The sequence below is a fragment of the Garra rufa genome, chromosome 17 (genome assembly GCF_049309525.1).
Source record: "Garra rufa chromosome 17, GarRuf1.0, whole genome shotgun sequence".
Classification (NCBI taxonomy): Eukaryota; Metazoa; Chordata; class Actinopteri; order Cypriniformes; family Cyprinidae; genus Garra; species Garra rufa.
The window spans coordinates 25571977-25860334 of record NC_133377.1 but is presented as its reverse complement, the minus strand read 5'-3'; the positions used below and the strand labels follow the sequence as shown (position 1 = coordinate 25860334).

The window sequence follows — 288358 nt, the reverse complement described above, 5'->3', positions numbered from 1 at the left end:
TTTATTTTAGAGAATTGTGGGGAAGTGAGAAGAAATATAGTCCTATTTAAAATCTATTTTATTTACATTAATTATACTTTCTGAATGCACTGTTTATGCATGGCATGCTTATGTGTGACTGATCTTAAAACAATAGACATAATACTTGGCAAAGAATTTTTCAGAAATAAGTTTAAACAATTATTTAAACATTAAATTATGTGTGGTGGTGTTTGGTTTTTTTTAAATAATGCGAGGTTTTGAAATAATGAAAGGTCCTTGTTTTTCAGATTTTAGATGCATATTTAAAATGACTGTACAAATGCATTTGTTTGTTGATAATTATGGGTATATTATTTTACATTTTTATACAGTGATTCCAAAAAGCATTTATGCCACACTCTGTGGATTTCATTACATTAGATAACAAATCAAACCATTTTTTTTATTAATAAATATAGCTAATACAGTCAAACCAAAAATTAATCAGACACCAGATATAATTGTTGATATTTTTTTACTAGTAGTTGCAAGACACTGTAGTTCTTTTAGTAAGTAAGGATAGCAGAATAAAGTAAACTGTGACATAATATAACAAAAAATTCTTCATATTACTAACAATTACAAACTTCAATTACTAACAATTTGGGACCAAAAGTTATTCAGACACTTTGACCTGACCATGTTTTGCCTAAGTGTTTTTTCTTTCATTGCTAATGCAACCTTTTAACACCTTTTTGCTTGGTAATTGGTCAACAAAGTATTGATTGTTGTGTAAATATTGTCATACTAACAGTTGTCTGCATTTTTGGTTGATTGTAATCCATTACATACCTTTCTATCTGACTTTATCCAGAATAATTTGTTCTAAAACAGTTTAACTCTTAGTTCTTGTCATAATTTATTACCATTTATTGTGAATAATCTGTGATAATGTGAGAAATGTTAAAGGTGTCTGAATAAATTTTGGTTTTATTGAATATAGCTTTTCACATGAAACAAATACAGTCTACTGTTTTATAATTAAGACAAAAGATTAAATATAATAAACTAGACCTATGGTTAGTGTTAGAACACTTTACGAATTGATTTCGTGCATCCACTAAAAGCTGGTTAAATTGCATAATTGACTGAAACATTTTACATCAGTTTGAGAAAAGGTCATAATTTTGGCAGATGCATTTAAATTCATGCATTTTTAAACTGCTGTAAGTGCTCAAATAATTTGTAAAGCTGTTACAAAAGTTAAAAGAAGAAGAAGAGTTTATCAGAAGGTAAAGAATTCCTTCTTTCCAGAATTATTTTCTCTAATATAAATCCCATTGCTAAATTTCAGTGGGTGAAAAGAGTAATAAACCAGATAATGTGACCTTTTCACAAATGATAAAATATTCATCTCCAGCCTGTGTCTCCAAATGTCTCCAAAACACCAGGCTGAGGCATGTTGAATCAGGCACATAGGAGTTTTACAGTATGTTATTAAAGCCGAAAGGCTTTTGTAAGTGCCTTCGGAAAGTATTCAACCCCGTGAAGCTTTTATAAGTAGAACTTCTATGTGCTTGAATGAGCCCCATGTCACAGGGCTCTGCTCTGGGTGGTGATTAAGGAACTGATGGGGTCTGGTTTCTGTCTGTGTGTTTGTCTGTCTGTCTGAACAGCTCTGTACTGCAGCACCCCAGACTCTCCGCTCCATGGATCCATAAGCAGCCAGACCGGAGGGCACTTAAACAGCCTGGTACGCTGGGCCTGTGATCGTGGATACCGGCTTATTGGAAAAAGCACCGCTGTTTGCAAGAAAACCCCCTTAGGCTACTATGCCTGGGACGCCCCGGTTCCTGCTTGCCAAGGTAGGACCAGCAAATGAGATGTTTACTAGTCTATTTTGGTTTGAGGGGGCTGCTAACCCAAGTATGTTGTAGGTTCAATACTTTATGATCACTAGCCATTTAACCGGCTTGACTAGCGCCAACTATTTATGATTTGCAAAAACAATGACTGTTTTCAAACCTTTTTTCCCTTCATACAGTATTTAGCTGGCATATGGGAAAAAACAATGTTAAGTTTTTGTAATTTCGCAGTAAGTTTAAGCTTTACAATGTCATGGCAATAAAGTTTTAAAACTGACTATAACACTATTGACTACTATTGAAACTGTGAGTGTTTTAACATTTACAGAATGGCCTCATTCACTTTCATTGTAAACTCCTGACTGTGACCTAGATTTTTCTCTTTTTTAATTGGCAATTAACCAGTGTTACCAGAAGGTTACATGAAAATGTAAGAGGTTACAGATTACAAATTACTCTGTTTAAAATATAAGAAGTAGTGTAACTATTTCAGTTACTTTATTAAAGTAATGTAACTGATTGCATTACTGATTGATTACTTTCTGATTACTTTATGAAATTTCTAACAAAAGTTTTTTAACTGTTGATCATTTTTAAACATTTAAACCAGGTTACCTTACAGTAGGACTCAACAATGATTACTGTCAGACTTTCAAAATCCTTCATCACTTGAATTAGGATCATAATAATTTAATTTTAAAGGACAGCCACCACCAAATCAGACGTTAGCACCTTTTTTTTACTGTGAGATCATTCTGAGGTTAAATATTGATTTTAAAATGTAGTTAAGAAATACTTTAATAGTTACAATACTGTTTTTGAAATCAAATCTTTGCACAGCTATGACAGGAAACACTGGTATCTAACAATTCCTTAGAAAAAACTGTTAATCTTAATAAACAGTTATCAAATATCAGGGTTCATACAAGTTGCTTAAAGTGCTTGGAGTACTTGAATTTGACTCTAAGGCCTGGAAAATCCTTGAAAATAGCAATATTCCTGAAGAGGTACTTGAAAAGTCCTTGAATTATTAAAAATGTATTTATGAATTTTAAACAACATAAACATAATACCTTTTTCACTTATTTCAGTTATTGTCAGAAAACAATCGAGCTAAGCAGTAGTACTGTACAGTAGTAGTACTGACAGTGTTGTGTAAACATGGCTGAAGATGCGAAAAGAGGAACAGATGAACCATTGAGTCATTTATGCTGGGACCACTTCGATTGATTAAAACTTGTGACTTCGATCATTCGTTTAATGCGATTCACTAGCAAAAACCAGATCAAATTAAAAGAGCCTTTCATTTTCAAATTTCGACATTGCTTTTAATGATTTTTAAAAGCACATAGTGATGTCAGTTAAACCATTGCGTCAGGAAATTATTTACTATTTCGGATCACTATTTTTAAATCGAATCAAATTCACTTAAAGGAACACTCCACTTTTTTTGGAAATAGGCTCATTCTCCAACTCCCCCCGAGTTAATAAGTTGAGTTTTACCGTTTTGAAATCCATTCAGCCGTTCTCCTGTTCTGGCGATATCACTTTTAGCATAGCTTAGCATAGATCATTGAATCCTATTAGACCAATAGCATCACGTTCAAAAATGACCAATGAGTTTCCATATTTGTTGTATTTAAAACTTGACTCTTCTGTAGTTATATCGTGTAATAAGACCGGTGGAAATGCAAAGCTTCAATTTTCTAGGCTGATAAGATTAGGAACTACACTCCCATTCCGGCGTAATAGTCAAGGAAGTTTGCTGCCGTAAAAAGGCTGAAGCAGGAGCAGTAATACCACGCAGCACACGTGCAAATGCTAAACTAGCTGGGAACTCATTTCTGATAATACTCCGCCTGCTTCGGCCATATTACGGCAGCAAACTTCCTTGACTATTACGTCGGAATGGAAGTGTAGTTCCTAATCTTATCAGCCTAGAAACTCGCAGCTTTGCATTTCCACCGGTCTTAGTACACAATATAACTACAGAAGAGTCAAGTTTTAAATACAACAAATATGGAAACTCGTTGGTCATTTTGGTCTAATAGGATTCAATGATCTATGCTAAGCTATGCTAAAAGTGATATCGCCAGAACAGGAGAATGGCTGAATGGATTTCAAAACGGTAAAACTCAACTTATTAACTCGGGGGGAGTTGGAAAATGAGCCTATTTCCAAAAAAAATGGAGTGTTCCTTTAAGAGCATTTGATTTCGATTGGAGCTACGGAGTGGGTTCGTGAATCATTTGATTAAGATTGGGACTTCAGTGCGATTCACTAATCACTTGTTTAAGATCAGGATTTCTGAGTGATTTTGTGAATCTTTTTTTCAGATTTTTGAAAACATCAAACTATTAATGATGTACAGTTATAAAAACTAAAAAACAAAAAGAAAGGAAAAAAGTATACACAAATACAATTGGTTTTACTATAGTAAAGTGTAGTATACTTTGTAATACTTTGCATGTGCTTAAGTTTGCCATTTTTATATTAGCTTATTTTTATTTATCTATTTCTCTCTTTTTTTAGAATTTGAAATCTAAGACATTGTTCGAAAAGTGAGACCTCTGATTAGTCTTTTAAAATCAAGAAAGTATTACTTGAAAAGTCCTTGAAAGTCCTGAAATTTAATTTCACAGTATCTGTACGAACCCTAAAAAAAAGCATGTGTCCTATTCTGCGCCTAAACTCCTGAAACATTGCTGTCTCATATTTTAGAGCAGTCAATGCAATTTAGGAAAAGAAATCAATCAAATCTGTATGTGGGTGAAAATATTCTGATGTAACCCCTTTTGTAATCATTAACATTTTCATAAGTTACTGTACATTTTTTTCTCAGTAGTTGTAACTGATTACAGTTACGTTATTTTGTAATTAAATTATGTAACTATGTTACATGCAACTAGTTACTCCCCAAAACTGCAATCAGCATTATGCCACCAAAAGCTGTCAATTTAATTATTAAACTTGCTTTGAACATGTATTCTTTTCGCACCTGTATTTTGTTGACTAAAACACCCAACAGAGCTTTTTTGAAGTCAGCAGGTAGTAATTCAGTGCTTGCAGATATGATCAGTAATTTTCCTGACGCATCTCTAACAAGCTTTTACGGTCAGTGATGGAGACGCAGTAATTACTGTCGCCGCTCTTCTCACTGATACTGTTTATTCATGATCTGTTTCATTTGTCACATTAATGACTAATCTTCAGAGCTCTCTTTATCCATCTGTGTCGTTTATCCTGCTCCACCTATCCTCTAAGATGCAGCTTCACAGTAGAGTAGATGAGCCTGACTAAATAGTTTCTGAGGCGGCGCATTCATGCGGGGCCCTTCCTTCTGCACTAATGTGACAGAATGGGCCCCTATTCCCTCTAAGGGCCATAGGCTGTGGTGCCACTAACATCAAGTGACACTTAAATGACTTCCAAAAGCGTTATGGGCACTTTTTTTGTTTTTTGTTAACCTAAAGCAAAGAAACAAGAGTTCATCTTGCGTCACTGTCAAAGGCCACTCTTGGTGAGGAACGTCTTTATGCTTGATGTGTGTTCTTTAATTACTTAAAGGTTCTTGTTTGGCCTCTAATGGCTGAGCACTGACAGTCAGATGGTTAGGGCTGTAGCTATGTTTCTCAAATGTACCCGCGGTTTTGCTGCGCAGTAAATCTAGAGGGCTTGTGCACAGCAATGATTCATACTTAGTGTCATCTGAAAGTACTGTTCGCTGATAAATAATATGTTCCAGTGCTGCTTGCATAAGGGGGAAGGAGAGCAAGAATCTAGATGGAATGTTCCATTGGCTGGATGACAAGCATACTTATAGTGTAATAGTTCTACTCTTTGAGTGCTATTTTATTGTTCATGAAAAAGATCTGCCATTACATACAGGCGAACCTTGACTTTCATCTGAAGTCGTAGAGTCATTTTTCTTTTGCACTTCTCTGCTTGACTTTTCAATTAATACTTTTAATACAATATTGATCTCTCTTAGAAAGTTTTCAGTATAAACCTGAATGACTTTACACTATAGTTAAGAAACTGAATAGGCTCCATAAAGAGATAGTTTATCCAAAAATGCAAATTCTGTCATTAAATACTTACCCTCATGTCGTTCCAAACCTGTAAGACCTTCGTTCATTTTCAAAACACAATTAAGATATTTTTTGATTAAATTCAAGAGCTTTCATCAGTGGTAATAATATATATAGTCAAACCGAAATTATTCAGACACCAGATATGATTTTTGATATATATGTGCATATATATATATATATATATATATATGTATATATATATATATGTGTGTGTGTGTGTGTGTGTGTGTGTGTGTGAGGATAGCAAAATAAAGTAAACTGTGACATATTATACCCAACAATTCTTCATACAGTGGACTACCAGTAAAATGAATAACAATTTGGGACCAAAAATTTGATTTGACACTTTGACCTGACCATGTTTTGCAACATACCTTTCTATCAAAGTTATCTGACATTATCAAGATTTGTTCTGACAGTTTAACTTTTAAGTTCTTGTCATATTTTATTACCATTTTCTAAACTATAGCAAATAAACTGTGATAATGTGAGAATTTTTGAAGGTGGCTGAATAAATTTTGATTTGACTGTAGTTCATTTGTGATTATCAAGATGAATTTGTTGTGACACCGTTTAACTAAAAGTTCTTGTCATATTATATTACCATTTTCTAAATAATAGCGAATAAACTGTGATACTGTGAGAAATGTTGAAGGTATCTAAATATAATTTTGGTTTGACTGTAGTTCATTTGTGATTATCAAGATGAATTTGTTCTGACACAGTTTAACTTGGAGTTCTTGTCATATTTTATTGCTATTTTCTAAATAATAGCGAATAACACTGTGATAATATGAGAAATGTTGAAGGTGTCTGAATAAATTTTGGTTTGACTGTACTTCATAATGTTACGAAGCTACGAGAATACATTTTGTGCCCAAAGAAAACAAAAATATAGACTTTATTCAACAATTCCGTGTAAGTGAAGCTCTTGGATTTCATCAAAAAATATCTTCATTTGTATTCCGAAGATGAACGAAGGTCTTCCGGGTTTGGAACAACATGAGTAATTTTCAGAATTTTACTATCTCTTTAATTTCGATTCTAAATGTAAAACCATGCAGTAACATTATAAAATATTCAGTGCTTTTTGCTTTGTGGACAGGTTTAGTTTGGGAGTTGTTGTTTGCCATTGGTCGTCTTCTTATTCTTATTATAATTATTAAGCATGAACATGCTGATATTAAAATTCAGGCCAACACCAATAAGCCATTAATTATTTTCTTGTTATGGATGATATTAAATTTTGTATACATAAAATAAATAAATAAAACACTATTGAATCTAGGCCTCACAATATTATAATGTACAGCATGGAAAATTTATATTCATTTGAGATTTGCTACAAAATTACATTTCACAGTGTTATTAAATTTAGTGTTTATAAAGATACATTTAAATAATCTCTTCGCTCTCAGATGGTAACCAATATGGTACAAATATATTATATATATGCATACACATGTGTGGGGTTTTGGGTAACCACATCGCTTTGGCTGATATATCTATTATGACTTTTTTACTCATAAACATAGTATTGACCTTTAATAATTCTGCTACTAGTTCATAAGCACCTGAAAAGCAGGTCCAATTACATCTTGTAAAACCAGCCAATCGAATAACCAATTTTCAATGCTCTGATGGTGAAATGGGGTAATAAGCAATGATGAGAGGTTTTTTTTAATTATCTTGTCATAATTATATTTTCAACTTATTACTTAACACTCCATATGTCTATCTCATTTTCACACCCATAAGCTGTCTCCTGTGGGGTGCCCAAGGCTCCTGTGAACGGAGGAGTGCTTGCCATGGACTACTCGGTGGGTACACGTGTGACCTACTTCTGCAACGATGGCTACCGGCTGTCCTCCAAAGAGTTGACCAGTGCTGTGTGCCAGCCTGACGGCACCTGGAGCAACCACAACAAAGTCCCTCGCTGCTCAGGTACAGGCCTGCTTAAAGAGATGCAGAAGCCCTTTGGCATGAATTTTACAGCAGATAAAGAGATCAAGAGACAGTATAAAGGGAAGAAAATGGACCTGTACACAGAAATAATCAGCTTTTAATTAAGCATGTTTACTTTAGGTTGTGCATTAATTGTTCCAGGCAGGAAAATCCAAGAGAGAAGAACATTTTATGATACTGGTGTTGTCAGATTTTATTGCTGATTTGGAATGTGTTATTAAAACATAATTTAGACTAACAGTTTTGGAAATTTCAGGCTTTTTCCCATTCAAGTAGGCAGGAGCTGTGCTTGTGTAGAAAATAGATGCCTGGGGCATAACAAGATGGCCGCTGAGTGAACCAGCTTGCCTTAAAGGGACTTTTAGAGTTCTCTTTGCTTCAGCTTTAATAGTCATTTATTTATGAGCCAATTATATTTGCCAAAATGATGCCTCTGTTTAAAAACATGTGAGATGCCTACTTGGGCTGCATTTTAAGGCATCAATTTCAACACAAAGCCTGTTTTTAAAGGCAGGGATCAGAACTGTTGCCTTCTAAGACACCTATATTAAGGAAAATTCTAAAGCAGCAATGCATTTATCCTTTGTAGTAAACAATAATACATTACTACAGCAAAAAAGTATGATATAATATTAAAATTAGAATTATACTTTAAATTTCCCAATGATTTACTTACCCTCAAGCCATTTTACGTGTATATGACTTTCTTCTTTCAGACGAATACAGTCAAAGTTATATAAAAATTCTGGCTCTCCTAAGTTTTATAATGGCAGTTAATGGCTTTTAAAATTTTGAAGTCCAATAAAGTCACTGGTTTAGTTATCATGCTGCCTTAGAAGGCAGCTACCTATGAAAATGGCATGGCAGCTCAATACATTTTGAAACAGAACTATTTAGAGAGCCATTGGATTCTAAATATTGTCTTTGGTGTATTTGCTGCACAGTTGTGGTTTGCCCAAGTATCGGATCTTTCTCTCTGGAACACGGAAGATGGCGGATCGTTAATGGTTCGCATTATGAGTACAGGACCAAAATCATCTTTACCTGCGATCCTGGCTATTACCGCTTAGGCCCCGCCCACATTCAGTGCATGGCCAATGGTGTGTGGAGCTGGAAGAATGAAAGGCCCCACTGCCAAAGTAAGTGTGTAATTCAACTCTTATCCAACATCTGTTTGGCTCTGTTAGTCAAATGTTTAAACCTTGCAGATTGTCCTTGTTTGTCTTACCCTCTCTTCTCTCTGCAGTCATCTCATGTGGGGATCTGGCCACGCCTCCCAGTGGCAAGAAGATTGGAACTCAGACCTCCTTTGGGGCCACAGCCATATTTACATGTGACAATGGGTATATGCTGGTGGGATCTACTGTGAGAGAGTGTCTATCTTCTGGTCTGTGGAGTGGAACAGAGACGCGCTGCTTGGGTAATGTGGTGTACATTCACTGCTGCTGTTCACATCTGCTGTTTTAGGCATGTTTGCCTGGCAGCAGTCCAACTTGATTTTTAAACCTTGTTAAGGGTGAGATAGAATCATCATCATCCTAGTTTCTAGTAGCAGCCATTTAGAATAGGGGTGTGCGATATATATCATCTGCAATAGTATGAAAAAATAGTTGTTTAAACGATATGTGATGTTATTATGAAGTATATAAAAAAAAAAACACACACACAGAGAGTGCAGGTGTACACTACATGATGTACAGTTGAAGTCAAAAGTTTACATACACCTTGCAGAATCTGCAAAATGTTAATTATTTTACCAAAATAAGATACAAAATGCATGTTGCACCTGAATAAGATATTTCACATAAAAGATGTTTACATATAGTCTGCAAGAGAAAATAATAGTTGAATTTATCAAAATGAACCCGACCCCGTGATTCTTAATACTGTGGTGTTACCTGAATGATCCAAGTTTTTTAGCGATAGTTGTTCATAAGTCCCATGTTTGTCCTAAACAGTTAAACTGGCTGCTGTTCTTTACAAAAATCTTTCGGGTCCCACAAATTTGTTTTTTTTTTTTTAGCATTTTTGTGTATTTGAATACTTTCCAACAATGACTGTATGATTTTGAGATCCATCTTTTCACACTAAGGACAACTAAGGGACTCATATGCAACTATTACAGAAGGTTTGAACGCTCACTGATGCTTCGGATGGAAACACGATGCATTAAGAGCAATTTGAAAATCAGGGTAAATTTAACTTATTGTGTCTTCTAGGAAACATGTAAGTATCTCCTGTAGCTTCTGAAGGGCAGTACTATGATATATAAAATTTGATATATAAACAAAATAAGGAAAAATTTACATTATCTTCATTCCTTTCAAAAGTTTTCACCCCTGCCTCTTAATGCATCATGTTTCCTAACCTTCTCAACAAAATATTGTCTGATCATCGTTATTGACAGAATATCTAAATATCATTTTTTTTGTCGTTATCGCACACCCCTAATTATAAGTTTTATGTTTATTTTTACTTTACCACATTTTGTAATTAATGCCTTCACTATGAAATAATATAAATGGAAGTGTGTGTGTGGATAAATTTTTCTTTTATGAATAGAAGGTTTAAAAGATCAGCAATCATTGTTGAATAACAGTATTAATTTCTTTTGTAAAAAACCTTACTGACCCCAGACGTTTGAACGGCAGTGCAAAATACACACACATAGTATCTAAGTGCTTGAAGTGTGTTTGACCTCAATCATGTTCCTTTCTCCTGCTTCACTGAAGGTCTCACTTTTTTGAATTTACATGCACTCCACTAAACACTTAATTACATGAAGCAGTTCGTCTCTCTAAAAGCATTGGATGTTAATATTTTAAAGTGTAATGTAGCTGCTGCTCAGACCTCTCACTTTAATCACTCTCTCTTCTCTTTCCTCTCCTTTCAGCCGGCCACTGTGGCTTACCCGAGCAGATCGTCAACGGTCAGGTGATCGGGGAGAACTTCGGCTACAGAGACACTGTAGTGTACCAGTGCGTCTCCGGCTTCCGCCTCATCGGCTCCTCTGTGCGCATCTGCCAACAAGACCACAACTGGTCAGGACAGCTGCCCATCTGCGTCCGTGAGTTTGGGATTCATGCTTTTCTCTCTCAGACAAGCTGTGGAAAATTACTGAATCCATGAACAGATTAATTCAGACAGAGGGGCTAAAGCACCACACGCTGGGGGAAAAAATAGACAATCATATATATTTTCGCTGGAGCTGTCAATTTAACACAGCAAGCTCGTTTCTCAGCAAATATTATTATATGCAATTACTTTCTGATTAATCAATAAGCTTAAGATGTAATTCAGTTAAACCTTTGAATCGATCGACGGCCCTAATTTTAGCACATCCTACTGTTGCAGCTTTTAACTGCTACTATATCTAGGACACAGAGAGTAACTCTGTTGCAAACAAGCATAAGGGGACATGACATCATGACACAGACACTCCTCAGAGCTCTGTTTCTCCTTCTTAAATGGCACTGGCATTTAAAGTATCCACCTTAAGAGCCCTCTGAATTTAGGAAGCTATTTATATTAGAAAAATGTGCCGTCACTGTCATCTCCCACTGCACAGTGACACACTGGGTCCACGCTCACAGCCTACATTTATCAGACACGCACTGCAGCAAGTCTGCCTCACTTCAATGGGGGCGTTTATTTGTTTGAAGAACATTTAGACGAAATGAGCTGATAAAAAGGAGCTGCAGGGAAAGGGGTGAAGTAACTCTCACCAAACGCTGCAGTGTTTGAGGCTGCAGGATTTATCCACATCATCTGCCAGTTTATTAAAGAAATAGTTCACCCAAAAAGGCAAATTCTGTCATTTGCAGTTTTTGGATGAACTATCCCTTTAAGGGACATGGTGATGCTGAGTTCTCAGGTCTGATCCTACGTTTTTATATTCTGAAAGCTGTGTAATACAGTATCATTATCTACTCATACAAAATCAAAATGGTAGTTTTTTGAGCAGTGGGTTGTGACCTAAAATGGATTGTAGGCCTGGATCGCTTGAGATAAAATCCTCTGCAAAACTGTTTGAGAACCACTTTAGTAATATTTGACTGTGATTTGGTTTGATTCGACTTTCATTCATGTGGCATCTCCAGGATGATCTTTTAGAGAATAGCAGTCAATTACAATGAAAACAGGGTTATTGAGACGTCTCTTTTGATAATGGTGATTGTTGCTTCTCCAATACATTACTTTAACATAGCGTCTGAAACAATCACAGAGCTGTTTTGCATCTACAATTCATCTCTTACTTTCTCAAGTGGAATAAAGCAAAAGGGAAGAAAAACTGTTTTAATGCCAGACAAGTTGCACCAGGCTTTGTGAGTCCTTAATGGATCTAACTAATAGCAGCTGACATACTTGATGTATTATTTGTTTACTCGATTTAAAGACCACCATAAAATGAATAAATATTTGAGTTTTTTGCAGTACTTTTAGTTTTGGGGTCTATTTGCTTGTGTACTCATTAACATTTGCTATCAGTTTTCACAAAACATTTTTAGCATATATATATACTATATTGCTAAAAGTATTGGGACACCCTCTTCTAATGAACAGGTTTGGCTACTTTAGTCATTTCCATGAGTACAGATCTTAATGTTTAAGCATATAACAATATTCTAGGGAACTGTGTGCTACTCATTTTATAGCAACAGTTTGGACAGGACCCTTTTCTATTCTAACATGAGAATGCATCTGTGTATAAGGCAAGGTTAAAAAAGAAATGATTAATTTAGTCAGTGTCAAAGAACTTGACTGGTCTGCAGTAAGCAAAGTCCTAATCCCAGTTGAACACCTCTGGTGTGACTTTAAATGCAGACCTTGAGCCATAAACTTATCACTAAACACCTCATAAGGGTCAATTTTGTGGTCCAGGTTCACATATATATGTATATATAGTACTTTTTTTTCTAAGAAAAACTGAGCTAAAATATTAATGACTGGTCCTGCACTCAAGCATATCCGCCATTTTGTCCAATCAGATGCTTTCTAGAATTAAAAGGTCCCCTTTAACTAAGGCCGCCTACCTTTGATGAGCAATTTACAAGTAGTATGTTGTTCCAGACTGTGATGTAAATTAAAGGCTGTTTAAAAGCCCTTACTACTTATTTTAGTAGAAATATGTCAACACAGGAAAGCAAACCATGGTCATCAAGCGATTTCAGGGGTTCTTTAAGCATAAAAGGTTTTGTCACATCTATGCTATCTACATTTCACAAGCTTTGCACTACAAGCTAAAATCACAGCTTGTGGGATACAAAAAAAAGAGGGAAATGTGTGGGTACATTTCCAGCTATTTTAGTATACAGTGATTTGGTTGGAAATTTGGGCTACGAAGAGGCTTTAAATGAAAGGGAAATTGCCTCCGTGCAAAGAGAAACAAATTACAACTGTGATTATGCAAATGAACTGTGGCTTTTTATGAGTGCAGAAAAGACGCATAGTGAGGAACAAAATATACTGTAGCCTGGAAGAGCTATTACAAAAGCAAATATACCTCTAAATGTGTCATATCAGCCAAAAATTTCACTTTAATTAAATAAGAGCCCTTCTGGAGCTCAGTATATGAATTAGACTCCCGAGTTAATCAGCACACATTGTGGAGACCTATGGTGAGACACGTGAGGATTGGCCTGTCATTTTCGGCTTACAAGCGTATTCACAATACACAGTGGATGATAACAACTTGCACTGTTAACATCAGCTCCATGTCTGATACTGATTGACAGTTTAGGTCTAATACTTTCCCCACAGAAATGAAGTAAACTCAACCTGGCATGTAATTAAAAGGCAGTATGTTGTTGTTGTTAGATTGATTTACATTGCTGTCTGTATGTACTCTGATAAACAATAGGATTTGAATGTCTAAACTGAACATCAGACTGACAGCTCTCACCCAAAGGCACTGAGTGTGAATCTTCTGTTTACAGCATGTACCGCTTCATTCAGCCAGCAAATGGCTGCAATTGAGCACAAATGGTACTGTGTTGCAGATTGCTATTAGAACAGCAGGATTCATTGGACTAATGTTCCCTTCACACATAGACTGTTACAGAGCTATTAAATGAGACGCCTTTAGAAATTATTCTTCAGAAATCAGATTCCCTCAAATTCCAGATTTTCAAATAGTTGTCTCTCAGCCAAATATTGTCCTATCCTAACAAACCATACATTGATGGAAAGTTATTTATTGCTATTATCATTAAAGGATCAGTTAATTTCCTTACTCACCCCCATATCATCCAAGATGTCCAAGCCTTTCTTTCTTCAGTCAAAAAGAAATTAAGGTTTTTGAAAAAAAAAAAACATTCCAGGATTTTTCTCCATATAGTGGATTTCAATGGTTGGCCAACAGGTTGAAGGTCCAAATTGCAGTTTCAATGCCGCTTCAAAGGGCTCTATATGATCCCAGTTGAGGAATAAGTGTCTTATCTAGCAAAACAATGGAAAAGTTGCACACAGTTAGTTCTTCGTCTGTGTACTTTATTTAAATAAAGTAAGGTAGGGCGAAAAACTCCATCTCATTTTCTCCTTCAACTTCAAAATCGTCCAACATCATTGTTTTACCTATTTTTGTAAATTTTTTGGATGTTCGCTTTGTAAACACTAGGTCGGTACTTCAGCCTACATCACACGTGACCTTTCCAACATGATTACATAATGCGTGAAGTCCTGGATGCAGAGCTAGTCCAAGATGAGCATTTGTGGTTAAAATATATATAAAAAAAAAATTCTATAAAAATCTTTATCTTTTATGAAGATTGTTTCACTAGATAACATCCTTGTTCCTCGGCTGGAATCGTGTAGAGCTCTTTGAAATTTCAATTTGGACCTTCAACCCATTGGTTCCCATTGAAGTCCACTATATGGAGAAAAATCCTGGAATGTTTTCCTCAAAAACCTTAATTTCTTTTCGACTGAAGAAAGATATGAACTTCTTGGATGACATGGGGGTGAGTAAATTATCAGGAAATTTTCGTTCTGAAAGTAAACTACTCCTTTAATGCTAAAGACAGTTGTGCTGCTCAATACTTGATACAGGATTCTTTATTACTAAATATAAAGTTAAAAGAACAATTTTTATTTAAAATAGATATTTTTGTAACTATGTAAGTCTTCACTATCACCTTTGATCAATTTAATGTATCCTTGCTTAATGTATTAATTTCTTTAAAAACAAAAAGTCTTGCTGACTTCAAACTTTTTTTATACTCGTTAGATTTTCTCTAGAAACTTTTTGTCTTTAAATTTGTATAGCTTTAAATTATACAGCTAACCTTTAGGTCCATAAATTCAAAAAAATGTTGCTGTAAAAATGACATTAGATGAAAAATATTCTCTCACACTCAATATCACACTGATTCGCCCTTGGATCAAACAGGCCATCTTTATTATTGAGCCCTACTTTTAAAGAATTGATGTTTTAATATGTTAATATAGAAGAGTCCAGATACATGTGATTTTGTCAGTGAATAGAACCTGCCTTCGTTTCTATTCATTGATATTTAGACTGCAGTGCTGGTTTTGAATTGCCTTTTTGTCAAGGAGAACCCGAATCTGATTTATTGCTTTTGAGCTGGCAACTTCCCAAATAAATGATTAGAAATTACAGAGGGAAAATGAACTAATTTCCCGCAGTGACCAATCCATATAAAGGCCACATCTATTTTCTCCCGTAATTTAATCACGCTCTAAAAATGTTTCCGTCATTTAATACGTACCTGTTGTGAGAACTCATCCCACAGTGCTTCACACAATTTGTGTTTTTTAACATGGTGCTTATATGCTATATTAAAATGTCTCACTCTTGTCATCTCTAGCCATCAGCTGCGGGCACCCGGGGAGCCCCATCTATGGGCGAACCGTTGGCAATGGCTTCAACCTGAATGATGTGGTGAGCTTCTCCTGCAACATGGGATACGTGATGGAGGGCCCTTCTCGGGCCCAGTGTCAGGCCAACCGACAGTGGAGCCAGCCACCACCAACGTGTAAAGGTGGGGAAAAAAGTTAAGTCTTTTATTCACACGGAGCTTTGCCTGATTCACCGCCTGACAAAATTAAAGCACCGCAGTGCACTCTGTGGGTAAGGAAGGGGGTAGCGGCTGTTGCGATGTTGCTAAGTGGCTGCCAGTTGCGGGGTTTGGTGGCTGAAAGTACACCTACATAAATGTCATTGATGATGTAAGGAAACTGTTATACAGTTGTTATGCTAATATGTTGTGCCAACATATGTGACCCTGAACCATAAAACCATTCTTAAGTAGCACGGGTATATTTGTAGCAATAGCCAAAAATACATTGTATGGGTCAAAATTATCGATTTTTCTTTTATTCCAAAAAATCATTAGGATATTAAGTAAACATGTTCCATGCAGATATTTTGTAAATATGTCAAAACTTTTGATTAGTAATATGCAATGTTAAGAACTTAATTTGGACAACTTTAAAGGCGATTTTCTCAATATTTTGATTTTCTTGCACCCTCAGATTCCCGATTTTTAAATGGTTTGGGTTGAATTCCCAAATATTGTCCAATCATAACAAACCATTTATCAAAGATTTCAGTTGATGTATAAATCTCAAATTTCAAAAAATGTCTGTTTTTGTGGTCCAGGGTCACATATTTAGTTTGATGTAGACTGCATGTTCTGTGATAATTCATTCTGCATGTGTGCAATCACTTGTTATGGCATGTAATTATATGATACAAGATACTAACAGTTTGCATAATATTATATATTTTTTTAAAAACTACATTATAAAAATAAATGTATTCATTTATTTATAGTATTTTAACATTATAAATGAAATATTTAAAATTAAATCAAATATATTTCAATTATATATTAAAAAAAAAGTTTTTTCAGACCTTTTTATCATGTCTTAAAGGAACACTCCACTTTTTTTGAAAATAGGCTCATTCTCCAACTCCCCCCGAGTTAATAAGTTGATTTTTACCGTTTTGAAATCCATTCAGCCGTTCTCCTGTTCTGGCGATATCACTTTTAGCATAGCTTAGCATAGATCATTGAATCCTATTAGACCAATAGCATCATGTTCAAAAATGACCAACGAGTTTCCATATTTGTTTTATTTAAAACTTGACTCTTTTGTAGTTATATCGTGTACTAAGACCGGTGGAAATGCAAAGCTGCGAGTTTCTAGGCTGATAAGATTAGGAACTACACTCCCATTCCGGCGTAATAGTCAAGGAAGTTTGCTGCCGTAATATGGCCGAAGCAGCTTTGCATTTCCACCGGTCTTAGTACACGATATAACTACAGAAAAGTCAAGTTTTAAATACAACAAAAATGGAAACTCGTTGGTCATTTTTGAATGCGATGCTATTGGTCTAATAGGATTCAATGATCTATGCTAAGCTATGCTAAAAGTGATATCGCCAGAACAGGAAAATGGCTGAATGGATTTCAAAACGGTAAAAATCAACTTATTAACTCGGGGGGAGTTGGAGAATGAGCCTATTTCCAAAAAAAGTGGAGTGCTCCTTTAACAGTATTTTTGAATGTGGATGTCTGTGACACATACTAAAAATGGCAAATTCTCATTCTGCATGCATTGCATGCGTGGAGCATCTGACCTACTTGTTTCCACCGAAGTCACTTGCTTAGTGCTTCTGCCAAATAACACATGTCTCTGTTTCTGTCCTCTTCCTTTCTTCTCTTTATTCAGTTGTCAATTGCTCTGATCCTGGGATTCCAGCCAACTCTATCAGGCAGAGTAAGATCGAGCATGGAAACTTCACCTTCGGCACGGTGGTATTCTACGACTGCAACCCCGGCTATTACCTGTTTGGCTCACCTGTCCTCACCTGCCAGCCCACGGGTCAGTGGGACAAGCCGCTGCCTGAGTGTATCGGTACGTTGCTGGCATCTTTCAATGAAAATTTGGCAGTGGCATTGTGGTGCTAACTATTCATTCCTGTAATTGAGGGGAATTAGTTGCACGACCCTCTTCCTGCTGCTTAAGATCAGTGGTTGTAATTGAGGGACAGGTGGAACACAGATTTTCATGGCAGATTAATTAGCAATGTCAGGTTTTTATTTTTTTTTAAATCTGATCCCTGCTTTATTACGTAAAAGTTGAAACACAGCACCTCCTCAGCCCGTGTATAGCTCAGTAAGACACGTTCCGCAGCAGCTGCGAAGTCGACGGGGCCTGAGCTTACATTTTGCCCTGACAAGACTCCCTGCTGTCAGAGATGCCCTTTCGCCCAGTCGCCACTTCTGCTTTTGTGTGTCTGCATAATCTTCCCTGTAGTTTTACATGCTTGATCCTAACACCAGTTGCTAGGCTCTTTGAATACCAAAGTGACCCTACAATAAAACATGGGATACGTTCTACAAAAAAATGCTGACGTTTGCTTGAAGTCTAGGTCTATATGAAAGGTGTTTATTGTTTCACAACTGGATATGAGGTTGGCACACTTTACCCAACGCTTTATTTATATTTATATTTATGTGTGCTCACACCTGTGAACACGTTTTCTGCTGACATACAAACACATAAATATGCAATTGATAGTAGATGAGATTTTTTTTTCCTTTATTGTTTAGATTATTATATTGTATGTTGTTTTACATCTAAACATTAAGACTGTATCCATTCAAATTGCATTACATACGCTTTATATTATTTCTTTCAATCGATTAATCACAATTAATCGCATCCAAAAAAAAGTTTGTTTACATCACACGTGTGCTGTGTTTAAATGTACATACGTGTGTGTGTGTGTGTGTGTGTGTGTGTGTGTGTGTGTGTGTGTGTGTGTGTATATATATACACATAGTACACATATACATATATTATTTAAATACAAACTTTTAATTTGGATGCGATTAATCGATTTGACAGTACTCATTTTTTAAATTCATTTTTAATTTTTAAATCTTGATGTTTCTGTGCACATTGAAAGGTCATAACTTGTAATAACATTTAAATTAAATGAATATAAATTATATTATATTGTTAAATTATTTTTTATTATGTTAAATTATTACAAAAAATAAATATAAATTATATTCATTATTTTTATCGAGAGTATTACATTCATAGATTGTTTATATAAAGAATATATCCATTCAAATGACATTTTACATATTTTTTTTAGGGTTTCAAATCGATTAATCGCAATTAATCACATCCAAAATAAAAGTTTGTATTTACATAATACGTGTGTGTACTGTATTTATATGTACACACATGTATGCGTGTATTTACATATACATATAAATATGCATTTTACACATATATATGTTATATAAACACAAACATTCATTTTGCATGTGATTAATCGATTTGACAGTACTCACTTTTTTAATGTTATTGTGATTGTGTGCACATTAGTGTCATAACTTTTAATACCATTTTAATTAAATTTATATAAATTATATTTAATTAAGTTATTTTATTATTATGTTAAATTGTTTAAAAAATATATATAAATTATATGCATTATTTTTATCCAGAGTATTGCATTCATTGCTATTAATTTGAAACAAAGACTATTCATTCAAATGACATTTTTACATATTTAAGATTAATCGCATCCAAAATAAAAGTTTGTGTTTGCATAATATGTGTGTGTACTGTATTTATATGTACATCCATGTGTGTACATACATAAACATATAAATATACACAGTACACATATAGATATGCATATATGATAAAAAAAAACTTTTATTTTGGATGCAATTAATTACGATTCATCAACTTGACAGCATTATTTTTTGTTAGCTTGATGATGTTTCTGTGCACATTGAAGGATCATAACTTTTAATACCATTTTAATTAAATTAAGATAAATTATATTACCTTTTTAAATTAATATATTAAATAAATTATATTTTTAAAACAAATATAAATTATATTCTTATTTTTATACAGAGTATTTCATTCATTAATATTAATTTTAAGTAAATTAATATCAATGAATGTAATATGTTCTCATTTTCATTAGTGTGTGCAAGCAGTGAGGAATGAGCAAACTTTCAGAAAGTGCTGATTATAGTGCAGCAGGAAGCTGAATTAGTACCATAATCATTGAGATTAACTGGAGCGATTATATAATTAAAAGTAAAGAGCAGCTTAGTTTCAAGTCCTTTATGTTTTATACATAATCATATTCAACTTGTGAATGTACTGAAGGAGTGTTTGCCAATCTAGTAACCGTTTTCACTTTTCTTCGTCCACATGTGTATTGCATAGTGGTGGACTGCGGACATCCTGGATCTCCTCCTAATGGAGTGCTGAGCGGGGACAAATTCACCTTTGGCGCCACGGTGCGCTACAGCTGCACGGGTGGCCGGCAACTGAAGGGCGAGTCCTCACGAACCTGCCAGCTCAACGGCCATTGGAGCGCACCCATGCCCTTTTGCTCAGGTAGGACGGACGCACACATCCATCAACGCTATCTGCGCAATTAAAGACGCTAAGAGCTGTTACATGCTGCCTTAGAAGAGATTTGGGAAATTGTTAGCTTCATTAAGTGTACCGTTTTTGTCATTGTCATTGTATTTGCAGAGATGATTAGTTTGGTTCCATCATACCCCCCTGCATAAACATCTCTGTTGTGAACACATATGAGGGCTCTGTTATTCCTAACTGGGTCCATTACCTATAGCAATGACATTATCAAGCAACTCTGCCTAGCATGTGCTCATAAACTTAACTGCTTCCACAAAGCAATCTTGTTTTTCCTTTTCTTGGTTGGTTGCAAAAGTAATATGAGACTATGTAAGTTATTTGCAGTCAATTTGTTTGGGTAGGCGATATTCCAAGATGGTATTTCGCAAAACAGTTTTGGATCAGTCTGTTGCTTGTGTGCGCAACACTTCCTGCTTTGGCTTCTTTTGTAAATATTTTCTCTGGCAGAATAAGCAAAATAGTTGTCAATGTTGTGTTTGGAATGAAATTTACTTGATATTTTACGACAGTTATTTCTAGTCGTCTTTTAGTCCTCAGCCAATTTGATTGGCTGAGCTGTGTTCCAAGAGACTTGATATACAATCCAAATCTGGGTGTTGTTACTGTTTGTATCACTCTGCTTTTGTCTGTGTTCCAGACAGAATGTTCGTCTGTGTATTAGTGGTGGGAATTTTTCTGTGAGGCATTCTGTACATTATACAGTACAATTTGTATTTTCACCAACAAAAAAAATGGATTTAAGGCCATAATTTTCATCTTATGCTGCAGTGTGTAAGTGGGAGATATTAGGTTTATATTTCCAAACTTTTGCCATTAATTGTAATAATCAACAAAGGCTCATTAGAAATATGTGCCTCTATATACATTTTTGCAAAACTGAAAAAACATACCTCTGTATACAAATCACTGCAGTTTCCAGTTGAAATAAACTCATTCCTTTTCACATAAAGTATGATTTACAGATACAGAGTTTTAATTAATAAAGCCTAACTTTCACACAATTACTTGCAGAATATTATGTCATGACTTCAAAACCGTTTGAAAACTGATACTTTATAACGTTGTCGTCACACATACAGCTTCATATGCATGAGTTTTCTAATTCAGTAGGTTCGCTCACGCGATACAGCGTTGCAGCTCCGATAAGAACCCAGTAAAACTACAGTTTGACAAAACAGCTCAAATCCCAATAGCACGGCTGCATCAACAAATGCGTTTTTATATTACTTTTGCATTTGTTAACACTATCGGGTAGTTTATGGTTGGGTTTGGTGTTTGGGGATTGTTCCAACATGATAGAGCATTAATCTTTAGCGACACTCCTTGGATATTTGAAGTCTGAACATCCGCAATATGTACTTCAAGCAGTCTAATAAAAACACAGCAATATGTGCCTGAACCAACGTAATAAAAATGTGCCACAGTTACATATTGAACGTGTGTTTTAGCACCACTGTGTGAACATTTCACTTTAAAACTGCCGCGAAATGTCCAGTAAGGTACGTAATTAATGTGTTCCAGAAATGTATATAGAGGCACGTATTTTCATGAGCCTGGGTTGGTAATAATCCAGCCAGAACCAAAACCGTTTTGTATGCATAAGGAATTTGACAACAGCCAGTGCTCCACACAGAGATCTGCTCTCACCATCATCCAGTCCATCTGGAATGGCAAGAAGAAACAAAACAAACTGAGAGAGACTAAATCCAGAAGACCTGTGGCAACGTCTACAAAAAAAATATGCAAATCTACAATACTGTGAAAAAGTTTTAAGCTCTTGTGTAAAAATGTTGTAAAGTGGGGATGCTTTCAAAAATATTGAAAACATTTTTCTTAGGTGCACTTAGCTCATAGTTTTTCAGGTAGCTTTGCAGAAAGGTTTCTTCAAGTGTTTTGCAGACATTGCCACAGTTCTTTAGGATTTAGTCTCTCTCAGTTTTTTCTGTGTCTTAATGTAATCCCAGATGGACTGGATGATGGTGAGATGAGATCTCTGTGTGGAGCACTGACTGTTATCAGACTTGTTGTGCATACAAAAATCTCACTAGATTATTACAATTGCTGGTAAAATGAATGTTAGGAAATGTAAACTGATATTTCCTACTGACACAATGAAAAAGATAGCAGTAGAGCAATAGATAGAAATAACTGGCTTAAAACCATTTTTTAAAACTTTTGCCTATAGTGTATATTAATACGCTAGTAAGCCATTTGAGTCTTCATTTGAAACAAAAATGTAACTGTCAATACAGTGTCTAAAATAACTATAAAAATAACTATATTAGCACCCACATCACATTTTATCACATTTTATTTTAAATGCATGCTGCAGTTAATGACTTCTGCATTAAGTGATTCCAAATATATCGTTCCTAGCTGTCATCATTATAGCTGTGATGTGGACTTACCTATTCTCATAGAATTAGAATGACTATTAAAACTTTAGTTATAGTTATCGTTCTTGGTGTCAGTAGACCTTCTGTCATCAATTACTCACCCTCATGTCGTTCCAAACCCCTAAGTCACACAAATTAAGATATTTTTGGTGAAATCTGCAAGCTTACTGACCCTGCATAGACAGCAACAGTACTACCACTTTCAAAGCCCAGAAAGGTAGTTAGGACTCTACAAAATCGTCCATGTGACATCAGTGGTTCAACCGTAATGTTACTAAGCTACATGAATACTGTTGGTGCACAAAGAAAACGTCTCAGGTTACGTATGTAACCCTGGTTCCCTGAGGGAACGAGACACTGCGTCCTGAGACACTTTGGGGAACGCCATTGGCGGGCCGCACTCTGAGTCATGTCCAACGTCCAATGAGAAACGGGAGTGACGTCACAGGCGCGGTGACGTCATCGACCAGGAAGTATATAAGCACGTGCGTTTGAAGCTGGCGTCGGCTTATAGGAATGAAGCGAGCGCAGCAGGGATGCGGGAATTATGGTCCGAGACGCAGTGTCTCGTTCCCTCAGGGAACCAGGGTTACATACGTAACCTGAGACGTTCCCTTCCGGGAACTCTACACTGCGTCCTGAGACACTTTGGGGAACGAGGTATCAACGCCCCCATAATTTCCAAGGCCCTGCGCAGTTTTTGTCTGCTAGACCAAGAGTGGAAAAGTTGTGTCTTGGTACACTTCAGCCTGGGAAACTTGCCAGGACATGAGTGATAATACATCTCTGTCTGTGGAGCCCGCCAGACAAGAGGGAGAGAATGTACCTCGGCCCTCGGGCACACGAGGTTAGCATAATCCAGTGTCTGGAATACTTACCTGATGAGACACTATGGAAAACTCCGCCTGGTGATCTTGCCAGGACGCGAGTGATAATGCATCTCTGTCTGTGATCAACCACCAGACAAGAGGGATAAATGAGCCTCGGCCCTCAGGCACACGAGGAGAAATGGTAGTCCTTTGTCTGCGCTACGGCCAGAACAAGAGGGACACAAGAAGTGCCTGGTGAACGTGCCAGGACACTGGAATACATCTCTGTCTGTGATCCACCACCAGACAAGAGGGATAAATGAGCCTCGGCCCTCAGGCACACGAGGCTAGGGTTCTCAACCGCTGCCTGTCACAAGACCAGTGCAGGGGGAGAAAAGGCTCCTCGGCCCTTGGGCACACGAGGAGAGGTGGTAGTCCTTTGTCTGCGCTACGGCCAGAACAAGAGGGACACAAGAAGTGCCTGGTGAACGTGCCAGGACACTGGAATACGTCTCTGTCTGTGATCCACCACCAGACGAGAGGGATAAATGAGCCTCGGCCCTCAGGCACACGAGGCTAGGGTTCTCAACCGCTGCCTGTCACAAGACCAGTGCAGGGGGAGAAAAGGCTCCTCGGCCCTCGGGCACACGAGGAGAAGTGGTAGACCTTTGTCTGCGCTACGGCCAGAACAAGAGGGACACAAGAAGTGCCTGGTGGACCGCCAGGACACTAGAAAACATCTCTGTCTGTGACCAACCACCAGACAAGAGGAACACAGGCCTCGGCCCTCGGGCACGCGAGGCCGGATATCACACCTCTCGCCTGGAGGACTGCCAGGTCGAGAGGGTAGAAATCCTTTTCCTCCGTAGAGGAAAGCGCCTAAGCACCTCTAGGCCTAGCAATGCTAGGGCTGAAGGACGACTGAGCCAGGAGTGACTCTGAGGTCTAGTTCGTAGAACCTGACGAACGTTAGAGGTGAGGACCAACCCGCCGCACTGCAGATGTCCTGGATCGGGACACCTGCCATCAGAGCTTTAGAGGCTGCAATGCCTCTAGTTGAGTGAGCCTTGACTCCCAACGGGGATGGGAGACCAGAGGACTCGTAGGCAGTAGAGATGGCATCAATGATCCACTTACTGATAGTAGGTTTGGAAGCCGGGCACCCCCTCTTAGGGGGGCCGTAACAGACCAAAAGTTGCTCTGATTTACGCCACAGGGCAGCTCTGTGGACATAAGTGTCTAGTGCTCTTACTGGACACATTAAGTTATACTTCCTCTGGTCGTGCTCCACGAATGGAGGAGGGTAAAACGCTTGAAGCGTTATTGGCTGTGGTGTCGCTGATGGGACCTTAGGTACGTACCCAGCTCGTGGGTAAAGGAATGCTTTGGCCAACCCTGGGGCAAAGTCAATGTAAGAAGGGGCCACTGAAAGGGCCTGCAGGTCCCCGACTCTCTTGAGAGACGTTAGCGCTAGCAGCAATGCTGTCTTTAGGGTAAGCATCCGATCGGAGGCCTCCTCTAGAGGCTCGAAGGGAGGTTTACACAGCGCCTCCAACACCACAGCTAAGTCCCATGTAGGGACTTTCGGTCTTGCACGAGGCCTCAGCCTGAGTGCACCGCGGAGGAAACGTGAGACCAGGGGGTTCTTGCCCACTGAAAGGCCGCCATGAAGGGCGTGGTAAGCCGATATAGCCGCCACGTACACCTTCAAGGTGGAGTGAGCTAACCCAGCGGACAAACGAGTTTGCAGGAACTCCAGCACTGTACCAACCGGGCAGTGGACTGGGTCTAAGCGGCGTTCATGACACCATGACGCAAACAGGTTCCACTTTAGGCCATAAAGTTTCCTCGTAGAGGGAGCTCTGGATTGAAGGATGGTCTCAACAACCTCGGTTGAGAGACCAGCTTCTATGAGTTGTGCCCCCTCAGGGGCCACACCCATAACTTCCACTTCTCTGGGTGGGGGTGGCATATTGCGCCCCCAGCCTGAGAAAGAAGGTCGCTCCTGACAGGAATCTCCCATGGAGAGCCGTCGAGGAGGGCGATTATATCCGAGAACCATACTCGGGCCGGCCAGTACGGGGCTACTAGCAGCAGCCGTACTCCGTACCGGCGCACTCTTTCCAGAACTCCCGGGAGCAGAGCGATCGGGGGAAAAGCGTACAGACGAAGCCTCGGCCACGTCTGTACCATGGCATCCAGTCCGAGAGGAGCTGGAGGAACTAGAGAGTACCAAAGGGGACATTGCGATGTCTCCTGAGTCGCAAAGAGGTCCACCTGGGCTTGACCAAAGACTCTCCATATCTGCTTCACCACCTGAGGGTGAAGCATCCATTCCCCGGGCCTCAGCCCCTGCCTCGACAGGACGTCTGCTCCCACATTGAGACGTCCAGGAATGTGAACTGCTCTCAATGAGAGAAGCTTCCCTTGTGACCACAGGATGATCTGGCACGCCAGCTTGTATAAGGGGCGTGAACGCAGACCTCCCTGGTGGTTTATGTAGTAGACCACCGCAGTGTTGTCTGTGCGGACCAGCACGTGACGGTTTCTTAGGTCTGGAAGGAAATGCTTCAGAGCCAGGAACACTGCCAGCATTTCTAGGCAATTTATGTGCCAAGAGTGATGCCGGTCGTTCCATAGGCCTTGGGCGGAGCGGCCACTCATGACCGCTCCCCACCCGGTGAGGGATGCATCTGTCGCTAGCGTGACGCGGCGGCAAGGAGCTCCCAGCGCTGGTCCTTGTAATAGGAACCAGGGCTTTTTCCACATGACTAAGGCACGTAGGCAGTGCCGCGTGACCTTGATCTTGCGGAATGGGTTCCCCCTCGGGGAAAACCCTTTGGTTTTGAGCCACCACTGCAGTGGTCTCATGTGCAGCAGTCCAAGAGGTATCACGTTGGATGCAGCTGCCATAAGACCTAACAGTACTTGGAACTGTTTGACAGTGAGTAGCAGGCCTAGCTTGACCGCATTTGCTGCAGTAAGGATCGACTCGATCCGAGCAGGTGACAATCGTGCCTGCATCGTGGTCGAATCCCAGATTACACCTAGATAAGTGGTTCTCTGTAATGGAGACAGCACACTTTTCTTGGCGTTGAGTCTCAACCCCAGCTTTTTCATGTGAGCAAGAACAACATCTCGATGTTGAGCCGCTAACTGTTCTGAACTGGCTAGGATGAGCCAGTCGTCTATGTAGTTGAGTATGCGGATGCCCTGGAGTCGCAGAGGAGCCAGAGCAGCATCCACACACTTCGTGAAAGTTCGGGGAGAGAGCGCTAGGCCGAACGGAAGAACTCTGTACTGGTAAGCTTTGCCCCTGAAAGCGAACCTGAGAAACTTCCGGTGTTGAGGAAGGATGGAGACGTGAAAGTATGCGTCTTTCAGATCTATCGTGACAAACCAGTCCTCGGACCTGATTTGAGACACGACCTGTCTGACAGTCAACATTTTGAACTTCAGTTTTCTTACTGAGAGGTTTAGCTGTCTGAGATCTAAAATGGGCCGCAGGCCCCCATCCTTCTTGGGAACAATGAAGTACCGGCTGTAGAACCCGGATTCTCTGTGTTGAGGAGGGACCACCTCGATGGCCTCCTTCCTCAGGAGAGTATTCACTTCCTGTTCCAATACCAGAGCCTGCTCGGGGCCTACCAGAGTAGGAAATACCCCGCTGAAAGGCGGCGGCTTGGCGCCGAATTGAATGCAATAACCTTTCTCTACAGTACGCAGGACCCACATAGAAATATTTGGCAGTAGTTTCCACGCTGCCAGAAATTCTACTAAGGGAACCAGCCTCTCGAGACTGGTCTCTGGATTTATTAGAGGAGCTAACTTGGTGACCTGTAGCAGCGAACTGGCAGGATGCACCTGAAGTGAGCGCTCTAGAGACCCCCGTGGGGGTGGCGAACTCTCTGGTTCCGCTACGTTTCCGGGCGGAAGGACCAGAGAATGATGTTCGCGGGAGACTGCCGCGCCCTGTAACACCGGCAGGGTTAGCTGACGAATCTCCTGAGGGCCCCGAAGAGAGGTGGTCACCGTACTCCTCAGAGGCGGTGAAGCACCTAAGTCTTCGAGAGGGGCTGCCCTCATTGGCCCTGGGCCACGACCATCAGGGCCGTTTAGCCGAGGCCCTCTTAGACTGTAGGACGACCCTCAGGTCCGGCCTAGTCTTAGAGGACCCCGGCTTGGAGTGTTGCTGAGCCCGCCCTCTAGGCTTAGCCGGAGGGGTGCGGGTAGCAACACTCCTTTTCTGTGCATCCCGGTGCGAGGAGCTAGCTTGCGGCTGGGGCTGCTCCCGTCCAGCAGCCCCAGAGGAGTAAGTGCGGCGAGGAAGAAACCGCTGGAACGCCGCTGCCTGCCTGCGGGCCTCCTGGTGTCTGCTGACAACAGTGTCCACAGAGTCACCAAAGAGGCCAAAGGGCTGCAGGGGGGCGTCCAGGAGCGTGACCCTGTCCTTCTCCTTCATGTCGGACAGGGTCAACCAGAGATGCCTCTCCGCGGCCACCAAGGCTGCCATAGACCGCCCAATGGCACGGGCGGTCTCCTTGGTGGCGCGGAGCGCCAGGTCTGCGGTCCTGCGCATCTCTGTGACGCTCACTTCCTCACCGTCACTAAACTCCTTCAGCAGGTCGGCCTGGTATGCCTGGAGCACAGACATGGTGTGTAGGCAACCACCAGCCTGACCTGCTGCCGCATATGCCTTACCCATCAGACCAGACGTGATCTTTAGTGGCCTGGTGGGTAAGGACGGAGCCTTCAGGGACGATGCCAGGCCGGGAGACAGATAGCTCGCTAGTGTCTGCTCGACCTGGGGCATCGCCCTGTAACCGTATTCCTCCATCCCCCCCACATTACCGTAGTAATCAGAGGCGGGGGAGAAGAGACGCGAGGAATACGGTTTTTCCCACGATCTCCTGATCTCTTTGTGGAGATCGGGGAAAAAAAGGAAGGCTCCGTTTGGGAGGTGCTGGCTTTGCCCGCAGGAAGCGCTCATCGAGCCTGCTTCCCTGCGGTTCATGATCTTGCGCTGGTGGCCAACTGATGTTAAGCTTGGCCACCGCGCTAGTCAGCACCTCCACTAGCTCCTCGTATTGGGGTGAATGGGGGGGCGGTAGTGGGGTGTCAACGCTCTCAACATCAACCTCCTCGGAGGAAGACAGAAGGAGCGCTGACTCCTCCTCTTGGAGGGAAGGAACCGCAGTGCGGGCTTCCTCATCCAAGAGGAGGTCATACGATCCGCTGGGTGAGGAGAGAGATGGGGGATCACCCGTCTCAACTCCCTCCAGCAGATCTACCTGCGAACCCCATGAGTGCAGCTGCCGCTCCGCCTCAGCGGAAGCGGGGCCAGACCCACGGGGAACGCTAGTGAAAGCCCCCTCCTCAAAGAGGGCTTTCCGGGAACGGAGCAACCGCAGCGGCATTCGCTCGCACTGCGGGCAGCCAACCCCCTCAAGGGCTGACCTAGCATGCTCCGCTCCCAAGCAGACTACACATAGATCGTGTGTATCCCCACCAACAATGAAACGTTGGCAGGGAGGGACACACTTTCTATGTGGCTGCTGAACCGCCTTAGAACGTGCGTTCTTAAAAGAACGTTTTCCCCCTGGCATTTTGCTCAAATAAAAGTAGTGCAAACTGGCACTAAAAAACAGCAAAATGCAGAACAGACAGACAATAACACAGAGCGCTCTCGCTGAATGACAAAAGCTGACGCCAGCTTCAAACGCACGTGCTTATATACTTCCTGGTCGATGACGTCACCGCGCCTGTGACGTCACTCCCGTTTCTCATTGGACGTTGGACATGACTCAGAGTGCGGCCCGCCAATGGCGTTCCCCAAAGTGTCTCAGGACGCAGTGTAGAGTTCCCGGAAGGGAACTAAGTATCGATTTTGTCAGTCTTTGATGTGCGTTCACAAGAGTACCATGACACATGCATGTAATATCGAAGCAAGTCAATTTTGGTCTAAGATGTTAAACCTACTGACTGTTTTTGCTGAAACCTGGCCACATCTGTCAAAATCAGTGGTTCAAAATGAAAGAGGGGTCACAGACTAAAGTCTCTGACATTTCTTTCCGATTGCAACAAATTTATTCTTGAGGATAAACCCCCTGAGATGCACCATCTCATTTTCAAGGGGTCCTATTCCAATTCCCCATCATGTGTAGCTTGCTAAACAGGAATACCACACAAACAGACTTGTAATAGACTGAATTAGCATGCAATTTGTTTAGTATCTTTCCTCCCTGAATGCATGGGTGTATTTATTCCTTCAGGGCTTGCTATTGTGAGTGTATGTTTCTACACAGCTTGAGTTAGAAATAGATTTACATTCTGTAAACAGTCTGTTCTGCCTCTGCTTTTTATTTAATTAGTCATTTTATTAGTCATTTAAGTGCAGGAGAACCGCAGAAAATAGTGTGGTTGCACAATCACAGTTAACAATTGCTGGGATATAGGTTTGGATGACTTCCAAGCAGCAAAATGTCTTCAAATAAAGCTCGTCAGTTCTTCCGTGTGAGAGAAAACTCATTGGACGCCCAGCAAGGCCATGAGAATCCGCCCCAGTGGCAGAACCATTAACTCAGCAGAGGTTTGAGTCATTGGGGCTGTTAACACTCACCCGCTGTGAGACACGGCCAGGACTCCCTATGATTGTCCGATGACTATGTAAATGAAGTTTACGGCTGAAAAATCGTCCAGTAGGGCGCTGCCTTAAGCCTGCGTCCGACATCTGTGAGGTGTATAATTAATCTGTGGGTTTGCTGTGCTGTTTTTTTTATACATTTTCCATGCTTTTTATTGAGATTACATGCAGATGGCTTTGGGCATGGACAAATACACAGACACAGCTGCAGGAGGCCATGTTTGTTTATGTTGTGGAGTCTTTACAACACGAACAGGGGACTCTTGAGCTGCGGAGGCCAGACTGAACATGCACATTTCATAACAAACACAACACAATACCCCACCGTCTCACTTCCATTGTACATTCTGTAAATGGAAAGGAATAGCTTGTACTAACTGGGAAAAATCCAGAGGGGAACCTCAAAGGGCTCCACATGTGGGTTCGTACACCCACACGTACAGAACGAGTTTTGTTGAGCACCAAATATGGCTTAGAGAGATTTTACATAAGCCATACGCCATCCGCGCACAAAACGCTCTGCAAGGCCACTGCAAATAGTTCTGAACTCGGTGCGCTAGCGGCAGCTGAGCCTTTGTCACATAGAGTTATTGCGAATCAAGGACCCCTGTGTCCAATGCCTCACCTAACTCTTAGTCTCCAATACTGTCACATTGTCCTTGAGGACTTTAAAGGGAATTAAATATAAACACGCAGGAAAGGCACTGAGTGAGAGAACGGCTCAGTCACTGGCATTTTGAATGGTTTTATGGCATATACTCTGGTTCAGTGAGCTCAACAAGTCTCTTCCGCTGCCTGGAATAGTCTGCGTATGGTTGTGCCCTTTAAAAAAAAAGATTTAGTGCACTGAACAACAGACTTGGTAGTGGAGGACTCGATTCTCCCTCTTAAAAAATTAATTTGTATGCTCTTGGTATTGTGCTGCTTTTTTGTATATGCCTGTAGACTGAACTTTGATTGGATTGGTTGATTGTAGTGTCCTTGTGTTTTTAATCCAGCCATCAGAATCATTGTTCATGATCAACACTTGATGTGCAATTTTTTTTTTCAAGCTATAAATTGGTCCATTGAATTTATGATTGTCTAAGAAGGGGTCCAAATGACCACATTTGGTTGTGTGTGTGTGTGTGTGTGTGTGTGTGTGTGTGTGTGTGTGTGTGTGTGTGTGTGTGTGTGTGTGTGTGTGTGTGTGTGTGTGTGTGTAAGATGACTATGAGTTGGTCTTAAATACTGTCTGTAATTGTTCAGACTGAGCATTTATTAGGCTAAGCAGCTCTACTTTTGTAATCATCAATGTCACGCCTCATTCCCATGATACTTCTGTTGTTATGGTTAGTGAGATGTGCTTACTGTAATGACTTAAGTTGTTCAACAATAGATATTGCTGGTCGTTGGGTCTCCATACATTGACATAAGGCAACCTCTGCTTAACATTATTGTATAGCTTAATTTGTACTGTTACTTAAAGAGATAGTTACCTTTTTATTTATTCACCCTTAAGCCATCCCAAGTACTTTCTTCTTTCAGACGAATACAATTGGAGTTATATTAAAAAATGTCCTGGCTCATACAAGTTTTATTATGGCAATGAATGGGGTTTAAGTCCAATAAAGTGCATCCAATCCATCATTAAAATTGCTCCAAACGGGTTAATAAAGGCCTTCTAAAGTGAACTAATGCATTTTTGTAAGAACAGTATCCATATTTAAAACTTTACAAACCGGAATCTCTACCCAGATAGCACATGTACGTCTGCAAGATGTCTGGTAAAGTCCTCTTGATCTTGGTCTGATGGACATCGTCCAACAGACGTATTGCAGATGTGCAAACACTTTAAAAAATACATCTTGCAGATGTAAATGTCAAATAGACATCTCCATAATATACGTGTGCTATCGGTAGCTTCTTCGCGTTCATAAGAGAGTGTCGTTCCAGCATTTGACGTAGGATGTGGGTGAACATGGTGACGAACGCGGAAGCGCAGTGAAGAGAGCCAAGCGAAACACCGATCACGAATTAAAAGTACATAAGTAAAAGTCCTTTGCTTTAAACAAAACTTGGTTCTCGTGAGACTAGCATATTCTTACCTGAGCTTATGCTTTGTCTATGTCCTACGTAAAGGAAGCACATCTTACAATATAACACCATGCCCTACTACGCAATGCCGGGACACACAATAAAAGTTTTTGCCCTTACTGGCCGCAATGGCGGCACATGAAATTTCTATTTTAGAAACGGTTTCTATTTCTGCAAATTTGCGGCTGGAACAACAACACAAACCATGACAGTTATAATCTCAGGTACTGATTATGTTCTTTATTCAATGTTAAAAGTGTCTAATGTGAGTTTGAATATCATTTTGCGTGACATTTATAGCCATACTGAAAGCAAAAACAGATGCAAAACTTGAAGTGGCGATGAGGTCTTAAAAAGTATGGAAAGTCTTAAAAAGGTCTTCAATTTAACTCCATGATTTCTGTATATATCCTGGAGTAACAGCTTACTACCAGTTGCAAAAAACACTGTTACAGTCTGTCACAGGCAATTCTAGTTGCATTTTTCATCAATTTCTTAAATTATTCTTTGACCTTTTTTTGGCCCGCCATCTAGTGGCGAAATTGTTTTTTTAGCCCAATGCCAAACTAACTTGCCGACCCCTGACGTAGGATGTAGCCATAACTTAAGCTCCAGTTAGAATGTGCTAGTATGCTAGAATATGCTAGCCAAAGATTATGGTTTTAAATCAGAAGGTCCCCCGGAGCCATGTGGAGTGCTTTTTATGATGGGTATATGGACTTTTATTGGACTTTCTAAATCTCAGGCATTCTAAAGTTTGGAGGAGCCAGGACATTTTATAATATAACTCCAATTGTATTCATCTGAAAGAAGCAAGTCATATACATCTAAGGTGAGTAAATCATGGGGTAATTTTCAATTTTGGGTGAATTATCACTTTAATACTGTTAAATTGATGTTTGCGTTTAACTTTACTTTTTGATCTGTGCTAAGGATTGCCTATTGACGTGTTTCTTTTTAGCATACAACAAGAAGTAACCATGATGTAATTTAGTAGACCACTAAGTGAATTAAAGAACAAATTTGAAAAACCAATGTTCACAGTAATGTCCAACATGCCTCATCTAGTCCCAACACAAATGGATTAAGTAAACTTCCATCTGACAAATTTAAATTGATTGCACGCAATGAAATTAAGCTGTGACAAAATGTTCAAGAATTGTGTTGCATTAGCTCATTTTAATTAACCAAATTGCACAAGCAGGAAAAATCCATTTTTGAGTGCATGTTGCTCCTGATCACCAACTCTCGTTGAAAACAAATCATTTCTGCTTGCTTTGTCATTACAAATCACCATCAGTGTGAATGTACCGAGATAAATGACATGTTGCTGGAAACTTTCAGGCAGTCTTTGCATAAATGTGACTCCCAGATGCACTTTGCATCATTTTTAAAGACCCACTGTTTATCCATTAAACCTGCATTAAGTGTCTGTGACCCATAAAGCATGAATACAGACATTGTCTCTTTCCAATTCCACTGTATATGCTCCAATCCTCTACAGAAATCCATGACCCAGAAAGGAGGAGGCAGGGAGAGAACAACAGCTAGACAGAAAGAGAAATCTCTCTTCCTCTTAGTCCTAGGAGGCTTTATTCTCCTTCCTGGTACTGTTCATCTGCCTCCAGGGTTTTCTGGGTTTCATGGCACAAAATCATAGCAGCACAACTTCATCCTTTTTCCTGTGTGCTGTGCTGAAGGCGTTTGTACACACAAACATGCGCTCGCGCAGGGGACTGCAGACTGTTAGTAGGACTGAGTTGATATTTTTGTGTGCATCTGTTGCACGAACAGCTCTTGAGATCAGTAGCGATGTCCCGTGCTGTTTTACAACCTTTTGTTTTAATAATACTCCAAACCGTAGCTATTACAAGCCTTTGACCTTGTTGCCGGCCTCTTCTAATTGCCTGCTTCCAGAGCGCGGTCTCCGAGGTAAAGCCTCCTGAAGTTATGACATGATCCGACCCTCTTAAAATCAACAAACAACCATTTACTGTTTGCCCCCGAAACAGCCTGATACCCAATTAGCACAAATACTGGGCTGTATCAGTGAGGGCTTTAGTGTCCACCTGGTGGGAAGATCTTCTGTTCTTTCCCTGCTCACACCTGAACTTCCTGTGGTCCAATTAGAACGGCTGTAAGTATGTGAGGGCTGCAGCTAAAGGAGCAGCCTCTAGCAGTGAGCCTCTCTCAAGACTTAACTTCCCAGCTCTGCTTGAGCTTTCTGGCACTGCTTGACTGCAGATAGAGCGAACTGACTGCACACTGATTGAGACAGAGCAGCTGCTAGCTCAGACCTCAGGGATTCTGCTTTTCTTAAAGGTGAAGTGTGTCACTCCTATGTCCCTGAAGGAACTCAAACGGAATTGCAAAAAAACTAAAATAGCTTCCAATCAGTTTTTCTACTTCTCCTTCTACTTGTGGCTTGGACAAGCAGATAGTCCTGGCCTATAGATGAAAATGAATACAGTCAATATTATTTATAAGTAACAAATGGGCTGTCTCGTGGGTGCTGATGTTGAGATCACATGAACAGCCAAATACTACTCTTTTATATTGATAACCTCCCTATAATTCGAAAACACTTTTGTTCATATAATACATTAATAATTGCTAACTGCAAATTGACCATTTGTATGTATTTTTGATGGAATTGCAAACTGCAAACTACTGCTTTTGCTTCTTCAATACTGCTGTGTGTCCAAGATTGCCACAGCTAGTGCCACAAGTGAAGAGTGCACCTTACCTAAGATTTAAAAAGGGATAGTTCACCCAAAAATAAACTGCCTTTTATGCCAAAAATCATTAGGATATTAAATAAAGGTCATGTTCCATGAAGATATTTTGTAAATTTCCTACCATAAATGTATAAAATTTAATTTTTGATTAGTAATATGCATTGCTAAGTACTTTATTTGGACAACTTTAAAGGCGATTTTCTTAATATTTAGAATTTTTTGCACCCTCAGATTCCAGATTTTTAAATGTTGTCCTAACAAACCATACATCAATGCAAAGCTTTTTTTTATTTTGCCCTTTTTTAGATAATCTATAAATCTTAATTTTAAAAAAATGACCCATATGACAGGTTTTCAGGGAAAATTAGCGTTAGAGCACAATTCCATGATAGCGCCGATGGGAGCGAAATTCTACCTGTGATTTACCAACAATGCGCACATTAAAGAACACAGACAGGTCATTTCCATAATGACCAGCACAATCTACCAAGAGCAGCACAAATTAGCACCTGCTTTAAATCATGCTTTTTTGGGCGTTAAATAATGGTGCAAATACCAGTAATTTGATGAGCGAAAACAGTAGTAAGACGTGTTGCGTGATTCATTTTAATACTCCCATAAATTTTGCATCTCAAAGGGAAGCACCTACAAATGCATATTCAATAAGGTCAGGCGCAAAAATATCTCTGTCCTTGCTTTTTCTGCGCTAATTTTTCACTGCGCATCTTAAGTAAATTCTGACAGTACTATTTTAACGCCAAAAGGCGGTTTGCACTGGCGCAAGCTGTTAGTAAAACTGTTCCTCTGTTTTCATTTACTCACCCTCATGCTTTCTGAACCTGCATGACTTTCATTTTTTATTCAGAACACAAAAGAAGACATTGTGAAGGCCATTTTAGCTATTTTTGTCTATACAGTGAAGGTCAAAAATGTTGGACCGCATTGACTTTCAATGTATAGACAAAAAAATATGTTTCTTAGAATATTTTCTTTTATGTTCCACAGAAGAAAACCAATCATCCAGTTTTGAAACGACATGGTAGTGACTAAATAATGAGTGTCACTGTTGAGTGATCTATCTCTTTAAATGCTAGACTAGGCTCCCTTAGTTCGACTCTTTTGTACCTGACCCATATCTGTTTTCCAAAAGCACATTTGACCTGAAGTGAAAAATCAACCCTGACTGCTAACAGCCACTAAAGATGCCACTGATGAATAATCCATCTTTAGTGCCCCACTTCTGCTCCACTCCAAGTTTTGTGTAGATGCAGAAAGATGACATTTTATATTGCGTCAGTTTTCATCTGACGTAATCCTGTCAGCAGTGTTGCCTCAAAGTGTGAACTGCATGTTTGTGGTGACTCTTTTGATCAGAAGTGGCTGTACATCAATTTCTAACACGCAAATGGACATATACCCTCTCCTCCCACGTCTACGGTGGTCTCAGGGCTGCCATTGCAGATAAGTGGAAGAGTTCCAGCGGGACGGCTAATACAGCAGTCCCCTCCGTCTGCCCTTGAAGTGTTATGCTTGGTCAGCACTCTCTCCCTGACAGAACACGCTCTTGGGAGTCCAAACACCCACACCTCCCGACTCTCGCTCTTCTCGTCCTCTGCCACCAGCAAGAAAGACAAAGATGGAACATGACATAAAAACACACACCTTGTTTCGCAGTGACATACAAACTACTTGCTGTGCCCCGGAAAGAGTTTACCAATACGAGGTGCCCTGCTGTATTACGCCCCAAGAAATGTACATGTAGCTGTCACAATGCATCTCTGCACGTGGTGGAAGTCTAAGAAACGTTCACTACTTCATCTGAGCGTGACCAGTGGGGTGCCTGTTCCTTCATCACACCACAGCCTGAGAAACAGACCCCTCTGTGTGCTTGTTCTCTGAGAGGAAATCCATCCTCCTCACTTAGCTTCAAGTTCATGTCAACATGCATCTTGTCCGTTCGGCACGCGAGTCCCCGCTGTGTGATGTATGGCACATGTATGCGATTTACAACAAAGTCTGTGGGATAAAAACCTGCCAGTCATGCAAGGGTCAAAAACTGACCCTTCAGCAGAAGAGCCTGTTCAGGCAGCCCACTGACATATTAATAAGTAAGAAGAACAGCCTGCAGTCCTTTAATAACAGCCATTTTAATCTGTCCCTTGGGCCGGCCGCCACTAGCCCTGCCTACTGGAATCTCCAGCCACACTGATATATTAGATCAGGAGTTTTTTTTTTTTTTTTTTTTTTTTCCGTACAGCTGCCTGTTCTTTAAAGGTCCCATATTGTCAACATCGAAATTTCCAGGCTTTTTTCATGATAACTGAGGTCTAGGGGCTATGTAACTACCATATGAGTTTCAAAACAGTCAATCCACAGTAAACTGCACACAGCCTGCTTAAAGTAGCTGATCATTTTCACGAGCCGCTGTGACTTCCGTAACGATGTGACGTCCGATCTACTCAGTCACCGCCTTCAGTCACCACCCCAGCACCAATCACGTCCCACCCTCCTTTTGTCAAACCCAGACAATATCGTGTCCATAACATTGCTAAGCAACAACAACACGGAAACTAATCTAGAAAACCCTGTTCAGTCGATAGATGTCGAAACTACATCATTGCACAGGCTTCAGAACAACGTGAATATAAGAGACCACTGGCACGTCAACTTCAGCCTCTTTCACACAGCGATTCCGGTAAATACACGGATAATGTTTCCCATGATTTGTTCCGGAGTTGTTTAATTTGGTTCATTCACAGTTGTTTTCCAGAATCTGTGCGTGCTTTACACACAACCCATAAAGACATGTGACATTTGGATTTGAGATGTAATGCGACGCGTACGTTTCACTAAACTGAAACTAACCTGAACAAATTGTGCTTCAGCGCTGAACGTGAGGAGCTGGCTCTGCCTGATCGCCGCTTCATTCCACTTTGCACTTATTTTTTTGTCGTGAAGAGTCGCAGGGTAACGTGCATCATCACTACAACACTGCCTTTATGGTTCTGGCTTTTGTTCACACAACGCTTGTTCCCGTAATTTTCCAGAATCAGCGCGCATTGTGAAAGAGGCTTTACTAAAGCAATAGTTATGTAGCTTACTGCATTCGGTGTTTGAAAAAGAAAAAACATTAATGATCATTCTGAAATATCTTGTTGAGTATCAGCAGGCTAGGCTCTCTCTATGGCTCTGGGTTCGGCTACAACGATACATGACCGTAGTTACCTGTGATTGGCCTGGCTTTGCGTCACTCAGAAAACAACAGGCCAATCAGAAGAGAGGCTCATGAATATTAATTAGATGGGCCAAAATCGACCTGTTTTTGACAGAGCTCCTAAAAAAGGAGCTGTGAAAATATATTAAGATGGATTTTGGCACTTATACCGCAAATATATATTCTTAAGGACATCAACAACTAAAATAAACCTCCAGAAATGTGTACAATAAGGGACCTTTAATAAATCATTACTTGTTTATGGAGCTGGCTGGTTTCGTTGACATAGGCTGGTTTTGGATGTTGGCTGGCCTGATATGAGAAGGCAGTTTTTACCTTTAGGGTGCTGGGTATAGGATTGCAGTTGCACCAAATGTTCATAAGGTCTTTGAGACATGAAGTTCACATATAGTGAATGCTAGTTAGTTTGTAGCAAAGTCTGTACATAATTTAGTAGCGCAGTTTTGTCCTGAGGCAAAAGTTCACCCAGGTTGTAAGCTTTCTGTAAAGTATTGTGTAGTCACATATGTGTACATTTATTGATCCAATAAGAAGCCTTACAATATAATCAGTAATGCTCTATCTATTTTAATACATTTTAAAGTGTAATTTATTTCTGTGATGGCAAAGCTAAATTTTCAGAGGTCAATTATTCTAATATGCCGATTTAGTGCTCAAGAAACATTTATTATTATTATCAAAGTTGAAAACAGTTGTGCTGCTCAATATTTTTGTGAAACAATAAAAAGCTTAAAAGAAAAGCCATTGTAATTGTTAGAATGGCCAAGGATCTGCAATCTCCGCTTTAAACTGATCGGGCAGACCAAACCGTAAGCCGTAGAGGCTTGAAACTTGGAGGAATGGTAGTACTCACACCGCTGACAACATCACCAAGGCTCACCCCAATCAGGGACGCTACAGTGAGCAAAAGAACAAAATCACTCCTAAATTCTAAACCAGAGATTATCTTACTATAGGGAGTTGACAGGGTCTGTATTACTTACTATTGGAGAAAGTGTAATGGCTAACTTGGATCACATGTCTTGACATCATTGAATTTCAGTCAGAGTTGTGCGACACTCAATCGCTGTTTACAGATACCATAGGAATGAATAAGAAGTGCCATAAGTTGAATCCCATCTGTCGCAAAAAGTCAGTGACTTCTCTTATAAAACAGCATTTTTTCGTGCTAAAATTCAAAAATAGTTCAATTCAAACGTATTGTTAAGTGTAAAACATATTGAAGATTAGCAGATAGGCTTCGATTCATTAAATGATAAGCCATTTTCTCTAAAAAGCTGTTTATTCAGCATAGTAAAGGCTCTCCCCTATTGACATCCATTCAATTTTCGGGTATTTTGGATTTTTTTAAAAGCCTACTTTTGTGAACCAGTCCTAGGTTTTTTGTTCGATCAGAACCAAACCAGTGCAAAAAGATTCTCTGGAGAGTGAAAATCAATAATTACAAAAAAAAGTTGAACTTTCTACTCACCGTCGCAAAGCGATGCCAAAGCAACACCAAAGCAATGCCTAGGCGTTTGAAAGGTGCAGGGCCACTTTTAGTAAAATTCCTATAACTCCTGAACGGAATGAGATATCTTCACCAAACTCAGAACACCTATTTAAGAGCTCAATCTGAGGTCACAGAAAAAAAGCACAGAGCTTGGCCACTTGGTAGTGCTATAAGAGGGGATAAAAACTCAATAAAAAAAAAAAAAAAACGTGGTCACCAAGGGCGATGAAGTTTGAGCACCTATTAGACCAGGTTAACGGGGATTCCGAACTAAATGAAACTTAGTGGGCCTGTTTGACCCAAAGATCTATCAGACCACTGGGTCGCGATACCATTTTTTTCAAAGGCGTAAACAATTGTACATTGCACGTTTTTTAGCGCGTACATGCAATATTCATATCATGCGATAGTACTCCTCATTTGCCTCTAGAACCACTGCTGTCAATCAAATAGTTTGTTAAATGATTGAGAAAATGGAAAAAAAAAACTACTTTTGCCAACTAGGCCTAGGGGAAGCTATAATGGTGCGTTCACACCGCACACTTTGTCTGCGTCAGGCAACGCACCTAACGCATCTAGTTTGACGCATGTACGTTGAAGCTGGCAACGCTTGCTTTTTGGTGCGTTCACACCGCACACGTCAGGCAACGCTCCCAACGCATCTAGTTTTTTGCACACTTCCCCTGAATAAACCATGGCAAACTATTGGGACTGGACATTTTGGAATCCTCTCATGACCATGTTTTGCTAGCTAACTAAATGGGAAATAATTACGTTGAGAAGATTTGACATCCCGATCTCTTCAGCGATCTTCATCCAAGCAAGTTCTTTTACATTCCTGTCTTTATACAACAACAAGGACGGATCATACAATTCTCTGCGATTGCAGACGGCTAGAATAAGCTTGTAGCCGTCTGCAATTGCAGAGAATTGTATGTTGTTGTTTTTTCTGCTCCCGCTTCATTCAAAATACGTGTGGTGACGTCGCTACAGTGAGACGCTCTGATTGGTTGACGCACTGCGTCAAGTGCGTCAAGTCCGTCAAAAGTTCAGCTAGCTGAACTTCTGCGTTGCTTGCGTTTGCTGCGTTGACGCTTGAAACGCAGGTAACGCTTGAAAAGTTGACGGATCCAACGGACACAACGCAACGCAGAGCCTCTGACGGACCTCTGACGGACTCAACCATTGACTTTACATGTAATCTTGCCGCAACTGACGCATGACATTTGGGGCGGTGTGAACGCAGCATAACAGGGTCATTTAGAAAAGGGGCCTGTCCATATTTACTAAATAATCGATATTGAATCAAATCGGAAATTGAATCAACTTCTGCTTGTGAATCAGAATCGTATCGTGAAATTTGTGTCAAAACCCAGCCCTACTAAAAATGAATGCAAATTTTACGTGTTTTAATATAATTTTTTTTTATTGGTATGTATGAGGTTTTCAACTAGGGGTGCACCGATCCGATATTAGGATCGGATATCGGCCCCGATATTGAAAAAATAGCTGGATCGGGTATCGGAAAAATGAACAGATCCACGGGCCGATCCAGTTTTTTTCCTCTTTTTTTTCTTCCTCCGTCGCAGCCAGTGACTGTAAATATAGGTCACAGCGTCGCAGCAGATCCTACGTCATTCATTAGCAGCACGTGTGTCGCATGCTGGAACAGTTGGAACATGAGCAACATGGAGCGAGCCAAAGAGTCGGCTGTGTGGAGATACTTCACGCTTGCCACGCCAACCTGTTCAACGGCTGTTTGCAATGTCTGCAAAGGAAATGTTTCGAGGGGTGGTGGTAAAAAACTACTACATTTTATTTATTTAAATTTATTTTAAGAAGTTTGATTACATTCTATTTTTTTATTTGAATGCACAATTGTTCTTTAAATAACAAATAAATAAGTAGTCAATACATTACATCTGTTTTGTCTTAGTTAGGAAAGTAATGTTTAGTTAGGCAAGTTTGGTGCCTTTAGTTTCTTCTACATGGTGAAAGGAAGGTATAAGGTGGAAGGTATGCAGTTTATTATTAATTCAACAATGGTATTGGATCGGTATCAGGTATCGACAGATATACAAAGCCCAGGCATCGGTATCGGTATCGGGACTGAAAAAGTCGAATCGGTGCATCCCTAGTTTCAACTATGCATAATTACAACGCTTAAATATTCAGTAGTGTGTAAATTGCAACTTGCAAGCCTATAGCTCTAGTGCAAATCAGTACTGAGTTATAACTTGTGCACAGCTGGTACAGCCAGCCCCCTGATCTATTTTAGCTCTCTTGTCCAGGGTTTCAGCAATAAGTCATGGTTTCTAACACTGTGTCCTAACAAGGTTTCCAGCGGCAGGCGATTTGTCTGTGCACACTGAACGTGAAACTTCTATGCGACATGACACAATCACAACCGATCACTTTCTGCATTTTTTGGTCTGTCGAGATTATTCATAAGCCCTGTGTGAGCACAAATGCACGTGTGCAGGTGTGTGTCTCCGTGTGATTGTGTGCGTTTGTGTGCTGATGATGAATGGAGCTCAGGTTCAGGTGAGGTGCAAGGCTGCAGGGCCCTGAGCTCAGATATATGGAAGCAGCAGGAATCAATCAGGAATATCAATTTCCAGAGAGCTGTAGCAAAGCCTTGAGTGCATGGAAAAAAAGATGTCCTCCTCCAAGATTACATCCTGAGAGGGGCTGGAAAACAGGCACAGGACTAGTCATCCTTTTTTATTCATTTGACAGTAGAATAGGCTAAAATGATACATCTCTTTACACTTGATGCAAATTCTTGGTTTCTTTTTTTTTCTGCCTCATTTTGCTATTTCTACATTAAGTATCAAGTTTTTCTATAGGGAGACTTTCACAAATATGCTCGTCAGCCTCAGGTATTTTAATTATAAATTTTCATTTACACAATAAGAAATGAGCATGATAGAAATAAAAAATACGTCATTTTTAATTTTAGTTAATTTTTTCCCATAATTTTATCAAATAAGATAGAGTGAAACAAGCCAACTAATGCACAAAATTCATCAACTCCATTACTTAAACATGCTAATATTTATGCTTTTGTTTTCAAGAAGGATAATGTCATTCATAAACTGTTAAATGACAAACAGCACAGGAAAAATGGCAACAAATCAAAACTAAATATTCCCAAAAGGCCATTTTGAAACACTTTGATTAGAGAAAGGATAAGAATGCTAAAATGGCATGCCAAAAATGGTAACATCTAGGTAAAGCAAAGCAGTAAAACTATTTAAAATTCACCCCATTTGTTCACTTAATGGTGATATTGTGATAAAAGAAGAGTTACCAATCTAGTGCCCATTTATAAAAGGATGAGTTTAATATTTCATCCAATATTTTAAGCCATATACATTGGGGACCTGAAAATTTATGATACAGTTGAAATTACCCTAACCTCTTTTCAATCTCTATTGTCTTTTTTTATTCTTCTCTTCGTCTCTCAAGGTGATTCATCGGGGACATGCGGTGACCCAGGCACACCATCCCACAGCAGCAGAGATGAGAGTGACTTTCGGATACGCAGTAAAGTGCACTTCAGCTGCTCGGTGGGATACGAGCTTTTTGGCTCCGCAGAAAGGATGTGCTTCCCCAACGGCACATGGTCCGGTACTCAGCCCTCCTGCAAACGTAAGCGCCTGCAGCAGATGACATGATACAGCATCTCTAAAACTGCCCAACTCCCACTCTCACTTCACATTGCACAAATTTTCTTTTACTTGGCTAGGTGAATTGAGAAGTAGCACATCTCAGCCCTGAGCTACTAAGTCAGTGGTTTGTTTTAACAAGTCATTGGCTGACCTAAGGCTTTGTTCACAATGCACATAAAAATATGATTTTGTTGTCAAAGCCAGTTTTTAGAACTGACTGTCTTTTTGCATGAAATGACATCTGTTTGTTCAGCTCAAGGGATCAAGATTTGGCGCATTAGCATGCCCATGTTAACCCCTGCAGGTAGAAACCGTAACGACACCATCTGGTTCCAAAAATCTTTTTGCTTTTTGCCCATATTTTGATCCATGCTTTTTGCATTTAATCTTTATGCATTTCATTGGCCTTTTAAAAGTAGCCACCGTATTCCAATGAAATTGGTTTACAAGCAATCTGCAAAATGTTAATTATTTTACTAAAATAGAAGGGATCATACAAAATGCATGTTATTTTTTATTTAGTTCTGACCTGAATAAGATATTTCACATAAAAGACGTTTACATAATAATAGTTGAATTTATAAAAATTACCCTGTTCAAAAGTTTACATACACTTGATTATTTATACTGTGTTGTCACTTGAATGATCCACAGCTGTGATTTTTTGGTTTAGTGATAGTTGTTCATGAGTCCTTTGTTTGTCCTGAACGGTTAAACTGCCTGCTGTTCTTCAGAAAAGTACTTCAGGTCCCACAAATTCTTTGGTTTTTCGACATTTTTGTGTATTTGAACCCTTTCCAACAATGACTGTATGATTTTGAGATCCATCTTTTCACACTGAGGACAACTGAGGGACTCATATGCAACTATTACAGAAGGTTCAAATGTTCAGTGATGCTTCAGAAAGAAACACTATGCATTAAGAGCAGTGGGGGGGGGGTGAAAACTTTTGAATGGAATGAAGATGTTTACATTTTTCTTATTTTGCCTAAATATCATATTTTTTCATTTAGTACTGCCCTCAGAAGCTACCAAAGATACTTACATGTTTCCCTGAAGGCAAAATAAGTCAAATTTAACCTGTTCTTCATAATTAAGAACAGGGTAAAGTTGTCACCACCCGGCTCCTAATGCATTGTGTTTCCTTCATGTGAGTGTTTGAACCTTCTATAATAGTTGCAAACATATTTTTTATGATCAATCCTATTTTGGTAAACTAATTAACATTTTGCAGATTCTGTTTTGACCTCAACTGTATGTTAAATAAAATTATTACACTGCTACACGGAATACTCAATTCTGATTGGTCAGTCACCACATTCCAAGGTATGTTATTCCACACAATTTTTTCTCATCTCATTATTGTTGGTCTAACAGTGAAACTTATTTTAAATCTTTTAACAAGCGTTGCCTTGTTATTTCTTTAGTAGTGCTACTAAGTGCTGAGCAGAAGACCTTCCTGTTCATTTTAATAATGATATTGCATCCAACCCCCTGGAAGCAAGTGTTGTCTTTATTATAGCATTAAAAAGTCCCAAAAGTAATTTATCAGTGACAAACAATAAAATCAACTACCCACTAAATAATATATCACCGTCCACATTGTTACCTGATGTTTTATTTGGGCTTGCTTTCCTTTTACAGTTGTACAGTTGTCAGAGTCCCACACCACGTAATAAACCCACATTTTCCCCGAGGCTGTAAAGTCTACAGCACAAATGAAAGATGACTAGCCACTTCCCGACTCAAGCAGGCAGTGTTTTCTCTGGAAACATGATGCACCATCTTGTTTTCTTGCTCCGAGACCTGACTAATGGTGTTTCTCCCAGGGTTCCCACCTCCCACAGAACATATAGATGACATGACCCAAGCCATTGTGCGCGGATCATTTTTGAGAGACGGCAATTGGCACAGGGAAACAGGAACAGTGACTAATTGAGGGGGAAGGCATCTGGCTATAATCCGTCCCCCATGCTGCAAAATGACAAGCCCTGTGGGAATCACAATGGTCAGCATGTCATCGCAAGACAAAGAGAGTGCTCGAGTTTCCCGTCATGGAGGTGTACCGCAAGCACTGTCTTTTTAACAGCTGCACAGAGAGATGATTCTATCCTGAAAGGAAGCCCGAGTTCTTCCACTGCAGTCAACCAAAAAAGCACTTCGACTCGGCATATTAATAGGTTTTCAGCCAGTTAATTCACTCAACCAGCATCTCGGCGGAAATAAAGAGCTCTCTTTTTTGTCCTTTCATTTCCTCTGTCTCGCTGCCATTCTCCGGGTATGATCTACAGGCCTGTCATACCATATCTTCAAACTTCATCCCCACTCATTTAAGCCTTACAGACGCTAATACCTCATTCTGTTATAGTCACTGTCCCATATCATAGTCATTACATGGTCAAAGACGTCTCTCTAATGATCTCTGTTTCTTTAGACCATCACTTCTTCACATCTTCCCATCAGATGTCCATAGTCTTAAAATAAATCAAATGCGGTTTGGGGGAAGCTACTCAAAAAAAGGAATATACTGTACAGTTTTACAGATAATGGAGTACTTCATTCAAGTACTTCATAGCAGAGTATTTGTATTACTAATTAAGCAGCACATAGTCTCATGTAGCCAGACCTTTGACTGAACAGCATATGGTCTTGTCCACACTGCCACTTATTCTTGCCAAGAACCACCTACTTAGACAGTTTTGTGAGTAGTATGCATCGGATGGTCAGTGAACAGACTGTGTGTGCCATCTGAGACTAAGGAACATGACAAAGATACAAGGCTGGGCAAGAAACTAAGAGTGTATATAAATGATCATTTTAAGTCACCAAAGCCGTTAATGTAGAACCATGATTTGTGAAAGTGACAATGCATATCATTTATGGTACACTATTTATTTGGGGTCGGTAAGATTTGCTCACCAAGGCTGCGTTTGTTTGATCAATACAGTAAAAGCAGCTAAATTATTAAATATTATTATAATTTAAAATGGCTGTGTTCAATATTATATATTTTACAGTCTCGCATGTCACATGATCTTTCACAAATCATTCTAAAATGCTCAAGTAACATTTTTTATTATGTTGGAAAAAGTTATGCTAATATGTGATTCAAAACACATTTTTGTATCGTTGTTTTGTATTGTTGTAGATTTATTTATGGTTTGTTAGGAAAGGACAATATTTGGCCGAGATACAATTATTTGAATATCTGGAATCTGAGGGTGCAACAAAATCTAAATATTGAGAGAATCGCCTTTAAATTTGTCCAAATAAAGTAATTAGCAATGCATATTACTAATCAAAAATTACGTTTGATATATTTATGGTAGAAACTTTACTAAATATCTTTATCCAACATGATCTTTACTTAATATCCTAATGATTTTTGGCATAAAAGTAAAATCTAATATGTACCAATACAATGTACAGTCGTGGCCAAAAGTTTTGAGAATTACATAAATATTGTAAATTGGAAAAGTTGCTGCTTAAGTTTTTATAATAGCAATTTGCATATACTCCAGAATGCTATGAAGAGTGATCAGATGAATTGCATAGTCCTTCTTTGCCATGAAAATTTACTTAATCCCTAAAAATACTTTCCACTGCATTTCATTGCTGTCATTAAAGGACCTGCTGAGATCATTTCAGTAATCGTCTTGTTAACTCAGGTGAGAATGTTGATGAGCACAAGGCTGGAGATCATTATGTCAGGCTGACTGGGTTAGAATGGCAGACTTGACATGTTAAAAGGAGGGTGATGCTTGAAATCATTGTTCTTCCATTGTTAACCATGGTGACCTGCAAAGAAATGCGTGCAGCCATCATTGTGTTGCATAAAAATGGCTTCACAGGCAAGGATATTGTGGCTACTAAGATTGCACCTAAATCAACAATTTATAGGATCATCAAGAACTTCAAGGAAAGAGGTTGTTAAGAAGGCTTCAGGGCGTCCAAGAAAGTCCAGCAAGCGCCAGGATCGTCTCCTAAAGAGGATTCAGCTGCGGGATCGGAGTGCCACCAGTGCAGAGCTTGCTCAGGAATGGCAGCAGGCAGGTGTGAGCGCATCTGCACGCACAGTGAGGCCAAGACTTTTGCAAGATGGCCTGGTGTCAAGAAGGGCAGCAAAGAAGCCACTTCTCTCCAAAAAAAACATCAGGGACAGATTGATCTTCTGCAAAAAGTATGGCGAATGGGCTGCTGAGGACTGGGGCAAAGTCATATTCTCAGATGAAGCCTCTTTCCGATTGTTTGGGGCATCTGGAAAAAGGCTTGTCCGGAGAAGAAAAGATTAGCGCTACCATCAGTCCTGTGTCATGCCAACAGTAAAGCATCCTGAGACCATTCATGTGTGGGGTTGCTTCTCATCCAAGGGAGTGGGCTCACTCACAATTTTGCCCAAAAACACAGCCATGAATAAAGAATGGTACCAAAACACCCTCCAACAGCAACTTCTTCCAACAATCCAACAACAGTTTGGTGAAGAACAATGCATTTTCCAGCACGATGGAGCACCGTGCCATAAGGCAAAAGTGATAAGTAAGTGGCTTGGGGACCAAAACGTTGAAATTTTGGGTCCTTGGCCTGGAAACTCCCCAGATCTTAATCCCATTGAGAACTTGTGGTCAATCCTCAAGAGGCGGGTGGACAAACAAAAACCCACTAATTCTGACAAACTCCAAGAAGTGATTATGAAAGAATGGGTTGCTATCATTCAGGATTTGGCCCAGAAGTTGATTGAGAGCATGCCCAGTCGAATTGCAGAGGTCCTGAAAAGAAGGGCCAACACTGCAAATACTGACTCTTTGCATAAATGTCATGTAGATGTCGATAAAAGCCTTTGAAACGTATGAAGTGCTTGTAATTATATTTCAGTACATCACAGAAACAACTGAAACAAAGATCTAAAAGCAGTTGAGCAGCAAACTTTGTGAAAACTAATATTTGTGTCATTCTCAACTTTTGGCCACGACTGTATTTTTGGGCTATTTCTACAAATATACCCAAGGCTACCTAAGACTGGTTTTGAACAGCATTTATTTGAAATAGAAATCTTTAAAACACTATACAAGATTTTTAGTGTTAGTTTAGGTTAGTTTATTGCACCCTTGCTGAATAAAAATCTCAGACTAGAGTACATTTACATAAATCCCCTGGTTCTGTCAGATAATGTCTGAAATTTTGATAATGTCTATGATTTCAGTTTGGAATCTTTAGAGATCATTTTCTTAAAAACATTTTAAACTTAAAAACGTTTTATGACAGCCATCCTTCTAAATGAATATATCTCATAAAAACATCATAATATCATCAGAAATCAGAGACGTTCTTTTTTCCTCCAGCACATGAAATTGTTTGTGTTTCTGGGTCAAAGTGACTCAAAATGATGGAGCATGTCACAATATAGCGCACAAGGGAAAACATGGAAATGAGGTACTTCAGTGAACAACTGAAACAAGTTGAGACCAGAGACAACAATAACCCTTGAGATACAAAACAAAAGCAGACAAAAGAAACATTGACACCACTAGATATTCTATGTGGTTGCTAATGAAATGACTAAATAATGTGACATGTTATTTCATTCAAGAATGTTTCAGATTCTGTCATTAATTACTCACCAAACTCCTAAGACCTTCATTCACTGACCGTTTTAATAATGTTTTTACTACCTTTCTAGGCCTTGATTGTCTCAGTTGCGTTGCTGTCTATGTAGGGTCAGAAAGCTCTCTGATTTAATCAAAAATCATTTGTGTTCCAAAGAGGAACGAAGGTCTTTTGGATTTAAAACGACATTGTACAGTTTCATTTTTGGATGAACTATCCCAGTGTCAGCTGGCAATAACTTTTCACACATTTTTGTTTTTTTTAATACCGCAGCGGTGCAGTGTGGTAACCCTGGGACTCCCAGTAACGGACGGGTGTATCGACTGGATGGCACCACCTTCTCACATTCGGTCATCTATTCCTGTATGGATGGCTACCTGCTGAGCGGCTCCACCACACGTCAATGCCAAGCTAACGGCACTTGGTCTGGCACTGCTCCCAACTGCACCTGTAAGTGTGAAACAAGTGAGATACAGCAGGGTATTTGCTGAACTTTAAATAGAAACAAAGGGTTTGTTTGTTTTTGAATAAACCAAAATGGCCTCAGTAGTGCTTCGTTACAGGTTGTAATGAGGTGATATGGCAGATGTGCTTGTGTAAAGCTGTACTAAAAAGTTGACGGATAGAGAGAAGTCCTCTTGCTGAGAGTTCAGGGGACCAACTTTATGAAGGTTTAATTCAGGCATCACCGTGAGAGTAACTGGTGTTCCTTTGAATACAGAAGGTTAGAAAGTTTTCAGTGCATTTTGAGGAAGAATTGGGTCAGAATTAGTGGGATTGCGGGATCGGATTTTTCAGAGGTAGCTCTGTTCTTTTGTCAAAGGGAGGAAAGTGTAAAGGTCAGAATGGCTTCTCTTCTGCCTCTAGATACATAAATCAATTATTTCACAGTCCTGCCGTGGACATAATGATAACTGTATATTTTGCAGTTTATAACTGTATGAACTACCAAATTCTGCTGTTTTTAACCATAAAATGTACTGACAACCACCATAATAAAACAGATGGTGCAATAGAAAAACACATAATGAAACAGTGTTCTTCATAAATAGGCTGTAAATAATGATTTATGGTTTTACTTGTTATGGTTTATCCTGTTTTACTGTAGCATTTTACTATTTTTCTGTAAAATTACTTATTTTAGATTCTGGTTTATGAATCTATAATGATGGGTGGCCGATATGATCCAAATCTTATTTCTCTATATGAGTAATTTTGTTTTACAGTAACGATATATGTCACATTATAGTTGTTTTTGCTTTAAATGTGTCTTTATGATGTCAAACATTTTTGATACTGTAGAAATTCATAATTCTTGTCACCAGTGTCGATATCACAAAAAACTATATTAGCCTAAATAATAAAATCTCAAACTCACGGAAGACAAGTTAACAGTGATTAAATACGAATAAGAATCTATTTACAGTCAATAGGACAAAAACTACAGTAGAACAAATAAATAAAAAAGCTACATACGTTGTATAAAGTAATCAAATGTATGAAAACACTGTGTAAATTAAAAACATTTCTTCTTATTTCTGTGTAAATTAAATATAAATATATTTCTTCTTATTAAAGTTACAAAAGTGATTTAGTCAAGAGCAGTGAGAGATTTACTCTTTTGTTTTTTGATTAAAGGGTTAGTTCACCCAAAAATAAAAATTAACCCACAATTTACTTACCTTTCAGGAATCCTATGTGTATATGACTTCCTTCTTTCAGATGAATCGGAGTTATATAAAAAAATTATCCTGGCACTTCCAAGATTTAGAATGGCATAGGTGAGTGTTTCTCTTCATCAGTCCAAAACAAGTCCAATAAAGCATATCCATCCATAATAAAAAGTGCCTCATAAGGCTCCTGGGGGTAACTAAAGGCCTCCTTTAGCCAATAGATGCGTTTCTATATTTAAAACTTTAATATTCAGTTTAATCTAGCTTGCGCCAAATTGTCGTACCCGGAGGTTGGAGGTCAGCATTGCGCATGCGCTGGTGAGTCTCATGAAAACCAAGGTTTGTTTACAGGAGCAAAGAAAGCAAAGTTGCCTTACTTTAGCACAGGAAAACCAGTCTCCTCTTGGTTTATATTGAAATTCTCTGACATTGTTCTTTACAAATCCTCGTTTTGAACTAATAATTTGTGACCGTTTTGATCTCTCCACGGCGTGTTCACATTCGTCTTACAAAAACACATCGATTCACTACAGGACGGCTTTATTCACCCCCCCGGAACCGGGCAAGGCACTTTTTATTATGGATGGGTGCACTTTATTGGACTTGTTTTAGACTGTTAAAGAGAAAAACCCTAAAGCTTGGAAGTGCCATGATCATTTTTAATATAACTCCAATTGGATTTGTCTGAAAGAAGAAAGTCATATACACCTAAGAGGGTGAGTAAATCGTAGGCTAATTGTAATTTTTTGGGTAAACTAAAACTTTAATATAAATGACAGAAAGCAGAAATATTAGACTGCTGTCACTTTAAGAGCTGCCCGGATCTAATATACCGTTACATGTGTTTTCTTTCTCAGTTGTTTGCTTTCACTTTAGACCTAAATTACTGCGTTTACTAGAATACTTGCAGAGACAAGCATTTTGACACCTGTAAGTGTGTTCAAGGGCTATACACCAGTAGAAATAACTGTGTTCATATAGCTGCTGATTATGTTTCAAACCGCAATGGTTTAAAACAATAAGATTTTGTGACCATGTAATACAGCAGCTTCACATGTCCTTCACATGTAACCACGATAGAGTCCACGATAGTCCAAAATCTTTACCGGTTGACAAATTTCTACCAGTTCTAATCATGTCTACTGGTATAACACCCACCCCCTAGTCTCGCGTAGCCAGACCTTCAGACTTACGGCTGAAGGTCTGGAATCCATGGCAGCTTTCATTGGCCAAGGCCCACCCATAAGGCTGTTTGACCGACATGTCAAACAACCAATCACAGTTCGTTTCGTTCAGCGTCACGTTTCGGTGCGTGGAAATGCCCCCACAACAACAGACTGGCATGCAACAAGTTAGTCATTGAAATAACCAGCATTGAAAGTTAACGAAAAAGAGGGAGAACAAGCAGTAAGTCAGTAATTTGTTCGCGAACATCGCAAATGTGTATAACAGCAATGGCGTCTGCATAAGCACCTTTAAGCAAAACGCTGAGTAAATCAGTCTGCGCTTTGTTTCCCGGTGGACCGAAAATAAACGCGACACTCGCGTCTCCCGGAAATCCGATCAAATTCAACTAATCAGATGACGACTTCGACATTCCTGAAGTGTTTCCAGTTAAGTGTACCATATGCATCAGACGTTTAGCCAGCGTTCTGTGGGCATGACGTCTGAGGATGAGACTAACCACCCCTGCTTCATAGGTACATAATATTCCAGAGAAAAATGTTTGTCTTAGTAATATTTTATTTAAAAGCATCAGTGTCTCTTAGGTTAAATTGTCTTTTTGATGAGGTTAACCAGTAATCAAATAGCTATTGTTCCAGCATTGTTTTTTGCTCATGGTTAGCATGCAGATCACGCTTTGTATCATTTGAATCTATTTCAGCTCAATTTGTGAGTGATGGAATGCTCACATATCTAGTTGATTAAAAACTCTCGCAGTAGTAGTTGTTTGAGTAATGATTAAGAGTCACACAACACAATAAAACAGCTTAGCCTGCATAATGTGTCTAGGTAAGTTAGCATTATCCTCCATAATCGCATCCTTTAATGCTCTCAAACGTTCACCCTTAAACGTGGGCGTATTCCCTGCATACTGTTGACTGGAATTATATGGGTGGTGCACCAAACCAGCTCTGATTGATGCAGCGCTACATGTGTTTATTGAGTGGGGCAAAAAGCGGTGATACATGGCTGTGTCCAAGGGAGGAGTCACATTAGCATTTAGCGTTAGCTATTTCTCACCATCAGCTGACATGTTTATGTGCAAGGCTGCTGATGGATTTTACAAAACATCATTTTCCGTCCTTTTCCAAAAGACACAAAACGTATGGCAACTCAAGGGTGACAAATAAGTAATGGTCCACCATAAATCAATAGAGGAAATTAAGATGTTGCGTCAGGGAAATAATTAAATAAATGCACTGATCGAACAAGGTTTTGTCAGCCACAGCCAAGTGCAAAACTACAAATTTGTTTCATCTCAATTCCAGTGGCGCCGCATTCTTTCTCACATCATTCCAATCCGACCTCCTCTTATTTATCCATTGGAAGAAAGGATAATTGTAAAAGATCTGTGGAATTGATTCGGAGTTGCACCTCGGGGACGCCGGTGGGACAGGAGCCTTGCTTGCGTGCTACTATTGATTTCTTTACATAATAACAAGATCTATCATTTCAAATAAAAAGACAGGGGTCCTAAAGATTGCTGTAGTGTAAATGAGTTGTTAAAGATGATTTGTGAACGTGGCTTCCAGAGGTTTGTTTCGATAGCTTCAATCACATTGCCACAAAAAGCCATGATTGCCATCTGATGAGTTGTATTAGATATTGAATAAAGATCTACATTGCTATTGTGTAGCAGATTGTCAATTACCTAGACTTTTAGCTCAAATAGAGACTATTAGCGCATTGTACTCAACACAGTAGGCCAGTTTGGCCTAAAAACATCATAACTGGGATCTTTATTTTTCAGTGATCAACTGCGGAGATCCTGGAGTGCCAGCAAATGGGCTGAGGTATGGTGAGGACTTTACCATTGGACAGAACATCACTTTCGTATGCCAGCCTGGCTACACATTGGAAACAGAGAGTTTCTCCACCCTCACATGTACCGGAAACGGTACCTGGAATGCCCCTGTGCCTTTCTGTAAAGGTAAACTTGAGTTAAACATCATTTAACATGAATATAAAGAGTTACTGTATAATAAATTGTGGTAATATTTGACAAGAAGGTTCAATTTGTTTTCATTAGTTAAAGTGATAAGTATCATGTGATTCTCAACTTTTTTGACTTGAAGACCCATACTTTTCCAACACAATATCTTAAGATGTTTTCTCGTTTTTTTTTTTTGTTTGTTTTTTTGCTATTATTATGACAGTTTAATAAACCAGGAGTGTTGGTGTATTATACATTTTGTGATTCTAGAAAATGCAAGATTCTGATTTTATATGTTCTTCAAAATAAAAAATTATTTCAATTGACATATTGACTTGTTCATCTTCACAACACAAATTAAGATATTTTTAATGAAATCAGAGAGCTGTCTGACCCAGCACAGACAGCAACCCAACTACCATTTTCAAGGCCCAGAAAGATTTCATTAAAATAGTCCATGCGACATCAGTGGTGCAACACAAAAGAGAAAAAATTGTTGAATAAACTTGCTATTTTTGTTTTCTCTGCACACAAAAAGTATTCTCATAGAGAATACTTCATGAAATACTAATTTTTCATCGAATTAAGGTTGAACCACTGATGCCAAATGGACTGTTTTAACAACATCCTTACTACCTTTCTGGTCAGAAAGCTCTTGGATTTCTTCAAAAATATCTTAATTTGTGTTCTGAAGGTAAACAATGGTCTTACAGGTTTAAAACAGGTTTACACAAGGGTGAGTTTGGATGAACTATCCCTTTAATGCATAAACTAATATGACAAATTGAACCTTATTTTGTGTTTCCTAATTTCCCATTACTCCCACAGGCTTCATCGTACCAAGATTAACACATTACTCACATTTTCTCTGCCTAGTAAAGCCAAAGAGCTTATTGTTCAAAAAGCAAGGCCTAAGATTATTTGCTCACTCATATATCTGCACATCTGGCCCCAACTGCCCCGAGCGTTAGATGCACAGATGCTTCCCCCAAAGTGAGTTGAGGTCTTCCAGCTTTGTGTCTTCGCCATTGTGATGGATGTCTTGTTTGAAATGTAGAGCTAAAAAAGGGGAGGAATATTTATCCCCTGTTGTAGGTCATCTTTTCTTGTGCGATTACGCTACAATGAGCGGTAAACATTCATGTTTTATCAACCAATCATGCTGTTTGACAAATGACAGTCGTACGACGGGGACACAAACACATTTGTAGACTGAGTGTTCACCCCTTAAGGGCTGTGTTGTCCCCATTATTATAATCAGCTTTGACCTATGAGCCCTTGCATTTCTCGTAATTAATTTCACAAATGACTCCTGTCATCTTCCTACTGCCAGGAGATGAACTGGTACCGAATATATGAAGTGATATGAAATTGAATTCCAGGTTTGGACGATGCATTTGCGGTCCTCACCAGTGCCCTGCCCTCGAATGCCATTTTGCTAAGCTTGTTTAGATAGACACAGATGTCTCATTTATTTCTGAAGGCAGCGGCCTCCTCCCGTCTCTTAAAGGACATGTTGCGCATACATATCTGACGAGCCTTGAACTACATATCCTCGGTCTGAACTGATATTCTGTCTCTCAGAGCCATTAATATGCATGCTTAAGTGAGTTCACTCAAAAAAGAACCACTCCCACCTCTGTCAAGCGCTTCAGGTGTGGGGAGGATCCTGACATTGAGTGTGTGCGTGTCCCTTCTGTCTCTTTCCTGCAGTTGTAGATGGTATATATGAAATATTCATTAGCTTAGGAGCTCCAATCTGGTCCAGGCCTCTTTAAAGGATGCCAACACTGATTCTGATTAATAATACAACAGTGGGCTTTGTTAGAAGTTTATTGGTTCTATCAACATGAGTGGAGTGAAGACAACACGATCAGCTCGTGAAGAAGCAGTCAAAGCATAGTTTTTGCAGGAAATAATCACCATCTGGCAAGAAATTTACCATGTTATGAAGAGTGTGTGTGTTGGCGAGCTTCGTATTGGGGTGTTGCACCATAAGTGGGGGCATGTGTCATGATGAGTGCCCGTTTGTGCAAGGCATTGGCTTCCTGTCTGGTAGAGTGTGATTGATTTTAAGGGCTCATGTGGTATCTGAGGACTGATAACCGGGGAAGAGGACTTACCTCTCAGAGTTGTGCGGGCAGTTATTGGAAAAGATGGGGCCTCTAAGACAGATACATGTATAGCATTCAGTGACTTCAGTGGTCTTAGCAAAAGTAATTAATCTCACTACTTATCTGAACCTGCTAGTGCTGTTGTAGTTACTGCTACACTTCCTGCTACATTTATTTTTGTTATATACTCATACTTCCAAACCTGTAAGACCATTGTACATCTTCAGAACACAAATTAAAGTAGAAGTTCAGTTCCAGAACAAAAATTAGCAGATAATTTACTTACCCCCTTGTCATCCAAGATGATTACGTCTTTCTTTCTTCAGTCGTAAAGAAATTATGATTTTTGAGGAAAACATTTCAGGATTTCTCTTCATATAGTGGACTTCGATGGTGCTCCAGAATTTGAACTTCCAGTTTAAAGAGTTTAAATGCAGCTTCAAAAGGCTCTAAGCGATCCGATCCCAGACAAAGAAGAATGGTCTTATCTAGCAAAATGGTTGGTTATTTTCTAAAAAAAAAAAAAAAAAAGACAATTTATATACTTTTTAACCTTAAATGCTTGTTTTGTCTAGCTCTGTGTGTACTCTGTGAATTATGTTCAAGACAGTTAGAGTAGGTTGAAAAACTCCCATCTCATTTTCTTCTCGAACTTCAAAATCATCCTACATAACTGTTTTATCTTTTTTGTAAAGGGCGTTTGATCTTCTTTGCATGTTCACTTTGTAAACACTGGGTTAGTACTTATGCAGCGATGTAGAGTGATTTTGAAGTTGGAGGAGTTTTTCGACATACCCTAACTGTCATGAACCTGAATACACAGAGTTCAGGCAGAGCTAGACAAGATGAGCATTTGAGGTTAAAAAGTATATAAATTGTCCATTTTTTAGAAAATAACTGATCTTTTCGCTAGATAAGATCCTTCTTCCTTGGCTGGGATCATTTAGAGCCCTTTGAAGCTGTATTTAAGCTGCATTTTGGAAGTTCAAACTCAGGGGTGCCATAGAAGTCCACCATATGGAGAGAAATCCTGAAATGTTCTCCTCAAAAAACATTTCTTTACAAATTAAGAAAGAAAGACATTAACAAGGGGGTAAGTTAATTATCTGTACATTTTTGTTCTGGAAGTCAGCTTCTCCTTTAAAATATTTTTGATGAAATCCGAGAGCTTTCTGGCCCTGCATAGACAGAACTAACATGTTCAAGGCCCAGAAAGGTAGTGAGGACATTGATGCAAGTTCATGTGGCATCTGAGGTTCCACCGTAATGTTATAAAGCTATGAGAATACTTCTTGTGCACAAAGAAACAAAAAATAATGGCTTTATTCAACAACTTATTTCTGGCCATTGAACATGGTAGTTGCCTTGCTGTCTATGAAGGGTTAGAAAGCTCTCGTATTTCTTCAAAAATATCTTAATTTGTGTTCGGAAGATGAATGAAGGTCTTAGGGGTTTGGAATGACATGGAGTGAGTAATTACTGACAGAATATTCATTTTTGGGTGAACTATCCCTATAATAATTCTTTTAACAGCGTCTGACATCTATGAAATAATAGCAATTAGACTTTTTCATAAGGAAGATTTTACAAATGTTGTATTCAAGCAAATATTTTAAAAATGTATTGGAAATTACGTTAACCACAAACCACATTTCATCCCAAACTAACAACCTCCTATGAAGATTTATGTTTATTTAATGTTTATTTCTAGAAGTAAATCACATCCAATAGTTTTTTAAACTGTATGTATTTCTCATTTGTTGGTAACAATTTTGCATAAATTACAAATTGCATATAAAATGAATAGAAAATCAAGCAGCTCATTTTATATGTATTTTTTATTTATTTGTGAATCTAACAATCAGCATTTTTAAAGGTTAAGCACCACCTTGTTTAAAAGGATAAAAAGCTCTGGAAATGTCCCATTTGTTTTACTTTAAGGGTGTTAAGACATTTTACTGAAAATAAGGACAAATGTGCTTATATTAATGCTGGTTACATTCTAATTCTATTAGACATGTCCTTCTTAAGTTTAAGCTTAACTCTCCTCTGTTTAACTTTTTTCTATAGCCGTTACCTGCACAGCTCCTCCACCAATATCAAACGGACTCCTTGAGGGACATGACTTTGAGTGGGGCACCAGCGTGAGTTACAGCTGCTCCCCAGGATATGAGCTCTCATTCCCTGCCATTCTCACCTGTGTGGGCAATGGTACATGGAGTGGTGAGGTGCCCCAGTGCCTGCGTGAGTACTGTATTACTCTATTAATATTACAACCCTGTGCATGCCAACATTTCGCAAAAAAGCAGCAGAAAGTTCACACTTTGCTTTATGTCTGCAACTTATCTACTTGCTGTTGGCGAGCTGGTCATGTTCAGACATTGATTGATTGATTGGATCATCACTGAATGCGAACATATAGGTCAAATGAGATCTGCTGGATTAGACTTTAATATTTGTTTAGGACACCAGACAAGGCGGGCTTAGCATGGTGGGATATCAGTCTGTTTCAGCACAATGCTGTGTGATGTCTAGGATGAAGAATGTCCAGACATGGTATGAGAATTTAAAGTTTAAAAAGCCTAGTTATCACAAAGGTACCCTTGTTTTTGCTCTTGCATGGAACAAAAGTAGGTGATGTAAAAAAAAATCTTTTGCTTGAAAAAGAAAGCGTACCTCTGACTTTGTCAGGGTACTGATTTTTTTCCTTCTCTTTCTTTTTCACTTTCATTTTATATCTTGACAGCGTATCTATAATTCATCAAGAAAAGTCAAGTTTGTAGTGCTAGATCTCAGGCACAGTAGTCTGACCAGCATATTTATGATGGATCAGTCAGCTGGTGACGTCAACCATGTGATTGATTTCCCTCCAGAGACCTATTGTTTGCCTGACAGCGGCAGGGCAATGGATAACGTTTACCACAGGGCTTGGGACTTCCCTCAGTATTATGTGGCCGATGTGGCTATGTTCAGAATAGCATAATAGCATACTATTCAAACAATTCCTGCAGTGTATAATATGAACACTACCATTTAAAAGTTTGAAGTTAGTATACTTCTTTTTTTTTTTTTTAGAAGTGAATACTTTTATTGAGCAAGAATGCATGAAATGAATCAAAAGTGACATTAAAGACATACAGTGTTACAAACGATAAGGTAAATGCTGTTCAGTTGAAAAAAAACACTAATGTTTTTAACATTGATATTAAGAAATGTTTCTTCAGCACCAAATCAGCTTATTAGAATGATTCTGAAGGAGCATGTGATACTGAAATATTGATGCTGAAATTTAGCTTTGCCATCACAAATTACATTTTAAAATATATTAAAATAGACAAAGTTACTTTAAATTGTGACAATATTTCACAGTATTACTGTTTTCACTATATTTTTCATCATGTGTCCTTGGTGAGCATAAGAGCCTCAAAGTACCAGATGACCTGCTAAGTGTGCCAAAATGTGCAGTATACATACATCAGAGCGCACAGTGTGATTCTATATCCCACAATGCAATCTGCTTGTTTTGACCTTCCATTTCAGGTGTGATAAATTAAACAATGGTAGATTTTTCATTGAATCATTACATTTCAAACAGTTTTGTAATGCCAATTTCAATATTTTCATCACTTTTTCTGAGAAATGGTAAATATTAAAGGGATAGTTCACCCAAAAATAAAGATTCTGTCATTTATTACTCATGTCATTCCAAACCAGTACAAGCTTCATTCATCTTCAGAACACAAATAAAGATATTTTTGATGAAATCTGAGAGCTTTCTGATCCTCCATAGACAGCAATGTAAATGAAATGTTTCCAGACTCAGAAACTTAGTAAGGACATTGTTAAAATACGCCATTTGACATCAGTGGTTCAACCATAATTTTGCAAAGCTACAAGAAGGCTTTTTGTGTGCAAAGAAAACAAAAATAACGACTTTACGGTTGAACCAATTTTAACAATGTCTATACTACCTTACTGGGCATTGAACGTGTTAGGGGTAAGAAAAGCTCTTGGATTTCATCAAAAATATATTTAGTTTTTGTTCTGAAGATGAACGAAGGTCTTACGGGTTTGGAACAACATGAGGGTGAGTAATTAAAGACAGAATTTAAATTTTGGGGTGAACTATCCCTTTAAGCAAAACATCATGAAGCATGCATCTTGTTTCATAACAACAAAGCTTTCAGCATCATTCATGACTGTTTGTGAATAATTTAGCAAAAAATGCTTCTAATCTCTGTGATTCTAGCTAAGTTCTGTGGAGATCCTGGAATCCCTGGTTTTGGCTCGAGGGAAGGCCGCAGTTTCATCTACCAGTCCGAGGTGTCATTTAGCTGCATGGCTCCCTACATCCCAGTAGGCAGTACTACACGCATTTGCCAGGCTGATGGCACCTGGAGTGGATCCCAGCCTCGCTGTATAGGTAAATCAATTATCTTGACACAGTTTGCATGTTTAAACCATATGTTAAATTCCCAGTGAAACAGACTGCCATAATAATTATTATAAGTATGTATATCAAAACCTAATAACACTAAAACCAGATAATCAGCCAGCTGAAGCTCACCACTGCTTCCAACTCAACTAAGCGAGAAGCAATTACGGTCACTTAAGTCATTCGTCTCTTTAGGGTTTCATGGTTCAGTTCAGCAGAAGCTTGGTGGCCAGAATTTCAAGTTTTGCTTCAAATAAGGCTTTCCAGTAGCTGAGTCTTATGATTACCGCCCACAACGAAAGCCCCTTTTGCCGCCCAGTGCACAAACAAGCTCAAAATTATTTAGCAACAACAACTCCAAAGAAATCAATGCCCTCCCACAGACCTGGCCACCCAGGCCAGTGCTGCTCCAATCGGGCCTGATGTTGTATTGACACAATTATGGTGGGAAAATGCAAAGCCACTTTCTTTAGTGACCTCAGAACATGGGAAGTGGGAACAGTTGGCACATGAGGAGAGAGTATGAAGTGTGGAACGGAGGCCAGGGAAAACGAAATTGCATGAGAAACTTGACAAACTCACTTCTTGACGGCTGGCAGTGGCAGCTGTTGTGAAGTTATTGTCCTCTGCTTCTCGGCTCGATTCCCATGACCTTCTCAAACACAGGTGCACTGAGGCTTGTACCTGAATGAAGTTCTATAAATCACCAATCAAATAATTCATTGGTTACATTTTACAATTCAGGTTCAATTCATCATCACTAGTTAATGCATTAGGTATCGTCAACTCACAGTGAACAGTACTTTCACAGCATTTATTCATCTTGGTTAATGTAAATTTCTGAATTGTACATATACATTTTAGCCTTTCAAGTTGTATAAATTACATTAATGTATTCTGAAAAGGCATGAATTAACAAGGCACAACGGTATATTCAAATTAACATGAACCTCATGCATTAGTTAAAGCATCAGGTATAATGAACTTATAATGTTAACTATTTTAACCTTTTTGTGAAGTATTATAGATGGGACTTTATAGAACTCCCTGCATCTTTTGTAGTACAATTTTATTTAAATGCTGTTATTTACCACTTTTTTTATAACGTTTTTTATTTTGCTGTATTTCTTGTAAAAATAGTATTAATAACATACAGATTTAGATCTGTACTCTTATATATATTATATATTGCCTTTCGATTAACTGTTTCTGACTTTTAGTGTAGATAACTATTGTTGTCTGTAGTTAAACTTTCCATTTGAGTTGGAACTTAAGCTTAAAGTTTTGAGTCTTTGTTCCTCCCAGGGTTTATTTCGCATTCTCCCTTTACAGACTTTTCCCTTGTTACTTTCACCCCCTGGTTCCCTTACTGGAGGGTATTAAGGCACTGATCTCTTTAAAGCTGCTTTAGGGTGCTTTTGAATTACGAGAGACACCACAGAGACTGATGTGACCTGAATCGAAGTTATTATTCACAAAGAATTGTTTCCCTTTTAAAATAAAGAGCTCTGTGAATTAGTTCTAAAAGTATTTCTATTTATGGATACGTGCATATCTTCTTTCACTTTTTCTTCTATGTGTATGAACTGGCCTATGGCTGTATTATCTTCATTCATTTCTCCATGTCTCATTAACAAAGACTCTTCTCAGTGTCCCCCTAAGTACAGTGTTTATCTGATTAAACCCCTCAGTTTATATATCCATGAGGGAGTCCTTCTCTGACCGTCAATAAATACATCGATAATTGTTTTTAATTGAGCAAGTAATTGAATAAATGGTCCCAACTCTGTGAGGCCATTATTGAGGAGCCGTGAACAGCCAGCAGGAGAGTTGGATGAGCTCTGATTGGCATTTTTAAGCATTTAGTGTATTGTGCCAACAGAAGATGTCAAAGCAGGCCCCAAAGCAGGTGTAATCATTTAGCTCTTTCAATGGAGTATTATTATGGCCTCATATTACACCCTCAAAGACACCATGAAAACGAAATATAGCGTGGTGAGGGGTGGAAATGAAGTGCTCTAAAAGGCCACTACATATTTGTATAGCACTTTTCATGTTACAAATCTTTGTTTCTACATTACATTTAGTAGTAGCTTATCAGTGACGACTATGTCATGTAATGTCCATATGACAGATATGTACAGAAAAAAGTCACACTTTATTTTAAGGTCCAATTCTCGGTATTGTGTATGGTCAGGAAGAATATGTGCTTTAAAAATACTAATAAACAGCCAATATGTTATTAATAGGCATACTAATAAGCAACTAGTTAATAGTAAGAAGTGGTCCTTATACTAAAGTGTTACCAAAAAAATCATTGGTATTGGTATCATCTAAGGTCCTCTGAGGGGTTGGTATCATCTCTTCTCAGGTGTTAGGTCACCTCAGATCTTCGTAAGAGCTGGATCCAGAATGAAACTTGTGTAATTCCTAGTTACCTCGGGACTCCCTTCAGAGAAGCAAAAAGAGAAAAAATAGCATAGCTGCTGTTCAAACCAAGCAAAAAATTATAATGTGTATTTGATCAGATATAACTGGAGTACAAGGTTATGAGACACATTATGTGAATGCTTTGCTAATCTAGATTTAAACAGAGAGAGTGTGTCTAAACCCTGAACCTTAGCAGGAAGGCTATTCCAGAGTTTGGGCCAACTGTGAAAGAGCTCTACCTCCTTTAGTGGTCTTTGCTATCCTAAGTACTATAAAAAGTCCAGATGTTTGATTGTTTTACCTTAGGAAACATTATGAATTGTACCTTGATAGAAGACTAGTTATGTACACAAAAGCTAAACCATTTAGAAGTCAGTACACTTGCTTAAAAACAACCCAACTTGGGTTATTTGGCAACCCAGTGCTGGGTTAATATTGGACAGAACACATGCTGGGTTTTTACCCAACATGCTGGATTGTTTTATTTAAGTCAACTATTGTTTAAAAATGATTATATTGCTGGCTTAAAATGGGCTGGAAATGAAAAATCACACAGAATTAAAGAGGCAACAGCAATAATCAAGATGAACATTTATTATCAAGCAAAAACACCCATGGACAAAAATATAAGACGAATTGAATTGATTTGGGTGAATACAGCATAGTTTACAATATTACATTTAAAAAAATTGTTTAACAATAATTTTAGAAATAGAAAATAGAAAATTGAAAATTAGCATTTTAATGTAAGTGTATCATTCTTTGCAATCATTTTTCAGCAAAATAGCACTAGTTCTCGTACCGGTATGTCGCCAAAATCTGAGCCGGTGATGGGCTGCTGTTCGCCGGAGGGGGAACTATGAACCTCAGACTGCCGCCTCGCATTTCACTCATAGCTGAAAGATGCCAAGGCTGACTCCACAACCTGCCCATAAACAAACAGTACTGAGATTAGTTAACAACATCAAAAAATTAAATTCAGTATTATAACAAACAAAATCGGTTTGTTATATGCAAGGCAAAAGGCGTTTCCATCATGCAACTGTTGGTTTCGTCTGAGACAGGCCCAACCTAGAGGTTGGGTAGAAAAAATAACCCAGCACTAAAAATGACCCAGCAGCTTAGTTACAGAAACATTACCCAGCACATGGGTAAAAAAAATATTAAAAATAACCCAATAAAATGACCCAACAAACTGAACCCATCATTTGGGTAAAAAAAACTGGATTTTTAAGAGTGCAGAAAAACTACCAAACACCTAGGTAAAAATATAAAAACAACACCATGACAGGCTGAACCCAGCATTTGGGTTAAAAAAAAAATAACCCAGCATTTTTTAGAATGGAGTAATATATTGTAACTCGTACAAAATTTACTAGGTAACCACTGTAGAGATTGGGATTGAAATTGGGGTTCTATGATCATATTTTCTTGACCTGGTAAGAACTAGCTTGTTTATTGAAGATGCAGAACAACCACCTAGCAGTGCATTATAATCTAGTCTAGAGGTCATGAATGTGTGAACTTGCTTTTCTGCATCAGAAACAGGTAGCATGTTCCATAGCTTGGTGATGATTCAAAGATGGAAGAATGCTGTTGTTGTAACATGTGAAATATGATTTTCAAAGACAAGGTACTGTCTAATATAACACCCAAGTCTTTGACTGTAGAAGGAGTAACAGTACACCTGTCTAATAAGTCCAATAAGTAATATATTTTTATTTTATTTTTATCCAAATTTAATAAGAGAAAATTATTGGTCATCCAATCTTTACCATTTTTAACACACTTTGTTAGCTTAGATAATTTAGACGTTTCATCTGGTCTTGTTAAAATATATAGTTGAGTATCGTCAGCATAATAATGGAAACTAATTCCATATTTTCTAATAATATTACCAAGGGGCAACATGTATATTGAAAATAGCAGAGGGGCTAAGACAGATCCTTGCAGCACTCCGTTCTTTACTGCCATTAACTGAAATGATTCCCCATTTAAAGATCAAATCCAACTAACCTTAATGTGCATTTAAGTAAAAAATAGTGTTTCCAGTTGCAGATTCATCTATCAGTTAGTAGAAGCTGAGAAATAAGGCAGATGGTGACATGAACAGGTTGTGTGACATTACCTCATCCTCAAATATGTTGAACAAAACTATGCAGAGTACAAGAAAATATGACCCAAGCAACAATAAACAGGTCACTTGCAATATTAGCGACCAAGAGCATGAAACAATCAGAGACATTTAGAGACCCAAATTATTCATTTTACTATGCAGTCAATGTCATACTGTAAGCAACGTATGCTACTATATGTGACCCTGGACCACAAAACCAGTCTTAAGTCGCTGGGATATATTTGTAGCAAGAGCCAAAAATACATTGTATGGGTCAAAAATATTGATTTTTTTTTTATGTCAAAAATCATTAGGAAATTAAGTAAAGATCATGTTCCATGAAGATTTTTTGTAAAATTCCTACTGTAAACCTATCAAAATGTAATTTTTGATTAGTAATATGCATTACTAAGAACTTAATTTGGACAACTTTAAAGGTGTTTTTCTCAGCATTTTGATTTTTTTGCACCCTTAGATTTCAGATTTTCAAATAGATGTATCTCAGCCAAATATTGTCCTATCCTAACAAACCATACATCAATAGAAAGCTTATTTATTGAGCTTTCATATGATGTATATATCTCAGTTTTGTAAAATTTAACCTTATGACTGGTTTTGTGGTCCAGGGTCACATATTATATTATTATACGTGACCCTGGACCACTAAACCAGTCTTAAGTAGCATGGGTATATTTGTAGCAATAGCCAAAAATACATTGTATGGGTCAAAATTATTGATTTAAAGATCATGTTCCATGAAGATATTTTGTAAATTTCCTAACATTAATATATCTAAACTTAATTTTTGATTAGTAATATGCATTGCTAAGGCAAGGTTTTTTCAGTATTTCGATTTTTTTTTTGCACCCTCAGATTCCAGATTTTCATCTTGCCCAAATATTGTCCTATCCTAACAAACCATACATCAATAATGTATAAATCTCAATTTCAAAAAATGGGCCCTTATAACTGGTTTTGTTGTCCAGGGTCTGGTTTCATCTGTCTATTAATGTTTCTGATTCTAAACGTGGTGTCTGATTTTTATTACTTGTGAAAAAAAGAACATATGGATGTGAGAAGATGCGAGTCAGTGAATCAGGTGTACTAGTTTCTACTTGATACTTTTTGGCCTCCTACTGGGCTCTTCCTTAAAAATCAAAGCAACATTAGCTCTGTCTGCAACACCTTTTCTCAATATGGCAATGCAGTCATATATTTTCTGTGTGCTGACTCAGTATTAGAAGCTCGACGCTCAAAAAAACGGCATGGAAAAGGGTTGGTTGTGTAAGCCTTGCAGGTTGTCCTGTCATTTGCACGCCTGCATTGAATCAAGGGTCTCTGCGTCAGCTCTAAAATGTGCTCTACATCCCAATTACAGAGCAGCACAGCTGTGTCGTAGCAGATGCACTGCTGCAGCAACACTGCCCCCTGCTGCGTCTCCATCAGCCTACCATAAAAAGACAACTGTTACGACACTGCTGCAGCACTTACATAAACACACAGGCCCCATAAACATCCTAGCGCTGCTTTGAGAGATGTGTTTGGGCTCATGAAGGGTGATGTAGCTCGTATTTATGAGAGCTGAAATGCTGTTATGCTGTTACGGTGGTGAAAAAGAAACTGCCTCAGTCGTGACAAAGAAGAAGAATGTGACTGGATGTTCATTTGTTTTGTCTTTCTTCTTTCTTTCTTTTCTCAGAGCCAACTCGTACTACCTGCGAGAACCCTGGGACACCCCGTTATGGCTCTCTCAACAGGACCTTCGGCTTTAAGGTAGCAGGATGACTACATTTATAATAGAAAACATGTGGAGTTCATGTCAGATTGAGTGCTGCTCTCATTAAACCCAATGAGGGACAAGCCACAATTCTAAGAAATAAGCACTAATATGAACCACTACCCTGAAATGTATTATTTAATATAAAAAGCAATATAAATTTTTCCAAAAACCTTTCACCTCATATATTATATATATTTTACTTTTACGCTCATATGCACTATTATATTATTTTATTTTATATTATATTATAAAAAAAATAGTATTAGACTTTTTTGGTTCTCTTTTTGACTCCAAGGCCCACCACAACAACTTTTCCAGATATTTTAGATATACTGGAAATGTATACAAATATAATTACACTACCAGTCAAAACTTTTTAAAAAGATTTTTTATGTTTTTTTAAAGAAGTCTCTTCTGCTCACATTTATTTGATCCAAAGTACAGCAAAAACAGTACAATTTGGAAATAGTTTTACTATTTAGATATATTTCTGTTTGAATATATTTTAAAATGTTATTTATTCCTTATTTTTAGCATCATTACTCCAGTCACATGATCCTTCAGAAATCATTCCAATATTCTGATTTGCCTAAAATAAAAAACATTTTATTGAAATTGTATTTAAAAAATGTTTTACTCAAAAAATACTATGTTTTACTTAATACAAATATTTTATTTAAACATTTTATTGTTATTATTACTATGTTGAAAACAGCTGAGTAGATTTTTTTCTGGTTTCTTTGATGAATAGAAAGATCTGAAAAACAGCATTTATATAAAATAGAAATATTTGTAACATTATATCATCACTTTATCATCACTTTTGATCAATTTAAAGCATCCTTGCTCAATTAAAATTTTCTCCCCAAAAAATTATACTGACTCCAAGCTTGAATGGTATAGAGTATAATATTACAAAAGCTTTTTATTTCAGATAAATGCTGATCTTTGGGTATTTTTATTCATCAAAGAATCCTGAAAAATTATGTGCTCAACTGTTTTAATTATTGATGATAATAATAGTAATAATAATTGTTTCTTAAACAGCAAATCAGCATATTAGAATGATTTCTGTAGGATCATGTGACACTGAAGACTGGAGTAATGATGCTGAAAATTTAGGTTTGATCACCAGAATAAATTGCATTTTTAAAATATATTTAAATAGAAAGCAGTTATTTTAAATGGTAAAAATAATTTTAAATGTTACTGTTTTTGCTGTATTTTGAATTTTTGAATAAATACAGGCTTGGTGAGCAGAAGGCACTTCTTTAAAAAAAGATTAAAAAAAACTTTTGATTTGTGTATTTTGCCAAACAAAAAAAAAAAAAAAAAAAAAAAAACTGAAAAATGTATATTCATGATAAGTATAAAAATGCCCAAAAAGTTAATTTATATGACTTTACCAGTTCTAGAACTCACAGTTTTATAATTCAGTTATTAAAATACTAAAAGTTTTTGAGGAGTGAATTAAAATAAGAAATGTCTTGATTTGAAGTTGTTTTTGTTTAATTCTTGTTTTGTCTTTATTTTAAAGAATTTCAAGTCTTCTTGACCCTGACCACCTTGTTGAGAACCACTGCTCTTTAAAGAAAATATTAGTCAAAAAATGAAACATTTTGTTAACAGATATTATCCCTTATGTTATTCAACTTGAAACTACAACTTCAGATGACATGGAATATAGAGCATGAGTTGTATGGACCACTTTCACAATGCTTTTTTTTATAGTCACAAACCATTTTTTTCACAATCATCTTTGCCAAAGACCTCTTTTTTGGTTTCACTGAAGATAGAAATGAACACAGTGGTTGGAATAACAATTTCATTTTAGGCTAGCTATTCCTTTAGTCTTAAAATAATGATTAAAAATGATTAAATATCTTCCCTTCATTCTTCCACGAAAGCGATCTTTTCAAAGAATGATTCATGGCTTTTCTCAAACACACTTCAGACAGACTACTTGGTGTAGGCCCTCCATTCCCTCACTTCCACTACAAAATATTATTAAGACCTCTCAAGACTTTGCCACTTGAGGAGCTGTGAAATGTATGCATGGATGTAATAACACCACAGAACCACTCGAAAAGAGCAAAAAAAAGTCTACTTCTCAGTAGTGCAAATGAATCTGATTATGTTTTGTCAGGGGAGCAGGACAGAGGGGTGAGCTGAGGGAGACATGAAGGGAAAAACACAAACTCTGAGACTGCTGAGGAACAGCGTTTATCGCCAAGATGTGCTGGCATTAAGAATTCAAGTCGTTACAGTATCAGAGGTCAAGCCCTGCAGAGGCTTCATGAACGGCTAAATATCATCCTTTCTATATTCGTAAATCATTTGTCTGGCCTCGAGAAAAAGGAGCCAGTCAAGCTCTTTTGCTTTCCGGGACTTAATGATGTTGGAGTCGGTGAGAGGAGATATCGCGCACCCAAGATAAGCGCCAGTGTCTATGGCTCGTCAACCGTGTTCACAGAGCAGGGACATGTTAATCAATTAATGTGCTAAGCCCACATGCCACTCTGTGACATGTTAATATTTTACTTCCATCGTATGTGTACTAAAGCACAGCCCACCAGGATATATGCAACACTTTTTTTTTTGTCTCATGTCCTTGCTGGTTATAACATACGTTAACCACATTCAAATGAGGAGCGCTACCATATATTATAAAAATAAGTGCCACTTTACATCACTAGTGGTCTGGAAAGGAGGTCACAACTGCCTCCCAACTGCATGTACTGGTGATTACATTAGCTGTAGGTAAAGTAGGTAAGTACCCTATATGAGGATATCCGCCTGACATTAGCACACATCCATTTGAGCGAGTCTGGAAACCTGATGGTGCATGAGGATGCAGAACCTGAAAGATGTGAAATTTCAAGCAACACCTTTGTAGTCACAGTCTTTTGTAGCATCTGTCCTCAGGAGTGAAACTGACATTCAAATCTGCAAGTATTAGGTGTTTAATATTGTGTTTAATCTGCCTCCACAAGAGAGTTATGGCAATACTGTGTCTGTGTTTTTTGTGTAGGTTGGAAGTATGGTGTCATTCCAGTGTCAGCCTGGTCACCTGCTGCAGGGCTCCACCACACGCCTCTGCCAGGTCGACCTAACCTGGAGCGGGACCCAGCCGGAGTGTATCCGTAAGTGTCTTCCCTAACACAGCCATGGGAATCTGTTAAAATGCCAATTTATTTTTTTGGGAGAAGTTTCTCATTTATAAAGGTCATTGCAAAAATGTATTTGTATAATTAAGCTACAGAGAAATGGGAGCAGAGAAAGTGTTGTACTCGAGAACATCTCGTTCGAGTCCAAGTCAAAAATGATACGAGAAGAGAGATGAGTTCAGACAAAGTCCAGACGAAGTCCACATGCTGCTGAGTTCATGACAAGAACATGAACATGAAAAATTAACAACTACCAAGAACATGAACATGAAAATATTATATACTAATTTCATGCTATTTTTTTCAATACTAATTTTAGATTTGTGGGTGATGTTTCTCATTTAAAAAAGGTCAATGCAGAATGTGTTTGTATAATTAAGCTACAGAGAAATGGGTCCACAAGTGCTGTAGTCAAGAACATCCTGTTCAAGTCCAAGTCCAAACTGAGACCAGAAGAGAGTCAAGTTTAAGCCCAGACAAAGTCTTGGACTTGGCCTTGAGTCAGAGTCCAAGACCATAATTTCATGCTCTTGGTCTCGGCTAAGTCTGAATATAAGACCATCATTTAGCACTTTTGGTCTTGGCCATCCAGACCATAATTTCATGCTCTTGGTCTTGGCCTTCAAGTCTAAGTCCAAGACTATTGTTTTTGGTCTTGGTCTTGGCCATCCAATCAGAGTCTGAGGCAATTATTTCATGCTCTTTGTCTTGGACCTAATAAGTCACTTCCATCATTTCAGGTCTTGGTCTGGCCTTGGACTCTGTCTTGACTCAGACTCAACCTTATTCTGGTCCAATTTAGATTTGTGGGTGATGTTTCTCATTTATAAAGGTCAATGCAGAATGTATTTGTATAAATAAGCTACATCGAAATGGGTCCACAAGTGCTGCAGTCGGGAACATCCTGTTCAAGCCCAAGTCTAAACAGAGACCAGAAGAAGTCAAGTCTAAGTTCATGACTAGACCAAGAACATGAAAATATGGTTATGGGATTTGACCTTGAGTCAGAGTCTAAGACCATATTTTCATGCTTTGGGTCTTTTCCTTCATGTCTGAGTCCAGGACCATTGTTTCTTGTTTTTGGTGTTAGTCTTGGCCATTAAGTCCTAGTCCAAGGCCATCATTTTTTGCCCTTGGCCGTCAAGTCTGAGGCCATTGTTTCATACTCTTTGTCTTGGACCATATTAGTCTGAGTAAAAGACCATCATTTCAGGTCATGGTCTGCTCTGGTTTTGGACTCAAATCCACATGCTGCTGAGGTCATGACAAGACCAAGAACATAAAAATATGGTCTTGGACTTGGCCTTGAGTCAGAGTCCAAGACCATAATTTCATGCTCTTGGCCAAGACTATTGTTTCTCGTTTTTGGTCTTGGTCTTGGTCTTGGCCTTCCAATCAGAGTCTGAGGCAATTATTTCATGCTCTTTGTCTTGGACCTAATAAGTCACTTCCATCATTTCAGGTCTTGGTCTGGCCTTGGACTCTGTCCAATTTAGATTTGTGGGTGATGTTTCTCATTTATAAAAGTCGATGCAGAATGTATTTGTATAATTAAACCACAATTGCTATAGTCGAGAGCATCCTGTTTAAGCCCAAGTCTAAACAGAGACCAGAAGAGAGTCGAGTTCAAGTCCAGACAAAGTACACATGCTGCAGAGTTCATGACAAGACCAAGAACATAAAAATATGATCTTGGACTTGGCCTTGAGTCAGAGTCCAAGACCATAATTTCATGCTCTTGGTCTCGGCTAAGTCTGAATATAAGACCATTATTTAGCACTTTTGGTCTTGGCCGTCCAGTTTGAGTCCATTATTTCATGCTCTTTGTCTTGGACATTTCAGGTCTTGTCTTGGACTCAGACTCAACATATTCTGGTCTCAAACTACAAAACTGTCCAATTAAACTTGAATTAGCCTCAGCCTCAGACTTCATGCCCATGGACTATTGGCTAAATGCCTGATGCATACGGCACACAAAATTGGAAACACTTCAGGAGTTTAGAAGTCATCATCTGATTGGTTAAATTTACTGAATTTGCTGAATTTCCAGGAGACTTGTGTGTAGTGTGTGCTCTGTGATGCTCCACCTGGAAACAAAGATGCTGTGACTCCAAACCCCTGATGAAAGAATAAATCCGTCATGTTTACAGTTGTGACAATGAGTGCTTGTCAAAATCAACTAAATGGCAGATTTTCAAAAGTATGTGGAATATGTAAGTTTGTGGCATCTTTAAAATACATGCAACAGTTTATACACCGCTCTGTTATTGTAGGGACATTTCAATTCAATTATTATCATTCAAAGCGACCAAGGTTCCCAGACCATCTGCCGTCTGGCTATGTTAGACAAAATTTGAATGAACTATTAATTGCTAATTGTTCTATAAACAACAGGTTAACATCAGTTAATTTGAATTTGAGTCACCATGTGACCAGTTATTTTGTGTTTTTGCTCTGCTAATGACAGTTGTTCCAGCAAGTTCATATTCATGATTGTTTACTTCACAACATCCATCATGTTCTACTAAGTCTAACAAAGTCATTCCGCTGAAGAGAGCAGGAAATTTTTATTTCTGTGCTCGTATTAACATCAAAAGAAAATATGGTGGAAAATACTCTAGAAACCTATTTACGAACACAATCTTTTGCAATGTAGGATTTTATGATGCAACATAAAGCACTAGAGCAAACTACTTGCCTATTGTTTTTGAAAAAGATGTCTGGGCTTGATAGAAGTTATACTTTCTGTATAGTCTGACTGAATATAGATGTTTATAGCTACAGTTTGTTAGATTGATTACCATTTGGCTCTCCCTATGCATATAAATTAGATTTCACAACCATCAAATGATGCCATAATTCTCAGTGGCACACTCCTGATATCCATTTTATACTTTATGATTGTTATTAAAGGAAATACTCCACACAGTAACCCAGAAATCACTTGATTTTCTGTGTAAAGCTGCAGTTTGGTTACACAACGGCAACACTGTCAGTGTGAAAACACCATGTAAGTTACACAGTGGCTATTACTCATTATTTGAACTAGCAGTGTGAAACAGACCTGTGGGTGACTCTGAGACTGGTGTAATGTCTGACCAATATATTGCTTCTTCTCTGAGGCTCATTTGAAACAAAGATGTACATACTCAAGCATACGAAAAGACAATCACTTAGAAAATGTCTCATATTATCTGAAAGATTAATGTTTCTTACACAATGGCCACTTGAGTTGAATTGCTTCTGAATTATGTGGGTGATATATGTGAGTTGTGATACCCTGACTACACTCTCCTGGTTCACTTCATCAATTGACAAATCTTAGTGATAAAGATCCGTCTGTGCTCTTAGAGAGTTAAAGCAGACTAACTCCTTGAATAATCCATTTTAATTACTTTGCTAAAAATAAAATGCTTAGTTTGTTTAGTTACTATACCAACTGGTTGCTCTTTTTTTATCTCAGTGCACACCCCTGACATCACCTCAGGGTATTTAAATCACAAATGGATGAAGATGATTCTAGTGGGTTTTCGCGGCAGGCTTCGAGGCTTGTGATTGGATTATGTCCATTTTCCAACAGAAGCTCCAAAATCAACAGCATTAAAGCTGGCTGAAGTACGAGAAAACAGCTGGCCTCCAATTTCACAAGACAGATTGCCATTCAGTTGAAGCATTTCGAAAGCTAATTACATTTCGCATCATGCCACTGCCCCAAAGTTCTGTCATTGTTTTGCAAAAATTAGGAAATTAAAGAATGAGATGGCTAGGAAGACACAGCGCTTCCCCCCACTTAATTGTAAATCTGTGATAAAACAGCTTTTGTGTGCTTGCACCTAATCACGCCATTTTTTCCCCCAAGAATAATCGAGATCATTCCGTAATTACGCACTATAATTTTGTTTACACAGAGCAGTTGGCTACTCACAGAGTCAGGCTGAGTGCTAAATCATCTTTCTCATTCCCCTCTTTTATTTTACACAGAATTGGATAATGGCTGGCTGTCCTTTCCATTAGCGTTCCACTAGATTTGTCTCCAAAGAAATAATGTGGGGTTTTTTTTCTTGTGCCTTGCTCTGTCCTGAGAATTTATTTATTTACTTTAAGTGGGCTGTATCATAACATTTATAGCAATGGAAGGTTTTGGAATGCAAAAAGCTATAGACTGGTAGTGTGAGAAGGGGTGGGTGATATGACCAACATTTTATATCACAACATGAGGAATTTTAAACTGCTTGCTGTTCTTTAGAAAAATCAACAATGACTGTTTGATTTTGAGATCCATCTTTTCACACTGAGGACAACTGAGGGACTCATATGTCACTATTACAGAAGGTTCAAACACTCACTAATGCTCTAGAAGGAAACACGGTTCATTAAGAGCCAGGGAGTGAAAATCTTTTGAGTTTGAAGATCAGGGTAAATTTAACTTATTTAACTTCTTCTAAGAAACATGTAACTATCTTGTGTATCCTCTGAAAGGCAGTACTAAATGGAAAAATATATAATATTTAGGAAAAATAAGAAAAATGTACACATCTCCATTCTGTTCAAAAGTTTTCACCCCTCGGCTCTTAATGCATTGTATTTCCTTCTGGAGCATCTGTGAGCGTTTGAACCTTCTGTAATAGTTGCATATGAGTCCCTCAGTGTGAAAAGATGGACACACAAAAAAGCTGAAAAACCAAAGAATTTGTGGGACCTGAAGGATTTTTCAACAGACAGTTTAAGAATTTGAGAATTTATTTATTTACTTAAAGTGGACTGTTATCATATAATTTATAGCAATTGAAAGTTTTGGCAAGCAAAAAGATATAGACTAGTTGTATGGACAATCAATATGTGAATAATTTTGAATAATTTTAATTGTTAATTAATTAACATTATATATCAGGATATAGTTATTTAAGCTTTAAATAAGATGTTTATGATATCAAAATTTAACACCATAGAAATTTAATCATTCTTGTCAGTGTCAATATCACAAAAAACTGCATATTCTTCACTGTGTAAATTAAATATATATTTCATCTTATTAAAGTTACAAAAGTGATTCAATCAAGGCCAGTGAGAGAGTTTCTCTTTTGTTGATTGAATAACATTAATGACAGACGGCAGGAATATTAGACTGCTGTCACTTTAAGAGCTACTCAGATCCAATATACTGTTACACATGTTTTCTTTCTCAGCTGTTTGCTTTTACTTAAGACCTAAATTGCTGTGTTTATGAGGATACTTTTGCAAAGATGGGCATTTTGACACACAGCGATGTGTATTTAACCATTCAAGGCCTATATAGCAGAAAAAATTACTGTGCACTCTGTGCACCGTCTTCATGCGAGCACACTTCTCTGACAGCATGTACATATGCGTACAAAGATGTTTGAAGCACATTTTGATTCACATCTTCTCAATAAATGAGCCAAACTTATTGCAATAAACCCCGCGCCCCCATATTATGTAGCAATTTAACTGGAAACCGTAATAGTTTCTTTGCCTGGTTCCATTCTTTTCTTTTGTGAATGTGCTGTTGATGTAGTGATCATGGCTAGAAAGCCTTATCAAAGTCTTGGATAAAAGAACTAGGTCCAGTGCACCGAGCCAAAACCTCAATCCCGGCTACTTTTGATCAAAGTCATAGTGATGGTGGAGCTGTTGGAATGACTGAGTGAGCATTGGCTTGCGTTTGATCTGCCGGTGTGACAGGTAAAGGTGCGCTCCCTTTAAGTGCCGTCTGCCAGCATGCATCAACGTCTGCCACACTCAAGGTTCTCCGCCAGCTTTTGTAGGCACAGGAACGTGGCGGTGTCAGCTACTGAGGGAAAGAGCACAGATCCTCTCTAAAGAAACACGCCATGTTGTCTTAAAAGTTCAAACTTCATTTTGATTTGGCCCGCTGAAGTTTGAAGTCTGATTATATTGGGGACCAAGACTGTTTGGATAGCACTTTCATTTCTTTTGTTTCTTCTTTTCAATTACTCTTTGTTTCCTTTGTAGCCCACAGTTGTAAACAGCCAGAGAGTCCTGCTCATGTGGATGTTGTGGGTATGGATCTACCCTCCTATGGTTACACGCTCATCTACACCTGCCAGACCGGCTTCTTTTTGTCTGGGGGCTCTGAGCACCGGGTCTGCAAGTCTGATGGAACGTGGACTGGAAAGATGCCTGTGTGTCGAGGTATCAAACACTTTGCATTGTCTGCCAGCACTTTTAACATTTCTATAGCGTCCATACAGAATATTCCCCTCAGATTTTACTCATTTTACTAGTTTGAATGCAACTTCTAAATAATAATTATTTTATTTTGTCTTTGTTTGTGTGTGTGATTTATGACATTTTAATTTCATACAGTATGATCAATGAGACATAATTTACTATAAAAAAAAGTAATTGTATCTCGTTTTCATACAGCAAAAATGCAGGTTAATGACTGGTTGTTTAATTGTTTTTTGTTTTGTTTTTTAGTTTGGGGTCAGTAAGATTTTTGAAAAAAAGAAATTAATACTTTTATTCAGCAAGGATGCATTAAATGGATTAAAAATGACCCAAAAGACATTTAAAACGCTACAAAAGATTTTAAAAAATGTTTAAAAACATTTATAATTAGTTATTTTAAAAAGAATCCTTAAAAATATATTCAACGTGCCTTTTTAAAATGTATAATATTAAAAATTGTTTCTTAACAAAATCAGCAAATTAGAAGGATTTTCGTAGGATCATGTGACACTAAAGACTGGAGTAATGACTGCTTAATATTACATTTTTATATATATATATATATATATATATATATATATATATATATACTGTCATTTAAAGGTTTAGGATCAGTAAGATTTTTAATGTTTTTAAATAATTGTCTTATGCTCATCAAGGTTGCATTTACTTCATCACAAATACACAAAAAAACAGTAATATTGTGAAATATTATTACAGTTTAAAATAATGGCTTTCTATTTTAATATATTTTAAAATAGTATTTATTCCTGTGATGCAAAGCTGAGTTTTCATCTGCATCATTACTCCAGTCTTCAGTGTCACATGATCCTTCAGAAATCATTCTAATATTATGATTTGTTACTTTTATTGTCAGTGTTTGAAACAGTTATGCTGCTTGATATTTTTATGGAACCTGTGTTTCTGTTTTCAGGATTATTTTGATGAATAAAAAGTTACAAAGAATCTTTTCTAATAATATAATGGCCTTAGCCATCACTTTTTTTCAATTTAACACATCCTTGGTGAATAAAAAGTCTTAATTACTTTCAAAAAAGCAAGAATAAACATTTACTGACCACAAACTTTTAAATGGTAGTTTATATTGTTACAAAAGTATATTGTTCTATTTTAAATAAATGCTGTTCTTTTTAGCTTTTTATTTATTAAAGAATCTTGAAAAAACATATGACAGGTTCCGACAAAATATTAAGCAGCACGACTGTTTCCAACATTGATAATAAATCAGCATATTAGAATGATTTCTGAAGAATCATGGGACGATGCTGAAAATTTAGCTTTGCATCACAGGAATAAATTACATTTTACAGTGAAATAATATTTCACAATATTACTGATTTTTCTGGATTTTTGATCAAATAAATGCAGCCTTGATGAGCATAAAAAACTTTTTAAATGTATTATTATATTTTATTGTATTATTTATTAAGTTAGTTTTAAATTTTTTATCAAATAAATGCAGCCTCAGTAAGCGTAAGCGTATCTTTATAAACAAGTACTAATTTTTTAAGATTTTTTTTTTCTAAGTCACTACTAAAGGCCCCCTCAAAAAATTATATCATATCCCTGATTTCATAGCATTTTTCCTATTTTTACATTTTAAAATGAAGTGTAATTGATTTCAGTGTATTCTCTATTTTCACACATTTTGCTAAACCAGACAACATTTCGCCTTTCTGATAACTGTGACTTTGCACTTCCTGCCCAAGTGAGCATGTGCTGAGGTGGGGTGCCGGAGCACTAGCGTGTGGCCAGCATGCTGCAGTGCTGTGATTTTATCTTCCTCGTCTTCATCCTGCAGCTCCGAGCGCTGCCACAGCAGCCAGCACACGCCGCCACGCATGCACACAGCTGTACACTTCAGGCTTTCCAGTAATTACTGCACATAAACAGATGTGATTGTCTATAAAAAAAATTCCCGAGCGGTCGACACGGAGCTTCTCCAAACTGTGCTGGGGCTGTGTTTCTCCCTTATTTTTCTGCGCCTGTCCTAAACAGCCTCCTTTTAAATGTTCAGTTATGCTGCTTGATATGTTGACCATGTCAGCCCCCTGCTGTCTGCAGTCACCTGATTTTTCTTTGTGAGAGGGAAGAAAGGAGGCACACTATTGCCTGGGGATGTTACTGTACTCATGAAATGATAAAAGTGATGCCAATTTGATCTGTCAATCTTTTTTAAACTAAATGCCTTTATTCAATTTTTGCTCTTTCTTTCCCAGCGGGCTCCAAACTCTCCGAAAAGCCTATTAAACCAGTCCCAGGGACGCCGAGTCCGAAGCTAAATGGTGGGTGCGCTGTTATTACGAAATGGGGTTTCATTTGAAAGACCACTTATGAGTGTTAAGTGCACCTCATTTAAGATGCATAATTTTGGCTGAACATCTCCTCTATTTGGCCACAGAGTGCAATGGTACCTTAAACAGTTACTATCCGTGATGTATTCCAGACCACAGCCCCAGGAGGAGGGGACTAATGAGGAGAAAACGGGTTCCAGTTAGTTTGACAGTAAAGTAGTCTGCCAGCCGCAAAAAACTCGACTGGAATCACAAGATAATCCTACTGAACTTTGCCAGACTTTCTTAGAGCATATTGCGTATCTTACGTTTATATACTTGGAGAGCAGGATTAAGTAGGAGACAAGCTGGTGTCCTGCAAAGCTTTAGTCGTGCAATGATGAGGCTCCTCCGGGCAGGAGCACCTACAGTAAATATGAGTCACTTTCTAGAGTCCGTGACTGAAAGGACAAACCGGATATCTAACGTGTTTCCAGAAATTGATGGATCCCAGGATCAGTAAGACACGGAGAAGCCTTCGAGCTACTGGGTTCTGAAACGGCAGATTACAGGAAAATTGACTGCCTTTGTAAAGACTCCGAGCGTGTTAGTGGAAAACTCCGGCCAACACATTATTTCTTATCTGGCTCCATTATAAATATCTTAACTGAATAACTTGTTGAATTATGGCTAAGTTTGACTTAATAATTTGCCTTGCTAAAGCAGTAAGATATGAGAAGATGTGTTACTGTACATAAATTTTCTAATATGTAATTATGTATATATTATCATGTTATATATTATATGTGACCCTGGACCATAAAACCAGTCTTAAGTCGCTGGGGTATATTTGTAGCAATAGCCAAAAATACATTGTATGGGTCAAAATTATTGATTTTTCTTTTATGTCAAAAATCATTAGGAAATTAAGTAAAGATCATGTTACATTAAGATTTTTTGTAAAATTCCTACTGTAAACTTATCAAAATGTAATTTTTGATTAGTAATATGCATTGTTAAGAACTTAATTTGGACAACTTTAAAGGTGATTTTCTCAGTATTTTGATTTTTTTGCACCCTTATATTCCAGATTTTAAATAGATGTTTCTCGGCCAAATATTGTCCTATCCTAACAAACTATACATCAATAGAAAGCTTATTTATATTTTGTAAAATTTAACCTTATGACTGGTTTTGTGGTCCAGGGTCACATATGAATATATATTTAAAAATATGTATATTTCTGTGTATTTAGAATACATTGTAATATCCATTTTATAACATTATCTAGATAAACAGTTGAAGTCAAAAGTTTACATACAGAATCTGCTAAGTGTTAATTATTTTACCAAAATAAGAGGGATCATACAAAATGCATGTTATTTTTTTATTTAGTACTGACCTGAATAAGATATTTCACAAAAAGACATTTACATTTAGTCCATAAGAAAAAATAATAGTTGAATTTCTAAAAATGACCCAGTTCAAAAGTTTACATATGCTTTATTCTTAATACTGTGTTGTTACCTGAATGATCCACAGCTGTTTTAGTTTTTTTTTTTTTTTTGGGTTAGTGATAGTTGTTCACGAGTCCCCTTGTTTGTCCCACAAATTTTTCTGCATTTTTGTGTATTTGAACCCCCAACAATGACTATGATTTTGAGATCCGTCTTTTCAAACTGGGGACAACTGAGAGACTCATAAACAACTATTACAGAAGGTTCAACCGCTGTCTGATGCTCCAGAAGGAAAGGAGCCAAAGGGGGGTGAAAACTTTTGAACAGAATGAAGATGTGTACATTTTTGTTATTTTGCCTAAATATCATATTTTTTCATTTAGTACTGCCCTTCAGAAGCTACAGAAGACACCCCAATGTTTCCCAGAAGACAAAATAAGTTCAATTTCATCCTGATCTTCAGATTCAAAAAGTTTTCACCCTTAATGCAATGTTTTCTTCTGAAGCACCAGTGAGCGTTTGAAAAGATGGATCTCAAGTCATTGTTGGAAAGGGTTCAAATACTCAAAAATGCTGAAAACCAAAGAATTTGTGGGACCTGAAGAATTTTTCTAAAGAACAACGATCACTAAACACTAAAAAAAAAAACACAGCTGTGGATCATTCAGGTAACAACACAGTATTAAGAATCAAGCGTATTTTTATAAATTCTATTATTTCTCTAAATATAAAAACTATTATTTTCTCTGGACTATTTGTAAACGTCTTTTATGTAAAGTATCTTATTCAGTCCGGTACTAAATAAAAATAACATGCATTTTGTATGAACCCTCTTATTTTGGTAATATAATTAACATTTTACAGATTCTACAAGGTGTATGTAAACTTTTGACTTCAACTGTATGCAGATGCATTGTATATTTCATAATATGATATGTCCAGGGATTGATATGACTACTATTGAATAATATTATTTTAGTATTATTATGAATAATATTAAATGTGTAATTAATTTGTTTATTTGTTCACAGTTCCTGATGATGTGTTTGCCCCTAACTACATCTGGAAGGGCTCATACAACTACAAGGGAAGAAAGCAACCAATGACTTTGAGTATCACAAGCTTTAATACAACCACGGGTAGAGTTAATGTCACATTAACAAGCAGCAACATGGAACTACTGCTTTCAGGTTGGTTTATTGTTAAACTCTGCAGATTTACTGAGCTCACAGAACACATTATAATACAGACATACAAACAGAGAAAGCAAACATGAGGACTTCCCGCTATCACAGAATCTGATTCAGTCCATCAGAGTAAAATTAAACTAGACCGTTAACGAGTTAGATCATTAGACTGACTGTACCACCTTCCTCTTCCACTCATGAGACTCACTGTGTCTTGATAAAGCTGACATATGCTTTACATTATCTAATTAATCTTAGACACTGCTATTGGCCAGCCATCAGGAATAATCACTGGTGAATAAAGGTGAATAAACCACCAGTCACTCATGTGAAAAATGGACTTGTCGAAACGGTAATATGATCATAACGATGAGAGCAACAGCGAACCATCAACTGAGGGCAATCAAATGTATCTGTTTGCCCAAAAAGCTGGAGTGCCATTGACCATGTCTGTGTGTTCTCAATTAGGCTCTCGTTAATAGTTTAGAAAGTGGGCTGTTAGGTCACGAGGAGTGCTTGTAGACAAAAAGCAGTGTGTTAGGTAATGCAGGGCTTGTCAATACTTTTATTTTGTGCTTAGACTAGAGAGTGCGTGTGCGCTCGTGTGTGTGCTTAGAAGGAGACAGAGAGAGTGACGAGAAGAGAAGAGAGCAATAAGAGGATGAGACACATGTACGTGGAGCATGTAGACAGCTGTCTGCTCTCTGTTCTCTGTCGTAGGTGTCTATAAGAGCCAGGAAGCGCGTCTGATGCTGCTGGTGTATCATGTGAAAGCGTCCTCACCCACCACACTCAGCAAAATCAAAGAAGAGCAGTGGACCCTGGATGGATTTGTATGTGCACATGTGTCTTATTTTAGTTCTATTATCTTTTTAGGTTATTTTGTACAGAAGAATACAATGTTCCATACTAGTACACGCATCCTGGACTTAAATTGTAGTCCAGTAAAAATACAAGTATATCACATTTCTACCAGAAATCTAAAGCTAAAATTAAAACATAAAATATTTTCATTACTTGAAATAACATCAGCTAAAGTAAAATATAAAAAATAGTAACACTTTAGAATAGGGAACACATATTAACTATAGTTTTTCCTCAGTAAACTCCTAATTTGCTGCTCATTAATAGCTAGTAAGGTAGTTGTTAAGGTTCTTTAAGTTTATATAAAAGGGTTGGATTGAGATCTAAAATATGGTCTAAAAAGTCAGTCATCTGATTGTACTGTGCATAATAAATGCACATTTATGAGTTACACAGACAGTTGTTTTATTTTTTATAGTTATACTGTGCACAATGTGCAGTGTGAGCACCAAACCAAATCTCCAGGTGCTCTCATCAGAACCAGACTAAAAAACATGTGCATCTCTGCTAAAATAAATGATCTAAAATAACATTTTATTTCTGCTAGTTGCCAAGGCAACATTTCTCATTTTCATTTAGTTTAACTTCTACTAAAATACCTAAAACTATAACTGAATTAAAAAAATAATATAAACTTATACATAAAAAACATTAAAAAAAAAAAAACATATAAAAATAACAATGACAAAAGCACACAAAATTATTCAAATGTAACCAATTACTAAAATTTTAATTAAAATAGAAAATATAAAAATTTAAATTGATAAAAAAAAAAAAAACTATAATAGTACAGTTAAGGTCAAAAGTTTGCATCCCCCTTTCAGAAAATGCTACATATAAATTATTTTATGAAAATAAGAGGGATCATACAAAATGCATGTTGTTTATTTAAGTACAGACCTGAATAAGCTATTTCACATAAAAGTTGTTTACATATAGTCTGCAAGAGAAAATAATTGTTGAATTTATAAAAATTACCCAGTTCAAAAGTTTACATACAGTTGATTCTTAATACTGTGTTGTTACCTGAATGATCCACAGCTGTTTTCTTGTTTAGTGATAGTTGTTCATGAGTCCCTTGTTTGTCCTGAACAGTTAAACTGCCTGCTGTTCTTCAGAAAAATCCTCCAGGTCTTACAAATTCTTTATTTTTCCAGCATTTTTGTGTATTTGAACCCTTTCCAACAATTACTGTATGATTTTGAGACTATTATGCAACTATTACAGAAGGTTCAATTGAAATTTAACTTTTTTGTCTTCTAGGAAACATGTAACTATCTTCTGTAACCCCTGAAGGGCAGTACTAAATGAAAAAAATATATATATTTAGTCAAAATAAGAAAAATGTACACATCTTTCTGTTCAAAAGTTTTCACTTAATGCATTGTTTTTTCTAAAATATATAGTAGTAAAGCAAAATGTCAAATCCAATGCTTAAGAATACAGTAACGTAGAAGTTTCTGATCAATTAAATACTCTAAATCATTTAAATACTAAATTAGAGAAGTATAGTTACAGAATTTAAAAAAATATATTAAATTACATTCCACCTTTGCTAATGTGAATGCAAAGTGCTATTAAGATATTTCAGCATGCTGACAATTTCATTGTTAATTTATCTTCAGTTTTAATTTGCCAATCTGTGTGAGCAGTAGTGATTCTAAGTGAAAAATATATTTCTCTTGGTTTGATTGTTTGCCGTCAGGTGTCTGCTGAACCAGATGGGTCCACTTATGTCTTTCAAGGCTTTATACAGGGTAAAGACTACGGCCAGTTTGGCCTGCAAAGGCTAGGTATGGGAGCCCATCTTCATATTTTTTGCATGCTACATTGTAAAATATTTGATCTGTCCCTGTTTCATCAATGCATTTTTTGGGGGGGAAAAAAGTTAAAGGGTTAGTTCACCCAAAAATGAAAATTCTGTCATTAATTATTCACGCTCATGTTGTTTCAAACTCGTCTTCGGAACACAAATTAAGATACTTTTGATGAAATCCAAGAGCTTTCTGACTCTCCATAGACAGCAAGAGTCCTACCATGTTCAAGGATTGGAAAGGTAGTAAGGACATTAATAAAATAGTCTATGTGACATGAGTGTTTCAATCTTAATTTTATGAAGCCACAAGAAAAACTTTATTCAACAATTATTCTTCTCTGCATCACCCTAGTGCCATTTTGGAGAGTATCACTACACATGTGCGCATTTTTTTTAACCACTAATGTCACATGGACTATTTTGTCAATGTTTTGGTACCTTTTTGGACATTGAATGTGGAAGGGACCCTTGCTGTCTATGGAGGGTCAAAGAGCTCTTATTTTGGGTGAACTATCCCTTTAAACAGAAACAAAGGCCTAAAATGAAAATGTGTTTCTCTATCTCTTGCAGGTTTGAATATGTCGGAAAGTAATAATTCGTCCAATCCACCACATGGTACAAACAGTAGCTCTGTGGCCATAGCAATCCTTGTGCCTTTTTTCGCCCTGATATTTGCAGGCTTCGGATTTTATCTCTACAAGCAGCGGTGAGTCTCGCCGTCTATCCTCGTTTGTCAAAGTTTGTTTGTGGAGTTGTTATTCCAGACAGATCGGAACGAATTTAGAAATTAGTCTCTGACAAAATCATCATCATTTGTTGCAGGATGGAAAGAAATAGATGGTGACAGATAGCGTCTTTAGAGACAGAATTAGCTCGTTTGCAGGTTATTGAATGCGATCATAATTAGATGCTAGCTTTCTTCCCTGCGTGATTCCACGTACCCGCTGCCGCCCGACGTCTCAAAGCTGCTGCAGATTTCATTCTAATGACGTTCTCATGTCGTGTCTCGTGTGTTTTGTTTGGCTCTGACAGGACTACTCCAAAAACCCAGTACACAGGCTGTTCGGTTCACGAGAACAACAACGGGCAGGCCGCCTTCGAGAACCCCATGTACAACACCAACACAAAGTCCGTGGAAGGCAAAGCTGTCCGATTTGACCCCAATCTGAACACAGTCTGCACAATGGTATAATTAGGTCCGCCTGACGCGAGAACATCTGTGGATTTTTTTTTTTTTTTTTTTTTTTTAGGGTTTTTGCTTTGTGTTTCTTTTTTAAACGGAGGTGGAAACAATCGCATTACAGTCATGGACGGATTTGTCTGAGACTCGCAGAGGATGTCTAGCACAAACGCTGTTGCCCTTCCTCTGATATATAAAGCACACTCTTCAGGAACCGTTTGACCATGTGCGTCCGCGGAGGACATGTATGAATATGAAACACATTGTCATGGAGGGATGATTTTTTTTTGTTGTTGTTGTTGTTTTTTGAAGACTCACTCTGAAAAGCTTCTTCATGACGGAAAGCATGAAGAGATTTTTCTGCTACCTTATTCACACTCTGTGAGTGCTTCTTCACAGTTGACTGGGTATTTTTTTAGGGGAAAGGGATCTGTAAATCTACTTGCATATATATGAGGAGCATTCACCACCTATATTTTTGTGCTATATATTACCACATGGGAGACCAAGAGAGAACGATTCTAACCAGAGTTTATGAGGAAATTCACATCAACCAATAGGGTTTTTGTACGGTACACAGAGTTTTATTTACAGCCCATTCACAGTCATTCCTTCAGCTGTGTCACCAATCGTCTCTGTGATTGGACATTGAGGCATTCTGTGATGTGTGGGTAAAACGAGAGAAAACGTGTGGAAAAGTGGTGTGTCGTTACCTCCTGAGGATTTTTTTTGAATAATTGTTATAGATCTTTGATATTCCGTGTGCGTGTCTTGTCGATAAGCACCCATCTTCAGTATGGGCCGTAGGACAAATGTCAGCATTTTGACCTGAAGCCTGCAGATTAGTTTTTCTTTTCTATTTATTTTTAAGTAGTGTTTCAGTGCGGAAGTGTCATTGAGCTCCATTTGTATTTGGTAAACAAATTTGATATGATAATTTGGTCATTATAACAACTTGCCATTCTTATTATTACTCTTATTATATAAAAATTTGTATAAAATGAAATGCACTTGACATTTATACAGTATACTTTTATATAAACCTCAGATTACATACAGTAACAGACAAATGCATGTTTCTTAAGGTATATTGATATATGGTGGCAACAATATGATCATATCTATCGTGTACATACGGCCCGTGAAACACCTTTCCAGTTATGTCTGACCTTGTTGATTGATTTGACCTTAAAAAATATCTAAGGTGGGTTTGGTTTACCTAAGCAGAAGAAATTGTAGACATATCACATTGACAACATGAGAGATAAAACACTTTTAGTCAGGGTTCAGACACTGCTGGTCATGTGCTTCCAGGCCTGCAAGCTGTGAGATTCATTCCAGTGCCTTCTAAAATACTCACCACCACATTTTCCTAAACAGGTCATATGTAAGGGTATTGAAAATGATGATGTGTCAGTAGAATGAATGTGATGTTACAGTCCAGGTATGCTGTCGTGCATCGGCAGGAGTGAACGCTGCAGTCTTCAGGAGGCTATGCTGACATCACTGTCCTGGAGTTCCAAAATCAAACCAACAAACCAACCTGTGATATTTTTTGCATTCATTTTTGCACTCAGCCATAGGGATCTGCAGTCTTGCACGTCATTATTTTAATTTAGTATTTATCTCTAGGATTTTTTTTTTTAAATACATGGCAGATTTTTACACAGTGCCTACCAAAAACCATGTGACCCAGGTCTGCTGCTTCCTCACTTGATCTTCTACTCATTCTTCACCTCTGCCATATAGTTTATGTCCTTTAATTTCTCCCCGCCCGAAGAAATGTGTGGTTCAGAAATTCAGTTTTATCCAACGCCACTGCCCGTCCGAGACATTTTAAGTTCCTCCGCCAGTCTGAACTTATTTGCCAACAACAGCTTTTGCTATAACTGACTGCAATAAAAGAAAAACACACATTTATGATAAAAAAGGACACTTTTCGATCAAACAGATGAATATTTGCAGTACAGCTGGGTACTCCTCCCATGTTAATGCATTCAAAAGAGATATAAAAAAGAGGGTAAAAAAGAATAAAAAAAGTTTTGTAAAGAAATATATTTTTATGAAGAAATTATTTGTAAAATGTATGAAACTTATGTAAATTTTCAATGCAATGTAAGATTAAAAAGGCTAATTCCTTTTGTAATGAGTGTTCTGTCTTTTCGTAGTTTTGATGATCGTCTCCAACATTTACTCAAGGTTTTTCTTGTGGAATTGGATCAATAGTGAAATGTGGGCTGCAAAGATAAGCCAAAATCAACAGACCAAAGATATCATCGTGTTTTAAAACGTGTTTTCTTAATATTATTCAAATAATCCATCAGATCCATCTCATACGCTCAGTGTGAGCATTGTTCTGCACACAACGTGACTGATTAGAATTTCACAATTAAACATTCCTGTTTACCCCCTGCTTAAATGTCACACTTGTTGGCTTCAGTCACATTTGAGTTGCTATGCAACCGCTTGATTGACACCTTCTATCACAATTTGATGCATTGAGTGCAGGAGTTAGAAGCTGCTGAAATCCCTGTAGGGTGGAGCAATCTCATTTCCCCTTTGACACTGTCTTAATTGCGGTAGCAGTCTGTAAATTAATAAACTCCGCCCATGACAGCTGGGATTGACACATCCATCAAGTGACAATGATGCTGAGTTCATGTATGACTTTGTGGTGAAATGTGCCTCATACTTTGGTTGATCACAAGGAAGAAGATTCCAGCAAACTTCTGAAAAACCTGTATGCGCGGCCATATTGGAGATACTCGGATGTAAACAACAGCACGGTTAATGTACTACTGAATACATTGTTCTGTTAATTTATGTTGTCTAAACCACAAAAAATTGTGGAAGCTGCTAAATCATATAGAGAACGATTTTGTAAGCAGAAAAGGGCGCAATATTTTGACAAACTAAAATTAATAGATGGTAAATGATATGATGATATGATAAAGATATATACAAGGAGTATTCATTAAAATGTTAGCCTTATACAGTCAAGCCTAAAATTATTCATACCCCTGGCAAATTAAAGTTTATTAAAATTAAAATTAAAGACTTAAAGTTACTTTTATTCAAATAGCAAGTTTTTTTTGTTTTTTTTTTCATTAGAAATGACACAGGCGACTCCCAGAAGATAATAAGACAATGTACAAGAGACATCATTGTGGAAAAAATTATTACTCATCTTTTATTTACATTTGAACAAAAAGTGGCATGTCCAAAATTATTCATACCCTTCTCAATAATAGAAAAGCCTTTATTGGCTATTACAGCAATCAAACGCTTCCTATAATTGCTGACCAGCTTTTTGCATGTCTCCACTGGTATTTTTGCCCATTCATCTTTAGCGATGAGCTCCAACTCTTTCAGGTTGGAGGGTATCCTTGCCGTCACCCTGATCTTTAGCTCCCTCCACAGATTCTTGATTGAATTTAAGTCAGGACTCTGACTGGGCCACTGCAAAACGTTAATGTTTTTGTCTGCTAACCATTTTTTCACCACTTTTGCTGTGTGTTTTGGGTCGTGCTGAAATGTCCACTGGTGCCCAAGGCCAAGTTTCTCTGCAGACTGCCTGATGTTGTTGTTGAGAATTTTGATGTATTGCTCCTTTTTCATGGTGCCGTTTACTGTGATTAGGTTCCTTGGTCCACCGACGGAAAAACACCCCCAAAACATTAGGTTCCCACCACCATGTTTGACAGTGTGGATGGTGTTCTTAGAGTTGAAGGCTTCTCCTTTTTTCGCCAAATGAAGGCTACATCATTGTGGCCAAACAATTCAATTTTTGTTTCATCTGACCGTAAAACAGAAGACCAGAAGTCTTCTTCTTTGTCCAGATGAGCATTTGCAAAGGCCAAGTGGGCTTTTGTGTGCCTTATCTGAAGATATGGTGTCCTCCTTGGTCTGTGTCCGTGGAACCCAGCGGTGTGCAGTGTCTGTTGGACTGTCTGCCTTGAGATGTTGTCACCTGCAGAGCCCAGATTCATCAGGATGGCCTTGGTCAGTTTTGGCTTCTGACCACGTCCTATGAGATTTTTCACAGTGCGGAACATCTTGTATTTTTTAAATAATACTTTGCACTGTAGCCACTGGAACTTCAAAACATTTAGATATGTACTTACAGCCCTTTCCTGACTTGTGAGCAGCCACAATGCTCAGCCGCAGGTCCTCAGTGAGCTCCTTTGTCTTAACCATGACTGTCCACAAACCAACAGCAGAGAGCTTCTGTTTTTCACCTGTTGAGTTGATTAAAACAGCTGTTCCCAATGAATCATGGTAATTAGGATGCTTTAGAACAGCTTGGACTATTTGGAATGGTGTAGAACTTTGGATTTTCCCATTGACTGTGACAGTTTGCAAAGGGTATGAATAATTTTGGACATGCCACTTTTTGTTCAAATGTAAATAATAGCTGAGAATATAATATTTTTTCCACAATGATGCCTCTTGTACATCATCTTATTATCTTTTCCCTATAGCGGCTAATGAACCGGCTTCCTTCTACGTTGAAGAAAAAGGTGGATATGAAGAAATAAATCTTAAATATTGATTTGTCTTAGTCTGTGTTGAGCTGCACAGACTTAAGTTATTTTTTATGTGAAAATACAAAAGAAGGTTACTATTTTTTCTTTTCCCTTTTGTCTGCAAATTCACTTTGTTGGTGCTACAGTATAATTGTATGGAGAAAAATAATACATGAATTAAGGTAAGACTGTAGAGTATAGGTTTTTCCCTGCTGTCTGAAAGGAAGATGAAAGAGAATAGATGAAACAAACTCATGAAGTGCTCTGTTCTTGAAGGTATGCATTCCTGACACAAGACAGACCTTGAGATACTGAAACTTATACAGCAATAAATGTAAGGCCAATTCCAGTATGGCAAGATTTCACAAGGTGAAAAACTGCTGAAATGCAACTAAGGGAGCAAGACAATTAATTGTTAAATGTTGTTCCTTATGCTCAAACAGCATTAAAAGGGCTTATTTATCAGGCTAGTTCAGCCAATGCACATGTGTCATAAGCACGAGTCTCAGGTTTCCACTTTCACTTTCGACTTTCTTACGGCAGCTGCAGTGATGAAATGACTGTTTATAAAGTTTGTTTGTTTTTCATTGCGGTTTATAAAGTTTTAAATATGGATATTTTTGCTAATCAAATGTATTGCTTCACTTCCGAAGGCCTTTATCCACCCCCGGAGCCGTGTGGAGTACTTTTTATGATGGAAATGCACTTTATTTTGCTTCAGAATTCACTGCCATTATAAAGCTTGGAGGAGCCAGGGCATTTTTAATATAACTCTGATTGTATTCATCTGAAAGAAGAAAGTCATATATACCTAGGATGGCTTGAGGGTGAGTAAATCACGAGATAGTTTTCATTTTTGGGTGAACTAAGGGAGCAGTTAAATAATTGTAATGATACCACACAATAGAGGATCGATTTCGACAAGCTGCATATCGAGCCACCCGAATCAGCCTTAAAATCTTCTATTGTACAGCCAGCTTAAAGGGATAGTTCACCCAAAAATGTAAATTTGATGTTTATCTGCTTACTCCCAGGGCATCCAAGATTTAGGCAACTTTGTTTCTTCAGTAGAACACAAACGTGTCAAGCACCAGCTGTGTGAACGCTCTCAGGACAGTAGAACGTTGCGGTGGATCAGAGGTAAATAGTGATGTAAATACTGTTCAGTTTTTTGCACAGACCGGTTGTTTTGTGTCTTAAGACCTCAATGTATCATCACGAGCCGCAGGGTTTAATTTGGATTCATCATATGACAGTCATTATATGACTAACAGACTGCAACGGCTTGAGTTAAAAATCTTCAATTGTGTTCTACTGAAAAAACAAAGTCACCTACATCTTGGATGCCCTGGGGGTAAGCAGATAAACATCAAATTTTCATTTTTGGGTGAACTAACTCTTTAAGTCAGTTTATTCTGTTCAGTAATGTTAATCAGTTATGAAATGAGTTAGTGTTGTTATAAAGCTTGAGTCAGTTAAATGTTGATTCAAATTAGGTCAAAAACAGTCAATTTTAATACTTTCATCAATTATGAAACAAAGTTGAATCAGCTATAAAGCAGTTCTACAATCCATTGTAACACACTTAATGATAAAAAACAAGGTTTTGATATATTTATGGTAGGAAATGTATTTATGGTAGGAACATGATCTTCGCTTAATCCTAATGTTTTGTGGCATAAAAGAAAAATCGATAATTTTGACCCATACTATGTGTTTTTGGCTATTGCTACAAATATAATACCCGAAAGACTGGTTTTGTGGTCCAGGGTCACATATGTATTAGTTAAGACAAAAAAAAATGTTTTTATTGTACATTTTCTGAAATGTTGACTCAAATTAATGAATATGAAAATGGATAAATTAATTGAAATATATAAACAAAATATATAGGAGTGAGCGCTGTCAGCCAGTGGCTGACAACTGATATATCCTATTGATTCATCATTATCACCCCCACCAGGTTTTTACTGCTCCTCCACCTCCAAAATCCCAATTTAACCCTCCAGTATAAACTTGCAATATTTTAATCTGCAACCTAACAGAAAGCCACTTTAGAATACGAAAATGCAATAGTATAATCCTGTAGTCTAATGCTTATACTTCTGTCACAGTAGAGCTGAGGTTCATGTCCACCCTTTCATCTCACCACGGACACGTTTTATATAACAACAGCTTCAAGCGTTTATTCTCTTTGAGACGAACCAGCAATTTTTCTCTTTCTACATCATTTCACGCCAATAGTAAGATCAAGGTTACTGGTAAAAGTTCTCCTTTTCCACGGTAAACTGGGAGATGACACAGCAGCGTTTTGTAGTGCTCCTAGCATACCACTTTAAAGCCGGACACTGAAGGGGATAACAGAATCACAGGCAGTGAGAGAGAGCTTAGAGTACAAAGAGCAGGAGTGAGTGTGATAACCAAGACAGACTCCAGCACTTATTTACTTTCAGCCCTGAATCATATGTTTCATTCACTCTTTCTAGCACATACTGGAGAGAATATTTTGCCTTGACTTGTTCGAGAGAAGCAGCAAATAGCAGATTCCTGAATAAATTGTTCTTTTGAATCAGATCTTTTAAAAGAATTACTTGATCTCTCGCGGAAAACCAGTCTGGTCTGCGTTTCGCAAAAGCATTAGGAGCCTAAGCCGATCGTAGAGACCATTTGAGGCAATGGTTTCTATGTTCTACTTATAAACATAGACTCACAGAGATGGATTAATTTTTCTAAAAATCTTTCTTTGTGTTCATTTGAGAAAAAAAAAAGTCATATACAGTTGAAATCAAAAGTTTACATACACCTTACAGAATCTGCAAAATGTTTATTATTTTACCAAAATAAGAGGGATCATGGAAAATGTTTTTTTTTTTTTTTTTTAGTACTGACCTGAAGAAGATATTTCACCTAAAAGACGTTCACAAGAGAAAATAATAGTAGAATTTATAAAATGACCCTGTTCAAAAGTTTACATACGCCTGATTCTTAATACTGTGTTGTTACCTGAATTTTCCACAGCTGTTTTTGTTTTTGTTAGTTTAGTGATTGTTGTTCATGAGTCCCTTGTTTGTCCCTTGTCTGTGTTCTTCAGAGAAGTCCTTCAGGTCCCACCGATTCTTTAGTTTTTTAGCATTTTCATGTATTTGAACCCTTTCCAACAATGACTGAATGATTTTGAGATCCATCTTTTCACACTGAGGACAACTGAGGGACTCATATGAAACTATTACAGAAGATTTAAATGCTCACTGATGCATTAAGAGCATGCATCAAAGTAAGGATGTATACATTTTTCTTATTTTGCCTAAATTTCTTGATTTATTTTTAATTAAGTACTGCCCTTCAGAAGCTACAGAAGATATTACATATATATTATATTTCCCAGAAGAGAAAATAAGTCAGAGTCCCTCAGTTGTCCTCAGTGTGAAAAGATGGATCTCAAAATCATTCAGTCATTGTTGGAAAGGGTTCAAATACACAAAAAATGCTGAAAAAACAAAGAATTTGTAGGACCTGAAGGATTTTTCTTAAGAACAGTAAGCAGCTTAACCAAACTTTTGACTTGAACTGTACATCTAAGATCAGTAAATGAGTGAAGAGTTGTAGTAAAAGGTTTGGAGTATCCATTCAATGAAGCTTGAGCTCCAGTCCCCAACACGTCTTTATATTTATTCCTTTCATGTTTCAAAGAAGACTGAAAGTCGGGTTGGGAACAGTATGAAGTTGAGTCATTTTAATTTTGGGGGGTGAACTGTCCCTTTAACACCTTGCCCTTGCTCTGCTGTGTGGAGGAAAGCACTCAGTCATGAGTTTCCATCTTTGGCATGCCTTACGATCTCCATTCCTGCACGTCTACAGCAGATCCCATACTGTTGTTCTCATTTCCCACTGGCTGCAGATTCAGATTGCAAATGCACTCATGGTTACTCAAGAGAGCGAGTGCAGATGTCTTCGCTGTGTTTCTGTCTTTCGTCTGCATCTGCCCGCATCCGTGCACTAATGAGATTCTTGGAGGCCTGATTAAGCACACTGCGCTCAAACCTCAGCTGTGACAACGACAGGCCCATCCAGCCCCGGTAGAGGACATGACCTGCAAAAGGGCAGCTAAAAGACAGTTTAACCAAATGTCTGATCAAGAAGGATGGCCAGAGACTTGGTGAAAGAGAGAGAGAGAAGTTTGTCTTCCGTTGTTGCTCAAGGTCACTTTCCTTTCCGCTTGCTGAAGAACAAGTGTCTCCTGCCTTGAGACTTGATGGATGTTTCATTCTAGGCTGACACTGTGGGCACCATATGAGAATAAATGCATGACAAAGCCCTCCACAGTAAAGCTCACAAGAGAGTTATGATCATTTCCAATTAAAAGTAAGCAATTCGGTTGTCATTGAGGAGTAATGGAAATTCATATTCTCAGACTAGGAAACCCCTCACCCTAAAGGTAATATGCTGGAAATGACTGTCCCTATTCATTCCCCCAAAGCACCAGTGATTTATGCAAAATACTTTAAGAGGTAGCGCTATTGTCATTGAAAGCAAAGGGCAATGTAAGGGCATCATGCATGGCTCATATGCACCAAACAGCAGAACACATTTACTTTAGGTTCACTCTACATGAAAGTGTTGGCTCTGTTGAATATGTGTGTTTGATATATGTGACCCTGGACCACAAACTTAGTGATAAGGGTCAATTTTTTAAAATTGAGATATATACAACATCTGAAAGCTGAATAAATTAAGCTTTCTTTTGATGTATGCTTTGTTAGGATAGGATATTATTTGGCTGAGATACAACTATTTAAAAATCTGGAATCTGAGGGTGCAAAAAAAAAATCTAAATATTGAAAAAATCACCTTTAACGTTGTCCAAAAGTTCTTAGCCATGCCTATTAGTAATCAAAAAAATACGTTTTTATATATTTATGGTAGGAAATTTACTAAATATCTTCATGGAACATGATCTTTACCTAATATCCTAATGGTTTTTGGCATAAAAGAAATATTGATAATTTTGACCCATACAATGCGTTTTTGACTATTGCTACAAATATACCTGTGCTACTTAAGGTTTTGTGGTCCAGGATCACATATAATAAACACAAACATTACATATTTGTATAAGATATATAATATATATATTAAATGATTTCCTTGTTAATTTGTATAGATGAATGCAGAAAAAAAACATGCATTTCCATACCTCTACATCTAAAAGAATCTAAAATATTAGGTTAAGTTTAGGTTTTCAACACTATTATCAAAATTTTACTCCAAAATTAAGTTAGACCACCACAGCATCTTGCAAAACAACTCACTTCCAAATAGTTACATGAACATATAATCTGACTTACTTTTCAAAACAACTGCTACAAACATTTTTGTCCTCCTATAAACTTTTATCCGAATTTTAAACTACACTTGCAGTAGGTTTGTTCTCAAATAAATACTAGAAAGTAGTAAATTGCCAAGCAGTTTCATTTCTTGGCACAGTTAAAGTTTATTTGAGGTTAATTAACATAACGGGCTGCAATTTGTTTCAAAGGGAGTAAATAAACCTTTATTTCTTGCCGTTCTGTACCTCTACACAATAACAGAAATGTAATCAAATCTATCTGAGTCCGACACAGTTTGGCATTGATGGTTAGAACACTATATCCTGTTTTTTTAATGTTTAATCTTATTTGACACAAGTATCCCACTTTGGTGAAAAAACACCTAGTAAAATATTGTGGTTCTTTACATTTCTTACAGTAATAAATGGAATGTTGTTGTTTTAATATACAGTCAAGCCCAAATTTTTTATTTTTTATTTTTGTCCGGAAATGACACAGGCTTCTCCCAAAAGATAAGACGATGTACAAGAGGCATCATTGTGGAAAAAAATATTACTCATCTTTTATTTACATTTGAACAAAAAGTGGCATGCCCAAAATTACTCATACCATCTCAATAATCAATAGAAAAGCCTTTATTGGCTATTACAGCAATCAAACGTCTCCACTGGTATTTTTGCCCATTCATCTTTAGCGATGAGCTCCAACTCTTTCAGGTTAGAGGGTCTCCTTGCCATCACCCTGATCTTTAGCTCCCTCCACAGATTCTCAATTGGATTTAAGTCAGGACTCTGGCTGGGCCACTGCAAAACGTTAATGTTTTTGTTAACCATTTCTTCTCCACTTTTGCTGCGTGTTTTGGGTCGTTGTCGTGCTGAAATGTCCACTGGTGCCCAAGGCCAAGTTTCTCTGCAGACTGTCTGATGTTGTTGTTAAGAATTTTGATGTATTGCTCCTTTTTCATGGTGCTGTTTACTGTGATTAGGTTCCCTGGTCCACCGGCTGAAAAACACCCCCAAAACATTAGGTTCCCACCACTATGTTTGACAGTGGGGATGGTGTTCTTAGGGTTAAAGGCTTCTCCTTTTTTACACCAAATGAAGGCTACATCATTGTGGCCAAACAATTCAATTTTTGTTTCACCTGAGCATAAAACAGAAGACCAGAAGTCTTCTTCTTTTGTCCAAATGAGCATTTGCAAAGGCCAAGCAGGCTTTTGTGTGCCTTATCTGGAGAAGTGTTGTCCTCCTTGGTCTGTGTCCGTGGAACCCAGAGGTGTGCAGTGTCCGTTGGACTGTCTGCCTTGAGATGTTGCCACCAGCAGAGCCCAGATTCATCAGGATGGCCTTGGTGGTGATCCTCGGATTCTTTTTTACCTCTCTCACTATCCTCCTGGCCAGCACAGGTGTCACTTTTGGCTTCCGACCACGTCCTCTGAGATTTTTCACAGTGCGGAACGTCTTGTATTTTTTTTTTTTTTTAAATACTTTGCACTGTAGCCACTGGAACTTTAAAACATTTAGATATGGTCTTTTAGCACTTTCCTGACTTGTGAGCAGCCACAATGCACAGCCGCAGGTCCTCAGTGAGCTCCTTTGTCTTAGCCATGACTGTCCACAAACCAACAGCAGAGAGCTTCTGTTTTTCACCTGTTGAGTTGATTAAAACAGCTGTTCCCAATGAATCAGGGTAATTGGGATGCTTTAGAACAGCTTGGACTATTTGGAATGGTGTAGAACTTTGGATTTTCCCATTGACTGTGACAGTTTGCAAAGGGTATGAATAATTTTGGACATGCCACTTTTTGTTTAAATATTTTTTACCACAATGATGCCTCTTGTACATCTTTTGGGAGTAGCCTGTGTCAAAAAAAACTTGCTGGTTGAATAAAAGTAGCTAAGTCAGAATTTGCCAGGGGTATGAATAATTTCAGGCTTGACTGTATATACAGTGAAACTAAAAAATATTCAGACACCAGATGTAACTTTTGATATTTTAAGTTTATTTGTGTAAGTGAGGATAGCAAAAATAAACTGTGACATGTTATACCCAAAAATTCTTCATACGCTGGACTACCAGTAAAATGTATAAAAAATTTAGGAACAAAAAAATGTGACCAGATTTTGTTACCTTTCTATCAAATCTGACATTGTCACAATTAATTTTATTCTGACACAGACAAACTCCATGTTCTTGTCATATTTTATTACCATTTTCTAAACTATAGCGAATAAACGGTGATAATGTGAAAAATGTTAAAGGTGTCTGAATAAATTTTGGTTTGACTGTACTGTATTCAATAGAATAGACTTCCTTTAATGTCTTGAGGAAAGCATGACAAGTCTTGATGTTAAGTTTGTTAACCACCATTTTGGTTAAAAAAATTAGTAAATGTAGGCCTATAGACCATTTCAAAATATGCGACAGATATCAAGATGAATTAGCTTATGTTTGTTCATAGTGCTTCATCCGTCCTGGAGTCTGAGGCAGCGTCAAACTGTAATCTGTTACTAAGCATGGAGTGTGAGCACCATCTGGTGGTTATAAAATAGGATTTGCTGGACATTAAACTCGACTAACTTGTAAGAAAAAAAATTGATAGGTTATACATTAAAAACGCGTATTCTGAAGACTCCGACTTCCATGGCTTTCCATGGCAGGGTAATTTGTCTTCTTGTATAGCGTGTTTGTATTTTCAGTGTTAGAGTAAATTAAAGTCCAAGAGACCGCAAATTGTAAAGATTGATCCTTTGACAAATCCACTGTAAATGAGGGTTATTTATCAACCTAAATCGCTTCGGTAGTTACTTTGTATTTATACATAACGTTACAAGCGTTCGCTCTGAACCTAGAAGTCAGAGTTTCAAGAATACTGATAAAACAACCCAAGTAATTTTGAGAACATTAAAGTAATTCTGGGTGAAATAGAGGGGGGTCACATATTATGATGGCCTTTAAAAAGGCTTTATCAGATTCCGTGACCCTGCTGTATGTCTGCTGCTGTTCACATCAGACCAAAATGATTTCTACAGTAAGAAAAAGAGGACATTAGACATGACCAGAGTGAATTTGGAAAAACATTACAGTCATTCTGGGTGAAATAGAGGGGGGTCACATATTATGATGGCCTTTAAAAAGGCTTTATCAGATTCCGTGACCCTGCCGTATGTCTGCTACTGTTCACATCAGACCAAAATGATTTCTACTGTATGAATTTCAGGACATTAGACATGACCAGAGTGAATTTTGGTGCAATATTAATTATTACTGTTATAATTACTGTTAATTTACACACACACACACACACACACACACACACACACACATATATATATATAGAGAGAGAGAGAGAGAGAGAGAGAGAGAGAGAGAGAGAGAGAGAGAGAGAGAGAGCGAACAGCGAACTCACTCCAAAGTCCAGGGCCCGTATTCATAAAGAATCTTAGTGCAAAGAGTTGCTCCTAGTGACAAAATTCTAAGAGAATTCTTAGAAAAGTGGGCGTTTTCCCTTAAAATTAAAGAAAAGATCCTAGTAAAGAAAAAAGTAATTCAGAAAGAATCTTAACCCTTAAAAGAGGTCTTAAGGTCCAAATTGTTAGGAGTAGGGAAGAGAACTTTTAAGAGGCTTAAATTTCTTTAGCAGTGGATAACACTGACAAAACATGATGAGGGCAATGCAATATTTGCACACAATGCATGACAGTGATTTCACTGATGCTACACATGAGATTGTACAGAGATAATGTTTGTGACTTATTTTATTAGAGACATGCTAACATCTCTGACATAGTGCAGAAATGCCATAGTGCAGAAATGGAAGAAATCACTACATTTATTACATGAACTTATTTGGCAACTGGAAACAATGCAACTATGCAGCCGTAATAATTTGGGTATGTTCACAACCTTCTATAAGTAAAGAGATCACACAAACAATTACAGCACTTTCACAACCTTAATGTGCTGCTGTTCATTACCTATCAAATACATTAAATACAACATTAACAGCGTGGTAAACAAAATATATATAAACATATAAAATATATAAACTTATATAATATGTGTGTAGCGGTAAAACAGGAAAAATGATGCCTATAATTTCAAAGTGAAGGCTTAAACTAGACCCTACACTTAAAAGTACTCTTTTATTTCCTTCTTGGACAACCAACCAATCAGTCTTTAAAATGTTGTGTCATCGCTAGCAACGGGGTCAACCCCCCCTCCACACTAAGATGAAAGTTTTTGTCTTTTCTTTGCTCAGAGTTGCTCTTAGATTGATCCTGAATCACTCTTAAGCTAAAACTCCTACGTAGGAGTTTTTAAGGTAAAATAAAAGCTTTCTGAGAGGATTCTTAGAATCTTTATGAATACGGGCCCAGATCTGAATCAAATGATTATTCGCGACACGTGATTCTGAGGGTCTCTCTTTTAGGCGCGCTCACGATTACGTGCACGGGTGCCATGCGAGTTCATGTACGAATATTTTGTACACATTGACCTATGTTCATTGATTTAAACATCGTCGGAGATTAAACATCGTTAAGATGTTGTTAAAAACCTTATTAGATCATTCGGCAAACAATCACACTGCGTTTAAAATCTGACAAGTTTTATGTGATGTGAATAATCAGCCTTTCTAAGCTTGTGAAGTGCTGTACAGATTCCCCCTTTAACGTTACCCTGGCCTGTTTGCGTAATTGCTGCACACTGACAATACAGCGCCCTCTATGGTCACAAAATACGATGGTCACAGAATTTGGTGTAACAGTTGTTTATACAGCCATATGGATTTGTAATAATCAATATTCCATTTGGTTTCATTCTTTCAACGTTGGTAGCGTATTTCTGTCATGCATATATGAGCATCAGTTTCCCTCATTAACATCCAGCTCGTTTTAAATGAAGCCCACGGCGGGAGGGGGCGTCGCCATTTTGTTTGTTTTAGTGAAACTGTACAGTGGGAGGAGGGTGAGAAAGGTACCCTAGATACGGTTGCTAAATACGGAAAGCTACGATAGGACCGTTCCGCGTAAGTACTTTCGGCGAAAGCATAAATAAAAATGCATTTAAGTGCATGTATTGAAATCATAACCATTCGATTTCGTCATGCAACTTGCTAGAAAATTCCATTCTTCCTCCCTACACCAGCGACATATGACAGACGCTGTGTAACATCGCGTCTTTTATGTTTTCACTACAAAATTCTTAATTATCGTTTAAATGACTTATGTGAAGAAAATGTTTGGCATCTTTACGCGTGCAAAGCACGAGCAAAAGCCGCACATGGCGCGCGCCGCAGTACAAATTCTAGGCAGATGTTGATCTCGCGACAGCAGACCGTTAGCTTGTTAGCTCTGCAGCAGCCTTCCAAAATGTATTACATTATTAACAGTTATTACATTTATCATAAATAAGACTAGTACATATTAAAATAACACCATTACGAGTTGAATAATAAAAGTGCAGAGGTGCGCTGATACTGTACGCTCACAGTGCATTAGTCAAGTGTGCGCATCACACAGGCCCCGCCATCACTTACAGTCACACACCCATCTATATGTACTAAGGGGATCTCTAGGAAAACGTTACATCTAGATAATTATTTTAATAAAAATATATTACACGTTTATTACATCAAACGAATTTCAAGTAAATTCTTAAAATGTAATGGGGAACTATAATTTCACTAAAAGGATCTCCTAAAAATTATGACTGTCTTTATTCTAATCTGGTATTTCTAAACATTGCTAATAAACACCCAACAAGGCAGGAAGACACTTAAATAACAACTAGCAAAGTTCGCAAATGAAGTCGAATTTTTTGACTGAAACTGTTTCATCAACACATACGAAACCGATTTAATAAATGGCAATGCTTAAATGCGTAGTAATGTAAATGCAGACTATACTTGTAGAATCTTTACTTTATTTAAAGGTACTGCTGCAAACTAAATATGGATGCATGAAATTACAGTCAACACCTTTAGAAACTTAACTGAATGTTGGTTGTACGCTACCAGTCAAAAGTTTTTGAATAGTAAGATTTAAGTCTCTTCTGCTCACTAAGCCTGCATTTATTTAATTCAAAATACAGCAAAATCAGTAATATTGTAAAATATTTTTACTATTTAAAATAACTGCTTTCTATTTGATTATTTTTTTTGATGTAATTTATTCTTGTGATCAAAGCTAAATTTCCAGCATCATTACTCCAGGCTCCAGTGTCACATCCTTCAGAAATAATTTTAATATGCTGATTTGCTGTTCAAAAAACATTTATTATTATTATCAATATTTAAAAACAGTTGAGTAAATTTTTTTCCGGATTCTTTGATGAATAGAAAGATCCAAAGATCAGTGTTTATCTTTGGATAAATGCTTTTGTAACATTATACACTTCACCATCCAAAAGTTTGGAGTCCGCTTTTTTTTTTTTTTTTTTTTTTTTGACAAAGAAATTACAGATATTAAAACTTTTATTTATCTCTGATCTTCCATCAAAGAAACCTGAAAATATAGCTGTTTTCAACATAATAATGAAAGTTTTTTAATCAAATGAGAATATGTGAATTATTTCTGTAGGATCATGTGACTAGAGTAATGATGCTAAAATTTAAGCTTTGAAATCACAGGAATAAATTTTAAAAATAATAATATTTTAAAATATGTTAAAATAAAAAGCAGTTATATTAAATAGAAAATTCAAAATTTTGGATCAAATAAATGCAGGCTTGGTGAGCAGAAGAGAGACTTTTGACTGGTAGTGAATGACAGAAATAAGTTATTGAATCTTTTTTTTTTTTAGAATTCTTGAAACAAACCATTTAAAGAGTTTTTTTAAGAAAGTTTTTAAAGAAGTTTCCTGAGCTGTCCTTTTATTATAAACACAGTTCTCCCACAAACTCAAACCAACGGCAATATTTTGCTACCACCACAGACCCACAGTACTGAAATGTTTCAAGGGCATTAAACTATGTATGGCTTGGTTAAAGTTTTCTCTGGTATAGAGGAATGCTGTTCTGGTATAGAGGAATGTTGTTTAACATAAAAAAAATACACACATCAACTTTAAGAGCAATAATTGTGTCTAACACCAGTGCCATTTTGCTCTGCAGGGTCAGCGTCCCCCACCACCTCAGTGTGAGAAGGTGCAGGGACGATGTTCTACGCCCACTTTGTCCTCAGTAAACGTGGGCCGCTGGCCAAAATCTGGTTGGCGGCCCACTGGGATAAGAAGCTGACCAAAGCACACGTGTTTGAGTGCAATCTGGAGAGCAGTGTAGAGAGCATCATCTCTCCAAAGGTTAATGGATTCTCTTGAAATCATGCTGTTCAGGTTTATTTTTGTCCATGTTTCTTGTGGATTCCATTTTTTTTTATTGTTTTTAAATGCCACGACAGAGCTTTAAATGCCTTACAGACCAGTTTAGAGTAATAGTGTTGTTCGGTTTGTAGTCCTACAACCCTACAATAGTATGACTAGTTGTTTACATCCACAAATTATTGTCAGTCTGAATAAGTCCAGTCTGATTTCAACTGAAAGCTCTGTTTGTATGAACCCTAAACATTGCAATCTTATTCACATATTTGTTTACATATGCTCCAATTGAGAAAGTAGTCTGATTTAGGCAATCACATGCTTAATTTTATCCCTGTGGTTTAGATTATTTCAGCTCTACACCAGTGCTAATATTGTTTGGTAATATTGTTTTTTTTTTATCTATATTTTGATTTAGTGTTTATTTTAATATTTTCTGTTTTCATTTTAATTTGAATTAAAGTTTTGCTAATTTTGTTGTGTTTTGTCATTTTATATTTATATGTCTTCATCATTTATATTCATTTTTATTCAGTTATTTTAGTACATCAAAAGTACAATCCGGTACAATACAATCAAAATTTAATTCAGATCAAGCTGAACTGGATGTATCGAAGTGTTTACACGAAGGCTTTTCTGTCTGTGTGACTCACCAATCTGATTATAATCGGCATATTTGTGGTCATGTTAACATACCTACTTTAAATTATGTTTTGAACATTATTTTCTATCTTATTTTACTCATAAATCAAACACCACTTAAACACATCAGACATTCTCTCTGGAATGGCTTTCAAATTGACATCATGACTGAGTAGCTCTATAGAAGCTCCATTTATTTATAATATTTGTTTAATTTGATAGGTAAAAATGGCTCTCCGTACGTCTGGTCACTTACTTCTGGGCGTAGTGAGGATCTACCACAGAAAAGCCAAGTACCTGCTGGCAGACTGCAATGAGGCTTTTATTAAGATTAAAATGGCTTTTCGCCCAGGTAAGTTGTGGCTGGACTACTAAAGAAGTTGGTCCTGTTGTACAGCAAGAGATATAATATATTGTGGACTGTTTTACACAGGTGTGGTCGACCTGCCTGAGGAGAACCGTGAAGCTGCCTACAACGCCATCACCTTACCCGAAGAATTTCACGACTTCGATCAGCCTCTTCCGGACCTGGAGTATGTTCAGCTCTAACTTAGAGATATCAGGGGCTAAATGTATTCATTTATTTAGACTTGCATGCAGTCAACGTTGACCCTTCCTTGTGTTGTGGATTGCAGCGACATTGATGTTGCTCAGCAGTTCACCCTGAATCAGTCACGTGTGGAGGAAATCACCATGCGAGAAGAAGTGGGAAACCTCAGTCTGCTGCAGGAGAATGATTTTGGTATGTTATTACCATTTTTGTCTAGTGGTTTTATTTATTTTTAATGTTTAAATTGATCGCGTGCTCATACAGCAGATCATTTATACCCGACACATTTTCCTCAACAGCCGATTTTGGGATGGATGACCGAGAGATGATGCGAGAGGAAGGTGCGTTTGAAGTGGACATCATCCACGGGGCGTCTGCGTCTAACCTGCTGCTGGAGTCAGAGTCAAGTAGCGTACAGATTGCTGACAAGTCCAATCACCTGGAGTACGACCAATACAAGGATGACTTTGGAGACAACCCTATGGAGAGCACAGAGGGAGGCATGCTGGGTAAGAGAGTTATCCATAAGCACCTTATAAGTTGCATTTACAAGCATCTGTTGAGACTGAACTGGCTGCTTCCTATACCTACAGTGGACAAGCTGCTCAGTAACGAGGATGGAGGTGGTATTTTTGATGACCCTCCAGCCATCGCTGAGAGTGTGATGATGCCCCAAGACCATGGTGGAGACGATGATGATGATTTTGACAACCTTTCACGTAAGAATCCATGCATCATACACAATGATATGTTATATACATGTTTAATACTATGCATATTATTTACATTTTTGCATTTTGTTCAAGCGGCTGGAGGTCCAGACAGTCCTGATTCTGGTCCTGTGGAGCAGCTGCCCACCATGACAGACCAGACTGAACAGACCACCCTAGTCCATAATGAGGAGGAGGCTTTTGCTTTGGAGCCCATCGACATCACAGGTCAGCTAGAATAGACAAATAGTAGTAGTAGTAGTAGTAGTAGTAATTGTATACAGGGCTCAACAATAAGGTTGAACCTTATTAAAAGGGCTAGTTCACCCCAGATATGAAAATTCTGTGATTAATTACTCACCCTCATGTCATTTCATACCCGTAAGACATTTGTTCATTTTCAGAACACAAATGAAGATATTTTTGATGAAATCAGAGAGCCTTTTAACCCTGTATAGACATGTTCAAGGTCCAGAAAGGTAGTAAGGACAACGTTAAAATAGTCCATGTGACATCAGCGGTTTACCTTAATTTTATGAAGCTACGAGAATCCTTTTTGTGTTCAAAGAAAACAAAAATAAGGACTATGTCAGAGCGTCGGCTCCTGTGTCAGCAGCATCACACATATGCATTGTCGTACTCTCACATCAGGGACTGAACAGAACAGAAGAAATCATTGAATAAAGTTGTTATTTTTGTTTTCTTTGCACACAAAATGTATTCTCATAGCTTCATAAAATTAAAGTTGAACCATGGATGTCACATGGATTATTTTAACAATGTCCTTTCTGGGCTTTGAACATGTCAGTTGCATTGCTGTTTATGCAGAGTTGAAAAGCTCTCAGATTTCATTAGAAATATCTTCATTTGTGTTCTGAAGATGAAAAATGATCTTACAGGTTTGGAATGACCTGAGGGTGAGTAATACATGACAGAATTTTAATTTTTGGATGACCTATCCCTTTAACTGTCACTTGAACTATTACTATGTCTTATGGTCACTGATCACAGTTCCTTCATTAAGCATATCACCAAGGTAAAGTAATCTAGCTGACTGTCATGAATACATTTTTTACCAAAAATTTCAAACATTTCATTGTGTAGCACATTATTTTATATGATTATAAATGTAAAAATAATTATAAATAATTTATATAATTTTTTTTAATTATTTAATTTTATTATAGCCGTATCATTTCCATCTATTATTGTATAAATGTTATTATATTTAAATGCTCATTAACAAAAAACTTATAACAAATAATTTATCAGGTTTTTAATGTGCCATGATCTGTGGTGAGGTATAAGAAATTTGAATATGAAAATTAAAAAGTTTTGTTGAGCCCTTGTATACTATGTTCAAAAACTTACCTACCAAAAATGAATCCTACCAAAATCATATACTCACCCTCATGTCATTCCAAATTGTACACATGTCTGTCTTCTGCTGAACAAGCAAAATGTTTGAGGATATTTAAAAAAAACCTTGATAACCAAACAGTTTCGGTTCCCATTGACTTCCATTGTATTTACAATGGAAATCTATGGGAGCTTTTTAGTTACCAACGTTCTTCAAAATAATTTCTTTTTGTTTCACAGAAGAAAGTCAGACATACAGTTTTGGAATGATTTCAGGGTGAGTAAATGATGACAGAATTTTCATTAAACAGCTCTTGCAAACAAAACAATTTTGGTTACCTTACATGCCTTTCATTAGACCGTACCCTTATAAGTAACAAGAATAGGTTACACAGATTCACTATTAAGCACTATTGAACTTTCCCTCAATAAACCTCTAATTTTCTGCTTATTAATAGTTAGTCAGGTAGTTGTTAAGTTTAGGTATCGTGTCGGATTAAAAGAATAGTTCACCCAAAAGTGGAAATTCTGTCATTAATTACTCACTTGCATGTTGTTCCAAACCCATAAGACCTTTGTTCATCTTCAACACAAATTAAAATATTTTTTGATGAAATCGGAGGGGTCTCTGACCCTCTTTAAACAGCAAGGGTACTACCACAGTCTAGGCACAGAAACGCAGCAAGGACATTGTTAAAAAGTCGTTATTTTAGTTTTCTTTGTGCACAAAAAGTATTTTTTAGTAGCTTTGTAAAATTATGGTAGAACCATTGATGTCATATGGACTGTTTTAACGATGGTCTTACTACCTTTCTAGGCCTTGACCGTGGTCTATGGAGGGTCAGAGAGCTCTCAGATTTCATCAGAAATATCTTAAATGTGTTGAAGATGAACAAAGGTCTTACGGGTTTGAAACGACATTAGGGCGAGTAATTAATGACAGAATTTTCATTTTGGGGTGAACTATCCCTTTAAGGGATCTAAAACATGGTCATACAACACACGTTGTTCAATTAATATGGCATTAATTTTATTCTATAAGTACTAATAAACAGCCAATATGCTAGTAATATGCATGCTAATAAGCAACTGGTTACTAGTGAGAATTAGACCTTAAAAATAAAGTGTTACCCTCTTATATTATTAGTGAAGGAAACCAAAGCAAAAAGAAAGAGGAAGCTGATTGTGGACAGTGTGAAGGAGCTGGACAGTAAGACTATCCGTGCTCAGCTGAGCGACTACTCTGACATTGTCACCACTCTGGATCTGGCTCCCCCTACCAAGAAACTGATGATGTGGAAGGAAACAGGAGGAGTGGAGAAGCTCTTCTCTCTGCCAGCTCAGCCCCTCTGGAACAGCAGACTGCTCAAGGTCAGGACAGATCTCTGGAACAAGCTGTGAGACATTAATACAAGCTTTAGTGCAACAAAATACATAAGTGGCCGTGGATATGGCTGTTTTTTGGCACTGTTTTACTCATAATTCTACACAGAAATCGACTTATTTCGACAGTGCCATTAAACAATGTTGAATTGCCAAACAGAAAGTTCATTAGAAATCTTTTTTAGTATCATTTGTCCTAAGACCAGCTCTACCTCTCTGTGCAGATGTTCACACGCTGCCTGACCCCTCTGGTGCCCGATGAACTGAGGAAGAGGAGAAAGGGTGGAGAAGCAGACAGCTTGGATGAGTTCCTCAAAGACCTGGAGAACCCTGAGGTGCCACGAGAAGAGGCTCTATCTCAGCAACGAGACATCATTGGTAAGAGAGGCTGACTGATCTTGATCAAATAAATGCAGCCTTGGTGAGCATACCGACTTTACAGACAGCAGACTTTTTAACAGTAATTCTCTAGTTTGTCACTATTGCCCATGTTTGGCTTTTTGCAGACCAGACCATCCTGGAAGAGCCCAGTGTTCTGCAGGCCTCAGCCATGGAGGGCAGTCGCACAACCCTTGATGAATCAGTCATGCCTCCTCCATCTGGACCCCGTGGCCAAAAGCGCAAAGCTCAGGACACAGAGCCTGCCTTACCTGTGAGATTTTAAATCAAGATTTTTAGTGAGTTTTGGACCTCACTATGTGGTTTTCTAATTTTGTGCTCTTGTTTGTTTTCTCACAGATGCTTGAGGACGATCGTTCCTCCATTGTGTCCACACGGCACATGAACATGCAGCAGGTGGACCTTCCACCTGAGGAGCCGACCAACATCTCGCAGCTCATCCCAGAACTCGACCTGATAGGAGAGAAGAGCAAAGACAAGAAGGATGATGATGATGAGGAGGAGGTGAGGAGGCCTTAACAACCTTAAATTAGGATTAAAGGAGAAGTTCACTTCCAGAACAAAAATTTCCAGATAATTTACCCACCCCCTTGTCATCCAAGATGTTCATATCTTTATTTCTTTAGTTGTAAATAAATTATGTTTTTTGAGGAAAACATTTCAGTTAGTGGACTTCTATGGTGACCGTGAGATTAAACTTCCAAAATGCAGTTTAAATGCAGCTTCAAAGGGCTCTAAATGATCCCAGCCGAGGAAGAAATGGGTCTAGTGAACCATCAGTTATTTTCTAAATTTTTTTTACAATTTATATACTTTTTAACCTCAAATGCTCGTCTTGTCTAGTTCTGCATGTACTGGGTGTACTGCGTGTATTCTGCTTCAAGGCAATTAGGGTATGTCGAAAAACTCCCATCTCATTTTCTCCTCCAACTTCAAAATCAGCCTTCATCGCTGCAGAAGTACCAACCCAGTGTTTACAAAGTGAATGTGCAAAGAAGAACAAATGCCCTTTACAAAAAACAGCGATGTAGGACAATGAAGTTGGAGGAGAAAATGAGATGGGAGTTTTTTGACATTCCCTTGAACCAGAATACACAGAGTACATGCAGAACTAGACAAGATGAGCATTTGAGGTTAAAAAGTATATATATATATATATTTTTTTTAAATAACAGATCGTTTCGCTAGATAAGACCCTTCTTCCTCTGCTGGGAACGTTTAGAGCCATTTGAAGCTGCATTTTGGAAGTTCAAACTCACGGGCACTTTAGAATTTATCTGTAAATTTTTGTTCTGGAAGTGAACTTTTTCAGCACAAACATCACAATAGTACAACTTAATTGTTAAATGCCCACTTTTGCATATAATTTTTATTTGTGCTTTTCCTGTCTATTTTTTTAATCATGATCATTTATTACATTTTATCATATGAGGGATTTAACTTTAGTCGATTCCCATCAGATCGAGTCAATTAGTTAATTCTGAATTTGTGTTAAAAAGGAGGAGGAAGGTCAAAGCGGAGATCAAGATCAGGAGGAGAGGAGGTGGAACAAGAGGACCCAGCAGATGCTGCATGGTTTACAGGTTTGGCAGAATTTAAACATACACTTTATATCTGGGCATATTCAGTTTAATATGAAGCATAAAATGGTTTTATATCCATAAATACCTTCAAATGCTTTCTCTTACTTTCCTCAGAGAGTCATTGCTAAGACCGGAGCAGAATCGATCAGCTTGCTGGATCTGTGCAGAAACAACAACAAGAAACAAGCAGCCGCTAAGTTCTACAGCTTTCTCGTGCTAAAGAAACAGCAGGCAGTGGAGCTCAGGCAGGACGAGCCCTACAGTGATATCATCGCCACCCCCGGCCCCAGATTTCACATTATATAGACTTTCTATGGTCAACACTGGCCGATTTTATTCTTTTTAATAGTTTTGTTTGTATATAATGTGTTATGTATTTCTGTGCATGTGCATTTTCATGTATATTACATGTGCGCTCAGTCTCACGTGTGAAAAAAGACTTTTATAAAGTGCTTCTTTTAGCAGTTTGTCAATACAAGCATGCACGTTGGACAAAAAAACGAAATGGTTCTGAACCTAGTTGAGGTTAAAAATGTTGTTTTGTTCTCAGACTTAGAAACTTAGAGAAATGCTTATCTTCGAAAACAGAAATAGCCAGAATGGTGGTAGGTTTTCATAGGAAAGTACAAATCTAATTACGATCATTGAAGTGAAATTGCACAGCTGTTGCCTCACCATTAGTTTGTGGTACTCACAAAGGCTTTAAGCCTTCAGTTCTCTTAATCAAGTTTTCAGATGCTTCTGTTTCATTAATTAATGGTTGTTTTGCATGCCTTCAATTACATGTTGACATGCAACATACTTGTGTTTACTTTCATGAAAGTATTTTCTTTGTTTAAAACTAAAAGAGTAACATTTTAGCTGCTCCAAAGACTGAAAAAATAAATAAATCATAGTTTGTATGTTTAAAAAATATATATTGAAGATATATTGAATGAAGTATTGGCCGTGTTGTTTTTGTTTTTATTTCATTTTATCAAAAACCTACTACTGTAACAACACTATTTCCCTGAATTCTCCCTGAGCTTCAGTGCTGTGAACATTTACCCAAAAGCAGCTTTAGTTTTGCTTGTTAGCCAGGCAAATTAAAAATTGTTATATACTGTGATATCCATTTGTTAAAATAATCTTGTGCCATTTGTTGTAAAGATAATTTTTGTAATTGTGCAAGCACTTTTTAAAACAGTCCATAGGTCTTTGTTTTTTCTCGATGTTACCTGTGACTACGCTATGTTTTGTATATCACTAATTAAACACTATCTGTTACAGTGCAGTAAAGTGCTTTATTAAAATGCCTCGAAAACTGCTTGTTTTATTCATACTGGTATGAAAACAACGCCATAACATGTTCATAACAGGTTACGTTGTTCTTACACATCAAGTTATCTGCCTTTAGCTCTGACTTGTTACAACCGTGTTATGTAATTTTTGTAATAAAAAGTCATTAATAAATGCCTTTGTCCTCTGACTGAATTGATTTTCAGTTGTTCATCCTTGCATTAGGGGGCGCTGTGACTACATTTGCTCATCACCAGCGAAGAAGACTGGGAACAACACGCGAACTGGCATCGTTTTGGACGTGAGAAGGTTTATATGCTACTATCGAAAACAGGTAATGTCATATTTTTTAAAAGATGTCAGCTCATGTCTATGATATATCTAAAAAGTATCTGTTGTAATGCTGTAATATAATCTGAATGTTTAAATGTTTAATCATGCTACTGCTGTAATGACATTGAATGGAGTCAATGCTGTCACGCACATGAAGTTTGTATATAAATGTACTTCCTTTCAGAAGTTTGGGATCAGTAAGATTTGCAGTGTTTTTTAAGGAATTATCTTATGCTTATCAAGGCTGCTTTTATTCAAAAAAATATTATTGAGAAATATTACGATGGCAAATAATGTTTTTCTAATGTGATATACATTGAAATCGAATATGGTGCTTTAAACAGTTGTACTGCTTAATATTTTTTTGGAACCTGTGATACTTTTTTCAGGATTTTTGATTAATAAAAAGTTGAAAAGAACAGCATTTATTCACAATAGAAACCTTTTCTAATAATATACACTACAATTTAAAAGTCAGTATTTAAAAAAAAATACTTTTAAGGGTGCGTTAAATTGATAAAAAGTGATTGCAAAGACTTGTGTTGTTAGAAAAGATTTCTATTTTGAATAAATGCTGTTCTTTTTAACTTTTTATTCATCAAAGAATCTTGAAAAAAGTATCACAGGTTCCAAAAGAATATTTGGCAGCACAACTGTTTCCAACATTGATAATAAATTAGCATATTAGAATATTAGAAGGATTTCTAAGGGATCATGTGGCACTTGACTGAAGTAATGGCCGATGTAAATGTAGCTTTGCATCATAGAAATGAATTATATTTCAAAGTATATTAAAATAGAAACCATTATTTTGTTATATTGTAATAACATTTTGCAATATTACAGTTTCTGTATTTTTAATCAAATAAATGCAGTCTTGCTGAGCATAAGAGACTTCTTTAAAAAACATTACAAGTCTTACTAATCCCAAACTTTTGAATGGCATGTATGAGCCATCTATGAGTTACTATATTAAAACAATGCATTTTCACAATAACACATAACCAGAAACAACATCATAACCCACTATTGTTGCTTATTATTCCACCCAGGAAAACTCGTCAGTCGTCATGCGTGTTTGTCAGCGATGTGTGGGTTTGTTGCTCTTGAGGCCTTTATCTGCAGCTCTCCAGCAGTCGACACGCATACTGCATCAGCGCTCACATCTCATACTGCTGCAACACAGCACCAGACAGCCGCTCATCCCCACACTCTTACAGAGGCACAACACAGAGACATGGAGACACTTCACAGACCACCAAGCTGCTTCAACAGATGTCCATATTAAAATTGATCTTGTGCAGAAAGAGGTTGTGCCATTAAATTCTGATGTGCATCAAATATCAAGCCAAGTGTCTCTTTCAGATAGTCAAAGTATAGGTATGTTATAACTACATTTTTTACTAGCACATAAAGCCCTGATTGAATTGTCATGCTAATGTTCTGTCTTGTTTTCTGTAGATTTGGATACAGTTGTGCGTCCTTCTCCGCTTCAGGAAATCAGCGAGGAGGAAGCAGTCCAGATCCAAGTACCTTCAGCCCTTCCACCAGAATCTTCCACACTCAGACCTTATGTGGATAAATCAGAAACTCTCAGCAAGCTGGTTCAGCTTGGTGGGTTTCATATCTTAAGTACGTTATGTTGGGCTATTTTGAATTTGTCTAATATTTTGGTAATTTTCCAGGGGTCAACCTCTGGGAACTAGAACAGAGACCCAATGTGGGATCCATGCTGGTAAGACTCGACTTTGATGCCGATGTTGCTCCCAGACTGCTTTTCCTCAAAGATCTGGGAGTTGAGAATTCTAAACTTGGGCGATTGCTCACCAAGAACCCCTTCATCCTCACAGAAAGCCTGGACAGCCTTGAAGACAGGTCAGAAAAATATAGTGTTTTTATGATGCGTCATCAGTCGGCCATATTGGCAGCACTAAACGTAAACAGTGCTACTGAACCGAACGAATCTTACATATTTTGTTGGTTATTGCTGTTGAAAATGGTCAATTTTTGTTTTGGGATGTACTAATCGGTCAGACCAGGAAAAGCATTTTGAGTACTATAGATTGCCAAGAGTTATAACAAATCAAGGAGAAGAGTGCAAAAAAACTGTCTGAGGAACAAAAGGCATTTGTGGTTGGTCGTTTGTGTACTTATCATTTCCAGACATATTAGACTAATATCTTTATTAGTACTGCTTGTACATATCTATATCTTTAGTTTGTCAAAATATTGCGCCCTTTCCTACTTACTAAGCCCTTCTCTATATGATTTATCAGCCTCCACATGTTTTTTCTGTGGTTTAGACAACATAAATTAGCAAAACAACATATTTAGCAGAACATTAACGGTGCAGTCCATGCTTATGTTTACATCCGTGTATCGCCAATATGCGCAATATCTCTATACACACACACAGATATATATATATATATAATTTTTTTATTATTATTATTTTATATATATAAAATAAACTGTAGTAAAAACTATTTTACAGCTTTTAGAAAGATTTAAGCCTTGTCTTAGCATTGAAACTTTTCTCAGGCTGCCTCACAGGTATCATGTTTGATCTTCATAAAGGTTACCTTCTCTCTTTGGTCTATTGATTTTAAGGGTGTCCTACTTGAAATCAAAGAAGTTCAGTAAGCAGTCTGTAGCTGCTATGGTGAGCAAAGCTCCATACCTGCTTAACTTCAGTGTTGAGAGGCTCGACAACCGGCTTGGATTTTTCCAAAAGCAGTTGGGACTCAGTGCTGAGAAGGTAAAGTGGAATTATATATATATATATATATATATATATATATATATAAAATATAATATAATAAAATATAATATTATTTTTTTTTTTATAGAACAAAAAAAGAATCGCTGTTAAGACCCACTCATGTTTATATATTTTTGATTGTTTGCTTAAAACCAATAATGAAGTGGATGAAATTACCTGATTTTCATACTTCCAGCATTTCAGCAGTTGCAAAAAAGCTACATTTCATGATTTTTGCTTTCAGACCCGAGATGTTGTGACTCGCCTACCAAAACTACTGTGTGGCAGTTTGGAGCCGATTAAGGAGAATCTAAAGGTCTGACACTTTGTTGATTTGTTTTTCTGTATTGTATATATTTATTTTTTGGTAACACTTTACTGTAAGGTTCATAAATTAACATTAGTTAACTACATTAGTTAACATGAACTAAGAATGATCAGTGCTACTTCTGCATTTATTAATCTTAGTTATTATTAATTTCGACATTTTCTAATGCATTATTACCAGTAGTTAATGCATTGTGAACTAACACGAGCAAACAATGAATGGCTGTATTTTCATGAACTAATATTAATAAGTGTTTGTTTATGTTAGTTAATATATGTTTATATATGTTAACTAATGTTAACAAATTATACCTTTTTGAAAGTGTTACCATTTTTTTAATTGTGATATTCATATGTGACAGAAATTAATTTATTTCTCTCATCCAGGTTTGTGAACTGGAGTTTGGGTTTCGCGGAAATGAAATCCAACACATTGCGACCACAGTTCCTAAAATTCTAATCGCTAATAAAAGAAAACTCACCCAAATTTTTGACTTCGTTCACAACACCATGGATGTTCCACACTCACTTATTGCAAAGTTCCCACAGGTACATATTGTTTGTTATTTTCATAATGGTTCGGTTTGAAGCCCTACGAATGCAAATGCAATTTGGAGTTTTTAAATTTAGAGTTGTGATTGTATGTACAGATATAATAATTTAAGATATAATAAAGACACTTTGCCTAGTATTTCCTTTCTATCAGAAATGTAATGTGGCCAAGAGAGCTTAACGCACTGCAACATAGGAAAACACATGCAAATAATAAAAGCACCAACAAATTAAGAAAACATCTTCATCAGTTTGACAGCACATGTGCTGCAAATACTCACAACACAACCAAATACAGAAACGCCATGCAAAAACAGAAATGCACTGCAAATATTCACAACCCAATAATGCTTCTGAAAATTAACCATGGTTTTATTATAGTAATAGTTGTTGTTTTTTCCGCGTATTGATTACCATTTGTGTATGGTTAAAGTATGGTTAATGTATATATATATATATATATATATATATATTTTATTTATTTTAGGACTATATTTGGCTGAGACTATTTGAAAATCTGAGGTTTCAAAATAATCTAAATATTGAGAAAATCGCCTTCAAAGTTGTCTAAATGCATATTACTAATATTTACGGTAGGAAATGTACAAAATATCTTCATGGAACAAAAAAAATCAATAATTTTGACACATACAGTGTATTTTTGGCTATTGCTACAAATACATCTGTGCTACTTAAGACTAGTTTTATGGGCCAGGGTCGTGTGTGTGTGTGTGTGTGTGTGTGTGTGCACCTGGTATTCATCACGTTGTGGGGACCAAATGTCCCCACAAGGATAGGAATACCAGTAGATTTTGACCTTGTGGGGACATTTCTCAGGTCCCCATGAGGAAACAGGCTTATAAATCATGCACAGTGAGTTTTTTTGATAAAGTAAAAGTATGTACAATCTCCTGTGAGGGCTAGGTTTAGGTGTAGGGTAGGTGTAGGGCGATAGAAAATACGGTTTGTACAGTATGAAAACCATTACGCCTATGGAATGTCCCCATAAAACATGTAAACCCAACGTGTGTGTGTGTGTGTGTGTGTGTGTGTGTGTGTGTGTGTGTGTGTGTGTGTGTGTGTGTGTGTGTGTGTGTGTGTGTGTGTGTGTGTGTGTGTTTCTGTATTTGTTTGTGTTGTGAGTATTTGCAGCACATATGCTGTCAAGCTAATGAAGATGTTGTTTTTTTTTTTATTGTAGGTGTTTTTTTTTTGTTTTTTTTGCAGTGCTTTGAGCTCTCACAGCCACGGTAAAATGAGATATAGCTTGTGCATTCTGGTATATTAAATGTTAAATGCAAATTTTCGATGCAATGTAATGTGCAAGTTTACTTGGTACTATGTAACATGCTTTTTTTTGTGACTTCTCAAAGGTCCTAAATGCCAAATTCCTTCGCATCCGAGAGCGACACTTGTTTCTTGAGTACTTAGGCCGTGCCCAATACCAACCATCTCAACCTAACTACATCTCTTTGGATCGCTTGGTGTTCCTGCCTGATGACGTTTTCTGCTCAGAAGTAGCATTAGCCACTCTTGAAGACTTTGAAAGATTTCAGAAAACGTTGTAGATGTACAGAATAAACTGAATTATTTCTAATAGTTGGATTGTATGAACATAGGTTTATAAATAAAATTTAAAAGTTGAATTGGACATATTGGTTCATTTTTTTTTTTATTCTGTGATGATATATTTCAGTTTTTGGATTACATTATTTGGTTGATAATTACCTTTGGTGTTTTGTTGCCTGATATTCACACTCATTAACAAACATTTTTTATTTAGCGTCATTTATTACCAAGCTATAATTTGGTCAAACTCTTAAGTCAAGTTACACAGGACTAGATTTAAAACAGAAAAAGACACTTTTAAAACTGTGGCAACAAATATGGAAGCATAATTAATGTATTTAAAAATTGTATTTCCATCTCTGTTGCAACAGTTTTGGATTTGTCTAAAATGACTATACCCATACGTACAAGTCATTGGTGTTTGGTGATGAGTTTTTGGCTCAAGGTCTGCCTTTACCAGAGGTCACACCAGAGGTGTTTAGCTGGGATTAGGTTTTGGCTTTCTGCAGACCAGTCAAGTTCTTCCACACTGACTGAATTAATCATTTCGATTTGAACCTTGCCTTATACATATATGGGTCCTGTCCAAACTGTTGCTATAAAATTAAAAGCATATAATTCCCTAGAATGTCATTATGCTTAAATATTAAGATTTGTACTGTAGATTTGAAAATTACTAAAAGTAGTCAAACCTGTTCATTAGAAGGGGGTGTCCCAATACTTTTGGCAATATATGTTGTTTGATCTTTTCTGACAGAGTAATGTTTATATATATATATATATATATATATATATATATGTAATATATATATATATATATATATATATATATATATATATATTACAACCTCCTTGTATAAGGAACATGATGGAAACAGAATCTGATGGCTAGAAATCCAACTGTCAGTCAACATCTGTCAAAAACTGTTGTTTGTGTAGCATTCCTACAGGAATCGCCAGCCTAAGGGGAAAAGGCAGAGAATCAGGCTTAGATAACAGTGTTAACCTTAAAAATAATAATAATAATAATCATTTCAATCCTTATGCTCTTTCCTAATGCTATTATTACAAGGTTGTTTGTTGCCTGATATTCACACTCATTAACAAACTTTTTTTTTATTTAGCGTTTATTACCAAGCTATAATTTGGTCAAACTCTTAATGAGGAGGTGAGTAAATATGTATAAATATCTGCGAAGACCTTGGTATTTTTTCCAAAAATGTTTAAAACATGTGGTGGAAAGATTGATACTTAATGAAAATTCTGTACTTAGTCATGAATGTATAGGCTACACTGCTGGAAACATTTAGTGGAGAGATTAAAAGAGTGAGAATGTTGAGGGGGACAAAACAGATGAATTAAAAATAAATAATAATAATAAACTTAAATTAAATCTTTTTTTAATTGTGACAGCCAATGACCCCGCGCAATCACATGCTAAGAGAAGCCGGATGAGACGTCACGTATCCCATAATCCCGTGCGACTTTCCTAGTGAACAGACATGGCGTCGAGGGCACCAGGTAAAATGTTGTGATATTTGTGTGAGCGTTTTGGTAAATTCCGAGCGTAGGAATTTGTTGTCATCATTTAAAAGAGTTATTTTATAACCTGTCTGCTTTCTGTGCTGTTCGAACGAATGTTTGTAGACGAGGTTGTTAGTTTAGTGATGTGAAGCACTGATGTCCTCTACTGTGTGTCCTCGTCTGCACTAGCGGACTGGACGTTACCAATTAAAACATGACTATGTTTTGTTTCCATTCTAACATCGTTTGTAGTAACTGTTTATTTGTGTCCTGATTATTGTAAACGATACGTTAGGAAGAAATAAATTATGTGATTCACTCACTGATGGCTAACCTGGTGTTAAACGAATATCATGTCAGCTGTGATAATTTATCCGTGATTTTTCTGCTAAATTAAAATAACCCAGTTCCCACCTGTCATAAGCACAAATACAGATACATTACATTAGAATGTGAATACATTAAATAAAGTGTTAAATGTACATACATTGAACACTTAATTTGACCGTGTGCTGACTGGATGTCTACTTGTTTTGTTAACGTTACTTACTTAACGTTATATGTTCTTGTCCCTGTACAGCTGCGACCAGCCGGCTCATGGTGGGCTTCAAGAAGTGGTACTACAATGCATGCGGTTTCAACAAAATTGGTAAGCAGTGCTTTCTTTATACCATGCAGATAAAGCATTGTTTAGAACTTGTGACCTTCATGGGCTGACTTTTACATTGAAACATACACTCAGTAAGATTTTAAATGTTTTTAAAAGAATTCTCTTACTAAGGCTTCTTTTACTTGATTAAAAATACAGAAAAAAACAGTAATACTGTGAAATATTATTACAGTTTAAAATAATGGTTTTCTATTTTAATATGTTTTAAAAATGTATTCCTGTAATGTGAAACTGATTTTATATCATTCTTTAGTCTTTACATGATCCTTCAGAAATCATTCTAATATGCTGATTTATTATTTGAAATATTTGTATTGGCAACAGTTGTGCTGCTTAATATTTTTGGGGACCCTCTGATTCTTTTTTTCAGGGTTCTTTGATGAATAAGTTCAAAATAGAAATCTTTACCAACAATATCACTTTTTATTAATTTAGTTTTTGAAAACAAGAAGGAATAAAAATTTACTGACCACCAAATACAAATATTTCTATTTTAAATAAATGCTGTTCTTTTTTACTTTATTTATTGAAGAATTCTGAAAAGAGGTATCCTGAAAAGAAAGTTCCAACAAAATATCAAGCACAACTGTTTCCAACATTGATAGTAAATCAGCATATCAGAATAATCTCTGAAGGATCACATGACAATGAAGACTGGAGTAATGATGTTGCAAATTCAGCTTTGCATTACAGGAATACATTTTTAAAATATATTCACAGAGATTACATTGTAATTATATTTCACAAGATTACAGTTTTTTTTTCTTTCTAGATTTTTTATCAAATAATTTTCAAAATGTGTAGTTTATTTATAACGTGATATATAGGTCAGTAACACAGGGAGCTATTTTGCAGAATATTCTCATGATTGCAAATGTTACATTGATTTTAGTTCAACAAACATGTAGTAAGAAGTTCTTAAGTAACTTACATTTTAGACACAATATTTAGTGTTTTACCAACGAAAATATTTCCAAACAAGGATCGCAGTAGAAGTATAGCATATTCTCCAAGCAATGCTAATTGATTTAACTGAATGATTGAGCGTTTTTTGAATGAATCAGTTTTATGAAACACTTAAAGGAGTAGTTCACTTTCAGAGCAGAAATTTACAGATCTCTTGTCATCCAAGATGTTCATGTCTTTCTTTCTTCCGTTGTAAAGAAATTGTTTTTGGAGGAAACTGTTTCAGGATTTCTCTCCATATAATGGACTTCTATGGTTCCCCTGAGTTTGAACTTCCAAAATGCAGGTTAAATGCAGCTTCAAAGGTCTCTAAATGATCCCAGCCGAGGAAGAAGGGTCTTTTCTAGCCGGTCTTATCGGTTATTTTCTAAAAACATTTACAATTTATATACTTTTTAATCTCTACACAGAGTACACACAGAGCTAGACAAGAGGTTAAAAAGTATATAAATTGTAATAAATAAATAAAAAAAAACGATCATTTTGCTAGATAAGACCCTTCTTTCCTCAGCTGTGATTGTTTAGAGCCCTTTTAAGGTGCATTTTGAAAGTTCAAACTCGGGGCACCATAGAAGTCTATTATATGGAGAGAAATCCTGAAATGTTTTCCTCAAAAAACATAATATTCCTTACGACTGAAGAAAGAAAGACATGAACATCTTGGATGACAAGGGGGTGAGTACATTGTCTGTAAATTTTTGTTCTGAAAGTGAACTACTCCTTTAATGCTCATTCGTTAGTATGTTTAAAAGTATGCCCCCCCCCCCCCCCCCCACGTCTTATTTGTATATTTATAAATTTATTTAAAACAGTAATCTCATAAAGTTGTAATTTTGTAGTATAAAAAATTATTTAACCACTCTATAGAATTTATTGATGAATTGTAATAATTTGACATGAAAGGTGAAGCATACATTTAAAAAGTAAAAAAAAAAATAGGTTTTTATAAATGTAAAAAATCAGATTTCTGTAAAGGCTTATAGAACACTGATGAAAATATTGCTTCAGAATAGTTTACACCACTAAAATCTCAGTGATGTAAAATAATGTGTATTAACATTACAGTTTTAGGTCTTAAATTTGGTATTAAAAATGTCTAAATTTCACTTCTTCAAATCTGCAGGAACCCTGATGCAAATGTACCAATTTCTGTCTCATTATAAATCATATAGGTTTAATGCGAGATGATACCATCAACGAGGACAGTGATGTGAAAGAAGCCGTTCGTCGGCTCCCAGAGCAAGTTTACAATGACAGAATGTTCCGCCTCAAGAGAGCTCTGGATCTTTCAATGAAACAACAGATTCTTCCCAAGGACCAGTGGACTAAATATGAGGAGGTGAGAAAGTGTGTCAGCTGAATATATACCAATTTAAACTACTTTTTCGTCGTGTAGTATGCCTAAATATTAGTGGTGGGCTGTTATCGGCGTTAACGTGCTGCGTTAACGTGAAACTCTTATCGCGCGATAATAAAAATATCGCCGTTAATCTATTCTCAAATTTGGGTTGGGAGCTGGGTCTAAACTACGCAAGCTATGATGACTTTCACCTTGATAGTTTAACGCGGATGTATACCGAAGACTGTAGAATATGGTCGCGCGTTTAAGTCTCCTCCGCCAAAACACAGACGGGATCACGTCGTCCTCCATTCATAAAAACCGAATCTACTATAGCGAAATGCCACGTAAATTCGTCGTTTTTTGGATTCATAAATCAAATGTTGGTCATCACTTAATTCAAATCGCGATATGGACTAGTGTATGTGAAAACTGAAATGCAAAAAGACCGTTTTAATATGAATCCGATATGTTCCGTTTGCCTATCTGTACGTATGCATTGCGGAGACGAGCTTTTACTACACGCATTCTGAAACACACGTGACGCTCCCGGTCATTTTTGGCATTTTCATCTCACATGAACAGATAAACTCGATCTCCCAAACTGCTGTGAGTGTCACTTTTACCGTTTCATTTGAGAAAACTAGCATCATATCATACTGTATGACACAGAAACTTCACAGCAACCTGTCAAAATAAAAGTACGGTGTAACATGTAATGGGCTGGGTAGGTGTTGGCAGTAAAAAACACAATCTAATAGGGAGAAAAAATAATTTCAGTGTTAGTTAGTTAGTAAACACAAGTACATCTAATTGAACATAAGTTATTTTCATCAACAAATTATCATAGAACAGCTTTATGAGCTTTATGATCCATTCAAAGACTTACTTTTAGTCATTATTTGGGTAGCACACATATTCTGAATGCCTTCAGCAGAATTCAAATTAGCCATTTTAATCTAGATTAATCTAGATTAATTCCAAGATTTAATCTAGATTAATCTAGATTAAAAAAATTAATCTATGCCCACCCCTACTAAATATATATTTTTTTATGACCCACAGATTTTTAGATAATGTTTTAGTGTCTTAACATCATATATGTGACCCTGGACCACAAAACCAGTCATAAGGGTTTATACATCATCTGAAAGCTGAATAAATTGAGCTTGATGTAATAGATGTATTCCATTGATGTATGGTTTGTTGGGATAGGACCAAAAAAAAAAAACTTTAAAATTGTTTTAAATGAAGTTCATATTACTAATCCAAAATTAAGTTTGGATATATTTACAGTAGGAAGAAGTGTCTTAATGGAACATGATCTTATAATATCCTAATGATTTATGGCATAAAAGAAAGATCGATAATTTTTACCCATACAATGTATTTTTGGCTATTGCCACTTATACCCGTGCTTGTGGTCCAGAGTCACATGCATTTGTAGAATTTCACATTTTAAGTGATTAATTCACTGATCACATCTGGGTGATATGTAGGAAAAGCATGCATTTTTCATATAATAAACGTGAAAGGTGACAGACACTCAGTAGACTATCATGAATGAAAAATGATTGACGTATGGAGATCTGAGAAGTGCTTAGTCTTATATTAGAAGTAGTACGTTTTTTATTTTTCTGCATATGATTTTATTCTTCTCCACGAGTTGCATGTTAATCACATGTTGATGTACATCTATTTAAGCCTTCAAATGTTTTGAACAATGAATATTTATCCTTATAGGATGTGCGTTACCTTGAGCCCTATCTGGATGAGGTTGTTCGTGAAAGGAAGGAAAAAGAAGAGTGGGCAAAGAAGTAGGACGTGTGATGAGACTGAAGCTCCTCTTTGGTGTGATGTCTGGTTTCTTGTATTTAATAGAAAATGTATTATGTAATGAGCCCCTATACTTATTAAAATTTCCTTTTTAATGCAAGTCTTCCAATGGCCGTTTTTTGTTTCTTGAAAGGAAAAAGTCATGATAATGTGTTGTACAGTCGATAAATCTTTCAAAGACAGTTTAATGTGCTGTAACAGTAAATGCCAAATGTTTAAATACAGACTTACTTTAAGAAACAAATGCACAACATACATACAAAGTGACCTTTACATTTTACAAGACAATAAAATTTCATAACTAAAGTTAACCTCAATATTCCAAGTACAATCTCACAAATAAATCCTGTTATGTACTTTGAATTTTTTATTGCATAAGTTTAATACACACTATAATAATCTTTTTGTTTAGATTTTTATCAGTTATTTAAGAATTACACATTAAAATGACCAAGTTTTAACCTAAATTTCAAGTGGCCATAAAATGTCACATGTAGTTATGCCTTTCATTTAATGTGTTTAGCAAGCCTCTTGATACAACACTAGTATCACTAAGAAAACTTGATTAAAGTATTTTTAACGCTTTAAACCACAAATATTAATCACAGCTATAACTATTAATACGTTTGGAGTCTCTCCTGTAAAATGTAATATTGTGAGATATTTTAATTTAAAATAACTATTTTCTATTTTTATATTTTCTAAAATGTAATCTATTCCTGTGATGGCAGAGTAAAAAACCCATTACTTTAGTCTTCAGTGTCACACAAGCCTTAAAGGGGTAGTTCACTTTCAGAACAAACATTTACAGATAATGTACTCACCCCCTTGTCATCCAAGATCTTCATTTCTTTCTTTCATAAAGAAATGGTGTTTTTTGAGGAAAACATTTCAGGATTTCTCTCCATATAATGGACTTCTATGGTGCCCCAAGTTTGAACTTCCAAAATGCAGTTTAAATGCAGATTCAAAGGGCTCTAAATGATCCTAGCTGAGGAAGAAGGGTCTTATCTAGCGAAACGATCAGTTACAACAGATATACATTTTAATCTCAAACGCTCATCTTGCAGAGCTGGACAAATTGAGGTTAAGTACGTAAATTGTAATTTCTTTTAGAAAATAACCCATGGTTTTGCTAGATAAGACCCTTCTTTCCTCGGATCATTTAAAGCCCTTTGAATCTGCATTTTGGACGTTCAAACTCCGGGGCACCATATAAGTCCATTATATGGAGAGAAATCCTGAAATGTTTTATTTAAAAAACTATTTCCTTACAACTGAAGAAAGAAAGACATGAATAATTTGGATGAAAAGGAGGAAAAAACACTATCTGTAAATCTTGAACGCGAACTACTCCTTTAAGAAATTATCAATGCGAAAATATAATTTCTCTCATTCAGAACATCTTACTCCATCATTCTTTGCTCTCTCCGTTGGGTAACGTTATTGACTGTCTCAATAAAGTTGCCTATGACACTGTTAAAGGAGTGCAGCATGGAGACTCCCAGTTCATTGCTTGTCTCGTTGATATCAGGATCAAAGGCTCCAAACAATGGCGTACAGACTTCTATATGTCCTTTTCCCTCCCTCTCTAGGATGCCAACAAGTTCGGTCCTGGCTTGTTGGAACTTCTCAGTGTCGTAATTTATCAGCGTCTTATCATCCAGTGGATAGGTTACACCTTCAGGATAACAGTCACGAGGAACAGGCAGCTCAACATATCTGTAAGACAAAACATAAAACGATCAAATTACAAGAAAAAAAACAAACAAAGCGCTAACAATGAACACTTGGTTTTACTGTACCTCAATGCAGGAAAACCTAGAGCCAGCATATTAAAAAGATGGCGCAGAGCTGCTGTGCTCAGTGGGTTACCCAGGATCTTTAATTCCTGTAGCCCATGACAAGGTGTCAGTGCTTGGGTGAGCAGATCCAGTTTTTCATCGTCCAGTCCACATTCCTCCAGACCCAGACTAGTGATTGTGGCACAACAGCGATGCAGAAGCTTCCGGAAGGTGTTGGGGAAGACGTCCGCAACCTCATGACCGCTCAAGTCCAGCTTTACTAAGTATTCACTGTGCAGGCTGTTGGCGAAGTAGGCCATGTCCACTGCATTAAGACTGCAGTTCGCTAGTTCAATACACTGCAGAGGAGTGTTCAGTGGACTGGCAAATCAAAACAAGTGTTTAGGATTTATCTCAACAATACTATTAATGAGTTACATTTGATATACTATGTATGAAAAAAAAGCCAGACAAAACGCCTATGAAATGCTCATATCCACCACTGAAGAAAAAAAATCAGAAAAACCTGAAATCTCGCAGTTCAGAGCTGTTTTTCTCACAATTGTGAATTTATTTCACATAGTTCTAAGAAAAAAAGTTAGAATTGCGAGATGTAAACAGTTCAGTTTTTTTCTCGCAATTTTAAGATAAAAAGTCACAATTACCTTTTTTATTCGATGGCAGAAACAGGCTTTCATAAAACGCCACACTCTGAACAAAAGTAGTGATTCACTGAGCAATAAAGTTTTTTGCTACTTTGCTGCACATGATCTATATATTTAGAAGTCTTATACACTACCAGTCAAAAGTTTTTGAACCAAGTTTTTTACTGTTTTTCTCTTCCGCTCACTAAGCCTGCATTTATTTGATCCAAAGTACAGCAAAAACAGTACAATTTTGAAAGATTTTTTACTATTTAAAATAACACACTTCAATTTGAATATTTTTAAAATGTAATTTATTCCTGTTATCAAAGCTAAAATTTCAGCATCATTACTCCAGTCTTCAGTGTCACATGATCCTTCAGAAATTCTAATATGCTGATTTGCTATTGAATAAACATTTATTATTATTATCAATATTTAAAACAGTTGAGTAACTTTTTTGTTTTGTTTTTTAGGATTCTTTAATGCATAGAAATATCCAAAGATCCGCATTTATCTGAAATAAAAAGCTTTTGTAACATTATACACTATACCAGGGGTGTAAATTAATCAAGTGATGATAAAGACATGTATAATGTTACAAAACGTTACTTCTATTTCAGATAAATGCTGTTCTTCTGAACTTTCTATTCAATGAGACCTGAAAAAATTCTGCTCGGTTGTTTTTAACATAGTAATAATAAATATTTTTGAGCAGCAAATCAGAATATTAGAATGATTTCTGAAGAATCATGTGACTGGAGTAATGATTCTAAAACTTCAGCTTTGAAATCACAGAAATACATTACATTTTAAACTACATTCAAATAGAAAACGGTTATTTTAAATAGTAAACATATTGCAAAATGTTTATGTTTTGGTTGTACTCTCAATCAAATAAAAACCAGGCTTGGTGAGCAAAAGAGACTTTTAAAAACTTTAAAAATGTTACTGTTCAAAAACTTTTAACTGGTAGTGTACTTACCAAAGTTGCATTTATTTGATCAAAAATAGAGTAAAATGGTAATATTATGAATTATTATAAAAATTTTATTTTTGGAATGTATTCCTGCGAAGGTACAGCTGAATTTTCAGCATCATCGCTCCAGTCTTCAGTGTCACATGATCCTTCAGAAATCATTCTAATATGTTGATTTGGTGCTCAAAAAAGATTATCAATATTAAAAACTGTTGTGTGGTTTCATTTATAGAAAGGTTCAAAATTAAATTCATATGAAGTCCCAGCTATATATTATTATATATTATTAAACATGTTACATCTGCTTCTAGGGTGAATTAATATCTTAGGGGTCAGATATTGTTTTGGTATCATAAATCATTCCATTAATATGCACCTATGAGGTGTGATGTTTTGGCTGTTATAAAACACGTGTGCTGCTATTTACGGTAAATATAGAACATATTGTGTTTCCAGAGTCATGTCCTGGCCTACTTCGAGTTCGCAATGGGACAGCTGTCTGCAGTCAAACAACAAACAAGGAGCCACCCGAACAACAATAACACACTAGACAACAGTTGATTTAAGTCAAAAAGCCTGTGGTTTCCACAAAAATATTAAAGTTCACTTATAAATGAAAATTCTGTCATTAATTACTCACTCTTATGTTGTTCCAAAACTCTAAGACCTTTGTTCATCTTCGGAACACAAATTAAGATATTTTTTATGAAATCTAAGAGCTTTCTGACCCTCTGGTTCAAATAAATCCTCTTTGTGAAAATCTTCAGAAATTTGTATGGAGACTTTTTTTATGTATAGCGTACGTCTTCTGCTTCTATACAAGGTAAAATGCATACGGGTTCTACATCAGAACACCAGCTCCTGTGTCAGCAGCATTTAATGACAGAATTTTCATTTTTAAGTGAACTATCCCTTTAAGCAGCAATGTTTTCAACACTAATAATACGAAATGTTCTTGAGCACCAAATCAGCATATTAGAAGGATCATGTGACACTGAAAACTGGATTAATGGCTGCTGCAAAATTAGCTTTGCCATCACAGCAGTAAATTACATTGTATATATATTTAAATAGAAAGTAAATACATTTAATACAATGTTTTAATATTTAACAAAAATACATACAATAGTTTTAACAGACAAATGCAGCTTTAGTAAAGACTTAAAAAAAAAAAAAAAGTACAGACCCCAATCTATTGTTCAGTTGAAGTCAAAAGTTTCCATACACCTTGCAGAATCTGCAAAATGTTAATTATTTTACCAAAATAAGGGGGATCATACACATTGTTTTTGTTTTGTTTGTTTAGTGATAGTTGTTCATGACTCCCTTGTTTGTCCTGAACAGTTAAACTGCTCTCTGTTCTTCAGAAAAATCCTTCAGGTCCCACAAATATTTTGGTTTTTCAGCTTGTGTATTTGAAGGCTTTCCAAAAATTACTATGATTTTGAGCTTCATCTTTTCACACTGAGGACAACTGAGGGACTCATATGCAACTATTACAGATAGTTCAAACCAGAAGGAAAAACAAGGCATTAAGAGCCGGGGGTGTAAACTTTTGAACAGAATGAAGATGTGTATTTTTTTTCTTATTTTGATAATCTTCAAATTCAAAAGGTTTTTACCCCAGCTCTTAATGCATTGTGTTTCCTTCTGGAGTATCAGTGAGCATTTGAACCTTCTGTAATAGTTGCACATGAATCCCTCAGTTGTCCTCAGTGTAAAAAGATATATCTCAAAATCATACAGTCACTGTTGGAAAGGGTTCAAATACACAAAAATGCAGAAAAATCAAAGAATTTGTGGGACTTGGTGGATTTTTCTGAAGGAGTGCGGGCAGTTCAGGACAAACAAGGGCCCCATGAACAACTATAACTAAAAAAAAAAACAGCTGTGGATCATTCAGGTAACAACACACTATTAAGAATCCCTATTAATTTGGTTAAATAATTAACATTCTGCAGCTGATTTCAACTGTATATGACGGTATGTGTAGAAATGTGTTCACATTATGGTTTTATAGTCTTTACCTCAGTAGTTTCCTCAATTGTCCTGTCAGAGTGGAGAACCCCAGACAGAGCTCTCTCAGCTCGGTCAGCTTGCTCATCAGTTCACCCAGAACTCCCATAAGGCCCTCGTCCTCCAGAGCCAGCCTGTGTACATTCAAAGCCTGCGCAGGAAACGTAAGTGAGCGCAGCTGAGGGAACTTCAGCTGGGAGAGCATTACTTCAATGTGCGGAGCCTCCAGATGTACATTGTGCACCACTTCCAGCTTCTGCAAGCTATGTGATTCCACTAGCTTCAGGAGGTAAAAGAGGTTCCTGAGGCTCAGCGAGTCCACACGCAGACCTACGAAGTGCAATTTTAATGGGCAGTGTCTGCGCAGCAACAAAGCCTGAGCCACCACCTCGTAGTTCCGTCCAGTAACAAAAGCATCCAAGCGCACATCCACCTCCACATCAAATGCTGACTGTGCCGCTTGGCCGGCCTGCATGGACACCATAGTCTCGTAGCACATCCGGGTAAGTAGATCAGTTCGTGCCCAACGGCCAAGAGTCCGTCTGCAGGGACAGACCTGGTGTTCTATGTCCTGCAAACCGATTAGATCCACCACACAAAGCACTTTTGCATACGTGCTTGGAGCTTGAAGCACATAGTCTCTCAGACCTCTGAGAATGGCCTCCAGACAGAGTCTGCAGGTGTGGGACGTGAGATCATCTGGACAGTCCACTGTCCTGCCCAATAGTTTGCGCAAGTTGAGCTCTGTCAGAGGCCACGTCTGGACCAAGTCGTGAAGCATTGAGGCCTCCTCACGCAGATAGCTGGCTTTAAAAAGGACTGGGTAGAGATTGTAAGACAAGCAGTGGAGATTCTTACAAGCATTTGGGCCGGTTTGAACGAAGCCCTCGGCTGCTAGGAACTTCAAGCTTTTCATGGCTGTGTTTGTCAGCTCCCAAGATCAAGGAATCTTCTTAGAGCTGTCTCCTTTTTGGAGATGTGGAGTGTTTCTTCTGCCCTCTTTCACCCAACAAACATGTGCGTCAAGCCAAGAACAGGAGAGTGCTGAGCAAAAGCATGAGGAGGGAGGTAGTCGAGAGGGGGTTAGTTATTTATAGAAGCAGCTGTCTCATACTCTCATGACTAACAGGCAGAGGTTAAACAGCAATTAGATTTTGGACAGCTGGAAAGAAAAAGTTTGTATTTTTTGGGTTAACAATTGAGAATTGGGCTAAATTAAGTCATCTGACTTCATCTAACATAATTGCGCTGTACATTTTTTATTTTAATTTCTGAAGAAAAGGTGAAAAAAAAAAAGAACAAACATTCATTAAAAATGTCTTTTGTCAAAAGTTTAGCGATGCACGTAGCACTACTCACAGATTAGGCACCATAAAACCAAACAATTTTCTTTGTCAACGTGCCAAATTTGCATGACCATCTTAAACATGAGCAAAATCTAAGTGGTGAAATTCATACGGAGCCCCTCAAGGAACACAGTGATGTTCAATACGAGGAAAAATTATATTTTAAGCACACTTGCTTGCAAAATTTTTGCATTCACCCAAGAAACATTTTTGCTGTCAGAACTTATGAGGTGGAAAGAAAAAAAATTTGTGAGCGAAAGCAATTTTCAATAGGGATTACAATAGTTTTGTGAAAGAATGCAAACGTTTTGTGCATAAACACAACATTTCTTAAAGGGAAAGCAACAGGTTTTTTTCAGATAACAATATATTTTTGAGAGAACACACAAGTTTTGAAAGCGAATTCTAAAGCATTGAAATGTTTTGTTTTTTTCATCTTATATACAGTGTATTGCGAAAGTATTCAGACCCCTTCTTTTTTTGTTTTGTTATGTTGCTGCCTTATGTTAAACTGCTTTAAATTACTTTTTGTCACATCAATCTACACTCTATACCAAAAAAAAAAAAGGTTTTTAACATTTTGCAAATTTCTTAAATATACAAAACTTAAATGGTTCCATTGCATATGTATTCAAACCTGGGATTGTTGAAATTTAGGTCAGATGCATTCATATTGCTTGTAGATGTTACTACACTTTGAGTGGAGTTAATCTGTGGCAAATTCAAATAGGTATAATTTGAAAAGGCTAAAAATCCATATCAGAGCAAAAACCTAGCCCTGAGGTCAAACAACTGCCTGTAGAGCTCAAAAATAGGATTGCATTAAGCCACACATCTGGGGAGTAAAAAATTCTGCTGCACTGAAGGATGACAGTAGCATATAGCTTATATTCGGTTATGTTTCCATGCAGATACTGCTGGTCACCAAAATTCGCTGCACTGATCAAGAAAAGGCCGCATGGTTTTAAGGATACTTTGTGAGCCATGCTAGATGCATCGCTGAACTATTGACAATGGACAACAGATCCTATTTTTGCCTGCAAAATTTAGCTGAATATCTGATAATGTGAATGCACCTTAAAACTCCCAGTCACATGGATTCCTATTGACTGGTTTTCACCCACAAAAATTTACCTACTGAGGCCTTTAATACCTGTGTAAAGCTATATTAAATATGTGCTCTGAGTTTGTCACATCATAGAAAAATTTGTTATTAACTACCCAGCTAAATGACAAGTAAATAAAGTATCAAAATCTTGGAAAAATAAGCAGTATAGAGGGTGTGCACTTCACGGTTTGGTCAGTGACTCGGATTCACGGCCATATTGGGGATACTTTGCTGTCCAACCATGGAAAAAACGTGTAGAAGCTGCTAAATCATATAGAGAACTTAGAGGACTTAGTAAGCAGGAAAGAGTGCAATATTTTGACAAACTACAAGATATGTACAAGCAGCATTAATTAAGCTATTAGAATAATATTTCACCTACCTGACTAGAAATAAGAACAAACACGAATGTTGTCAAGATTCTTGCCCTGGAAATTCTGGTTCAGTTTGGCCAACCACAAACACCTCTTGTTCCTCAGACAGTTTTTTGTACTCTTCTCTTTGATTTGTTAGAACTTTTGGCAATCTATAGTACTCCAAATGTTTTTCTCGGTCCGGCAGATTAATACAGCCCAAAACATGACAATAATTGACCATTTTCAGCAGCAATAATCAGCTAAACATGGGAGTTCCGTTTGGTTCAGTGGCATTGTTTATGTTCAGTCCCACCAATATGGTGGACTGACCACACATAGTAAAAAAAAACTGTTGGGGGCGTATCCACTGGGTGCTGAAACCACGCCCACTCTCGGGAGAGCTGCTGCTGTTACGAAATTTCTGAGATATTCGGTTTCTGTGGGCGGAGCGTATATGCATATTAATGAGACATGACCAGATATGCACGAATTGATCGTGAAACTGAAAATATCAGCTCTGCTCTATCTCAGAATGTTTAACGATTTTTTTTTCATAAACCTAACAGACCTTTGTCTAATCTATGAACTTATGTCTAAAATAAACGTGTTTACCTTGTTAATGCAGTTACAAAAGTTTTATTAGTATGTTCTTTTTTCGCGCGAGGTCATCCACGACTAAATGAGAATGACAGGCTTTCACTTCATATAACTTTATACGCAAACCTCACTACTACGATTTGGGACATACTAATTCTATTTTCGAATACTATTTAGGACGGATAGTATGCGAATTGGGACGCACCTGTCATTCTCATTTAGTCGTGGATGACCTCACGCGAAAAAAGAACACAGGCCTAACTAATAAAACTTTTGTAACTGCATTAACAAGGTAAACACGTTTATTTTAGACATACGTTTATAGATTAGACAAAGGTCTGTTAGGTTTATGAAAAAAAAAATCGTTAAACATTCTGAGATAGAGCAGAGCTGATATTTTCAGTTTCACGATCAATTCGCGCATATCTGGTCATGTCTCATTAATATGCATATACGCTCCGCCCACAGAAACCGAATATCTCAGAAACCAAAAATCTCGCCTCTCTCGACTGTCAAATACAGCTACAACCTGAATGGATGACCGAGCTGTTTTGTACATTATCGCAACCAGGTAATATGCACTTAGGCGATGCAGACATAGCTAGCTAGCAAACTAGGCTGTAGTAAGTAACGGTAATGATGACAGTAACTCGCGATTAAGCGCGGGCGAACTACAGGTGCTAGTTTGGGGAGGGGTCATGCTCAAAACACAAAAATGGTAAAAATTCAGTCGTTGTAACGTGTTTTCAGCAGTACATTTCTAACATCCATAATGCATTTAGAAATAATTATCTGAATTGCCTTTACACGGACTAAAAAATAAATAAAAATGTATAAGAATTAATTACTTGAGTATCTCCATATTTAAAAAAGTTCAATTTCCCTAACTTAATTTACGATTTTATTTAGCTTGGTACATTATGTGTTTTGTTGTTTTAACCATGATGTCAGCAATAAAACATGTCGTTTTCTAACATAATATTAACAGCCCTATTCAGAACATAAACATGCAATATGGTTCTTTTAAAAAAAGAAGAAAAAAAAAACACTGATTGCAGCCTATGAATATAAGCAAGCTGATTTAAAACTACAATAATATGAATATTAATATATGTAATAGCATACAATATGAGTGGTCATATCTACATAGTCTAGCAAGCACATTCCTGAGGAAAAAAAGTGTGTTGCACCTCACAAACGCAAATATCACAATCATTATTTTTAGAGTTAAGCATATAAGTAACATGATACATTTTCCAGAGAAAAAAGGAAATCCGCCAAATACAGTAAAATCTAGGGATGAAACTATTTTGAACTGTTCCGTTTATAACCACATGGTGGAGCTGCACACCAATATAATCAATGCAGACTTATTCGACTGACTGAGACTATCTTTCTGTGCAGGTGCAGTTCTCATATCATCAAAAAAAAAGTGGTTTGGCCCCTGTTTTCGCAGAAATACTCCACCTTTGGCAGATGAACCATCCGCATGTTTGCTTTTACAGAAAAAAAAAATAACACTGCTTATGAGAGTTTGCTACTCGTCAGTCATTCAGAAGTTTTTCGGAACTCTTACGCAGGGTGGTAATGGTGATGATGGTGGTGATGGTGGTGTTCATGGTGATGATGGTGTTCGTGTCTTTGAGGAACGGGCATGAAACCAGGAGGAACAGCTGGCCCGGGCTGTAATTCTCTGTCGTGGTTACTTCTGGAAGGTGAAGCAGTTTCACGGGCTCGGGCACGGATGCGTTTGCTGGAGCTGTGCAGCAGAGGTTGCTGTTGCTGCTGTTGGGATGGATGGCACCAGATCATAGGGTGATGCCCATGGAGCTTGCTGGGTTTGGTTGTGGCTCCACTATAACCGACAGATTTGCTGCGGTTGCGGAGCGACCTGAGGAAAGGAATGGACTTTCCAGATGACTCCGCAGGGTTGCAGGTCTCGGGTTGAGAGCGACAATGATGGTTACGGGAAGAGTTGTCCTGAGGCTGCTCCTCAGCACATGTTTCTGGAGCTATGATAGTAGCATAAATTATATTTAAGAAAGCTCTAAACATCAAGGATCTTCTAGAATTAGAATGGCTTTCATTAAAGCTGAGCTCAACAATTTTCACTGGCCCTTCTGAAAAATACCTTGTTAAAAAGCTAAGGATAAATATCAAGCTGTCACCTTCAAATCGAGAAGTGTAGTTCTCAATTCCAGCCAGATCCAGATAGTGGTTCCTACGTTCTGTGTTTTCATCTACAGAATATTGCTTCCTCTCCGAAACACCCAACTGATCCGAGTTCAGTTGTCTGACAGAAGAAAATCATACAATAGAATCATTATTGAATATTGTGTTAGTAACAGTGTTGTGTTAACTAAATCTATTAAAAATTGTTTCATTAATTTAAAGAAAGATTAAAATAAAATGCTAAAATTAAATGCAAAACTTGCATCTGCAAAATGCTGAAATGCAAATTTTGCCTTGGGCAAAAGTACAAAAATAAAAGCTAATTAGAAATATAAAATGACACAAGCACATTCAATTATTAAAACTCTTAAAAATTCAAACTGAAACTATAAAAATTAAAGCTAAAAATATTAATAAACACTGTATTAGTATAGAAATAATACTAAAATGAACTGGTTTGTTATTATAATTTTATTCCATTTTGTTCCACTAGGTAAATCATTTTAATTTTGTTGGCATTCATTTCCTGTAGACATGCACTACCAGTCAAAAGTTTTTGAACAGTAAGATTTGTATTGTTTTTTTTTGTTTTTTTTTTAAAGAAGTCTCTCCTGCTCACCAAGCCTGCATTTATTTGATCCAAAGTAGACACTGAAGACTGTAATGATGCTGAAAATTTCGGTTTGATCACATGAATAAACTACATTTTAAAATATATTCAAATAGAAAGCATTTATTTTATAGTAAAATATTGCACAACTTTTGCTGTATTTTGGATCAAAGAAATACAGGCTTGGTGAGCAGAAGAGACTTCTTTAAAAAACATTAAAAAATCTTACTGTTTTGACAGGTAGTGTATTTCTTAAGAATAACTTATAATTCATTGGTAACACTTTACAATAAGGTTCATTAGTTAACATTAGTTAACCACATTAGTTAACATGAGCTAATAATGAACTGGACTTATACAGCATTTATTAATCTTTGTTAATGTTAATTTCAACATTTACTAATACATCATTAAAATTTTGTTAACATTAGTTAATGCAGTGTGAACTAACATGAACTAACATTCCGTTAACTAATGTTAATAAAGATTACAGTAACAAATGTATTGCTCATGGTTAGTTCATGTTAGTTAATACATTAACTAATGTTTAACTAATGAACCTTATTGTAAAGTGTTACCAATTCATTCATATACGGTGACTAAAATCACCTGATTTGAGAATGAGGGCTCTCTGCACACCGTACTGCATCCTCCATTTGATCCCGCTCATTTTGAGACATCCCAACATCTGAAGAAAAACAGAAGTAAAAAAAGTCAGTAAAACTGCATTATAACATGATTATTTCAGTAGAGCGATTAAATAGTGCTTTCACCGAAGAAATTAGACCATGTTTATCACGATAGATTCAGTCTTCACCTTTTCTGTTGCCTTTTCTGCTGGTCAATGGAGTGACACTCAGCTTCACACGCAGGGTTGTGCCATTGCTAAGCACCAGCTGTTTGACTGACGCCTCAACCACCTCACAGATTGTCTGCATCAGGCTCAACATATTCTGTAACAAACAGCAAGAGAAACTCACCAATAGCTAAAAGACTCTATTACTTTAATGAGATGTTATGTCCTCTTTTGATTCTGAGCTTTACCTCTCTGGTTATTTTCCCATTGTTGTCCAAATCGTACAATGTAATCATCCACTCTTTACGACTTTCATCCATGACAGCCGCATTACACTCCTTGTCCTGATATCAACAGCACAAGAATAAGATTTGCAATCATTTTTGTATTAGCACGACATGTTTATTGAAATAAGATATCCTACAACTCAGGAAACAATTCACAAATTTGAAGTAAAGATATTTATAATGTTAAAAAATCTATTTAAAATAAATTCTGTCCTTTTGAACTTTGTATTCATCAAATAATCCTAAAAAATATCACCGTTTCCACAAAAATATTAAGCAGCACAACTAATTTCGATATTGATAAGAAGAAATTCTTGTTTGCATACTAGAATGATTTCTGAAAGAACACTGAAGATTGTAGTAATTTGCCATCACAGGAACAAATTATATTTAAAATATATTAAAATATTAAATTATGGAAGCCCGTTTCTGCCACTGAATTGAAAAAAAAAGGGTAAGTGCGACTTTTTTACCTCACAATTCTAACTTTTTTTCTCAGAATTGTGTCATACAAACTTAAAATTCTTTCCCGGAATTGTGAGATATAAACTCGCAATTCTGAGAAACTCTGAATGTATTTTTTTTTTCTCAGAATTGTGAGATATAAACTTGCAACTGAGTTATAAAGTCTGAATTACGTGATAAAAAAAACTCGCAATTGTGAGTTACAAATGCAAAATTGCAAGATTCTCACAATTGTGACCCTGGACCACAAAACCAGTCTTAAGTCGCTGGGGTGTATTTGTAGCAATAACCAAAAATACATTGCATGGGTCAAAATTATTGCTTTTTCTTTTATGCCAAAAATCATTAGGAAATTAAGTAAAGATCATGTTCCATGAAGATTTTTTGAAAAATTCCTACTGTAAATGTATCAAAATGTGATTTTTGATTAGTAATATGCATTGTTAAGAACCTAATTTGGACAACTTTAAAGGTGTTTTTTTTGCACCCTCGGATTACTGACTTTCAAATAGATGTATCTCGGCCAAATATTGTCCTATCCTAACAAACCATACATCAATAGAACGATTATTTATTGAGCTTTCATATATGTATACATATGTATACATCTCAGTTTTGTCAAATTTAACCTTATGACTGGTTTTGTGGTCCAGGGTCACAATTGTGTGATATAAAAATTGCAATTGCATGAACATATCAGTCTCAAAATTGGACTTTATAACTCAAAATGTTAGAATTTACTTTACTGAACTGACTTTTTTTTTCATGTAATTCTGAGGGGGAAAAGTCAGAATTGTTAGTTTATATCTCACAATTCTGTCTTTCTAACTCGCAATTGTAAGATTATATCTCAATTCTGAGAAAATAAGGCAGAATTGTGAGTTTGTATCACGCAATTCTGAGAGAAAAAAAGGCAGAATTGTGAGTTAAAAAGTTGCAACAACATATGTTTTATTTTCTAAAACAGTTATTTTAAATGATTAAACTTATCTTAAACTTTTGAACAGTGTGCCAAATTGGTCAACTTTTTTTGTTTGGCCACATTAGTTCTCAAACCTGATATTAATTTTATCATGTGCAGTTTACCATATGACAAAAGCTTACATCAATCTTCCCATTTCTCCTGAGTGAATCTTTGAGTGGATGCTGTCTTTCATTTTCAGGAGAAGAAAGCGAAGATTTGGGAGTCTCCATTACTCTCTCTGGTGGCAGTGTTACTACAAATAACAAATGATGTTAACAGATCCTACAAAGACTTTGATTGAGATCTGTCCAAAAAGAAAAATATCCAACTTTATATAACATTTAAAAAGACAGATCAGTCTGTATTACTTTGCTTTAAACAAAAGCACTGTTTGTAAATGAGCTTCCTTTCACAGTTCAACTTACCCTGCAGCGAACAGTACTGATCTGACAACTGATCTTCTTTTGGATCTCTACCACTCAGACCCTAGAGTTAAAGAGGGAAAACAAATCATTAAATCTTTGGACATCCAAAGAAAACAATGGATTCGAGTACAGCTAGTATGCAGTAAAGGACCCACAGGATGAATTAGATTACATTGTACAGAAAACAACACTCATGCTAGTCTCTTTGGAGGGTGAACATCTGTAAAATGCTAAACTGACAAACATGATCTATGAACCTTTGCATTGCTAAGTCAGTTTTGTATATAATTTGTGTAGAAAACCTGTTTTCGAGCTGGAAAACCAGCCCCCATAATGAATTCACCAGGAACAAGAAAAAAAAATCACTTCATTCTTTGCACTCCTGTGGTCTTAAGCCCAATTGTTTCCAGACACATTGCACTGCTGGTTTCTGAGGGAGGAAGTGAATTGCCCTCCACGACAAAACAGCTCAACATCATCTGTAATCCTCCCTGCCACAACCCTGTCCCTCTTACACTAGCAAAGAACACAACTCCATGTGCATTGAGAACATCTGACTAACAACTTCTTAAGTCATATTCCGAGATTTTAACAAAGAATCCTTACAACACTGTATTTACAGAAAACTGTTGTGGGCAAAGTTTAAATTTAGAATTCAAAATAAATTCATCACACATACTCCACTGAATTTGTATTATTGAACATAGTAGAATATCATAATATTTCATATTAAATTATATATGCTGTAATAAATCTATCATTCAAAAAGATGAAAGAGTTAACACTGTGAATATGAACAAAATTCCCTCTCAGACAGGGGCATGATGTAGACACGTTGTTACTCATGCCAGCTTTGACATCATGCACAACTATAAAAGCAGATATTAACTCACAAACTCATTAAGTATAACACCCACAGTGTGCTCATTTATGGCCAGATGTGAGAAGCATATGGTTCTAGACAAACTGCATTTGATGTAACACACACAACTACCTTCTTTTATGAGCCATACCCATGAATCTATCTGGAGAAAACATCTTAAGAACATGCAGCCAGCTTCCTATCTGAGTAAACTTGTTTAGAAATCACCCAACACAAAATGAAACATATATTAGGGGGATGTCGGTATTAAAATTCAAGCTAATACTGTTAAGTAATTATATAGTGAACAACTAAAAACTGGGCAATATTACAATACTACACCATTTTTCTCTAAATTAAGTAAATAAAGTGGTAAAAACTAGGCATTACAGCATTATAATATACAGAACATTATACTGTATAATATGGCTTAGACTTAACCAGGATTAGGCCCTAGTTCAATTAGGACATTAAAGTAATTTTTTATAAACATGCCTTTTATAAACATGCTATATGGATGCACTTAATGTTCAGCAACCAAAGTTATTCGGCCGAAAATAGCAAAAAAAGCGAAAAGGCAGAATAAATTATATCGAACAATGACGTGACGCGATCAAATAGAGGCACACACTAATGCAGCAAACATGTCCGAGAAAGACACAAAAATCATTACAAGCACCGACAGCGAGAGACTGTTTAGAACTGCATCGCATGTCTTCGGTGAGAATAGAAAGGGGTGGTTGTTGCTGGTTACTGTATGATGACTGAAATCGCGAAATGGCCTTAAATCATTAGTAAATAAACTACAGACAGTTATGTTGTCTAATACACGTACAAATTGTATGTATTCTGACAGCGCTGCATGAGCTCCTTAGCCAGGGTTCAAAGTCCAAAGCGCGAGGAAAATCTGTGCTGAAACAGCGTAATGAGAATCATTCATAAATCTGCTGCTGTCAGCAAAAAGTCGTACTGAGGTCTTCTTGTGGGTTTCCGCCAAAATAGAAGTCAACATTCATAAATGTTTGCATTGTAATTTTACTGTTGTTCTGTAAAGTAATGTAAGACAAAAATAATGATAACAATCATTACAACAGCTCTATTAATACACTGATTTATAACATAGCAATTTTTTATAGAAAAAAAACTGTGAACATGCTGCAATAAAACCAGGTTATTTGGTTAACTGTAAGTAACCATATACTATGAAAAACCATAAATGGATTAGCATTGCTTTATATGTAATTTTACTGTAAAATACTTCCAAATGTATGTTTTTTGTCAGAACAAATTATATAGTAATATAAATTACCATATAGTTCATGATTAAAAACTGTAAAAGGACATTCCCAGAAGCCTCTGCATGACACAACACATATGACTATACTTTCTAAATACCTTTTTCTTCATATTTTATCATTAATGAAAACAAGTTTTGTGTTACATTTTCTGTTGTGAAATGTATGATATATAATATTTTTGTGGTAAAAATTAGTACAAGTAACAATAAAGGCACTAATATGTCCCTGTAATATCTCAATCATTGCCAGTTTTTTTTAAGAATATTTTTTCATATATATTTATCCAAGAAATGAAATTAAATACTGGCACATAAAATTTTTTTTAACTTCTTCCATCTACTAAATTTCATCTTTTGCAAGCAGTCACACATTCAAATGTGCAACCATAAACCAATCTCTCTGCATCACGCTGCTGAAAGCAGAACTTGCAGTCTGACAGAAACCTGAAGAACAAAGCCTGAAGAAGTGTGATGAGTGATCTATCAGTCTGCCAATGAATTCTCCCATCATCATGGCCAAGCCTCTGCCACGCTCTGCCTGCTCTAGGGCCTTTGATGTGGGCTCAGATTACCAGCTTGGATGGTTTTTTTCTTGCCCTGAGCCGGGTGTCACTGGTCCAGACACCCCCTATCCCAACTCCAGTTCCTCTTCACCACCCACTCACACTGCTGTCTGTGCCCTCTCACGAGGTTCAGAACAGTACCTGGCTTTGTTTCCTCTCACTTCCTGTCACCAAACACCTGGATGGAACCCTTATTACATGGTGAGAGAGAGGGAAAGAAACAACATGCTGTTTGATCGTCAGCGAGCTGAGGTGGGTTGGAGTACGATCGTAGCTCAAGGTACTAGAATATCTAACACCATTTGCTAAAAATGTTGAGACTGGACGTGATTGATTTAATCTTTCGCAGTCTTGGAATAAACTCAAAAGCAATCCAGCATCACTACGCCTTCCATGTTTAGGTGGGCAATCATTCAAGCCAAAACTGCATAATGGCTTACAGTTGTAGTATTACTTTCATACCCAAACATGATTTTATTAGTATGGGCTAATGGCATACAAGTACTTAAAGGGATGGTTCACTCAAAAAATAAAATTTTTGTCATTATTATTAAAAGTCATTATTTGAAGCATGTGGGTATGGAAAACATTACTATGTAAGTCTGTTTGGTTACCGACATTCTTCAAAATATCTTCTTTTGTGCTCAGCAAACAAAAGAAATTTAAACAGGTTTGGAACAACATGATGGTGAGTTGTAATATTTGGGCCTTAGTAAGTACTATAAAAACCCTAGTCAAATAAAAACCACACCAAGCTCATAGTAACGTTCTCCAGGCATTTCTAGGCAAACCAATCATGCTAGCTGACGAAAGCTGCCCTTGTTTTTCCATCAGATAAATATCAACACATGGAAGCTGAAGGTCAATAGAACAGGACAGAATCACTTCATAACTTGTATTTTCAACTTGTATTTCCCTTTTTATTTATTTTTGATATTTCATTTTAGGGTTTTACTGATCCAGCAAACCAATTCTGAGTGTTGGCAGTCAACAGACTTAAGTAATAACACTTAATAAATTTAAATTATTCATGAAAACATAGCTGTCATCCCATGCACCCTATTCTAAAGAGACATGGATCATTGCCTCCAGCACACGCTTCCTCCCTATGTCCTTTGAAGTGGGACAGAGAGGAAAAAGGGTGAAAGAAAGGATTCTTCCAGCCTTTCCAAGCAAACACAGACTCCTTTGAGCCCTCTAAGACCAAAACCTTGGCTTTATGACCTACACTGCAAGATCCTGCAATGAAAAAACAGCGTCCTAATTAGACCCGAAACACACTGGAGACAGGAAACACACACATGTCCTAATTTAATGTCAAAGACTGATTCAGTTTGAATACAGTCTGTGAGTAAAACTGAAATTAATAAGATTTGGACTTACGAAGCCAAAGTATTCTTATAATGTCACATTTTGCAGACTATTTTTTATGTGATGTTCACACTCAGGGGCAGTACTCTCTTAAAAGTTATTCATATGTACACTTATATGTATTTTGAAGTAATAAAATATACCTGTAAAGGGATATTTCACCCAAAATTAAAATTACCTCATGATTTACTCATCCTAGGTATACATGACTTTCTTCTTTCAGATGAATAGAAAGAAGAAAGCTTTCAAGCTTTATAATGGCAGTGAATGGCTGTTGAGACTTTGAAGTCTAATAAAGTGCATCCATCCATCATAAAAAGTACTCCACACAGCTCTGGAGAGTTAATAAAGGCGTTCTTAAGCAATCCGATGCGATTCTTCCGCTAACTGTAATTCGCAAGTTGACAGAACTGTGGCGTTCCAGCTTCAGAAGGCCTTTACTACTCCCCTGGAGCTGTGTGGAGTACATTTTATGATGGATGGATGCACTTTATTAGACTTCAAAATCTTACCACCCATTCACTGCCATTGTAAAGTTTGAAAGAGCTTTTTAAGCTTTATAAAGAGCTTTTTTATAGAACTCCAAACATGTTCATTTGAAAGAAGTCATATACACATAGGATGGCTTAAGGGTTAGTATATTAAATTTTTGGGTGAACAGATTTTGTATCTTTTTTCCCTGAGTGTACAGCAGACATGAACATTTGTGTCAACTGATGGTGACATGCATTCATTTAGAATCTAAACTGTTACTAAAACATTTGTCACTTAAGTTAATCTACACATAAAAACTCAAAAATCTAAGAAACTGTTAATCTTTCTGCACATCTGAATTCGCCTGAAAACGGCAACACTAAATGTTAAACAACACTGTGTTGTACATTTCCTTGGTCCTAACCACCAACCCTGATCTCTGAATTAGACGTTGGATGCACACAGCATCACCACAATAATCCAAGGCCTTTAGCCCGAACCACTCATCTACATTTTGCAACTCGTTTGCAGCAGCCTCCTCCCACCAACTACACCTCCTTTCCCTCCTCCAACCACTTCCCCCCATTTTCCCATCACAGCCTCCCTCTGTTTTCAAAACCAATAACAGATGTGTGGTGGGGCTGCGCTCAAAGACCCTGCTGTTCTGGCTGCCGGCCATATGCATTTCACACAGTGATGAAGGCTCCAGGCTCCGCTGAGAGAATGAGAGCAAAAGAAACAGAGGGAAGAGACCCAACACCATTTAAATACAATGCTGAGAGTACAGTGTAATGTGGAGAAAAGCGTTCAGCGCCTGGTTGTTTTCAAAATATGAGTAGCAACTAGCAGTCTGAGGTGAGGAAATGATAAAGAGAATTTGTTGATTTGTGCTGACTTACATTTACATGACTTTACTTTAATAGTGCAAGCTAGGTATAAAAATGTTCAGATTCCACGGAATCAAACCCATGACTATATGTATGCTCCATTTAAACTTAAAACATTATATCATATGTGACCCTTGACCACAAAACGTGTCTTAAGTAGCATGAGTATACTTGTAGCAATACGTCACCTTAGAATTATAAGGTTCTATTCTGAGCACTTTCGAGATATTGAGCTTCAAAGTTTTTGCATTCCATAGACTTCTGTAGATAGAGCCATTTTTGTTTTGTAAAAAAGGCCCCAAATTTACATAGCTTACAAAAAAAAACATCAAATAATGTAAATAAAGGTGTCACAGAATAAGAATAACTCAATTTTGACAAAAATGTCAGATAAAACCTTATAAATCGAAGGTGACGAATAGCCAAAAATACATTGTATGGCCCAAAATTAGCGATTTTTCTTTTATGCCAAAAATCATTAGGATATTAAGTAAAGATCATTTTCCATAAAGATATATTGTACATTTCCTACTCTATATGTATAAAACCTTTTTTGATTAGTAATATGCATTGCTAAGAACTTAATTTAAACAAATTTAAAGGCAATTTTCTCAGTATTTAGATTTTTTTGCACCCTCAGATTCCAGATGTTTCTTGGCCAGATATTGTCCTATCCTAACAAACCATACATCAACGGAAAACTTATTTTTTTAGCTTTCAGTTGATGACTGGTTTTGTCATCCAGGGTTAGATATAATCACATATCACTAGTCTATTCCATGTGCATTACAATAAGAATACAGTGTGTAGTGACTATAAATGTATTTACTGAACTTTGCTGTTAAGCATTAATCTATTTAATATAGCAATGTTTCGTAATGGTTAACAAAAGTTAAGATAATTGTTATCAATGAAAGTTGTACTCAACCAGTTACAGGGTTAAACCTTAAACATGCATTTATATAGATATAATCACAGTAAACTTAAATCTGTCCTGAACTCTTAAGAATTGTCACCTTACCTGTTTGTTTCTGTCCACTTCACCAATACAGTCAGCCTCCTTGAAAACATCTCCTGTTACAAAAAATGTCCATTTATTAACCTTTTCTTATGTAATAGCTATATTGATAATGAAGTTATACATGTATCGTCTTACCCTCTGGATTTTCCCTCCGTTTACATGCTAAGAAGAACAAATAAATAAATAAAGCAAGAATGAGAATAAAGTCGCTTGATATATAGTAGCGTCTAGCATGTTATTCGCAAAGTGTCTTACCAGGTTTCGATTGCAGTTTTCCCATGTTGTTTTCACTTATGGAACTAACTAACGAGCTGTCATTTCAGGAACAACTGTGACATCTTCTGTGCCATAAATGAAGTGAAGCTGGATATGCATGTTTCCATTTAAGTCTGTCCATATTATTGTCGAAGGCTGAAATTAAGTTTGGGAAACTCTTCCGTGAGGATTTTCAACACGCTCCCTCGTTGTGGAGGAAGAGCAACTTGTAGTAGGACTCACCCTCCCTTTGACTATGTGCACCTCCTTCAGTTTTAGCCCACTTTATTCATTGGACAGCCTGGTGAAATTTGTATTAGAATTCTTATCCAAGCCTTCGACTATATTTTTTAAACTACATTTTCGGTTTTCATTTCTCTTTTTTTCCTAGCTTGAATCTCGCAATTTTAAGCAAGCTCTTTAAAATGACCGATTGTGTTTCAAATTGAACGCAACATAAACGTTTCAAACCAAATATATATGTGACCCTGGACCACAAAACCAGTCATAAGTGTAAATTTGTCGAAATTTGTCATCTGAAAGCTGAGCAAATAAGCTTTCCATTGATATATTGTTTGTTAAAATAGGACAATGTTTGTCTGAGACACAACTATTTGAAAACCTGGAATCTGAGGGTGCAAAAAAATCTAAATATTGAGAAAATCGCCTTAAAAGTTGTCCAAATGAAGTTCTTAGCAATGCATATTACTAATCAAAAATCAAGTTTTATAGTTATGGTAGAAAATTTACAAAATATCTTAATGGAACATGATCTTTACTTAATATGCTAATGATTTTTGGCATAAAAGAAAAATCGATCATTTTGACCCATACAATGTATTTTTGGCTATTGCTACAAATATACCCGTGCTACTTAAGACTGGTTTCGTGGTTCAGGGTCACATATTTTAGTTTTGAGCTACCTAATTGCAAAATAAAATGTTTTTAAAATGTTAACTTTATTGCATTTCATTATACAAAATAATAACTGCAATGCATTTACTCAATCAAAAAGCCACTAGACTCTAGCGCCCTCTGGTGATGTCGCGAAATAGAAAGGTAATGTTTCATTCCTTTCTCTCTCTAGTTTCACACTTTACACAGCAAACCCCTGTTGAAAAAAATAGCTAAAACCAGCCTAGGCAGGTTGGCTGGTCTTAGCTGGGTTAGGCTGGAAGTAGCTGGTGTTAGCTGGTCTCCCAGCCTGGCCAAGCTGGTCAGGCTGGTTTTAGTTGGTGGTTTCCCAGGCTGACCAGCTAAGACCAGCTTGGTCAGGCTGGAAAAGTGGCCAAAACCCCTCTAAAACCAGCGTGCTGACCAGCTAAAACCAGGCTGGTTGACCAGCTTAAATCAGCCAACAAGCCTAGGCTGGTTATAGCTGTTTGTTTCAGCAAGGACATGATCATGATAATCACAACATTAACTTTACTTTGTAACACCGTGTCTACACCGGACGCGACAGTTGTCGCGCCGCAACAGCTAGTCTGTCTACACTGTTGCAAATCATTTAAACTTTGTGTGAGCACGTCATACATAGAACGCGGCAGCAGATTACTGTCGGGGATCCAGTGTAGACAGCATAATAGGTTCTAATGTCATTTGTCGCGACGCTCCCGTCCGGTGTAGACACGGTGTTACTTCAAGCTAGAAGCCTAACTTCACAGTGTGTGCAGAGAGATCAGAATGTAAATGTAAATTATTGTCATGTTTTGGGCTGTACTAATTGGTTGGACCTGGAAAAACATTTGGAATACTACAGACTTGCCAAAATTTATAACAAATCAAGGAGGAGAGTGCAAAAACTGTCTAAGGCTACGTTTACATTAATCCGGATACTCCACTTGAAAATGGAGTTTTCATTTTAAAACGCTCTCCGTCCACACTAGCGTTTCCAAGCGTTTTCCAGAAGTTTCTCATCCACACTGAAACGTAGGAAAACATCAAATTCGCCTTACTGCGCATGCGTAAAGCCTCCAAAATTATACAGACGTAATAAGTTTTCACGCAATTCTTCTGGCGGGATAATTTACGGAAATATCTCATCATCCACTGACACGTCTATATCGCGCTGATTCATATTTTATCTGAAAAGCAGTTGTCGTCATGTTTTGCAGGACAGCAACTGTGAGTAAATTTTCCGTCATCATTTTAGGACTGTAATTTGAAGAGTGTACAAGGTAAATCTCTTTAGCAGCCGTGTGTGAATAGCACAGGCACAATTACTGGTGTAAACATAGATATCTATTGGTACAATATGCGTCACATGACTATAAATATGCGTCATCGTTTTCAAAAGCGTTTTCACTGTCCACACTACAACGTGAAAACGGCGTTTTCTAATTTATCCACTTTGGCCGGAGTTTTTAGAAATAATCGTTTTCTGTGATAAAAACGGGGTTTTCGTGTAAATGAGAGGCCAAACCGCAGGGAAATATCTGCGTTTTCCCTTCGTGTAAACGGGGCCTAAGAAACAAAATGCATTTGTGGTTGGCCAAACTAAACCAGGATTTCCAGGGCAAGAATCTTGTTTTAACAAGAAATGGAATGGACTAGAGGATTAAACATCTGTATAACGTGAAATCAGGAAATTCTGTTAGAACAAGAGAGGCCATTACTGGCAGCTGAACTCAGTGGAGCCCCGTTTGATCTTCTGAGTTTATTTTATTATGTTATGAGCATTAAACCACTGAAAGAAAAACTTAAACTGATGTAAACTATAATAATCATTCACTTTCTGCTGCTATACCAGGTAAAATGAGGTTATTATTAGGAGTAAAAATAATAATACACACATTTCCATATGAAACATTTAAACATTAAACATCTGTTTTATAATAGCTAAGATGAGTTATTGATTCTTCAGCTTTTAGTTTGCAGTTTTTATTTGCACACACAAATGTGTAGAAAGTTGAAGGTGAAGAGTGCATTTTGATGACCCTCATCTTCATTCAGAGAAGCAATAGCTGCAGTCGTGCATGTTGATCAATAAGTGCTTCCGTTTTGGATCGTTCCTGTAGCGTGCAAGCAGCAACCTTTTTTCTCTTCGCTCCTTCTCCTTCTGTATTTTCTTCTCCTCCTTATTCTTGGTCTCATCCTCTATCCAGGTAAACAGAACAAGTGCCACTTTTCTTTTGTTTGCTTGCTCTTCCTCAATGTTTACATTTGGCTGGGTCTTATTCTTGGGACCTTCAGAATTGGCTACACAGAATGGCTTTGTCATGTGCTCATCTCTCTCTTTCTTTGTGACATCCGAATGGCCTTGAATGGCTTTAGAGTCTCCCACTTCATTGGGGTCATCTTTCTCTTCCTCACATCCCTGAACCTCAACCACCTCACTCACCAACACTTCCTCCAGCACCTCGCTGTCACTCTCTACCCAAGCAGCCAATCTTGGATTCATTTTAGCTTCCAGCGGTCGGGGGCGTTCAGACACGAGTAGGTCACAGCCCCGGATGGTCCTCCCTGTGTACTTCACATACTCGTTCTCCTCATCCTCTATATCGATGAGCATGAGTTGTGGAGGAGGTTCAAACAGGGAAGAAGTGGATGGCTGAGGCTTCACCAGGCTGAGAGGAGACACTTGAGCTGAAGAACATTGCAGAGCGACAACTTCATTAGGTGCAGGTGTGGAGCTCGGAGGAACCAACAGTCGTTGGTGAGAAAGCAGTTCATCAGGTGCTGAAATGGGACTTGGAAGAACCACCAACAGTTTAGGAGGATGCACTTGAAGAGGAGAACAAGGCAAGGACACTTCCTCAGATGGAGGAGCTGGCTTTTGAGGATGCATGGGTGGTTTGGTCATTGGCAGCTGGGGCTTGAACCGAGTGGCTGGTAGAGAAAAGTGTTCAGAGACACTTGGAAGCATTGGAAGGTTTCCCTCTATTGGCTTTAAGAAGGAAGATCTCACTGCAGGACTGACTGAAGTTTGCTGTGGTTTAACCTCCACAAGAGGAGTTGGCTCAGTGGTCTGTACATATCCTCTCTCCTTTATATTTTCAAGGCTGAGTGTCTCTCTCGCTTCTTCAGCCTTGTTTTTACGACTTCTCTCATTTATTTCACTCTTCTTCATCTTTCTCTTTATCTCTCTTTCCAGTGCACATTGCTGTACCATCTGAGGTGTCTCCCTTCTGCGCAAGTGAGTAACACGCTCAAAAAGTTGTCTAAATACACTGCTGAACAGTGCCATAGTGGACACTGAATGCTGCAAGCGAATTCAATATATCTGCAGAAAGTCACGAAAGTAGCTTTTGACCTTTTCACTCCTAACACACCAACAGAAGACAAGAGTCAGAACAGCAGTTTAAAGCTGCCAGAACGGAATCTCCACTATGATGTCATAATATTGTGCTGAACACTGAAAACTATGAACTATGAGAGAAGCAGCAAACATACACATTCACACTATATGGCACCAAAAAAAGTTTCCCAAACATTCCTCATAGCTTTAAATATTAAACCAAGATAACATAAAAGTATTACACAGTGTCTTTATTTGAAATACCCTGTTTTTTCATATTAGATAAAAGCACCTCTCCTTATTGCTACAAAATACAGACAAATTATATGAAATCAGCCATAAGCCATTATCAGATTGTAACATTTTAAGACAAATCTTTCAGTAATTAATTGCTGTCTGTACATGCTGAGCGAGGAAGAAACTATATAATATGACAAAATGTGATACTGTTTGTTACACTTTTGATTCTCTATCAATAATAACTAAGAAGGACAGCATTAGACTACAGATAATCATACTAATTTTACTACGTCTACCTAAACTGATAATGAAAATATACTGCACCACAAAAAATGTGGGTAACGAATACGGTTCCATCATTAATTAATAACTACACAGGAACAAATGACTGATGCACTATTAACAATCTAATACTATTAACTAACAAGAACATCTCATTAACGAATAAGTAAGTAATAGCACTTACTTGAATGTGGCAGTTCAATAGCTAATCAGTAACTACTATTTCTTTTGTAAGGTTCTGGATAGTAATACTTCCGATGGCTTTAGTAACACTTAAGTCTTTACTGGGTTACCATGAGCTTCACTTTAGAATACGGATCCAAAGAATTAGTAATTCCTTTAGAAGGATGTAGTAACACTCACAGTAACAACGTCATTACTGTCCAAAACCTTATAGCCAATACCTCAAAAGCTTACAATGATTTCAGTCATTACTAGGGAGTTATCATGATCTTTACTTAAGAATACGGATCCCTTCTTAAGTATTTGGTAATTCTTGAGTCATTACTAGTGGGTCTTTATTTTAGAATTAATTAAACATTTTGCATCATTCACATTAATTATGAACCTGTATATAGTAGTTCTTAGTAGTTCTCTGGGAGATATGAAACAAGTAGTTACGGGTTATTAGCTAATAGAAATACCACTTTCAACTGAGCACTGTTACTTACTGATTCTTACTGATAAAAATAGTTTTAAATTATTGAAATTTAGTTTCTGCTCACAATTGTAGGCTAAATGCATGTATTATGTATTTATTTAAATCTATTTTTAATGTATTTGAATTATTTAATTTATTTGAATCCCCAGACCCCATTTAAACTAGAATACCATTTTTGTTGTTATTGTTGATAACACAATAACAATAATAATTGTTTTTCTCTCATTTGATTATTTGTATTTCACTTCACTGTCATTCTGTGTATTATGGTGGGTTTTTCAGTGAGTATTCAGATAACAAAGTGACTACTTTATGTACTGCTGTCTTTACGAATTAATCACCCATTCATTCAACCGATTTTTTCGAGGCGTTCTGAAGCTTTTTAAAAGCCAACATTTGAAAACGTACGTCTCGTGTATTTGTCACGTGAAAGACACAAAATAACGAATCTTTCAATCGTCTGCAATCGCCGAAATGAACAACAGGGTGCATCGCGTTCAAGTAGGCTACAGTCTCGAGTAAACAGTTTTTACAAATACGATATTGTTGTTGTTGTTGTTGTTGTTGTTAATATTACATTTCTGAATTATATTCTAACAGGAATGAAATGCTAATTTGATTTGAACGCCTCAGGCGCAGCCAGTGACAATGAAGACCAAATCGGGATGGCTGGAGTTTCAGGGCAAAAAAACCCATATCGAAGTACAAAAGGTCAAATATTTTACAGTTGATTTTTTTTTTTTTTTTTTGGTACAGAAACAGTGCCTTTCTTTTTTATATTCGCTGCTGTTCGTAAAAATGACGTATCGTAATGGTTGCAAAATGACAAAGTGATTAAGGCTTTCGGTTTGGATCTATAGAAAAACCACTTGAAGCTGTTCTTCCGTTTCCTGATAATAAGCTGTGTTTTAAGCGACTCCATAATTGCAGTCCTCCAAACAATCACTAGCATTTCACAGGTACGAATGGCAATTTGTGTATGTTCATTGGCTATCTTTAGTACTTGTGTATTATTTAAAAAAAATCTTTAAAATTATATTTTCTTTCCTCTTTTAGAAACATGGATTTGTATTAGGCGTATTCGAACAGATTTTTCTGGCGGGCTTTGTATTGGAAATTGTGGTCAGGTGGTATAATGGCTTCAAGATGTTCTGGAAGGTATTTCTCCCCTATCTTTTTAAGAACTTTCCACAAATAGAATAGCCTATAAAGTTATTTACAAAACTAACATGAATTGCTTTTTTTATTCATTTTCTATTAACTTTGTAACCAATATTTATATGTTGATTTGTCTGATTTTACAATATTTAGTAACCTTTTTTTTATGTTTATTTGAAAATCAAATAATTCAAAGCATAGCCTACTGTGTTTTTGAAATGTGCCTTATAGTCAGCATTTTGTTTTAACTCGTTAATTTGTGGCATGCCATCATACAAATCTCTAAAACTTCATTGTGTTGCTTTCAAAAATTACAGTTACAGTCTCACACAATGACTTTTCTTACCAGAGCAGGGCGAACATCTTGAACCTCCTGATCACCCTGGCTCTTATTGTGGGACACCGGATCACTAGTGATCCTGATGCATTTGCAGTTTTCAGGTGTGGAATTCTTAAGTTATATTATAAAAACAGCTATGAACCAGCAGAATAAACTACTATAGAGGGTTTACACTTACGCCACATTTCGGTCAGTACCGGGATCCACGGAAATACTGGCGATACTCGGATATAAACAACAGCATTGATTGCATGGTTAATGTAATACGGAATACATTTTTCTGTTAATTTATGCTGTCTAAACCATGGGGGAAAATGTGTGGAAATTGCTAAATCATATAGAGAACAGACAGCTTTTGCACACTTCTTCTTAATTTGTTATAACTTTTGGCAGTCTATAGTACTCCAATAGTTTTTCCCTGTCCGAAATATTAGTACCACCCAAAACATGGCAATAATTGATCATTTTTAGCAGCAAAAATCAGCAAAATATGCAAGTTTCATTAGGTTCAGTGGGGTCCTTTACGTTCACATGACCGATTATTGAAAACAGCATGTGTTATAAAATTACACTCCACACAGAGTATACTCACTAAATCATTTGGGCTTTTTAGGTGTCTACGTTCAATTCGTCTGACCTTGTATCTTTGTTCCATACAAGACATGGACAGGACACTGAAAGCAACTATGCAATCCTTCTCAGAGATGAAAATAATCCTTTTTATCAGTCTGGTTGGCATTCTGGTATGTATACATATTTACTCTTTAAATCTTTGTTGGTCAATTTGAGAAATTAAATTGTATTTGCTCTGATTGTTTCTCAGGCTTTTACTGTTGCTGGGGTCGACATGTTCAGTACTACTCTTCCATCAGCTTTTGAGAATCTGCCTCATACATTTTACACTTTGTTTGTCTGCATAACCCAAGACTCCTGGACAGACATCTATAAGATATTACAAGAGTACAACATTCATGCTTTCCAGAAACATTCATCATAAGATAAGCTTTCTTCTATGTCCAGCATTAACTCACAGTAACATTACTCATGTTTTCCAGAGACGAAATAGGAAACACGTTTTGGACCTTATTGTACTTCTCTACATTCATCTTATCTAGTGGCCTAATGCTTTCAATGTTTGATGCTTGGATACAAGGCAATTTCATCGTAGCACAGAAAAACCAAGCTGAGCAACAGCATCCAACAGCTAATGCCTTGTTCAATGTAGGGACCAAAAAATCATAGACTCATAGGTGGTCTCTTTTGACTTGGGTCATTAAAGGCCAATTTACCCTGCACCGACAGTCACCAGATTACAGTATGTCACTTCTCAGAATTGATTTAACTGATTCAGTGTGTTCAATTGGTGAAAATAAGTGTAACTAATGCCAGCAGGTGCCAAGGGTAGCACACTGGACAACAAACTGATCAGACAAACCCAAACGAACGTGTCTGTTGCCGTCTGTCTGTGCAGTGTGAATTGGCCCAAGAAAACCACTCAGAACGCCTTATTTACTAAACTAATAATTGATTCCTTCATTTTATCTTTAAGTTGCTCTCCTATTTCTCTATGAAAATCTAGTCTCTATTCATAAAGCTAAACCTCTTAATGTTTCAACACATAAACAGGACTCACCGCATGCCAAACTCGAGGCTGCAGACATGATCCATGTGGAAGTGGTGGTTAAGAAATTGAACAAGACTACGCATCAAAAGCCATTGAGGAGTGGCTATACAGAGAACCTGACTGTAGAGAACTATGAAAACTTGGTCATTGTCATGTCAGCAATACAAAGACACATGGATGAATACTTCACCATTAAACGAGAGCTTCAAAAGTAAGTAGAAAAAAATGAAAAAAGAAAGAAATATACTTTCCTCTGGTTCTTTCCAGGTACCTTTGTGGATATAGACAGATTGAGTCAAATGTAGTAGCATCTTCAATGTCTTCCAGGAGTGCAATGGAGGAGATTAAGCAGCATGACCAGGAGACGCAGCTCAAGGAAACCTCCTCTATGGAAAACCTGGTTAATATTGAGATGGCCACTGGAGACATAATCTCCACTGTCATCAATTTAAGCAACGTGAGTTTTAGAAAGTGTCTTAATATTGAACAGATTATTCTTTAATCAATAAAATATAGCCAAAAAATTTAAATACATACTTCCTCACTTAAACTTTTAGCTAAAATTAAATCATTTCTGTTTTAGGCACATCTTGTAGACACCAACACAGACTCACCACATCTCAACAAGAGCAAGATACTGAAACCCACTGACATGGCAGCCTAAACTCAAGATGACCCATTCCTCACAGAATTGGAAGTTCAGAAAACCATACTGTGAACAAATTAACCAATTATAACAAATTGTTACAAATTAACTTTGTATTTACAGTTTTCATTTTCAATTTGTAAACCTCCATGTTGTAGTGTAGTGTACTGTAGCTTCTGCGTTTAACTTTCAAACTCATAAAGAGTTTTGGGAAATGTTGTACATTTGCGTTAGAAATGTGACTGTACAATATTTACTGTGTTCAATGATGAATGTCACACATTCTAATCCAAGCATGATAGTTCTGTATTTAAAATGATACTAAAAATTCCTGTTAATAAAAAAAAAATCAGTAATTTTCACCTTACAGATTCTTTGATGGCAACAGCAGGTGTCGATCCTATATGAGCCCAAATAGCCTTTGTCTGGACAAACTGGTATTGTTGGGAAAGGGCAACTTCTTGATTTGAAATACTCTGATGGACCATAGCAGACAAACTCTAGGTATTCCATTATTCTTAGCAAGTCCACTTCAGGGCCTAGGCAAAAAATACATGTGTTTATGCAGCTGTTACAAAAAGGAAACTTAAAAACATTTTAACAAACTAGGATATATGACTAATGATAATGCACATACCCTAATGTTGTTTCAAACCTGTGTCTTCAGAACACAAATTAAAGTATTTTTGATGAAATCCGAGATCTTTCTGACCTGGACAGCAAGGGTCTTAGCACATTCAAGGTCCAGAAAGGTACCAAGAACATTGTTAAAATATTTCATGTGACATCAGTGGTTCAACTGTAATTTTATGAAGCTACGAGAATACTTTTTTGAGCTCTCAGACTTCATCAAAAATATCTTAATATGTGTTCCAAAGACAAAGGTCTTACGGGTTTGGAACAACATGAGCGTGAGCAATTAATGACAGAATTTTTATTTTTGGGTGAACTATCCTATTAACTACTTGCATACGTAATATTAGAAGTGCATCACATTTGTCAGTAAGGAACAAAAAATGAATTTCTGCATTACTTACCAAGAATATATGTGACCCTGGACCACAAAACCAGTCTTAAGTCGCTGGGGTATATTTGTAGCAATAGCCAAAAATACATTGTATGGGTCAAAATTATTGATTTTTCTTTTATGTCAAAAATCATTAGGAAATTAAATAAAGATCATGTTACATTAAGATTTTTTGTAAAATTCCTACTGTAAACCTATCAAAATGTAATTTTTGATTAGCAATATGCATTGTTAAGAACTTAATTTGGACAACTTTAAAGGTGATTTTCTCAGTATTTTGATTTTTTTGCACCCTTAGATTTCAGATTTTCAAATAGATGTATCTCGGCCAAATATTGTCTTATCCTAACAAACTATACATCAATAGAAAGCTTATTTATTGAGCTTTCATATGATGTATATATCTTAGTTTTGTAAAATTTAACCTTATGACTGGTTTTGTGGTCCAGGGTCACATATGTGCCTAGATCAAATCGATCTTGGGGACTGGCCTGAGTTGGGATCAACCAACGCTTTTCTCACAGTACTGGTCCTGGAAGAAACCACAAATCTGTGCGTGTATAGGGTTTACCATCGTCCTCATCTATTACTTTAATGACATATCATGTTTGATAATAGGCACCCTGATCACAAGAAATGCAGGTTAGTGAATAGAACAGTTTGAACCTTGTAGAACATGGACGCTGATGTGATAATTGTTGACACAGACGTTTTGATAGACTACGAAATTTGAAGAAAAGAATGAAGGATAAATGCCATTGAAACATTTAATTAAACCACATGGTTATTGGTGGGAGAAAACACTCGTATACAAGTCTGAATAAAAAGAACTTACATTTTCATTCTACCCTTTTCTTTGGTTGAGACTTTTTTTCTCTGATGTCGTCGCCTTGTACTTGATGCTCTGTAACCCTGTGGAGTGTCTGTGGATTTCCTGTTTGGAGTATAAAATAAGGGGTAAAACAACATTAGTATTAGCTTTCTTTAGACATGTTATTTTTTTGATTGTGCAAGAAAAAGATAACATTTCTTGAAAAGATCTTTCTTGAAATTAGAAAAGGAGATTTCTATGAAAATGTACTTTTATGAATGTAAAATTTGGCAAATTAATTATAAATTTTAAGTAAGAAGGGTCTAATTTCAGAGAGTAAACAATTTTTGGAGTTATACACAAGTTTGAATACAGATATTTTTAACAAAATCCAGAACACTTTGCAATAAGCACAGTCCCAAAATAAATGATCAATTGTTTCTTCAAACTGAAGCACACGGGGGAAATGCAATTATTAAATTTTGCGAGTTTATAATTTACTGGGTAGCAATTATGGATAATTTTAATAGAGACTTCGAAAGTAAACATGCTATGGTTGTAATTAATTAAACAAGAACCTAGAATAAAACTAGAAGACTTCTGTCTGTACTCTCATGCAAGTGTACATAATTTGAATAATATTTATTTAAAATGTCGTTAAAATGTGCGCACATTTTCTAAGCAAAAAAATAAATAAAAATACAGATACAGTGCGTCCAAAACAGTATAAGTAAAGCGTTTTCAGTGAATGTGCTAGACTTCCGGTTCATTACCGGCTGTAGGAAAATAAGAGAAGACAGACAGAAGTGCATTAAATGTTAAAACGGTTTGCACTACAAACCAGTGTTTTCATAATTAAGATAATACATTAATATAATATAGTAAAATACACAGGTTTGCAATATGAAGCAGCAAAACGAGCTGTTTTGTTAGGCTAAAAGTAGCTGGAAGCGGATGAAAGCCAGATGCATTAAATTTACAAACGGTCGCACACGCTCTTAGGATAAAAATAAGGTTGATAGCCTACACTGAAGACTGTCACTGACAGTCTAAACGAGAGGTTACACAAATCGAGTTAGAAATTAAGTTGTAAGTAAGATTCAAACCTGTTTCACTCTATTATTCTGCTGGATGGTGGATGAAGCAGATGCTCCGATGTCTTCACTGGTTATACTTTTACCCAAAATTTCTCCCTGGTTTTCTTTTTTCCACATGAAAAAACAGTTGGTTTTGCAGACAGCACAGCATGGTTTTAGACCAAGAGGCATTTGCTGACCACAAGAGCTTGGTAATGTTTCGTTTACAAGGGTCGTGTAAAGTTATTTCTGAAATAAACCGTCGGTTTTTTGTTTCTGTAAGAATGCAATAACAGACAAAATTCTACAAAATTCTAATTAAAAAAAAAACTCAAATACATAAAATCATCGAATAAGAGGTCCAGTATATTTTACTTTACCAAAAAATATATATAATAATAATAATAATAATAATAAAAAAAGTCGATTCTTATTTTGAAAATACAAGTCAAATCTGTCAGAAAAAAAAAAGATTCACTGGAGGGCGCTGTTTGGTGTCATTACATTTTAAGAAAACATTTAGGTTGCATTAGTTTTTTTCATGGACCACAACAAAACAGGACTGCACTTTAAACTTTTTAATCCAAGCAAACCTTTACCAATACTTTCTGTTTATTGGCTACACATCATACAAACTGGGAATGTATCAAGTATAGTCTATGAAAGTGCAAAATGACAATGCTTAATGGTTAATGGTCATGTTTCCAAAAAAAAAAGGGGAGGGGGGAGATAAAATACCACCACCATAAACACTTCAGTAAAAAAAAAAAAGGATGTAAAACTGGTCATTACTACGCAAGATGATTTAAACTGGCCATCACTTTCAATGTAAAATTTTCTGAAGAAAAAAAAAGAAACAAACAAACCTAAATACACCAACTACAATCACCAACTCTACATAATCTATTTTTTCTTTCCCTTATATCATAATGTCATTTAAAAACACCTCTCTAGAGCCACAGACCATTCTACCTGTAACGTCGTAATAGAGACAATCAAAACATGGCAACCTGTTCAGTGTAATACAAAACATGAGGCTGTTGTCAGCATAAACCTAAAACACCTCAATCTGAAAAAAAACAACAAGTCAATACAGAAATTGAAGCAAGCCTTTTAGCAAGTCAATACAGAAACAGAATTTTTAGCAATTCATGAATATGTAAGGTTGATTGTATTTGATTGACACAGCAAACACTAACATAATTAGGCAACGTATATAAATAAGAAAAAGTACAAAAAAGGCACACCGATGAGCATAGTAGAATTAAAGAAAAAAGAAAGAAAAAAAAAACAATATCTTCAACTCCAACAAGTATGTATCAGCAATAGTTTAAATACACTTTAAGCTCTATGGACAGTGTTGGAGTTACATTTTAAATGCATTGCTTTTGTTGTACAAACTAAGGGATGATGTGGTAACTGATAAACGGTCTATAAATCTTAAATTGTATTTAACCTGGAAAATTCCTTGAAAAGCCTCTTGGTTACTGCACAGTATGTTTCCATCAGAGAGAGATGTGATTGGCCTTCTGCAAAAGTTTGATAATTGGTTAACAAATGTATCAGTTTGGCCACATATGCTGTACATACAACAGGACACTAAATAACTGTGTTTGTTATTAAAGAAAATGACTATGTATATGACTGTGTTCGACACACAAACGGAAAAGCACTGCTGTTATCTCTCTATTGCTTCAGAAGACCTGTGAAGTGTCTATGCATATATATGCCTTATTCATGAGCCCAAATGAAATACACAACACAGGATAATCAGAGGTATTGTGTGTAGTAGTCACAATAGATAATAGGTAATAAATGCCATCACATTTTCAGGAGTGTAAATTTACATAAAATGTAACCTTTAGAAAGCGAATAAGGTCTTCTGCAGGACAATATGTTGAAGAACAAACAGTAACATTTCGAAGATTTCAAAACACTCCTTATAACATTAAATGTGCGTTGTGCAATCTGCACATGCATTAAATGTGACTTAAATTAAATGAAAAGAACATTAGTGTTTTTAAATAAAGAAACAAGTTAGCATTGCTAAATAAGAGAGCTGTAGAATTAAAAAACGAAACGGGAAATAACTAATAAAAGGCAAAAGTTCAGGTGTTAATGGTGGCTTCACACTGCTTCACAGTAACTGTAAGAGCCAAGAAACATTTGATTGATACTTTCATGTAGGGGTGGATCGATTATGCCATTTTCCGAATGCATCGCGATTCTCTCTTGAGTCGATTCTTAGCTTAGCTTTGAACTTCCAGTTCCCTATACACAAACCACTTTAAGCTAAATCATTCATAAAGTTCAAAAAGGTTGAAGCGATTTGCAAGAGTGTTCACAATAGGCTGTGTTTACATTAATCTTGCATAACAGTAGAGGAGAAAGTATATTTAACCGTTTAAAATACTCACGCACAAGAGCTCTTCTTCGTGAGCATTTAGGTGTGCGGTTAAAAACTAGCCTAGAGCGCCATCTTATGTTAAAAACTAAGCTCATAATCGATTCCAGAGATGCATTCGGAAAAACCGCAGAATCGACTCACGAATCATCATGACACCCCTAGTTTCATGCATTTTCTTCTGAACGTAAACATTCCGTTTTCTCTTCAGAAAGAAACGACTATGTCAAAAAAAAAAAAAAAAACTCATCCATCTAATTTCTGTTCTTAAAAAGAAAGAATGAATTTCCAATCTAATACAGATGGAGCTTTCTCTCATGGCACCCACAGCACGATTTCTAGAGATGGCCAAAGTGGCTTCACTTGGCTTGAAACAAAAACCTTGTCATTCTTAATCAAAATAGAAAATTACAGACTTCTCTATGATGAAGCATGTTCATTTCTCCAATCATTTAATGCATATTCATCTTTCTTACAATTGACTGCAAGCTATTCAGATCTGCTTCCATCCAGTCAACACAACAACAGATACAGGTGAGGTCAAAAGTTTACATCCCCTTTTGAGAATCTGCAAAATGTTAACTATTTTAACAAAATAAGAGGGATCATACAAAATGATTCTGAATGTTATTGTTTATTTAGTACTGACCTGATTTAGATATTTCACATAAAAGATGCTTACATATAGTCCACAAAAGAAAATAATAGTTGAATTTATAAAAAAAAAAAATGACCCGTTCAAAAGTTTACATACACTTGATTCTTAATACTGCGTTCTTATCTGATAATCCACAGCTGTGTTTTTTTGTTTAGTGATAGTTTTTCATGAGTCCCTTGTTTTTTTGTCCTGAACCGAAAAATCCATCAGGTCCCACAAATTCTTTGGTTTTCCAGCATTTTTGTGTATTCGAACCCTTTCCAAACAACTGTATGATTTTGATATCCATCTTTTCACACTGAGGACAACTGAGGGACTCATATACAGCTATTACAGAAGGTTCAAATGCTCACTGATACTTCAGAAGGAAAAAACATGCATTAAGACCCAGGGGTGAAAACTTTTGAACAGAATGGAGATATGTAAATTTGTCTTATTTTGCCTAAATATCATATTTTTTTCATTTAGTACTGCCCTTAAGAGGCTACAGAAGCACAAAATAAGTTACATTTTTTACCCCCTTCAAAAAGTGTTCACCCCCAGCTCTTTATGCATGGTTTTTCCTTCTGGAGCATCAGTGAGCATTTGAACCTGTGGGTTAAAATTTGTGGGACCTGAAGGATTTTTCTGAAGAACAGCAGGCAGTTTAACTGTTCAGGACAAACAAGGGACCCATGAACAACTATCACTAAACAAAAAAAAAAACTGCTGTGGATCATTCAGGTAAGAACACAATATTAAGAATCAAGGATGTATACTTTTGAACAGGGTCATTTTTATAAATTCAACTATAATTTTCTCTTGTGGACTATATTTAACATATTTTATGTGAAATCTCTTATTCAGGTCAGTACTAAATAAACAATAACATGCATTTTGTATGATCATTTTGGAGATTCTGAAAGGGGGATGTAAACTTTTGACCTCAACTGTATAACCAAGTCCCCACCTAACATTTTTTTTACTTCTCCAAATACCTGTTTCACTCATATGTACAGCACAATATGGAAGAAAAAACCTGTTGCTACTTTCATTTCATTGTGACTTTAATACTTTGCAACATTCACTTATAACCGTGTTCTTATGTGCACAAAAATGGTTCTTACGCAAAATCTCCACATAAAATTTGCTTTGTCTATCTAATGTTAATAAATCCAGATTATTCTACATAAACGTTCTTAAAGTTAACAATTAGCATAATTAGCGCCCCAACCATCTCCATACAATGGCTTTTTAAGTAGCATAGGCCTAACAACACATTTTAATGCAGAACCTATTGCAGATCTTTTTTGTCACTTATTTAAAATTTCCAATAACATACAAAACTTTTCGGCTTAAAACATTTCACGTTTTTAAGGCCACCAGGACTCATTTTTTTACACGTGCAGTTTTAGTTGGTTGTAAATGTTATGCTAAATGTAGGGGGAAAAAAGTGCTAAGATATTAATGAATCATGATTTCTGTGCAAAAACATTCATACACACACAAATACGGTTAGTGAATGAGACTATTTTCTCATCTACTTTCATCAGCTTGAATCTGACCACATTTTCCTTTTTCTTCCACCAGACGCGGTGCAACACACAATCAAGACAAGTCCCGCCTAACCCCACCGCACCTCGTTCACTTTTCTCCACTTCTGAACGAGCAGTTTTGTTTTATTTAGTGTTTTGGCACAATAAGAGCACTCAGTTGGTAAACAGAATTCGACTTTTCCCCTCACACTAAATGTACTTCTTCCTCCCACTCTAAGGAGAGGTCGGTTACCTGCAGATCCCGTTCAGTACTGCTCTCAGGACAAACTGCGCTAGTGAGATCTACACTCCCGCTTGAACCCTCCAAGTCTGGCTCTGCTTTAGGAGGTTGTACATCATCCACACATTCTAGCTCCAAAAGCTGCGATGCCAACACGTCTGTGTTCTCTTTCATTAGCGATAGGGAACCCTGCTCAGGACTCCCCAGCTCATTCTCCTCATCCTGGGCTTTGGCAGATTGTCCTTCTCCCAAAACGGGTGGCTCAGGACTGGCATCTGAGGTGGCTGAGGGAATCAGTGCAATGCTCTGTGGATTCATATCGTGGAACCAGGCCATAATGTTGCCAAGTAGGTTGGCATTGGTGGAAGGGTCCAGGCAGTCTGGGTCACTAGGGGTGAAGGCGTTACCCAAGGCATCAGGGTAGGAATTCATGTTAAAGGGTGTATAGTGGCTGGTAATGTTGCCCAGTCTCATAAGGCTGTCTCCCAGCTCCAGAAGCTCAGAGCTGCTCATGGAAGCTCGGGGGGGATCCGTGGTATGGGGGGCAGAATCCAGTCTAGAGGGCAGAGAGGAACCACTGGCACCTACAGAGGCATCGTTACTGAGCGCATCCTGAGGCTCGGGGTCCAAGGCCAGCCCGGACTCCTGTAGGGACAGCTGAATAGCCAACAAAATATTAGGGTCGTCTTCATCCAGAGACCCAAGTGCCTGAGGAGACAAAAAGGGTTAATTTTCAACAGATGCTCTTTGACTCATTTTTAGGTCAAGGAACTACACTACTGTTCAAATGTGTGGGGTCAGTAAGATTTTTTTAAAATGACTTTCATTCAGCAAGGATGTATTATAAAGTGACATTGAAGAGATGAATATTCTGTCATTAATTACTCACCCTCATGTCGTTCCAAACCTGTAAGACCTTTGTTCATCTTCTGAACACAAATAAAGATATTTTTGGTGCAATTCGAGAGCTTTCTGACCCTGTATAGACAGCAACACAACTGAAACGTTCAAGTCCCAGAAAGGTAGTAAGGACGCTGTTGTGAAGACTGACAGGGAAGAGAAGAAATTGTTACATAAAGTCATTATTTTTGTTTTCTTTGCGCACAAAAAGTATTCTCGTAGCTTCATAAAATTACGGTTGAACCACTGATGTCACACGGACTATTTTAAAGATGTCCTTACTACCTTTCTGGGCCTCTCGGATTTCATCAAAAATATAATAATTTGTGTTCTGAAGATGAACGAAGGTCTTTTGAATTTGGACCGACATGAGGGTAAGTAATGACAGAACTTTAATTTTTCGGTGAACTGTCCCTTTAAAAGTGACATTAAGACCTTAATGATGTTACTAAAGATTTCTATTTTAAAGAAATGCTGCGTTTTAACCTTTAATTCATCAAATAATTCTGAAAAAAATATGCATCACAGTTTTCACAGAAATATTAAAGGAGTAGTTCATTTTCAGAACAAAAATTTACAGATAATGTACTCATGTCTCATGTCTTTCTTCAGTCGTAAAGAAATGGTGTTTTTTGAGGAAAACATTTCAGGATTTCTCTGCATATAATGGACTTCTATGGTGCCCCCGAGTTTGAACTTCCAAAATGCAGCTTAAATGCAGCTTCAAAGGGCTCTAAATGATCCCAGCCGATCATTTAAATTTCAAACGCTCGTCCTGCCAAGCTAGACAAAACGAGCATTTGAGGTTGAAAAGTATAGAAATTTGTTTTGCTAGATAAGACCCTTCTGTCATCGGCTGTGATTGTTTAGAGCAGGGGTCACCACACTCGGTCCTGGAGGGCCGGTGTGCCTACAAGAGTTTAGCTCCAACCCTAATCAAACACACTTGAACCAGCTAAACAAGGTCTTAATAGGTATACAGGTCCTTTTCAAAAAATTAGCATATTGTGATAAAGTTAGGGCTGTGCAATATATCGAACGATATTGTGAGGCGCGTTTAGTCAATGAAGCCGGTGCTTTGATTAGTAGTAAATCTCCATCATGTGCGTTCCGCTCAGGTTCCGCTGGAGCGGCAATTGATACACAGAGACGTAAATCTCTGACAAGCTACGCCATATCGAGCTTAATATCGCATTCGATATTTAGCGCGATATGGCGTAGCTTGTCAGAGATTTACGTCTCTGTGTATCAATTGCCGCTCCAGCGGAACCTGAGCGGAACGCACATGATGGAGATTTACTACTAATCAAAGCACCGGCTTCATTGACTAAACGCGCCTCACAATATCGTACGATATATTGCACAGCCCTAGATAAAGTTAATTATTTTCTGTAATGTACTGATAAACATTAGACTTTCATATATTTTAGATTCATTACACACAACTGAAGTAGTTCAGTTGTATGAAATATGCTAATTTTTGAGATAGGAATTTTGGGTTTTCATGATGTTTTTTTTTCTGTATGCCAAAATCATCAATATTAAAACAATAAAAGGCTAGAACTACTTTCAAATGTGTGTAATGAATCTAAAATATATGAAAGTCTAATGTTTATCAGTACATTACAGAAAATAATGAACTTTATCACAATATGCTAATTTTTTTAAAAGGACCTGTACTTGAAACTTCCAAGCAGCTGTGTTGAGGCAAGTTGGAGCTAAACTCTGCAGGACACCGGCCCTCCAGGATCAAGTTTGGTGACCCTTGGTTTAGAGCCTTTTAAAGTTACATTTTGGAAGTTCAAACTCAGGGGCACCATAGAAGTCCATTATATGGAGAGAAATCCTGAAATGTTTTCCTCAAAAAACAATTTCCTTACGACTGAAGAAAAAAGACATGATGGATGACAAGAGGTGAGTACAGTATCTGCAAATTTTTGTTCTGAAAGTGAACTCCTTTAAGCAGCACAACTGTTTTTAACATTGATAAGAAATGTTTCAGCATATTGAATGATTTCTGAAGGATGATGTGGTACTGAAGACTGAAGTAACAGCTATTGAAAATTCAGTGTTGCCATCACAGGAATAAAATGCAATTAAAAAAAAAATTATATAAAAAAACAGTTATTTAAATTTGGTGTTAAAATTTCACAATACCGTTTTACCATGCTTTTGATCAAATAAATGCAGTCTTGGTGATCATAAGAGACTTTCAAAAACATTTAAAAAAATCCTACCAACCCCAAATTGTTCAATGGCAGTGTGTTTTTAAATGTTGTTTCATGTTTAAATAGCACATGTTTTCTGGTTTATGAAAATGAAAATATGAAAATAATTTGTTTCATTTTGCGTTTTTCGTTGACTACATTTTAGATATATATAAAATTGTTACTAAATTATTTTAACCAAAATGCAAAAATATGACCAAAAGAAATAATAGTGCAAAAACGCTGCATCACATGTTAGAAAATCTTTACACATAAATAGTATATTCACCGTGGAGATCCCATGCCTTTGTGTACTGCCTCCCTCATGTGTTTCTGTAGACACAAATTGGACAAAGAAATGTTAAACTTGGTAACACTGACAAAAGCAGCTCTTTCAGTTATTTCCATCCTAACTTTATGTGGGGTTACTATCTTAATCAGAAGCTGTACCTAAATTGTCATTGGAGTCATGCGGTTCAGGAGTGTTACTGCGGAGGCTGTGCAGTCTCAGTAGGTCTCCTCTACGCCGCTGCCTGTGTCTCCGTCTGTACTGGAACTCTGAGTATTCCTGCAGGAATCATCAACCTCAGTTTAATTACAAAAATACATGGTTTGTGTTCAAGGACAATTAAGTAATGGACAGATTCATTAAAAAAAATGGACAGACTCTCAGAAGAATACTGATTGGCTTCAATATTATAAAGAGTGAATAAAAGAGTGCATAAAACGATTTGAAAACCGTGGCCTGCATCTCTAATCCAAACCACTAATATGGATTAAAATAAAATACAGTGACCCTTTAACATACAGTTTAAGTCAAAAGTTTACATACACCTTGTAGAATCTGCAAAATGTTAATTATTTTACCAAAATAAGAGGGATGAAAATGATTTTTTTTTATTTTGTACTGACCTGAATAAGATATTTCACATAAAAGATGTTTACATCTAGACCACAAGGGAAAATAATAGTAAATAGAATTTATAAAAATGACCCCGTTCAAAAGTTTACATACACTTGATTCTATTAATACTGTGTTGTTACCTGAATGATCCACAGCTGTGTTTTTTTCTTTGTTTAGTGATAGTTGTTCATGAGTCCCTTGTTTGTCCTGAACATTAAACTGCCCTCCGTTCTTCAGAAAAATGTTTCAGGTTCCACAAATTCTGTTTTTTCAGCATTTTTGTGTATTTGAACCCTTTCCAACAATGACTGTATGATATTGAGATCCATCTTTTCACACTGAGGACAACTGAGGGACTCATATGCAACTATTACAGAAGGTTCAAATGCTCACTGATACTTCAGAAGGAAACACGATGCATTAAGATCCAGGGATGAAAACTTTTGAACAGAATGAAGATGTGTACCTTTGCCTAAATATTTTTTTCATTTAGTACTGGCCTTCAGAAGCAACAAAAGATACTTACATGCTTCCCAGAAGACAAATAATAAGTAAAGTTTACCCTGAGTCCTTCAGTTGTCCTCAGTATGAAAAGATGGATCTCAATATCATACAGTCATTGTTGGAAAAGGTTCAAATACACAAAAAGCCTGAAACCCCAAAGAATTTGTGGGACCTGAAGGATTTTTCTGAAGAACTGCAGGCAGTTTAACTGTTCAGGACAAACAAGGGACCCATGAAAAAAAAAAAAACAGCTGTGGATCATTCAGGTAACAACACAGTATTAAGAAATAAGTGTATATAAACTTTTAACGGTCATTTTTTAAATTCAACTATTATTTTCTATTTTGTCTTTTATGTGAAATATCTTATTCAGGTCAGAACTAAATAAAAAAATAACATGCATTTTGTATGATCCCTCTTATTTTGCAGATTCTGCAAGGTGTATGTAAACTTTTGACTTCAACTACATTTGGACACTTAATTCACACTTAAAATGAATTTTATAACTAAATGTCTAATCAGTTTCATTTAAAAAAACCACACAAACAAGCAAAACACTCCACAAAAAGATTGTTTTATAATTAAAAGAAAACCTAACTAATGTAAGCATTTGGATATTTTCTTGTCGTTAAGCTTTAGTTAAAATGTAGTAGAACATGTTCATGGTGAATACAATGAACAATACTGGTGGTTATTCGGCAAGGATGCTTTTATGAATTTACAACCTGCCTTCATTGCTTATATCATTAGTCATTGACAAAAATAAAAACAGTTTAGAATGCTAATGTTAGTTTTGAGAAAATGCTTGTTTACAGACACATCTTAGTTCAATATGTACTCTAATTATCCGTTGCAACAGAATTCATATTTTTTAAGTGTGATTCAGTGTTTAAATCCTTATTGGGGTCATTTAGGCATTAAATATTTATGAAAAAATAACATTAAAAAGCTACTATTCTAGTAATTCTGCACTTGTTAGACTGAATGCAGATCATTCACACAGGCAAACTAAATGCATGACAAAGCAAACTACAACAGTGTCCACATTTCAAGAACGGTGAAGTTGACCACAGGACAGGAATTCTGGTTTATTTAAGTATTTGAGTTGAGTAACGGCATAGTCCTTTATCTGGAATGTTCCAGGAGATGACCAGCCTTAACAGCTAAACACCAGATTACATTTAGTCTAACAGCATATGAATGACTATAAAATTAAAGCTGCACCAAATTTGGAAGAACGTTTTGTTATTTTGTCTTTAGCAGTACCTGCGGCTGGCCTCCTGCATTGTAATTGCTCTCACGCTGTGCATTTGATCCCCGTACTGGGTGATTCCTCACCATCTTTGGACACAGAATGAGATTCAGTGACTGCTAGTACTTTACAGCATCACACAACTCTCTTACATTATTACAAGGACATCCCAGAGTGTCAGACGGTATTAACAGTCTAGTGAGCTACAACTCTAGCTGGCTGTGCGAGCTTTGCAATAGCAGAGGTTAGTTAAAACACAGAAACAGTTGTAAACACAGAAACAGTGATGCAGTAATACCTCAGGAGAGGCAAATCCCAGATACTCCCAGTCCCATGTACCACCAGCAAAACTGCAAAAGAGGAAAAAAGTACTGTGGATGTAGGGTTTTATTTCTGCTAGTATAATATATTTTGGACAAGGCACCATGGCATGTTTTTGTAGACATTAACCATATGAATATATTAGTATTATAATACTACCATTTTCTTGTTTAACACTCTAAAAATGCTTGACACACTCTATATTGTATATAGTGCTATATAAATAAAGGTGACTAGACTTGGCTTTCAAATGTTAAACCACAGAGCTTATATTTTGGCAGGTTTTTGAAAATGTATACTAGTATACTGTACTAGTACACTAGCAAAAAATTTAAACAAAGTGATAACCTGATTAAAAAATTGGTGTAAATGGCAGCACAAGGATTTACCTGCGACGGGGAGCCTCGGGAGAATCATTTGGGGCGACACCTCGAGCCACAGAGGCCAAGAACTCCCGTCTCTTCTGCTGCACCAGAAACGTGGCACTGATGATCTTATGGCGAGGGGTGCGGAGGTAAGGCCTGTTTACCTTCTGAGCAAGGTCTTCAGTGACCATCTCTAAATCAGTCTGTGTATGTTGGAGAAAGACAAAACGTACCAGCATTTTGTGCAAGGAAAGGTTAGACAGAAACAAATCACACTGCATTGTTCTCTTAAGGAGTGAATAGATATCGATCTCAGTACCTGCATAAGTTCAAATATTTCTTTCTTTGTGCTTTTGGGCTCCAAGAAGAAACTATATGGATAAGAGCACTTAAGGATGCGTCGGGTCTTGAGAAGTTCATGCACACCGTCCTCAATGAACGTAGTGTCAGGTGGGGCTCCTTCTCCTTGAAGAAACAAATACATTAACATTTTTACATGCTCAAAATACACCATACACCTGTTTGTAAGAACATACTACATCGCACTTAAAGGGATAGTTCACCCAAAAATGAAAATTCTTTTATTAATTATTCACCCTCAGGTCATTCCAAACCCGTCCTTTGTTCATCTTCAAAACACAAATTACGATATTTCTGATGAAATCCGAGAGCTTTCTGACCCTGCATAGACAGCAACACAACTACCATGTTCAGGGCCCAGAAAAGTAGTAAGGACATCATTAAAATAGTCCATATAGACTTTATAGTTCTTGAATAAAGTCTGCATTTTTGTGTTCTTTGCCCAAAAAAGACATTCTCGTAGCTTCATAATATACGGTTGAACCGCTGATGTTACATGGATTACTGTAATGATGCCCTTACTACCTTTCTGGGCCTTGAACGTGTCAGTTGTGTTGCTGTCTACGCAGGATCAGAAAGCTCTTGGATTTCATTAAAAATATCCTAATTTAAAAAAAAAAAAAAAAAAAAAAATCCTAATTTGTGTTCCAAAGAACAAAGGTTTTACGGGTTTAGAAAGACTTGAGTAATTAATGACATAATGACATATTTCAATTTTGGGGTGAACTATCCCTTTAAAACTAAAGGCACGTACATTGGATATGTTCTACTCACTTCCAATAAAAGCTTTGCTCAGTTGTTCCATCTTTTCTTTGGCTGTTTTCAGGAGTCGTTCTTCTAACTAATTGGAAAGAAGCACCTTTGATAAGTGATTGTCAACAAATAGTGAGGCAATCACAAAACTGGAATGTTTTAAAGGGGTCATCGGATGCCCATTTTCCACAAGGTGATATGATTCTTTAGAGTCTTAATGAAAAGTCTATAACATACTTTGGTTAAAATTTCTCAATGGTAGTGTAAAACCAGACTCTTTTTACCTTGTCAAAATCAGCTCTTTTCACAGCAAACCATTTTGTTGCATGGCTCTTTAAATGCTAATGAGCTCTGTTCACCCCGCCCCTCTCTTCTGAGGGGTGACAAGCCATCCTGTTCACTTTAGTTACATTTAGCCGTGAAATTATAAGGAAAGGCGATTTGCAAAGATTTATAAAAAATCCTTATACTCGCTTCTTCTGTAGGTGAAACAAGATCATGAATGATTTGCGCGAACATAGACGCATTTAGGTAGATGGGAGGGCGTATTCCCTTCAAAAACGAAAGTAATGTTAATGCTCTGCATCTTCAGTGTCTCAGATGTCGGGAGTAAATGATGACTGCTGTGATCATTTTTACATCCAATAACAAAACACCTCCATCGCTTAGGAGCCATTCTTGTCTACATCCCTGTTCCGGCATAGAGACAATGGCGGTTGGACTGTTCATAGCTCACTCAGGGCAAGTCTTTGGTAAGACAGCCATGTCAATCAACTATCGTGGGAGTGGCCTTGGTCTGTGTGACATCACACAGCCAAGACGCTGAGAATGGCTTGATTTGAAAAAGGGGATATTATTTATAGGGATTAAAAAAATACCACTGGGTGGATTTTTATCATTATAGAGTGTTGTGTACACACACACTGCCAACACACATTTATGTTCAATCAACATTTAAAAGTGAATTTTGCATCCGATGATCCCTTTAAAGACATTCATTAAATAAAAACTTGTACCTGGTAACTGTGTTCATGATTCTTATTTCGTGTGTAGTAATGCATAAAACGGTCAAGTTCCTGAAAACTCTTGTGCTTTTTTTCTGCCTGCGAGGACACAAAAAATACAGCAAGAATAACTTCAGGATGTAAATTTAAGATCATAACCACATATAAACTTGGAACAAAAGCACAGAACCTGTTTTGTTACTTTTTACACATGAGAAATACGAGCCTGGAAAGTAAATGTTTAGTGTTGAGTCTTTTATTCACTAGCACCATGCACAGCTGTGCACAAACAAATCACAAAAGAGCTGAATAAATGCATTCTTTGAATGGCTGCCATGTGTGTAAACTCATTTTAGGCGTGATTACCTCCACAGTCATCTCCTTGGACTGCTCCTCCACCTGTTGGATGACCTCATAGCGAGTGCAGCGATAGTATCCTCCAGTAGAGGAGCTGTGTTTCTTCCATTCCTCAAGACAAATCCAGCAGAAATCATACTTGCACTGCAAAGAGATCCAGATCCAGAAGAGCAAAACAGAACTCATCAAATACTTATACCAGCACTAAGTTGATTAGAAATTGTTTTGAACTACAATCAATCCCAACTGCTCTCATACATTCCAACTGTCTTCCTTTCCTTTTTATCAATAATATAAACCAGCATGTAATTCCAATCAGGATGCATGTTTCTAATCAACAAAAGGAGCGTACGGCTACGGACCACGTATAACGAAACCCTTTATATTTCACAATATAAATAACCGTCCAGACACGACTGAGCATTCAGCATTTGTTTTTGTGAGTGTGACGTTGCTTTTCCTCCACGTGCTGGTGGTGTGAATAGCTTCCCCTTCCCCCTGCCCTGCGCCTGTCACTCAAAGCCTTAGTTAAGCCTTCATTAAGAAAATAACAGTGAGGCTATAGCCTCCGCACTGCCTTTGTTCAAACACCTGCCTCTGACGTCAAAGGGCCGTTTTGCATCACACAAACATCTTGTGTCAGGGTCAAACACATGCAAACACACTCATGATATCTGCAAGAGATTTTATAATAGCGACATGTACATACTATTTGTCCTATAATACATTACATTGTACATTAAAGGACAAAAAAATATGTAAATGCTTATGTGGACAAGCACATTATGACAGGAGTAAGTTTTTTTTAAGTATAAAAAACATCAGTTAAATCTATTTACTCTGTTCAAGTTTGCTTTAGTTTTGAATTAAAATGCTCTAAAAATAGCAAAATTGACAAATTTGATAATTGGCAAAATTTCATTTGAATTTCTATTGGACAAGCAGTTTTCTAAAAGTGCTGATATTTATTATAATAATATAATTTCTTTTAAATAAAATAGCTGGTCAACATTAGTTGAGAAATTGTAGTGAAATATTGTTTTAAAACAATACCGCAATCGGTATTATGCTGTTGTACTAAATATCACAAAACGGCAAGTAAAATGTCAAACATTCATTAAACTTTATTTCCTTTCAGTTCATTGATTCAACTGCTGTTTTTAACATTAATAGAGCCAAGCTGTGTTTTTATATAGTTAAAGGGATAGTTCACCCATAAATTAAAATTACCGTATGATTTACTCACCCTCAAGCCATCCTACATGTATAACTTTATTCTTTCAGATGAATATAATTGGAATTATATAAAAAAAATATCCTGGCTCCTCCGACTCTTATAATGGCAGTGGATGGGTGTTGATTTTTTTAAGTCCAAAAAAGTGCATCCGTTCATCATAAAATGCGCTCCACACAGCTTCAGGAGGTTAATAAAGGCCCCCTGAAGCAAATCGATGCGTTTGTGTAATGAAAATATCCATATTTAAAACTTCATAAACCGTAATCTCTAATTTCTACTAATACACGGGTTCATGAGGAACCCGCAGGATGACGCAGGATGAAGGCGAATGCAGTGACAAATGCGGAAGCACAGAAGAGAGAGCAAAACAAAACACCAGTCATGAATTAGAAGTACAAAGCATGGATTTTTTTAAAGAAAAATGTCAGAGGATTTCGATATAAACCAAGAGGAGACTAGTTTTCCTTTGCTAAACAAAGAGAACTTTGCTCCCTTTGCCTCTGTAAACAAAACCTAGTTTTTACAAGACTACCATATTCTCGAGAGATTAAGCTACGCCTGCGTGCCACATCATTCGCTGGAGCGCCACTCTCGTAAATGCTCATAAAACAGTTAGCGGATGCTAGAGATTACGGTTTATCGTTATAAATTTGGATAATTTTTTTACACAAATGCATCGATTCACTTCAGGAGGCCTTTATTATCCCCATGGAGCTGTGTGGAGCACTTTTTATGATGATGGACGCACTTTATTGGACTTCAAAATCTCAACAGCCATTCACTGCCATTATAAAACTTGTAAGAGCCAGGACATTTATAATATAACTCAGATTGTATTCGTCTAAAAGAAGAAAGTCATATACACCTAGGATGATTTAATGGTGAGTAAATCATGGGGTAATTTTTTTTTGGGGGGGGGGGGGTGAACTATCCCTTTAAAAACAAATGTCCCTGATTTTTTGTTCCAGGAGCCACTGACAGAATAAATTGTCCGACATCTGACCTTATTAGTCCACAATGTATCAGCTGATAATCCTCAGACAGTCACAATTTGGAGGTCTGACATTCAAATGACTGTGAATGTTTTTGTCCAACGTACGCCTTTCTCTACTGACCTTCGCGCACTGCATGTGATTACAGCCTTCATTTTTCTGGATGGGGGATTTGCAGTTGGCACAAGGTTTGGAGTTGGTGAGTAGCCACAGGCAGTTGGCAGCATCTTCATAAGCTTCACTCACACCAGCCACTGTTCAGACACAGAGAGAAGCTCAATCTTAAAACCTACAGCAGCAGGTTATACATCTTGAACATCCATTAAATAAAAGGTACATCCATTAGTAAAGGTGCAAGTTAAGTTAAGGTGCAGACTGAGAAGTCTGGAGCTCCTACATTCTTCAGGCTTCATTTCAGACACTTTCTGCAGCCACATCTTCCATGTCTCACAGTCACAAGGTTCATGAGCATCACCAAGACACTCCCTGAGAAGAAACCCAAGAGAGAAACATGAATAGTGCTCTGATGGCATTGTCCAGGATTAACATTAAAGGGTTAGTTCACTCAAAAATGAAAATTCTTTCATTGATTACTCACTCTCATGTTGTTCCAAACCCGTAAGACCTTTGTTCATCCTCAGAACACAAATTAAGATATTTTTGATTAAATCCAAAACCTTTCTGACCCTCCATAGACAGCAAAGGTCCTACCATGGTCAAGGCACAGAAAAGTAGTAAGGAGGACGTCGTTAAAAAAGTTGACATCAGTGACACAAAAAGTATTCTCGTAGCTTCATAAAATTACAGTTGAACCACTGATGTAACATGGACTATTCTGTTGATGTTCTTGGTAACTTTCTGGATCTTAAACTTGGAACTTGCTGTCTACGCAGGATCAGAAAGCTCTTGGATATCTTCAAAAATATAAAATTTGTTTTCTGAAGATGAACTGTTCTGATGTCTTACGGGTTTGAAACCGCATGAGTGCATTAATGACAGAATTTTCATTTTTGGGTGAACTATCCCTTTAAGATAAACCCCCAAAAGCTCTCATTCCCATCAAATTTACTTTAAGTATTTCTTTTTTTATTATTTTGTTTGTAAATGTTTTACTGCATTTTACGGTAATAAAATTATCGTATTACACTATTGAGAATCCACTTTACCAACAAAGAATAATAGGAATTTCAAAACTAAAATTGGGTCAAAACATTAAAAGAAATCTAATTTTTATCTTTATTTTTTAGCAATCCTTTTGATTTTTGGGTACTAATCTGTATCATTTAAAAAAAACAAGAAACAGCTCTGCACATTTTTTCTGCGAGTCTAAATAAAGGAAACAGCTGGTTAACGTACCAGCAAAAGAGATGGCCTTTGCCACAGTCTACAGCAGGAGCTTTGAGCAAAGGAAAGCTCAGAGGGTCAGAGGCTCCAGGGCCTGGTCGCGTCAGTCGTACAGCTCTTTCACATCTGGCTATGGGGCACCAGCGAATGGCTGGATTATTATCCACAAAAGCCTGGTGATGGAGAAGAAATGTGTTGAAACGTACCCTTTTATTTTGGATGACGTATTACCCAAAACCAATTGTAATCTGTAAATCATCCAAATCAAATCGTTGTGATATTTACCCTACAATCAAACATTTGACTTCTGAGCATGTGTTTACAAAAGCTTTTTTTTGCTCGAACAAACACTGGCATAAACTCAACCCACAGCAGGATGCTGTCAGCATTTTGATTCACAGCCAACGTCAGACCGTCGACGATAAGAAAAATAAAATGGCAGCTTTGAAATGGATTCTGGTGCTTTGTGAGCTGCATTTGTACCTTAATGTCAAACTGCAGGTAACGCTTATCCATCTCTCTAGAGACAACGCTTTCAATGACCTCCACAGGAACCAGCTGGAAGCAGTCGTATGCAGGGCAAAAGATGTTATGTGCTTCCCCTTCTTGGATCTTCAGATTCAAAAACCTGACATCCAGACAAACATTGTTTAAAGACTGTGAATACATGGATCATAAACAACATGCAATATAGTTTTTTTTCAGTAGGAGATGGATTTTCCTATTCATCTTATCCACAGGATTTTAAAACTGTCAAAAAACAATATAAGTTTTAAAGCAATTAAAAAAAGAATGTTTTTCTTTTAAAGGAAAGAACTATTCATCACATGAATCACTGCAAATGCTATAATCATACAAGAAATGGTAAAAAAATACAGTTGAGGTACACGCTTACATACACCTTGCAGAATCTGCAAAATGTTAATTATTTTACCAAAATAAAAGGGATTATACAAAATACATCTTATTTTTTATTTAGTGCTGACCTGAATAAGATATTTCATATAAAAGACACTTACATATAGTTCACAAGAGAAAAAAATAGTTGAATTTATAAAAATGACCTTGATACTTAATACTGTGTAGTTACCTGAATGATCCACAGCTGTGTGTGTATTTTTTTTTTTTGTTTAGTGATAGTTGTTTATGAGTCTCTTGTTTGTCCTGAACAGTTAAACTGCCTGCTGCAAATTCTTTGGCGTTTCAGCATTTTTGTGTATTTAAACCCTTTCCAACAATGACTGTATGATTTTGAGATCCATCTTTTCACACTGAAGACAACTGAGGGACTCATACGCAACTATTACAGAAGGTTCAAATGCTCACTGATTCTCCAGAAGGAAAAACTATGCATTAAGAGCCAGGGGTGTAAACTTTTAAAACAACTGAAGATGTGTACATTTTTCTTGTTTTGCCTAAATATCATATAGTATTGCCCTTAGGAAGCAAAAGAAGATATTCCTGATTCACAGTGTGAAAAGATGGATCTCAAAATCATACAGTCATTGTTGGAAAGGGTTCAAATACACAAAATGCTGACATTCCAAAGAATTTGTGGGACCTGAAGAATTTTTCTGAAGAACAGCGGGCGGTTTAACTGTTCAGGACAAACAAGGGACTCATGAAGAAACTATCACTAAACAAACAAAAAAAAAAACAGCTGTGGATCATTCAGATAACAACACAGTATAAAGAATCATGTAAACTTTTGAAATGGGTCATTTTTGTAAATTCAACTATTATTTTCTCTTGTGGACTACATGTGAACGTCTTCTATGTGGAATACAGTAGTCAACATTCGAAGTGGATCAAAACCTTTCTTCAAATTTGTCCTAAAACCAAAAAGAATACCCGTTCTTATCTTAGGTCAACTTTGATTAACTTTTTTGATCCACTTCGAATGTTGACTACTGTGTCTTATTCAGGTCAGTACTAAATAAAAAAATAACTTGCATTTTGTATGATCCCTTTTAATTTGGTAAAATAATGAACATTTTGCAGATTCTGCAAGGTGTATGTAAACTTTTGACTTTAACTGTATATCTAAAGCATATATAACTATTGACTTCAGAAAGCTCTCAGATTTAATCAAAAATATCTTAATTTTGTTCCAAAAATGGACTTGGAACGAAATTAGAGTGAGCAAATAATGACATAATTGTCATTTTTGGATGAACTATACCTTTAAGAAATATCTTATATCTTGTGCATTAAACAGAACTTATATTCAATTCCTTACCCTTCCCAGCATGCCCTGCAGAACTCATGCCCACATGACATATCCACAGGGTCCTCAAACACAGATATGCTGCACATGCAAATCCCACACTACATTGACATAAGAAACATTGAACAGACTGTGTCAATATTCTTTTCAGCATGAATAATAAAGAATGTGGATTGTAACGTCATGCATGGAAATTAATCTAACCAGGGCAAGGCCATCAGTAGGAGACAGGCTGATCTCATCAGGGGAGGTGACAGATGAGCGAGTTGTTCTCGGAGTTCTAGGTGAAGGCAGAGTGTCCCAAGCATTGTAGCCACTCGGTGGGGGAGTTGGCATCTGAACACCTGAGCGCTGGCAGCAGTCCTCCGCATTAGACATCCAGTCTTCAAGAAGCTTTTCCCTGTCCCAGTCTGTTCAGCGATAAAACGAGGTTTAAAGGATTAGTTCACCTCTGAAAAAAATTTCCTGATAGTTTACTCACCCCCACATTATCCAAGATGTTCATGTTTTTCTTTCTTCAGTCAAAAAGAAATTAAGGTTTTCGAGAAAATCATTCCAGGATTTTCTCTATATAATGGACCTCAATAGGGATCAGAGTGCAAATTGCAGTTTCAATGCAGCTTCAAAGAGCTCTACAGATTCTAGGCAAGGAATAAGGGTCTTATCTAGCAAAACGATCTGTCATTTTCTAATAAATAAATAAATAAATAAATAAATCAAGTTGGAAAGGTCACACATGGTTAGTTCTTCATCTGTGTACTCCGGTTCAAAAAGGTAGGGTAGGATGAAAAACATCTCACTTTCTCTTTTAATTTCAAACATTACCTGACATCGTTGTTTTAACTTTTTTGGTAAAGGGCATTGGACTTTCTTTGCACTTTTTGCTTTGTAAACACTGGGTCAGTACTTCCGCCTACATCACGCATGACCTTTCCAACGTGACTATGTAATGAGTAAAGTCGAGCTAGTGCATTTCTGGTTAAAAAGTACTTTTTTAGAAAATGACTGATCGTTTCGCTAGATAAGACCCTTATTCCTCGGCTGGAATCATGTACAGCCCTTTGAAGCTACACTGAAACTGCAGTTTGGACCCTCAACCTGCTGACTCCCATTAAAGTCCACTATATGGAGGAAAAATCCTGGAATGTTTTCCTCAAAACATCTTGGATGACATGGGAGTGAGTAAATTATCAAGACATTTTAATTCAGAAGTGAACTTAAATCCTAAACTTACTGACATTAATATGTTCCTCAACATTTTTTACTTTAAGGCCCTCATTGTCAACACAATTTTTAAGTAGTTTTAATAAAAATTGTTTTACTGAGTCAGTCTTTCAAAATACACTACGATTCAAAAGTTTTTAATGTTTTTCATGTCTCTACTGCTCATCAAGCCTGCATTTATTTGAACCAAAGAACAGCAAAAACTAAAAACATCTAAAATAACTGTTTCCTATTTGAATATATTTTAAAGTTTAATTTATTTCTGTGATTTCAAAGCTGAATTTTTAGCATCATTACCCCATTCACATGATCCTTCAAATATCATTCTAATATTCTCATTTGATGCTCAAAAAACATTTGACAGCTGAGTAGAATTTTTTTCAGGTTTCTTTAATGAATAGAAAGTTCAGAAGAACAGCATTGATCTGAAATAGAAATCTTTTGTAGCATTATAAATGTCTTTTTCATCACTTTTGATCAATTTGAAGCATCCCTGCTAAATAAAAGTATTAATTTCTATAATTTCTTTCCCCCAAAAAGATTATACCGACTCCAAGCTTTTGAATTAGCATAAAATGTCAAATGTAAAATGTGTAAAACATGTAAAATGTTACAAAAGCTTTTTATTTCAGATAAATGCTTAATAAATCTTTGAATCTTTCTATTCATCAAAGAATCCTGAAAAAATGTACTCAACTATTTTAAATATTGATGATGATAATAATAATAACAAAAATGTTTCTTGAACAACAAAATAGCATATTAGAATGATTTCTAAAGGATCATGTGACGCTGAAAAACATTAAAAACCTTACTGTTCAAAATCTTTTGACTGGTAGTGTAAGTGTGCACAGACAAATTGCTTGGATCTGGAACATGGTTCCATATAGCCTGTTTAGGATACACAGCAGTTGCCCGCTATATAACATTCTAAGAGAATTCTATCAAAAAAATATGAAACCACCGATCATCTCTTTAAATATTGAATGTGATATTGGTGCCAAATACTTCAGTAAAGATTAAGCATGGAATGTTCTAGTTTGCCCAGTAATGAAGACAAGCCAAACCCTTTTGCTTGTAATATCTTGAAGAATGAAGGCTCTTGGATATTGGCCAAATTTGGCATATTTGTTTAATTGATCAAATGGATCATCTGGCACAGTGACAGCCCTCTGCAATATATTACCTTTTCATATCTAATCCTCTAACAAAAATACGTACTGCAGCAAAACTATGGTAGAAGCATCAGGTGGTTCATTGAGTACACATAGCATGTACTCAGAAGTGCTTCACAAAATACTATGAGCACAGTAAGTCAGAGGCGTTTTATTTGTGTTCACAAAATCTTAAAGATTTTACCCAGCTATCCTTGAATTACTGTAAAAAAAAATGTTGCATATCAACCTAGTCATATCAATGGCAGAGAATTATTCGACTTCAAAAGTAGTAAATTCATACCGTGAGCTCGCAGTAGGGCCTCTGCCGTGAAGAGAGGAGCCTGCAGCATATCCGCCGTCTCCACTATCAACATGTCTTTCAACCGACGCAGGTCTTGCAGTTTCAATCCCTCATGTGGCTGGAGAGAAAAAGAAGAGAGAATGACAGGTTTGGGAGAGGGAGGGATAAAGATGAAAAGTGTAAAGCAAAGAGGGTGTAAGAGAAGTGATGGAAAGGTAACCAATAAAGCTTTTCCTTTTAAACTTCAATATTGCTCAGCCTGTCTGCAACAGCAAAACGAAGCAATCATGAGTCTGCTGCTGGCAGTTGGGTCTATCCTTCTTCAACTGGTGCCCTATCCTTTGACAGTACATTACCAAGTTATGATTTATCTTGAGCTCACTTCCTTAGCGCACAGCACACTGCTATGACTAATGAAATAACGGTGTACTTGCATGCACAACGTGAACGTTAGTTTCTCTGTTTGCAAGGCTGCAAACTTCTGCCTATATTATACAGTCAAATCAAAATTTATTCAGACACCTTCAACATTTCTCACATTATCAGAGTTTATTCACTATAGTTTAAAAATGGTACAAAATGTGACAAGAACTGAGAATTAAATTGTCAGAACAAATTCATCTTGATAATGTCAAATAACTTTGATAGAAACGTATGTAATGGGTTACAATCAACCAAAAACTCAGACAACTGTTTGTATGACAATATTGACACAACTATCAATACTTTGTGGACCAATTACCAAGCAATGATTAATTTTGTTCAGTATGTGGTGTAAATAGGTTTCATTAGCAATTTAAGAAAGAACAATTAAGCAAAACATAGTCAGGTCAAACTGTCTAAATAATTTTTGGTCCCAGATTTTTATCAATTTTACTGGTAGTCCACTGTATAAAGAATTTTTGGGTATAATTTTGGGTCACTGTTTACTTTATTTTGCTATCCTTACTTACATAAATTTACTATAGTGTCCTGCACCCACTAGTAAAAAATATCAGTTTATATCTGGAGTCTGAAAAGTTTTTGGTTTGACTGTATATTGGGCTGTAAATTTACTAACAAATGGAACAAATGGAACAATAAATTTAGGTTTATTAAGTTTATTATTAAGATAAGTTATTGCTAAACTGCAAATAATTGCATTAATCAATATTTGATGAGAAAACCTTGCACGGGAAGATATACTATTTATATATTAACATATATTATAAAAATAATTACAGTATATATTTTATATATAAAATTGTATAAAATAAATATATATGAAATGTTACATATACGACGTACCATCCAAAGGTTTGGGGTTGGTAAGAACCTAGAACATTTCTTTTGAAAGATTACAAACAGTTGATGATAATACTTTTGAGGAAACCATAATTCAGTTACTTCAGGAATCTTTGATTAGAAGAAAGTTCAAAAGAACAACTGTTCCTGTCACTTTGGACCAATTTAATGCATCCTTGCTGAATAAAAGTGTTCATTTCTTTCTTTTAAATAAAATATATATACATACAGTGAGGTCAATAAGTATTTGATCACCCTGTGATTTTGCAAGTTTTGCTTTTAAATAGTCCAGCTACACTCTGCTAATGATTTTAAATTAGTAGCACCTGTTTGAGGTCGTTAGCTGTCATAAAGACACCTGTGCACCCCACAATCAGGCTCCGTCCACACGAAGCCGGTGCGTTCCCCATCCGATCATTTTTTTTCCCTCGTTCTAAAAAAAGTTCCGTAAACACGAAACCACTGAAAACGGTGTAGTATATATGCCAGACCAGTATGGGGTGCTGTAATTCTGCAATAGAGATACACTATACACAGAGAAGAAGACTTTGAGCATGCGCATAACCTTGCGCGCTGTATACGAACTAAGAAGAAGACGAAGATGCGAACATTATCACTTGTTGCTCATAACAGTTGCATAGAAGCAATAGATTTAGCTGTAATAAAGCTAGTAGGCTTAGTAGCAACACGAACACAATCAAGTAGTCCGCCAATATTGTTGTTGCTGTTACGTGTGACGCAGCCAACACGTGATGTGATGACATCATCGTTTCACAAAATATACGGATTGGCTGTACACACGAAACCGCGAGGGTGTCGTTTTCAGATTTATCCACTTTGGGACCCGGTTTCAAAAAATAGCGGTTTCAGTCTCCTAAAACGCCGGATCCGTGTGGACGAAACGCCAATACGATAAAAAATGTATACGTATACAGAGAAACGCGTCTCCGTGTGGACAGGCCCTAAGTAGCAACAAGGGCAAAACCAAAGAGCTGTCAAAAGACACAAGAGACAAAATTGTAGACCTTCACAAAGCTGGAAAGGGCTACGGGGCAATTGCCAAGCAGCTTGGTGAAAAAAAGAACAACTGTTGGAGCAATTGTCAGAAAATGTAACAGAGGAAACAAAGGAAAGAGGAAGGGGAAGGAAGAAAGGAAGGGAAGGGAAAAAAGAAAAGAAAAAAAGGAAAAGGGAGGGGAGAGGGGGGAAGAAAAAAAAGAAGAAAGAGAGGGAAGAAGAAAGGAAAAAGAGAAGAGAGGAAAGAAGGGGGAAAAAAAATCTAATTATACTTTGAACTTTACATATATTCAAATGGAAAAAACTAGCAATGGATACATGCTGGATTTATATAATATATTATTACCATTACTACTACTGTTATTATTATTACTTATTTATAATAACTCTTTCTTACATGTATTGGAAGATGGGGGAGTATTGTTATTCAACACATTGCATGTATGTCCATTTGTTTGTCATTTGGTTTGTTTGTTTGTTTGTTGTTTATAAATTATATTGTCTTTTGTTATGTTTACTGTCAATAAAGAAAAAAAAAAGAAAAAAAAATGGAAGAGGCTAATGATGACTGTCAATGTCCCTCGGACTGGGGCACCACGGAAGATCTCTCCTCGTGGGGCATCAATGATATGATGCTAAGAATGGAGAAGAATCAGCCCAGAACTACACGGGAGGAGCTGGTCAAAGCCGTGAAGAGAGCTGGGACCATCATTTCCAAGGCTACTATCAGTAATACACTAAGACGTCATGGTTTAAAATCTTGCATAGCACGGAAGGTTCCCCTGCTTAAGTCAGCCCATGTCCAGGCCCATCCAAAGTTTGCCAGGGACCATCTGGATGATCCAGAGGAGTCATGGGAGAAAGTCCTGTGGTCAGATGAGACCAAAGTAGAACTTTTTGGTCTTAACTCCATTTGCCGTGTTTGGAGGAAGAAGAATGATGAGAATCATCCCAATAATACCATACCTACAGTGAAGCATGGGGCTGGAAGCATCATGCTCTGGGGGTGTTTTTCTGCACAGGGGACAGGACGACTGCACTGTATTAAGGAGAGGATGAACGGGGCCATGTATTGTGACATATTGGGCAAAAACCTCCTTCCCTCAGTCGAGCATTAAAGATGGGTCGTGGCTGGGTCTTCCAACATGACAATGACCCAAAGCACACAGCCAGGAAAACCAAAGAGTGGCTCCGTAAGAAGTATCTCAAGGTTCTGAAGTGGCCTAGCCAGTCTCCAGACCTAAATTCAACAAAAAATCTTTGGAGTGAGCTGAAACTCCGTGTTGCTCAGCGACAGCCCCAGAACCTGACAGATCTAGAGAAGATCTGAATGGAGGAGTGGGCCAAAATCCCTCCTGCAGTGTGTACAAACCTGGTGAAGAACTACAGGAACCGTTTGACCTCTGTAATTGTTAACAAAGGCTTCTGTACCAAATATTAACATTTTTTGACTCAAGTGATCAAATACTTATTTGACACAGTAATTCACAAATAAATTGTTAAAAAAATCATACAATGTGATTTCTGGATTTTTATTTTTAGATTCTGTCTCTCACAGTGGAAATGCACCTATGCTGAAAATTGTAGACCCCTCCATGATTTCTAAGAGAACTTGCAAAATCACAGGGTGATCAAATACTTATTGACCTCACTGTATATATAATTTTACTGATCCTCAACTTACTAGTGTATAAAAAAACGAAATGCTACAATATCTTAACTCAGAAATCACAGTTTTTAACACAGCCTTACCTCTCGTCGGTCAAGGGCGGCATACTCCGCTTCTATCTCCTGAGCTCCAGCATCCTGAGAGAAAACCATCTGAGACTCCAGACTGAGCGCCAGCTCCTTGTGATGCTGTTTCTCCGCACAGTCACACGGCGTCTCCCGGTCCTCGTTCTCCACAAACAAATCTGCATTGTTCTTCACTAACAACTGTAAAACACAAAACCCTTAACTAGTGGCTTACTATCCTAGAGTATCCTAGACTATGGTCATGGAATTTGGCCACATGCTAAAGAGTTTAACAGAACTAAAACTGAACTGAGGCTTTGCATTAAAATCAATTGAAAACTTGGAGGCCTGAACCACGTAAGAAAATAACAATCTTGTTACCTCAACACAGTTCTTCATGCCAGCCGCCGCGGCGTAGTGCAAGCAGGTGCTCTTTTTGTTGTCGGTGGCGTTGACATTGGCTCTCTCATACTCGCCCTGATCCAGCTTGGCTCCGGTCCACTGCAGGATCATCTGGAGGCACTCAGCCCGTTTCTGTTCATCCTCCTGGGGGCGGCTGATCCGCGGCTGCAGCGCCCCCTCGCTCAGCAGGATCTGCGGGCCCATGCACAGCAGGTGCAACGCAGTCTCATTGTGAATGTTGCACTTGTTGGGGTTGCCATCTTTGGAGAAAATGAAATACCTGCAGGAAAGGAAGTAGAGTAAGTACAAACTGTAATCAGAATTACATTTAAAGGACCACTGAAGTGCTTTGAAACACGCTGCATTATTGTATGTGTTGATATAATTTCAACTGAAACAGCAAGAGAGGGCACAACATATCAAGCAGCCCAGCCCTCTTTTTTAAATAGCCAATAGTGTTTTGTTTATGTCACGCTTGGGCCAGAGCTGTTGAGCTTGGTAAAGCCGCATTTGACAACGTATGATAGCCACAATCTCATCCATATCGCAATAAAACCTACCATTTTGTGTAGAATTCAAACGGATCTGATGCAATTTATGGCCTGCGCCGATTTGCGCATATGATCCGCTCCATGGTATTGTGTTTCTGGACCTGTGTGCGCTCTGCAGCGGATTGCATGACAAAGCATGAAATGTGTCATGCAATCTGCTTCAGAAAATACTAATTCTGTGAACAAGTGACCGATTTCAACCGCAGCTTCAGCATCTATTTATAGCATAGGGCCCGGGACGCTTCGGATTCTAGACAGCATTTGATTGGACAGAAAGCTTGACGAGAAGCTGAAGTGCAGGGTGATGTCATCAAAATCGTTGATCAATATTGATGGAAATGAGAGACTAAGTTTTGAATGCTTATATCTTGTAAATGTGAATTTTGCACACTAGCTTATAGATAACTTTATAGATAACTTTAAAAAGTGACTCCACCCCAAAATGAAAATTTTGTCATTAATCAATTATCACTAAAAAAAACTGCATAAAAAGAACAAATCATATAAAAATCAGACATCACTATAGTTTATAAGCCAAGTTTGCAGTCCTTGATCTCGTTAAAATAGATTATCTTAATTAGAAAAGAAGTTAGAATTAGAAGTTCTGAATTTAAGATTTTATTAGTTCTCAAGACTTTTTCAGGCCTGAAAAACTATTTAAAAAAAAAACTATTTTATTTAAAATTTAAATTCATTAATATTTCCAGAATTCATTTTTATTTTCTTAATTTTAAAATCTGTGATTAATTTATTTATATATTTTTTTTTACTATCGTAATCATAAACACACTGGTTTGTAACAAAAATATGAAAACATTTTTACCATTTACTGCACTTTTACCTAAGGAATCAGAAGTACATAGGGATAGTTTACACAAAAATCAAAGTTCTATCATGCATTACTCAACCTCATGCATTCCAAACCTCTAAGACCATCATTCACCTTTGAAAAACAATCAAAGAGTTTTTTGATAAAATCCGAAAGCGTTCTGAACCTGCATAGACAGCAATGCAACTACCACAATCAAGGCCCAAAAAGGTAGTAAGGACATCATTAAAATAGTCCATGTCACGCTATGAACATACTTTTTGTGCAGAAGAAAAAAAAAAGAACAACTTTATTCAACAATTTCTTCTCTTCTGTGGCCTTGAACATGGTAGTTGCGTTGCTGTCTATGCAGGGTCAGAAAGCACTCTGATTTCATCAAAAATATCCTAATTTGTGTTCTGAAGAGGTGAATAGGTTTGAAATGACATGATGACATGTAAGTAATTAATGACAGAATTTTAATTCTGGGAGAACTCTTTAACGCTTTGTGGATTACGCCATGTTGTACTGCCCAATCAGCATCCAAGACCAGAACTATAATATATATTGATTTTATATGCCTCTATAAAACACCACAGGCACTATTTAAAGATTACCTTCGTCTTCCTCCCAGAGATATTGCTTGGAGCAATAAAGGAGAGCTGGTGGCGGAATTTATCATTTCGAAATTCCATAACATATTAGTGCATTAGGATCATAACAATATTGAACAATGAAATGTCACAACACTGTTTAATACAACTAGAGCCCTCAGTGTCTCCATGCCTGGAGGTAATTAGGAGGACTAATATAATTTTCAGGCAATTAATTGCAGGAGCTTCAAAGTAATTGATAACAGGTTTGAAGTACACCATAGAATAGACTTAGGGAAATGTACAACCTTATAAGCTTTAAGAGTGAATTTAGTGATTGCATTCAGCAGGCTTTAATGCCTTTTAGTGGAAATGACTCAGCGAGTTGTTCTGGGAAGTCTGTGATGTGAATCTGGCAATGGGAGTTTATTAGTTGATGCAACTGAAAACAACAGCTTTAACTCCCTGCATTCCCCTAACCATGCTCTCCAACTGCAACTGCACCTGGGAGGCCAGAAAGACTGGTTGAACTACCAAGAAATTGACACGGACACCTGTTAGCTATGTGACTGTTAAATCTAGTGAGATGTAACAATAGAACCTTAGTGAAAGAATGAAAAACCACATCTTGAAATGCAAATCCAAGCATTTAAGCTGGAATGACACCAGCTTCCAAGGATAATGTCTAGACCAGCAAGTGACAAACATCTCGTGCTTTGTTCTGCTGTATGCTAGCTAATGAAAGTGTGATCATTATAAAAACAAGATCACGCAAAGTGTAAACATACATTGGGCCAAACGCCAAAGTATGTGGCATTTGGCCACATTTGGCCTCAAAAATTCTGGGTGTAGTCTAGACTGGCAGGCTCTTTTTCCAAGAATCAGTAGCAGCCAAAAAGTGAATCAGTAGTCCAGTTAAAAATACAGAACTCTGCTATAAGCTTTTAAAATCATAACCACTTCAAACTGGTCGTTACAGCTTGGGTGGTGGTTCTAGCCAGGATGTTTGTAGTTTAGTCAACACCTTTGTGACTAAGTTGTAGAATAGCATTGTTTTGACCTTGCAAGTTCTAATGTGATTGGCTGCTTTAAGCAACTTTGAGGCAAAGTCTGCCTGGAAACAGCCATCTGTGCAGTACAACCGTTTGTGCGGAATGCAGAGCAAATTTTTTTTTTCCAAGCCTAATTTTGTGGTATGATCTGTAAACCTGCATATAAATAGCATAGGATAACACTTTACTTGTAGGTCACTTGTTGATTAGATGCTCTTTTCCTGTCAAAGTACACCAGAATAACCTGCAAAGTGGGCTAGAAATCATGGTCAAAGGTAAAGATCTGCCACACTACAGATCAACTGTCTATTCCAATAAATCTGATGTGTCAAAAGGAGAAACAATCAGGCTGTCAAATTATTATTAGGTTACTAGTAGTGTGCTCCAATGAGCTGTAAAATGAAAAGAGTAAAGTGAAAAGGAAAGAGGAGGAACTGAGAGTTCTTAGTAGCTAGCTGTCCTAGATGCTAATTACCAACCATTTTCTCAGAGGGGTGCATTAACTACACTAAGTCAGAGATGGCTTCATGGCTCCAAGTGGTCTTGACTCAAATACCAAGCAATGGAATTCAACAACCATGTAAAAATAACCTTGCATCGCACAAAAACGCCACAGGCTCCACATAAGCTTCCCATTCCGTGCATATTTGCTTTAGGTCTTGTCTGTTAGGGGCCAACATTGGAAGGTTATTCAGTGTTTTTTGTTCTCCCTGAAGCAACAAATCTCTACAAATTCTGCTGTGCTGTTTGGGTTCACTCATTACATCAATATAAGTCTAACAGTCTTCTCCCTCTTTGTTAGGCTACATATTAATATTAAAGGGATAATTCACACAAAAATGTAAATTTGGTCATTGATTCCTTACCCTCATGTCATACCAAACCTGCAAGACCTTTGATCATCTTTTGAACACAAATTAAGATATTTGTGATGAAATTTAAGAGCTTTCTGACCCTGCATAGACAGCAAAGCAACTGACACATTCAAGGCCCAGAAAGGTAGTAAGGACATCAATAAAATCAGTGGTTCAACCTTAATTTTCTGAAGCTACGAGAATACTTTTTGTGTGCAAAGAAAACAAAAGCGACTTTATTCACAAAATCAGACTTGTGTTCACGACAGTACCACATGGACTACGAAAAAAAAACGTGGTAGTTGTGTTGCTGTCTATGCAGGGTCAGAAAGCTCTCGGATTTCATCAAAAATATCTTAATTTGTGTTCTGAAGATGACTGAAAGTCTTACGGGTTTGGAACGACATAAGGGTGCATATTTAATGACAGAATTTTCATTCTGGGGTGAACTAAATCTTTAAATGTGTTCACACATTTACTACTATTCAAAGGATTGGGGTCAGTAAGATTTTTTTAATGTTTTTTTAAGTTATGCTCACTAAGGCTGTATTTATTTGATCAAAAATACAGCAAAACTGTTGTATTTTACTGACACTTTTAACCAATTTAACTTGCTGAATAATAATTTCTTTAAAAAAAACTCTTACTAGCATAGTGTATAAAGACTACTTTTATACATTTTTAATCTATTTTGTCATTTACTCAGCTTCACATAATCATAAATAAAATTATTTATTTATTTTATTAACTAATTATACATTATTAGTGAAATGTGCTATGAACTAATAATAACATCAATTTGAATAATAACAGTTCTTTATTTTGCTTTAAATGGTGTCAAACTCACTCTGGCGTTGAATTTTATTTGGATAGTTCACCCAAAAATATAAATTCTGTCATTAATTACTCACCCTCATGTCGTTTCAAACCCATAAGACTTTTGTTCATCTTCAGAACACAAATGAAGATATTTTTGATGAAATCCATGAGCTTTCTGACTCTCCATAGACATCAAGGGTCCTTCCACCTTCAAGGCCCAGAAAGGTACCAAGAATATCGACAAAATAGTCCATGTGACATCAGTGGTTCAACTGTAATTTTATGTAGCTACAAGAATACTTTTTGTGCGCCAAAAAACCCCTAAAATAACGACTTTATTCAACAATTCTTCTCCACCGAGTCACCCTCTGCTATTTTTGTTTTTGTAGTGCACAAAAAGTATTCTCATAGCTTCAAAAAGTATGGTTAAACCACTGATGTCACATGGACTACTTCGCCAATGTACTTTACACCTTTCTGGGCCTTGATCATGGAAGGACCCTTTGCTGTCTATGGAGAGTCAGAAAGCTCTCAGATTTCATCAGAAATATCTTCGTTTGTGTTCTGAAGATGAACAAAGGTCTTACGGTTTGGAACGACACGAGGGTGAGTAATTAATAACAGAATTTCCATTTTTGGGAAAACTATCCCTTTAAGGTGAACAATCACAACTCAACCAGTAGAGGCTAGTGCTTGTATTTCAGTGCACAATCATTCACAGATTCCTACCTGATGAGGCGAGTCATGGCATGGCGTGAGGCATAATGCAGGGGTGTGTTGTGTTGATAGGGCTCCCCGTAAGATGCGTTGGGTTCCAGAGCTTCTTTAAATTGGGGGTTGCTCTCATAAAGCTGGCAAGCCAGGCCTTCGTCTCCACTGATAAGTGCTTTACGAAACTTGGTGGCGGTATTCCCCATGGCAGGAGCTGTAGTGGGAGCCGCAGAGCGGCCCACATTAAGTTTTCAGCACTCAGCCAGCGTGAGAGTGGATGGGCCGCATACCGCAAGTCCTGTAAACACATCAACACAATCACAGCGTCTGGAATCTGTTATTCACTGTGTGACATCATGGGATGTAAAATCAATGTGGAAAATCAACAGCAGCATATTGCAATCTCTATTTAAAAATTTGACAATTAGGTTTTGCTCTGAATGTGATACATAATCTCTACACCCATCACTAGTCCATTATCTTAACCTCAAAGCTTGACTCACAAGTAGTGTTAGGCTTTTTCAAATGGAAATGCAAAAATCTTTCACAAAAATAAGACTTGGGTAGCATTACTGTTTGTCAAGATCAGACAAATCAATAATATTTCTGGACTCTGAACTTAATCTATAAAGTCTGAACATTTCTTGACGGGTGACTGTCTTGATCAATGAGATCGACTGTCGTGTTTGCACTTAAAATTCTGTAGGCCATTCTACAGAATTGATCCAAACTGCTGTCCCAAAAGCAAAAAGCACATTTAAAAAGCATTTAAGTATTCAAATCTTAGATGTTTACTATTTGATCACTCCGCTGTGGTGACCCCTGATAAAAAAAAAAAAAAAGAGAGCGAGCCGAAAGAGAGAGAGAGATTATCTTTTATTATCTAATGAAAACCACAATAATATTTAAAATATCATTAAGCTTAATATATATAAAATCATCATTTAGTAAGTACTTTCAATTGGTAGTTGGGTGGCCCAAACCCTAACACCTAAATTTCAACTTGTGAAAAAATTACGTTTTCTTTGTAAATTATGAAACTTTATGTAAATAAAGTCACTACCGAAACAGTGTATGTTTTAGTCATTTGGCTGAGAATGATTTTAACTACACCCCTACATTTATGATCAGAAAATATTTAACAGCAACATGGTGAGTAGATAGGCCCCATCACTTTACGGGAAAAGTATGAAAAATCTGTGTGTAACTTTAAAGAATGTCACTACCGAACACCACTTTTCTGTTATTAAACTTACGTTTTTGGGAGTTATTCCATACTAATTTAGTTTTTATATGTGTACAACTGTTTAGAACTGTGCTAGCTAACCATGTGCAAAGATCTTTGAGCTAGGTTCAAAAGTATCTAAAATTGTCACTACTGAAACTAGTGACTGTTTCGGTAGTGACAATTTTAGATACAAGGGAACAAATAATCCTTTATTTAGGAGGAAATAAACTAAATTTTAGTACAGTTATGCATTTTTTTAGTATTTTAGTATGTTTTAGTAGTGAGAGTTAAAATTCTGTAATGTGATGTGGTTGCTACCAAAACATTACTGTCAGTACCGAAAACGTGCAGTCACAACCGAAACATGGGATGTTTTGTCAAAAATAATGTGTGCTGAATTATCAGCTAAGATGTTACGATAGTGTTTGGTTCAAAGCATATTCAAACTAATGAATATGTTTGATCAACTTTTTGCATTTTACAAAGAAAAGCATTTCCAAAATACAACAAATCTCATAAAATCACAGTTAAAATATTGTTAAAATTGTAATTGATGTTGATTTACAATAAACTTTCTTTGAAAAATAAATAATATAAATATTTACAAGGAAAATGCAAGAAAGATCTTAATAGGTCAATCTCTTCTTAATAAATTATATATTATTGTGTTTTGGTAGTGATAAATTTGGGGAGAGGAATAATATTCCAAACCTTTGTGTACCTTCCAAAAAATGTGTACCTTGGATATTATACAATTTGCATACATTTGTGGAAAAATACATTTTTTCAAGACGTTTTCAACTCTGACTCTCAATTCTGTAGAATGGCCCATATATGCAAATGTTGTGAAATTACCAAAGTGTTTACACATTTCTGGGAAATCAACCAACAAATGGCTTAACTAGGGGCCATTAAAACAGTGCACTTTTGCGTTTAAAAACAAGACTTAGGGTAGCAGAATGAAGGTCTTGAAGCATTTTTTAAAAGTTGAACTTTTGACTTGAGCGCTAATATTTTATAAATCCCTTTATAGGTCTTTCTGCTTTGTAACATATTAAGTATACAGTGCAGCTTTAAACATAACTCATACGCAACTACTGTGCTACTGTGAGAAAAATAAACAATACTATACTATCCAACTCATATACTGTAACCATCTTGTGGAAATCCCTAACGTAACAAAACCAGTCTGCTTAACAAAATGCTAATTTGCATATGACCACATTGTGCAAATAACAATCTTGCACAGATGTCCTTATCTGATCTGATCGTTACCCTTTTTTCGAAACATTTACATCAGATGAAACGGCTGTGCCTCTTTTTGATAAAAAAAAAGTGCAAGTACACTAAAAAAGAAACCTTTTTAAAAGGTCACATGACCTAAGGGATCTATAATGTTTCATCAGCAAAACAAACCAGTATGCATCATGTCATGCTCTAATAAATCTGCTTGAGAGGGCTGTGGGAGAGCAGAGGGCGGCAGCAGGTGCACTGATCGGGCATGAGTGAGTGGGAGCCGGGCGTTCGACCCGGGTTTTTTAGGTCATTCTGTCTGCTCTGTTGTTCTTTTCCACATCATTTCACATTTCACTCGTGTTCAACAAAAATGTCTATGGAGTTACATCAGAAACAAAGCACATTTTAGAACTCAGAAGGATCATTATAAACTCACTTGGGCTTGTGGTCGAATTTTCAGGTGGGACGTCTGAGAATGCAGAACAGATGAATTAAGAGCAGCACTTGGCAGGCACACAAAGAGAGGGAAACGTTTCTGTTCCACAAGCTTCCCCCACACTGGAGCTCAATCATTAAACATACTGTGTGTCCATTAATGGAAAAACTCCATTTGCATTCATTTTACAGGCAGTGGGCTACTTTCAAACAATGCAGGCTTTGTGTTAAAAGATGATCCTCAACTGCCGTTTTCACTTTTAACAATGTCTGAAACTCCAAGCTAATTAATCGCCATGGTTGACAAGAACAGCATGCAGTAACCTGACATTTAAAGTGACAGTACCAAACCTTTATTATTAATTTTCGGAAGACAAAATATCCCTGTGAATATTTACTTTCATTACATGGTTACACTATATATCAGGTGGCTTTAGCTACTATGTATATGGACTATTCTACAGAATTGGTCTAAAGTCAGAGTTGAAAACGTCTTTTTCCAAAAATGTTGTATGTATGCAAATTGTATAATATCCAAGGTACACATTTCTAGTAATTGTACAGTTAATTCTCATATTGTAGTTTCAGAAAGTTTTGGAATATTTGTCCTCAACCCAAATTTGTCACTACCGATTTTGCTTACATCTTCAGTGTAAATATAGTTTTTTGCTATTTTATTAATTATTTAGAGGTAAATCAATAACAATGACAGTTAACAATATTTCAACTGTAATTCATGAGATTAGTTGTATTCTGAATCCAATTTTTTCTTTGTAACAGGCAAAAAATTAGATCATACTGATTTCAAAGTTAAGAATTCATTAGTTTGAACATACACTGAACCAAAAAATATCATAACATCTTAGTTGATAATTTAATATACATTATTTTTGACAAAATCGTTTTGGGTTTTGTTAGAGATCACATCACATCACAGAATTTTAACTTGCCAACTAAAACACTACTAAAGCATACTAAAATAAAAAAAATAAAAATTGCATAACCGACTATAACTGTTTCTTTTTGTCACTACCGAAACAATGATGACATGTTTAGGTTGTGACTGTTTCAATTTTGGGGGGGATAACACCCAAAAAAACAAAGATGTCACTAACGAAACCACCAAACATTTTGGTAGTGACAATTTTACATACTTTTCAACCTAGTTCAAAGATGCTAATCAGCACATGGTTAGCTAGCACAGTTCTGAACCTTGGTACACATATAAAAACTAAATGTTATGGAATAACTCAAAAAAAAGTGTTTAATTGTAGAAAAATGGTGTTCGGTAGTGACGGTCCTTAAAGTTACACACAGATTTTTCCGACTTTTAAACACATTTACCTCAAAATGATGGGGCCTATCTACTCACATGTTGTAGCTATGAGAGAGAGACACACACACAAATATTTCCTGATCATAAATATAGGGGTGTAGTTAAAATCAGTCTCAGCCAATGGACTAAAACATACACTGTTTCGGTAGTAACATGAAAAATGTGAGACACTTTTTTACATAAAGTTTCCTAATTTACAAAGAAAATATAAAACAAATAAATATCTCTTTAACTTCACTTTTTAAAAGAATCAAAAAGATACTTTTAAAATCAACAATGGAAAAAAAATATAATTTTCATAAATTGGAATTTAGGGGTTAGGGTTCAGGACAGCCACCTCTCAATTGAAAGTACCCAATAAATTATGATTTTAAATATATTAAGATTACTAATATTTGAAATATTACTGTGGGTTTCAATAGATAATAGAAGTATCTTAGTAAACATCTAAGATTTGAATACTTCAATGCTTTTTAACTGTGTTTTTTGGTTGTGGGACAGCAGTTTGCACCAATTCTGTAGAATGGCCCATATACTTAATATGTACATACAAGTTGGTTAATTGTAATTTAATTTAAAGTACATTTAAATTAAAATTTGTACTTACACTTAACTCAATCCTTATCCCAAAACTGTAACCCTTAATCTTAAATCTAAACCCTGTCCTCCTCCTAAAAGCAATCAATACCTCAAACTTGTGGGATTTTCCAAGAACAACAAGCAGTTACATAGCAAATCCCAAGTCTAGTAGTTATTAAATGTTAACATATAGTAGTTTAGATTACTTAATATAAAGTGTGGACTACTAGATATTTCACTCTTTAACAAAAGCGAATGGTGACACAGCTGACATGCTGCACAACATCTCCTTTTGTGCTCTTCGAAAGAAAGAAGGTCATGCGGGTTTGCAACAACATGAAAATGAGTAAAGGATGACAATCTTCTCTTTGAGTGAACTACCCCTTTAACAATAGACAAGAAGTCAACAAGGAAACAGACTAACACAGATTACTTAGTGGTTTCAAAAAGAAAGCAGTTACTAACAAACAAAAACAAGCGATTGAATTTCATGCTAACCATGACCATGTATAAAGATAAATGCTGCATACTAGTTCTGTGACTTGCTTATTTGTTTTCAGTGGTGTGGGAGCATTTGCAACAATTCTCCAAGAATAAAACTGGACAGAATGTTATACAAAAACAGTATATGTAGTTTCTTAAGGATGTATTTACTGTGTTGACAGCTAATGAGCATCATCAGTTCAGTTCATGAATACCGGTCTGTGGCTAACAGACCCCTTGCATTAAAGCCATCCACCAACAAACACGTTTGATAAAGCAGGGCTTTCATTTTTTCACACTTCTAAACTGGTCAAGCGCAGATTTCGACACCAAGGCGTGCTGACATGAGCGATCAACACACAAACAATCAGACACGTACCTCATCTCTGATTTGGACGTATCCATTTAGCGTTGACACATCAAACGAGCAGAGCAAACGCCTTGTCAGAAGCTTATATCAACATTGTTATCGGACAGCAGACCTTCGATCATGTCAGAGATTATGTAAAAGAAATGATAAAGAACTGTATAATCATAGGGGTGGTGCTCGTGGCTGTGTTTGCTGGTCATGCTCTCATTTCATAGGACAATAATCTCCGTCTCCTTCGCGGTGTTAACGGTAGATGGAGGATAGTTTAAGAGCCACTTACTGCCACCTATCGAGAAGTATGAGCCACAGTCTAATAATAACCTAATATCAAGGTCCACTGTAAGTAGCCTATCTTATGGTTGTGGCTAGAAGGGATACAGGTGCGGCCGGAAAGTAACAATAAAATAAATCTGCTACCTAGATTGTGTTTTATTAATGTCTACAACCTACCCCAACCCTAAACCTACGCCTTACAATAATGCAAATACAGTAACTATTGTTGTTCAGCATGACTAAAGTTACGCAATTTTGATGTGCGCATACCCAGTTGTGTCCCATCTAGGCTACACATTTTTTTTACAGTAAAATTAGTTTTAAATCATCTGCACTCACATAAGTCATATTAGCAGGCTTATAATTATATTTATTTCTTTTTTTAATTATATGATTAAAATAAACAATTATGGGAGCACAAATGCAAATGATAAATAAATAAATCTAGTCCTAAATTTATTCTGTATTATTTTTCCTTTATTCCTTTCTGTATTTAATATTTATTATATTTACACTATCAGTGAAAAGTCAACATTTTTAATGTTTTTTAAAGAAGCCTGCATTTATTTGATCCAAAGTACTGCAAAAATAGTACATTTTTAAAATATTTGTACTATTTCAAATAACTGAATTCTATTTGATTTGTTTTAATGTAATTTATTTTTTTGATTTCAAAGCTGAATTTTTTGCATCATTGCTAGTCTTTAGTGTCACATGATCCTTCAGAAATCATTCAATTGTGCTGATTTGCTGTTCAAGAAACATTTTATTATTATCATCAATATTTAAAACATTTGAGTACATTTTTTCAGGATTGTTCAAAGATCAGTATTTATCTGAAATAAAAAGCTTTTGTAGCATTATAGACTATACCATTCAAAAGCTTGGAGTCAGTATAATTGTTTTTGTTTGGAAAAGAAATTGTAGAAATTAATACTTTTACTTAGCAATGATGCTTTACGTTAATTATAAATAAAGACATTTATAATGTTACAAAATATTTCTATTTTAGATTAATCAACCTAGTCTGTATTTTTATGAATATCTCACAACTCTGTGTAAAATACATCAATAATGTTAGATTACTCAGACACAAAAGAACATTTTGGTCTGTTCGAAAAAAAAAAGTAGCGCATTTGCGCCACCTAAAGGAATATATCGACTCCAGAATATCATTTTAATATCAGTCTACTGTGCGGAAAGTAGGTTTTGAAGAAATGTGAACTGCAACAAGTCTGGATATTTTGGTATTCAGAGAGATAGCATTAAATGTGTAATACATTTGTCAAATGATATGAAAGACGGTGTCTTTCCCTTTAATTACAGGCAGTTTCATAGGCCTACATTTCAATTAGGGCACGTTTTTGATCACTCTTTGATTTCAGTACTATTTCAAGCAGCAGTCAAAACAGGCCATCCACTTCTGCTCCAGCTAGATAGCTTTCTTCAGGGTTTGAGCACATTTGGACCTTTATCTAAAATGAAAACTTGTTTATTACTGTATGACTCAAATCATAGGCCTACACATTTCTGTATTAAAACTGCTACACCCTTTAGTCTATTTGCTTACCTCCTGTTAGGAAAACAAAGGGAGAGACAGAGTGTGCAAGAACAAACCTTAAGGCTGGGAATGGATGTCTGTGACATTTACATCCCTGCTCAAAATAAACAATAGAAACCACAGAAATTCTAATAGTTTCCGCTACAAATACCATTACAAACCATGGTTAGTTCCATTCCTCAATTCTGATTGGTCAGCAGCTGTGTTTTATTCACGATACAGCACGGCTACGACCGCTTCACTCAACGTTCTGTGTATCATTGAACCTCCTTAGCAACCACCCTTAGCAACGTAAACAAAGCTTTAGCAGTTAGGGACTACTTTTTTACAGCGGAAGGCAGTTTATGATTTTACTTTATGAAAACGTACAACCTAATATATATAAGTTAATATATATTTTTGATATTAATATTTTTATTGTGTGGTAACCATTTTATAAAAGCAATAAGGTACTTGAGGCCGTGCTGTATCGTGAATAAATCATGGCTGAAGGGGTTGCAGGCACGACGCGAACGCCCTGCAGCCGTGATTTATTCATGATACAGCACGGCCTCTCTTACCTACCTTATTGCTTAATTATACTACAGGGCCGTTGAATGCTTGAATCTGATTGGCTGACGAACGTTCTAATGGTGTGCATTATTTTCAGGGAAACTCACAGCGAACGTAGTTCCAGGCAGCTCTTGACCGCAATACATATATCACTTCGCCACACGATTTCAGTTATTTCAAAGGTCCTCACTGCCTAAAACAGCAAAATAACCAAAACCCACAATGACACTGGCCGAACGACACTCTGACGATTAACAACTTAAAAACTACATGACAGCTCTCACACGCGAGGTAACAACGGCGTGGTCTTGAAGAAAATGAATTTAAAGTTTAACTATTAGTGGAGACACTGCTGTCGATCACTTTTGAGAGATGCACAGACTCAGAGAGGTAATTCACCAGTTTAATATCTCTCTCCCTTTCTCTTGCCGTCTGTCTGCCTGTCTGTCAGTCTGTCTAAACTTCATTATTAACTGCATTAGTTTGCTATCAAACGGTCAAATGTCGTTTCTAGGTCTAAAATTACGTTTTGGAATTAGTAACAATGGCATTGGATGAGCTGCGTAAGAAATTAGTCCTACTCACAATAGCGTTTAAGGACAAAAACCGGACGAATGTCTTGAAATATATCATCTGATGTATGTCTTGAGATGTGGTAACAGTAGTATAAGCGGAATAATTGACTACGGTCCGTTGAATTCTACTAAAATAATGCACACGTGACCCGAGGTGGTGATGCGGTCAGGACGCGAAGCGGATTGGCTGTTACACCTGTGCATTATTTTCGTAGAATTCAAAGGCCCGTTGTCAATTATTGCTAATTTAACTTTCACTATTAAAATGGGTTTCTTTAGTGTGTTTTGCCACATATTCTATTAGGATTTAGTGATTTAATAGAAGGTTGACCAATTACCAGTAGGAACCCACAGGGTCCATTACAGTTTCCATTAAAACCAATACAGGTCCCATTAAAACCAGTAAAACCTTTACAAATATGGTGTATTTCAACTCAAGTTTTTAAATTGATCTATCCACATCACATTAAAATATTAAAGTAACATTATAAATAAAACACAGGACTGCTTTGTTGTGATTTGCATCATTTATTTCACATACAGGTGTTTCAGTAAAGTTTCTGAAGGACCAATTGTCCCTCAGTACACTTCAAATAAAAAGACAACGACAAAAGAACATGACAGATTCTTCTTTTAAAACAAGCACAAATGACAAAACGAAACCCAACAACAAAATACAACTCAGGTGGACATAAACTGTTAAGTTCACTGTTAAACCCAAAGATATTGCCAGATTTCTGCTGACCGACTTGTGCCTGGCATGCCCATGATTCATACAATAAACATTCAAGCCACAGGGCATAGGAAACCTGTCTGATAAGCTAAGAAAGGAATCTAACGAATAAGGAAAAATGCCAATTATAAAAGAGGGGATCATACCAGTTATGAAAACATGGAAGTCAAATGGACTCGGTAAGATAAAGTAACACTGAAATAATATATCGAAGAACATCTATTTAGATTTAAAAAAGCAACATTCACTACTTTGCAAACAACTTGTTTAGATATCATCACACAGAAACCATTTTTAATCCGTTTTCAAATGTATACAAGCAAACTGTGAGAGAAACGACTATGTTTGCAAACTCATCTTTCAATTTTAATAGCTAATCAAGGTTATTTATTTAATATCAGCAGGCTTTATCCGCCACTCTGCTGCGTAACTGTGACCTTCCGTCTTTTATTAATAGGTCGTGTCAGTAAACAATACTTATGCAATAATATGGAACCTGAAATGTATATACATATGCAATCTGAGACCCCAGAACACTTGAATGTGTTTGGTCACGTGAGCGGAGGATGATGAGGTTATGAGGTGGATTGGGAATTAGGGAGGATTGAGGAAGCTATTTAAAGCAACCGTCTGGAGTGATTCACTGATTATTTTTAATAAGTAATGTCAGAAGCTTAGTATCATTGATTATTATACAATAAAATACTCTAATCCATAGCTGATTATGTGCGTTTATTCTCAAATGCTTATATTTAGTAAATTTATCATATGTTGTTTTATTAAAATTAAAATTTTGCATATAGATTCTGTGCCAGATTTCTCTCTGGCACAAGTGAAATCATGTTTTCTCATTCTGTGTAACTGTTTTAGAAGAACAAAGCATACTGGAAGATTTGAATGATTCATTTGCGTAGTTTATTTAAGCCATTTCGCTTGCCTTCTCATATTCCTAGTTAAAAACAAAAGAAAACAAAAGATATTTCAGCACAAGTATGGTTTGCAGCATCCCGATGAAGCCCCATCGCAAGCATGCACCGTGGGACTAGCATGCAGAGCAGTGACGCGAGTCACTCCAGACGGCACCGGGCTCTCACTAACTTCCTCCACCACCACAGATTTGCAGCATCTGAACTCTCCCGAGCTGTGTTACAGAGCTGTCTAGCAAAATGTTACCTTCACCGCCTTGCTTATTCAGAGAGAGAAAGAGAGACAGAAGAGTAGAGGAGGGAAGCAGAGAGAGATACTGGATAATGGTTTAAGATGTAACGCATACAGGAATGTATAATGAAACTTAGTCTCCCTTAAAGAAAAGGCCGAAAGACTTTGATGGAATATTACTCTGTGCGTATGCCACTTAACAATATCACTGCTTTAATGAATAAATGTCCACTGAAGTATGAAATGTACAACTGAATGTGCATGCTCGTGTTGTAGGGGATTCATGGCTGTTTCCTGTGGGAGAATGGCAGGTCGGAGGTGAGAGGTCAGTGTCTAAGGGTCACAGTGAGCTAGAATGAGGTCAGACTCGGGGCAACTGCTTTTCAATGAAATCCTTCACAGCAGACATCTCCTGTAAAGAATGAGGTGTTAGAATGAGCATAAACAAATAGTATAGTTTTACTGTAACCACTGTATTACAGCTAAGATAATATTTTGCATGATTTCAATTCAGACCAACTAAATATTAGCAGTTCTTAGCAATATTTACAGTATACTTTCAGAAAAAAGGCATGAAAGTTGTCACTTGGATGGTACCCTTTTTATTTACCACTCAAGTATAGAACATATAAGTACTTTGTGAATAGGTACCAGCCTAGTGATAGCTGTTTAACGGTCTGGGATAGGTACTTTTAATTTTGTTTTTAAAGAATTTATTACTTTTATTCAGCAAGGACTGACGATAAACACATACACTGCTGTTCAAAAGACTGGGTTAAGTAAAATTTGTGATGTTTTTTTTTTAAAGACGTTATTAATGCTCATCAAAGTTCCATTTTAATTTGATCAAAAACACAGAAAAAAAGTAATATACTTTAAAATATAGTTTATTTATGTGATGCAAAGCTTAGTTTTCAACATCATTACTCCAGTCTTCAGTGTAACATGATCCATCAGAAATCATTCTAATATGTGACCCTGGACCACAAAACCAGTCTTAAGTCGCTGGGGTATATTTGTAGCAATAGCCAAAAATACATAGTATGGGTCAAAATTTTAGATTTTTCTTTTATGCCAAAAATCATTAGGAAATTAAGTAAAGATCATGTTCCATGATGATTCTTTGTAAAATTCCTACTGTAAATATATCAAAATGTAATTTTTGATTAGTAATATGCATTGTTAAGAACCTAATTTGGACAACTTTAAAGGTGATTTTCTCAGTATTTAGATTTTTTTGCACCCTCAGATTCCTGATTTTCAAATAGATGTATCTCGACCAAATATTGTCCTATCATAACAAACCATACATCAATAGAAAGCTTATTTATTGAGTATTCATGTGATGTATACATCTCAGTTTTGTCAAATTTAACCTTATGACTGGTTTTGTGGTCCAGGGTCACATATGCAGATTTATTATCAGTGTTGGAAACTGCTGCTTAATATGCGTTTTGGAAACTGTGACTTTTTTAGGATTCTTTAATGAACAAAAAGAATCATTTCTAACACTATAAGTCTTTACTATCACTTTTTATTCACATCCTTGCTAAAGAAAAGAAAAAATAATTTCTTTCAAACACAGAAAGAATGAAAAAATTCACAAAAAAATTTCCTATTTTAAATAAATGCTGTTCTTTTTAACGTTTTATTCATCACTGAATCCTGAAAAAGGTATCACAGGTTCTCAAAAAAATGTATATATTAAGCATCACAATATTTTCAACATTGATAATAAATCAGCACATTAGAGTGACTTCTGAAGGATTGTGTGACATAGGAATACATTACATTTTAAAATATATTTAAATAGAAAACAGTTATTTTAAATTGTAATAATATTTCACAATATTACTTTTTTTGATCAAATAAATGCAGCCTTTGTGAACATAAGAAACACCTTTCAAAAACATTAAAAAGCAGTGTAGCATAACACAATAAAGAACTACTAATGAAATTAAGGGTGTGTTCACACTTGTAGTTCGGTTCGTTTTGGTTCATTTGGTCCGGACCAAAAAGGAAAACGAGACATTTGTTCCTGGTCCACTTAGCGTTCACACAAGCATTTTTGACAGCGAACGTAAAGGCATAGTGATACGTTCACAACCTGACTGGTCGAGTTGAATGACGTATATTTCGTGATGCAACTCACCGAACACTCCAAACAACAGGAAAAGGTGCATTCAACTTAAAGCACTTTAAGTAAAATTGCATGTATATTATTTATTTTTATTTTTTTTCAACACCTGCAAACTCACAAAGAGCTCATAAAGGGCATTTTACCTCCTCATTGCTCCACATTTGCCCTCTGCTAATTTTGTTTTGGATACACAGTGTGTTCCCTTTGCGAAATCATGTCATACAGCACCACATATTGTCATTACTTCCTGTTTTTGGTTCGTTTAGAGGTATTTGGTCAGTGTTGCGTTAATATCTCATTCAAACTGTATCAGAGTTAATTTGGAAGTGGACCGAGACCCATCTTTTTAGCGGTCTCTGCCCACTTTTTTTGGTTCAGATGGCAGCATTCACACTTACTCAAATGAACCACACTAAAACAGAGCACCAGGTTTCATTTTAATCAAACCAAACTTGACAAGTGTGAACACACCCTAAGACATATAGGTAGGTGTTTTTTTGTTTTGTTTTTTTGGAAGCCTGCATAATAAAATTGAACATGGCTAAACATGTTCAAACCTGTTAAAGGAGTAGTTCACTTTCAGAACAACAATTTACAGATAATTTACTCACCCCCTTGTCACCCAAGATGTTTATGTCTTTTTTTCTTCAGTCGTCAAGAAATTATGTTTTTTGAGATAAACATTTCTGGAAATTTCTCCATATAATGGACTTAAATGGTGCCCCGATTTTTGAATCTTCAAAATGTACAGTTTAAATGCAGTTTAAATGGCTGTAAACGATCCCAGACGACGAAGAAGGGTCTTGTCTACCGAATCGTTCGGTCATTTTCTTAGAAAAATATATTTTTATATACCTTTTAAGCACTGAAACTCGTCTAGCACTAGGGCTTGTAGTGCGCGTTCCCGACTTTACGTACTCACGTCGAAAGGTCACGCGTGACGTATGCGAAACTACAGACCCAGTGTTTACAACGCGAACTTGAGAAGAGAGAAGTGCAACGCAATCAAATACTCTTTAGCAACAAGGTACAACATATAGTACAACGATGTCGGACGACTTTGAAGCTGGAGGAGCACATGAGATGGAGTTTTTCACCGTTTCCTACCTTTTTGAGCCAGAATACACAGACGATGAACTCTGTCAGAGAGAGAAAACTGCGACCGCCACGGTGGCGAAACAAGCCTCGGGCAGACCGCGTTTAAACGAGACGAGATGGTGGTGCAAGTGTGGAAAATGCCAGCCATTTTCAGCGGAGCAGGAATCTCAGTGCTGTCACGACTGGACCACATCTGTTCCACTGTTACAAACAATCGGCGAGTCAGGTGATGGGACTGCTTCAAGCATTCGCTGCGCTGCAGAGCACGGTGGATGCAGTACGTAAAGTCGGGAACACGCACTACAAGCCCTAGTGCTGGACGAGTTTCAGTGCTTTTTCTAAGAAAATGACCGAACATTTCGGTAGACAAGACTAGGGGAGGGAAAAAAATAATCGATATTGCAATATATTGTTGTGCTCTCTGTCGCAATAAATAATCGATACACTAACGGCCAATATCGATATTTTATTACAACACAAAATGATTAATTTACCCGTCGTCAGTGTCACTGTCACTACCCAATATCTACCATTCTGTTTGCGGGGGGCGCTGTTCGAGTAAATAGGGGTAAAGTGGCGGAAGCAGCGGCCAGTGAAGAACACAAGTTATCTAACAACAACAGAGAAGAAGCGCAGAAAAAAGAGAAGTGAGAAGAATGGCGGAAAATAACGAAAAACAAATTAAAGACGCACCCGCTAGTTGAGCATGCTGATCAGTTACGCCTGTTTCACACATACTCCGTCTGCAGTGCGTATGCGTTGAGTATTTTTTTCCGCACCCATGTTAACGGATTAGAGCGTTCACACTGCACGCGGTTGCTGTCCGGCAGTACGTCCCAGAAGCGGTGTGCAAGTACATTCAAGTGCATTGAATAATACGTTGTTGATAATACGTTGAGTTTAAACGTGAATATATATAGTATTGTATTAGTGTACTGTGATAAAAGAGTATCACAATGCTGAAAAAGCACGTTTGTATTTGAAATCAAAATAACGGATAAATGGTGTGTTTGTGGTAAACAGCCACGGATCAGGAACGGACTGCAAACGTGTCCTGTGTGAAAGCAAAACGAGTCCGTGCTGCTTCTGCACCGCATACGTAACGCACACGGACTGCATACGCACTGCAGACGGAGTATGTGTGAAACAAGAAGAATATGCCTTGATGAGACCACTGTCCAGGTTAACATAAAGCACTTTACAGTAACTTACTACTGACGTTTCAGTATCATGGTTTACACGTGTTAGTTAATGTTCATGTTGTTTTTTAATGTTCAGGCACTTTTATCTGTCTAGCTGTACAGTGTTTACATTTAAGACCAGGAGGCAGTGAGTTATTATGCAAATGCATATTTCTTTGCACAGTGTTGGAAATGTTGGCATTAATAAATGCATAAGATTTCCTTATTATGGGTATTTTTTTCTTTTTCAGTCACATATATCGTGATATATCGTTGATGAAATTTCTTCCAATATATTGAATATCGTAAATATCGTGAATCGTGATATTATCATTATCGTGGGCCACATATCGCCACAGAATTGAATCGTGAGTTACCTGTATCGTCCCACCCCTAGACAAGACCCTTCTTCGTCGGCTGGGAATGTTTACAGCCATTTGAAGCTGCATTTAAACGGCATTTTGAAGGTTCAAAAATCGGGGCACCATTTAAGTCCATTATATAGAGAAATTTCCAGAAATGTTTATCTAAAAAAAATATAATTTCTTGACGACTGAATAAAAAAAGACATAAATATCTTGGATGACAGGGGGGTGAGTAAATTATCTGTAAATTGTTGTTCTGAAAGTTAACTACTCCTTTAATTTAGGTTTCTGTGAGCATAACATGAGTCTCACCTGAGGACAGGAGCTATGCATGAGACCCGGGTAGGTGCGGAAGGTGATATTCTGTGGAGAAACGATGGTCTTGAGTTTCTCTGCCGTCATAGCCCCAAATTGCACCGGGATCATGGGATCCATCTCGCCATGACACTGCAAAATGGGAGTGCCCTTGTTTCCACTCCCACTTGCAGCCTAATGGATAAAAAAGCAGGACCATATTGACAGACATGCCCATTTCCATATATACATATTGATCCTTATTGCTGATGTCTTGTACCTGTGGGAAACTCTTGTGAAGTGGAAGCCAACAACTAAGTCCAACAACACCCGCTAGTTGCTGCTGAGAGGTCAGAGCGGTGTAGAGAGAGAGAGCTCCACCCTGAGGATCAAACAACGAAAGAGGAACTAAAAAGCATCTGCAATGTCAGCCATTACGTGACAGTACAAACCTTCAGGAAGGATAAACATACCTGAGAGAAGCCACCAAGAATGATACGATTGGATGGTATACCATTCTTTACCTCGTGATCGATGATGGCCTTTACTGTTGAAGAAAAGGAGTGGTCTATGCTTAGTGCCACATAATCAGATTTCAGGAAATAACAATAATCTCTGTCATAAAAATTGTCACATGGTTTAACAGTTGCTGATACAGACTAAGCCAATTTTTGGATGCTTCCTAGTCATGGGACAGTTGTAAATGCCCAAATATGCATGCATGTCCAAAAACAAATTTTGCTCACTGTTCTCTGCTGCTCTCTTAATCCCTGCTTCATCCTCTGGTGATTCTGGGCTTAAGCCTATCAGATCAAACCTGAAAAGAAAAACAATATACAAGAATTAAGGGATCCAAAAATCAATTAGTGAAAATGCTTTTATTTAGCATTTTATTAATATCATTTTCCCATATTATATTTAGCTTTTTTTTTTATTATCATTTTTACATATTATTATAGCATATTATATTATTGTAGCATAGCATATTCTAGCATTTTATTATTACAATTTTTCTATTTTCACAAATTTTTATTAATACAAAATAGTATAGTATACTATTTAACATTTTATTATTAAAATAAATATTGCATTATATTACATAGCATTTTATTAATATAATTTTCCATATTATATTATATCACATTATTATTACATATTACATTATATAACAATTTTCCATATAATATTATAGTATACTATTTAGCAATTTATGAACACAAACTTTCCATTTTACATTATATTTTAGCATTTTATATTACAGCATATTATTTTACATTTTTCCACATATTATATCATTGTTATATTATTATTATTATTATTATTATTATATTATTTAGCATTTTTAATGCAATTTATCCATATTATAGCATATTATTATATTATTTAGCATTTTATTATTACATTTTTCCCATATTATATAATTATGTTATTTTCAGATTATTTTATGTTATATTATATTTCAAACTAACAGCATTTATTTGAAATAGAAATATTTCTGTAATGTCACTTTTAATCAATATAATGCATCTTTACTAAATAATTCATTATTTAGGTATTAATTTCTTTCAAAAATCTTGCTGACTGAACGGAAGTGTGTATTATATTACATAATAAATTGTTATACTGATTAATATATAATAAATATGAGTAAGATGACAAATGAAATTTTACATTAATTATTGTTTGTCCCTCTTTTGCTTTAACCACAAGTATAACATCTGACCATCTGTACAAAGAGCCACTTAATTTGATTGATGACCTAAACTGGCACAAAATCAAAATCAACATGATACATTTTCGTTGTTTTACATTTTTCAAAATCCTAAGCATTGTTTTATTCTCAGGTTCATATTACATTTTCAATCCCTACTGCATTTTTATTTAAATGTACTAGATTCACAGCATAGGAAACTTACCATGAGGGCATAGTCATCTTCATGTTGAGTGTAACAGGGATTCGGGGTCTAGAGTAAGAGAGTACAATAGACTAATTCTTAATAAATTTAAAATCAAGTGAAAGTAACATTTTTGTATTGCGTAACAATCAACACATACAAAAAATGCAATTGCAATTCACAGGCTTTCACTTACGCGTGTGGGCAGATGTATTTGATGTATGGCAGCCGGATAGACGTCATGGTATCAGCCCAGCCGTGTCTATAATAAGCAACATGACAGCGTTATTTCTACACCAGGCCAGTGGGTATTAAAAGATCCTGCAACAGGCAGGTAATAAACAGAACTTACCCTGTGTCGCCCAAGCCATGGAGGAAAATCACCTGCAAAGTTAACAAAACATGATGTGAAACTTATCTCTGCAAAGCCTCAAAGAGGCCAGACTTCCTGTGTGATGCTGACTCTCGGTTATTTTATATAAGAGATCTTAGTAGCAAACTTGAGCTTTCTATGAATCTATTCACACTTTTCTTCCAATAAAATCAAGGCAGATTTGTTGATGTTGACTACTAAAGGAATAGTTAATTGAAAAATGAATGTTCTGTCATCACTTACTCACCACTCATGTCGTTCCAAACTCAAAATACTTTAATTTTGAAACACAAATGAAGATATTTAATGAAACCTGAGAGGTCTGTCCCTCTTTTAAAGTGCAGGTAACCAAAACTTAGAATATCCATAAAAGTCATAAAGGCATTTTAAAATGAATGAATCCATATAAATTTAACTGTTTATTCCAAGTCCTGGGAAGTGATACAGTTGCTTTTTATGATGAACAGATCTAATTTGTGACACTGGATCACAAAACCAGTCTTAAGTAGCACGGGTATATTTGTAGCAATAGCCAAAAATACATTGTATAGGTCAAAATGGTCTATTTTTCTTTTATGCCAATAAACATTTGTATATTAAGTAAAACTCATGTTCCATGAAGATATTGTGTAAGTATTGTGTAAGTAACTTAGTTTTGGATTAGTAATATGCATTGCTAAGAACTTCATTTGGACAATTTTAAAGGCAATTTTCTCAATATTTAGATTTTTGTTTGCATCCGCAGATTTTCAAATAGTTGTATCTTGGCCAAATATTGTCCTATCCTAACAAACCATACATTAATGGAAAGCTTATTTACCAGATTTCAGATTATGTATAAATCACATTCAGACTTTTATTCACATATAAACACATTACATGCGTGTCATGCGCTAAAACAAACCTCATTGGTTTTTACGCAGCACATTTGAGCTTTTAATATTTTGCGATGCCTTTATGACCTTTCTGATATCTTAGTTACCTAGACTTTCAATGGGGGACAGAAAACTTTTCAAATTTCTTTTATGTATCTTAATTTGTGTTTTGAAAATGAACCAAAGTTTTATGGCTTTGGAACAACATAAGGGTGATTAAATGACTAAATTTCATATTTGGGTGAACTGTTCCTTTAAGAAAACTTAAAATAACTGACTCAGTATATTTGAAGCCTGGTCTGTGAGATGCTAATGAATAACTACAACTTTAGATTGTAGTTAATGATTTGACTGGTCTCTCACCACCGCCGTTTCCTTCTCCGTCCCAGGCACTGTCACGGCTTCCGAGAGCAGGGGTACAGACATGTTGTTGCCACACATACAATGTGAGGAGTGCTTTTAGGAAAACACAAAAACAAAATGTTCATATGCGATCAGTACAGCATGTTTACGCAAAATCCAAAGGCCCAGGCAATAAGTAATGCATAAATGGTTGTTAGAGATACGAACCAGACGGTTTTAGAAAGAAACGGTCAGCAGGCTGCAGAATGATTAACAAAAGTTGGTTTAATTACTAGTTTTACAATTGATCCCCATCTAAAGCTAAAAGTGCTCTACTGCTCCTGCAGAGCATCTAGACGTGAACAAGAAAAAGCACGCTTAAAGGTAATGTAAAAATTACAGGGTGATTACACCTACTGGCTAAGCGCTGACGCTTATGTTAATCATACAGACAGAGGTTCATTTTCTGCTGGTGGCTGTGCGAATCACAAGTTTGTACTTGCAGACATCTGCTTAATATAAGTTCTCAGAAAACTGTTTCTAATGAAGCCTAAATGAAAACCACAGGTCCCTGTTTTCCTGGAATCACATGACAGCACCGAGAAATCAAATCTTGACAGCTGCAGGAGGCAAAACACTCCAGTTTAATGGTTTCATTCGTCTTTGAGTGGCCTGGGTGACCATATCTCAAGTTTAAGCCTGGAGTGTTTCAACACACTTGAATGAACTCCATGTGCCAGTCTTGGTTTAATGGGTCAGTCTGGATTTCTAGACTTCTATCAAATCATCTGCTACTAACATCTTCATTATTTACTAGAAAAATACACTTTTTATGCACCAGTATGCATCTGATTATTCAACGACAACGATAAACACATATCTATAAGTGACTATTGATCACCTCTAATGCGTCAGTGCGATAATCCTCATGAATCCTGCTATGAATACCACGATCATATATTCAAAAAGAAAGGGAAGAAAGGGATGGGCAGCGAAAACAATAGAGAAATGGACGAAGCTTAGCTCAATTTTTTTTCAACCTGGCTCAATCAAGCACAGGGTAGCTGTTACATGTATAAATAAAGCCGCTAGATCGTTTCATTAATACTCGAGCGACATGATCGCAGTTAGGCATCTTAATCCTGTTTCGCCTGTATGATTGTCACAATGAATCCACAGCCTCATAGATGGAGCTATCAGGCTCTCTCTACCCCCGCAAATAATCCCACTGTTAGGCTACTCAACGCCAAGCTTGCGCCTTTATAGCTAGCGATAAAGCCAAGGTCAGGTGGTAGAGTAAAATTTAGGGTTCAGGCAGGAAAAAAGCAGATATAAACAGCGGCCCACTGCTACAAATTGATTGACTCACCGCTTGCTATCCCAGGTCACAACGGAACTTCCGCTCCTTCTGCCGGAGAGGGGCGGAGTCACGGCGCTGTGATGTCACCGTATTTGTTCAACCGCGTGATCTTGATTGTTATAAATGTTCAGTTTACAGTAGGAAACTGTAAATAGTACATTATTTTGTAAGCGTAAGACTACTATGTAATGCGAAATATTAATTTTCTGAATTCCGCATTTTGTACAATCACTATAAAAGCTCGCGCATAAAATTGTTTTCATAAAAATAACTATTTTTGTAACTTTGTAAATCGTTATAATTTTTTTTACAATTTTTTTATTTGTAATAAATCTATTAATTACATACAAAAGACCGCAATTAAAAAATATATATATTTAAAATGTCTATTATTTAGTTGCAACACATTTTAAGAGAACAGTTAGTTATTATAATAAAAAAAAGTCTGTATTTTCTTAACTTACAAGTGGTTTGTTGTATTACAGTTGTTGTGTTGTAAAAAATTGCTACAGTGAAGAGTAATGGATTTGTAGTGATGGATGCCCAAAATTATATTTTATATATTATATTAACATTTATATTTTTGAACAGTAAGATTTTTAATGTTTAATGTTCTCTTCTGCTCACCAAGCTTGCATTTATTTGATCCAAAGTACAGCAAAAGCAGTAATATTGTGAAATATTTTTACTACTTAAAATGAATGTTTTCTATATTTTTTAAAAATGTATTTTGTTCCTGTGATCAAAGCTTAATTTTCAGCATCATTACCCCAGTATCACATCAGAAATCATAACATGCTGATTTGCTGTTTAAGAAATATTTTGTATTATTATTATTATCATCAACATATTTTTTTCTTTTACGATTATTTTATGAATAGAAAGATCCAAAAGAAACTTCAGTAATCAGTGTTTTTGTATTTTTTTTAAATAAGTCAAATGATAAGAATTGAAATTATTACTTTTATTTAGCAAGGATGCTTTAAATTGATCAAAAATGGTGATAAAGGTATTTAAAATGTTACAAAAGATTTCTATTTCAGATAAATGCTGTTTTTCTAAACTTCCTATTTATCAAAGAAACCTGGGAAAATTCTATTTAGCTGTTTTCATGTTTTTTGAGCAGCAAATCAGAATATTAGAATGTTTTCTGAAAGATCATGTGACTGGCGTAATGATGCTAAAAATTCAGCTTTAAAATCAAATGAATTTGAACATTACATTTTAAAATACATTCAAATTGATTTTTTTTTTAAATAATATGAAGTCAAATGTGAAATTCACCAGGAAACTTTTTACATAGTCTACATGAATCCATCAATGTTATACACTTTGAGGACTCAATTAAAACATTTTCTGGTGGTTTATTAATGTCAGATTTGATGCAAAGTAATAATGAAAAATAATATTAAATGGATGAATAAGACATTGTAAAACTGAGAACAAGGATAACAAAATTTCCACTAGACGGCATCTTTAAGCAACAGACTTCTTGCACAGCTCATCTGTTCTGTTAGTTGAAGGATGCACTGTTTATTTGACTTAAGCATACATGAAGTAATTATGCTTATATAGCCTAAGGTTTATTGGCACATTAGCAGAATTGCAGATGAACAAACCCTTGTGAAGAAATCCATTGAACACATCAAAGAACACAGAGGCTCTCTTAGTTCATCATCTCACCCTTATCAAAACTCATGCACACTTTTATAGTTTCACACAGCACACGTGAGATTCCCTCTTCTCCATTTGTCATGATATGAACTGTGTCTGGGGTGTAACAGACTCCACTTTGTGATCTGCTGGGTTGGCTGCTGCTTCATAGTTGCAGATTGTGACCTCATGCCTATGAGCCTGAACGACAGATAAAAAGAGACCAGATGAAAGGGACTGCAAAAATGCAAATGCTTATGGACTATAACTTATTTTTCTTTCCAATGAAAAACAAACAACATACACCAGTCAGAATATGGCACATCTTTCACCAGTTTTTAATAATGATGATTGAAGTGTTGTTGTTATAACAAGATTATTGTGACCCTGGACCACAAAACCACTCTTAGTAGCAGGGGTATATTTGTAGCAATAGCCAACAATACACTGTATGGTCAAAATTATTGATTTTTCTTTTATGCCAAAAATCATTAGGATACCAAGTATAAATGTTCAATGAAGATATTTAGTAAATTTCCTACAATAATTATATCATGTGATAAAACATGATATATCAAGATACTGATTAGTAATATGCATTGCTAAGAACTTCATTTGGACAACTTTAAAGGCAATTTTCTCAATATTTTGATTTTTTGCACCCTGCGATTTTCAAATTGTTGTATTTCGGTTAATATTGACCTATTTTAACAAACCATAAATCAATGGAAAGCTTGTTCATTCCGCTTTCAATTAAAAAAAATTACCCTTATGACTGGTTTTGTGGTCCAGGGTCACATATGTTTTATACAGTACTAACCTCAGTGTATTCTCCTCGAAGACCAATGTAATACACACGAGTGGATTCTGTTCCAAAGTTTCGAGATATGTGGATTGATAAGTGCTGCACATTGGAGAATCTTGCAATCCTATATAAAATGTTGTGGGTTGGTCAACATAGATTTATAGTGTCCAACATACAGCATGTACTATAATGTGCTTAACATTCTTAAACTTGCTTACTTGGTTGGATACTCAAGCTCAGCAAGAGGATCCCTGTTTAGACGAAACGCTTGCTCTGGCTCTCTGCTTGTATCATCAAATGACATTTGGGGGATGTTCTTGTACCTGCTCAAAAAGTACTTCGTTTCAACACTTATGTAAATTGTAACTGCATTATTCATATGTGAAACAGGCGATGTAATGCTAAATTTCTCTCTTCTGTTCTGATGAAGAGACAAACTCTTCTACATCTTGGATGGTCTGAGGGTAAGTACGTTTTCAGCAAATTTTCATTTTTGCATAAACTATCAATTTAAAGCTGTGCAAAAGTTTCAGGCCGCTAGTATTTTCACCACAAAAAATGATTTTAAGTTAGTTATTTCTATGTTTTGCTGCATTGTGTCAGTAGGAAATATCAGTTTACATTCCCCATTAATTAATCCCTTTCATTTTGTCATTAACTGTAATAATTCAGTGAGATTTCTGTTTGCACAAGGAGTCTGACAACAGCCAGTGCTCCACACAGAGATCTGATCTCACCATCATCCAGTCTGTCTGGAATAACACGAAGAAACAGAACAAAGTGAGACAGACTAAATCCAGAAGAACTGTGGCAACATCTCCAAGATGCTTCAAGAGACCTACCTGCAAAGATACAGTACTGTTAAAAGTTTTAGGCACGTGTAAAAATACTGTAAAATGAGGATGCTGTCAAAAATGTCATAAATAGATTTTCTTTAATAATTTCAAGTACTTCAAGTAACTAAATTAAATCAACATTTGGTGTGACCATCCTTTGCGTTTAATGTAGCTTTTGCCCTAGGTGCACTTGCGCATAGTTTTTCAGGTAGATTTCCTAAAGCATCTTGGAGATGCTGCCACAGTTCTTCTGGATTCAGTTTGTTTTGTTTCTTTATGTCATTTCAGACAGACTGGATGATGGCGAGATCAGATCTCTGTGTGGAGCACTGGCTGTTGTCAGGCTCCTTATACAAACAAAAATCTCACTGCATTATTAAAATTAATGGCTAAATGAATCTTTAGAAATGTAAACTGTTATTTCCCACTGGCACACTACAGCAAAACATAGAAATAACTTACTTAAAAAAAATTTTTGTTGGTGAAAATACTAGTGGCCTAAAACTTTTGCACAGTACCGTAGATCTTTTAGAAAATTATTTTCATAAAACATTGTTTCTTTATTATTTAAAGTGTTAGATCACCAAAAAAAAAGAAAATTATGTCATTAATTACTCACCCTCACGTCGTTCTAAACCCGTAAGACCTTCGTTCATCTTCGAAACCCAAATTAAGATTGATGAAATCTTAAAGCTTTCTGACCCTGAATAGACAGCAACGCAACTACCATGTTCAAGGCCCAGAAAGGTAGTAAGGACATCAATAAAATAGTCCATGTGACATCAGTGATACAACCCTCATTTTATGAAGCTACAAGAATACTATTTGTGCACAAAGAAACCAAAAATAACCACTTTATTTAACAATTCCTTCTCTTCTGTTTCAACATCAATGTCCATCTCTCTTAGTTCATCATCTCTACATTCTGGTTCAAATAAGTAAGGCTGGGGAAAAAAATGCAAGTCATCCTCTCTATCATGTTTACAATGACTGTTTTATGTACAGCGTGTCCAAGTGCCAAATAGAAGAAATTGTTTAATAAAGTTATATTTGTTTTCTTTAAGCACAAAAAGTATTCTCACAGCTTAATTACATTACGGTTAAATCACAGATGTCACACTATTTTAACAATGTCCTTACTGCCTTTTTGGGCCTTGAATGTGTCAGTTGCATTCCTGTCTACACAGGGTCAGAAAGCTCTTGGATTGCATCAGAAATAACTTAATTTGTGTTTCAAAAATGGACAAAGGGCTTATGGGTTTCAAACAACATAGGGTGAGTAAGTAATGACAGAATTTAATTTTTGGGTGAACTAATATTTTATATCTCTTAAATGTCTTAAATTTTTAGCCTTTTACACATAATGTTCTCTTTAATACCTGTTCACAGCTGCAACACTTATTCATGTAAACTGTAATTTCATTATCCTTATGTGACACAGCAAGAGGTCTTGTTTTTTCAGTGAGTGCAAACTCACAGTCTTATTTCAGCTGGGTGTGACTCATCATCTTCTCCTGAAATAATGATCCCTTTCAGCTTCACACTCCCTGTAAACCTGCAGATTGAACCAAATGCACCAACTATATCCACTCCTGTATCCAAAGAATTTTGTGTATGCAAGTTGTTAAAAAAAGGTATTAAACAGAGGATAAAGAATATAAAATTAGGACAGAAGAGAAACTGAAATGAGTCTAAGAGAACGAATGCAGCTAACAACAAATCTCACGGTATATTGAACAGAAGCTCCTCGTCAGCATCGCTTTCAACAAACTGAAAATAAAACAGGAGACACATTAATAACAAACAAAATAGCAATCTGACAATCGAGAAATCAGTTTATTTAATTTCTCAACAGACACACTGTCGACTTTTTTTGAAGAGCTCATATAAAGTTAAATAAACATGCATATAGGTAATTAGAAGTGTCTTAATTCGCAGTTTGACACTGTTCTACAGAACAATTTAACGTCTGTGACACCTGCTTAACTAAGCAAGGTTAATTAGTACCTTCGTTCTGTCAGTGCGTTGATCCCAAGGCTTGAACACCAGTTTGCCGTCTCCGTCTCGGCTCTCGTTCAAACACTGAAGCTTCTCGATATCAATGCGTCTGTACAGTTCATATTCCACTCCTCGCTCTGCTGGCTCGTGGTCACATTCACAGCAACCGTGACTGTGTCCACCGCCGTGGCCGTGACCGTGTCCAGACATGGCGCGGAACTTGCACTTCGGGACCGAAAAAGTGCTAAAACACTTACTCACAACTAAGCTTACAGGCGAGGTGTGCACAACAGCTCAAGCGGCTTCTGTGACATATGCTAAAACTGTTACACAGGTGGCAGAAAGGAGAAAGTAGACAACACGCAAATACGAAACGTAGAATATCATTGGACCAAAGGAAACAAGGGAACCAATGAGGAGCAGAGTCGCGTTTTTGTGACGCATTACCGTCCCATTGGTCGCTCCGCGGCACCGTAAAAAGTGGAAAGAGAACATGCTATGCCATTAAATTAAAGCGATTAAATTTAATAAAGTATATTACAATTTACTCCGTCTAACTTTGTTCTAAAAAACGATTTTTCCAGTTTAAAACAACAATTAGATGTTAATAATGACAGACAATGTTAAATGTTAAATTCCCATAAACAAATAAATAAGAACATGGTGAGAGCAACACATGGATTTTATTAAAAATGTCCATAGAACACTTCATAAAATCTATTAAAACGAATTGATCTTTCATTCAAGGCGAGATCCAAGACTGCCAGGTCCAAGAGTTGAAATAAATATGATGGTGTGGAGGAGTACAGTCCTTGAACTTTTTACATCTCATCTCATTCTCCCTCTTACTCTACAATAAAACCAGATACTTAGTCCCATAAAAATGCAATGATTACGGTAAGCAATTAAACATGTAACAGAGAGTCTGGGTTCTGGTGTCACATGGTAATCTGTAGTGTACCACTTGTTTTTTCGGAGTTTGTAAAAAAGCTTACGACATGCTATGACAATTGAGTGTGGATGGTTGATGGGTTGATGCTGATATTTTCTTCGATTGCGTCCAGTGAGCTGTACTCATAATATTAAAAAGCATAAAAAGATAGGAGGTGAGAACGCATTGCACATTTTCTATTAAGCATTACAGCAAAAAATAAAAGGTTTCCTCTTCCAGTCGTACTCTCTTCTATCACACACAAAGACATTTTTTTCTTTACCGCCGAGAAAATCTGTTCTTGAATGCTTTGATAGTCTTAGCCATCATCGGAGCAACTTCTAAAAAAACAAAGAGCAGAAAAAGCTATTAACTGAACAAATATTCAATATGACGTTATCAACATTCTTGGGTGAATCTATGGGCCATTCTACAGAATTGGTGCAAACCGCTGTCCCACAACCCAAAATAACAGACTTAAAAATCATTTAAGTATTCAAATCTTAGATGTGTACAAAGGTCATTTTATTATCTATTGAAACCTACAATAATATTTCAAATATCAGTGTATAAATAAAATCATCATTTATAGTGGGTACTTCCAATTGGGAGGTGGCTGTCCTAAACCCTAACTCTTAAATTTCAACCTAAAGTAAAAAAAAATAATAATAATAATGAGTTTATATTGTCCAATTTGTCCCGCATTTTTCATGTCACTACATAATCAGTGTATGTTTTAGACCATTGGCTGAGACTGATTTTAACGACACTCCTACATTTATGATCAGAAAATATTCATGAGTCGCTCTCTCTTATAGCTACATGGTAAGTAGACAGGTCCTATCATTTTGAAGTAAATGTGTTAACAAATCTGAAAAATCTGTAATTTTAAAGGGTGTCACTACCGAACGCAATTTTTCTATAATTAAACACTTTTTTGTTGGTTATTCTATAACATTTAGTTTTTATATGTGTACAACTGTTCAGAACTGTGCTAGCTAACCATGTGTTGATTAGCATCTTTGAGCTAGGTTCAAAATTATCTAAAATTGTTACTACCAAATCAGTCATGGCTGAAACATTTGGTGACGTTTCGGTAGTGACACCTTTGTTTTTCTGAGTGCTATCTCCTAAAATTGCCACTACAGTAACAGTCATGACTGAAACATGTCATTGTTGTTTTGGTAGTGACTAACGGGAATACATAATCCTTTATTTGGGGGAAATAAATTAAATTTTAGTAGTTATTCAAATTATTAGTATTTTTTAGTATTTTACTAGTGTTTTAGAGTATGTGGGTTAAAATTCTGTAATGTGATGTGGTCGCTACCAAAACATTACTGTCACTACCAAAAATGTGCAGTCACGTCTAGAACATGGGATGTTTTGTCAAAAATAAAGTATACTGAATTATCAACTAAGGTGTTATGGTAGCGTTTGGTTCAATGTATATTCAAACTAATAAATCCTAAACTTTGAAATCAGTATGATCAACCTCTTGCCTTTTACAAAGAAAAATTGGATTCAAAATACAACAAATCTCATAAATCGCATTTGAAATATTGTTAAAATTGTAATTGGTATTGATTTACCTCTGAAAACATTTTAATAAAATAGAAAAATATAAATATTTGCAAGGAAGCTGTAAGCTTAATAGGTCAACATAACGTTTCTTATTAAATTATATTACTGTTTCGGTAGTGACAAATTTGAGGAGAGACAAACATTCCAAAACTTTCTGAAAATCCAATATGAGAATTAACGGCACAATTACTAGAAATGTGTACCTTGGATATTATACAATTTGCATACACACAAAATCTGCGGAAATGACGTTTCCAATTCTGTAGAATGGCCCATATACAATACATAAATGTCTATAAAATAAGTTATTACAAGGAGTAAGTTGTAAATAAACACGTAACAACAACAACAATTTCTCTCAAGACTCACTTTTGACCTGTGGCTTGTCTCTGGCACTGTGACTAGCAGCACTGCTGAGAGCAGAGGGGCGTGAGGAGGACTCAGGGAGACTACTAAAAGAAGACTGACCACCATCACTGGGTTTGCTAAGACCGCTGTAGTTCGTTGCTGGTCTGATCCTGTATATGAAGAATTAGCATAATATTTAAGCTACAAAAAAGAAAATGAAATCTCTGTTTAACTGGATTTTGTTTTGTTTTTTCAGATTGTCAGCAGAAACATCATGATAAAGAGCCATCTACGACAAATGACACCTTTGTGACTAATAAAGAGTCATCCACGACTAATGACGCCTTTGTGACTAATGCAGCATTCACTTACTTGGTAGGAGCAGCGCTTGTGCTGGTAGAACCATTATTAGTGCCAAACTTCTCCTGTCTACGGCGGACATCTCGTGGAGGCTTAGCAACAGAGTTGACAAATGCCATTTTAACCTGCCGCCCTGTTAAAAGCAAACAATATAGTGAAAACACTGAGTTGTTATTGTGAACAGTTTACTGAATCCTCACCTTTTTTTTTATTGCACTCACTGAGCTACGATGTACATTTTCCATGCAAATACCTATGCAAGAAGTACTGAATACAGCCTGTATGTACCTTTAGGTTTGTTTGCATGGGCAGAGGTGATGTTCTCTGTGAGCTTACGCAGGCGCTCTTCCCTTTCTTCATGGAGCCGGAGATACAGCTCCCTCCAGGATTCATACTCTTGTCGAGGTACATGTTTAAAATCCCGCTGGCAATGTTTCATCCACAGCTCATCTGAGTCTTCTGTGAAATACTAAGTAGAGATGCTTTAAATTAAAAAAATTTGTCTAAAATGAGCCCTAAATCACCATGCACCAGTTCTAATGGGGAAAACGTCATATTCAGCATTGATCTTGAAATTTAAAAGTTTGGGGTCTATAAAATGAAAACTGTTGCGCTGCATAATATTTTTGGAGAAACTATTTTTTCTGGATTATTTGATGACTGAAAAGCTCAAAAGAATAGCATTCGTTTGAAGTAAAACATTACAAATGTCTTTACTGTCACTTTTGATGAACTGAATCAAAGACCTAAAAAGATCTTGCTCACCCAAACGTTTTTACTTTGTTTGAAAATCAGTTTGAATTGAATACATAAGAAAAACACAAGTAGCTCAGTAAGAGAACCAGATCAGAGATGAGATTACAACTGTGAGATAAATAATCTGCACGTGACTGAGTGTGACACACATACTGGATTACACTGCTCAATCCGGCAAAGCTGCTCAGGAGTACATCTCTCCAGAACCGGTTCCAGAATCTCAAATGGCACTCCACCCACTTCATCAATTGCTAAGAAGATACAAGAAATACAAGTAAAAACATGAATCATTTTAAGTCAATTTGTGGTTAACACTTCAGCCAGCCTGAAACATCATGGCAAGATGTGGTTTGAGCATTTTAAAGGATTAGTTCACTTCCAGATAAGACATTTTCCTGATCATTTACTCACCCCCATGTCATCTAAGATGTCTTTCGTTCCTCAGTCAAAAAAAATCCAAAATCACCAGTTTACCTTTTTTTTGTGAAGGGGATTTTACTTTCTTTGCACATTTGCTTTGTAAGCACTGGTTCGGTACTTCCGCTTGCGTCACGTGCGACCTTTCCAACGTGACTATGTAATTGTGTAAAATCGTGGGCGTAGAGCTAGTACAAAAAGAACGATCGTTTTACTAGATAAGAACCTTATTTCTCAGCTGGGATCAAGTAGAGACTAGGGATGTTCATTTCGGTTATTTTTCCTAACAGCCAGCCAACACTCTTTAACCAATTATTAACTGTTAACCGACAAGATTATTTTAAATTAGAAATTAATTAAATTAGAAAGAATAAGTGTCTGTCACCCCTTAAAAATACCAAAATTTGTTTTCCAGGGATTACTTTTACAAAATGCAGCAAACAACAGAACATCACGCACCTGCAGGGCTTCTGTGAGTAGAGAAAAACATAATAATGCTAGGCTATATATATTTAAATGAACAGGCCTAAAAAAAAAGGAATAAACTGTGCAACAAGCAGCTAGTATGCAGAGTTTCTGTTCATTTTTGTGCTGCGTGAAAGGAAACCAACATGTCTGAAAGCGGCATCCTATTTTTCTTTATTTTACAAAAGCACAAAGATTTGTTTTTATTGTGAATGTACACAAAAAAGGCAGACCGCTTAGTTTTTCGATTATCTGCATTACTAAAAGGAGTAGCCTAATTGTTTCCACTGTTAGAAGTAAAAAGGCACACACTTAAGCATTGCTAACTTGACAATGCATACTTTTCATTATCATAATAAAATACAGTCAGCAAAACATATGGAATACCGTACTGCCGTGATGTTATGCCAAACAATTTGTTTTATGTGAATATTGGAATGCGAGTGAAGTACAAAACCAGGTTTAAATAATGATTAATATTTTGGTATTCAAATACATCTCGAATAAGGAATAAGGATTTGTGTCATATGAGAGACCCAATGTTGGTGTCAGTTTTGCTTTAGCCTAAATTAATTTGTTTTGGCTTGTTGTTTATACAGCTTAGCTTCTTATATTGTTCATTCTTCTTTTCTGGTAAACTGATACTGTAAATTGAAATGACTTGTTGTGAAGTGAAGGGAACTAAAATAGCCTAGCTATGTTTATATTGTTTGTAAACATTTCACGCCAGCATTAGGCCTATTTCTGATAATCATAAAATGCATTAGAGATATAAGAAAACTCACAATCTATATTGTTCTGCAGGACTCTGATGCACTGTTCATACAGAGACATCATTTTCGGCAAATACGTGGTCTTGGCCCCAGAGTACACCACCATTTTAGAGTTCAGACGTCGCCCTGCGTAGCCACCATCCTCTTCCTCATTTGAAAGTGGGACTGGAGAAGAAAAACAAGATGCTTTGAGTCCATGTAAACAGAATCATTGGGATTTATACACTAATTTAAAAAAAAAAATTTAGTATTATAAAACTGATATACATACCTTTGCGTCTTTGGGGGGACAGTGGTGTAAGATCAATGGAGGGCAGTGGTCTGTAGTTGGGCTGGATGGCTGGCAGAGGGATATCAGGCAGCATAGGAACCACATCCACTATCTGGAAATAGAAATAATGATTAGAAATCTTTCGACACATGGGCAAAAGCTGGATTCCCATCACCTTGTCTGAGAAACAAGTTCAGCCTCACCTTCCTGCGTTTCTCTGGAACAACAGCCGTGGTCGTTGAGGAAGAGGACGGCTTTGAGTGTTTACTACTGGTCCCATTGGCTTTGCCAGATTTGGAGGAAACAGAAGGAAGCGAGGCAGAAGGCTGAGGGGGTCGTGAGGACTGCTTTTTCTTCTTTTTGCTTGGGGTAGGAGCGTCGTACGTGAGAAAGGATTCGAAAGACATAGTTGGAGCCTCATATGGCTCCTCATCCTCATCCACTGGCTCTGGAACTTCCCTCCTCTCCCTTGATTTTCCTTAAAGAAAAAAGCAGATTCAACTAAAGCCTTATACATCTCAGTTTAAAAGATATAGAATATATATAGAATTGATCAAAAGTAACAGTAAATCAATTTATAATGTTGCAAAAGATTTATATTTCAAATAAACACTGTTATTTACTTTCTATTCATCAAATAAAGAAAAAAACAAAAATATTAATCCTTCTTGAGCAACAAATCAGCATATTAGAATGATTTTTGAAGGAAAGTAATGATGACTACAAAAAAATCAGCTTTGCATCACAGGAACTTTTTAAAAATGTATTACACGAGAAAAATATTCACACAGGTTACTATATAATGTATTAATAATATACTCACAATATGACTGTTTTTACTGTATTTTTCTTTTAGTATAAGAGGCGTCTTGAAAGACATTGTCATGTCAACCACAATAAAAGTAAGCAAAACTTTCTTACCATCACTTCCTCCTTTCTTTTCCCTTTTGCTCTCGTGTGGGCTTGAATGTCGATTGTGTTTAGATTTGTGACTCGTCCCACCCTGTTGCTCTCTGTCAGCTCTATGCATCCTCTCCTCACTGCTCCCGACACCCGTGGGACGATTCTTCCGTCTCTCCTGCTCCCGAATGTCTTGGGAATTGTGCTCTCTGACTGGCTCTTTGTGTGGCTTACTGTGTCTAATGTCATTGCGTGGGGGACTGGGCTCAGGCTCTGGCTCTGGCTCTGGCTCCTCTTCTGGAGCGCTTTCATATTCATCTGACTGATACTCCCTTGCGCTGCTGTGCCTGTACTGTGAGCTGTAGTGCTGTGGAGGGGACGGGGAGTAGCCATGTTGGTATCCCATCTCTTCGTGTTGTTCCTCCTCCTCCTCCATATGTGGAGGCTCATCTGGAGACCGCTCCCGGACTCGTTTGTGCCCTCCAGACTCATTAATGCGTGAGTGGGAACGCCCTTCCTTCACACTTGGTCTTTTGATAAACATGAAACATATAGCATGTACTTATTCATCTCTTATCTCACAAGACATCACCACTAAGGGTTCCAAAATTAATACTCACCAAAAAGCAAATCTGAAAGCAAATCTACCAACACTGGTAATGTCTAGTGATTAACAGTCAATAGTTTGAGTTCAGTAAGATTTTTTTTAAATATATACACTACCAGGCAAAAGTTTTTTTAGTAAGATTTTTAATATTTCTAAAAGAAGTCTCTTCTGCTCACCAAGCCTGCATTTATTTGATTCAAAGTACAGCAAAAACTGAAATATTTTGAAATATTTTTACCATTTTAATTAACTGTTTTCTATTTGAATACATTTTAAAATCTAATATATTCCTGTGATCAAAGTCAATTTTTAGCACCATTACTACAGTGTCACATGATCCTTCAGAAATCATTCAAATGTTCTGATTTACTGGTTAAGAAATTTTTTATTATTATTATTATTATCGTCAATGTTTAAAACATTTGGGTACATTTTTTCAGGATTCTTTGATGAAAAAATGCTAAAATTAAAAGCTTTTGTAACATTATTCACTATACCATTCAAAAGCTTTAGTCAGTATAATTTTTTCAGTTATTTAGCAAGGATGATAAAGACATTTATAAATGTTACAAAAGCTTTCTATTTCAGATAAATGCTGTTCTTCCGAACTTTCTATTCATCAAAGAAACTTGAAAAAATTCAACTTAGCTGTTTTCAACATAATAAATGTTTTTTGAGCAGCAAATCAGAATATTAGAATGGTTTCTAAATGCTATTCTATATGCTTTTATTTAGAAATAATCCATTAAATTGATCTAAAGTGCCAGTAAAGACTTTAACATTATAAAAATAAAATCTATTTCAAATAAACATGGTTCTTTTGAACTTTTTAGTTATCAAAGAATCCAGAAAAACAAAACATATCATGGTTTCTACAAAAACTGCTTCTTGAGAAGCAAACAGGCATATAAAAATGATTTCTGAAGGATCATGTGACACTGCTAATGGCTGCTGAAAATGTAGCTTTACATTACAGGAGTAAATTACATTTTAGAATACATTAAATTAAATAACAGTTATTTTAAATTGTAATAATAGCTATAATATTTGATGATATTACTGTATTTACTGTATTTCTGATCAAATAAATACAGGCTTAGTGAGCATAAATAACCTCTTGCAAGAGTATTAAAAACGGAACATATTAAACCCAAACTTTTGAACAATACTCATATATATATATATATATATATATATATGCAAAAAATACAGCAATATACAGTTTCATGACCAGTAAGAAACATTTATCACCCATAAATTCTCCTCAATTCACCTGCCATTGGCAGTTGTGACAAAAACTTAATTTTGGACCACGACCAGAAAAATATTCTAAAGAACAGTTGTTTCAGTTTCAATTTCTTCACTAAGAAATTTTGTAGCAGATGCTTTGTCAAGAACATTTCTCTCTCCCCAATGTGGAATATTACACTATGTGTTCATATCATTGCAGCTAACATTGCAGTAAGTAATAAGAATAATGTATAGGGTTGGGAATCGAAAATCGATTCCGATTCTGGAATCGGATACTTAAGATAAAGAATCGGATACTTGTTATAATATTAAAATTTCGATTCCTCGTTTCGATTCCTGGTTGCATTTTTTCCATCTAGTGATCTGCCAGGACCTTCCGCGCGTGCAATCTGCCAGGACTTTACGTGGTAATGTAAACATCAGTCGAAAATATGGATCACGGTAAGCGTTTAAAAGTGTGTCTACGCTTTGTAAAAACCGAAGACAAATCTACCGCTGCACGCAAACTTCATCTTAGAGATCTGCAAGGGACGGATTTTAGTCCTGCGCCCGCCCGCTCCAGAAGGAATATATGTTATTTCGTCCCGCAAAAGCCCACATAAAAGTCACTTATACCCCCGCGGGAAGACAGGTATCTACTTTATCTCTTGGCTGCATGAAACAAACCCTCCCGGTAATGTAAAGGCAAAGATGACCAGAGTAATAGTAACGAACTCGCGCGTGCCTAATGTATTCATTCTTGTATATCGGAGTCGTACATTAGGCACGCATAAGTCCGCTGTTGATTCACAAACTATTCATGCTTTCGGTGCTCTGACCCATAGTATTTTTGCGTGAAATTTCAAAATATTTGCATAGTTTTCAAAATGAATGTCCTGTGAGTTTTTTATAATGAATGCTTACCCATAGAGGTGGATCTTGTAAGGGTCAGTGGTGTTTAAGCACATATGAGCACCAGCATAAACAGATTTACAATGTATTTACTGTATTTTTCATTTATATGTTTATTTTATAATAAATACAAACAGTAGATATTCAGTCACTTAAGAAAGAGTACTCTGAAGTTGTGAAGAATGTCTGAATTAAATAATTTAGGTGCTTTAAATCTGTATGTGTGTATTCATGTTAAAAAGTTAGAGCAGAGGATTTTCTTTTAAATTCAAAAGTATAGCTTTAATTTAAAGTTTGTTTGATTTTTTTTTTTATAACATGCAGGAGAAAAATAAAAAGGCAAAACAAATGTTTAGGTTAATAAAAAAAGTTTCAAAAATAAACACTTTAGAGGAAATGTCAGGCATAGGGGGGCCTTGCAAAATTGACCCGAGAAGAAGGGGGCCCTGATATAAAAAAGGTTGAGAACCCCTGCAATAAAATAATATGTTGCAAGCTAGCACTGAAAATAAACATGTTTAATATATTAATGTTTGACTTTTGTGTTTGTTGTTGTTTTTTTTTTTTACTAAATCGGAATCGAAACTGGGAATCGAAAAGAATCGGAATCGATAAGTGGAATCGGAATCGATAAAATTCAAACGATACCCACCCCTAATAATGTATCACGTTAAAAAGCTAACCTGTCTGCAGATTTCTCGGGAACCAACTTTTTCCACTTGGCCACAAGGTTCTTCGCTGCCTCCCCAGCATATTCATGTTTGCGCAGAGAATTCACTGTCTTCCCAATGCCCGTTTCCTTAAAAAACAACATAAACATATGTTAGACCAAATCAATAACACTTTTGAATATAACACAAGTAATATTTTAATCTTACCACAAGGATGTCTACTGTTATAGGAAGCTCCCCCAGTCTTTTAAGAGTTTTCAGCAGCTAGACAGAAAAAGGGAAGAAAAAAAATTTATTGACATTAAGTAGTATTATAGAATGTTAATTTTGGACAATGAGAGCATTAAAAGGAACATATGTGACCCTGGACCACATAACCAGCCATAATGTTTTATTTATATAAATAAGCTTTCCATTGATGTATGGTTTGTTAGGATAGGACAACATTTGGCCGAGATTCAACTATTTGAAAATCTGGAAACTGAGGGTGCAAAAAAAATCTTGATAAAATCTTGATAAAACCGCCTTTAAAACTGCCCAAATGAAGTTCTTAGCAATGCATACTAATCAAAATTGTTTTTTGTTAGGAAATTTACAAAATATCTTCATGGAACAATGGAAAAATGTATATACAATACAATGTATTTTTGGCTAAAGCTACAAATATAGCCTACCATACTATTAAAGACTGGTTTTGTAGTCCAGGGTCACATATTGTCAAAATGTTTGTGATCAAATTAAGTGTTTATCTAAACTTTTCTGGAAAAATACACTATTCTTATTACCTAAGATCATGTACAATGTCTTTAACACATATTATCCTAAAATACATATCACATCATTCTATAAAACTAACCACAAAAAAGAGAAATGTACATAAATCACACCCAAACACATATAAAATATAGACAAACCATATAGATGCAATGCACTGGCAGTAGAATATCATGCACCATGATGTTTACATATTTCAAGGAATAACTGCCATGGTACAAGTCCGAAAAAAAAAAAAAAAAACATGGCATGACCATGGTGCAATGTCCAAATGACATGGTAGTACCGTGGTATTTTTTTGTTGTAGCCTACACAGAGACAACATTGTAAATAAGACTAGAGCCAGAATTGCTAAAACAAACATTTAAGTGCACTTTAAAAATGTCGTCGTGGCCTACAGAGGAACACGGGGGGTTGCATTAGCCACAAAGTTGGGCAGCATCTCAAACTCTGTTGAGCTTCCTATCTAGACAACATTCTGAGGCGAGAATGAAACATTTTAACGCGACTCTGCACATTAATGCCCTCTACATATGCAGTTCATTAGGCTTTGAGACACAGCCTTAGTGTAATAACTATTCAGTGTTAAGGGGGAATCGTGTCTTATAGGTAGCAACAGAAATTCAGGCCCTGTCTTCATCTGTCACTGCTATCGTATTAAATCGCTGCGGTTGACATTTCTGATAACTGAGCACAAGCTTCTGGGAAAGTGCCTCGATGCTGTTTTCCTGTCGTAGCTCGGCATATTTGAGGTGAAAGCGCAATCCGGATTGATCTGTGTAAACCGATCATCCATTTCACGGTCTGCTGCGCTTGTAATTGTTATACGTGGGATTTCTAGATAGCAGTGTTGATCGAACCTCAGGCTAGACACTCGCCGAAGTGCGTATAACACTGTCATACACGGTGAGAACGGGGCGACGTAAAGCATTCGCTTCGTCTCGCCGAAAGGGTTTCTTACCTTGCGAGGCTCTTGATTCTCTGCGAGCCGTAACTGCAACTTCTCGACTGCTTCCAATATCTCCTCCGCCATGTTTACAGCTGGTACATGTTGCCCGGAAGCCACAGCAGCAGTGGTGGTGGGGGCCTGCTGCTGTTGTTTCAGACTGCTGCGAACTTCCGTCACTCCAAATGGAGATTCCGGAAGAACGTCATAACTGCTGCTATAAAGTCATCCTAATCACTTGGTGAGGTCATGATATACATTTGTATTTATTGTCAAGCTTTGATAATTTAGCATTGTGCTCGTCATATAGCTCCTACCGAAGGCCAAAATAAGATTAATTTTCTTTTATTTTCCTATAGCATGAACAAAGTGATTTGAAATGCATTAAATTATTTTGTTGCATTGCTCAAATACAAGGACTCACCACAACAACATGATTAAAACATCTTGGTCAAGGATGTAAGCAAATGTTCAAGCATCATCACAGCCTGGAGATTGAAGCTGGTTATATTATATAAACATACCCTGTTAAATTCCATTATCTATTGAAACCCACAATAATATTAAAATATTAGTAAGCTTAGTAGACATGAAATCATCATTTATTGGGTACTTTCAATTGGGAGGTGGCTGTCCCCAAAAAATTCCCCCAAAAAATCAGTTTATGAAAATGATATTTGACTCTTTTTTTTTTGGTTTTTTTTTGTTTTTTTGTATTTTTTAGTGTCTTCTTGATTCTTTTTAAAAGTGAAGTTCAAAAAAATGTTTTATATTTTCTTTGTAAACTATGAAACTTTACTACTGAAACAGTGTGTTTTTTTAGTCAATTGGATGAGAGATTTTAACTACATCCCTACATTTATGATCAGGAAATATTTATGTATCACTTTTCCTTAAAGCTACATGGTGTGAGTAGATAGGTTCCATCATTTTGAGGTAAATGTGCTCAAAAGAATGAAAAATCTGTAACTTTAAGGAATGTCACTACCAAACCTATTTTTTTCTATAACTAAAAACACTTGTTTGTAAGGTATTCCATAACATTTAGTTTTTATATGTGTACCACTGTTCAGAACTGTGCTAGCTTATCATGAGCTGATTAGCGTCTTTGAGCTAGGTTCAAAAGTATCTAAAATTGTCATTACCAAAACATTTGCTGATGTTTCAGTAGTGACATCTTTGTTTTTTTGGGTGTTATCCTATAAAATTGTCACTACCGAATCATTTGGTGAAGTTTTAGAAGTGACACCTTTTTTTTGGTGTTATTCCATAAAATTGTCACTACTGAAACATTTGGTAAAATTTCGGTGGTGACATGTTTGTCTTTTTGGGTCTTATCTCATAAAATTGTCACTGCCAAAACATTTGGTGAAGTTTCAGTAATCACATTTTTGTTTTGTTTTTTTGGGTGTTTTTCCATAAAATTGTGACTACCGTAACAGTAGTCTGTGAAAAGGAACACATAATCCTCATATATGGGGAAAATAAACAAAATCTTAGTACAGTTAAGCAAATGTTTTGTATTTTAATATGTTTCAGTAGTGTTTTAGTATGCAAGTTAAAATTTTGTAATGTGTAATGAGATGTGGTCACTGTCAAAACATTACTGTCAGTACTGAGAATGTGCAGTCACTAGCGAAACATGGGATGTTTTGTCAAAAATAAAGTAAACTGAATTATCAACTAAGATGTTATGATAGTTTTTGGTTTAATGTATATTCATAACACTCCCTCTGTGTCCTATCAGGTTGGTGTTTGGAGGACAAGCTCAATATAGACAGTGTTTTTTTGGGGAGGGGTGTATAGCTGTATATGGAGAAGGTTATGTAGGTGGGGTTGAGGACTGGTAGGATTGTGTTGCAGAGCTGTGGTTGGTTCATCTTTTCCACTAACTCCTGCTGCCAACAGAGCTCTGACTGACAGACAGACAGACAGACAGACAGACAGACAGACAGACAGAGAAAGAGCCAGATTACCAAGAAGATAAAGAAAACTGTGGATTCAAGAAGATAAAGTGAATGAGAGAACAAGGAAGGACACAGAAGAAGAGCTGGAAGAGAGCTATTAAGTAGAGGTAAAACATTCTGACTGTGCTTCTCTTATTTTGATGGACATAGCATCTATTAAATTAAACACTGACATGTGAATGTTTTAAAAGCAACAGAATTTTGACATGTGAATGTTTTAAAGGCAAAAGAGCATTGCTTGCACTTCTAATGCATGAATTAGATTCACAACCTCCATTTATTTAAAAAATCGATTTATATGCTTGAATTATGTGACATGCTTATATAAACATGTTTCAATGTATGTGAGTTTATTGAAAACTAAACACCAGTTTGGATATGCATCCCTGACATCTCACAATCCAAACACAGACTCATAGAATTTCTTATCAAAGGCACCCCACTGTAGTGGGGTGGTCTAAATATAAACGGACCCCTGCCAGAGTCAAAAACAGAGAATGACACGAGGGTTGCTTCTCACTCTCTATAAATAACAAGCAGAGCTTGAAGCTTGTTGGAGGTTGGCACGCAAATACTTTGTCGAACTTTCCACGACACTACAGCATTTTAAACTGAAGACGGACAGCCTGGCCTTCAGCTTTTAGCACGGACATGTGAAACAGCTGCTTCTTACCCCTCTCATCATCTCTTATTATCTTTCTCTTTTCAAGGTCTAGAAATTTCCATCGTCCCCTGCTTACCTCTCACCTTTACACATTGAGTGTTATGAAATCTTCTTTACAGCATCAGATAAAAACATGAACCTATCACTTTTCAATTAACCTGAAAGGATCTCCAGATGACTTTTATTGAGCTAAATGGGTCAGTTGGTTGTATGACCATCACTGAAAATTTTATCCAAATTATTTCAGTCATAGATTCTTTCCCCTCAAGCATTTTCGGTGCCGTAAATAGCTGTAAATGTGCTGTGGTTTTGTGTGTGCATGTCATAGCCCATGCAGGGCCAGCAGCTGCCGTGGTGTAATATAAGAGGTGACAGTCGTGTTAGAGCTTTATGACCGACAGTATGTCGCAACACTCCTGAAATCTTTTAAACGTCAGAAAACTGTCATGAAGCATGACAGGCAGCATATAGTTTACATATCTAATGTATCATCAAAAAAGCAATATTAAAATAAAATAATTACATTCTGTGTTCCTTTACGTATGTACAAACGTAAATCTTGCAGTATTAGGGACCAACTATGAATAAAAGTATTCTGACTGTGAAAAAAACACAATAAGCTCTGTTCAAAAGGTTGTATTTTTGTAACATTTTAGTCTTAGCAAGACTAAAGACTAAATGTAGTCCATTTTATTAAAAAACAATACACTTTCCACTGTCATTTCCATCACAGAATGTAGTTAAACTATACATGATTAGATAGAAACAGCATTGTTTATATAAGCTAAAATCATTCTTGTGTGTTGTGGTCATAAACATTCCTAACATTCAGGCTTTTACGCTTTTTATTGTCCAACATGTATATTTAAATCACATAATAATTGCTTTTTAATGCTGTTATTTTTTTTGTTTTTAAATTAGACCCTTCATATTTTGAACACCGGTTGATAACATTAAGCAGCAGCCCTTTGTGTATCTATGTCCCTGATGAAAAAGGTTGTCATGGTAAATGGGTGGATTCACTTTGCACCATGACTGAGTCATATCCATGCATTTTTGCCTCAATGAAAACAACTGCATCTGATTTTGAGAACCCTGATAAACCTTTGTGTTGTGGCACAGATTGAAGGTTTTAAGGTGAGATGAGGGTGAGAGAGGGGGTGGGAAGGGAATGATGACTGTGAGAGGGCAATTTAAGCAGCACTGGCCCTGCCATTCTTCCTATGTGGCTTTGGAGTATTTTTAGAACAGATGTAAGCACACCTGTCTATCACAGTCCAATCATTCCTGTTTGTTTGTCTATGAGGAGTCTGCTTTGTTGTGGATATGCAAGTATAACAGAACAATCTCCTTTCTAAAATTTTGCATAAGTTGATTACAAACAGCCTGAGCAAAATAATAATTCTGCTTACGCATATGCTGCGATCTGTAATAAACTATGTGGCAAAATATTTGCGTCTGGTGGTGTGCATGTATATTTATTAACTATAATAACTGCCAAATGGGAGGGGATTACTGATATAAGAATAAACACACTTTCTCTACTACATGCCGAATCCTGTAATAAGAGTCAGACGTCAATGCAAATGTAAATTACGTCCATGATTAAACTGCATTTAGTGCACTGCAATATGCCCTGCTATACACCATCAAACTATAAAATGTGTAAAACTGCACTTATATCAACAGTTTTCTTTACATTTGGAATACAAAAATATGCATGCTACTTGTAAATTATTCAACTTGCTTATAATAAATTCTAAGTGTGGCTATCCTTTTTGGAAACTCCCCTTTGAGACCACATGCACCTGTCAATCAGCCTTATATCCTCCCACTGTAAAAGAGTAAGATGAGATCAAGTGTAAACTCATCCATGTTGACCATAATATTATAAAGCATTTGATATTTATTGAACTCATACTTACTATGTTTATTGTGTTTCTTTTTCAGGTGGTGTGCGCTGACGCAGATCAATCACCTTCCTCCACTGTTAGTCAAGGAATTTCAAGTGTAGTCCGTCTGTCTGTCCATATAGTATCTTGGTTAGTCAGTGCCTTTGTGATACAGTGAAAGTGTCACAGCTTCAAAATCAGTCTGTCAGAAATACACACAAAATACACACAATAAATAAATAAATAAAACTTAAGTGAATCTAGGGTTATTGGGTCATTGTGACTGTCTGCACAGAATCTGTTAGTTTTACCTGACTGATAAAAAGCTATCATCTAACCAGCCTACACATCACAATGGCTCCTAAGAAGAAGTCACCTCGCCCTAAGAAGTCCATTCCTGAACCAACAACAGTTGAGAGTGGAGTGGTTGTCCCAGAGCCCAGTATTAAGAAGCTAGAGCTTCCTCTTAATATTGAGCAGCTGAACCGGCTCAATGGGGTGCCCTTGCCACCCCCTATTATTCGGCCTGGAGAAAGAGGTTTTGGCCTGGGCAGTGAGCTCACCCGCCCCCTGCATGGATCCGCTCTGCTGGAGGAGCTGAGCCGCATGAGACAGGAACGGTTCCTCACTGACATGGAACTGGCCTGCAAGACCAAGGCATTTGATGTTCACAAGCTTGTCATTTCCTCAGTCAGTCAGTATCTTCGTGAAGTCCTGGCCAAGGATCCTGGACTCAAACGACTGGAACTACCTACGCTCTCACCTCTCGGTAAGCCTTAAAAGATATTACCTAGCTCAGAACTCTTCACCTTGGCTGGAGGCCGACTGTCCTCCAAAGTTTGGCTCTAACTCTCATTAAACTCACCTGAACCATTCTGGTTCTATTTCAAGATCAGAACCAACTAGGCAGATGGGTTGAAAGTGTTCGGAACTACTAATTGTAACCCCTGGCCTAGCTGCATTTGTTCCCCAATGTTTTGAGTGACCCAAGCAACTAGAATCATGCCTGATATCATGGCTGAGCCATACATATTGAAGGGTTAGTTCACCCAAAAATGAAAATTACTCACTCACCCTCATGTTGTTCCAAACCCGTGAGATCTTCATTTATCTTCAGAACACAAATTAAGATATTTTTCAAGAAATCTAAGAGCTTTCTGACCCTCTATAGAGAGCAAGGGATTCAAGGTCTAGAGAGGTAACAACAACATCGACGAAATAGTGGTACATGTGACATCAGTGGTTCAAACATAATTTTATGAAGCTACGAGAATACCTAAATTAAAGCATGCACACGCTTTCATTTCCATATAAACAAAGCCCGGCATAAGCGTGTTCTACGTCAACAGCACCACGCGCATGCGTTGTTTATATTCAGAGGAGAGCACGCACATGCATGATACTCATGATACTCTCTAAGATGGCGCTAGAGTGACACAGAGGAGTAGAACTGTTGAATAAAGTCATTATTTTTGTTTTTTTACTGATGTCACATGGACTATTTTGTTGATGTTCTTGGTACCTTTCTGGACCTTGAACGTGGACGGACCCTAGCTGTCTACTGAGAGTCAGAAAGCTCTCGAATATCATCAAAAATATCTTTTGGAACAACATGAGGTTAAGTAATAAATGACAGAATTTTGATTTTTGGGTGAACTATCCCTTTAAGACACTATAACATATACTGTATGTGTTATATTTATCCTCAGGACTTGCCAATGTGATTACGTTTGCTTACCTGGGCCGTGTGCACATGTCCCTGTACACCATTGGCTGCACTGTGTCTGCAGCCAGCACCCTGCAAATCCCTCATCTTCTCCAGATGTGCATGGACTTCCTGATGACCGAAATTAATGTGCACAATTGTGTGTACGTGTGGAATATCGGTGCTGCATATGGCCTGACGCCTGTCCGCGAGGCCGCCCGGCGCTACATCCTAGAGAATTTTGGCCAGTTTTCTGAGACAACCCAATTCAACCAACTCACCCTGGAGCAGATCACATCTTTCCTGCAAGATGACAGCCTATCTCTTCCTTCAGAGGTCACCACCTTTCAGGTCAGTGTAGGGAAAGACGGATGGAAAGGCAAGAGGAATAGGGGTTTCACAAAAGCTTGGGAAGTCCTATTTATACAGTGACCTAAAAGCTAAATATGTCAGCGAACCCAGCACATACTGTAAAAAGAGATATAGCGAGAGTTGTGAGAGGGATATAAATATGTACAGGATGAACACTATTTATAAAATAAACTGAATTAGATACTAAACATGGATCACTCACTTTAACTTTTCTTGGAACCTAGATTGCAATGAAGTGGCTAGACTTTGACCCAAAGAGGCAAGAACATGCGGCTGAACTGCTGTCTCACGTGCGCTTTGAGACCATCGCTGCCAGCGAGCTGGTTAGTGAGATCCAGCCAGTGGCACGTATGATGCTAGATACTCAGTGTCACCGTCTTCTGGTGGATGCCATGAACTACCACTTGCTCCCCTACCAGCAGAACACACTACAGTCACGACGCACAAAGGTCCGCGGAAGCCAGAATGCTCTTATAACCATTGGTGGTCGTCCTTCACTGACTGAGCGTGCCCTAAGTCGAGAGGTACAAACATTTGGACAAAGTCCATGACATGCAATAGTCTTGATATCATGGGTGTCCAGTCCTACTCCTTAAGGAGTACCTTTCTGCAGAGTTTACCTTTATCCTGCTCCAAAACACCAACCTAGAAGCTTTTAGCAATCCAGAATACCTTTGCTAGGTGTTTCTGGTTTACTTAAGTTTGGTGTCAAACTCTGCAGGAATGTGCTCTTCCAGGAGCATGACTAATATCCCAACTCTGTCCGCATAAGAAAATTCATTTTTGATTCTCTTTTGATTACTTACTTGCCTGTTTTACTGTGCAAAGGTGCTTTGGAGAGATCCACGAGATGGAACAGCTACATGGCGCCATCTTACTCAGCTGCCAGCCAAGAGTTTCAACCAGTGTGTGGCTGTGATGGATGGATTCCTGTATGTGGCAGGAGGAGAAGATCAGAATGATGCCCGAAATCAAGCTAAACATGCTGTTGGCACCCTTAGCAGGTAAGTTATCACAAACTAATCAGTCATCAGTAGACCCTATCAATCAGTTTAAAACTCCAATCTTGCTTCTGGGGTCCCACCTTCCTGTAGAGCAGGGATGGGCAACTTCGGTCCTGGAGGTCCACTGTCCTGCAGAGTTTAGCTCCAGCCCTAATCAAAGGTTTAGGACTAACTTCTACAGAAGAGATGGGAAACTTTGTTCCTAGAGGGCCAGTGTCCTGCAGAGTTTAGCTCCAGCCCTAATTAAAGGTTTGGGACTAACCTCTACAGCAGGGATGGGTGTTGAAGCTAAACTCTGCAGGACAGTGGCCCTCCAGGACCAAAGTTGCCTATCACTATTGTAGAGGTTAGTCCCAAACCTAATTAAACACGACTGAACAAGCTAATCAGGGGCACCTCCAGGCAGGTTGCCACTTCTCAGGAAGGTAGTTCTAAAGGAACAGAACTGGACACCCTTAGTCTAAAATCGAATACACAGATTTGACATGCATTACCTTCTGATCCTCAGATACGATCCTCGCTTCAACACCTGGCTGCATCTTACCAGCATGCGCCAACGTCGTACCCATTTCAGTTTGGTGGCCACTGGTGGGCGCCTGTATGCCATTGGTGGCCGCAACACTGATGGCCTCTTGGCCACCATTGAGAGCTACCAGCCCTCTACCAACTCTTGGCAGCTCCGTACGCCAATGGATATGCCACGATGCTGCCATGCCAGTGCCGTCCTACCGTCGGGAGACATCCTGGTGACTGGTGGGTATGTTAACTGTGCTTACTCTCGCTCTGTCATTCGTTATAGCATTGACAGCGACACTTGGAGCGAGCAGGGAGAGTTGGAAACACCTCGAGGCTGGCACTGCTCTGCAACAGTAGGTGGCAAGGTGTACGTGGTAGGAGGTAGCCAGCTTGGTTCCGGCGGAGTCCGCATTGATGTGATGACCATGGAGGTCTTTAACCCTGAGAGCAATGAGTGGACCAGAGCTGCTACCCTGCCCCTGGGAGTAAGCACAGCTGGTATGTCTCCAATGGGAAATCACCTGTACCTGCTAGGTGGATGGAACGAAGCGGAGAAACGTTACAAGTCAGCAGTCCAACGCTATGACCCAAGTACTGACAGCTGGTTAACAGTGGAAGACCTGCCAGAACCCATAGTGGGAGTGTCCTGCTGTGCCCTTCCCTTGCCCCCACGCCACACATCACGTAGACACCGGAACACACCTTCCCATGAAGATCAAAGCAGTGTGACACAGCATAACACTGCATGAGAAAGAAAAGCTGGGGAAAGACAAAGAGCAAGAAGGAGACAGGGTGAAAGAAGAGATTGTGAAAAGAGAGAGCAAGAGAGAAAGACGTAAAGGTGAAATGGAAATTTGGAGAGTAGAATGTAACGAACAACAACATGAAGGGAAAAGCACAGAAGTCTTTGTTTTTAAGTCTTGTTCTTAAGCTTCAAAGATGCATTAGGTATACAGGGGGTTTAAAGATAGGTACTACCTATAGGGCTTTTAAAGAATGTGAAAGGTACATTTCACAAGAGCCTCTGCAGTGCGAGGAATATAGTGAGGTATCTGCTTATGTTTCTGTGAATGAGTTTTAGAAATTGAACCATACAGTTTTATTGAAATTACCATAATGGGATTATCACCATTGATATTGATTTAGTAGTACTGAATTTGTAGTACTGAATTTAGTATCAGTTTATTTTTTTTTTTTAGTTTATTTTTTTTTTTTCATTTTAATAATCAAACTCAATAACTGCAAAAGTTGTTCTAAGCCAACATGATTTATAGATTATGAATTGAAAAAAAAATCATGCTATGTATTTAAGTTATATTAAAGGGTATTCACTTGCCCGTGTAGAGGTCAAAACACCTACCTACAGTTGCAATCGAAATTATTCAACCCCCTTGACCTGCAAGACATTTTGCTGCAGAGAACACAATTTTGTAAAAGCAACTCAACAAAGGCATCAGTACACAATTAGAGAAATGTATAAAAACGCATTCGAGTCATTCTGAAAACGGAAGCTGATGAATAATAAAAAAAATCAAATTGGCTCTAAATGTTCATGTTCAAAATTATTCAACCCCTAAAAGTCAAATTTGGTGCAGAATCTTTTATTCTTTAAAACGCCAATAAACGCTGTCTGTAAGTGCATTGAAGCTTCTGTCACCTCTCTACTGAAATCTTGGCCCATTCCTCGCCTGAAAAAGCTTTCAGATCACTCACAATCTTTAGTTTTCACTTTGCCACTTCTTTCTTTAAATTCAACCAAATATTTTCAACGAGAATTAAATCTGGAGACTGAACAGGCCACTCGAGTACATTCAATGTCTGATCCTTGAACCAAGCATACATTTTTGGATGTATACTTTGGGATGATGGCCCTTCAGGAAAGTCCACTGATCATCAGCTTTAGTCTTTGCACCAAAGGCATCACAATTCTTGCCAAAATGGCCTGATACTTCAAAGAATCCATGTTGGTTTCCACTTACTGGTACAATAAAACACCCCTCGAACAGGACTGGTCCACCCCAAAGTTTGACGATGAAGATGGTATTCTTCTGCTCATAAGCTCTGCTTTTTTTTGCACCAGACATACCACTGATCCATAGGTCCAAAAAGTTCCAGTTTGGTCAGATCACTCTATAAAACAGTCTTGCAGAACTCCACGTCTATCTAAATTAATTTTAACATGTTCATGTCGGCCTTTTTGTTCTTCTTGGTCAAGAGAAGTATTCAGCCAGATGTCTCAACATGGATGCCATAATTGTCTAGTGTTCTTCTTATACACTGGATTGAAATGTTTTTCCTCCTTTCGTTGGGTCATCTTACAAGTCTTTGGTTGTACATTGCAGGTTTTTCCTCAGTTGTTCTGATTAAACATTTTATGATATTGTGCTTTTTTGTTCAACACCTTCAAAGGTTTTCTGGTACAACACATTTTAAACTAAGGAATAAGGCTGCCAGCTGTGTCTCTGGGATACTTTAATGCCTTGGAAATCTTCATATAGCCTTAGACTTTCTAAAGTAATACAATTATTTATTCTCTGTAGCTTCTCTATAGCTTTTGTGAGAGCTGTTTTGACTTTGTCATATTAGCTACTAAAACTTCAGCACATGCATGGGCTAACTGTATGTGTAACAGCTCAAGCTAATTTTGTTTTCTAAAGGCTTAATTATGTTTTAAGACAATTTTGTTCCCCACCATACAAATAAGTGACTAAAAAAACAGCAATGTTAAACAGGGGTTGAATAATTATGACATAGCTGTGTTATTAAAAAATCCTAGAACTCAAAAATATTGCATTATATGTTGACATTATCACTTTTAATATGCCAGTACTTGGTTATAGATGCAATTTTTTTAAAGTCCTGGATCTTCAGAAAAGCTTGTATTTGTAAACTACTGCAGTCTCTGGAGGGTTGAATAATTTTGATTGCAACTGTATAATGGTATATGATAAAACAAAACCTTCTGTAAGAAACAGTAAAAATGTAGCAGACTACAGAGCCTGGAGTGTATCTGATACTATCTCTGGGATTTCACCAAATAAAAAATTTTAAAAAGAAAAACAAATGGTATGTCTCTTCTTCCATTTACAATGTTTACTGCAACATTACAATGACCAACCTGGCCTCAACTGCCTGAAACTAGTGTTTTGATAATGAATAGTACTTCAAAAGTATTTAACACAGATTTTAAAAATGTCACACCAAAGCATATGAAAAAGTGATAAGCTCTTCTTATAATTTGTACTACTGAAATACATCTTTAAAAAGACTTAAGTTGTTCAACAAACAACTCACATACTTAACATGCCACACTAATACAAACTATGTGAAGTAAGCAGTGTTGGGATCCTTACTCAAAAAGTTTAAAGTATTACTCATTACTAGTTACACTTTTAAAATGTTACATTATTACTTCCAGTCAACACTAATTGTGACCCTGGAACAGTCTTAAGTAGCACAAGCATATTTCTAGCAATAGCCAAAGCTACATTGTATGGGTTAAAATGATAGTTTTTTCTTTTATGCCAAATATAATTAGGATATTAATTGAAGATCCTGTTCCATAAAGATATTTTGTACATTTCCCAAATAAATATATTAAAACTAAACTTCTGATTAGTAAAATGCATTGCTAAGAACTTCGTTTGGAAAACTTTGAAGATGATTTTAAAGATTACAGATTTTCAAATAGTTGTATCTTGGTCAAATATTGTCCTATCCTAACAAACCATTCATAAATGGAAAGCTCATTCAGATTATTACCAAAGGAATTGAGAATTCGATACTTTTTGCAGCCTGTGAATTCGTTAAAGCTACAGATTAATGAAGTGTACAATTGGCTCAAACTGATGACAAGCAACAATATATTAAACAACTTATTTAATAAAGCAGCAACATTAATATTTTTGTCATCCTTTCTCCCTACCAAATTAAAATAATGGCTGTATTTCCAGCTGCTATATGTTGTGGGCTTCTCCATCTTCCGACGAAGCTAGCTTGCAGTGTTGGTGACATCACACGCATACATGCACAACTAGTTATGAAAATTTACAGGGGACAATTTAATTTTTGAATTTTAAAACATTAGCAGTTGTGACCAAAAAGTAACTAGCCAATTTTTGGATGGCAACTCTAGTATTATTACTTACACTATAGTTACCAGGAAAAAGTAATATTACTGTAATGCTTTACTAGTAACTGCCTAACACTGGAAGTGAACAATCACAGTATTGTACTTCACAAATAAAGACACATGGACATCCACACATTTGGGCTTTTCTTTTATTTGTTTGTTACAAACTGGGGGGAAAGATGGTTCTTTACTTGCCAGGGAGGATGATGCCATCATACTGAAAGACAAAAAAAAAGCAAGTTTAAGTAAATTCATGAATAAAAACAAAACAAATTCAATATCCACTCAAACACAGTCTATGGTTTAACTGCCTAGAGCAGGGGTTTTCAAACCTGTCCTGGAGCCTCCCCTGCCCTGCACATTTTGTATGTCTCCCTTATTAGGCACACCCAATTCAGGTCTTGCAGTCTCTACTAATGAGCTGATGATTTGAATCAGGTGTATTAGATGAGAGAGACAAGCAAAATGTGCAGGGCAGGGGAGGCTCCAGGACAGGTTTGAAAACCCCTGGCCTAGAGGAAGAGGGAAGAGAAGAAGAAGAAAAAAAAAAAAAAAAGAAAAAAAAACCCTTTAAAACAAGGTTCATCAATATTACAGTCTGCATAGTTTGACAGCAGTATGTTCTCTTTTTTTAAAAACAAAAAAAACAGCATGTCTCAATATTAAAGCTACTAATGCAAAAAAAGCAAACCATCCTAAAAAGGTCCGTCTAACATAAAATCGGTTTTAAAATGTAAAGGAAAGATTGGTACACTGTGTGGTGTGGCAAACAAAGCCAGCTATGATTTCGTACATCTGCTTGAACAATGTTTGGGAACTGAACCAACAAAGGTATCCGCTATTTAAAACACACCTTCTGTTGGAACCAGCGCATTGCCTCCTCTTTGCGGATACGGTGCTTGGCGCCGATGCGGCCCTGCTTCCTCTTCTTGTCAGCAATGCTGAAACCGGGTCTGCCAAGAACCTATGGTAAACACACAATTAGAAATGCTTATTCATAATTCCACAAATAACAATGAAATTACAGGTTAAGGTTAAAAGATATGATTGCTTTCACCTTCACCGCACCACAACAAATACACATTGGTAAAATATCTGTTATAATATAGATGGTTCCAGACTTTGGAAGCCATTGTAAAATACATATATACATACACATACACATACATATATTATTAATAGGGATGTAACGGTATCAAAACTTCACGGTACGGTAATACCTCGGTATGAATGGCACGGTACGGTATTCATTGAATCATTTACAGGAAAAACAAAACTAATGAAGAGACTCGAAAAAAGTCCCAGAAGTGTTTATTAAACAGTTTACATGAACACTGAACATATCAATGGCATACAAATTAGCCATCTATCTGTAAACTTTCAAACAGAAACTTAAATTTTTCAATTTTAGTAACAAAAAATTATTAAAGCATGTAAAAAAGTCAAATCAGTTTAGCTGAATGAGTTGTCTGAATCTAGTTGTCTGCTTGAAATAAGATTTATTTTCTTACCCCATTGGCAGATTATTTAGCTTGTTTTAAACAAAAACTCACTTCATTTTGACTTGTTTTTACTAAAAACAAGACAATAATTTTTACTTGTCTAGAAAATCATTCTTGATTTAAGAATTTTTAGATATTTTGGCTGGAAACAAGACAAAATTCTAAGTAAGAAAAGCATTTTTTGCAGTGCAGTAGGCTCTCATGCCTTTCTTTCGCATTAAATCTTTATTAAAAACAATCCTTTAAAGAACTTTTCTACCTGGACAAGTGCATCTATTATGTTGCCTAGTTTATTTAAAACTGCACCTTTCCTTATTTTAAACATGGCCAAAAAGCCACGCCTGGGCTGATGGGAAATGTAGTTCCCGCTACCTCCCGTTCGCTCCATTCGCCTGAGCAAACTTTTCTCAGAAGACCTATCGTTTTATCGAGTCATGCGACCACGGTAGTATCGAAAAAATGTGTTATTGCGGTATGACGGTATTTACAATACCGTTACATCCCTAATTATTAATCATCAATACACTACTACATTTTTGTTAGTACTCTGCTCCATTTTAGCTTTTCTAAAAATCATTCTAAAAAAAAAAAAAAAAAAAAAAAAAAAAAAGTATATCACAGTTTTTATCAGGAAGGGAAAAACCTTCCTAAAAATATTAATTTGTGACCCTGGACCACAAAACCAGTCTTAAGTAGCACAGGTATATTTGTAGCAACAGCCAACAACATATTGTTTGAGTCAAAATGATAAATTTTTCTTTTCTGCCAAAAATAAAGTAAAGATCATGTGTAAATGTCCTACCACAAATATATCAAAACTTGCATAACTATAAGCATAAATCTCAATTAAAAAAAATGGACCCTTATGACTGGTTTTGTGGTCCAGGCTCACATTTACTAGCCCTTCCTTTAAAATAGATATTCATATAAGCAAGTGTAGTGGAGGAATAAAATACCAACTAAACAAAAACTCCTAAACCAACAGGAAGTAAGTAACAACAAGGTACCGCAGTTGTAATGTCAATAGATGCATAAATGTGACCCTTTTAGATTAATAAAATGCAGCTCACCACATAAAAGTCCAAGCCGTAGATTCCAATGCTTGGGTCGTACTTGATGCCCAAATCGATGTGTTCTTGGATACCAAAGCCGAAGTTTCCTGTGTCTGAGAAGTTGTTCTTTCTCAACTCGTACTCACGCACCTGCACAAAATAATAAATACACAACTGCTTACAAACAATACAACATCCATGTACAAAACATGATATTTAAAAGAGAAGTTCACTTCCAGAATTAAAAAAATAATAATTACAGATAATGTACCCACCTCGTTGTCATCCAAGATGTTCACGTCTGTCGTTCTTCAGTCGTAAGGAAATTGTTTTTAAAGGAAAACATTTCAGGATTTTTCTTCATATAGTGGACTTCTATGGTGCCCCAAGTTTAAATGCAACTTTAAATGATCCCAAATGCTGAGGAAGAAGAGTCTTATCCAAAACAATTGGTTATTTATTTAAATTTTTTATTACAATAATATACTTCTTAAACTCAAACGCTTGTTTTGCTCTGCCTAAACACTTTTCCAGCTAAAGACATTTAGGGTACTTCAGATGGGAGTTTTCAACATAACTGTCTTAAACCAGGAGAAAAAAAAAAAAAAAACAGTTCAGGCAGAGCAAGACAAGACAAGCTTTTGAGGTTAAAAAGTATATAAAAATGTAATTAAAAAAAAAATAATCAATTTGTTTCGCTAGATAAGACCCTTCTTCCTCAGCTGGTATGGTTTTTTGGAAGTTCAAACTCGGGGCACCATAGAAGTCCATTATATGGAGAAAAATCCTCATATTTTCCTCCAAAAAAATAACTTCTTTATGACTGAAGAAAGAAAGATATGAACAACTTGGATGACAAGAGGGTGACTACATTGCCAGTAAACTTTTGTTCTGGAAGCAAACTACTTCTTTAAAGAACCCACTATGGAAGCCCTTGCTAATTTTAGCACAAAAAAAACTAAACCACATTCCTCTCACCTTCAGTCCCTTCTCCAGGATTTCCTCAGCCTTGGCTCCACGGACAGTGCAGTGGACTGCAATCTTTTCATTTCTACGGATACCGAAGGATCGCACAGTGTAGCGGGCTGGTGGGAGACATATTTACTTATTCTCACTTAACACCAATAAACATAAATCCACATTCATAAGATAGGACAGGCAGCAATCGTTATAACCACTAGAAAGTGATGGAAAGATCCACCTACCTTTGGAGAAGACAGGAGTCTGGCCTGTGAGCTGCTCCAGCACCTTGGCGGCACGGGTCAGTCTGTCACCGCTCTCCCCAACACAGATGTTCAGGCACAGCTTGCGGATGCGCAGCTCCCTCATGGGGTTCTCCTTCTTCTCACTCTGGTCCTGTTCAATCACATACAGCACAAGAGTTAGCTGTCATGAAAGCGAATTTTTCACTAACCTCACCAAGCTCTCTCAGTTATCAAAAATAAAACCATAGCTCTTAAAAATGAGGTGCTAAGCAAGAATCAAACTCTAAAGAACTACTAGCCGCTACATTATGGACATGGGTCCGAAATGAACATGCCCGGACATATCCACCATTTGGAAAGCTACTAGCACGGCAATATAAGCTAACAAACTATCAATATTTAACATTACATACAACGGACCTGCCGGTTATTCATCCAGACACTGTCGTTTCCACAAAAACAGAGTAGAGGTAGTATTCAAAGCACATAGGTAACTTTAAACGAGTCAATGACGTGCCTACAGCACACTCTAAAGCTAACGCCAATATCCGCCGCATCAGCTCATTCTGGCCACAAATACTATCATCATTCTGTATTTCACAGAAATAGGGACTGATAACGGTGTGCTTCATGTGATTATTGCATGAAAACAAGCAGATGTTTGTTGATTTTAATGATACTCCTTCATGATCACAATTTCTGCTGTACTCACCGCCATGTTTGATCACTTGAAGAGGACGATATACTTCCGGCGCAGAGCATTTATGCTGCGTTTTAAGTACACAGAACTACACCGTCCAGCATGCTTTGCGCTGAGGGACGAACTTCCGATAATATTTACAAAATTTGAGTCGAAGTTTGCTTAAAAGTTCTGAATATAAGAGAACAAATTGGTGATGGGAAAATATATCAGAATAGGAAATTCTAATGATGATTTATGTTGTTAAAAGCGAAACATTAAACAGGATTATGTAATCATTTAGCTATTAGCCTACATAACATTTACAAGGAAAAGAGAAGAGTTTAACAGAAATTTAGTAATAGTCTACAAGTTTAATCAATTTTACTCTATCAAATCCATCAAGCTGTGCCTTGGTCAAAAAGAAAATGTTAAAAACTTAGTTATATTATAATATAATATACTACAATATAATATTTAGTTACTCAGAATAACAAATGATATACTGAAAAATAAATGGTGTAGAAATAATTTCCACTTAGAAACTGCTAGACCAAACAAGTATTACATTGAATTAAACATAAAAAAAAAACTGAAATAGTATTTTCTTGTAAAACATACTCCAATAATCTTTGTTTTATTTATATTGTCGAAAAACAATTTTGCACTACAGGTAACTGTACAGAAAACCTTTTAGTCCATCCCTGCTGTACAGTATACAAAAAAAGCAGTTCATTTTTGTTGCATTTTCTTGGTAAATACATTTGACATACAGTTGAAGTCAAAAGTTAACATATACCTTGCAGAACCTGCCTGCTGTTGTTCAGAAAAATCTTTCAGGTCTCACAAATTCTTTGGTTTTTCAGCATTTTTGTGTATTTGAACCCTTTCCAACAATGACTGTATGATTTTGAGATCCATCTTTTCACACTGAGGACAACTGAGGGACTCATATGCAACTATTACAGAAGGTTCAAACGCCTACTGATGCTTCAGAAGGAAAAACAATGCATAAAGAGCCAGGGGTGTAAACTTATTAAAAGAACGAAAATGTGTTTAAAATTTTTTTAAGTTTAAGTGGACAAAAAAGGGACTCATGAACAACTATAACCTGTTGATCATTCAGGTAACAACACAGTATTAAGAATCAAGTGTATGTAAACTTTTGAACCGGGGCAATTTTTATAAATTCAACTATTATTTTCTCTTGTAAACATCTTTTATGTAAAATATCTTATTCAGGTCAGTACTTAATAAAAAATAACTTGCATTTTGTATGATCTCTCGTATTTTAGTAAAGTAATTAACATTTTGCAGATTCTGGACAGTGAATGTGTACTTTTGACTTCAAGTGTATAACCTTAAAACAATACAAACATTTGGAATTCATGTCTAACCTGCAAAGTATTTGCATCTGACTAAGGTCCAGAGAGGACTGTCTTTTAGGTCACAGACCTTAGTCCAGTTAAACACAGTATTGAATTTAATATGGATGAAAACAAGGTTGCAAGGAATAGACCGTCTTTACAATGGCACACACTGTATTAACATCCTAGATCTTGTTATTTCCTTAACTCAAATGTTTCAAAACTGATTTATGAAGTTTTTGTTCACTAAAAGTTTTCTTGTTGTTGTTGTTAATTGGTATGTAGTTAAAGAACAATACAATCTGTTGAACAGACTGTTCTTCTAAACCTTTTTTTTTTATTCCTGTCACAAATGAAATATGGCAGTACCCTGACCGTCTAAGGTCTAATTTGCTAAATTGGTCCTTAACACAGCAAAATATAAGTTTATCAGAAATCAGAAATCATAAAAGATGATCATGAATCATGAATATGAAAATCAAATATGTAAAATATTATATGGCATTTCAGATAAGTTTAGTTTTTAGAGTTCACAATGATTCATACCAAGATTTACAAACACTGTTTTTCCTGTACATTTCTGATAAAACACGAAATAATTTAAGCATGCAATACCAGTCAAAAGTTTTTGAACAGTAAGATTTTTAATGTTTTTTAAAGAAGTCTCTTCTGCTCCTCAAGCATTTATTTGATCCAAAATAGCAAATGCAGTAATATTGTGAAATATTTGTACTATTTAAAATAACTACTTTTTATTTGAATAGATTTTAAAATGTAATTTATCCCTGTGATCAAAGCAAACATTTTAGCATCATTATGCCAGTCTTCAGTGTCACACGATCCTTCAGAAATAATTCTAATAAGCTGATTTGCTGTTCGAGAAACATTTATTATTATTATTATTATTATTATCACATGAAGCACATGAATACATTACATTTCAAAATATATTCAAATAGAAAACAGTTATTTAAGTTGTAAAAATATTTCTGTTTTTGCTGTGCTTTGGATCAAATAAATGCAATCTTGGTGAGCAGAAGAGACTTTTTTTGAAAACATTAAAAATCTGTTCAAAAACTGGTAGTGTATGCCATAACTGGATCATCCCAATAATAATTTTCATTAAAAAAAATATTTTAAAGTAATATTGTAGTGCAGTGGTTTTCAATCCTGGTCCTGGGGACCCACTGCTCTGCACATTTTGTATGTATCCCTTATCTGACACACTCAGTTAAAGTCCCCCTGAAATCAAAATTAAAGTTGTTGGGCTTTTAGTATGAATATATTAGCCTTAAGATTATCTATACGCTAGTGTGCTTCAAAACAATGACAAATTTTGCTTTTACAAGCATTCAAAACTTACTGTCTCGTCACTTCCGCCAATATGAATCAACGATTTTGATGATATCACCGTGCACTTCAGTTTCTCATCAAACGTTCTGACCAATCAAATGCTTTCTACAGTCCGTAGCGTCCCGCCCCCTACACAGAGACGCAATACACGGAGCAGATCATATGTGCGATCGGCATGCATTAAACTACACAGCCTCAGCATGATTTTTATGATCACTATTTGGTTTTAGCAAGAGTTTCATATTGAATCTATGGGGTAATTTATTAGTCTGTGGCTGTCATAAGCTTACAAATGCGGCTTTACCGACCTCAACGGCTCTGGCCCGAGCAGATATTAATGGAACGCTATTGGCTCTTCAAAATAAGTGGGCGGGGCTTAGCGATATGTTTATGTTTCAGTTAAAAGTACGTCACCACATAGAATAACGCTGCGTGTTTCAAGGCACTTCAGTGGACCTTTAAGTACATGGATCTCTCTCCTAATGAGCTGATGATCTGTATCAGGTGTGTTTAATAAGAGAGACACACAAAATGTGCAGAGCAGTGGGTCCCCAGGACCAGAATTGAAAACCACTGTTGTAGTGCACAATTATTACCTCACCATATTTGGAGAGGATAAAAAAAACATTCATTTTTTAAATACACATGCGATTCCTACACACACAATAACAGCCAGTAAGCATACATACACATGCTTAAAAGAACGTTCGAAGACAACAATACTGTCTGTGTCACTGATTGGTTGAATCACACCAATAGTCTCAGGAACAAGACCAGAGGTAGGACTTGGCACCTTCAAAACAGGAAGCCCCAGTTCTCTTTGCTCCCCCAGAACACTGGTCAGAAATGCAAGAGCTCGCTTGGGAAATGCAGGTGGGGAGAAAAGATTATGCTCGCAGACAAAGAAGTGGGGTAGTGAACCATTTAGTGCACATCGCTCAAAGTATCCAAAGAGTTTCATGAAGGAGACGGACAGCTGGCCTGGAGACCAAAGGGAATCCTGCACTCTGTCTGAAAGGACATGGAAGAAGGCTGTTTTGGCATGGTAGGAACACAGAGGCTCAAGCTCTTTGGGATACTGCTGCTTCAGCCCCTCAATCAAACACTTCAGAAGCCGCAAGCAAAGTTTCCTAAGAAAGACAAGAAAATGTTAGGGGCATCATGACATTATTCTATAACATAACCTACTATAAACATGAGTGTTTGTTCATACCGACAACACTTGTTGGAATGACCTTCACAGCACGTCTTCTTATTGCCATGATACTGCAACATCTCTTTCTCAATGTGAGAGAAGGATATTCGCCAGCTCTCTGAAAAAGAGTACCTCAAATATATCAATCTTATATGCTATGGAAAAAAAGAAATGCTTTTGTAATGATTGAAAATGTATTGTGCCAGCATACCTTTGGCATCATCTTTGAGGTTCCTTCTTTTTGGTCTCTTTGGGACGAAATACACAGCCTTACTTACAAACTGACGACGACATTTCTTTCCAAGCCAGTTGTCTATGTTGGGACCTGCCCGTGCTGCTTGTGGCCAACCTTGTGGCACCTCAAGAGTAGGTACGATATCTACAGACATCACATCATTGACTTTCTCTTTCGGCTTAAATTCAAGGGTCACCGCCGGTGAATTTACTAGATTTCTGCCTATCACCCAACCTTCATCTGTGAACAGGTGCCAGAAGCACAAACAATCTTAAAGTTATTCACTATCTTTCGAAAGTTTGAAAATGGCTGCTGACAATTCATTTAAAATTATTTTTAAAATTAATTCAAATGTTATCGTTTTAAATGGTAATAATATTTCATAATATTACTGCTTTGCTTTTACTATATTTTTGTATCAAATACAGTTGAGGTCAAAAGTTTACATACACCTTGCAGAATCTGCTAAATGTTAATTATTTCATACAAAATGCATGTTATTTTTTTAATTAGTACTGACCTGAATAAGATGTTTCACACAAAAAGACATTTACATATAGTCCGCAAGAGAAATTAATAGTTGAATTTATAAAAATGACCCTGTTCAAAAGTTTATATACACTTGATTCTTAACACTGTGTTGTTACATGAATGACACTTCTGTTTTTTGATACTTGTTTGTCCTGAACAGTTAAACTGCCTGCTGTTCTTCAGAAAATTATTTGGTTTTTCAGAATTTTTGTGTATTTGAACCCTTTCCAGCAATGACTGTATGATTTTGAGATCCATCTTTTCACACTGATGGACTCACGTGCAACTATTACTTTCAAACACTCAATGATGCTCCAGAAGAAAAAACATGCATTGACAGCCAGGGGTGTAAACTTTTAAACAGAATGAAGATATATACATTTTTCTTATTTTGTTTAAATATCATATTTTTGTCATTTAGTACTGCACTTCAGAAGCTACAGAAAATACTTACATGTTTCCCAGAAGACAAAATAAGTAAAATTTACCCTAATCTTTAAATTCTTTAAGCTCTTAATGCATTGTGTCCCTATCTGAAGCATCAGTAAGCATTTAAACCTTCTGTAATAGTTGCATACAAGTCCCTCAGTTGTCCTCAGAGTGAAAAGATGGATCACAAAATTATACAGTCATTGTTGGAAAAGGTTCAAATGCACAAAAATGCTGAAAAAAACAAAACAAAGAATTTGTGGGACCTGAAGGATTTTTCTGAAGAACAGCAGGCAGCTGTTCAGGACAAACAAGGGACTCATGAACAACTATCACTAAACAAAAAAAGCAAAATAAACACAGCTGAGGATCATTTACGTAAGAACACAGTATTAAGAATCAAGCATATGTAAACTTTTGAACAGGGTAATTTTTATACATTCAACTATTATTTTCTCTTGTGGACTATATGTAAACATCTTTTATGTGAAATATCTTATTCAAGTGAGTACTAAATAAAAAAATAACATGCATTTTGCATGATCCCTCTTGTTTTGGTAAAATAATTAACATATTGCAGATTCTGCAAGGCGTATGTAAACTGTATATGCAGCCTTTTCAAATACATAAAAAAAATGTTACCCCAAAATTTTTGAATTGTAGTGTATAAAGCTATCTGGACATGGTGTACATGGTGTACATGGTGTTAAGAAACAGATCAGTAAAACACACCTTGAAAATGGTTGGTAATGAATTTCCGGACCAAGCGGTGCATTTCTGCTTTGATTTTGGTGGCTGAGATGGTAAGTTTATCTTCCAGAAGAAAGTGCTGGATTTCATTTCGTGTGGGTTTGAGAAGTTTTATCTTATAAAACAGTCCTTGATATTCTTCCAGTTCTGACAATACCAGCCTTGGGACTTTCAGTTTCAGCATAATATCAAACTCATTGGGTTTGTTGATCTGTTGGTGATAAAATTATAGTTTGTCATTCCATTTTTCCAAACATTCATGAATAATTTAAGATATTTTTGATGAAATCCGAGAGCTTTCTGACCCTGCATAGACAGTAGCGTAACTACCACATTCAAGGCCAGAAAGGTAGTAAGGACATTGATAAGAAAGTCAATGTGACATCAGTGGTACAACCGTAATTCTATGAAGCTATGAGAATACTTTTTGTGTGCAAAGAAAATAAAAATAACGAGTTTATTCAACAATTTCTTCTCTTCCATGTCAGATGCATGGTTGTGGTGCTGCTGACACAGGAGCAGGCATTCTGGTGTTGAATACACTGCACCTTGTTTACAAGCAGAAGACAACACACACTGTACATAAAACACGGAAGAGAAGCAATTGTTGAATAAAATCTTATTTTTTTGTACACAAAAAGTATTCTCGTAGCTTCATAAAATTATTGTTGAACCACTGATATTACATAGACTATTTTAACGATGTCTATTTTAACGAGCTCTTCGATTTCTTCAAAAATATCTTAATTTGTGTTCTGAGCAAAGGTCTTATGGATTTAACATGACATGAGGGTGAGTAATTAATAACAGAATCGACAATTTTGGGTAAACTATCCCTTTAATTCTGAGCAATATCTGACACAAACTTGAGCAACTCTTTATATTTGACACTATTAACTGATTTTTCTCAATATTCTGATTCAAATGTTTTACCTTAACCATCTCGTAATAGCTGCCACTGGTGAGAACTGAGATCTCCCTGAAGAAGGGCTGGTCTTCATTATTCTTTAAGAATTCCAGCAGGCTATCAATCAGATGGTTAACTATCTTCACAGCATTCTGTTGGTCAGGCTTACGCAGCCGTAGATCTCGACCTCTCTGTCTGATCAAGCGGTCCAGCTCAGGCGAAATGGAAGAATCATCTCCAACTATATAAAAGTATAAGTAAAGCAAGTATAATGCTTCTCTATAAATACAAACAAAAACTCAAAGAGCAACATAGTAAAGATCCTCCTCATTACTTGATCTCCTTTGACTTTCCATAATAGTGCTGTGAAAAACCAGATATACAGTGTTCGCTCCTCCGTTGTGATGCTCAATCCAACCTAAAATTGAAATGTAGTATAGCCTATCCATGGGAAAAAATATGCCCATAAAAATAATAAACAGAGTTATTGACTAGCAACTAGCATTGCTGACATTATTGTTTTACAGACAGTTTTGTAACGATAGAGAGCTTTACACCCTGTTTTATGGCTTTCATAAAGTTTGAGTAAGAACATTAAAGTCAAAAGCTTAAGGGAATAGAAAATTAAAAACGGCTAAAAACATCAGAGATGTTTTGATGTGTGTATTTTGCACCAAGAACAGAAAAACTGCACAGCATATACTAAAACTTACAGGAATGTTCAAGCTAGATAACTTTGTGCCCCTCCAAAACCAAACATTTTCTATTCAACACTTCTTAAAATGCTCACAAGCGTACAATTCAGTGATATTAATGAATCCAGACTTACCCACTTCCTGTTCTAGAGAATATGATCTATTAACAAAGCACAGCAAAAGCGTATTGATTCTAAGCTCCTCCCCGCCACATCAGATGATCTTTCACTTTACAGTAAAAGGTTCAGGGTGTGACTGTGTCGCAGTGATGTAAAACCGAAACAGATCTCTGCCTGCGGTTTACCTGCTCTCGTGTGACCTCAGGTGTCAGTCAGGTGGTGTGTGTACAGATGTACTGTATCAGCTAAAAGCACAATCTTCATGTACAAAGGCCTAAGTCTTTTGTAACAAGCTAACCAACGTGTACATGGTTAACCCTTCGTGGTTTTAAAAGTAATGGTACACAGTTCAAATGCATTTTTAAAAGGGCACCTATTATGTTGTTTGAACATAACTGTGTTTAGCCAGAGTGTGTAAACGCCTATAATTTTAAAAATCCACCCACTCCTTTTTTCCCTAATCTCCATAAATCATAAGCAGTGTCTTAGAACAATTTGAACAATCCCTAAAATGTAATGTCACATTTACAGGCCCCGCCCACGACTTCACAGACCCCACCGTATTTAAAAGCAGCATTCAAGTAAGAAATGAGCAGTGGGTGATTTTCTGTTTTTATTTTATGGTTTGTCACACTAACAGCATAAAGAGCAGTATAGGTACTGTATATTACACACAGAGCTAATAGAAACATGCGATTCTTTCTCAGCTGTTTCTCTTGACACACATAACTGACTGTGCTTTTGTAACTTACACTGACCAGAATTGTAAACGCAACACTTTTGTTTTTGCCCACATTTTTCATCAGTTGGAATCAAAGTTGGAATTCAAACCAGATGATCCTTCAGTAACGGCACGGATCTCAGGCTGCTTGGCAGATATCTCTGCATGGATGAAGGAGCACCATCTACAGCTCAATCTGGCAAAGACTGAGCTCCTTGTCTTTCCTGCCACTCCAACTATACAGCATGACTTTACCATCCAGTTAGGTTCATCAACAATTACCCCATCGACTTCAGCCAGAAATCTTGGTGTAATCTTTGATGACAAATTGACTTAAGACCACATTGCTAAAACTGCTCGATCCTGCAGGTTTGCGTTGAACAACATTAGAAAGATCAGGCCCTTCCTAACAGAGCATGCTGCACAACTCCTCGTCCAGGCCCTGGTTATGTCTAGGTTGGACTACTGCAATGCTCTTTTAGCCGGTCTTCCAGCATGTACAATCAGACCTCTACAAATGATTCAGAATGCAGCAGCACGGCTGGTCTTCAATGAGCCCAAGAAGGCCCATGTCACACCTCTCTTCATATCCCTGCACTGGCTACCGGTTACAGCACGCATCAAATTCAAGACATTGATGCTGGCATATAGGACAGTCACCGGTTCTTCACCTGCCTACCTCCGTTCACTACTACACATCTACACTCCTTCCAGAAGTCTGAGATCCTCTAGTGAAAGACGCCTCATTGTACCACCACAGAGAGGCATGAAATCAGAAAATTCTCGGTCACTGTTCCTGCCTGGTGGAACGATCTTCCCACACCTATCCGGAATGCTGTTTGCGAAGTCTCCTTAACAGTTTTCAAACAACTGCTAAAATCCCATCTCTTTCCAATCTATCTGACCCAATAAAAAAATAAAATAAAAAATAAATACTTTCTTGATCTTGTCTTTCTAGCATGTACTCATCTAACAATGCCTGATACATGGTATTTTCGAGTACTTCCCGCTTCGATCTGACTCTTAGGATGAATCGCTTGTTGTTCTCCCCAATTGTAAGTCGCTTTGGATAAAAGCATCAGCCAAATGAATAAATGTAAAAATGTAATAAATGCAAAGATCTAAGACCTTTTCTATCTACACAAAAGGCCTATTTCTCTCAAATATTGTTCACAAATCTGTCTAAGGCTGTGTCCAAATTCAGGGTCTGCATCCTCCTTAGGATCCTTCCTACCAGGTTGAAGGAGGAGGGGTCCTCCGAAGACCGCAAAACCTGGAAGTAGGTGTCACTGAATTTGGACAGCCTACACTTCTTTCAGTTCCCTCCCTTCCCCGTTGCTCATATCCTGTCGCCTAGCAACCGTGACAGCACTAAGCAAGAAGTAAGGTTATCTGTACTGCACAAAACAAAATAACTACTCTTTCATCCCTAAAAGCGTTAAAAACATCTTCAATCACTAACAAGAAATTAGCTGTGTGTAAGGGGATATTCACACAGGCAGTAAGAAAGAAGCTAGTTTATGAAAGTGATGTTTTTTAACATATATACATACAAATGTAAAAAAAAAAAATAAGCTTAACGGTAAAACCAAACGCCTAACTAGACAACCGCTGTAAAAAAATATTTTTTGAAACGCCAGTTTTTTTAAAACTTCCATCATTACTACGGCTTGCTTCGTCCGCCATTATTTGAAAATTCTGGAAGCGCTCTGCCGAAAGGAATTGTGGGATAGGTAGGACGGGAAAGGATCCACCAGACCCATCCTTCAAATTCGGGGAAAAGGAGGACATATTTGTGGGCCGCATTTGAAGGATCCTATGAATTTGGACAGCCTTCGTCGCGGCGCTGTGACGTAACATCCTTCAAATGAGTCCTCCGAAGGATGTAGACCCTGAATTTGGACACAGCCTAAGTCTGTATTAGTGAGCACTTCTTTGCTGAGATAATCCATCCACCTCACAGGTGGGGCATATCAAGATGCTGATTAGACAGCATGATTATTGCACAGGTGTGCCTTAGGCTGGCCACAAAAACAGGCCACTCTAAAATGTGCAGTTTTACTGTATTGGGGGGTCCGAAAATCAGTCAGTATCTGGTATCAGTAACACATCTCCTTCGCATAGAGTTGACTGTGGCCTGTGGAAAGTTGGTCCACTCCTCTTCAATGGCTGTGCGAAGTTGCTGGATATTGGCAGGAACTGGAACACACTGTCCTATACGCTGATTCAGAGCATCCCAAACATGCTCAATGGGAGACATGTCCGATGAGTATTCTGGCCATGCAAGAACTGGGATGTTTTCAGCTTTCAGGAATTGTGTACAGATCCTGGCAACATGGGACCGTGCATTATCATGCTGCAACATGAGGTGATGGTCGTGGATGAATGGCACAATGGGCCTCAGAATCTCGTCACGGTATCTCTGTGCATTCAAAATGCCATCAATAAAATGCACCCGTGTTTGTTGTCCATAACATACGCCTGCCCATACCATAACCCCACCGCCACCATAGGCCACTCTTTTCACGACGTTGACATCAGCAAACCGCTCACCCACACAGTGTCATACACCCGGTCGGCCATTTGCCCTGTACAGTGAAAACCGGGATTTATCCAGACGTCATTGAATGTGAGCGGTTACGACAACGAACTGCAGTCAGGTCGAGACCCTAATGAGGGTGACAAGCATGCAGATAAGCTTCCCTGAGACAGTTTCTGACAATTTGTGCAATAATTCTTTAGTTATGCAAACCAACTGTTGCAGCAGATGTCCAGGTGGCTGGACTCAGACGATCTTGGAGGTGAAGATGCTGGATGTGGAGGTCCTGGGCTGATGTGGTTACACGTGGTCTGCGATTGTGAGGCCGGTTGGATGTACTGCCAAGTTTTCTGAAACGCCTTTGGAGATGGGTTATGGTAGAGTTATGAACATTCAATTCACAGGCAACAGCTCTGGTGGACATTCCTGCTGTCAGCATGTCAATGGCACGCTCCCTCAAAACTTGCGACATCTGTGGCATTGTGCTGTGTGATAAAACTGCATATTTTAGATTGGCCTTTTATTGTGGCCAGCCTAAGGCACACCTGTGCAATAATCATGCTCTCTAATCAGCATCTTGATATGCCACACCTGTGAGGTGGATGGATTATCTCGGCAAAGAAGTGCTCACTAACAGATTAAGACAGATTTGCGAACAATATTTGATCATGCTGTTTTTGCATTGTCATTATGGTGCATGGAATGTAGATTTATGGGGCTATATTTTGAGCTATATTTATATTAGTATTAGTTAACTATAATAACACTGAAATATTCACAATTCAAATGTTAAAAAAAGAATCTTAATTATATTTCTAATGTTCAAAAAGAATTTATTTATGAATGCACTTACAATAAAACTCATTCATAATGCTTTGACTTTGACAAGAAAGAATTATGGCACAAACTGATGAATGATCATTGTTTATTTTTATAATTGTTTTCTCCTAAGCTGTTCATAAATACATGGTTTCCTCCTTTCCTTCGGAAGCTTTTACGGTGGGTTTTTATCAGCATAAGCCAGTCCTTTAAAACCGTGCTCAGGTTCTGAGACATTGCAGTGTAGGATGTCAGTGAGGCTTGCTGGGTGTCTGAAGGGACGATTCATTTGGCTTTGGCGGCCTTCTGAGCAGACTTGGTCACCTTGCCACCAGAGGAGGCTTTCTTTTCAACAGCCTTGATGACACCAACAGCAACGGTCTGCCTCATGTCACGCACCGCAAAACGACCTGAAAATTATAGTGGGATGGTAAGGAGTTTAAATTAAAACAGAACATTTAATTAATACGTTCAACATATATGATGAAACTTACCCAGTGGTGGGTACTGAGAGAAGCTCTCCACACACATGGGCTTGCCAGGGACCATAAGAATAATGGCAGCATCCCCAGATTTGAGAGCCTTGGGGTTGTCCTCAAGCTTCTTGCCAGAACGACGGTCGATCTTCTCCTTGAGCTCAGAAAACTTGCAGGCAATGTGAGCAGTGTGGCAGTCCAGCACTGGGGCATAGCCCTGAGAGATCTGACCAGGGTGGTTCAGGATGATGACCTGCAAAAAAGAGGGGTACATGATAAAACACCTGGATATTTTGAAAAGATCATGCAGATAATATTCTATTATTCATTTTTTAACCTGAGCTGTGAAGTTGGCAGCCTCCATAGGGGGGTCGTTCTTGCTGTCGCCGGTCACGTTACCACGACGGATGTCCTTGACAGACACGTTCTTAACGTTGAAGCCAACGTTGTCACCGGGGAGAGCTTCGACAAGAGACTCGTGGTGCATCTCAACGGACTTGACCTCAGTGGTGACGTTGGCAGGGGCAAAGGTCACAACCATACCAGCCTTCAGAGTTCCGGTCTCAACACGTCCAACAGGAACAGTGCCAATACCTGTGGGAAACAAACAGAAAATGTTTGAGTGACAAATGACATTAAATTGGGAATGAAGTTGGAGGCTGTGTTGTTATTGTAAACTAAAACTAAAGGCAAACACTTTCGATAAGTGATATGAAAATAAAAACTGGGAAACATTAAGACTATATTTATTTTCATTACTCCAGAACTAACTAAAATAACCTTCCAGTAAAAATGGCACAGCCATTTGTAAATTTTATGGATCCGGCTTCCGGTCTCATCCGCATCCAACTATTTTTAGCTGTACAGAAGAGCTCGTTTTGCTGCTTGATATTGCAAATTGTTGTTTAACCATATTATTTAAATGTATTATCTTAATTATGAGCACACTGGTTTGTAGAGCAAACGGTTTTACAATTTACTGCACGCTGTTCTTCTCGTTATTTCCCTATAGTGGATAATGAACCAGAAGTCTCACCCATAGGCTTACTTTTGCGTTGAGGAAAATGATAGATACTATAAAACTTTTACAAAATGTCTGCATTAAACATAAAAATGCTGTTTGTGAGTACTTGATAATCATTAAACACAGTGATTCCTTAAATTTTTTTGAAAAACAACCATGGAGTTTTAGGAATTTTTTTTAATTTACATGGCTTTACAGATCTAGAAATCCCCTTCTCATATTTACAGGTTTCCATGGTTCTTCAAAGAAAGAATAGTTGCTGAGGGACCAAATGAAGAAAGAAATATCTAAATTTTTAGTTAGTTTAGCTTTTTAATGCTTGTTTTGTCTTTTTTTAATGTCACCTTGACACTCTTGGCAGTTTTCTTAACCCCATTTTAGAGTCACTTCAATTAATCTAGACTGAAAATGAAACACAAGGAAATGCAAGCATTTTTTAATTATACCGGTTGCCACATCAGCCATGGCAGCCCTAAAATAAAACTGATGTAATAACAAAAAGTGAAACTAGAAAACATACTGAAACGAAAACTACAAAGAAAAAAACAGTCAGAAGTAGCATGTGTATATTTGTAGTAATAGCCAACAATACATTAGATATTTTGTAAATTTCCTACTGTAGATATATCAAAACTTTGATATATTAATTTTTTTAATTAGTAATATGCATTGCTAAGAACTCAATATGGACCACTTTAAAGGTGTTTTTTTTTTTTTGCACTCTCAAATTTCAGATTTTCAAATAGTTGTATCTCGGCCAAATATTGTCCCATCCTAACAAACCATACATCAATGGAAAGTTTATTTAAAGGTATAAATCTTAATAAAAATTGACCATTATGACAGGTTTTGTGGTCCAGGGTCACATATGAAAATAAATCATTTAAAATTCTATAACCTTACCTCCAATCTTATACACATCCTGCAGAGGCAAACGAAGAGGCTTGTCAGTGGGCCGACTGGGTGGCAGGATGGAATCCAGGGCCTCGAGAAGAGTAACACCATTAGCAGCACCTTCCTTCCTCTCAATCTTCCATCCCTTGAACCAGCTCATCTATTATCCATGAAGAACACCCAAAACAAACAGCATGAACAATTGCAATGATCACCAACCCAAACAAAACCCTTCCAACCCAGAAAAAAGCAGATGCTCACGTTTGTGCTGGGCTCCAGCATGTTGTCACCATGCCATCCAGAAATTGGGACAAAGGCAACAGTGGCGGGATTGTAGCCGATCTTCTTGATGTAGGCGCTGACTTCCTTGGTGATCTCCTCAAAACGCTTCTGGCTGTAAGGGGGCTCGGTGGAGTCCATCTTGTTGACTCCAACAATAAGCTGTTTGACTCCCAGAGTGTAGGCAAGCAGGGCATGTTCACGGGTCTGTCCGTTCTTGGAGATACCAGCCTCAAACTCACCGACGCCGGCAGCGACAATCAGCACGGCACAGTCAGCCTGGGGAAGGAATTAATAAAATTACAACACTTACAGTGGTGGTCAAAATTATTAGAACTCCAGAAGAACTGTGGCAATGTCTCCACTTCAGATACTTCAGGAGACCTACCTGCAAAGATACCTGAAAAACTATGTGCAAGTGCACCTAGGGCAATGTTCCTTAAACGCAAAGGATGGTCACGCCAAATATGGATTTAATTTAGTTAATTCAAGTTAATTGATAAAGAAAACCTATTTATGACATTATTTTTGACAGAATCCTCATTTACAACATTTTTACACAAGTGCCTAAAACTTTTAATAGTACTGTAGCTTTGCAGGTAGGTTTCTTTAAGCATCTTGGAGACATTGCCACAGTTCTTTTGGATTTAGTCTGTGTCACTTTGTTCTGTTTCTTCGTGTCATTCCAGATAGACTGGATGATGGTGAAATCCGATCTCTGTGTGGAGCACTGACTGTTGTCAGAGTCCTTGTGCAAACAAAAATCTCACTGGATTATTACAATTAATGGCAAAATCAATGTTTGGAAATGTAAACTGATATTTCCTACTTACACACTACAGAAATAACTGACTTAAAACCCTTTTTTAGCTGGTGAAAAAACTAGTGTTCTAATAATTTTGGCCACCACTGTACATTTAAACAATAATAATGCTACAACAAAATCATTATGCACAGTAACCTGTAATAGATTTGTTTAAATACAAAAAAAAACCTACCTGAGAAGTACCAGTAATCATGTTCTTGATGAAGTCTCTGTGCCCAGGGGCATCAATGATCGTGACATAGTACTTGCTGGTCTCGAATTTCCAGAGAGAAATATCAATAGTGATACCGCGCTCACGCTCAGCCTTCAGTTTGTCCAGCACCCAGGCGTACTTGAAGGAGCCCTTGCCCATCTAGAAGCATATTTGAGATGTTTGTGAGACAGAATGGACAAAATAATAATACATAATAAAAATAAATTATAGATAGTAATAGCTCATATTAGAGATTAACGACTTAAAAGTGATGCATTAATGGAACTGTTTTAGTTATAATTCCCATGATTATATTGTAATAAAAACTGCAACCATATATGACCCAGAACCACAAAATCAGTCATAAGTGTACGTTTTTTGACATTGAGATTTATACATCATCTGAAAGGTGAATAAATAAGCTGTTAGGAAAGGACATTATTTGGCCGAGATACAACTATTTGAAAATCTGGAATCAGAGAGAGTACAAAAAAATTCTAAATATTGAGAAATTGCCTAAATGAAGATCTTAGCAATATATATTACTAATAAAAAAAATTGTTTTGATACATTTACAGTGGGAAATTTACAAAATATCTTCATGGAACATGACTTAATATACTTATAATTTTTTGGCATACAAGAAAAATCGACAGTTTTGACCCATACAATATATTTTTGGCTATTGCTGCAAATAAACCCGTGCTACATATGACTGGTTTTGTGCTCCAGGGTCACATATGCTCAGTTTAGACATTTGGAACTGACTGAGCCCGAAACAACTACCGTTAAACTGAAGATGTCGCTCACAACACATGGTGTGCAAAAAGACACGCCCAGAATATACTTGTCATCGAGACACATTAGTCATCGAAAGTCACCCGGCTGTGATGACGTACCTCAGCGGCTTCTTTCTCAAACTTCTCGATGGTTCTCTTATCGATGCCTCCACATTTGTAGATGAGATGGCCGGTGGTGGTGGACTTGCCAGAATCGACGTGGCCGATAACCACGATGTTAATATGAATCTTTTCCTTACCCATGTTGTTAATTTACTGTGGAAAGACATTGCTGGGTTTAGTTTCGCCAACATTATCCGGTCGTTTAAACACGCATTACACATTAGCGTTCAAAGAATTCTATCAATAAATTCACAATGCGACAGCATATAAGCGTATAGAATCAAATGAACCGGCTCGTGCCCGCGCGTTCCAGTCAGGATAATCTCTCTGCGTGAACGCGCAGCATCGGTGGTGTTGCCATGTCCGCCTGTTATAAGAATTTACATTTATCATATAATGATAATATAAAATCGCGGACTGATAAGAGTCACAATATTTGGGGGGGGGGGATTGCAAGAGCTTGGTTCACATGCCACAATAAACTGAGATTAACCCTTAATCGCAGCTGTAGAAATATCTGGAAGCATAGTTTCTATAACGCGTTTACAGTTAACGTTGCTTAATTAGAAAACCCGTGGTTACGTTAAATAAAGGTCTCGATTCTCAATTTTTTCCAGTCTAGCTTCTTTTTTCAAGATCTGGCAACACCCACCCCTCCCTCTATTCACTTCGTGTCCACCATGTTGAAGGACTGGAATGACAGCACCAGCCATGTTCTCTCCAGCTTTGCCAATAAGTTTGTGCTCTCTGCTTGTGTCAGTGATAACATAGTAGAGAATTAAGAAACCTAGAAGCAATATAAATCTAGAACCCTGAAAATAAGTGTATGAAAAATGACTGCCTCGTCACTTTAAATGCATTTGAGAGCTTTTCCCTTATGAAATACACAGCCTAGCCGCCATTAAGCATGAATAAAATGAGTCTGTAATAAACTTACCCGACTACAAGCACTACAGACAGCCGAGCAGACTGGAGAAAAAGGAACGAGTCACACTGCCCGTCTAAATTTATACGGGTTCAGACAGGGGTGGGATATGAAAAAAAAAAAACCACCTAGACACTGCTCAGATGAGGGGTACCATTGGTAGCTTTGCTGCGCACACTATTTGCGATTGGAGGAGAAGACATCAGTAAAGCTGGCACACTGTAGAAGAAACCTGGCTGCAACACGTGTTAAAACAGCTGCAAGGACCATGACGAATCATATTACAGTTGCTCATCCCAAATCCCACCCAGTTCCCGATTGATGACAGGAGACAAAGCGCAACTTCAATTTTTAATACCTTTATTAGTTTCTTATTGAGCAGCTTCTTTCCAAATTTTACTGTGGCAACAGGTGCAGTTCTAAACCATTAACACAAATTTAACAACTGAAAGGGGCACTATCAGTCAATAAATGGAGCCACACTTAAATCCAAGTTGGGTTTCCTTTCCTGCGAAAATTTTTCCGATGGGTTTTAATCAGCATAAGCCAGTCCTTAAGTAGAGTGCCCAGGTTTAGAGAAATTCCAGGAGGTTGGGAAGAACATACCACAACCTTTGGAACAGCGTGATGGAGAGAAATTCACTTGGTCTTAGCAGCCTTCTGTGCAGACTTCGTGACCTTGCCACTACCACCGACTTTCTTCTCAACGCTCTTGATGACGCCAACAGCGACGGTCTGCCTCATGTCACGCACGGCAAAGCGACCTGTGGATGGAGAATGATTAGCAACAAGTTCTGCACAAAAATAGCTACAGATTCGAATGAAAGAGTCGATTAGCATGACGTGAACTTACCAAGAGGTGGGTAGGTGGAGAAGCTCTCCACACACATGGGCTTGCCAGGGATCATCTCAACAATGGCAGCATCTCCAGATTTGAGAGCCTTGGGGTTGTCCTCAAGCTTCTTGCCAGAACGACGGTCGATCTTCTCCTTGAGCTCAGCAAACTTGCAGGCAATGTGAGCAGTGTGGCAGTCCAGCACTGGGGCATAGCCCTGAGAGATCTGACCAGGGTGGTTCAGGATGATGACCTGAAAGACAAACAAAATCAGTATACACATTCACAATTAACCCTGGAATTCAAGTGGCTTGGTGACCAAGGTGATGGGAGAAAGCCCAACCTGAGCATTGAAGCTGCCAGCCTCCATAGGGGGGTCGTTCTTGCTGTCTCCAGCCACGTTACCACGGCGGATGTCCTTGACAGACACGTTCTTAACGTTGAAGCCAACGTTGTCACCAGGAGTGGCCTCAGTAAGAGACTCGTGGTGCATCTCAACAGACTTGACCTCAGTGGTCACATTGGCAGGGGCGAAGGTCACAACCATACCAGGCTTGAGGACACCGGTCTCCACACGACCCACGGGCACAGTTCCAATACCTTTAAAGTTGGAAAAGCGTTAAAAACCCAACCCAAAGGGTTTGACTTCAGAACTTGTACAGCTTCACAAGTTATACCAACCTCCAATTTTGTAGACATCCTGAAGTGGCAGACGGAGGGGCTTGTCGGTGGGACGGCTGGGGGGCAAAATGGCATCCAGGGCATCAAGAAGAGTAACACCGCTACCATTACCCTCCTTGCGCTCAATCTTCCACCCCTTGAACCAGCCCATCTAAAAACAGATAGACATCGTCAGTCAAGATGTGATACAAACACACCGAACAAGCCGTTCCTCTTATGGAAATAATCCACCATCCCTACAACGTTGCATAGACAAACTTACGTTTGTGCTGGGCTCCAGCATGTTGTCACCATGCCATCCAGAAATTGGGACGAAGGCAACACTGGCAGGGTTGTAGCCGATCTTCTTGATGTAGGCGCTGACTTCCTTGGTGATTTCCTCAAAACGAGCCTGGCTGTAAGGGGGCTCGGTGGAGTCCATCTTGTTGACGCCAACAATAAGCTGTTTCACTCCCAGGGTGAAGGCCAGGAGGGCATGCTCACGGGTCTGTCCGTTCTTGGAGATACCAGCCTCGAACTCACCAACACCACCAGCAACAATCAGCACGGCACAGTCAGCCTGGAAGGAGAGAAAAAGCCAGCCATTAGCATTTTAGTTGGATGAGGTTTAACCTTAGTCACAAAAGCATAGTTCCGTATGGGTGGAGTGTAGTCACACCTGAGAAGTACCAGTAATCATGTTCTTGATGAAGTCTCTGTGCCCAGGGGCATCAATGATGGTGACGTAGTACTTGCTGGTCTCAAATTTCCAGAGAGCGATGTCAATGGTGATACCACGCTCACGCTCAGCCTTCAGTTTGTCCAGCACCCAGGCGTACTTGAAGGAGCCCTTGCCCATCTGTTTTGCAATAAAGAAATGAGACATTAACAACTGGAGGCATTTAATAATTTAGTGTTGTAATATAAAAATCTAAATATAACCACAGATGACTTAAAGTTTAACAACGGAAATAGAAGTGCTTGAAAGGCTGAATGGGATCAATGCACATGTTGAGCGGCCTACTAGGCGCCATTACAGAATCTGTAACGTCATAGCAAGTCCCGCTTAAGCTCCGCCCCTCCCACACCCAGCCGGCTTGAGCCCAGGAACGCGTGCTACCGCCGCCATTTTGGCTCTTGTTCCTCGGAGTTGTGCCGCAATCACTTAACAAAAATTCACAAAACAATCAGCAAAAGTGTTTAAACCCTTACCTCAGCGGCTTCCTTCTCGAACTTCTCGATGGTTCTCTTGTCGATTCCACCGCATTTGTAGATCAAATGGCCGGTGGTGGTGGACTTTCCGGAGTCGACGTGGCCAATAACCACGATGTTAATGTGGGTCTTTTCCTTTCCCATGATTGATCAGTTTCTGTGTTAAAAAGGAAGAAAAAAAAAATAGAGTAAAATACAGGCTTAACATTTTTAAAACTTTTGCGCGGGGGATTTCGTAACAGGCAATAAATGGCTCCGAGTTTGAACCGGCCTAATTCTCCATAAGGCAACTGCGACACGTGTTTCTTTAGAGTAGCGCGGTGTTGAGTTACAAGAAAAAATTCAAAGTGTCTGATACGAATCCAAGAGGATGTAGACATCTGGTTCTCCAGTCACTGATAACAGTTGTTGGATGCAAGAATGTGTTGGAAGGCTTTGACCAGGCCCGCGACTTCAAGTCTCTCAGCGCCTTTGTTCTATTCCCGGTTCCCATTCTTTGAGATGGACGTACACGCAAACAATGGCGAAATAAATTAACCCAATCTCATCTAAACACACTACCAATTAAAAAAAAAAAAAAAGAAAAGAAAAAGAAGCCTCAATTAAGAACTCCTAATCAAAAAGGCCATTGTAGATACCATAAGTGAGAATAACGAAACAACGCTGACAAATTAACGGATTAACAAGAAACCGTCAACCTTAAAAAAAAAAATCTTTCAAAATAGCCCAAAAGTTCTTTAAAAGACAATAATTGGCAGTATTAAAAAACCAAGGCCTAACCAACAGAGAAAGTACTCACCAAGATTGAGAGATTACTCCTCAGCTGCTGCTCCCCTTTGCCAGGTAACAGAAAGAGGAAGAAAAACGGTTTGGTTGGAGAATTTATACACAGGAGGAGGACCGACTGAGCTGCAACCCCCCGCTTCCTCTCCCTCCCCAATCGACCCGCAAATCACACACAATTGACTGAAATTCTCCCCGCCTCGTCAAACATACGTCACTACTTTGTTTCAATGAGCATCTGGTTGACTGGATGAAATAGTATTTTTACAAATATTTGACATTATGTTGAATGGAACACGACTGGAAAACATATGACTAAATACACACCACGTGTAACGAACTAACAACTCTACAAAATAGCATAAATAACAATTTTCAACGTGAATGTTAATGCATAGCCTACTACAAATAGTCTTTACATTTTAAATTTACATTGTCACAAGATGCTTACCACACAAGTTTACATTTTTTATCTCCTTATGATGAATGACGGCAATCATCACCATAAAACTGTAACTGCATTACACTACCAGTCAAAAAGTTTTTGAACAGTAAGCTTTTTAATGTTTTTTTTTTTTAAAGAAGTCTCTTCTGCTCACCAAGCCTGCATTTGTATTTTACAATATTGTGTTTTACTATTTAAAATAACAGTTTTTAAATGAATAAATAACCAATTTAATCCTGTGCTCAAAGCTAATTTTTTAGCATTATTACGCCAGTTTTCAGTGTCACATGACCCTTCAGAAATAATTCTAATATGCTAATTTGCTGTTCAAGAAGTATTTATTATTATTATCAGTATTTAGAACAGTTGAGCCCTTTTTTAGGATTCTTTGATGAATAGAAAGATCCAAAGATTAGCATTTATCTGAAATAAAATGCTTTTGTAAAATTATACACCATACCACTCAAAAGTATATATATATATATATATATTACAGAAATGAAAGAAAATTGATACTTTTATTTAGCAAGGGTGCTTTAAATTGATCAAAAGTGATGATAAAGCTATTTATAATGTTACAAAATATTTCTATTTCAGATAAATGCTGTTCTTCTGAACTTTCTAATTATCAAAGAAATCTGAAAAAATTCTCTTCGGCTGTTTTCAACAAAATAATAATATTAAATGTTTATTGAGCAGCCAATTAGAATATTAGAATGATTTCTGAAGGATCATGTGACTGAAGTAATGATGTTAAAAATTCTATATTTCAAAATTGTATTGTTTTTGCTTTACTTTGGATCAAATAAAAAACATTAAACATTTTACTGTTCAAAAACTTTTGACTGGTAGTGTATGTATCACATTACTGATTGATTTTGGTTTTAATTGAATCACTTCACATTTACTTCACCAGTTCACATTTGATTATCTAGTTTCGGTCAAAGCAGCTGCGATTTTTCATTTTATGCAACACATTTTATGTTTATTTTCGAAATTCTTTTTCACCTTTGTGCTAATTCTCACAATAATGACATCTTTTTCACATACTTTCATACATTACGGTTTCAGAAGAATGTAAAGAAATCAGAATTGTACTTTATTTGATTATTGTATGAAGCAACCAGTCTTTCTACCCCGGAGACAGTATGATCACTCCAGCCTGTATGTAAATTAGTCAGCAATTTACCACCAAGCACAAAGTTGATAAGTGCACTCAGGTCCATTGTCTCACATGCATCTCCACCCAGTGGTTCATCTATTCAGATTCAAACACAATCAGATAGGACTATTTGCTGAACAGTGAGATTTAAAGTAGTCTATTTTGAAACATAAGTTCATAGGAGGCAGCGAAACTTTAGTAATTTCCCTTAGTTTGTATGCATTTCATGCATTGAGCGTTATTTGTTTTTAGAGTGTGGGGAATTTTCAATTCCTTTCAATGCTTTACATTCCTTATAGCCTTATTTCAAAGCTCTGGCATCTCCCTCTGTATCTCCGAGCAACTCTCTCTTCCTCTAGGTAACAGATGCTTGGGTCAACAGCTGCTATTTTCAGTCAAGAGCAGCAGCATAAACACACACACACACACACACACACACACACACAGTCGGGCGACATATACTGTGACAATCACAGCAGCATGCGGGGTCTAAAAGTCAGAGACCTCAATAAAATTTGGAAAAGAAAAATGTAATCCTGGTTATAAATTAAGTTTTATGGTTATAAAAATTCCTAGCATGAACAAAATAATATTATGAACAATCATTTAAGATTCTGCAGCTATTTCTATTAAAAATGTGTGACATTGATCATGCAAACTTCTTTGTACAGACAGTCTGATGGTTTTGGTTCAACTGAAGCACAATTTGCTCTTTGGCTCCTTTTCAAATCATGCTGGAGAACATGATCATCCAGTTTTACATGAACTTGTGGAGTTCATACAGCTCAAAAGTGCAGCTGTCATAAAAGCAAAATAGGCACACAACAGTTATAATAAAATTGTTTTATTATTATTTTATTAAAGCAAAACATAAATCTAACAATAAAATATACATAATAGAGGTATTTCACCTAGTGGTTACAGTTACTTCAAATTCACTTTTTCTGAGATTACACAGAGGACTGGCTTTTTAAGTAAAATATAATCAGTTATAATTATGTACATTAATAATAATGAGACAACAGAAGATAGTATAAACAGTATAAACAATTTTTCTAAATACACCAGTTGGAATAAATTGGGAAAGTTGGGAAAATTAAGTGGGTTCAGAAAGACAATAGAATTTAATATCATTTACAAACAAAAAGTCAACAACACATTGTACACTGCATAAATGAAAAAAAAAAATTAAATAAATAAATTAAACCTAGTCCTGATTTGCTAATTACATTGAATTTTATAATAATGTAAAATATACACTACCAGTCAAAAGTTTTTGAACACTAAGATTTTTAATGTTTTTAAAGAATTCTCTTCAGCTCACCAAGCCTGTATTTATTTCATATAGCAAAAACAGTAAAAAAATTTTAAATATTTGTACTATTTAAGGTAACAGTTTTCTATTTGAATATATTTCAAAATGTAAATTATGTCTGTGACCAATAATAAATTTTCAGTCTCATTACTCCAGTCTTCAGTGTCACATGATCCTTCAGAAATCATTTTAATATCTGTTCAAGATTTAATATGCTGTTCAAGAAATATATTATCAATATTTAAAATAGTACTTTTTTTTGCCAGGATTCTTTGATAATGGAAAGATCCAATGATCAGCATTAATCTAAAATGACATTTTTTTGTAACATTATACAATATACCATTCAGAAGCTTTGAGTCAGTATATATGATGATGATAAACATTTGAAAGACATTTATAATGTTACAAACGATTTATATTTTATATAAATGTTCTTTTAAACTTTCTATTCATCAAAGAAACCTGAAAAATTCTACTCAGCTGTTTTTAATATAACAGTAATAAATGATTTTGAGCAGCAAATCAGAATATTAGAATGTTTTCTGAAGGATCATGTGACTGGAGTAATGATGCTAAAATATATTCAAATAGAAAACAGTTATTTTAAATAATAAAAAAAATACTGTTTTAGCTGCACTTTGAATCAAATAAATGCAGGCTTGGTGAGCAGAAGAGAATTCTTTAAAAACATTAAAAATCTTAGTGTTCAAAAACTTTTGACTGGTAGTGTTTTTACTTCAATTTTGCAATTTTGTTTCAGTAGCCTACTGCTTAGTATACCAGGCTTTGCAATAGCTCTCAATATATAATTCTGAAAAAAGAAATACAAAATGAAAAAGCTAGGTAGTTAGTTCAGTCAAATTAATGGTCGGGAAACAACTAATCTAAATAAAAAAGCCTGAACAACTCTGATTAAGTCAACCCAAACTTCCAGAGCAAGCAAATAATCAAACAAATCCTTTTGAAAAGACTAATCAATTATTATCACAGTTGTCTTTAACAGTAATGCCATAAAATGAAGTGAACAGAGTTATGCAGTAGCAACCAGTCATATGACTGATATCAAAAAGAGATGCCACCGGATCCTAAAAAAAAAAGCTGGCACATGATTGCACTATGTGAAGTGGGGACTCCCACCTCTCTTTCTTATTTTCTTCTCACACACACACACACACACACACACACACACACACACAGGATGATTACTATTCACAGCACAGCTGTCTTAAGTCCTACCCCAACACACACACAAAACTGCATATTCTGCCCTGTTTCGAACCATTTGTCTTTTTGTATACTGTGAAACTCTTGGTCTGGTCTGGCCTGTTTACCTGGTTCATGTAGCAGCGCAATGCTAACAGGCTTAATATCTATTTGTCCAGATAAACCACCATTTGGTTTCTATCTCAGGCACTCAACAAGTGTGGGGGAGGGGCATGGGGAATGTGTGCCACAAATCAGCGTCAGTGGCTGGCATGAGATCAGTGTTGAGTCATGCAATACAGAGGGAAAGGCCTGAACTTTTCCCTCAAGGCTCCAACACAGAGCAGGCCTCATTGCGAGATAGCTTTGTATTGATCATTAGTCTGGATCAAAATATCTGCTAAATAAATGTATGCAAATGTCCTAAAAACTTGACCAACCTAAGGACTTCTTACAACAAAGACAAACAATTAAACTCAAATGCAAAAATCCTCCACCTCCCCCTCAAGGCAACTAACTGACACTTGCAAATCCTCTCCATGTGTTATGCATTTTTAAGGTGTAATGCAAATGGGTGGGGGTCAGGGAAACAAACATCTGCATGTGCGAGAACCCCATGGGTCTGTCTCAGACCTTTGGTGAGAATGCAAATGTCCATGAATGAAAGGAAGTCATTCCTATTCACTTCACAATTGCTGAGATGCTGCTTATAGTCAACGAAATTAATTAAACGAAGACATTTTTTAAAAATCTCACCCATCTAAAGACTTACAGTTTATAAGCTTAATGTTTCCTCGACTACGTCTTTCAAGCATGAAAGCAAGATATGACTCGTCTACAGTTATGATAAACAATGCGGCTGGGTATGGTAGGAAGTTATGATAAACAACAGTTATGATAAACAATGCGGCTGGGTATGGTAGGTAAGATCAAGTTCATAGAGCAAATACTTTGCTCCTCTGAACAGCTAGTAAAAGTGTAACACAAGAAGGGCTATTTTATGACTCTACCAGCCTTATTTTTGTCCTCATGGTATGCCGGTGTTGTGCCGAATTCTGACCCCCGCCAGATTACTACCCCCCTAGTATTGGTAGGTTTAGGGTTAGGTGTGGGGGAGGGGTTAGGATTAGGGGTGGGGTTAGGATTAGGCAATCAGGTAGCGCTTTCAACGAGAGGGGGTCATAATTTGGCAGGGGTCGAAAAAAGGCACAACACCGGATTACAGCTTGCTCATTTACACTCATTTAAACTACGGAAAGGGTGCATTTACAATGTCACGATAGAAACGATTAAAGAATAACCTAAAACATTTAAAAGATATTCGCTGATTTTCTGATAAATATCACATCAAACCCAGCATTATATTAATAAAACGTAAGGTTACATTACAGTCTTTACGCTTACATCAGCGGCACACATGTAAATATGCATGTGAGATCTTGCCGCATTGAGAGCCAAGTACATCCGGGTCATTTTCTCAACAGTGCTGAGGTAGGTTGTACGTGTCGGATCTTATCTGACAGTGACATTGTTCATGTATCAGGTATTATTTCTCCTTGACAGTTTTATGTATAGTAATACACAAACGTAAGATATATAATATTTATACATTCAGTACTATCTGATATAAAATGTGAGAGGAATTCTTATAATTCAGCCATTTATCAACAATGTGATGCGCCATCTGCTGGCCGCTGCTGTGAGAAATCAAGTCCCCAAAGACACACCTCCAATACCATGTAATGTAAATGTAAATATACTATTTACACTGTAGCCATTAAAATAATGTGAGGTTATTTACTCTGTAATCGCACGTAGGACTACAAATGTTTGATTAACAATGTATTTATCCATATTACAGAACAGACAAGTGATGACAAAGCAAATGAAACAGGTCTTCGAACTGTACAAATACTATTGTAATTATTGAGCAAGCATGATCAGAATCATAAATGAATGACTTGTTATTTTTAAAAAATGAAATAGTAATACTTGGCAATTTTTAGCATTGAGATACACTACCAGTCAGAAGTACAATTAAAAAAGTAAATATCTTTACTATTTAAAATAACTGTTTTCTATTTGAATATTTTAAAATGTAATTTATGCCTGTGATTTCAAAGTAAATTTTTTTTTGCATCGTTACTCCAGTCACATGATCCTTCAGAAATCATTCTAATATTTTGATTTGCTGCTCGAAAAACATTAAATAGCTGAGTAGAATTTTTTTTTCAGGTTTCTTTGATGAATAAAAAGTTCAGAAGAACAGCATTTACCTGAAATATAAATATTTTGTAACATTATAAATGTCTTTATCATCAATTTTGATCAATTTAAGGGAGCCTTGCTAAATAAAAGTATTAAATTCTATCATTTATTTCCCAAAAAGAAAAAAAAAATATACTGACTCTAAATGGTATAGTGTATAATGTTACAGATAATGCTGATCTTTGGATCTTTCTATTCATCAAAGAATCCTGCAAAAAAAAAAAAAATACTCAACTGTTTTAAATACTTAAAAACTATAAAATATATTAAAATAGAAAGCAGTTATTTTATTCCACAATATTAGTGTTCCACAGGCTTGGTGAGATGACAACTCTTTAAAAAACTTACTGTTCAAAAGCTTTTGACTGGTAATGTATTCACGGCATTTTAAAAAAGTGCTGACCATTGTGACTCAAGTAAGACTCTGAGTGTTTCAAATAAACATTAAGTGAAACGTCATGTAAAAACTTGTATTAAAAAATGTGCACTAGCATACCATATTGTGAAAAATTATATTGTGCACTAGATTAATGTAATCATCAAAAAACATAATTTTCATTTAAAACTTCACAAATTCATTAAACATTTTTTGAAGACAGACAAGTTTCAAACAATAATGTTCCACATCTGGCCTATTCCAGTAAATATGAACTGACTGTATCTGCCAGTAAAATTGTAACGAATCAAAAGTGGCCAAGTGCTGAACCGAATGACACCATATATTTACTTCATTAGCAAGTTTAAAATGACCTGAACAGCATTGGTACCGAAACGTAAGGCATTTTCATTGTTAATGCATTAAAGTGCTTATTAATAAGTATTTTCAAATGTAATTACATTTAGATAAAACCCCTGAATCAGTTCTGTCTCACCATTGTAGCAAAATTACACTTGTTTGAAAAGAATGAGATTAAGAAATGGAATTACTCTGAATTCTCTCTTGCATTGTATTATGATTACCTCTGAATTGTTCAGCAATGAATACAATATTGCCAGACTAATAAACTACATGTTGTAAGGCACTTCAAAATATCCCTTTTAAAACCCTGAATGAGGTATTAATACTATTAGAGTCAAAAGTTTGGACATGCTACATTTTTGAATAACAGTAATCAAAACTATAAAATAACACATATGGGAATTACATAGTGACCTAAAAAGTCACTATCAGGTCCATTTATTAAAAACATGTCTTTTAAATCATGAAACAGTATGAAGTTTGTCCAAACTTTTGACTGGCAGCATGTGTTGAGTTTAGGATAAAACTCAATATCCCTCTGAATTGGTCAACTGGAATGTTTAATTGTGCGTATCCTCTGTGTCTGATTCCTCATCTGTCCTGGCCCAGGTCTGAAGTTTTCCAGTGCCAAAGATCACGTAAAAGATGGCTCCAAAGGCGCTCACCCCTGCTGACAACCAGAACACGTGTCTCCATCCTGTAACCGAGTGCTGCTCGGAAAACAAAGGAAGGGGGAACATATAAAAATGTCAACTTTCGCTGATGAATTCTTTTAAACAACTGCAGTGTTACACGAAATATACAAAAACAACTCACATCTTTGGTCAGGTAACCCACAGCAATTGGTGCAAGAACACCAGGGATGGTCCCAAAAGTGTTTGTGATTCCCAGAAGTGTACCCGCGTACCTGGAAGAAAAGAGCACAAAAGGAAATATGACTATTGTAATAAAACTAAAGCTTGAAAGCTTGTAAAGATCATTTGTTTTAGCACAAAGCTGTTCAGTTTTTAGTCCTACAACCCAGAAGATGATTAGCATTTTTAAACGTTATTTTAATTAAAAATTCAAAAACCCATAAGAAACCCCAAAGGGAACTAAAGGTGAAGTAGCCTTCTGGGTTGGCCTAGAAATTGATGTAATGAACAGCTCTATATACAGTCAGGTCCATATGTTTTTGGACACTGACACAATTTTTATTATTTTAGCTGTTGACCAAAACATATTCAAGTTACAGTTATACAATGAATATGGGCTTAAAGTGCACACTCTGAACTTTAATTTGCAGGGCAGTCTCATCAAATTGGTAGAAAGGTTAAGGAATTACAGCTCTTTAATATGTACCTCCCCCCTTCTTCAAGGGACCATAAGTAATTGGACAGTTGACTCAAAAGCTGTTTCATGGACAGTTGTGGGCTATTCCTTCATTTTTTCTACATCAATTAACCAGGTAAAAGATTTGGAGTTGATTCTAAGTGTGCCATTTGTATTTGAAAGCTGTTGCTCTGAACCCATCATGCAGTCAAAGGAGCTCTGCATGCAAGTAAAACAAAAGAAATGCATCAGAGAGATAGCAGGAACATTAGGAGTGGCCAAATCAACAGTTTGGTGAATTCTGAGAAGAAAAAGAACACACTGGTGAGCTCAGCAGGATAAAAAGGCCTGGATGTTCACAAAAGACGCCAGTATGGTGGATGATTGGATGATCCTCTCCATGGTAATAAAACATTTTACAACATCCAGCCAAGTGAAGAATACTCTCCAGGAGGTAGCCGTGTCACTGTCAAAGTCTACAATCAAGAGAAGACTTCACCAGAGCAAAATAGAGAGGGTTTACCACAAGGTGCAAACAAGGCCTGATTAGACTTTGTCAAAAAACATTTTAAAAAGCCAGACCACTTCTGGAAAAGCATTTTTTGGACTGCTGAAATTAAAATCAATGTGTACCAGAATGACGGGAAGAAAAAAGTATGGAGAAGGCTTGGAACAGCTCATGATCCAAAGCCTACAACATCATTAACTGTGAACATGGTGGAGCAGTGTAATGGCAGGAGCATGGCTTCCAGTGGCACTGGGTTACCGGTGTTTAGTGATGATGTGACAGAAGACAGAAACAGCCGGAAGAATTCTGAAGTGTACGGGGATATACTGTCTGGCCAGATTCAGTTAAATGGAGCAAATTTGTTTGGGCGGCTCTTCGTAGTACAAATGGACGATGACCTAAAACATACAGCAAAAGCAACCCAGGAGTTTTTAAAGGTAAAAAAAGTGGAATAATCTGCAATGGCCAAGTCAATCTTCTGATTTCAAATTGATTGAGCATGCATTTCACTTGCTGAAGACAAAACTAAAGGCAGAAAGACCCACAAACCAACAACAACTGAAGTCAGCTGCAGTAAAGGCCTGGCAAAGCACCACAAAGGAAGAAACCCAGCCTATGGTGATGTCCATGAGTTCCAGACTTAATACAGTCATTGCCTGCAAAGGATTCTCAACAAAATATTAAAAATGAACATTTTATTTATGATTATATTTATTTGTCCAATTACTTATGAGCCCCTGAAAATGGGGGGTCTGTGTATAAAAATGGTTGTAATTCCTTAGCATTTTATATTATATTTTTGTTCAACCCCTTGAATTAAAGCTTAAAGTCTGCACTTCAATTTCATCTTGATTGTATCATTTTTAAAACTATTTTAGTGGCATACAGAGCGGAAAATATGAAAAGTGTGTCAGTGTCCAAATATATATGGACCTGACTGTATAACAATTCAGTCAGACAGTCTTGGTTTTGTACCGTGGAGCAATGTCAATCTGGTTAATGTAGACACCAGCAGCACTGAAACCCCCGAGTGCACTGGACAAAGTGAGAAAACTCACAGCCAGCACACCACTACAACCTGTGAAGCCTACAGCAAGCAGGCAAACAGCAGGTAGAAATAGCCCTATGGGACAAAAAACAAAAATATATATGAAATCAAAGTTAAACTGACTTTTGACTGCTAGTGTAACTGTTCTAAATGTTATTTACTAGATATTTATTTATTATTCATACCAATGAAAGTAAAGATTTTTCGGACAGCTGTGACACTCAGGAGCTCCCTCTCCAGGAGGTTGTCTGCCAGCACACCAGAGCCCACTGAGAACAGCCAGCCAGCCAGATATGGCAAAGCGGACAGGAACGAATTCTGATTGACAATATGAAATGAAATGGAATGAGACACAGTATATAAACCAGACTGATTTAATCTAAATATCCCGAATGCCTCACCTGTCGCAAATCAAAGTGCAGCACAGTGTCCATGTAAATAGGAAGTGAGGTGAGGAGAGTGTAGTAAGACCAGTTAGAACACATCTGTGGGATGATTATGGCCCAGAGAGGCACAGATAACATCATAGACAATATAGGCACTGACCAACCATGCGCCGTCCCCTAAAAACAAATCAACATAATAAATGCCTGCAGATCTAAACTTCAGATTAATTATGGAGAGGAAGACATGCTAGGAATTCATGTTATCTGATGATTCCTTTCAAATTCAATTACATGTCCACATATCATCATGCATGAATGGTTTACTTGATTAATTAAGAATAAGAGCAAACTGTACACATCAAAAATTAGTTCATACCTGTGAACCTATGGAGTTAATTATGTAATCTTTCTCTCTGTCACTAATTCTTGGGTGAGTTCGGGGTTCATCCGACACCAAGATAAACCAAAACACTGCCCAAAGGCATCCTGCACCACCTGGTGGTAAAAACACTTTAATGGCTATATGTTTGAATATAAAATACGTAGGTATCACTTTAAAATAAGGTTCCATTAGTTACATTAACAAACAATGAACAATACATTCATTCATGTTACTTCACAGTGCATTAACTAATGTTAACAAACATGTTAAAAACTAAACTAATGTTAAAAAACTTGTAATTGTAATAATGCAATAGTAAATGTTGAAATTAACATTAACAAAGATGAATAAAAGCTGTAAAAGTAATGTTCACTCCTAATTCATGTTAACTAATGAACCTTATTGTAAAGTATTACCAATATACAAGATACAACATTAAATATAAAGACAAGAGTGGGGACTATTAATTATTTTCATGTATTATACAGTTGAGGTCAAAAGTTTACATACACCTTGCAGAATCTGCAAAATGTTGATTACTTTACCAAAATAAGAGGGATCATACAAAATGAACGTTATTTTTTATTTAGTTCTGACCTGAGTAAGATATTTCACATAAATATGTTTACATATAGTCCACAAGAGAAAATAATATTTGAATTTAAAAAAATGTTCATGGTTGATTCTTAATAATGTGTTGTTACCTGAATGATCCACAGCTGTGTTTTTTTGTTTTTGTTTAGTGATAGTTGTTCATAAGTCCCTTGTTTATTCTGAACAGTTAAACTGCCTGCTGTTCTTCAGAAAAATCCCTCAGATCCCACAAATGCTTTGGTTTTTCAGCATTTTTGTGTATTTGAACCGTTTGAAAAGTGTAAACTTCTGAACAGAATGAAGATGTCTACATTTTTCATTTTGCCTAAATATCATATTTTTTTCATTTAGTACTGCCGTTCAGAAGCTACAGAAAATACTTACATGTTTCCCAGGAGACAAAATAAATTATATTTACCCTAATCTACAAATTCCAAAAGTGTATTGTTTCTTTCTGAAGCATCAGTGAGCATTTTAATCATTTGCATATGCACCATTCAGTTGTTCTCAGTGTTAAAAGATGCATCTCAAAATCAGACAGTCATTGTTGGAAATTGTTGGAAAATACACAAAAATCCTAAAAAAAAAAAAAAAAAAAAAAAAAAAAAAGAATTTGAGGGACCTAAAGGATTTTTCCGGAGAACAGTGGTGCAGTTTAACTGTTCAGGACAAACAAGGGACTCACAAACAACTCTCACCAAAAAAACAACAACAACACAGCTGTAGATCATTCAGGTAACAACACAGTATTCAAATGTATGTAAACTTTTGAACAGGGTAATTTTTATAAATTCAGCTATTATTTTCTTTTGTGGACTACATGTAAATGTCTTTTATGTGAAATATCTTATTCAGGTCAGTACTATATAAAAACACCATGCATTTTGTGTGATCCCTCTTATTTTGGTAAAATAATGAATACTTTTTACAGATTCTGCAAGGTGTATGTAAACTTTTGACCTCAACTGTATGTAAAACAATTATTTTCAAGCATCTTGCTTGGACTAGATGCAACACTAATACATTTAATTACAATAACGTTCAGGTTAAATTTTTTGGGTTTTGGGTCAGTACGATTTTTTTAAAGTTTTTGAAAGTCGTATGCTCACCAATGATGCTTTTATTTAAAATAACTCTGCTATTTTAATATATTTCAAAATGTATTTTATGGCAAAGCTAAATTTTCAGCAGCAATAGCTCTTTAGTGTCACATAACCTTTCATAAATCATTTTAATATGTTCAAGAAACATTCTTATTATCAATGTGGAAAACAGTTGTGCGCAATATTTCTGTGGAAAATCAATGATTATAAATGTCTTTACTGGCACTTTTGATCAAGTTCTGAATCCTTGCAGAGTTAAACTATCAATTTCTCTCAAAACAAACAAACTAAAATCTTACAGACCCCAAACTGTTATGTATAAAAATGCAACCATGAGTTAAATGTCATTTTCCCTCACCACATAAATAGAAGACTGCTGGCCACCCCAGACTATGGCAGATAAAGCCAGTGAGAGGAAGAGCAACAAAGGCGCCAAAGCTAGAGCCTGCACCGGACAACGTCATCAGACGGGCCCTCTCCAGCGGAGGAGCCCATCGGGCCCACATCGCCATCATGGCGGGAAAAGTCACACCCTAGACAAAAAAAAAGATGCAGACTCAAATACAAAGATTTGAAGCATCACTGCAGAGTATTTTTGGCTATTACAAACGCCCCCTAACCTCCCCAAATCCCTCCAGTGCACGCAAGGCAAACAGCCACTTGGCTCCAAGTTGTGCTGACAGTGGAGTGAGGAGAGTGAGAACTGCTGTTCCAAGCACACCACCACCAAGGAACAGGCTTCCTCCAAAGCGACCTGACAGGTAACCTCCTGGGATCTGAGTAAACAGGTATCCAAAAAAGAAACCACTGAGCAGCATTCCCTGGGTCTTGGTATCCCATTGGTAACTTGGAATCTAGGAAAAGAAAAGTAAATGGAGAGAAATATGACAAAAACCAAGTATTATATGTTATAAAAATACATGACATATGTGCAGATCCACCAGGTTCAGTGCATGAAAAGCTGCATGCAGTTTATTCTTACCCCGTCTGGCTGTTCTGAACTTTGGCTGCTGTTGTCAAGTGTATGGGTAGGTACTGGACACTCGTTTGATATATTGCTATTGGTTGATGATTGGTCATTGGTTCCATTAACCATAGCAACCATGGCAACACTGAGATTTACACGTAGACCATAGACCACAGCAAAGCCAAAGAACATCATAGCAGCCAGATTGCATCGTACAGAGCAGCATTTGGGAGACACTGTTACACATACAAACACACTCTGAAATTTCAAATAATTAATTATTAAAAAAAAAATATTAGTAAAGATTATAGTCACATAGTACACTACTATTCAAAGGTTTTTGGACAGTAAGATTTTTCATGTTTTTTACCCAATCCTGCATTTATTTTATCCAAAGTACAGCAAAAACAACTATTTAAAAGAACTATTTTCTTTGAATATATTTTAAAATGTAATTTATTCCTGCGATTTCAAAGCTGAATTTTTAGCATCATTACTCCAGTCACATGGTCCTTCAGAAATCATTCTAATATTCTGATTTGCTGCTCAAAAAACGTATTATTATTATTATGATGAGAGTAGATTTTTTAGGTTTCTTTGATGAATAGGAACAGCATTTATCTGAAATAGGAATCTTTTGTAACATTATAAATGTCTTTATCATCACTTTTGATTAATTGAAAGCATCCTTGCTAAATAAAAGCTTTTGAATTATAGTGTATATAATGTTAAAAAAGCTTTTTTATTTCAGATAAATGCTGGTCTTTGAATCTTGAATATTTATCAAAGATCAAAATGTTAAGAATATTGATAATAATTATTAACAATAATATATGTTTCTTTAACAGCAAATCAGCATATTAGAAGGATCATGTGACACTGAATACTTGAGTAATAATGCTGAACATTTAGCAATTATCACAGGAATAAAAACAATTTAAATATACTCAAATAGAAAGCAGTTAAATAGTAAAAATATTTCACAATATTATTGTTTTTGCTGTATATTGGTCCAATGAATGCACGTTTGTCTTCTCTAAAAACATTTTACTGTCCAAAACCTTTTGACTGGTTGTGTATATTAATCTAGAAAAGTTATTTTAAATAGCAATAATGTTTTTACTATATTTCTGATCAAATAAATGCAGCACTGATTAGATGATTTGGTTAAGGATTTCTTTCAAACCATAAAAAAATTCTTACAAACCCCAAATCTTTTTAATGGTAGCATATGTTAGACAAGACATACAAAGCTCATTTAAAACATAAAAAAACCCACCACATATCATGCAGATTTTTAACAAACTGCAAGAGGATCAAACTGCAGACTAACCTGTGACTTTTTTCACTTCCTTCTCTAAAAGTGGTGCAGTGTCACTGTCCTTGTCATCCATGGTCGAGTTAATGGAGTAACCGTCTTGTAGTGCCATGATCGCGAAGGTCAAAGTGTAAGTTTTGGACTGAACTTGAGTTAGATTAAGTATGATATCCACAAATCCTGAAACAAAAGCAAAACATTTCAGATAATGCAACTGATCTAATATGTGTTTTGCCAGAACTCAAAGGCTTCAGTTTGAGGCACTGTTTCATCAATCAACGATCAATGCTGTATTTACTATATTCAGTTTTCATAAATTTCTGTCTAGTTCTGTTGGTTTTTTCTCTTTCCTCTTCCCCTTTCGTTATGCAAATATGTCTGTCATTGAATAACATAAAAAAATCCAGTGGAATTCTGTGAAAATGTTCTTTGTGAGCTTCTAGATTCCTTTCAAATACAATTACATTTTTAGGATTGTCCATCTGCCTCCTCATTAATCATTAGGATATTAAGTAAAGATCATGTTCCATGAAGATATTTTGTAAATTTCCTACTGTAAATATATCAAAACTTATTTTTTGACTAATAATATGCATTGCTAAGAACTTCAGTTGGACAACTTTAAAGGTGATATTCTCAAATTTTTTTTTTTTTTTTGCACCCTTAGATTCCAAATTTTCAAATAGTTGTATCTCAGCCAAATATTGTCCTATCCTAACAAACCTTAAAGCTTATTTTTTCAGCTTTCAGATGATGTATAAATCTCAATTTCAAAAAAATTGACCCTTACCACTGATTTTGTGGTCCAGGGTCACATATGTTTTAAATATTTCTTGTTAAACGAATTTTGTTTATTTAAAAGGAATAAAATACTTACTCAGAGGTCAACTGGGGAGCCCAAACCTCTTGAAGCACCTAGTTGAAAAGGTCCAAGCACTATGGAAAATGTAAAATACCATATGAATTTCAATTATCTCTAGTGTAGCACATGACAGTATTTTAGTATCTGAACATAACATATGGCAAGCACAAAGGTTAACAGAACAGATCAGCTGACATCAGCCACAACATTCAACATCTTTATGTAAGAAGCATCAGTGAAACAGTCTTATATACCTGAATCCTGAAGAAAATAAAGATGCAGTTCACTTCTTCAAGAGATACTTTAGGGTCCTTCTATTTGTCTTTACTAGACTCAGCTTATGAAATGAAATAAAATCATCAGCTCAATGTGAAAACAAAGTTTCATTTATATGTTACGCAATGTTATTTATACAAACTCAAAAGTATTCTTACCATTTCCATGCTTCCCAAACAGATGTAAGATTCTGGACAATCACCAGATGCTTTAGAAATAAAATTAATTCGTTTTCGACCCTTCCATAGCCACACAAATCGTTTTAATTACTTCTATAAATGGTAAATGTTTAATTCAACGCTTCTTTGCAAGACAATCACAGTTGGTTCTTGTTTTCCCTGATCGGCAGATGTGTTGATCACATGACATCTCAAAACTTCCTGTGCTGGAAAACAACATAACCTAAACACTCTGGACCGACTGACTGTGCATATGTCTATGGACAGGTTAAATGCTATGATATATACATCTAATATTTGCAACCATAAACGCATTTGTTTGACGTGTGCGGTGTTTTCGTCTGTCATGTGATTGAATGAACAGAAAGTTATCACAGTAAGTACACAATGGCTGTAACTGAAATATTTGTACATTTAAGCCTTTATAAACGTGTTTATAGCTATTCCTAGTTTGGCGTTATCAATGCTTCCGGTTGTATAATCGCAAATATTAAGAAGGGAGACGAAATCGAGGGCCATTAATCGTTAAGTTGTTATAAAAGTGTTTCATAATGGTCTTAATTTGTATCTGTGCATCTCGGAAAAATGCTTTTGACATTTTAAAAATGTGTTGCGCAGAATTAGCCCACACATTTAGCTGTGGGTGACAACTTCACTTATTCACTTCCTTATAATGCTTTCCCTTCCTGTACGTGTATTTTGTTAACAAGGATGTAAATGTGTTCACATCTTCAGGCTCGGATTTAAGCATGGGGTTTTCAGCTGCTCTTCGCCTCGTCGTTGTGTCTGGGTGTCTATTGTTGCTGTGTGGATCATCATGGGGAATTAATGCCACAGTTCCTCTGGTGATATGGCACGGCATGGGTGAGTCACACTACATTGTGAACATCACATGCACACCTGACCTGATCAAACAAGTAAGGTGGCCTGAGTCATTGAATAATGTGAATCATGAGATTAATATACATAATATAAAAGGATTTTGTGTATACCGTGACTTTAGCAACAAAACAGAGACGTTAACATTTTGAAATGCATCATCTTGCAATTTGTTTGTCTTGCACACATACAAACACTCGCTATCCATCAAAAGTTTGGGGTCAGCAATTTTTGTTTGTCAATCAAATAATGCGTTTATTTAGCAAAGATGCACTAAACAGTATTAAGAAGGTTACTTTTGAAATGTAATTGGTTACAGATTGTACATAACCCTGTTTAACATAGTAGCTATTTCAATTACTTTAAAGTAATGTAACTGATTACATTTGATTACTTCTTTATTAGTCTTCTAAATTTCGAATGAATGTGTTCAGCTGTTAATCATTTTGAAATATTTAAAGCAGGCAGGGTTAACCTTACAGAATAATTCTACGCTGATTGCTGTTAGGCTTTTCTTAAAATCCTTTGTCACTTGAATTAGCATTACAGTAATTTAATTTTAAAGCACAGCCACCACAGTCTGAGATTGAATACAGATTTAAAATAATAAGATATAGTTTAATAGCTGTGATACTGTTTTTGAAATTAGATATTTGCATAGCTACGACAGGAAAAACTGGCATCTAACAATGCTTTGGAAAAGAAAAACAGTTAATCTTGAAAAATAAAAAATATACATAAACCCAAATAGGAAATAAAACAGTTATGAAATAAGCATGTGTTCTAAACTCCAGCAACATTTGCCCCTGGATTCACAGACAAGGCTTAAGCCTAGTCCCAGACTAAAATGTAAATCTGAGCTGTTTCAACTGAACGAAACTTGCACTGACTGACCTTAAACTATATCAGTGCCTTTGTTTTGTCTCAAGATACACACCAGTGATGTTTTATTTCTATGGCACATTTATAAAAAAATACTTAAATGTCCTAATTGAACTATGGCCTAATCCAAATCTGTGAAACCAGACCTTGGTGTCATATTTTATAGTAGTCAAGGCCATTTAGGAAAGTAACTCTAATTTAATGTTAACATGTAAGTATCTTCTGTAGCTTCTAAAGGCAGTAACAAATAAAAAAAGGTGTGATATTTAGGCAAAATAAGAAACATTTACACATCTTCATTCTGTTCAAAAGTTTACACCCCTGGCTCTTAATGCATTGTTTTTCTTTCAAAAGCATCAGTGAGCATTTGAGTCCCTCAGTTGTCCTCAGTGTGAAAAGATTGATCTTAATATCATACAGTCATTGTTGGAAAGGGTTCAAATACAAAAAATGCTAAAAAAGCAAAGAATTTGTGGGACCTGAAGGAGTTTTCTGTAGAAAAACAGACAGTTTAACTGTTCAGGACAAACAAGGGACTCATGAACAACTATCACTAAACAAAAAACACAGCTGTGGATCATTCAGGTAACAACACAGTATTAAGAATCAAGTGTATGTAAACTTTTGAACAGGGTCTTTTTTTTTTTTAAATTCAACAATTATTTTTTTGTGGACTATATATGAACGTCTTTTTTATGTGAAATATCTTCTTCAGGTCAGTACTAAATAAAAGAGAATATGCATTTTGTATGATTCCTCTTATTTTGTTAAAATAATTAACATTTTGCAGATTCTACAAGGTGTATGTAAACGTTTGATTTCAACTGTACATTTTTTCAGGATTTAAAAAAAAGTATTTTATGCATCCTTGCTGAATAAAAGTATTAATGTCTTTCAAAAAGACAAATCTAACTGACACTAAACTTGTGAATGGTAGTGTACAAAGTGAATCCTTACAATTTTTTTTTTTTCAAATATCTAATTATTTGACATTTCATTTGTTTTTACTTAACATTATGCCTTATTATTAATACACAATTCCATAAAATAAATCAAATAAAATAGCTCCTAATTTTTTCATTTCATCTGTATTTTGTCAGTAGTGGTTATCTTGATCTTCTGTAGTACATAACTGATGATTGAAAACTGCTTATTTATAATATTAACATTAAATTGTCTCTCTAATAAGCACCTTGTATTGAACCTATGGAAATGGCACCATTTTGGTGAAATTACCGAAGAAAGTATTTACCACATTAACAGAAACACACCTACTGAATGACCTTTTGAGTTTACCATAAAGTTTGTTTATCTTTTTACAGGAGACAGTTGTTGCAATCCATTGAGCATGGGTGCAATGAAGAAGATGGTGGAAGAAGAAGTCCCAGGAATATATGTGCTTTCCCTGATGATTGGCAAGAGTGTCTTTCAGGTAAAGCAGGTTCATATCCTCCATTCATCTCATACCTGTCGTTGTTTCAAATGAAAAGATCTGATTTAGTTCTCCTTTTCTTTTTTACAGGACACTGAAAATGGCTTCTTCATGGATGTTAATGCGCAGGTGTCTTTTGTATGTGATCAGCTGGCTAAGGACCCTAAACTGAAGGGAGGCTACAATGCAATGGGCTTCTCCCAGGGGTCACAGTTTCTGTGAGTGATTGTTTATTCCAACCAGTCCATGCAAAGTATAATCAGAAATCTAATCATATCATTTTACCTGTCTTGTTTAATGTTTCATAAGGCGAGCGGTTGTCCAGCGCTGTCCAGATCCCCCCATGAAGAACCTCATCTCAGTTGGTGGGCAGCATCAAGGTAATATGATCAACTCTATGGTTGATTTTCTTCCTGAAAACAACAGTACATTTGTTCCTAAAAGTGGTTAGACAACAACCCTGTTTCGATTTCACTAGTCATATTGCTTTAGAAAATGCAACCATTTTGAATTATCAAGTAAAAATAGTTACTTGGAATATTTTGAGGTTATAACATTTGCAGTCACAGCAGTAAAATGGTTTTGAACAGTAGTGAAAATAATCACATTAAGAAATATGAATGAAGTGTTATCAATAAATATGATTCATCTTAATCTTGAGTTACTAAACCCACGTGTTTTTTAAACATGCCGTGTTTGTCAAACATGATTATCTTTCTTTTTTTTCTTTTTTGTAAATCACAGGAGTATTTGGTCTGCCACGATGTCCTGGTGAGAGCTCTCATATCTGTGACTGGATTCGCAAGATGCTAAACTCAGGAGCCTACACTGATGCAGTTCAGAAACAGTGCGTGCATAGCTGCTTTTGTCTTCTCAACAGGCCATTACATGATTTCAGAAACACAATGACAGTTAATCTGAACATTCACTAGTCAAACAAATTGATTGTCATTTTATTTTAGCTTGGTGCAGGCACAATACTGGCACGATCCCCTCAATGATGACTTGTATACAAAGCACAGCCTCTTCCTTGCTGACATTAATCAGGAGCGGGTATGTCTCAGGATAAGAGAGAAATTATTATAGAAAATGTATATACACTACCAGTCAAAAGGTTTTGAACAAGATTTTAAATAATTTTAAAGACTCTTCTGCTCACCAAGCCTAAACTTATTTGATCCAAAGTACAACAAAAACAGTGAAATTTTGAAATATTTTTACTATTTAAAAGAACTGTTTCCTATTTGAATATATTTTAAAATGTAAATTATTCCTGTGATTTCAAAGCTGATTTTTATTTTTATTTATTTTTTTTATCATTACTCCAGTCAATGATCCTTCAGAAATCATTCTAATATTCTGTAGATTTTTTTTCAGGTTTCCTTGATAAATAGAACGTTTAGAAGAACAGCATTGATCTGAAATAGAAATCTTTTGTAACATTATAAATGTCTTTATCATCACTTTTGATTAAGCATCCTTGCTAAGTAAAAGTATAAATTTCTGTAAAATAAAATAGTACACTGACTCCAAGCTTTTGAATGGTATAGTGTATAATGTTACAAAAGCTTTTTTAAAAATGCTGATCTCTGGATCTTTCTATTTTATCAAAGAATTCTGAAAAAAAAAAAAAACTTAACTGTTACTGTTAAATGTTACTTTTAAATATTGATAATAATATTAATAAAAAATGTTTCTATCAGCATATTAGAATGATTTCTAAAGGATCATGTGACACTGAAGACTGGAGTAATGATGCTGAAATTTAAGCTTTGATCACGGAAATAAATTACATTTTAAAATATATTTGAATAGAAAGCAATTATTTAAATAGTAAAAATAATAGTAAATGTTACTGTTTTTGCTGTACTTTGGAACAAACGAATGCAGGCTTAGTGAGCAGAAGAGACTTCTTTAAAAAAAAACATAAAATCTTACTGTTTAAAAACATTTGACTGGTGTATTTGTGCATGTGGTGTAAATGAATGTTATTTCTGTCAGGTGGTGAATGAGACCTACAAGAAGAATCTCATGTCTCTGAATAAGTTTGTCATGGTTAAGTTCCTGCAGGACACTATGGTGGATCCCGTGGATTCTGAGGTATATCAACAGTATGAAATCTTGCTTTTATTTTTAGAAGAGGACTGAACTATCACTAATTGAATTGTTTTTTTCAGTGGTTTGGTTTCTATAAACCTGGTCAAGATAAAGAGCTGGAAACACTGAAGGAAAGTGCTATATATAAAGAGGTAAACTATAGCTTGTTGGCTTTTTTAGTCATTATATTAATGATACTGTTAACATATTGGCTTTTTTAAAACTATATCTAGCCTTATATTAGGTATGCTGTATACAGGGATTCATCTACCTTTATTTTGTTTGGTCAGGATCGCCTGGGTTTGGCAGAGATGGATTCGGCAGGAAAGCTTGTGTTCCTCGCCAGTGACGGAGATCACCTGCAGTTTACCCGAGAGTGGTTTAATGAAAACTTACTTCCCTACATACGCTAAATACAGTAACACGCTTATTTCTAATGAGGGAGTTTACACATACACAGACACTCCAGTGTCAGCTGACTTTAGCACGCTACTAACTACTGCCTCTGAGGTCTTATACAATGTCTTACATAGAAATGAAGCCAGTCTTGCTTGTTTTATTGCACTGATCTGATTTTTATTTGACTGATTTAATCATAAAAAAAATGATTCCTTATTGTCTCACTTGAAATTTTAATTTGTTCTAATTGTGTTCCATTTTTCAGTTCATTTGTGTCTCAGAATAAAGCTTTGAATCTTATAAACCCTGTTGCCTATGGAGAATTTATTTATGAATCACCTGAAGAGTGTACAGTTACACTAATTGCTTAGAGACTAATGTAAAATGCATCAAGTGTAAAAATACTTTACAAAACAAATATTTACAGACTGGTGCCATTGAGTCAGATTGTTTCTAATAACATAGGTAGGACATCTATTTTGTTCTAATTATAGACATAGGTATTTGTGTTTTTTTTTTATACATTTCATATTCTTTAAAAGTTTAAGATAATTTGAAAAAGGTCTCTTATGCTCACCAAGGCTGAATTCTTTACTAACTTTACCATAACATCTTTATTATCACTTGTGAATAATGAAATTCATCCTTGTTAAATTTTTAAAAAAAGAACGTTGAACAGCTGTCTTAAAGATGTGCATTATGGATGGGCATTTTTCAGAAATATTGTATTCGAATATTTGGGCTTATAAAAAGACGACTATTCGGATACTCTTATTTAAATTGATTAACAAAAACACGATTAATAATTAAGTTTTTGTCACTATTTTTAAACAAGCTTATGAGGCGTTATACACACCAGTGTTCTACAACAACGTTATATTGCAATGTTTTTTTTAGTTGAAAACATGTATAAATAACAAACATTGCAAGGCAGAACAAAAATTTACAGATAATGTACTCACCCCCTTGTCATCCAAGATGTTCCTGTCTTACTTTCTTCAGTCATAAAGAAATTATGTTTTTTGAGGAAAACATTTCAAGATTTCTCTCCATGTAATGGACTTCTATGGTTCCCCCGAGTTTGAACTTCCAAAATGCAGCTTCTAAGGGCTCTAAACGATCCCAGCAGAGGAAGAAGGGTCTTATCCAGCAAAACGATCTGTTATTTTATAAAAACATTTAAAATTTACATACTTTTTAATCTCTACACACAGAGTACACACAGAGCTAGACAAGACAAACATTTGAGGTTTAAAAGTATATAAATTGTAATTTTTTTTTTTTTTTTTAATTAACCGTTTTGCTAGATAAGACCCTTCTTTCCTCAGCTGTGATCGTTTAGAGCCCTTTGAAGCTGCATTTTGGAAGTTCAAACTCGGGGCACCATAGAAGTCCATTATATAGAGAGAAATCCTGAAATGTTTTCCTCCAAAAACATTATTTCCTTACAACTGAAGAAAGAAAGACATGAACATCTTGGATTTCATTTCATTTTTTCATTTTCTCTCTTTATTCCTTTCATGAAAATGCATTATTTGTACAAGGCACATACAATTCATTTAAATTTTCCTTTACATTTCCATGATCAGAAAGGAGCAGATGGAAGAATAATTTTCTTATATTTATCTGCCTCCTTTATAAACATAAATAGTAGATGGCATTAGCATTGTTCCCTCCACCATCACCCAACATATAACTCCAACATATCTAATATTTATTTCAACATTTTACAATGATCACTTACAAACAAAATCAAATTCCGTTTGATATAATTCAAGTTTTCTTTTTATAACTCCTTTTAAATTCCAAAATATTTTTGCAATATCAATATTTTTTGGTTCGTTCGTGCTATTGGATGTTTAAAGTCATACAGCCGTCTGTGATTTCCATCTTCAGAAGTAAAAACAAATAACTTTTGTAAGTCATGTGGAAGAGCTTTACTTCTAGCTTTGAACATCACTAATAAAGTTTGTAATTCTACAATATCTTTAAGTTTTAATAATCCTGACCTAATAAAGAGTGGATTTGTGTGGTCTCTATATCCTGCTTTGAAAATAATGCGAATGGCTCTTTTCTGTAAAATAAATAAAGACATAATGTTGCTATGTATTTCCCCATATTTCTACACACTAGTTTAAATAAGGTAAAATCATTGAACAATATAACATTTTCATTGTATTATACGGTAAATTATATTTAACCTTATTCAAAATAAATAGGCTTTTGCCATCTTATTTTTTACATGCAATATATGACTTTTCCACGTCAATTTCTCATCTAAGGTAACTCCTAGAAACCTGATTTCAGACACCTTCTCAATGTTTACATTGTTTATGGATAAGCTAACTTCCTCCTTTTTTTTATTGCTGAATATCATGAACTTTGTCTTATTCAAATTTAAAGATAATTTATTTACATCAAACCACAATTTTAGTTTAACCATTTCATCTTCAATATTATTAGCTAAGGTTTTCAAATCATTTCCTGAACTATATAAATTTGTATCGTCTGCAAATAATACATAGTGTAACATTTTTGAAACCTCACAAATATCATTTATATATAAAATAAAAAGTTTGGGTCCTAAAATTGAGCCTTGTGGAAGTCCACATTCAGTATTCATACATTCTGACCGATAACCGTCGAACTCAACATATTGTTGTCGTTGTTGTAAATAGCTGGTTAACCAGTCCAGTACAACTCCTCTAATTCCATAAGTATAGAATTTAGAAATGAGAATTTGATGATCTATAGTGTCAAATGCCTTCTTTAAAAAATTGAACACTCCTATTGTGTATTTATTCCTATGTATTGCATTTGTGATGTCTTCAGTAATTTTCATGATAGCCAAGCTTGTAGACCCATTTGACCTAAATCCGTACTGATTTTCATTTAATAATTCATGTTTTTCAATAAAGTTGTCTAATTTATTAACAAAAAGTTTTTCAAACACTTTGGAAAATTGAGGTAGGAGAGATACTGGTCTATAATTATTAAAAATATGTTTATCTCCAGTTTTTAAAAAAGGTATTACCTTAGCAATTTTCATACTATCTGGGAAAACTCCTTCTGTAAAAGAATAATTAATTATATAACATAATGGTTTAGTAATGCAATCAATTGTTTTTATTATTATTTTCATGTCAATACCATCACTATCCATTGAGGTCTTGTTTTTTGCTTATAAACCACAGATAATATTTCATTTTCAGTCACCTCACCTAGATACATGCATAATCCTATTTTCCCTTTTCCAGACTCCCCCTGGCTGATCACTAGGTATTGGTATTTCGTTTGCTAAACTAGGTCCTACATTTACAAAGAATTAATTTAGTTCATGGACCATTTCATCTTTATTTTCAATTACCCTATTTCAGTTAAAGCAATTAACTTAGATCTTCCTTTGTCTCCAAAAAATGTTTAATTTCCGAAAAATGTTTTAATAAACTTCTACAATTAAAATGTATAAAAGAAAATGCCTGTTCCATTTGTACCTCATCAAGTTGTTCCTCAGTGTAATACTGACAAGAGTCCCTAATATGATTAAATAAATTAGTCTCTGGATCCACATCATTTTCAAAATCATATATATCACATTCTATATAATTAACACTTACAAAGGCTTCAGTCTTAAATGAAAAAGTCACGAGTTCCTTATAGGAGATCCAATAATCAATCAGAAAAAAAAAAGAATGATGCACTCACTATTATCATTTGTACAGATCCAGGTCCTTAATTTTTCTCACCATAATCACCTTGGCTTGTTCCGGAGGTCCATTCATCCAGATGAAAACTTTTCCATTCCTTGTCCAGGTTGATTGAATTTTGTTTTCCTTTTTCAGGGTACGGCTGGTCCAAGCAATTTCTGCATTTTTCTTTGTCAAGTGCTCATTTAAATACACTCCGGTGCCTTTAAGTTTCTTAGCTTCCTTCAGGATTTCCACCTTGTGCTTTCTACTTGCAAACTTGACAATGATTTTAGTTTTTTTTAGTTTTTTTGTCCTTACTTGGAAGAATGTGACATGCTGGATGACAAGGGGGTGAGTGCATTATCTGTAAATTTTTGTTCTGAAAGTGAACTACTCCTTTAACTCCTTTTCTGAAAATGCTCCACAGCTCCACCCAGTGCATTTAGTTATAACGGTAACACTTTACAATAAGGTTCATTAGTTACCATTAGTTAAAAACATTAGTTAACATGAATTAATAATGAACTGCACTTATACAGCATTTATTAAACTTTGTTAATGTTAATTTCAACATTTACTAATACATTATTAAAATCTTGTTA

General features: G+C 36.7%; 18 protein-coding genes across 23 annotated transcripts in view; 6 read left to right on the top strand and 12 right to left on the bottom strand.

Moving 5' to 3' along the window:
• Positions 1 to 86992, top strand: part of csmd3b (CUB and Sushi multiple domains 3b) — a gene marked incomplete at its 5' end in the record, with an annotated part of 285452 nt that extends 198460 nt beyond the window's left edge. Inside the window, 22 exons of the mRNA XM_073821447.1 lie at positions 1638 to 1826; positions 7679 to 7864; positions 8830 to 9024; positions 9132 to 9305; positions 10779 to 10952; positions 15712 to 15885; positions 17582 to 17767; positions 20120 to 20293; positions 43199 to 43381; positions 49279 to 49455; positions 53653 to 53832; positions 58020 to 58193; positions 60199 to 60372; positions 66630 to 66703; positions 69742 to 69853; positions 75872 to 76051; positions 78331 to 78396; positions 80873 to 81031; positions 81749 to 81861; positions 83598 to 83685; positions 84279 to 84414; positions 84741 to 86992. Of these exons, the coding sequence (XP_073677548.1) occupies positions 1638 to 1826; positions 7679 to 7864; positions 8830 to 9024; positions 9132 to 9305; positions 10779 to 10952; positions 15712 to 15885; positions 17582 to 17767; positions 20120 to 20293; positions 43199 to 43381; positions 49279 to 49455; positions 53653 to 53832; positions 58020 to 58193; positions 60199 to 60372; positions 66630 to 66703; positions 69742 to 69853; positions 75872 to 76051; positions 78331 to 78396; positions 80873 to 81031; positions 81749 to 81861; positions 83598 to 83685; positions 84279 to 84414; positions 84741 to 84900 (3428 nt within the window). The remainder of the gene's footprint in view (positions 1 to 1637; positions 1827 to 7678; positions 7865 to 8829; positions 9025 to 9131; positions 9306 to 10778; positions 10953 to 15711; positions 15886 to 17581; positions 17768 to 20119; positions 20294 to 43198; positions 43382 to 49278; positions 49456 to 53652; positions 53833 to 58019; positions 58194 to 60198; positions 60373 to 66629; positions 66704 to 69741; positions 69854 to 75871; positions 76052 to 78330; positions 78397 to 80872; positions 81032 to 81748; positions 81862 to 83597; positions 83686 to 84278; positions 84415 to 84740) is intronic.
• A 12647-nt stretch (positions 86993 to 99639) lies between these two features.
• Positions 99640 to 110157, top strand: rad21b (RAD21 cohesin complex component b). Its single transcript, XM_073821853.1, has 14 exons — positions 99640 to 99770; positions 101856 to 102043; positions 102923 to 103052; positions 103134 to 103233; positions 103336 to 103442; positions 103550 to 103759; positions 103844 to 103969; positions 104057 to 104188; positions 106467 to 106690; positions 106927 to 107080; positions 107209 to 107354; positions 107441 to 107605; positions 108601 to 108684; positions 108799 to 110157. The coding sequence occupies exons 2-14, from the start codon at positions 101900 to 101902 to the stop codon at positions 108988 to 108990; spliced, it is 1914 nt and encodes a 637-aa protein (XP_073677954.1). The 5' UTR covers positions 99640 to 99770; positions 101856 to 101899; the 3' UTR covers positions 108991 to 110157.
• Positions 110158 to 110226: 69 nt separating this feature from the next.
• Positions 110227 to 116812, top strand: mterf3 (mitochondrial transcription termination factor 3). The gene is made up of 8 exons (XM_073822115.1): positions 110227 to 110296; positions 111348 to 111675; positions 111757 to 111909; positions 111981 to 112170; positions 112906 to 113053; positions 113301 to 113372; positions 113771 to 113932; positions 115309 to 116812. Exons 2-8 carry the CDS (start codon positions 111366 to 111368, stop codon positions 115501 to 115503), a joined length of 1230 nt encoding a protein of 409 aa, XP_073678216.1. The 5' UTR covers positions 110227 to 110296; positions 111348 to 111365; the 3' UTR covers positions 115504 to 116812.
• A 126-nt stretch (positions 116813 to 116938) lies between these two features.
• Positions 116939 to 121939, top strand: uqcrb (ubiquinol-cytochrome c reductase binding protein). The gene is made up of 4 exons (XM_073822116.1): positions 116939 to 117025; positions 117609 to 117677; positions 119837 to 120003; positions 121747 to 121939. Exons 1-4 carry the CDS (start codon positions 117007 to 117009, stop codon positions 121822 to 121824), a joined length of 333 nt encoding a protein of 110 aa, XP_073678217.1. The 5' UTR covers positions 116939 to 117006; the 3' UTR covers positions 121825 to 121939.
• Positions 121940 to 121984: 45 nt separating this feature from the next.
• lrrc14b (leucine rich repeat containing 14B) lies at positions 121985 to 128384 on the bottom strand. Its single transcript, XM_073822114.1, has 3 exons — positions 127274 to 128384; positions 123645 to 124004; positions 121985 to 123561 (listed from the first exon to the last, which is right to left on the bottom strand). Exons 1-3 carry the CDS (start codon positions 128176 to 128178, stop codon positions 123246 to 123248), a joined length of 1581 nt encoding a protein of 526 aa, XP_073678215.1. The 5' UTR covers positions 128179 to 128384; the 3' UTR covers positions 121985 to 123245.
• Positions 128385 to 131557: 3173 nt separating this feature from the next.
• On the bottom strand, positions 131558 to 144030 carry LOC141289851 (protein naked cuticle homolog 2). The gene is made up of 10 exons (XM_073822042.1): positions 143119 to 144030; positions 142999 to 143025; positions 142864 to 142916; positions 136389 to 136449; positions 136104 to 136216; positions 134496 to 134591; positions 134269 to 134404; positions 134061 to 134139; positions 132838 to 132962; positions 131558 to 132681 (listed from the first exon to the last, which is right to left on the bottom strand). Exons 1-10 carry the CDS (start codon positions 143141 to 143143, stop codon positions 132242 to 132244), a joined length of 1155 nt encoding a protein of 384 aa, XP_073678143.1. The 5' UTR covers positions 143144 to 144030; the 3' UTR covers positions 131558 to 132241.
• An 8635-nt stretch (positions 144031 to 152665) lies between these two features.
• gatad1 (GATA zinc finger domain containing 1) lies at positions 152666 to 155412 on the bottom strand. The gene is given in 8 exon segments (XM_073821446.1): positions 152666 to 152720; positions 152722 to 152848; positions 153785 to 153844; positions 153847 to 153892; positions 153894 to 153956; positions 154000 to 154053; positions 154169 to 154267; positions 155251 to 155412. Coding segments are annotated over 8 exon segments (666 nt in total).
• Positions 155413 to 155836: 424 nt separating this feature from the next.
• ankib1a (ankyrin repeat and IBR domain containing 1a) lies at positions 155837 to 193125 on the bottom strand. Of its 2 annotated transcripts, XM_073822021.1 has the most exons (21): positions 192948 to 193125; positions 187290 to 187569; positions 181863 to 182163; positions 181500 to 181682; positions 177447 to 177564; positions 174969 to 175174; positions 174777 to 174865; positions 173021 to 173165; positions 172550 to 172710; positions 171591 to 171679; positions 171317 to 171447; positions 168974 to 169108; positions 168620 to 168706; positions 167625 to 167691; positions 166810 to 166955; positions 166515 to 166693; positions 166103 to 166154; positions 165819 to 165893; positions 163595 to 163712; positions 163434 to 163477; positions 155837 to 160745 (listed from the first exon to the last, which is right to left on the bottom strand). In XM_073822021.1, exons 2-21 carry the CDS (start codon positions 187475 to 187477, stop codon positions 160002 to 160004), a joined length of 3258 nt encoding a protein of 1085 aa, XP_073678122.1. In that variant the 5' UTR covers positions 187478 to 187569; positions 192948 to 193125; the 3' UTR covers positions 155837 to 160001. The 2 variants fall into 2 exon arrangements, with proteins under 2 accessions (XP_073678122.1, XP_073678123.1); XM_073822022.1 differs by lacking the exon at positions 165819 to 165893.
• Positions 193126 to 197524: 4399 nt separating this feature from the next.
• On the bottom strand, positions 197525 to 207777 carry lypla2 (lysophospholipase 2). Of its 3 annotated transcripts, XM_073821959.1 has the most exons (11): positions 207723 to 207739; positions 206582 to 206612; positions 206375 to 206467; positions 205116 to 205147; positions 204960 to 205025; positions 204785 to 204832; positions 203615 to 203685; positions 203342 to 203415; positions 203149 to 203250; positions 202887 to 203063; positions 197525 to 198202 (listed from the first exon to the last, which is right to left on the bottom strand). In XM_073821959.1, the coding sequence occupies exons 3-11, from the start codon at positions 206450 to 206452 to the stop codon at positions 198152 to 198154; spliced, it is 699 nt and encodes a 232-aa protein (XP_073678060.1). In that variant the 5' UTR covers positions 206453 to 206467; positions 206582 to 206612; positions 207723 to 207739; the 3' UTR covers positions 197525 to 198151. The 3 variants fall into 3 exon arrangements, with proteins under 3 accessions (XP_073678060.1, XP_073678059.1, XP_073678061.1); XM_073821958.1 differs by lacking the exon at positions 206582 to 206612 and having other exon boundaries at positions 207723 to 207777; XM_073821960.1 differs by lacking the exons at positions 206582 to 206612; positions 207723 to 207739 and adding an exon at positions 207255 to 207605.
• Positions 207778 to 209057: 1280 nt separating this feature from the next.
• On the bottom strand, positions 209058 to 213385 carry pithd1 (PITH (C-terminal proteasome-interacting domain of thioredoxin-like) domain containing 1). The gene is made up of 6 exons (XM_073822191.1): positions 213015 to 213385; positions 212734 to 212777; positions 212485 to 212562; positions 210390 to 210494; positions 210187 to 210295; positions 209058 to 209567 (listed from the first exon to the last, which is right to left on the bottom strand). Exons 1-6 carry the CDS (start codon positions 213213 to 213215, stop codon positions 209466 to 209468), a joined length of 639 nt encoding a protein of 212 aa, XP_073678292.1. The 5' UTR covers positions 213216 to 213385; the 3' UTR covers positions 209058 to 209465.
• A 284-nt stretch (positions 213386 to 213669) lies between these two features.
• Positions 213670 to 225119, bottom strand: eloa (elongin A). Of its 2 annotated transcripts, none has more exons than XM_073821948.1 (12): positions 224966 to 225119; positions 223438 to 223494; positions 223243 to 223358; positions 219832 to 220340; positions 219114 to 219388; positions 218911 to 219022; positions 218652 to 218804; positions 217138 to 217235; positions 216517 to 216697; positions 216241 to 216361; positions 215886 to 216038; positions 213670 to 214274 (listed from the first exon to the last, which is right to left on the bottom strand). In XM_073821948.1, exons 1-12 carry the CDS (start codon positions 225035 to 225037, stop codon positions 214256 to 214258), a joined length of 1866 nt encoding a protein of 621 aa, XP_073678049.1. In that variant the 5' UTR covers positions 225038 to 225119; the 3' UTR covers positions 213670 to 214255. The 2 variants fall into 2 exon arrangements, with proteins under 2 accessions (XP_073678049.1, XP_073678048.1); XM_073821947.1 differs by having other exon boundaries at positions 213670 to 214277; positions 215890 to 216038.
• A 1748-nt stretch (positions 225120 to 226867) lies between these two features.
• klhl43 (kelch-like family member 43) lies at positions 226868 to 236134 on the top strand. The gene is made up of 6 exons (XM_073822298.1): positions 226868 to 227024; positions 229532 to 230242; positions 231183 to 231529; positions 231775 to 232074; positions 232379 to 232554; positions 233063 to 236134. Exons 2-6 carry the CDS (start codon positions 229828 to 229830, stop codon positions 233817 to 233819), a joined length of 1995 nt encoding a protein of 664 aa, XP_073678399.1. The 5' UTR covers positions 226868 to 227024; positions 229532 to 229827; the 3' UTR covers positions 233820 to 236134.
• Positions 236135 to 237337: 1203 nt separating this feature from the next.
• rpl11 (ribosomal protein L11) lies at positions 237338 to 241708 on the bottom strand. The gene is made up of 6 exons (XM_073821931.1): positions 241674 to 241708; positions 240962 to 241112; positions 240735 to 240841; positions 239775 to 239906; positions 238056 to 238166; positions 237338 to 237419 (listed from the first exon to the last, which is right to left on the bottom strand). The coding sequence occupies exons 1-6, from the start codon at positions 241677 to 241679 to the stop codon at positions 237390 to 237392; spliced, it is 537 nt and encodes a 178-aa protein (XP_073678032.1). The 5' UTR covers positions 241680 to 241708; the 3' UTR covers positions 237338 to 237389.
• A 553-nt stretch (positions 241709 to 242261) lies between these two features.
• LOC141289836 (cyclic GMP-AMP synthase) lies at positions 242262 to 249247 on the bottom strand. The gene is made up of 6 exons (XM_073822029.1): positions 248742 to 249247; positions 248434 to 248648; positions 247483 to 247711; positions 245767 to 246030; positions 245574 to 245673; positions 242262 to 245490 (listed from the first exon to the last, which is right to left on the bottom strand). Exons 1-6 carry the CDS (start codon positions 248872 to 248874, stop codon positions 244989 to 244991), a joined length of 1443 nt encoding a protein of 480 aa, XP_073678130.1. The 5' UTR covers positions 248875 to 249247; the 3' UTR covers positions 242262 to 244988.
• Positions 249248 to 253389: 4142 nt separating this feature from the next.
• LOC141289818 (elongation factor 1-alpha-like) lies at positions 253390 to 258958 on the bottom strand. The gene is made up of 8 exons (XM_073822005.1): positions 258832 to 258958; positions 257892 to 258047; positions 256972 to 257151; positions 255956 to 256252; positions 255704 to 255854; positions 254114 to 254370; positions 253795 to 254029; positions 253390 to 253710 (listed from the first exon to the last, which is right to left on the bottom strand). Exons 2-8 carry the CDS (start codon positions 258033 to 258035, stop codon positions 253586 to 253588), a joined length of 1389 nt encoding a protein of 462 aa, XP_073678106.1. The 5' UTR covers positions 258036 to 258047; positions 258832 to 258958; the 3' UTR covers positions 253390 to 253585.
• A 204-nt stretch (positions 258959 to 259162) lies between these two features.
• On the bottom strand, positions 259163 to 262481 carry LOC141289741 (elongation factor 1-alpha). The gene is made up of 8 exons (XM_073821922.1): positions 262326 to 262481; positions 261527 to 261683; positions 260994 to 261173; positions 260598 to 260894; positions 260336 to 260486; positions 259998 to 260254; positions 259673 to 259907; positions 259163 to 259583 (listed from the first exon to the last, which is right to left on the bottom strand). The coding sequence occupies exons 2-8, from the start codon at positions 261668 to 261670 to the stop codon at positions 259459 to 259461; spliced, it is 1389 nt and encodes a 462-aa protein (XP_073678023.1). The 5' UTR covers positions 261671 to 261683; positions 262326 to 262481; the 3' UTR covers positions 259163 to 259458.
• A 6717-nt stretch (positions 262482 to 269198) lies between these two features.
• LOC141289569 (sialin) lies at positions 269199 to 278532 on the bottom strand. Its single transcript, XM_073821706.1, has 13 exons — positions 278358 to 278532; positions 278178 to 278260; positions 277939 to 277997; positions 277077 to 277241; positions 275759 to 275979; positions 275397 to 275630; positions 275135 to 275309; positions 273074 to 273192; positions 272713 to 272874; positions 272497 to 272629; positions 272239 to 272386; positions 270261 to 270351; positions 269199 to 270154 (listed from the first exon to the last, which is right to left on the bottom strand). Exons 4-13 carry the CDS (start codon positions 277171 to 277173, stop codon positions 270005 to 270007), a joined length of 1530 nt encoding a protein of 509 aa, XP_073677807.1. The 5' UTR covers positions 277174 to 277241; positions 277939 to 277997; positions 278178 to 278260; positions 278358 to 278532; the 3' UTR covers positions 269199 to 270004.
• An 86-nt stretch (positions 278533 to 278618) lies between these two features.
• Positions 278619 to 284371, top strand: ppt1 (palmitoyl-protein thioesterase 1 (ceroid-lipofuscinosis, neuronal 1, infantile)). 2 transcript variants are annotated; one of them, XM_073822195.1, is made up of 10 exons: positions 278619 to 278754; positions 279114 to 279242; positions 281462 to 281571; positions 281662 to 281789; positions 281881 to 281951; positions 282316 to 282418; positions 282534 to 282624; positions 283573 to 283671; positions 283749 to 283820; positions 283959 to 284371. In XM_073822195.1, the coding sequence occupies exons 2-10, from the start codon at positions 279128 to 279130 to the stop codon at positions 284079 to 284081; spliced, it is 912 nt and encodes a 303-aa protein (XP_073678296.1). In that variant the 5' UTR covers positions 278619 to 278754; positions 279114 to 279127; the 3' UTR covers positions 284082 to 284371. The 2 variants fall into 2 exon arrangements, with proteins under 2 accessions (XP_073678296.1, XP_073678295.1); XM_073822194.1 differs by lacking the exon at positions 278619 to 278754 and adding an exon at positions 278969 to 279017.
• Positions 284372 to 288358: the final 3987 nt, after the last annotated feature.

What these genes read in the sequence shown, in the direction of transcription:
- rad21b (XM_073821853.1), top strand. Translation starts at nt 101,900, where the DNA reads ATGTTCTACGCCCACTTTGTCCTCAGTAAACGTGGGCCGCTGGCCAAA. An exon ending in AGAGCATCATCTCTCCAAAG is followed by an intron (nt 102,044 to 102,922) that starts GTTAATGGATTC and finishes TTAATTTGATAG; the next exon opens with GTAAAAATGGCTCTCCGTAC. An exon ending in CACAGAGGGAGGCATGCTGG is followed by an intron (nt 103,760 to 103,843) that starts GTAAGAGAGTTA and finishes CTATACCTACAG; the next exon opens with TGGACAAGCTGCTCAGTAAC.
- mterf3 (XM_073822115.1), top strand. Translation starts at nt 111,366, where the DNA reads ATGCGTGTTTGTCAGCGATGTGTGGGTTTGTTGCTCTTGAGGCCTTTA. An exon ending in TGGGACTCAGTGCTGAGAAG is followed by an intron (nt 113,054 to 113,300) that starts GTAAAGTGGAAT and finishes TTTTGCTTTCAG; the next exon opens with ACCCGAGATGTTGTGACTCG. An exon ending in TTATTGCAAAGTTCCCACAG is followed by an intron (nt 113,933 to 115,308) that starts GTACATATTGTT and finishes GACTTCTCAAAG; the next exon opens with GTCCTAAATGCCAAATTCCT.
- uqcrb (XM_073822116.1), top strand. An exon ending in ATGCGGTTTCAACAAAATTG is followed by an intron (nt 117,678 to 119,836) that starts GTAAGCAGTGCT and finishes TAAATCATATAG; the next exon opens with GTTTAATGCGAGATGATACC. An exon ending in AGTGGACTAAATATGAGGAG is followed by an intron (nt 120,004 to 121,746) that starts GTGAGAAAGTGT and finishes TTATCCTTATAG; the next exon opens with GATGTGCGTTACCTTGAGCC.
- lrrc14b (XM_073822114.1), bottom strand. Translation starts at nt 128,178, where the DNA reads ATGAAAAGCTTGAAGTTCCTAGCAGCCGAGGGCTTCGTTCAAACCGGC. An exon ending in CAATTGAGGAAACTACTGAG is followed by an intron (nt 124,005 to 127,273) that starts GTAAAGACTATA and finishes TTGATTTGCCAG; the next exon opens with TCCACTGAACACTCCTCTGC. An exon ending in CTAGGTTTTCCTGCATTGAG is followed by an intron (nt 123,562 to 123,644) that starts GTACAGTAAAAC and finishes TTTGTCTTACAG; the next exon opens with ATATGTTGAGCTGCCTGTTC.
- LOC141289851 (XM_073822042.1), bottom strand. Translation starts at nt 143,143, where the DNA reads ATGGGAAAACTGCAATCGAAACCTG. An exon ending in AAAACTGCAATCGAAACCTG is followed by an intron (nt 143,026 to 143,118) that starts GTAAGACACTTT and finishes TGTTCTTCTTAG; the next exon opens with CATGTAAACGGAGGGAAAAT. An exon ending in ACGGAGGGAAAATCCAGAGG is followed by an intron (nt 142,917 to 142,998) that starts GTAAGACGATAC and finishes TTTTTGTAACAG; the next exon opens with GAGATGTTTTCAAGGAGGCT.
- ankib1a (XM_073822021.1), bottom strand. Translation starts at nt 187,477, where the DNA reads ATGGGGAATACCGCCACCAAGTTTCGTAAAGCACTTATCAGTGGAGAC. An exon ending in GCCATGACTCGCCTCATCAG is followed by an intron (nt 182,164 to 187,289) that starts GTAGGAATCTGT and finishes CCTTTCCTGCAG; the next exon opens with GTATTTCATTTTCTCCAAAG. An exon ending in GCATGAAGAACTGTGTTGAG is followed by an intron (nt 181,683 to 181,862) that starts GTAACAAGATTG and finishes TGTGTTTTACAG; the next exon opens with TTGTTAGTGAAGAACAATGC.
- lypla2 (XM_073821958.1), bottom strand. Translation starts at nt 206,452, where the DNA reads ATGTGTGGCAACAACATGTCTGTACCCCTGCTCTCGGAAGCCGTGACA. An exon ending in AAGATGACTATGCCCTCATG is followed by an intron (nt 203,686 to 204,784) that starts GTAAGTTTCCTA and finishes TTTTCTTTTCAG; the next exon opens with GTTTGATCTGATAGGCTTAA. An exon ending in TGCATAGCTCCTGTCCTCAG is followed by an intron (nt 198,203 to 202,886) that starts GTGAGACTCATG and finishes CATTCTTTACAG; the next exon opens with GAGATGTCTGCTGTGAAGGA.
- pithd1 (XM_073822191.1), bottom strand. Translation starts at nt 213,215, where the DNA reads ATGTCTGGACACGGTCACGGCCACGGCGGTGGACACAGTCACGGTTGC. An exon ending in AACGCACTGACAGAACGAAG is followed by an intron (nt 212,778 to 213,014) that starts GTACTAATTAAC and finishes TTTTATTTTCAG; the next exon opens with TTTGTTGAAAGCGATGCTGA. An exon ending in TTCGAGGAGAATACACTGAG is followed by an intron (nt 209,568 to 210,186) that starts GTTAGTACTGTA and finishes TCTGTCGTTCAG; the next exon opens with GCTCATAGGCATGAGGTCAC.
- eloa (XM_073821947.1), bottom strand. Translation starts at nt 225,037, where the DNA reads ATGGCGGAGGAGATATTGGAAGCAGTCGAGAAGTTGCAGTTACGGCTC. An exon ending in TAACAGTAGACATCCTTGTG is followed by an intron (nt 223,359 to 223,437) that starts GTAAGATTAAAA and finishes TTGTTTTTTAAG; the next exon opens with GAAACGGGCATTGGGAAGAC. An exon ending in TTCCAGAGAAACGCAGGAAG is followed by an intron (nt 219,023 to 219,113) that starts GTGAGGCTGAAC and finishes TTCTATTTCCAG; the next exon opens with ATAGTGGATGTGGTTCCTAT.
- klhl43 (XM_073822298.1), top strand. Translation starts at nt 229,828, where the DNA reads ATGGCTCCTAAGAAGAAGTCACCTCGCCCTAAGAAGTCCATTCCTGAA. An exon ending in CAGAGGTCACCACCTTTCAG is followed by an intron (nt 231,530 to 231,774) that starts GTCAGTGTAGGG and finishes CTTGGAACCTAG; the next exon opens with ATTGCAATGAAGTGGCTAGA. An exon ending in GCTGTTGGCACCCTTAGCAG is followed by an intron (nt 232,555 to 233,062) that starts GTAAGTTATCAC and finishes TCTGATCCTCAG; the next exon opens with ATACGATCCTCGCTTCAACA.
- rpl11 (XM_073821931.1), bottom strand. An exon ending in GACTCCTGTCTTCTCCAAAG is followed by an intron (nt 240,842 to 240,961) that starts GTAGGTGGATCT and finishes GTCTCCCACCAG; the next exon opens with CCCGCTACACTGTGCGATCC. An exon ending in TCCTGGAGAAGGGACTGAAG is followed by an intron (nt 239,907 to 240,734) that starts GTGAGAGGAATG and finishes TATTTTGTGCAG; the next exon opens with GTGCGTGAGTACGAGTTGAG.
- LOC141289836 (XM_073822029.1), bottom strand. Translation starts at nt 248,874, where the DNA reads ATGGGCATATTTTTTCCCATGGATAGGCTATACTACATTTCAATTTTA. An exon ending in GCTATTACGAGATGGTTAAG is followed by an intron (nt 247,712 to 248,433) that starts GTAAAACATTTG and finishes TATCACCAACAG; the next exon opens with ATCAACAAACCCAATGAGTT. An exon ending in CCTCAAAGATGATGCCAAAG is followed by an intron (nt 245,674 to 245,766) that starts GTATGCTGGCAC and finishes ACTCTTTTTCAG; the next exon opens with AGAGCTGGCGAATATCCTTC.
- LOC141289818 (XM_073822005.1), bottom strand. Translation starts at nt 258,035, where the DNA reads ATGGGTAAGGAAAAGATTCATATTAACATCGTGGTTATCGGCCACGTC. An exon ending in GGATGTGTATAAGATTGGAG is followed by an intron (nt 254,371 to 255,703) that starts GTAAGGTTATAG and finishes TGTTTCCCACAG; the next exon opens with GTATTGGCACTGTTCCTGTT. An exon ending in CTGCCAACTTCACAGCTCAG is followed by an intron (nt 254,030 to 254,113) that starts GTTAAAAAATGA and finishes TCTTTTTTGCAG; the next exon opens with GTCATCATCCTGAACCACCC.
- LOC141289741 (XM_073821922.1), bottom strand. Translation starts at nt 261,670, where the DNA reads ATGGGAAAGGAAAAGACCCACATTAACATCGTGGTTATTGGCCACGTC. An exon ending in TCGAGAAGGAAGCCGCTGAG is followed by an intron (nt 261,174 to 261,526) that starts GTAAGGGTTTAA and finishes ATTGCAAAACAG; the next exon opens with ATGGGCAAGGGCTCCTTCAA. An exon ending in CTGGCAGCTTCAATGCTCAG is followed by an intron (nt 259,908 to 259,997) that starts GTTGGGCTTTCT and finishes TTTGTCTTTCAG; the next exon opens with GTCATCATCCTGAACCACCC.
- LOC141289569 (XM_073821706.1), bottom strand. Translation starts at nt 277,173, where the DNA reads ATGGCACTACAAGACGGTTACTCCATTAACTCGACCATGGATGACAAG. An exon ending in AAAAATCTTTACTTTCATTG is followed by an intron (nt 272,387 to 272,496) that starts GTATGAATAATA and finishes TTTGTCCCATAG; the next exon opens with GGCTATTTCTACCTGCTGTT. An exon ending in CAGATTGACATTGCTCCACG is followed by an intron (nt 270,352 to 272,238) that starts GTACAAAACCAA and finishes CTTTTCTTCCAG; the next exon opens with GTACGCGGGTACACTTCTGG.
- ppt1 (XM_073822194.1), top strand. Translation starts at nt 278,984, where the DNA reads ATGTGTTGCGCAGAATTAGCCCACACATTTAGCT. An exon ending in GGTGATATGGCACGGCATGG is followed by an intron (nt 279,243 to 281,461) that starts GTGAGTCACACT and finishes ATCTTTTTACAG; the next exon opens with GAGACAGTTGTTGCAATCCA. An exon ending in TCCCAGGGGTCACAGTTTCT is followed by an intron (nt 281,790 to 281,880) that starts GTGAGTGATTGT and finishes ATGTTTCATAAG; the next exon opens with GCGAGCGGTTGTCCAGCGCT.